The sequence below is a fragment of the Anabas testudineus genome, chromosome 21 (assembly GCF_900324465.2).
Source record: "Anabas testudineus chromosome 21, fAnaTes1.2, whole genome shotgun sequence".
Lineage (NCBI taxonomy): Eukaryota > Metazoa > Chordata > Actinopteri > Anabantiformes > Anabantidae > Anabas > Anabas testudineus.
The window spans coordinates 9,970,895-10,208,274 of NC_046629.1; the positions used below are offsets into that span (position 1 = coordinate 9,970,895).

Genomic DNA, 237,380 nt, shown 5'->3' on the forward strand with positions numbered 1-237,380 from the left:
AATCTGTTTATTCACCCAGTATGAATGGCTTTATTATATGGCAAATAACATAAAAGTTCCAGAAAAAAACACTATTGTGTGTGTATGGTATTATGACAATCTGTTTGGAGAGCTCCGTGAGCAACTGTAGTTTTGTTTAATATTGTTTAATATGTAATCTATTAATTAGGTTATTTTTTTATTTCATCAAATGTCAGCTTGGGTTGGGTGCACAGTAATGCACAATCTGCAGAATATGGTTGCTGAAAAAACTAAATTAAAAAGAATGGTGATGACAGCCTGTTGTTTTTTATTATAGATTTTATTTCTTTCTGGAAATAATGAATAATAGAAATGTAAAGTAAAATGCCTGAGCTGGTTTTATTTACAGTAGGTTATAGGGAGGACATAACCGCTCCTGGTATTTCTATATACACAGTGCTACAAGTAGATAAACATCGGTCTGAATTTGTTATCCATTAACTAGTCTTAGCATGTTAGATATCTATTCAATGAAAACGGTAACTTGAAGCCACAGGCTTCAAGTTACTATGTTTTGTAGACATCAAAGCATTTAACAAACAGAAATGTTGAGTAACAATAATAACAACGCCACAAAACAAATTAGGATAGCTTAGTTTTTCTTCCATGACCAAAGCATTTTGAGTGTAGATATGTTTTAGCCCCCTTTTCCACCACTTGTCTTTGCATGCATATTGCTGCATATTATTGCAGTCCCTTCTCTTGTAGTCTCTGATTTCAGAGTTGGCATACACTCTGTGATTGTAGGCACAGAAACAAAGATAAGACCCAGAATGCCAGCGGTGAACTGGTCGTCTAGTTCCTAAAGTTTAGCATCCTATTTTCACACCACAAAATCACACTGGCAATACCTTTTTGTCCATGTTCCTTTACAAGGAAATTATGACAGAGGGTCATACTTAACTGCATACATCTTCTACATCTTAAATATATACATTACACACAATGTATTTACAAATGAACAATGCATAGTAATAACAATGTGTTACACTCATTGGCCACATTACTAGGTACACTACCTTGAATTTTACTTTTATAAGATTGCAATTTCACAGTTTTTGTTGAAACCATGTAGCAGAACACCATCTGCTATATGTTAATTATGTTATAGGTCCTATTGGGTTATGGATTACTACTGAAGCGTGTATCTAATCTTGACCGCCTCATTTATGTAAATAGGTTTTACCTATAAAGTGACCAGTAAGGGTAAATATAACCTTTACACTGTAGTAAAAATGATCAGTCATTACAAATTATAAAATTGCGTATCAATAAAGAATAATTTCAGAAAATCACACACAGTAAATATCTCTGTATTAGTAACTTCTTCACATGCAAATGATGTTTGTGTATAAACCAAGATACATCAAAAATATTGAATGGCTCAGATCTATCATTATGTAATAAAGGATGTTTACAAATGTGTCATGTATTTTATGTTTGTTGGTATCTACAGTATACTGTATGTTTGTGCTTTATTTGTTGCTGATGTGTAACTGTTTCAGCACTCTCCCATATAATCACTGAACAAGAAGAAAAGAATTTAAACACCTGCCATAAAGGCTCACAAAATAGACACCCCTCCACAAATACCAATTTCATGACATTTCATGACAGGAAAACAGGATGAAACTTGTCTGTAAACAGTTTCTGTGTAGGCATGGTGCCACATTAATGAATCATCACCATTTGGTAGAAAGTGCTTGCACATTGGGGTTCAGTATCATGAGTGATTAGTATCCACTTTTTCTATTCTTGTTGATCCCCTATAGAAGAGACAAAAGATATGGAAAAAAAATTCCCCTAAGACAATGACAAATGAAAGAAAGAATGTCGAGAGTGAAACTGACAGTTACTTTATTTAAGTATTGTGCAACTCCGGTTCAACCAGTAAGACCCAATGAGAGTGTAAAAAAATTAAGTTTTAATGAAGCTTTGGCTTTGAACACATGACTTGTAAAACTTACTGAGAGAGTTTCCAACGGCACAGCAAAATCAGGGAAACTCCAATCACCAAAACAATGGGGATGACTTTGAAGTATATCTTGAAACATTTGGGTTTTTCATCCATCTTCCTTTTATCTGTGAATAACAAAGAAAAAATGTGAAAAAAAACTGTGACAAAAAGGATCCTTTTTTTTTATTCTAAACTACTTTCATTTTTAAAAAAGTATTACTATTATTGTCTTAACAGCTAGTATTATGACAATATTTAAAAATAAAGATATAGTTACCAATCTTTCCCCATGCAGTTGTTACTAACACGAGTTGATATGCCTTTGGCCTGGACTTCACAAGTAGGTTCTGATGTCCCACTGAGTTTGATTGTGCTCTTGAAACTGTAGAGGCCAGTAGAAATGTTCAGGGTGCTTGTGAAGGTTATTTTAGTTGTGGGTGATTTTGTAAGAACATGTCCATCCAAATACCACTGAACCTCAGTGTCTCTGTAGCGTCCTTCTACATCACACTGGAATTCCTTTACAATATCGTTCACATGGTGGGCAGGGGACCTACAAACATTGTACTGGGCTGGAGAGAGTTAAAGTTGTTAAGAATTTGGCTGTAAATTAATGACTGTAAGATCGAATACTGCAAGTGTGCATAACAAATAAATGAATAACTCACCAGAAACATTTAGATGAATGAAGGACATAGTGTATGTGTCTTCTTCGGAAAAGCTGCATCTGTATTTCCCCTGGTCTTCTGCTGTGACGTTGGTTAGGAGAAGGGAGCAATTATACTTGTCCTCAGTCAGAAATATCTTGGCCCTGTTCTTATATGAGTCATTGAAGCCTGAAGTGGTAAGGTACACCTTAGCCTGCCTTGGTGACTCCATTTGCCACCTAAACTCCATGTCCGGATTTCTGTTTTTGCAGGGACATGGCAGAAGGACGCTGTCTTCTATGGTGCTGTTGATAGTCACGTCACGATCACCTGGAATTGAAACGGTAACTAGAGATCAGTCCAGTTTTCAGAGCATCTTCAAAATATTTGTTATTAACAGATGTAATGCATACCCATTTAGGCTTGGTAAACTTAGCACTGACAAAACAAACCAACATCAGAGAACTAGGTGTGATGAAGGCTGATTGTTGCTTCGCTACACATCCCCTTTGTCTTGGCCAAAAAGCAGCACTTTAACACACAGCAAAAACTAGAGCCAACGGCCAACAAGTATGTATGTTCTAAATCTGTGTGAGAAGAAATAACTCTCCATACCAGCAGGTGGTGGTAGTTTGTATTCATCATTTAACTATGGAAAGCGAAGACTCAGGACTGCGAATAAAAAAACATTTTCAAAACACCTGCTATGTCGTGAGAATATTCTTGTACTGAATCATTCAGATGAGATGATAAAGAAAAATGAGGAAACGCTTCCATGTGCTCCTTCTTGATTTTTTTGTTTGCTGTCTTTGATCACTTGTTTTTTTCTTTTTGTGAACTGATTAAAGAGCCATTCAGAGTGGTCTCTCTCACTGCCGGTGACCATGGCAGATTCAACATGCTGAATTGTCTGAAATACCACAGATGGGCCAACAATACGGCCCAACACCATCACCAATGGACTGACATTGGCTGATTGGGTCAATCTGAAAAATGTCATAAAGGTTTTACAGTTGCTCCTGCTGGAGTCACGTTTCTACTAGAGTAAGTACAAAATCTTGCTTCCAGTTACTTAAGAGTGTCCAAGAATGGGATGTTGGAAAAATAAATAACACTTAAAAATGACCAGTAAATACACAAAACAAGTTGCTCTCATGCACGTTTTAAACTTTCTTTAAACTGCAATAAATTTGGTCTCAGTGGAGCAATGCCAAGACATCCTCTAACATGCTGATTGTGCTTTGGCAGAAACTTATTTTGACAGATTCAGTGACCCCAGTCTCTGCTTCTGACTTTACTTTTGATGCATGTGTTAGTTTTTTTTATTAACAGTATTATTTATTTACAAATGACTTTTACAGTAGCCTCTTCACTGTGTTTACATCAGAATTAACATCTTGTTTAAAGATATTTTAAACATTTAAATTATAAAACTAAAAACCTATGGTTTGTCGTCTAGTCTTTCTTTATACTAGTTGTGTACATAACTGTCAAAGTACCAAATATTAACAAATGTAAACCATATCATGTTAAATTCTCCTATTTCTACTACATACCGTGCAGAATGACCCAGTAACTCTCACCCTTTCTTTTATTCCCTCTTGTTCAAACACAATTGAAAAGCCACTCCTAGTTAGAAAGTGCAAACTCTTTGTTTTGTTTTCTCAAACAACCGTAAGAGGAAAGGTATTTATTACTGTGACCATGCAAAGAATGCACGTATGTAAACTAAGTCTAATTTTCAGTGGCATTAAAAAAAATAATATTTTGACATTGTTTTCCTGTTGGAATTTTAATTCCATAACAAGTAAAGGGGTTGAGTAAATTTAAATAGTAATACTGTTTGTGCTACTCTAATAACTTCACTTTCATTTAGCTTTTAAAGAAAACATTATGGTGAATTGAAAGATTTCCAGTGTTTCTGTGTCTGCAGGTAAATCAAAGTTACCACTGAATGTCCCTCAATTGACGCACTTGAAATCGGAAAGAGGATGATTAGGGGGGACGCAAAGTTTCTGAAGGGAAGTAAAAGTCTGAATAGACGTGTCCACGGGCAAAGCATGGAAACAATAATCAAGTCTGCAGCAAAATCTGAAACAATAGTATAATTTGTGTAAGATTTGTCATCAGTAGCTATGTAAGTATTTACAGTGAGATCTTACCTGAGACCATCAACACCATTAACACAGGCAGAAATGACTTCATGTCTGCGGGTGATCAGTATAGAGATCTGATGTAGTCCACCTCGAGAAATGAGCTGCTATATCGTTATAACAGCTTCTAAACGCATTATTTCACAAATCCGCTTGGTTTGGACTAAAATGTCAAGATCCGCCAAGTGACAGGAGAAGCTGGGTCAGTCTTCAGCGACTCTCATCAAGACAATGTGAAGCTGGTTAAAGTCCAGCGGCCAGGACAGCGTGTCTGGAGCTTCCGTAGTTGTGCTCTGAAAGCGCTTCACATAAACTGATTGTCTTATAGAGTCATTTCCGTCCGCGGGAGAACCACAGATAAATCCTCCCTCGATTGCACAACACAGGCTGCAATGATCAAATCGGGACTTTGAGTGCAGCAAGGACCTGTATGAGCCCTACACACGGATCATAAAACTAAGAAGACTCATTATTTTCATTATCCCATAATGAGTACCTTGAGACATATTACTGGGATTTACTAGGCTGGCCAAATGTTTAATACAGGGGTGCGCATAGAGAAGTGACCAGGGGTGGAATAGGCCCCACAAACTGTGGCTGATGCCCCCCCCCCTGTCAGAGTTAAAAGGTGGTAGGTTATCTGCTGACAATTGGGCTTTAAAAATGTGGTACCTTCAGACCCAGAAGAACTAACCCCATCTGAGTCTGTAATAAATCACCATTAAAAACAAAATTATCATTAATTCACTTGCAGACAGACAGGTCATGTCTGCGGTTTATTGTTGTTTTAATTTATTGTTTTATTTATTTATTATAATATTGTTACCGCATTTTAAAGCGGCCTATGCAACATTTTGGTCACCTCCATTCAGTTGTATTCTGCCTGCTCCTCCAGGCTCTGCCCAGCCCTTAAAGTATTTTGTTTATAAAATTACAGTGAATATATTTTTAAAGCACATTACTAGTAAAAAAAAAAAAAACACTACTAAAAAAATGAATGTGTATCATTGAATTTGAGTGTGAGTACTTTGAGCTAATTACCCAGATGTGCCCCCCCATTAAAGAATGTTAATTTAAATACCATACACAGTATAATTAGCTTGAAATGAAAGTGCACACACACACACACACACACACACACACACACACACACACACAGGGTGAGAGCTGCTCCCCGCCCCCATCCTATCCCAACACATCCCAGCCTCTCACCGTCACCATCCGGAGCTAAACAGGGAGGGATCAGCGGGATCGGAACAGCTCAGCTGCCACCGTGTCGACGCACGAAGCCGCCTGCGCTTTTATCAAAAATAAACACACACACACACACACACACATATATATATATATATATATATATATCTGCGATAACGGGAGAATCGTGATCGTAACGGAGGTGCAGGACACTGGGAGGACGGAATGGGACAGCACACGGCGTTTCTGCTGTTACTGGTGGCGACCTTGACGCTTTCATCCGAGGTGAGCACTAACGGAGAAAGCCCAGCCTGCTGGGAGGCTGTCAGTCGGTCGGCACCGTCAGCTCGGTTCCCCGGCTCCGTCCATCACCGGCGGCCTGTAACAGCACCGGGTACCGGAGCAGGAAAACTGCGCATTACACCCAGCAGCTGATGCTAACAGTGCGCTTTAATGCTGTGTGTGCTGTTTTAGATAACACTATTAGCTGCTGCTGGATGTACCCGAGGCCCACACGTCGTTTTTAGCGGAATAATAATTTCCCCAAATAGTTCACAAGTTATATTTGTAGGAATTTTATGGATGTTTTTAAGTTTATAATGTACACAGATTAACTAACTGCGTGGAATTAGCAAATAATAGCAGCTATGCTACCGTGGCCTGCCGTTAGATGTCAGTGATTGACAGCTCAGCCCTGCCATGTTGGACATGTTTTTGTTTGTTTGTTGTTGTTTTTGTTTGTTAAAGTAGACTGCTATCTTGTTATTATTAGCTGTAGAGCTGAGATAAGTCAGCTGACTGTTGCTGTGAGGTGGTACCACAGAGCTAGCCCTGATGCTAGCTCTCTTTTTCCAGAACATTACACGGATTGACATGCCAACTGCTGTGTGCTAACAAAATGTCATATGCTTGTTCAGCCACTTGGTCTTGTTAACCAGACGGAACAGACACTGTAATAATACAAATACAACGTGGGGAATTCAGGTTTGGTCTAAATTCCCGATGCCATCCGATGCAGACATTGTTTTTCAGTTGTTTGGTGTTGCTGCAGCGTCGATCTGGCCCTCTTGATCCAGCAGTGATGCAGCTGCAGGGTGGTGATATTGCTGAGAAGAATGGAAAAAAGGATGCAGCCTTTTTTTTTTTTTTTTTAGTTTGACATAAGCAAGATGGCGCCTGCAGCTTGCTGCTGTGCTGGACCAGCTCAGGACCAGCTGGAAATCGATCAGGGCCTGCATTGGTTAATATGCAACTCATATGATGTAAAGTGCTGTTATTGGCATGTCAGCTATTTAAGGAGAATATTATTATGTATGATGTGTGTTGCAGCCAAAAGTGTCTCAACACAACAACTTATGCAGGATATGCTGTTTGATGTCATGTATTTTCTTAATGCCATCATCTGTCTACTATAGCTGCATTGTTTAGGTGAAATTCATAGTGTTCAGTATTTTATTTGCTGTGTTTTTTATACTATTGCTGTACTGTAGCTGTACTGCTATATTTCTACCTTGCGTGGTAGATGCCATATGATCAAACTGCTATACAGTATCTTATAGTTTATATTCTGTTCTAATATTTATGAAGTAATCAGGAGTGTCAGTTCAGTTCAGTTCAGTTCACTGTCGTGTAAATAAGTCTGGGGAAATTTATTTCGTTGCCAAATTGAACTCGCTCTAATTCATCTATTGTATTGTGTTTCATTTCTGTTCCTGTTTTTTCTGCTACAGGCTGAGTCATGATAGTCACACAAGCCTTGCACTACCAGTACCTAGATTTGATAACCTTCGTACAGTGTTAAGATCTGCTGCAACACTCCTCTACAGTCACCCAGGAGTGTTTGAGACTTTTCTTTGATGTAAGACCAGGTCAGACTTGTTATCACAGTGTAATTGTAGACTAATAAGCACAGGAATTATATAGTGGTCCCACATGGCTTTATATAGCTATGCCTTGAATTACCTTCTCACATAATCTTTAGACCACATTATCTTTTATATTTTGTAGTATCCTATACACTATCTTTGTTCATCTGGGTGTTGGTGCATGTACTGCTTACGGTTGCAGTTTGTTTGTTTTAGTGTTTTGGTTTAAACAGAATGAGCAAGATGGATGTGCCAAGGAGCATAAAACAGCAGAACTGCACATTTTAATAAATAATGGATAACATTATGCAGTGAACAGATGATGTGAGGGGAAGAAAAGTCATTTTAGCAGGGAGAAACATATCCCACCTTGACTCACAGGAAGCTGATGTTATGCAGTCTTCAAAGACAAATGGCATCAAACCAGAATTAGTTAGTTTAAAGACTGGCAGCAGATGGCTCGGCGGCTAAGGTATTATCAGCAATCAGGATCAGCATTTTTATCTGTCAGATGTTTGCCAAGAAAAAGAGACTTCCTCCAATTGTTTACGAGAATCCTGTGGAAGGAAATACTGTACGAAGAGCTGATGAATCCATAACTAGTTTATTCGAACTATTTTATTAGTATTTGGTGTAATATGTTTTTCTACTCTAAACTATAATAGGTTATATGGTAATCAGTGCACTTTCTCTAAAGGAGAAATGAATAAAAGCTTATAAAACAGGCAAACAAAAGGGCAAATGTGATGACCTGGTACTGTAATGCTTAACCCTCTGGCTTATGGGCTCAGAGGAATGGAACTTGCCTTGCTTAAACCAGTAGCAATTTAATGTATTTTGTTATATAGAAACATACATGTATAGTGACATTGTACAGTAGTAAAAAAGCCATTATCCACTAATCCCAGTATTACAGTTGATTGTATGTCAACGGAAGCAGAATAAACTGAGGGGAATAAAGTACAAATCCTCTAAACCTACACTGTACATAAGATGCATCAGGATTCATGTACAGTATGGTTAAGGCATACTTTGTTCTTAAGCTCTTTTCTCCTTGTCTGTCCAGGTTCCTGTGGATGACTCTATGGGTTTGCTAACTGAGCCCCAGGTGGCCATGTTTTGTGGGAAGCTAAACATGCACATCAATGTGCAGAGTGGCAAATGGGAGTCTGACCCCTCTGGCACCAAGAGCTGCATTGGAACCAAGGAGGGAATCCTGCAGTACTGCCAAGAGGTATTTATACAGAGTGAGACAGCACTGTAGAGACAGAGAGACAGCAAACAAGAAGACACAGGCAGGAGAAGGCAAATAGTGATATGAGAAGAAGAACATAAAAATCTCTCACATTTCACCAGGTGTACCAAGAGTTGCAGATCACAAATGTTGTGGAGGCCAACCAGCCTGTCAGCATCCAGAACTGGTGCAAGAAAGGCCGCAAGCAGTGTCGCAGTCACACACACATTGTAGTGCCATACCGCTGCCTGGGTAAGCAGCTAAAATGATAAAGCCATATTTTAATGCACCAGTTACTTGCAGCATACCAAAACGTGTTTATGTTGCAGTTGGGGAATTTGTGAGTGATGCTCTGCTCGTTCCTGACAAGTGTAAGTTCCTACACCAGGAGCGTATGGACCAGTGTGAGAGCCACCTGCACTGGCACACTGTAGCCAAAGAGGTGAGAATAAGGCAGCATTTCATTCAACTATATGAACCTCATACTGCATGTTATGCCCCAAGTATTGTTATATTTGCCAGTAGTTTTATTTCTTCTTCTTCCTTTTCAATCTAGTGTTCTGTGGAATCTCACTGAATGATTCAGCAGTCCTTAATTTCTTTCTCCCCCAACTCATGTCTGTTGTCAACCCACTCTGCCCCTTTGTACTGATTTGTTTCTTTTATCCTTGTTCCTTCCTGGGTTGTTCATCACTGTGCAGTCACCCACAAACACAACTGTCTATCACGTCTCTATTATAATTAATAATCTGTGCATCAAAGTGATTCTACAGTTTCCATCATCAGGGTTTAGCACAATAAGCACTCAGAAGGACTAAATGGATTTATTGTAGTTTCTTTTTTTAATGTTGTTTATACATTCAGGTGCTGTAGTTATGATAATGTTCTTGTTATTATTAATCAGTCCTGTGGAGACCGCTCTATGAACCTTCATGACTATGGGATGCTGTTGCCATGTGGCATTGACCGTTTCCGAGGGGTGGAGTTTGTCTGCTGTCCGACGGAGGCAGAGCGAGAGTCCGACAGCACAGATCTAGAAGGGGAAGAGTCGGATGTTTGGTGGGGTGGAGCTGAAGCAGAATACTCTGATAACAGGTATTAACAAGTGCAAATGTTCAGCCACAGACATTTGGTTATACAAAGACTGAACCAGTCGCTTTCTTTACAGCATGTCACGTCCGGCAGACACTGAGCCTGCCACCACTGAGGATGATGAAGATGAGGATGAGCAGGCAGACACCTTCGAAGGAGATGAGAATGGAGATGGAGATGAAGATGATAGGGAGGAGGAGGAAGAAGACGATGATATGACTGATGAACGAGATAGCGACGAGCGCAATGTTAATGTTGCCATGACTACCACCACGACTACCACCACAGAGTCAGTCGAAGAAGTTGTACGAGGTAAGAAGTGAAGTGAATGCTGCCTTTTTTTTTTTAAATTTTCAATCAGTGGTTGCGTTTAATCTGTTTCCCTAAGTGTTGTTTGTTGATGACATTTTTTTTTCCATGAAATTGCTTTCATTTTTATTGTTATATATAATATGCGTTTGCCTGTGTGTACATATCTCAGCTGTGTGTTGGGCTCGTGCTGAGTCAGGCCCGTGTCATGACATGCTGGAGCGTTGGTTCTTCGTGCCTGAGAAGGGCCGCTGTGCTCCCTTCTTATTTGGGGGCTGTGGTGGCAACAGGAATAACTTTGAGTCGGAGGAGTACTGCCTAGCTGTCTGTAGCAGCTCGTGTAAGTCCCAGGACCGGAACCTTTAGAACCCTGAAGTGTCCACACCACGAGCCTGATTCCTGTCCTCAGGCTGCTGCAGATTGTCTATGTCTCATTCACTTTCTCTTCTTCTGCCTGTCCTGAGTGTCTGATGCCTCTTACACAGTCAGAGAACTGACAAGTGGATTTGGTTGGTCATCCTTTAGTCTTGTGTTCAGTATTACAGGATTATCATCTCAACAAGATTAAAGGCAAAACCTTTAACCATGAAAACCATGACATCTCCCAGAAATAACATATTTTTGTTTGTGTTTGTTTCTACATTATTCCCTATTTAAAAAAATAATCTATTCTGAAAATTGCTTATCTGCTTTCTTGCGAAGAGTTCGGTAAGAAGATACAGCTCTTGTATCTGTTTCAACTAAAATAAAACTGCCACCAGCAGGCCGGTTAGGTTATCACAAGGACTGAAGATAAACAGAGAGCCTGTTTTCATTATTCGTGCTAAGTTAAGGTAACCAGTTGCAGCAAGGGTGTTATCAGTCTTCTCATCTAACCTTAGGCAAAAAAATTGGCAAGCACTGCCAAAAAAAAAAAAAAACTATTCAAATTATTAATACTAATACTAAGACTATTTTTAGGCATTGATTGATGTACAGTTGTCTCTCTAGTATGTGTTTGCAGCACCCAGAATGGTGTACGTGGTATTGTCTTATATAAATAAAGTACCATACCCATTTGCATCATAATTACAAAATCCCCAAACCCCATGCATTGCAACAGTGGGCATCATTGAGGCTTAGTCAGTTCTTTTTTTTTTGGTCTTCCTCTTTTATTGCAAATTATTGATGAAAACATAAATATAGAACAACATCAGCTGTATCCTTTAAAAAGCATCAGGATCAACCATTTTACATAGATTGTCTCATAATAAAACATTGTAGTCAAAGAAAAAATAATAGAATCTGCTGCATATTAAGTGAGTGTCCCTGATTGAAAGTGGCCATGACACTCTATCCTTCACTCTCATTTAAAGCCATCTTTTAATGACTCTTCATTTTCTAACCAGTAACACTAACTGTTGTTTCTTACAGCATGTGGAAGAAGCCGTGTAAATACTGAACCTTCAATGTCAGCGTGCATCTGCATGCGTTTCAGTAATGTGTATTTGCATGCTATTAACTGTAGTGTGTAATTGGAAGGCAGTGTGTTTGTGTGTGTGTGTGTGTGTGTGTGGTGCTCTGACTGAGCAGGCAGGTCTGAAAACATTTCATCAACATGTCTTAACAAGCTACATATGTTGGTAGCCAGAGCGTGCGTGTATATATGTGTGTAAATGCAATTAGAGGTTGATTTTCTTCTTCTACTCAGTGAAGCGCAACACTTTTCAGCAGTACACGATCTGCCCGGATCCTGAATAGGCACTTTTCATCTTATCTCCTGATTCCCACGTTAAACAAAGAAACAGATGAATATACAAACACACTTATTCTGGGACACTTACAGTATCACACTCTTATTATCACCTGTGTGTCTTTTCTACCATTATTTATGTATATATTAGAACTCTCTGTGTGTACCCAATCTGTCATTTGTTATTAACACACTTGTTGAACTTGTTGTGTGTTCATTGTCTTTTAAATCTCTATGATGACTATTGTCTGAACTGACATCTTGTGAATTTGACTCTGTGGAATGCACTGTGTGTTTCAGACTCACTAGGATCAGTGTTTTTCTGTATTTGCTTGTCAAGCAACATTTTAACGTGTATTTATATATTTTAAGTGACTCTGCCCGCATATCCTCGGCTGCTCCGTACGTCATTTGTTTATCTTTTTTTCTTTTCCAGTGCCCACCATGGCACCCAGCCCCCCAGATGCTGTGGATCGGTACCTTGAATCTCCTGGGGATGACAGTGAACACACTGACTTCCAGAAGGCCAAGGAAAGCCTGGAGGCCAAACACCGTGAGAAGATGTCTCAGGTACATGCTTTTAACTTCTAAACATGTACATCTGGCATGTGTCCAAGCGTCTGATCTGATGGTTACAAATCATGAAATTGTAGGGATTAAGTAGCTTGTCCTTGACTTAACACTCTTTATGTTTAGGTAATGAGGGAATGGGAAGAGGCTGAGAGACAGGCCAAGAACCTTCCACGTGCTGACAAAAAAGCTGTCATTCAGGTATGATAGACGAGAATGCTATATTTGCGTATGTTTCATGTGACTGTTTGTAAAAACTGAAGGTGTTTGGATATATATTTGAGTTCCGTAATCTTGGTCAAAGTTGCCTTAAAATTAAAGCAAAACAGAAGCAATTTCACACAAACTGGAAAAAACTAATCAGGATTTGGTATGACCACTCCTTCCCTTTAAACCAACACCGGTTATCCTCAGTTAACTATGCCAAGTCTTTCAACATATTTGACTGATGGGAAGGTAACTTGATCACGTTGAGATCACAGGTCTGTTAGACCACATACCATTAGTCACAGGACTTGTTTCTACTTTTACTGAAGACGGTTTTTTATGACTTTAGCTGTACATTTGATTTGATTTGGTGTTATGAATCATATTGCAGAATGAAACCGGTGTAGTGCCTAAACTATTTGGATAGTACTGTATATATTTAAAGCACATATTTGTCCCACCTCTAACATGTAAAATGTACCTTATTTGCAGCACTTCCAGGAGAAGGTGGAGGCTCTGGAGCAGGAGGCAGCAGGGGAGAGGCAGCAGCTGGTGGAAACCCACATGGCCCGGGTAGAAGCTCTACTCAACAGCCGCCGACGCCTGGCTTTGGAAAATTATCTGAGTGCACTGCAGGCCAACCCCCCACGGGTACACACACACACACACACATACATACACATCCACAAACACAACTACACTTTTCAGTAAAGAGAATAAAGAGATGTTATATAAAGTCAAGGGCGTGTGCAGTGAAAATAATTTATTTAATTATACATTTTATAGAAAACAGGTAACAACTGTTTTCTTTGTTCATTTCTAGTCAAACTACTCTTTTTGCAAAAACTATAATTAAGTGTGTATTAAACTAGAACCTATCAGACATCTTTATATAATACACTAATAACACTGAACACTGCCATCACCAGTCTCGTCAGGTGTTGAGCCTGCTAAAGAAGTACGTCCGTGCAGAGCAGAAGGACAGGCAGCACACGCTGAAACATTACGAACATGTCCACACAGTGGATCCCAAGAAGGCTGCACAAATCCGACCTCAGGTACTCACACACCAGTCAAAACCTGCACTAAACCTTAAGTGTGAAGAGAATGATTGTACTGGTAACCTCTTTGTGAAACTGCAGTTTGATTATGCACAACTATAGAAAAATGAATTATGAACACTAGCAAGTAAGTACAAAAACTTTCTTTTGAACATTAGGTTTTGACCCATCTTCGTGTGATTGATGAGAGAATGAATCAGTCACTGGGTCTGCTCTACAAAGTACCCAGTGTGGCTAATGAAATCCAAAACCAAGTTGGTAAGTGCTGCTTTAATACTTCTTAATGTTCTTGATGTGTGGGACTCCTTTTAACAGATAAAAATGTTGAGGTACAGTGCCTTATTATTTTCCCTTTGATGCTTTTTAAATTATAATACATTTATTATTAAAAACTCATCAGACACACACTAATGACTATAAATAACCATTGATTTCCATGTTCAGATTTTAGCTACAGTTTCAAAACAGTGACATCTAAAATTTTGAAAAATAAGCTTTTATATCATAGCTGTAATTTCACATGTAATAGATGCAAAAGTGGTATTAATCATCTCATCTAACTATCATCAAGAACACAAATAAGCATATTTTCCAAAATGTCAAACACTTTGTTAGTTCATGTCATTCTGTTTTCAGAGCAACACAATTTCTGCTTATAAATGTGTTGTTTACATTGTTGTTTTAATCAAGCTCATTGCTCAATCAAATGTCTCAAATTTAGCTGCTCATTATTAAGAAAGCCAACATCATTAAACCACCTTAAATATACTGTGGTAGTATACAGACCTCCTGCAGTGCTGAGTGAGGCTGAAGAGGATTTTACAGGGAGTCCAGTGATAAATGACCTGCTGATAATGCAGCATCTCTACAGTTCGTCTTCACTAAACAGGACAATGTATGGACTTCACCTAGCATCACTTACACTCACTTACTGCTTTTTTTTCCCCAGCACTTATAGTGCAAAGAGTTCAGGCGGAGCTGTCTCAGCAAGTCTCTTCCCTGCAGAGCGATAGCCGGGTGAGTCAAGCTGCACCCACCCACATGCGTGGAGTCTGTCCTGCATAAACTGCACTCTCTGTCTCACATACATAAATAGAATCAACTCTGGTCTTCTGTATTATACAAGACAAAGTCAACACGGAAGAAGTCTAGATGCAGACAGGGGGATGGTGGATTGAATGCAGGAAGAACACAGTAAGAAGGGCAACATGGGGTTCAGTATCTTGCCCAAGGACACTTCGACGTGTGACAGGAGGAGCTGGTATTCAAACCACTAATCCTGTAATTGGTTGTCAACTACCTCCTGAACCACAGCAGCCCCAAACTAATAATTACATTTAGTAGAAATACATAGGCTTGGGTGCCTTGGACCTCACTCTCACTCAGCACATTGAAACTCCCGCCTCTAGTTTGCCATGGTTATGTCTGAAGGGTTAGGGTTAGGGGTAGTAGTAGTAACCACTGTATTTCTGAATGAACATGTTGCACTGAAACGTGTACTAACTACTAACTGCTCTGTGTTTGCAGGTGGATGGCAGAGTGAGTTACGGTAACGATGCTCTGATGCCTGATCAGGCCTACAGCTCGGCTCCTATGGATTCTGGCCTGGATGGATTCGGTTTCATCCACCCTGAGAGCTTCAACCAGCCCAACACAGAGAACCATGGTAGCCAACAAACGCATACAGATGCAGCTTAGATTAGAGGAAAAAGAGACTTGAGTCAGCATTTTGTCCTCTTTCTTATTTTCTTTATGAATTTGTTGCAGTTGAGCCTGTTGATGCTCGTCCAATTCCAGATAGAGGACTGCCTACACGACCTGGTGAGTAATGGTTCAATAACTTAATTTCTACACAAAGAGAACTTTAACATCTACCAGAATCTATCATAGATCCTAAAATGCTCTTGTAAACAAAGTTATACATTTAATATATCATACCAAAATATACAGTGTGTGTTACAAATATACTCTTCCTAAAACTTTTGTTTTTATGTATTTGAGATCAAACATTATTTTAATTGATGTTTGGTGATCAAAGTCTGAATAATACAGAAAATTGCTATTTCACTACTAAATATTCATGTATGTTATCAAATCATATCATATCATGCTTTGTTGCGTCTGCTTCTTTTCAGTATCAGCGCTGAAGCCAGAACAGATGCCAGAAGTGCGAATGGAGACTGAAGAGAGGCAGAATGCTGGTTATGAAGTTTACCATCAAAAACTGGTATGAGATCCATTTGATTCTAACACAACAGTTGATTATGTTGTTTTTGTTAGTCCTACAGTAGCAGGTGCTCTGTGCACATAAATAGTTTTTGATTTTGTCTGACAGGTGTTTTTCGCTGAGGACGTGGGATCCAATAAAGGTGCCATTATTGGACTAATGGTTGGAGGGGTTGTCATAGCAACAGTCATTGTCATTACTCTGGTGATGCTGAGGAAGAAACAATATACTTCCATCCATCATGGTGTAATCGAGGTAAAACATGGGCTGAAAAAAGAGGTGTGGCGTCAAATTATACATTGTCTACGTTTAAAATGGTTTTGTTTTACTGACCTCATTTATCTGTGTTGGTAGGTGGATGCAGCAGTGACACCAGAGGAGCGTCATCTGGCCAAGATGCAGCAGAATGGCTATGAAAATCCCACCTACAAATTCTTCGAACAGATGCAGAACTAAAGAACTTCTCATTAACATCGCTCCCCACCCACACACTCCCACTTGTAAGGCCTGTTCCATTCAGATTTTTTTGCATACACCTTCAACTACTCCCCCTTTTGAGGGGAAGGGAAGGCATGATGGCCGATTAGTTTTTGTTCGAAAGTTAGTAAAACTTATAAAAAAAATACCAGTGAGGGGATTGGGTCAAAGAAAACTGATATGGAACAAAGCCTTCTTAATCCCAGATCCCATGTTGTACAGAGCAACACTAGTGCTTACATTCATCTGCAATTGGTCAGACAATGGTATCCTGTTTCACCTGCTCATTTCAGCCAATCACAACAGAGTTGTCGTAGTGTTTATACTGAAAAACCTACAACTGTTGACTAAGTCACTACATGGTGATCACAGCTGAGACTACTTTGACCAGACATTTTCTTCAAACTGTCCTCTACAGCCCTGCTCCCCTGCTCTCAGATGACAGCTGTGCTGTGTTTCATGACATGACGGCTCTTAGAGCTGGTAGTGGGAAGAGGAGCTCTTGGAGCGCCTCTTTGCACGATTAAAGCCCAAGTGTTTCAGGTTTGTTTTTCAAAAAATGAATTAAAAAAAAATACAGAAAAATATACTTAATCAAAACATGTAAAAGTTGAAAAATACTGAATGTTTTGTTTTCTGATTTTTTTTTTTTTATGTGTAATATATTAAGACAGAGATTAGCTGTAAGTATATGTAGTGCATGGCAATAATGATGACAGATACAGTATATTGTGTGTTGAGGTCCTTGGAAGTGGTCCTCTTACTAGATATTTTAGCAGGATTGTACATTTCTAGTGTCTTCTTTGTGATCTTGTGATATGAAGAAGAAAAAGACTATTCAGAATCTGGTCTGCTATGTTGTCACACAGACTTGCTTTAACTGAATTTTGGCTCTTTATGCTCATCTCCATGCTTCACTGTTGTGTTAGCTGCATGGGCAAAATGCTCTATATGTAATATACAGTATGAAGTGTAATAGTATTTGAAAGGAAGACGATTGTGTTACTTGTTTGCGTTCTATGCACTCTGTCATTTTGGAAGTCTATTATTACCAAATATTATTGCTGTGAAGTCCCCGATGCCAATTCACGCTGTCGCTGCACATTGGGTTTTTCTTAGACGATATGAAGGACAAATGTTAGAAAGGAGGTTTTCCTAAAGTGTTTCATTCCAGATGTATCATTCCATTGTGTCTTGATTGTAAATATTTGGAAGATGGAGGTCTGGCTCTCAATAACCCGGTTTCATTATCAAGCTCCATCTCTGTTTTTTTTTTTAGCCTTGTTTTGTGTTTTTGAGTCTCTTCTGGCACTTCTCATGTTTATCCTCTCTCTAGCTTTGTCAGCAATATTGTACAGCGCAGTCAGTGTAAGTATTTGATAAACAGACAGGACTTGTTGGGCCTACAACGATCAGAGCCATTTTGTAGACGGTCCCATCTTCTCTCAACACACATTCCTTCACGAAATTTCACAATCTACATGTTCTATTTTTCTACATTTCATGTTTATACATGTACAGTGCTTCTGTTTGTCATGTTCCTTTACATATCCTGTGTCAGTCTCTGAATAGAAGAGCCATCCACACTGGGATGATGACACCTCACATCAGCATAGACACACATCTCCCTCCATTAATTAAGTTATTAATGCCACCTCCAGTAAACATGAATGTGACATGCATATTGTGCATTTATACCATAGAAATACAACACATATCACCTCTACACATTATATCCACATGTGTACAGAAACACTAACTGAAGCTCTTAATCAGGTGAATGTTAAAATTTGTATTGATGCTCACTCTGGGCGTCTTTGAAGTGATACAAAAGATGCTTTTTTTTTTTCCTCTCATTGATTTGGCCACCGTCCTCTATGTGTGATTAAATGATCCATTTGCTTAAGAGTAAAACAAAGCTTTCTACACTCACTATACCATGAATAAAGTTTTGAATGTAACTTTCTGGCTGTATGTTGTTTTCAGTTCGCAGCTATGTTTAATGCAACCTTATAAACCAGATCACAGACGTTAAGAAAAATGCTTCCACTTTATTCCCCCTAGTGGACAAAAGGGTCCTACAATTTTTAGGGAATAAACACTAAATAAAATACAAAACAGATCCTCTATAAATGGAAAATATGAAAATACACTTGCCCTTGTGGGTATCAAAAACATGAAGTACCGGTATATACAATGGAAACGATTCTAAACTACAGACAAAAAACACATTACACAATGCTCATAACTGGGTTTTTCAGTCACACATTCAAGCATTCGGTCACATGCACAAAAGCATTTCTCGGCCAAACAATCGCCCCCTTATCTTGAATACTGCTTATGCTCAGGATAAGGGGGCATTGTAGCCAATAGGAAAAAACAAACTTTTCACCTGCCTCAGTCTAATGTAAATCAAACTGTAAAGACAATAACAAAGTTGTAAATTCATACTGATCAGGGATCAGACTTGCATTTCTGTGTCTAATGAACACAGCTTTGTCAATGAAGAAAGTTGATTTGATTTCTGGTCAGCATTGGAGACTCAGCTGACTTGGCCTGTGGCAGCTGGAGAGAGCTGCTATATATATATATAAAAGATCTCCTTCAACTGTCCTTCTCTAGTGCTGTGGTTGCCAAGGTCACTGTAGTGATGGGCTGACCGAGGCCGTGCATCTGCATTCGAGCCAGTTTCTTCTGTTCACACTCTGTCACCAGGTTGTTGAGCTCAGCAGCACTGTAGCCAATCAGAGTCCTCAGGTCACACACAAACTTGTAGACAAAGCGCTTCCCTTGCACCTTGCTGATCATGTCGCCATCGTAGTAATACCTGAGAACGAGAACGTGAAAATCAGCACATGGTTAACAAAAATTAATCGGAGCATATTGTCAAGTGAACCAAACAGAACAACTTCTCATATTGCATCAGGGGTGATACATGGAGACATGCAAAATTGGGCATTCAACACTTTAGACCTCAAAGACACAGTATTTTGGAGAGTGGTACTGAATGTAGAGATAACTTTTGTTTATCTACAATCACATTATTATGACTCATACACATACACTGTTCATGTACTGTTCTTTGGTTGTGTAAAGCTGCTTTGTGACAATGTCAATTGTAAAAAGCGCTCTACAAATAAAATTGAATTGAATTGAATTGAATCTACAAGAAAACATTTCATTTCATTTTAAATAGTGTATGCTGTAACTAAAAGTATTCATCTGTCTCCAGTTTCACAGAAGTGCAATACTACGCTATCCATCCATCTGTTATCAGTTTCTTTTTTCCTGTTAAAGGTTGTGGGAATACTAAGCCAGTAGTTTCTTAAAACTACTAAAATAACAGAAACAAACCTGAGGGCTCTGCTGAGTTTCTCGTAGTTCATTGTCGGTTTGTTTTTGCGTTGGCCCCATTTCTGTGCAACCAGTTCAGGCTGGTTGAGTTTGAATTCTCCCTCTTCACCAACCCAGGAGATGCAGTCTCTTGCATCCTTATCTGTCAACAGCTCCAAAAGGAACTGCCACAACTGGATCTGACCATTGTTACCTGACAAAGAAGAAAAGCGGTGTAAAATGACATAAGTACATTGAATAAAATATTTTACTTTTAGTAAATAACAACTACAGTATATCACAACACAAATGTAAAATTAAACATTTTTGAGTAAGGCTGCAACAAGACATGTTCAAATTGTTTGTTCTGTATCAGTATCAGTCTAAACCCCCCAAAAAATTTAGTTTAGAGTCACATAAGAAAATCGGCAGAATCTCACATTTCACTTGTTCACTATACAATACAATAAACAAATCAAAATATTGTTGATCTCTACCCATTTTTACATCTGTACACCTCTGACCAATTGCTGTGCAAAGCAATATTACTGTAAGGTTGTTGCCTTTGACAAAATGAAATACTTGGACCATAAAACCCTGTCCACTTATGCTCTGCAGCTATCAGAATAATGCATCAGAAGAAGCATGTAGGCTGCTCACACACAAACAACACACAGCCTCCTTGTAAGTAGTATTTACTACCTGTGCGGTTGCCAGGTGAGCTGCGCTCTTCTCCTCCTGAAATACGTGGCGTTCTGGGGCCACGGCTCTGCTTCAATACTTTAATTGCAGTGGGCGTGCTGACTTGAGCTGGAATTATCTGCACAGCTGGAGACGTAGAAGGAAAAGTTAGAGCTTTCAATGGTCAGATGACCAGTTGGATATGACTCAAATCTCTAGTTTGTTCCCAGTTTATCCAATATGTTGTAAATAGACAACTACATGTCCCACTTGCAGTGATGGGTGAAATTATTATCAGCTCTTATGTAAACAGGAGCATTCATCACTCAGTTTGTGTCCAGGTGTCATAATGAATGAACCTCGTTCAGTTTCTCTCCACACTTTATCCAAGTTGCCCGCTATGCTTTTTGAAATCCAGGAGATGTCGCTCTTAGGCAATAAACCAACAGTGTCAACACAGTCCAACACAACCCCACACTCCACCAGCTTCATCTACACATCACTACCCACTTGCAAGAACAGATTTCTTAAAATCAGCTCTCTGCCTTGTGTCAATAAAAGTGTTCACTATGTCACAAAATATGTGACAAAATAATCTGAGCAAATTATGACAACCCAAATCTTGTTCACAACTGAGTGTCTATGAGGTTAAAAAGTGCTAAGTAAAACACTTGCAACTGGTGAATATAAAACTGGTCTATTTTTATTACTAATATGCCTGAGAAAACAAAAGCTTTCAACAGATCTTAACTTCTTGTTAAGTTAATGTTTTCTTGTTCTCACCAACATCAGTATTTATATCTTCAAGAGCACCTTAATGCTTTCTGCATTTTTTTTTAAGTAAGCACTATAATTATTTGTTTTTCTTCTCAGGGACCATTTACTACCTTTGTCTGATATTTTAGTTAAATACTTACGCTGATCAATAGTGACAGTGGCATCCCCTCCAGACTGGTCCTGACTGGCCAACACATCTGAAAAATGCATAAGGACAATGTTAAACTCTACATAAAGCACAAGTTTGACTCTTCCAGGAGGAGAAAGATGTTACTCTGGCCTTTACATTCCTTCTGTTGACCTCTAAATATACTCATAAAACAGGCACACACAGACTCAAGTCACCAGGTTACTAAGAGAAAACAGGTTTCTTTGGCAATCGGGGAACGAGTTTACATGCATTCAAGTTATAGTAAATCTTAGTATACATGCAGCAAAAGAGTATTCTGATTTCTCCTTTGCCCTGGGCTGATTTTGGAAGCATTGTTTACAGATTTAAACTGTGAAGAGACAAAAAAGATCACTTCTCGACCATGGTTTTTTTTTTTGGACCGCTGTGGGAGAGAGACACTTCTAGTAGTAGAGCAGTGAGGGTCTGCAGCCTTTGTTATGCACATGCGCTTCAATTAGAAACTTGACTGCAACCTGGTTACTTGAGTGCATGTATAAATGCACTGGCTGTTTAAACATTTAACATCTCTGTCCGACTTACATTTACGTAGGAGTTCCAGATGACTCCAGAGTATTTCTCCGTTGGGTACTTTCTGAAGAAACTCTTCCTGGCTGAAAGCACAGAGCTCTCGACCTGGGATGTGAATGCTTCCTATTTCCATCTCATCAATGTTAAACTCCTTCATCACCCACACAGCCCAGTGGATCACTTGGTCAGCTGTCCAGAGCATGGGGTCTGACAGAGATAAAAAAAAGATAGAATAGTCAGATAACAACCATGTTGGTTTGTCACTACAGTTACTACAGTTTCTGTCTTTCTGTCTTTTCAAACTGTTCCTCACCATATGGTATGCCGAGGCGGACCTGCTCTTTCCGGTAGCCTTCAAGCGCAGCCGCCCAGCGAGTGACCTGCTCCGATGTCTCATCAGAAAGGGCAGATCTCTCCACAGCAATGAGTTGTCCCTCCTCCACCAGTGTGCCATCCTCTCCTGCTGCATCTGGATCTATCACCACTTCTACTGTTTCTACTGGCTTCACAATTTCCAAAATGTTCAACTTCTCCTCACCTGGATAAGATTAAACACATAAATGATCAGGCTTTCAGACACAAAAATTAAACATATTACTCTATATGGATTGTGTCAGAATTTCTGTACCTGGTTTGGTGATAATCTGCAGGCTGAGCTGCACTGTGCCATCTGTCTTTACTCCCTGATCGAAGAGGCTGTGGTCAGGGTGAAGCTAAAAAGAACAACACAGCAGATATCAGAAATGAAGAAATAATACTTAACATAAACTGCCCATCCCCAAAAAAAAAACAACAAAAGTCACACACTTATTAGATAGTTGGACCGCCTTTAGCTTTGATTACAGCAGCATTTTGATATACCCTTCTGCAATGTCACAACATTTATTCCCGTCCAGTAGCATTCATTTTTTGCCGAGATCTTGTATTGATGATGAGAGAGTTAGATCACTGCACAAAGTCTTCTCCAGCACATCCCAAAGATTCTCAGTGGGGTTAAGGTCTCTGTGGTGGCCAATCCATGTGTGAACATGATGTGTCATGCTCGCTCAACTACTCTTTCACAATTTGAGCCTGATGAATTCTGGTATTGTCATCTTGGAATATGCCTGTGACATCAAGGAAGAAAAACGACATTGATGGAATAACCTGGCCAATCAGTATATTCAGGTAGTCAGCTGACCTCATTCTTTGGACACAGAACCTTGCTGAACCAAGAGCTGACCAACTGCAGCAACCCCAGATCATAGCACTGCCCCCACAGGCTTATACAGTAGGCATTAGGGATGATGGGTGCATCACTTCATTCGCCTCTCCTCTTACCATGATGCTCCCATCACTCTGGAACAGGGTAAATCTGGAGTCATCAGACTTCATGACCTTCTTCTACTGGACATCTCTTAACCTAATTTTAGTAGTTGTAGCAGGCCACTTAGATGTTTCCTTTGCTTGATGCATGCTAATAATTTGACCCTTCGGAAACAGAGTAACATCTACTTCACGACCACAAGATGTGTCTTCCGATATTGTTGTTTAAGACATGAGAAGCTACTCACTGCATCAGTTAGGGTTAAATAACTTGTTGGTGAAAAATAATCATCCATACAGCAATTATCCAATGGGAGTCTCTTACCTATTTGCTTTTTTTTATTTTTTATTTTATTTTGGATAGGCAGTGTAGTTTACAATTGGGACAACTATTAGACCCACATTACAAACCTGAGTCATTTGTTATTTTGCCAAATCAATAAAATGATCAAATACTGAAGACAAGTTAACTTGCTCTTTTTATGCAAGTTGTTACCTGAATGTCCTGCAAGCAGATATCATATGAATCCAGTGATATTTGGATGCGAGGTTCCAAAAGCTTCTTCAAATTGCCAATAGGCTCATTGATGTCGATGTCTTGCTGAATCAAATCAGATGCTGTGATCGTTTGCTCCTCCACCCTATGTTAAAAGAAAAAACAGTTAAGAACTGTAAACATGTAGGTGCAATGTTCAGAGAACTATGCAGTTACAATAATTGAAATTACCCTTCCTCCAGGGATGCCTGTTTCTCCTGTTCATCAATCTCGATCTCTATCATCTCTTCTGGTTCATTGTTAGACATTCTGTCTTATCCGCTGAGAGCCAGGCTGAAAGAAATAATGAAATTATTAATTGAAAAATGGACTTTACTGTGACAAAAATGTAAAACACACCAACAATTACACTGTTAATTTTATGTTTAAGTATTAAGCAACTAATATAACACAATCCAAAACCAGATTACTTGCAAATTTTCATATATAACAAGCTAAAATAAGCTATTTGTTATTTTTCATCATAATTGATTCAACCTATGTTGAATTAACCTCTTCTATGCTGTCTGCTTTTAATCTGACTCAGCAACATCATAAAATGATTTAACATTTTGCTTTTTCTATCTCCTGTTATACTGCAATCAAAAGTTGGAAACACTACAAGTTCATTAATTGACATTTTAAAGATAATTTAGAATATTATCTTTAGCATATAAAAGATGGTAGCGTTCAATATTTTTTTAATTAAATTATAGTATTAATAACAAGTTAAATAATTGATGTTTGATATCAGTTCAACTAAAAGCAATAACAATTAGGCCAAAGCCACTACATTACAGACACATCCAGTGAGATTTCTCACTGTAATGTTCCTAAATATAAGACCAAAAATCGTTCTTTTGCTTTAACTTAAATAAATTTTCCTAAATATTGAATAGTTTACACAATGTATATCCACAAATCCTCCATAAATTCACTCCTCTGATGCAAAAACATCACTTTTTCAGATTTGTATTGCACAAAATGTAAAAAATAAATCCTCTATATTATATGTAAACCCTTTTAATCTTGTTTGTCAAAAAAATAAATACATGTCAATAAACAGATTAATGATACTGAGGTAAACATTGAGTGTGTTTAAGGCCTTCGAGCCTGGACAGCTCGTTGGCAGAGGGGACACTTCACTGACTGCTCCGGCTGCTAACGTTAGCCAACTCGAGGGCGAGGCTTTGGCGTCTAAAGGCCAGGTGGTAGGCCATTAGTTACCAAAAACAATCACCAAACATAACCACACAACATATACACATGTTTGAAAACACATAAAAGTGCGGTTTATATTCAATGCTACACGTTTCGCCCCGCTGAAGATAGCCCACAGAGAAGCATGTTTGCTACGATTTAGCCAGCGAAAGCACCGCGGGGCGAGGCACAGCATTTCACAAGCGCCGGTCCCAGCAAGCTGAACAATAGTTAAAGTATCGTAAAAACGCGCTGCTCCTCATAACTCAAGTTCATCTTTATTAAATTACACTTTAACTCTGCACGTAGAAAACTTTTAAAACGGAAATAGAATAAACGGAAACAAAACAGCATAGGGCAAATGGAAAGGAGCCGGAAATCCTGGCTAAGGTTTACAACGCTGCAAGACTTCCGAGAGCAGCGGCGATAAATACGACACAAGATTTAGGGGGAAACTAACACTACAGACCGACTCCGGTAGCGACAATACACTGAGAAAAACGCTCGACTAAACGGAGAAGTAAGCCTTAAAAAGCAGAACTTATCGTCTCTGGATGTCTACGTACTGTGTTTGTTGGACGGTGATCAGGCAGCTCCCACTTCACTGCGTCTGCTCAGCTTCACTGTTAGCAACCCAGCTAACGCTAACTTAGGTTTATCCGAAACGACTAATCTTACTTCTGTTTTTCAGATACTGAATAAGAACCAAGAGCAACTGTCTAGAAAGGAAGGTGTATCAGTCTAGCCTCATGGGCTAATGTGTGTGTAGCTAGCTTGAAGGTAGGCGGCCTCTTCCAGTAAGCTAGCAGTCAACAACAGCTAGCAGCTAACTAGCTAGTAAGCTGCAAAATAGCGGGAAGATTTTAAGCACGACAATTAGACTCCTTAAAACTGCCACATGTTAGCACATTTTCTTCAGAGCCATTATGTCTACCTCCGAAATAGCCATACCTCTTAAATCCAGGCCTTGAAAGCTGTTAGATTATGATGAACTGTGGTAGATATGCAGCCAGAGTCAAGTCGTATCTTACAAGTTTTTGGTCAACTACACAGACTGAGGGCAGGGGCGGAGACTAACTGGTAAGACTGAAGTTACTCTGAAACTTAGACGAAAAATGCAAAGGTGTGCGTATATACAGCACTTTTTCACTTATTTTAAATCGTCATTAACATAGTCTACTCAGTACAAACCAATTCAACCGATTCACTTTGCTGTTTTATCAAAGTAGGCCTACAGTTTCCCATCAGCGTCAAATGCAATGGTGGAAAGTAACTGAGTACATTTACTCAAGTAGTAGTTTTTAGGTACTTGTACTTTACTTGAGTGTTTAGAATTTAAGATACTTTCCTCAACTACAATATTTACTTGGCTACATTTATCTGGCAGCTGTAGTTAGTAGTTACTAGATGTAAATTATTGCTAGAAATAACAAAAACTAATACATTATATATAGTCAGCCCCTGAAAATTGATAAATAGTTAAAATATGCCTATCCTTACCTGCTGCTACATCAGAAGTGTTTACACAGAAATGTACAAATAATTCAATTCAATCCACTGATATACTGTATGTCATTCTGCATAATAAGTATTTTTACTTTTGGTACTTCACGTGCTAAAACCTGAATAGTTGTGAAGCACATGTCAAACAAACCTGGACTAGACTTGTATGTTCATATTCTCAAGTACTGAGATTATGTACCGCCATCTCTGGCAAAATGTCACACTAGCCAAACGGTCTTAGTTATAGACTACATTTCACAAATTTTAGCATTAATTTAATGAAGTTGCTAACACCCTCTCTACCATATTTTTTTCACGAATGCAAGTGATTTTAAGCAATTACTTTAAAATTTTAATGTTTCCTACAAGCAGTTTAGCTTCATCAGCAGAATCTAAATGGGTTGGCCAGTAGTTAATCAACTGTCACATATTGGCAACAAGCAGGTAGTAAAAATAAGATGTGCATTGAACCTGGTCCCATCCCCAGGGCCTCTTGGGTGTCTGTGTGAAGTTAAGAGGGTGTTGCCAATGTCAGTTCTTAACCCAGCCCTGGTTTGTGGTCCAAAGAAGTTTGCGTCTAAATATGTTGTAAACACTACAATATGGTTATTCTTCAGTTGTTGTTGTTGTTATTGTTATTATTATTATTGTTGTTGTTATTATTATTGTTGTTGTTGTTGTTAATTGTTTGCTCTGTTCTTACTTGTAAAGAATAGGCTAAACCAAGTGATATTTATTATTTTTTTACAAGTTCTCAATCACATTTTCATTGCCAACGACCAGGTTCTTAATCTTAATAATCTATAGTATATTGTTTTCCATCTCTCAACTTCTCCAGTCTTTTATAGGTTTTCATTCCTAGTCATCTTTTAAAGTGTTATCACAGCATATATTTTACCTCGGATGATGTTTTGTAAAATATAGTGCTCTTTAAATAAATATTGACGAGATTTTGTGTAAAATGTCTTGTACAGTCAAATTTACTTAATAAATGATTCTTGACAAAAGCAGAAGTGGTCTTATTTGTATTTTTGGTTATTTATCCTTTATCTGTATTTTTTTTTTGTTTGTTTGTTTGTTTTAACAATTCAAATTTATTTCATAACTACGTGTAAACATAAAAATGCATATTTGGAAATGATTTACTGTACGGTTTAACCAACTTTTATGCAATAGTGATATAAATAGTAGTTTATTGTGATGGTTAACAAACAGGTATTTGTATTTAAATATAGTTTATATACTGGGAACAGAATAAAGGCAACTTTTGTTTCGAAAGACGCACTAAGACGGAAGTGAGCGAAAGATTTCCGGTTTGGATGCGGTGCCTCCAAAATAAAAGGGATACATGTCGGTGAAGATTCTCAGTCGTCCAGGTGAAGTTATCTGGAAGTTAAGTCTTCGCATCTGGACTTCTCATTTGTCAGATCCAAACGTTTCCCTACTTATCTAAGTAGCTTTTTCAGTCTGAAGATAATTGGTTAGAGACCACAAATTTAAACTGTTGGGTTTCACTCCACCCCTTGGCCTGAATACACTGGTCAGATGAAACAATGGAGGGGGAGGATGTGAAGATTGTAATAGTCACACCTCTGCCAACTCCTCTTATCTTAAGTGGGTCTGAATGTGTGTCCAACCTGGTGCAGGTATGAATTGGACCTAATTTTTCTGTGGATTGATGAAAGGGTAGCATGATGAATAGAAGACAGGTTGTGTCTAAGGCCTCCACCAGAGAGAGAGAGAGAGGATAAATGGCAAATACTAATCTGCCCGTGTGCAGTATGTAATTTATGTAGCATATACATGTAATATAGCCTCGTTTAGAAGATATAGGACGTCACAACAGAGAGCTGACACATTCACATTGCAACCAGTACAATATAATTCACTATGGACTCAAAAAAGCAGAGCTGGATCTATCTGTGTCAATAAATAGCATGCCATGTATGTGTGTTAAAAAGATAATAATTTATTGCAGGTGCAATTATTATATTACGTAACATTTCATATGTGGGTCCAATAAACCTTTGATACAATCTGTGGAGATCTTTTTCATTAGTACGTGCGGGGATTACGCTTTTATTCTGAAAAAGCTGTGACGGAAGTGTTATTGTTTCCGTTCGTTGAACACAGGCGAGCGAAGATGGCGGAGTACCTGGCCTCCATTTTTGGAACAGAGAAAGATAAGCAAGTATTAACGTTTATTTAGCAGTTTTTTTTACACACAAGTCCATTTCTTCAAAGCTTAATGTGAACAGCAGCAATATATATTCGTATATATGAGTATGGTGTTCAGAGTGCATGGCCGGCAACGTTAGACTGAATTTAGCCACTCGTGCTAGCATGAAACCGCGCAGCGACTGCTAACTCTTGAAACATGTAACGCTAGGTGCTAATGACGATAAAACCATGTATAAGCAGTTACTCTTTCTGAATTAAAGTAGACTTTTACAATTTCAACTTTGTTAAAAGAGACATGGCCTCTACTATCTAACGTTTCTTTGAGTAAGTGTTAGCTAAAGGTAGTTGCATCGTCGTGAAACCCATGCGGCTGTTTGTTACAATAGAAACTCATTAATTCACGATTCAGAAAACGTTTTTAATCCAAGAGCGAAATTGTTTTGCTATGTTACGGATACTTAAATTCAGACACAAAGAAAAGGAACCACAGCCAGAAAAGATCTCCACCAACACAAATATAAATTAAAAACATCAATTTAAAAAAAATCTCAATATCTACACAGAATATGTAAATATGGATAAAAGGCTACTGGCCAACGTATTTCAACATTCACCTCTTTACTTCCACAGGACATCCAAAATAAATGAATTCAACTCCTATCAGAAAGTTAAAATATGTATCACATTTGTCCTCACCCAATTCAAATATTTTATGTAGACCTACATGAAGTACAATTTAAAAATAGTGTGAACTAGGGCTTTCTGTCAATTTACGTTTTATTAATGAATTGTTTGTGGCTGCATTCATTTAATATCTTAGCTGGTACAACTCAGTGGTTGTGGTTGTAGTGATCCTCTAAGACCTACAAAGTAAAAATTTGACCCAGAAGAATTGGATTGATTTATTAAACTAATTAAAATTAAATAAAATTAATGTACTGAAGCTGAACTGAAATTAAACTAATCTTAAGAGGGTAATGTGCATTTAATAAACAAATATTTATCAAATGTTTCTGTCATAATACGAACATTTTCAGTTTTTTCTAAACCTTTAGATAAACTATAGATCCTGGGTATATAATGATACAGGCTTCCAAACACATCACACTTTAGCCTACAGTAGAAAATTTGATTTCATTCAGCATTCAAAGAACTCTATTAATCCCATGGTGCATTCAGTAGATTTGTGAAGGTATTTGGAGAATAATTTTTCTTATTATGTAGGTTTTGTAAGTCCCACGAAAACAAATTTCTTTGCTATCCACAGCTTCATGCCTTGAACTAATGATAAAGTCAAGGTAATTTTATGTTTACTTCGATTAACCTTATTTTCTCTTTTTCCTCAGGGTCAACTGCTCTTTTTATTTCAAAATTGGTGCATGCCGTCATGGAGACCGCTGCTCCAGATTGCACAACAAGCCAACCTTCAGCCAGGTATGTTTTGTTTTCTTTTAAAATAAAATCTAGCATTTTGCATGTAGTAAATAGCATTTAGTAATTGTTAGGACTTTACAAATAAGATTTACTTGACTTCACCTGAACTAGTTGCAGGTTTGTCATAAACACATCGTAGTTACATTTGTCTTATATTTTGGAAGCCTTTTTTAATCAAACATGCAATAGTGCAGCTCTACAGTTCAGACATTTTATCTCAATAATGATTACAAACTTGTATCTGTTGTGTGCATATTAGGTTCAACACCTAGCACTAATCATCCAAACAAATGTTCATTTTTGTGTTTCAGACAATTGCCCTCTTGAACATTTACCGAAACCCTCAAAACAGTGCTCAGTCGGCTGATGGTCTGACCTGTAAGTGTTTTAATCCAGATTGAAGAAAAACCTGTGACTCTCTCAGAAATGTCCTGCTATCTGATCATCAGCTTGTTCTGTAGTGGAACGGAACAGTATGGAACTGATCTGGTAGTTTATAATAATTCTGCTCAATACTGTTGAGCAACTTCATATTCTCATGTTGAGTTACATGGAAAATGTATTACAATCACACTGATGTTTATGGCTAGAGCTGCTGCCTTCTGTTTAGTTAGCATCTTGAGTAGTTTGCAAGGCAACTTTGTTGCTAAATGTTATTGTGAATATTGTTGTGTAACACAGAATTTCTTATGGTATATATTCATTATATCCATGTTCTACTATCATTCTCTCATAACCACCAGGTGCCATCAGCGACATGGAGATGCAGGAGCACTATGACGAGTTTTTTGAGGTAACTCATGAAATTCTAAAGATTATCTCATGTTGGTACAATGTGAGTCTGCTTTAAACCACCAGCTCTGTAACGTTTTTGGGAAAATATCCTAAGAATCTGTTCTCCAATTCAAAATGAGAAAATAATTTTCATTATCAGTTTAGACAGTCCAAGAAGCTACTGGTCGTAAGAAGGCTTCCTTCCAGTCTTTCTGCTAAGTTGTGCTAATTGGCTGTTGACAGAAAATTCATAGAGAATAATCAGAAGAGAATAAGCTAATGCTTCCCCAAATTATAAAAGCATTCCCTTAACGGACCATAACTCATCAAGACAATGAGCACTCATATATACATATCTTAACATCACACTCAATTTTTCTCTGCTTTTCTTCAGGAGGTCTTCACAGAGATGGAAGAAAAATATGGAGAAGTGGAGGAAATGAACGTATGTGACAACCTTGGGGACCACCTAGTAGGCAATGTGTATGTGAAGGTGAGTGTCAGGACTAACACACAAACCCAAGTTACCACTGCTATAATGCTATTGATCTAGAGCCAGTGATTGTTTTTTATTCATTGGTCTTATAGTTCCGTTATGAAGAGGACGCTGAGAAAGCCGTGATAGACCTGAATAATCGGTGGTTTAATGGTCAGCCCATCCATGCTGAGCTCTCTCCTGTCACAGACTTCAGAGAAGCCTGCTGTCGCCAGTATGAAATGGGGTGAGTGCAACGAGATGAGGTAGAACTTATATACTGTATGTTAGAGCTGTGCATTCTCAAGAATCTCACATTACAATATTTATCATGATATAGAGGTATATAGCTCTGTTGAGCTGATATGTCAAATATGTATTATACATAAATTGAGATTTTACTGAAACTATGTCACATGCAACAATAAGACTAAATTATTATTATTATAAATGATGTCACTTTGCAGTAACTTTGAATGAAATGCAGATAAAATCTCTGTGGCACAATTGGACACTGATTAAAGGTAGTATTAGAGAGATAACAAGTACTAGTCTAAATTATTAAAACGTTTTATTTACTACCCACACTGAAGATGGCATTAGTGAAAAGTTATGTACTCCTGTCCTGGTGTGTGAACCCACTTTTGTGTGTCAGTTGTCACTTCCTGCACTCACTGCTAAAATTTCACAACGTATCTTTGTTTTTCAGTTTTCTCTCCTTCACAGCAAACCCGAGATTGTCTGGAGTAGCTGCTGTGTGAAGTGTTTGTCATGCTGCTCTATTTTTATTCTGCTCCAGCTGAAGTTTCTCTCTCTCCACAGAGAGTGCACTCGTGGTGGCTTCTGTAACTTCATGCATCTGAAGCCCATCTCACGTGAACTGAGGAGGGAGCTCTATGGACGCCGTAGGAAGGGGTACAGACTTGCACATTATCTCTACATTGATTCACACGTACATTGCAGTTGTTTTATAGCCATTCATTGCCCCTCAATTCCACAGCCGTCACAGGTCTCGGTCTCGATCGAGAGAAAGGCGATCTCGCTCGAGGGACAGAGGTCGTGGAGGTGGCCGTGACCACGAGAGACGCCGCTCCAGAGACAGAGAGCGCTCGGGGCGATTCTGAACCACAAGCCCTGACTGCTCCTTCCTCCCCTTCATGTTCACCCCTATTCTTTTTTCTTTTTTAAAGTTTGTACCCTTCCAGATCTGTTTTAGGACTAATTGAAAGGTACCTGATTTTTGAAGCTGTAATAGCATTGAACTTGTTTTATCTTGATTTATGAAAATGGCTTTCACTTCATTAAATTGAACATTTTTACTTAACATGACTGATTTGTGAATCTTACTTGTTACTGAGCAGAAATGGCCACTTCAAATTCATTTAAGAACACTGATTATTAAACCTGAAACTGTTTGTTACTGTGCTATAAATCCACAGTTTCAAATGCAGATCAGTTAACTGGAAAATTAAAATATATACATTTTCATATGTAGCAGCTTTAGAGTAGGTTCAGACTTAAAATATGTCTGTAAAAGAGTTTCAGTTTCTACTGAAAGGATGCTTTTACATTAGAGCTTTATCATGTAATGTCTGATTCAATAATTCACATATTATTGAATCAGACAAAGAAACTAAAGAGAGACTAAAACAGAAATGAGGATTCTACTCTGGCTATTGTGATTAAATGCTAATTTAGGGAATAAGTCATGCAGACAATATAGAATTTAATCAATTTAACAACTAAAACTGGGAAGAAAAAAAACCTGAAAGACTTGAATAAACAGACCTTTAATTTTTTAAATAAAAGATGCTTTCAAGAATAACACCAAGAGTAGTTATCAGTTAACCTCTTACTAAGTCAAGTAAGCAGAAAACACATACACACTTCGGTATCTGCGGCTCAAAGGTAACTGGATGATTGATAACAAGCAGTTTCATGGCAAATTGTGGCCCGTTCACTTTTTTTTTCCATGACAAATCAAACAAAAAAGGTCTGAACACAGTTGTGATATTGAATTTTGTCGTGGTAGTTACTGATGCTCAGTATTAGGTCCAAGGAGTTCTATGTAAAGAAAAGAAGGTAGTCAGGATGTGGGGTTTCTGAAGCTTTTCATCTATTCCAGAAGAAGGTCGAAGTATCTGTTAGATCATTAAACTGAGACTCCCTCTGTCCATGTTGTTAACTTACCAAAGACAAGACTGAAGGCAGAGAGATCCCAAAACCAGCGGCAGCTGAAGGCAAAGCATCTCCAGGGAGGGATTCAGTGATGGGCTTTTAGACTTTAAGTGGTGATTTTCATCCAACGAGTACTGAAAACAAATCTTGTATTTGTATTTATGCTGCTTTTGTTACTTTGCAGGTTTGTATAAAAGTGAGGGATAATTCCCAACGGATTAATCACATACGTTTGTTAAACCCACTGAATAAAGATGAAAGTCGACACTGATGACACCTGGATGTCTTCTTTTTCAATCTGTTTTGACCTTTACAGATGGAAAACTTCATAAATTGTCACAGGTCAGATACTGGATCAAACTTTTTCCACACCTGTTATCACCCATGTGATAAAGCAGCTGATAAACCCCATCAGCTGGTTGTTCTACATTAATGCTAATTAACAAAGGCTCCATTAAGGTGGAGATGGTGACATTTAGGCCCTGTGTTGTTTCCAGAGCTCCACAGTTGTGAAGAGGTGTGTGGAGAGTGGCCCCGCCCCTCTCCTTAATAAGAGGGCTCGCATTAAAAGGTGCGTCTGTCTGTGCAAGTGAGATACTCGGTCACACGCAAATGCTGGGGTCTGTCTGACTGACAGGTGAGTGCACGGCTTTTTATTTAAGTTAACACAGCCTTAATGAGAACTAACACAATATGCGCCGAGGTTGCAGGGAGCTGACAACATCCTGCATTAAGCGCAATATTTTCATTTCATTGTTTTTTTTTTTTTTTATATATAAACGCGTGATCTTCTGTGACACCTGGAGATAAAAGATTAAAAAGCGACTAATTCATTATGTAGCACTAACTAGTGACCCTAACTGGCCCCTGATCTCCACGGGGGACCAGAACCCAGGTTTCACATGATGCATCATCATAAAAATAAAAAAAGAAGCAAACGTTCTCCCTCCAAACACGTCGAACCGGCTCCGGAATACTGGATGTTCAGTAATCTCTTGATTACATGTCAACTAACATGGCGTGTGCCAAAGTCTTTGACCGCGTCTCTCGTGCGCCAGGAGCGCGCACCGAGCGCGGTCTTGGTCGGAGAGATGGAGAGGCATAAAGGAATATGTCCTGTTTCATCCTCTTTACAAAACATGCACAGATGTGGGTGCGTTTGGTAAATCAGACAAAAACTGATGTTTTACGAGGTCAGTGGTAAATTAAACGCAGTTAATAAGGAAAACCTGTTTAATTAAAACCTTAAAAGAAGTCATCAATGTTATAGTATTATAATTAGATTTTATAATTATAATTATAATCATAGTAATTATAGTAATTGTGGACTGTAAAATGAAACCTGTTCTACAATCATGCACTGCTTCTCTACATCCACAGTGTATAATGGATGTATTGTTTAGCCAGATTCAGTTAGAACATGATTGTTGCTTCATAACTTCAGTCTGAAGGTTATACAGTTAATGTCTGTCCCATTCCCTTCAGGTGAGCCATGCCTTCTGGGTCTGAAAGTACAAGTTTGGAAGATGTTCCTTCTCTTTGTCCGCATGCAGCTAATCTGTTAAATACAGATATCACTCGGGGTCAGATGGTTTCCAGTGCGGGTGCTTTTACTGTTACCAGTGGTCCCAGGTTGTCTGCACACGAAGAACAGAACTGTCTCAACGTTCAGGATGAATCCCACCATGATCGTGGGAGTGAGCCGAAGAACAGAGAAGAGACTGCCGATCAGAGGAACTGGATACGCCCTGATTTGCCCAGCAGGTGTACCTGGAGGCTGGGGGCACCAGTTTCAGAGTCACCTCATAGTCACCCAGAGCGGTAAGAGTCACACTGTGTGTCGTTGTCATAATGTAGCATCAATGGATACGAGACAATGAGAGCGCCACACTGAGTGAGGTGCAAAGTAGTTCGAAATGAGACAGATCTAACAAACATGTTGAATGTGTTCCCTTCCTCAGAGCATTATCATCATCTAAGCGTATTTCTTTGTGTTTCTTTACACGTTAAACCGTAGAATAGGTTGAAAACAGCGTCACTGCTGTGGAGAAAGATGAATCATCAACATGTAACGGGTTTAGTGATGATGTGAGGATATTTCCATCAATCTGTGATCAGACGCATCATGTATTTACACATACATGTTGGGGAATTTATCTAGTCCTGGGTATTTTCACAGCATCAAGGCCTCCAGAATCCTCCCCAACATCCTGGGACAAATCGGACACACACCTCTAGTTCGTCTGAACAAAATCCCGAAGGAGTTTGGACTCAAGTGCGACATTTGTGAGTACAGTGACACACACGTCCTGAACATGTTTGCATATTAATACCAAGAAAAATGTGAACATGCTGGATAAGCTCACAATGTATGTTTGACACTGGTGAATCACTTACAAGACATTATTTTACAAACTCGAATTCAGGAAATCATATGACACGTCACGTTTATGTCCACGTGAACAGTTAACACACTTTTGACACTAATTTTAAATTCTGAATCTTTAATAACTTAACTTGAGGCTTGACTTGGAGTTAATGATTTGAGAGCTGTTAATGGTATTTAGTTTCCTCATTTCTGAAAGAGGAGACACTTCTGACTCTTAATACCAGCATTACTGTTCTTTATCCTGCCAAAGAGAAAGGTGAGAAGTTTACTGTGTTCAGTGGGTCAGAAAAAAGCGCTGGCTGGATGGAAGAGCATGGCTCAGCAAAAGAAGATTAGAGAGTCTAGTCTTGCCTGTCGTCTCATCGATGGGTACAAGGCTAAGAAAGACTTCTTTCAGGGAATAAGTCATGCAGACAAACATATTAAATCGATATGTGCAAGTGGAGGAGCCATCATTGCTTTTATCAAAGACTATTGATGCAGCTGTGTCCCTGCTGGCTTCCTGCTTACCTGTTACAAGGGAACATTAAGGTGTCGTGTTGCTCATGACCTTATGTTGCCCACTGTGTGGCTGCTGGCTTCCATGGATGAACAGGTAAAGAAACAAATGACGTGTTCTTTGCACAGCCACAAAGAAAAGTAAACTTCATTTAGGTTATAACTGCATGAAGTGTTTATTTGATTTGTGTACAGTAGCTCCAACATCTCACCTTGGCAGCCTAGCGAGGTTTTTGGGTTCATTGAGGACGAAACCTGTCAGAGGCCTCAGTTTAAGCCTCCCAAGAAAAGCCCCTAAGAAAAGTGAACTTCTGGTTTGTTCCCATGCTTTAATGAGACAAAGGGTCTTACACTCAATCCTAAAACTGTTTCCACGCGAGAGAGATTACTCTCTAGTTCACTCCAGATTTAACTGTAGCCAATCCAGATTTTATTTCCAAAATTAGTGTAATCATAAGCCGTAATCAGCTTTACATTGGCTCAGCGTCAGTGATTCGCTGAAATTGTGTGGGCTGTGTAAATAACATTTTCAGTCGTCATATTAGGAAAAGAACAGGTGTTATTTACATCCTGAATGTATCTGTCAAGAGTATAGTGTGTAGTGGTACCAGCATATTTTAAGGGCAGTACTTTATGAACAAACAAATCTGCAAGCAGGAGCATGAAGACCTACAGTCACTGGCCACTTTCTACATACAGCTGTACAATTAAATGCAAGCAATTAGAACAGCTCGTCCATGAAGCACATGGTAAGAGTAATACAACCATTCCTCTGTTCCTACTGTAACCATGATGTTTTATAAACCATAACAGCAATTTACAGAACAGTACCAGGAAGGAAGGGTTTCTGGTACATCACCTACATCCAAAGTGCTCGAAAAAGGAAAAATGGCTTATGCAGTTTGCCAGAAAGCAGTCGCCCATTGCAACTGCTGATTAATACGCTAGAAAGTCTGATTGAGGCTTGACTAGATTAGGTGGGATTTTCACACTCAAACTCAAACTCACTGACACACTGTGATCTGATGTGTGACTGTGTGTAGTGGCCAAGTGTGAGTTCTTCAACGCAGGAGGCAGCGTGAAAGACAGGATCGCCCTGCGGATGGTGGAAGACGCGGAAAGAGCGGGAATCCTCAAACCAGGAGACACGATCATTGAGCCCACCTCTGGAAACACAGGTAATCTGACTTCACATCAACACAGCAATTTGCTGAATAAACAAAGCCTTTGGCCGTATCCCATCAGAGTTGTATAAACCTGTCTTCAGGTATCGGCCTGGCCCTCACAGCTGCTGTAAAAGGCTACCGCTGCATCATCGCCATGCCTGAGAAGATGAGCATGGAAAAGGTGAGCAGCTCTTTTAACGTCCATTACTTCCTTATGGAGCATTTAGCAAACTGAAATCCCACCTACTTGTGTGTTGTAGGTGAATGTGTTGAGAGCTCTCGGGGCAGAAATAGTCCGCACGCCTACATGTGCAGCCTTTGATTCAGCAGAATCTCACATAGGCGCAGCGTGGCGTCTAAAGAACGAGATCCCCAACTCGCACATCCTCGACCAGTATCGTAATCCCAGCAACCCGCTGGCTCACTACGATACCACAGCTGAGGAGATACTGGAGCAGTGTGATGGTATTTATTTCTCACTCAAATGGATCCAACAGTGAATTTGTAGTTTTGACTTAGAGGAGGAAATGTTCTTCTTTCAGGTAAATTGGACATGTTGGTGGCTGGAGCTGGCACAGGTGGCACACTCACAGGTGTTGCTCGGAAGTTGAAGGAGAGGTGCCCCAATGTGAAGGCAAGGCGCCCTTACCCCACTATGACTAGGAGCCTTTTTGAGTGACCGTGGGTTCAGAGTTACACTGTGGAGAACACCTACAGATTAAGTTACTTAGAGCGTCCGTCCTCCATGAGAGAGGCTGTGCACACATAACTAATCCTGGTGGTGTCTTAATAATTTCTATGCTGCATTACTTTCAGTGTTGTTATTTTCTTGTTTGTTTTAGATAGTTGCTGTTGACCCCGAAGGCTCCATTCTGATTGGATCAGAAGAGAGCAGCAACAAAAAGGCTGGATTTGAAGTGGAGGGCATTGGATATGACTTCATCCCTACAGTGTTGGACAGATCTGTGAGTTTGTTCGTGCACATGTATATTTGTACATTTAATTATTGGTAATCGTGTTTTTTGTTTTAACGATGGACTTAAACTAATGCCTTGTTGCCATCTGCCTTACAAATCTGTGCAGGTTGTTGACATGTGGTATAAATCAACAGATCTGGAGACGTTCACTATGTCACGTAAGCTGATCCGAGAGGAGGGACTTCTGTGTGGTGCGTTCACTGATCAATAGATACTCTTCAGATTTTCCATGTGTCGTGATGTGGATATTTTTAAGTTCCTCCTGTGTAATGATTGGCCTGTGACGATGCAGGTGGCAGCTCTGGTGCAGTCATGGCAGCCGCAGTGAACATGGCTCAGCAGCTGGAGGAGGGGCAGCGCTGTGTGGTCATCCTCGCCGACTCTGTCCGAAACTACATGTAAATACCAAGCGGTTAAATTTACAAATAACAAAGCATGGGGAGGCGGAAATCCTGACCACAACACGGACTGAGTCAGGCCTCTAATGTCTCTGCCTCCAGGTCCAAGTTCTTGAATGACGAGTGGATGATTGAGAAGGGCTTGCTCAGCCTGGAGGCTCAGATGGATTTCAAACCCTGGTAAGGACGTGAACCACGTCTGATGTTGCATCTAGCGAGTGAAATACCTGTTTCTCTGACTTTCTTTCTGTCAGGTGGTGGAACCAGACTGTCCAGTCCAGTTTACACCTGTCTGCCCCCCTCACTGTCTTACCCTCAGTGTCCTGCCAGACAACCACTGAGATCCTGAAAGAGAAATCATTCGACCAGGCCCCAGTCGTGGATGAATCTGGGTACATCTCTTAAAGAAAGCATGTGATCAGGGATAATAAAAATAAAATCATGTCAATAGTGCAATAGCCTGTTTTTAAAACATCTCATCTTATGCTATTAAATTATAGTATTCTAGTTCAAATATTTATTTATGAGTTGATTAAATGTTCTGCTAAATATATATTGTACTTAACATATGTTGGTGTTAGCGAAACTTCCTATGTTTCCTATGTAAAGTACTGACTTGTACATGAGAACACATCCAACAGCCTAGGTTTGTGTTACGCTGCCAATGGTACATGACAACAGCCTGTGTCATTGCTGTGTTTCCACAGTGTGGTCCTGGGGGTGGTGACTCTGGGAACGGTTCTGTCCTCTGTGTCATCTGGGAAGGTCAAACCCTCGGATCCCATCAGCAAGATACTCTGTAAGAATTACAAACAGGTCAGTCAGTCAGGAGAAACTCATGTTAACACAAACACACGACTGTTTATTCCATGGTCTCACCTCGCTGCACTTGTCCCCTCAGGTGCACCTGACAGACCACTTGGGGAAGCTGTCCCGAATCCTTCAAACAGACAACTTTGCCCTGGTGGTTCATGATCACACCCAGTGTAACAAACCTTTATTTTTCTTAAACTATTGTATGTTTTCTTTGACGAAAGATAGTAAAGAGGTGACAGGAATATAATACTAATGAATATAAAATCAAAGCGTCTGCACATTCATCGTTTTGTGGTTCTTTTGCAGATATACATAATGTAAATGAAGACGTTTATTTTGTTTCAGCTAGCAAAGTATGTGACCTTTTAGTATGTCCCTAGTAAAACAGCAGCCTTGTTTGTCTCTCCAGATAATGCTGATGGGTCAGCATGCCACAGGCAGATGGTGTTTGGTGTCGTGACAGCGATCGACCTCCTCAGCTACATCACCAAGTGCAAGAGACAAAACGGCTCATTGTCTGAGTGCTCGCTGTTGGATGACCTGCGTCTGTGAACGTATCCTGGCTGAGAAGTGGTGGAGTACCTGTGGTTTGTTTTCACTGTTTGTTGGGGGATGCATCTTGTTTGCCAATCTGTGGAGGTGATTCATTGACTTGGCTTATATATATGTAGCCTATGGTTCCACATAATAAGACCTTTATCGGTGTTATGATATATAATGAAGTCAACCACATGTAGCGGGCATAGAGGTTAGAAAACACTGAGACAGACACACATGGTAAAATAAAAGACAAAATCATGAATCTGTCCAGTGCTGATATATGTAATTTTATTATAATCATTTTAGTTCATTAATCATTAAAAATGCTTTTTAAATTAAACATTTCTAATCTCTGTTAACTCTGTAATTAGTAGACTGTGCTCTCATCAGTGACCTCCCACTTGGTGCAGGTTTTAGCCTGTTTGTGTGTGATGATTGCAACAGATCCGTCCTCTTGACAAATAAGAAAACCTAAAGAACTGAAGACGACTGTGAGCTCTGGTTTAAAGGCCTCTAATAAATACAATTTCAGTGATAAAGGATGTTTAATAATACTTTGTTTTAATACTACAGTTTCCATGGTGAAGAATATACTGTCATGCTGCAATAATAAAAATATGAATACTAGGTAATAGCCCCAGAAAACAACGAGCATATAATGTCAAATATAATGATAATATAATGACAATTATGACGTGATCTTTTGTCTTGTGTTTTAATGGATTTGCTGGAAACTTGTGGCTTCACTTGTTTAGCTCATTGGATAAGCTTGGTGCGTCTCTGCAGCTCAGCCCAGAAGGTGGATGAATGCTTCACCTAGTGACTTAAAATCTTGTTACTACTTGTTGAAACATTAGGATAAAAAATCAGGGATTGCTTCATCTTACAGGAATTTGTTACACTCAAATGTACATGTTGACAGGCTCGCAATAAACATTAACAGTACAGCACAGTACAATAATGTGGCTAAAAGCCTCCTTCTGGTGGCTCAAAGTATTAAACCAGGAAAACGGACTTTTGTTTGTGCAGAGCTTGACATCAGTAAATGCAGAATTACATCAGTAACATGTTCACCGTCTTTCCCTCTGCTGAGAAACTCATTTTTTCTCTGTGTAGTGTCTCCTCAGACCAGAGGGAGGCAGCACTGACACACTGCAGGGGGTCTGTTTGACCAGACGTTGAGGGTAACAGACCTCACAAGAAAACAAGTAACATTAGACGATTAAATAACCAGTTTAGCTGATTTCATCCAATTTGTTTTCAACTGATGTAATGTTTGCGTGTGAACACCAAATGTTAGTTTTGAGTATTTTGTTTTTATTTAAAAAACTGTAGTTTTTTACCAGTAGAGCTGTAGTTAATAGGCTTCTGTTTACTTGCTTTATTTTCGACTTTGCTTGTAACAGATATTACATAAAATCACTGCACGTATGTATGTATCATGAAGTTGACAATTTATCCTCATCAATTAGAGTCTTTCTCTGGAATTAGTTTGTTAACAACATTCCTGATGTACAACCAACATACTTAAGAACAAACAACACATCATATTTCTTGAGTGCTTTTACACAGACAGAGACAAAACCACAAGGCAACACTGCCATATGTCCTGTGTCATCAACACAGCATCGTGATCCTTTCCAGATGTTGGTGGCCTCCTTAGTCCAGATCACTTGTCATTAGAAAACCAGGTTCTCTGCAGGTTTTTAGTGTCTTTAAGCTCTTTGTTTTGGTGTTCCAGCTGCATCTGTACCGTTTTGGTTCAATCTCATCTCTTTGATTTTGTCTGTAACGTCACTGTGTCTACTACAACGTCTATAACTGTGGCTGGAAAGCAAAAATGCCAGAAATCTCAAACACTGCAGACAAATTATTGCATTCAGCATGAACTACTGCTCAGATGTCACAAAGAAACATTTATAAATCAATACTGTGATATTTTTAGAAGAGGGAAACCGTACAAAGTAGTGCTTTTATATTATGGTATCAGCTCATGACCTTTCTCAGTTTCTCCTTTTTTTGGAAACTCCCACCTCCAGTTTTTCCATGTCAGCAGTTCTTTTATCTTTACTTATACATTTTTCAACCTTTTGAATTAGCATTTGTGATTATTATTGAAATGTCTCCTCATGGATTATCATAAAATCTGTTCACTTTTCTCACTTTCACCATCATCAGGTCAAAGTTTATAATGTGTCCCATATGTTTTTTTTATTGCCTCATACTGTCATTGTGGTTTCTGTTGATGTTAAGTAGTAAATCATGCTAACAGGAGAAACTACTAGCATTTGCACTGCTGCCTTGCTGAGCCACTTCCACGGATGTACAACCCCAAGTCCAACTCCAGCAATTGGTCTCCTCAGTTCCCAGACATTTAGAGACTGTTGTTATAAGAATAAGAGACATGACCCATTGTCAACCTTTCTCAGATGTGCTGCTGTTAATTATTCATTTTCTCAGTTTCCCATTTTCTATTTTTTTATTGTAGGCAAAATGTAGTTTAATGACATTTGCAAGATATTGAATTCTGTTTTTATGTAGACTTTAAACAGCAAGTTTTTGGGAAATTAAGTTAGAAGTGCTGGGAAAAATAACATACACACAGCCACGACAGTACAACTCACCCCTTGGTTTTAATGCTGGGGTGGACAGGTGTGGTGGAGAGGGTGTGGCTCAGCATGCAGGTCTGACAGGTGATCATTGCCAGCATTACAGTTTTCTCAAGCTGTAACTATTTACAGGCGGCGGGATGTGACTTTTGTTCCGCACAATGGAACAATGACTAAATTAGTTTCAACATCAGTTATTTTGTCACTTCATGGTAAAAGTCAAAGTTTAACTTTCCACTGCCTGTGAAATAGTGAGTGATGCTGAAATCCACAGAAAAGAAGCAATAGGCTGGCCTGTCAACGCCTGCTTGACAGTGACACACACACTTACAACACACACTGTGGTGTGAATGACATGTCCCTGTCTAAGTGGCACAAATGAAGCCCATCACTTTCTGAGCCAGTGCACAGCTACTGGCAGTGACGGAGGACCCTCGTCACTGGGCTGTTGACGACGGTTATGTCACCCAGTTAGACTCAGTCCTCTTGTCCCCCGGTGCCAGTGTCAGTAACAGGCCTGCTGGTACAGCCCATCGCACCATTATCTAACTTACTGGAGTGGAGTCACTGGGTCGTGGCACCTGCAGTCACGACCCCTCGCCTAGAAACACTTGCGTCACTGCACCAAATGGTCTAACCTCTGAGCTAGTGTCGTAGCAGTTCCTCTAGGGAGAAATCAATAGAGTTGAAAATAGCACAGTTCAGTGTTTAATGATGAAGAACACAGCCTGTCTGGTGAGCCACTCTGGTATTAATATTATGATCAAATATCATTATAATCAAAATTTATGTCAACACTGTTTTTTTTGCATTGCATTCCACATGAGCTCCTATCGGCATCTCAAGCTTTTCTTTGTATTCTTGTTATTTCGTTTTTATTGTGTTGTTGTGGCTCTGTTCTTTTAAGCAGACAGCAGCTGTAACAGGCAAAGCACTTTACTTCTGGGACTAAGCTTTTTAAACTTTGAAGCTGTATAGCTTGCCTACTGGACCATAAACCATGTTTTCTGTACTGTCCCCAGTTTGTTCTTGCTGCATAAAGAAATCTGAGGTAAAATCAAACAAGGGGTTCAAAGCTGAAGCGGGTAAACAGATTCTGAGAGATGAAAATCTTACAGAAAGGAAGAAATGTGTTCCAGATGGACCTGTGACGTTTTTCCTGTGCCTGCTGTAGAAGTACTGTTAATTTATTGGTTCCTTGAAGAACAGTTCTGGTGAAGAGCTGTGCCCAGAGGAATCATCAAAGGACATCAGAGGAACTGTGAAAATAAGCCTTTAAGGAAACATATAATAATTTAAATAACCTTTATTTTATGAAAAATCTCTGAGGAACTATTTAGTTTCCACCTTTTATCCTGAGTAATTATTCAACTCAGACCACAGCCAATTATCTTTCTTTTTGTATTATTGCCTTGCAGCTGGATGCTCCAACAGTAAACTGCACTACACATGCATGTACTGTATGTAAAACTTATATGTATTATTATATATTAAGTGTATTAAGGGATGTTTTCTGTATATTGACATGTATTAAATGTACTAATGTTAATGTTGTTACTAAAATCGATTCAGTGTTTAATGTTTAGGACCTTACAAAATATAACTGCATATATATATATATATATATATATATATATATATATATATATATATATATATATATATATATATATATATATATATATATATACACGCCTTGAGGGAATTTCTTCACATTTGACACACATATCCACTTAGACTCAAGGTTGAATTGATTAGATTTTGGTGGTCAATGGTCAAATTCACTGTCATTTTTCAACAGGAGTTTCGTCACTTTGTCTAAGTTACTTAAAAACCCAGACGTTTTCAGAAGAGCTGCTACAGAGAATCATGATGTCATTTTGTTCTTCTGCCTTTCTGACAAAAACAAGCATCTTCCTGGAATTTACTTTCTATTCTCTAAAACAAGAGAGCATCAAGCACAGCATAAAAAAACTTGACGAGTTTAACAAAGTCAAACAACAGTTACTTTAATATCATAAAAAAATAGATCTGTAACTTCAACACTACTCTCTGATGGACTTCTATGTTAAACTGTGATGTTTGTTTTTGAGTAGGTCTATTAAACTGGTCATTTGTAGTTATTGTCAGAGATGCAAATTTTCATGGGGTTTTTAACAAGGTTCTTTTTTGTTTACTCATGGAACAGAACTTGTGATGCATTACATATTTAAGTAATCCTGTTTAAAATTGGAACTGAAACTTTGCTGCTTTGACCTTTTCACCAGTCACATCCCACACTCTCACATCTCTGTTACGAAACTCCAACCAAAGGCACAAATCACATTAACATGCAGCTGTTTTTTAGTGCTGGACTGTTTTCTTTTAAATGCAGTGAGTAATTTGTCTCTGTAACTGCACCTGACTTGGCGTACCTCAGATCAACTCTGATTCCCGCTCAGATGACTTTCACCTTAAGAACATACCGTTTGCACTCAGTAAAGGAGTCCCTTCATGGGAGGAAATGCCTCCTTGGCTCACAGGAACACAACACAATGGAGGACATTGTGAAGAATCACAGGGTTCGTCTTAAAACACATGGAGGCAGGGGAGAGGAAGAAAACATGTCCTGGTTTTAACGTCCCCATTTTGCGTCATTTCTCCATCAAAACGTATAAATCACAAGCGTGTCATCTAATGAAATGATAGAGACCCCTGCCCCTGCCATGTCTCATCTCTTCTCTGAATCATGTCCTCCAGCTTTTTATTGTGCTCTTCCCTTGCACTTTCACAAGAAAATAGATGAAGGTAATTTTGTCGGTGGCAGACGCAAATAGCTGGAATGTGGACAGATTGACATAAAGACATGAAAAGACAGTTTGTGATTGAATTACTGACTTCTAGAGTAAAATTAATGGAGGGCAGAGCAACTATTTTCTCTCTTGCGTCACAGTCAGGCCCCTCAGGGGGAGCACAGCACTTTTAATCTGACCTTTGCACTTCATTGTGAGGGGCATACAGTTTACAGTTGTGTATGTTGCCAAAATCTGTTTCTTGTTTTCCATATTTTCGTAGTGTCCCTCTGGAGAGAGTGAACGCTGAATACTCACGTCCCAGTTTCTGCCCCCGATTGCTCATTGATGTGATATTCAAGTGCAAAGACTTGTTTTAGCTGCTGCTGGTTTAATGTTAAACCAGTATATCATGGATCTGTGTAGCTCATGTGTCAGTAATAACGTTCTACTTTTTGATGAGGCACCATTTAGTGTATGAAGCATTCATCAACTGTAATTAAGGCTCTGCTACAACTAGAGTTGGTTTCAAATCTGCTTTTACAAGTGTTAGCAAGTTGTTAATAAAGAGCATTGAGATTTTTAATTTGTTTTAAAGGTGGGGACACAACTAAATATTAACTAAGACTACTAAAGACTGAACAGTTCACACTTAAATACTGTTTCCACCACAAATCACTGATTTCCAGTCTTTGACACAACTGAGCACAGTGTGAAATAATGCTTTTTTGTTTTTTTGTTTTACAAACATATTACTCCTGTCGTAGGACGTATTTTCGAAAAAAACATTTGTATTTGAAAACAGGACTAAACAATGACCAAAAATTATTTATTTAGAAATCTGAGAATCACGTCATTGAAGCAAATAAAAAGATCGCACATGAAAAAAATGGACAAACACAGTTTTGTTTGTACTGCACTTACCAAGAATCTACTAACGCAAGCACTGATTCTCACCAGAAGTTGTTTTTCAGTGAAATAATTTCAACACCTGCTTAAACATTGGCAGTGAAAGGAGGTCAAGGTCAGCACGGGTTATTAAAGGTGCATTTGGATGAGATTAATGTTACGGGAGGACGTGTGATAGATAAAGTATTCCCTGTGCATCCCTGTTAATTAAGCCCGTTGTTCCAGGCAAGATTTAAATCACATTACCATTAACAATTATAGGAATAGCTATTTCTTATATGTTGTTTGTACATTTACTGTAAATCCGTCTTCCAGTACTGGAGTCTAATGTAGGCGTGTGAGGTGATTCTGTGAATTACTATGTGTGTGGATCAGATATTACTCAGTATAAAATCAGTTACAGCAGAGTGAACTGCTTTAATGTGCAGCTGATGTTTCTGTCATCAAAGAAAAAAACAACAACAAATAAGCTGTTTTTAAAGGATTACACTGAAACTATGTTTATAAGACTCCGTAATGTTGATCCGGTTCCAGTTTTGAGTACTCGGCTCGTGAACTACTTAACTGTGTTGAAATTGAAGTGTGGTACAAACTATTTTCAGTGTCAGCTCACAGACGTCATACAAGCTGACTTCATCAGTTAAACCCATCCCTGAGGAAGGTAGGGGGCGCTATTGCTGCAAAAACAAATATATGCATAAACTTACATTCCTTCTTGTTGCCAATTATGATTCTGAGTGAATAAGTCAAACAGATACTAAATATACGTCCATGGCTTTGCTAGAACCGCTTAATGTGTAGCTCCAGCTTTAACTTGCCCTGATTAGAATTAACAACATCTTTGTACGTCAGGGGGAGGAGAAGGCCGAGCTCACACAAACGTGTTTTGTGACCATTTATGTAGGTTAAACACACACCCAGCAGCTGCCTATTAGATAGCAATCTGAAAATGTGTAAATGATGGGTGGATACTTGCTGCTAAAACCTAACAGTGCGCACAACGCACAAAACCAGTCGTGCCTCTGAAAGGAGTTTGATGCTGATGTGCAGTGAAAGGCAGAGGTGGCGCATTAGATGGAGTACAGAGCTGCTGTGAGTCAGACTGTGCTGCCGTGTCAGCTCATCCAGACAGACTCTGCTCTCCAGGCTCTGTGTAGGTGTCTCTCCGGGGACAGTCGGGCTTTTCTGTTATGAAACCCGGAGTTCAGGCCAGTGGCTGCTGCAGCTTTGGGCCTGGTAACATCTCCTGCCTGGTAACACGACACAGCACTTCATCTGAGGGTCACAGCGCTTTATTATGAAATGTTTTTAAATCATGCATCCATTAAGAGATTATCTCGAGCCCTTAATATTTATTGAAGAGTTCATTATGTGACATACTCACAATAAGCATTTCACTCTGTTTTAACCTTCAGTCTGGATTTGGGGTCTTTCTGTTTAATGTTGCTTTACATTTGGTTTTGCAGTGATGAGAACAATGCACTTACATGAAGCCTTTTCCAGATCATGTGCAAAGTATAAAACAAAATATAATATCAAACCTTTTTCTTAAATCTTATTTGTCAATGCAGAGTTTACATTTGCGTCAGTCATGTCAGAGCTACATTCTGCAACCATTAAAACTATGGTACTATTTACTACTCCTTTAAATAATGGTAATGACTTAATAAAATATACAATTGTTTATCATAGACAAACACACAGTAATTTACATTAATAAGATGCAAATGTGATTTATTTAGTCAATGATTTATTTTCATCTGGAGCCTCTGGAGAGACTGTGGATTAGAAAGATACAGTACATGTTTTTCTGAAAGAGAATGACAAAAATAGTTTTTCACTTTAAAGTGGAAACACATGTCTACAAAGTAATATTAATAAATTAATTCTAATTGTTTTTCTCAGCCATTAACTCCTCTGAAGGAGTCAGAGGGCCAAGCTTTTGAGACAGTGCATTGAGCAACTAGTGACTGAGTTCTTCACCAGTAGAAACTTTATGGGTCATGGACATAGAGAAAAATAAAAGCTCATATTAACTCTCAGCTAGAGTTTGCCAGAAGGCAGGTCAAGTAGAAGATTCTGTGGTCCTTCAAGACCAAAATTGATCTTGAAGAAGCCAGGCAACAGTTGCTGTATGCACAGCATGTCTCTCCCATTTCAAACCATGGAAGCTGTAACTCCTTCACAGGAAACACAGCTGGATCTGTGGCCTCCCTCACTCGTCCCTAGTTTTTGAGCACGGCCTCCTGTAGACAGTTTTATGCATGTGCCATAGCTCTTCTATTTCCTATTTATGGACTTGACTGTACTCCAAGGGAAATTCAGTGACGTGAACATTTTTATTGTATCCCTTCCCCAACTCAGGGGCTTCCCAACCCCTGTCCTCAAGAACCCCTTCCCTGCATGTTGTCCAACTATTCGTGCCCGCTGCTAATTGTGAGTGAGTTGCTTCGAGCGTGATGTCCGTTTAACTAATTACATTTACTGGCTCCTGACAGCAGTGTTGTTAATGACTCCAGTGGCTCTTGATGGTTGTCCCACATGATGTACTCCAGTGTGTCTGCTAGTGGCCCTGCACAGGCTGTATGTGTTAACGCTCTCCGTTTTTACAGATAGTAATATGGGCTCTGACACACAAGCTTACAGTATATGAACCATTTAGTGTGTGAGTGAGATAAGTCTGCAGCATGTGTCTCTTCCCACACGCCTGCCATTACACATTTCTGTCAGGCTAGAGCAGCTAAAGGTGACATTCTCTGTGGTGTGTTTTAGCTTTAATGCAAATTTAAATATGCCTTCAGGACAAATGGCTCTACGAAGAGTGCAGAAATGCCAAAGAGTGTGCTTTAGTGAAAGTGCAGAAATGTGTGGTGTGTGTGTGTGTGTGTGTGTACGTGTTTGTGCCAGATGATGGAAGAGATACATATTGTTTTTATGACTCAGGAGCTTTTCCATTTTGGGAGCCCCCGTCCTCCCATCTGTTTTTTTCGTCTCTTACGTCAATGCTTCCACACTGTCACCAAGTGAAAGGGTTTTCCCGCTCAATGCCCCTTGAGAGCTGCTGCCAGCCCTGCTCCATTATTGCAGGTCCTGCATTTTTACAGGCCACTGCATTTCACTGCAAGCTAGAGAGAAGACATCAGCAGAAAAAGTAAATAAACTTCCTGAACAGATGCTTGTCTCCTTTGTTAAGACTCTGTCTTTTTCCAAACAGGTGTTTGTTCAAGGAAATAGTTAGATAATTAGTCAGTGAACGGGAGAAATGAACTTAAGATGATGACGTCAACAGGATGTGCTCTCACTTCCTTTGAAAAGAGCTTGGTCCTGTGATTTAACTTGAGGCCATGTGATCATGCAATAACAAAAGCGATGGCAAATTACTCACATAACTGAGCAGAAGTCTCACAAAGTGACAGACAAACAGCCTGAAGTGATGTAAGTATGTGACACGGTACAGTGGTGGAAAAAAACAGCATAATAAAAAAAAAAAAAGGTGATTAATTACCTCGACAAATTCAACAGAGTCTCATGACTTCTGTGCTGGAACAAAATATTTCTTCTTGTCTCAAACAATCATGTCTACTAATGCCAACCCTTGCCCCCATACTCAACCCATTTCCCTGCCCTCTGTCCGGTTGAGCAAACACACATGACCCACTTAGAAAAGCTCACACACACTCTCTCTGTGTTGCACACACACACACACACACACATACATGCACTCACGCACAGAAGCTCTCTGCAATCTTGTATAACCAGCAGCTCTGAGAAATGAAAGGCAGTCTTGTAAACATCTTGCAGACTGTTGGCTGCATTGTGGAGCTGGAGTAGTTGACGTCAGCGCAGCCCGATGACTTCATGTGTCCACTGAAGCCTGAGGAGACGACAAACAGACAGAAAGGTGACACAGATAAACAAACAAGCTGCGTCCAGGCTGAGCCTGTTGAGAGCTGGTCATCCAGAGGAGGGTTGTGAGGCAGCTGTTTTAAACTCGTGTGAGTGGGTGTTTATGTTTGAAAAAGCAAATGTCCGTTGTTGGGTTATTAATTTTGTCAGATTACCAAATGCGACATTGCATCAGAACTCCGCTGCCTTTCTTAATAAACGACCATGTGAGTGACGAGGATGACTCTAATCTTCACTGTGCCGTCGGCCACCTCGGCATGAATCCTGTTTTGCCTTCTATTATTTTGCTTCTCATTGTTATTCTCAGCCATTAACTTCCCGTCGTTTCATTTCCCATTTGCCCTGTGGTTTCCACGGTGTTCCTGCCACCTGCTTCACCTGACTTCCCCAAGCACCTGCAGTGCATTCCCTCATTATGTCCTCTAGTATGTAACCTACTGTATTCACAACACACCTTCTCACAGTATCAGTAACCAGATTGTCTTTGCATTGCACTCATTGCCCTCCTGCCAGTTTCCTTGTGTTCTCCTGATCCTGACTTAGCCTGCACCTGTTTTCTTGGCCGCGGAGCCCCTGCCTACTTTGTTGACTGCCTGCCTGTTATTGAACCTGCCCGACCTTAGTAAAGAGGCATTACCTCCTACTCATCTGTTGTTGAATTTTGCTTTTAAGCCCTCAGAGCCAGAATGCCATGTTCACATCCACAGAAGATCTACTCTTTTTGAAAACATCGCTCAAGCATCATTCACCTTTTGATCATCAGCCCCAAGAGTGAACGACTGTGGATGTGAAAGGCACGAGGTTCTTAAGCTAAATGCTAACATCCGCATACTCACACGCTGGTATTCAGCAGTGTTCAATGTTTAATCTTTAACTAAAACTGTGAAAATATTACATTTATATTATGCAACTTGAGCTAGTTTAAGTAGCATGAGAGTTGAAATCAATAATTCCTGTTCCACCCAGGCCTTTCGCTCCCTGCTCTGCTACACTCTCCTACATAAAATGAGAATACTGCAAAATGTTCTAGTTAAGAAGGAGAAGACATTTTTACAAGCAATTATTCCTGCTGGTAGCACTGTAATGAGTCTTTGTGGAGTGAGCAGGTGACAAGCACTGTTGAAACCCATGATACCCACCTGCAACATGTAGTCATGTACTAACAAACTATCTCTGCAGTCACAAGTCAACTCTCACAGGGGCTGGAGGCTCAGTGACGCACCAACCAAGTGACTTTGAGTCCTCCAAGTTTCCACAGACACACAACTTCTGGCACTCCTGTGTCATGATATGACCACATAGTGCAAGGAATCACTCTGACTCTCTCCTTGCTGCTGTATTACGCTCCATCCGTTCCCTCAACATACATAGAAATACAGAGAAAGATGACACAGTCGAGTTAATACACAAGGGTTTTACTGATCAGCAGGCATAATAAGAAAAAAGAAGCAAACCACATGATGTGTTTCAGCAGAAACACAAATACAGCCTCATCAGGGCTGCAGACTTTTAGTGTTGTTTCACACATGCTATATTTTCTGCTTTTTCCAGTTGCAGGTAAACTATATTCTGGTGGTAGCATCGTAACCATCAACATAGGGACTGATAACAAAGGCTCAGACAGATCTGTTGCTGTTGTTCTGGTTGTGGTTTGTATCATGTGATTTTTCATTAACAACATAAAAAATGCACAATATCACCTGATTTAGCTCACCCGAAATTATTTCAATGTCGCAGGAACTTGAAAGGTGAAAAGATTAAAGACAACGATTAATAAATAACTTCGGTTTCTGTGTGTTTGTGACTTGGTTGAGAGAAACGAAGTCATCGCACAGTTTCTTGTTGAACTCGGTATGAGACAGGGGCAGGAATGTAATGCCTATAATGGAATGCTCACACAGACGCCAAAGCCTGCTGTACAACATTAACACAGCCCGAAGTGCGTCATAGCTCTCACAGCTGACACTGTGTGTGTGTGTGTGTGTGTGTGTACGTGTCTCTGTGTTATGCTCTTCCCTTTAATCTCTCTCTACTGTAGTGCCACGCCAGTCTCGTGCTGATGAATGGGCCTTCAAATCAAAGTCCTCACTGGTGTCACCATAGTGACAAGAACAATGGCAGCGCTGCACATTAACGTAACGTGCAGGGTGAGTGCTACGTGAAAGATTACAGTCATGACTGGAGCATGAGAGAGGGAAGGCAATTAGCTGCAGGGCGTTTTGGTTCCTCAGGCCTCATTTGAGGCAAAAGAGCTTCTATTTAGTTTTAAACTTGATTGGATGATTATGATAATAACAACAGTAATTTCTCAAAATATAATTTATTTAAACGGTTGAAAAACAAGATTCAAGTATCATTATTTTGGACCTTTTCAGCTGTGGTTTAGTGGCAGCACATGAGGCTGCAGTTACGTTTGAATCACTGTTTCTATGAAATGTTCTCCGAACGTGTCAGAAAATGTTTTAGTTTTCTGGCAAAATATCCAATGCAGTACTTCCACTTCCTGTGACTAGGGATGAGAACCAGTACAAAGAAGGGTCTCTCCACCCACCCACTACAACAACAGGTCCCTGACCAGACCTGTCAGAAGTGCATGTTAAAGTTATCAACAATTGATGTAGAACAGGAAATACATTTTGAAGGGAACATGATTGTAATGGGTTTACTTCCCTAATTTCACTGTCTAGCTGCAAAGATTGCATATAAGACAATGTTGAGAGATAATGTATTGTTTTCTGACACAATAATCCGATTAACAGTATAATAACCACTTGTAATGCCCACAGATACTTCGACAGTACTTATTGTTAACAGAGATATTTTTCATTCTAGAACACCAGTTCTATTACATCACATCTCTGACACCAGAACCACATACTGAGCACATGTTGTTACTGTTTATCAGTGTGACATTTTATTTCAACACATGACGTTAAGTTTATCCCTAAAACTTCCATTCCTCTGTAATCATATGATTAACAACAGCAGACAAGCAGACAGTTCTTTTCTGGCCTTTGTTTTTTTACTTCCTCCTTTGGTTCCATTGGCTCAGTTTAATCCATGAAGCTCAGACTCACAGGTTGGTTTCAGAAGGTTTTGGTGTGTCAGCAGCATTCAACACAGTCTATGATAGACCCTTGTTTTTGTGAGGGAAACTTTCAAGAATCCGAGCCAGATATTTACTAGACTGAGCATTTGTGGTTTGTTAAAAAAACTGCTTTGTTGGGCTCAGTTGAAAGGTCATGGTTATGTAACATTAAATACATTGACTACTAATATTGTTCATCATAAATTTGTGGCTGAAACAATTGTATATTCTCATTTCATACAGTATCATTGTCCCTCTGGTGCTAAGCAGTTAACAAACAGGGGGATTTCAGAGGGTTTTCCCTGTTTTTTTTTTCTTTCTTAATTTTTGTGAGCACTATGAGACCAGTGACAATGAACCAAACCACTTATGGCCTGACTGTGAAACAATAAGCTAAAATTCAGTTTGAAGTGCAGTAAATGGAGAGAGTCACATGAGGCTGTACACTGAATTTCCAGATCATTTTATTCTAAATTAGTGGTCTCACCATGTCTTCTCCTCTTCGACTTCTAACACACGTCTACTACTAATTTTACAACTCAACCTTCTGGCGTATTTGTTAAACTAAGAAGATCTAGATGCTTTTTTATCTGCTGTTTTTCCCAGATGGAAACTGATGTAGCAGCAAACCCAAAGTCCTGTTGTGCACTTCCGAAAGTTGTTTATTTACTTTTCTCTGATCCTCCATCAGTTCCACAAATCCTCTGGTATTCACAGTCATCCCGCCAGAGGGCTCGATTATTGGCAGTGACGCATGTGTACACTTTCTCACTCACGTACACACAATTAGGAGGGTGCTAATCTTACAGCAAGGGGAGAGATCCAAAAGCCCCTCCAGTGGCTTTCTGGGAATATTTGTGAGAATGTTTTTGATCTGCTTTAATTCACATTGAGGCCAGTGAATATTTTTCTGTACAGTACAGGAAACAATGGTGCTTCATATACAGCACTTCTTGTGGTTTCTACAGAATCACTGACCTTATGAATTTCCCTTTTGGCTGTAGACAAAGTTCCTCTGTCATATGTGGCTAATCACTGGGGTGGGAAGTTCTTCATGTTTCTCTAATTAGACATTTCTCCCCAGCATCTGTTTTATTTAATCGTCTGTCGCTCCTCGTTTTGCCCACACAAATATATTATAGGAAACCTCTCTGCCTAATGCACTTTCAGTTTGAAAACTAAGTTACTTATTCAAACACTATCAATGTTTTATGCTGAGCCGTCTGTGTGAGGATCCTGGGATTCTTTGCGCTTCCTGTGTGTGTCTGTCTGTGTGGGGCTGATATACGATAGTTGCTCTTCACACTCTGGTCCCTTTTACTCGCTTTTTACTTGCAGCTTTAGTCTGGAACACAGTGGTGGAAGTACAAATATCTGTAGTACTGAAATTTAAGGACAAGATTGGCACTTTTGAAAATAGTGGTATTATTATTAGTAGTAGTACACTGTAAATAAATGTCTCTCAGTCACAGCTCTGAATTAGGCTCAATTCTACCTCTGAATGTGCCTTGAAATTACTATATATATGTGGAGTCCCACAGGGCTTCAGTCTTGTACCACTATTCTTTACTTTTAATGGTACATTTACCATCATACACAAGCTTAATGTTGATTTTTATTGTTATAAGAGAGACAGTGACAAAACCATACTATATTTGGCTATAGTTTCTTCTGACATTTATTGGTAAAATGTACGAGGAGAACTTCCTATCCCAGTAATACTGTAGGAATTTTTTAGTATAGGTAAATTATTGGTTCAACACACACTACACTGGTTACCACTACTTCCTAAGTTTGATATAAATAAAGAGAAATAAACAATTGAAGTAGTTCCTTGTTACTGAAGGTAATGTTTTCCATCCATCCATTATCATAAGTAGTTTTCCTGTTAGGGGTTTCAGAGTCTATCCTAGCTGTCACTGATTGACAGGCAGGGTACACACAAACATACAAACTCAGTTCAGTTCAGTTGTCTGTTTTTCATATAATGTCAACACTCAGAGCTGCAAAAAATACTCAGACAGAGAATTACATGTACACATGTCTTTATATTCATAAATCAGATGGTCATGCAGTATTGTTGGGTGCCAGTTAAAGAAAGTTTGTTTGGTAATACAAGGTCATGTCCACAGCACGCATCAGCAGATTGTGGTGGACACCAAATGTACAGCATTCTGTCACACCAAATCCTCACATGCACTTCTCTGAGGGTCACATTTAAATTTCAATCCATATTTCACATGTGTAAACACTTGTGACTGTGCATGTTCAGCCAGTAAAGCAGCCCCTCACTGTATCAGTACATGTAGTGACTTTTATAAGTGCTGAAAAGGCAGTTCTCTATTCAGTCCTACAGAAAATGTTCTCCATTTTCACTCTCCTCTCTTACTGGTGATAATGAGCAAGTAGGATGAGGACATGACAGCAGCAGAGTTTATTTGGCTCATGGAAGCTATTGCTTCTCATTTAGCTGTTGCGTCATTTTACTCCCACGTAGCTTTTCCTGCCAGATGTCAGACACCTGTCCGTTCTCAGTTTTATGAATAATCGGACAGCAGGAGGGTCATCAGAGTCCAGTGCATCATCGCTCTGCATCACAGCATTATCATAGGGTGCCACTGCATCATCAGTTAGTGGAACAGGATATGGCGTGAAGGATGGTTTTGTCTAACAAAATCATGGCTCATAGTGCCAGTAGCTGCTGCTCCTAAAGTGTCATGGTTTTAGTTAAATTATTGCTACTTTCAACAAGTATTCATACATAATTATATGATTATTTATGTACGAATGCATGCTGTTGTACTAGACATAGAGTATGTCAGTAATACTGACACGTAATGTAATCTTTGTGAACAGATTACTTATGGCAGCAGACAATTGTCATTAAAGGGATACTGAAGGCTTGTTTGTGTAGTATTAATGTTGTGCTAAAAACATGAGTGTGCAATAAAATATAACAATTACAATAAATGAGAAAATATGTGATCGCTTATTCAACTGCTAAGGGGTATGTTGACTACTGTGGGTAGGTGTTAAGTAAGACGTTGTACAGAGGTCAGAAGCTCTCTTATTATTGCAAACAATTAAACATGAATGAAAATACAGTATGTGTAAAATGCTGTAAAAAAGTTTTCTTGCCAGTAAATTAAAAATTCAAGCCACAGCCAGTTGAAGAAGTGAACTTTATTTAAATAAATAGCCACATAAATAAACAATCCTTCTTGAACAAACACTCTCTTTCCTCTGCTTTCTCTTTTTGTTCCTTTCCTTACACGCACACACACCTTGACACACACAGAGACATACACAGACACACAATCACACACCGACATGCACGTGCTCACACAGTCAAGTAACAAATGACAAAGAATAACAAAGAAAAAAACATGAAATACTTCTTATTATCCAAAGTTTATCAAAAAGGGTCATCTTTCAGATTTGCATCAAGAGTCTTAGTGTTTCTATTTTTTTTTTACCATCATGAGAAACAAAAACATTGGTAATAAGAAATGTGAATAAAGTGCTTGTCTCTGTTTGCACAGCAAGTTGCAAGGTCAAAGAAGATATCAAAAGGGGCTTCTGAAGGAATAGCTAGCAATGGAGCCATCCATTATTTCTTCAGTGTAGAGATCGGAGATGGAGAACTCTGATCTTGGGTTTGGACAAAGGCACAAGTGTTGGTAATGAGTGTAATCAACTAAAATTGTTGGGATATTAACACTGCATGTTTCCAATGTAGAACTGGGACTGGAGAAACACTGCACCTCTACACGATGTTTCACACATATGAGAGAATTAACTATCTTCCTGCAATATTCTTGCAGCTTCTAACAAATCAGCTATACAAATAAATCAGCTTGTTGCAGGTCATTTACTACCTATTTCTAGCCACTGAAGAACGTTCGACTTCCAGCACAACATGGTATTGCTATATTCTGATTTTTTTTCTTCTTTACTAGAAAAGTACAAAATGAATACCACCACGGTCCTAATAGTAACAGCTAGAGATGTTAACAACACGTGTAGCATTTGGTGGCAGCTGAAGTTTTTCTCAGAGCAAAAGCTAAGAAGATCATGTGAAAATACCAGGTAACCACCATGCTACATTTAGAGACAGCATTCAAAGTGAAAAGTCAGTAGTGTATCTGTGATAGATCACCCATCTCTTGTGCTATTCACTCTTTGGTAAAACCCAAAATTTTCTTTTCAGTTAAAGATCTGCGAACATGCTGTGTGAAGATACAGCATTTTGAAATGCCTTCAGTCTTTGCTCTCAACTTCTACAGTATCATGTTATTATGTTACAGAACTAGTACCTGTTCTAGTCAGCTAGCCAGCACAGCAAGGACAAACAGACAAATTCAAAGTAAAAACAAAAGCCTCAGGCAAATATGCATGTACATTTCGACCATCCTATGAAGAGCCTCAGCTTTCCTTTGTATTTCAATGTGAAATATTGCACTATTCCCATAGTCTTTGTTCTGTCCACATGAAAAATGTCCCTCCTCTGATCGCCTGGGACTGACAAGGTTTTACAGCTTTTTTTGATTCCAAATTCTTGCCTGAGGAGGTAGTAAAAGCTTCTAACTAGAAGGTGCTCAAAGGAAGGGAATACGAAACGATGCATCCACATACTGTATGTAAGGTGCTACCAAGCTGACTGATGTACCTGTTGTGCTTTGCTCAATCAGTGAGACACTCTCTTTGTTTCGGCTGGTGAGGATGTAGCAGTCTTTTTGCAGCTTGAGGTAAAAGCAGCACTTGCGTAGCTATAATAATCTTGCACAGAAAAAAAAAAAAATCACAGTTTCAGTACGAACTAAAATCAACTTCCTTAGTGAACGTTTGTGAGCTTAGGGCACTATACTGCATGTTCATTGCACTGCTACAGAGAAATGTCTCTTTAGAAAGGCGGGAAAAAGGGGAAAACAGAAATTATTTTGGTCTTCTGTCCAGTCAAGTGAAAAACAATGAGAACAGGAAATTACACAAAAGATGACTAAAAAAAGAATAGGGAAGATGGAGCCTTCCTGTTTTCAAACAGTGAAAAAAACAACAAACAACAACTTAGCATTAAAAACATTTGAGACTTATCTCTATCAGCTAACGTCAGCTCTCATTCAAGTGAGTCCATTAGGGAGCTGGATGAGACTCTTTCAGTCTTTTATTGCTTCTCTGGCTGTCTGATACCGATTTTACACCTCATCCAGAGTTTGGTTATTGCTTAGTCTTTAGCTTATATGATATCAAAAGCATACACACACTATACACATGTGTGTGGCACATGTGGACCCCATGTTGTAAAATAAAGTGTAAATTTGTTGTTTGCATCAGCTGTTTGTTCGTTCTCTTTACTTCTGCTTTCTTTTCTTCGGGGCTCAAAATCAAGTCATTTTTGCTCTAAGCATCTTCCACAGAGAGAACAATCGTTGGTCTTGATGGCTGATGCTTTACTTCACCATCACACAGCTGCTGAGCTGCTTCTGCCCAGACAAACCTAACTCCTGCATGTCAGGCTCTGTACTGGAGGACGTGCCTATGCTCCACACTGTTGGTTTAGACAGGATGGGGAAGGTGCCTTGTGTTGCAGACTGAGGCTGCTGCTGAAGGCTGGAGCTGGGGAGAGGGTGGGGTTGCTGACTGATGTGCAGATGAGCCTCGAGAAGGTAAGCAGCAGAGGCTACGGGAGACAGAGATGAGGCGTAGCAGGATGAGGAGGATGAGGAGGAACCGGATGAGGAAGTCTCGAGGGTTTGTTGCCAGGGGCTGTGTTGTAGACCCACTGAAGCTTGTTGAGGAGGAAGGGCAGAGGGAGTGGGAGTGTCAAAGATGGAGGAGGAAGCAAAAACTGTAGTAGGTGGAGGAGAGGATGACTGTTGCTGGGTCAGAAAGAGCAAGGGATTCTGGGTAGGTCCTGTCGGAGCAGCTTTGACCTGAGGCTGGGGCTGGTGCTGGATCTGCAGCATCCTGGAAAATAGAGAAAAGGATCAGACTCTGCAGAGGGTTTTCAAAGTCTGACGATTTCCGAGCTTCATATGTTGAGTTTAATAATAGTGTGTATTCATCTAAAAGCATGTCTCACCTCTGCTGGTGCAACACCTCCTCCAGCATGCTGCGGTGCTCAGAGAGGGCAGGGCCCAGTGACCCCCGGCTGCCGCGGTTACAGGAGGGTGGAGGAATAACCTGCCTCGTCAGACCCTTGATCTTATTTAATCCCAGTAGCCCTTTGGTGCGTGTGTTTTTCCTCAGCTGCTGGCGGAAAGCTTTGAGGCCTGCAGAAAGACATGGGAAAGTGTTACACAATAGTCCTTTGATCGTATAACGTGACACAGATGTGAGAAAGATGGAAATCAGGTTACAGAGTGAGTTCTTGATTCCTGTACCTTGTGTGAGGGAGGTGTCAGAGGCTCTACGGCCCTCCTGGAAGCTGGCGGGGGGTAGGCTGCCTTGTGCCTGGGGAAGGAGGTGTGAGGAGAGGGCTAGAGGAGCTCCAGTAGGCAGCAGAGCTCCACCTTCAGCCCCAGAGGCCAGAAGCGTTGACATCTCACCCATAGCGGCCTGCAACGCGGGGGCAGGACTGGATGAAGACTTCAGACAGCTGTCAGAGGAGGCACCATCAGAGGGACTGACAACTATACCTACAGAAACACGAAGGGAAAAAAATTAAGATTCTGTAGAGCTGACGGTGTTTACTGTATATACTGTTTATATATGTTTGTCATACTTACATGGGGGGTTACACTGGTGAAAACGGGCGGACACTTCAGCCAAAGTGTGTCTGCGGGAGGTGGTGGTAGGAGGGAGAAGGGGCCCGAGAGTCTGTGTCGCCTCCTCCTCTTCCAGGTCTCTGGGTCGCACCTCTTCACTGATGCTCGTCTCCAGCAGGCTGTTGGGTGAAATGGAGCGATTCCAGAGCAATCTGTTGAGGCTGGCCTCCACTGGAAACACCACACGCTGAAACAGAAGGAGGCAGACTGTTAGTCACTGATTGACAATCACATGGATTGCGGTTTCTAAGCTCTTAAGCAGCTGAATGCATGTCGTTTTTTGTGTTTACCTGGAACAATCCACCTTGATCACACTCCATCTCTGAGTAGACAGGAGTAGTGCTTTTGGCTGGAACTGGAAATGTTGTGGTTCTAAAGCTGTCGGTGGACTCCATAATTACCTAGAGAAATCAGAAAGCATACAATGTTATAGACTTCAAGATGCAGACTGGGTCCAGAATAGTTTGCATATACAGGGTTGGGGTACGCACATTTGGGCAGGTGGAGTCAGTGGTGCCTCTGGGTCTCTGGCTCCAGGTTCCACACTGGCGGCTCAGCTGTTGGGTGCGATGCTCTCTGACTCTTTCCAGCAGCAGGTAGTAGATAGCAGAGAAGTGATTGTAGCTGCTGCTCTGCAGAGACTATGGAAAAAGACAGAAGACAGTTAATATTTAGCCACTTAGTTTAATTTCACTGGTTCCAAATGAAGTTTTTGGACATATCAGTCACCTCAATAGTCCTTTGGCGATCGATTCCCAGTGTGTTCATGATGCCCAGCACAGGTTCACTGTAGTCTCCCAGGTTTGAGTTGTACTCTGTCAGGGAGTGGCAGAGGGTCTGGTGAGCGGCTGTTGGGTCTGCCAGCATCCAGCGGTGCTGCTTGATCTGGGCCACGGTGATCCTCTTGGCTGGGTCCACCACTAGCATCTTACGGATCAAGTTTTCACAGTCTGGAGAATGAGAACAAAGAGTGAGTCTTGGAAGTGTTTTGCATTTAAATGAAACTAGTAATCAGCCGTAATTTCTTTTTCAGCTGTCAGGATAATGAATACCTTGGGACATGAAGAATGGGATTCTGAATCGGCCTTCTGTAACTCTCTGCCTGAGTGCAGGAAGGCTGGGTCCATCAAATGGAAGAGAGCCGCAGACGAGAACATACAGCACAACACCAAGGCTCTGAGGGGAAAGTACCAAAAAGAAAGCGATGCGTTAGCAACAGTTTTATAACGTTAATGCTCTTTGAATCGACCTGTCTGTATTTTCCCTGCTTACCCAAATGTCCAACTGAGGACCCTCATACTCTTTCCCTTCAAACACTTCAGGGGCAGCATAAGGTGGGCTGCCACACCATGTAGACAGAGGCTCCCCTGCATTGTAGAAGTTTCCAAATCCAAAGTCTGCAAGACACAGATGGAGATGCACAGTGATTTTCTTGTTCGAACTAGTTTGTTTTCTCGACATTCTATCATAAGGAGCTTAAGGCAATGAAAGGCAGATACAGTATGATGCCTTCTTCCAGCCACAGCGCCTGAAGTAATTTGTCATCAGGATGTTTGAAGATATTCATCGACCAGATCATATCGTGCTAATGTTACACAAAAAGACCAGTTGTCTTTGCTCTGAGACTTTTCTTTTTGTTTATGCAAGAGACTGGTTGTGTGCTAGTGAGTCATTTTCTCTCGTTGATATTAGTTTTGGTAAAATGAGTGAATTATTCATACTTAATTAGCACAGACAGCACAAAGATGATTTAATTAAGATAGTTTAGGAATCACAAAGCAGTGAGTATTTCCTTCAGGCAAATATTGTACTAACAACAGGACAGTGTCACATTCAAAGCATTGGTTTTTAATGAACATCCGTCTATCTGACATCATACAGTATCTTTCTGCCACTAAATCAGTAATCATGGTATCCGTAAATGTTACGTGACCCACCAGCCAGTTTGATATTCATGTTGGCATCCAGCAACAGGTTCTCAGTTTTTAGGTCACGGTGAACGATGTGGTGTCGATGGCAGTAGTCCACTGCTGTAAGAATCTGCCAGAACTTTTTTCGTGCCTCATCTTCACTCATTCGGCCATTTGAGGTCAGGTAGTCTGTAGGGAGAGAGGATATTTTAGTGCAGGTCAATATATGAGACAGAAGCGCTGTGAGAATCAACATATTTAGCGGTTTAGGAGTGAAAGCTGAACTCACCAAACATCTCTCCATTCTTTGCATACTCTGTCACGATGTACAGCATGTCTTTGGTCTCCATGACCTAAAAAATGTGACAAAAAGAAAGAAATACTGTCACAAGGAGCCGATGGATAACGAAGAATACATTACAGTTGAGCAAAAGTTGTTCCAAGTTCTCCAGGGAAGCCTGCTCGTGGCAATTCTGAGTATGAGACATTTTCTAACCACAAAAATCCCCTTCTCATACTTCTCCATATACTTGTTCCACTTGCACAGAACACCAACACCCTGGTTTTCCATGATATGTGCTTTTGGATAAGCTAGCCCTCAGTGACAACATTTTTATCATTTTTAAAAATCCAACAAAACACATGAACACAAACCAATAGGGAAATGTATAACATTCACAGACACAGACAATTTCCCTGAGGCTGTCACTAGTTGGCAACACACACCAGTGTTGAATTTCAAGCTACCCCCCATCTTTCAATTTCTTAGAAACAGAGGAACAGATTCTCATGAGCTGTTCACATGTGTTCTGTCTAGTGTATCAAAAACACCAGAAGTGCAATCAGTCATAACCAAGCAAACTGCGCCGGCTGGAAAGACGCAATTCCCGGTTCTTTCCCGGAGCTCATAGAAAGCTTTCATTTCCCAGGAGAGCTCTCAGCGGCTGAGCTAAAAGGTTGCCCAACAAAGCAAGTTACACTAGATGACAAAGCCCTGTCAGGGTAATGCTGGAGACCAACTGTGAATTAAATGTCACAAAACAGTGAAGTGGCTTTACACCCACCAGCCCCTTTGGAAAACCAGGCAAAAAATGATTCAATTCACAGGTGCCTCCAAGCAGGGAGTAGTCCTAATCTGCACGATAAGACAGCTCTCTGGAGCTCAGTCACCTCGAGGTGCAGCTGACGTCACAACTCTGAAGAGCCGACACATCAAAACCCTTCCCCCTCCACAGAAGGTAGATTAAAAACCCTTTATATCTCTTTGCAGCCAAAGTATCTTTCAGGTGATGTTTACACTGACCTAAATATTAAAGCCCAAGAGCCCATGTATTTTAGAAATGGAAAATGTGGCTGGAAATATTTTAGATGCTGTGAGCGTCAATTGTTAAACTAGAATTTCAAATACACATGTTCAATTTAGAACATGTGTATTTGGCTTCACAGACAAGCAGAGCTGCAGAGTTTGTGCAAACTGCTCCACTGTGGTGGAAATGCATTGACTGACACGAGGTCAAAGAGAGAAAGGGAGAGTTTGATGATTGTTGACTATAGAGAAAAAACACATTTTGTTCTCAGAAGTGAAGCTGAGACTATGAAGAAGTAAAGCCTTAAGATCACAAGACGGTCTTATGCCACCATCATCCCTTTGTACAGGAAAAAGGGTAAAAAGGTTGATCACCAGTATCAAGTACTAAGCATCTGACTACTATTACCTCAGAACACTCGGGAGCACAGAGATAAAAGATGCATGATGTTTCTTTGAACTGCATATTCTACACACTTGTCTGAAGAATGCATGAAACATGATTACCTTTAACTCATTCAACATCTGTATATTCAGATCTATAGAGCTGGGCTAGGGTGAGTTTGCTTATCATAAATTTGTAATATATTTTAAACATTTGTTTTTACATTAACATTGCATTATTGCATTACTGAATCAATATTTCTTTCAACTTATTTGACCCCCTAATTATATCTTTATTACAGTCCAGCCACAGTATCACAGTATGCCCCTTGTCAGCTGCTTAAAACAGGACATGAAGTAATCCTCAAGAACTAGCAAAACAATACAGAGCGAAACAAAAGGCCAAAAAACTCCAGAGTAAAAGAGAAAGAAAGGGCATTGTATGTTTGTTTGCGTAGGTGTGTGTTTGTGTGCTGGTTGCCAGACGCGTGCCAAGGCGTCTGCAAGGCCGGCTAAGGAGGAAAAAGCGGATTCTTTCCACTAAGTCTTCAATTTGATTAGGAGTAAAGCAGTGCTTTGTGGGGTTGCCTTCACGTGATGCACAGACACATTGCACTTGGCTTTAACAGACGCTAATTGGGCTTAGCATTCAGACTCGTGGACACCTCTCCAGCCAGCCCTCTCCTGACGGTTCAGTTTCCCAGTTCTCTGCACTCGCTTGTACCATTATATAACTGAACACATCTTAGAAAAGCATTGTTCCAAGCACTGACTGGTCCCCGTGATTGTTCTTTAAATGCCTCTTCCTCTCGCTTTTGTAACATGCACACATGCAGATACACACAAACGCACAGAGAGAGGTCAAAAGGGATTGCACTAATGCTGCTGTGCTGTACTTATTATTCGATGTGCCCTGAGTGTCTGCAGCTCACAAGCTGCTACAAACCACTTAGATAACAAATGCCCCTTATTTCTGCCGCACGTAATAGCACTGCTGCATCCACATTTATACAATAACGAGGCACAATGCTCTGCAGCACGGCATTGTTTTTGAGAGAAATAGATATGCCCCCACTTTGAAAAGCTTTTCACTCCATTGCATCCTGCCCCCAGATTCATTTATGCTTTCAAACTGGTTCCCTGCACATGGAGCCGTCACAGAGCGGGCGACACAGCAAGTGTCTGGTGACAGTGACGATGTAACACAGGTTCAATAACACAGTCCTCCGTTGCACACACCCTTCTGCACTCACACAAACACATGCACGTCAGACAGCAACGCTGCAGGAAGATGAAAGATAATACACACCTGGTACAGTTTGATGATATGGGGGTGGTTTAGCAGCTTCATAATCTGCACTTCTCTGTATATTTTCTCCAGGTTGGGGGGGTTCAGCCTGGTTTTATCAATAATCTTTATGGCCACCTGAAAAAAAAAAATGCAAATAAAAAACAAAATAATTACAGGTTTTGCATCTTCAGATAACTGTAAATACAAATGCACAATTACTGTAGAAGAGCTGCTGACCTGTGTTTTGGTGACTTTGTGTTTCGCCAGCTTCACCACAGCAAAGTTTCCTTTCCCCAGGGTGCGGATGATCTCATAGAAGCCGACCTGCAGTGGCCTTCCCTGGGCAGGATTGGACTGAGCCCCCCGGCTGTTCTCTGTCATGATCACCATAGTGCACCAACAGTCTGGAGTTACAGCGCTGGGATATATAAAGGCTTGTACCTGCAGAGGCAGAGACAGAGTTATATGCTGTATAATTTATTGCCCTACTTTTTGCTGTAAAAAGCACAGATGTAGGTTAAGATTTTTAATGTATTCATATGGTAAATGCTGTTGAGGAAATGAACTTGTAGGTAAATAAAGTGTGTAGGATCTCTAAGCTACTTTTAGTATCGTGTAGTGTCTGTGGTGCAGCTGTGGAGAAACTCGTGTCCAACTAATGACTGTAGTAGGGAAAGTACAGGATCAGCCCGAAGTGAGTGAAGTGTTTCCAGACTAGTTTTCACAGTGATATCGAAAATAAATTCAAGTGTAATAGAAACACGAAAAGTTAAATAAAGGCTTAAAATTGTCTGAATAGATTTTCTTTATGTGTCGAAGCTGAGGACACTATACGGTCACAAAATGCAGGTACTTCTTTAAAAGGTTTAAATTGAAAGTAAAACCGATGACAAGAATAAAACAAAAACAAAAAAAAAAAAAAAACAACTAAAGCGTAAACTCTCTTTGGAGTGAGTTAGAAAATGACGAATTACTGTTTATATAAAATGTAAAATAAGAGTTAAAAGTCGAGTTTTACCTTAAAAAGTGGACATAAAGCTCCTTCTCTGGCAGTTCAGACAGGGACTGGAAACCATTCCACAGGCGGAGCGGGGACCAACACGACCCGGAGGAAGAAACCCTGAAAACCCGCGGAGCCACTTTCTCTTCACCTTCTCATTCACACTGGTGTCTCGGCCCGGGTCTGGGGCTGTGCGCTCCGCCGGAATGCAGCCCTCATACGGGGAACTCCTCCTCCTCCTCCACCTCCTCTCTCTCTCTCCCCCCCCCTCCGCCATAACAAATTGATATCCACCTTATTTACGTCACACCCGCGTCAGAGCTCCGAGCCGGGTGCAAGGCAAGGCCGGGCTCGAGCGCAAGGAACGGGTTGCCGGGCAACAGCGCGGCTCGGGCGCACGGTGACGCGAGTGCTGATGGAGGCGTTGCTTGGAGATGGGGACGATGACGTCAGTCGCGGAGATGTGCCACCACGTGATGTTTCCCTGTGCCGGGCCGTTGCCTCGCGGGCTGCGCGAAAAGAAAGAGAAAGCAACTGGTGGCGAAGTTTCTACTGAAATAGAGACAGTTTCTACTGTTCCCCGAGCCGAGAGCCTTCTATTCACCTGGATTCAGGGTTGAATAATATTAAGACTTTCAAAAAACGAACACAGACTTGACTGTGTATTAAATCACCTTCATTCTATTCTGTTCTATTCTGTTCTGTTCTATTCTATTCTGTTCTATTCTATTCTGTTCTATTCTATTCTATTCTATTCTATTCTATTCTGTTCTATTCTATTCTGTTCTATTCTATTCTGTTCTATTCTATTCTGTTCTATTCTATTCTGTTCTATTCTATTCTGTTCTATTCTATTCTATTCTGTTCTATTCTATTCTATTCTGTTCTGTTCTATTCTATTCTATTCTATTCTATTCTATTCTGTTCTATTCTGTTCTATTCTATTCTGTTCTATTCTATTCTGTTCTATTCTATTCTATTCTGTTCTATTCTATTCTATTCTGTTCTGTTCTGTTCTATTCTATTCTATTCTATTCTATTCTATTCTATTCTATTCTGTTCTATTCTATTCTATTCTATTCTGTTCTATTCTATTCAATTCCTGGGTCATGTCATTATTTAGCAGTCCCTCCCTTCACAGGTTGTATATTCTGCTTTGTGTGTCAGCCTGCACCACAGGGGACGCTGAGCAGGGAGAAGAGTGAAATTCCAATAAGTGTCAGTAAATTCTGGATGCAGATGTCGTGCAGTGGGTTAAGGACTAAAGAGGCTGTTTTAGACATCACGCAGTCTGACTTCACTGAAAATCTGTGGGCAGATTTTAAACGTGCGTGTGCAAGTACAGCTTAAAAATATCTGAGAACTTGAATTGAGCAGCGTGGAGTAGTGGGTGAACGTTACTAAATCAAGACTGTGACATCTTCCAGTTACTTTTTACCTTTTTTATTTTTTTGAGTATGTCTTGACTTCCTCCACTTCAATTAATATTTAATATATGATGTTACTCTATTATTTTAATTCTATTAGGTTTCTACCGTGCATACATCCTTTGTGTCCCCAACTATGTTGTTGAGGTAAAATAGGATAGGATATAATAAAGTTGATTAGAGGAGTGAACAAACACAGAGGCAGCGCAGCAGTTTCAGGCAGACAAGAAAAGACAAGACTGACAGGGAGAACAGGAACGATGTGAGTGTCAACAAAGTATGAGGAAAGAGCTGCACGAGGACCAGAATGACACGTGGACACATGACGTATTGCAAGAAAATTAATTATGTGGGTGCAAATTGAAGCTGTGTTTTTATAACAGTAAGGGAAGAAGATATGATACCATAATAATAATAATGAATGACTTCACACAGGCAGATGTCCGACCTGTCCTTGTCATTTCTGCCTCCAAACTAGTGACTACATACTGCTGATTTTCTGTAATGATGGGGGCACTATATGGCCTCCTCCTCTTCATCTCTCAGACTGAGCAGCGGCTTAAAGCTTATTGAAGATTTTTCTGTGGAGGTGCCATTTTGACAGGGTGAGGAGAAAAACACAGTGCAGGCCATTAGTATAATATCAGAGAGCACAGGTTATATTTACTGGTGTGGGAGTGCAAGTTGAAGGGGAGTGTTTGTGTGTGTTTCTGCTGTGAGCGATTCAAAACAAAGAAAGGAAATAAAAATAAGAAAAGGAAACTCAACCTAATTATCAAGCATTTATGGTGAGACATAATATCCATTTTATACAAAGATGACTAAACTGTGTTGTCTGTAACCAGAGAGGCTGAGACCTGATGGAAACCAAAGAAAAGACGACAGCTATCACATGTTTCAGAGGGTGGACATACTGTCACATTTCATAGCGTGCACAGAATAAAAGTCAGCGCAGGTGAGTGCAAATACCACACATCAGCCTCCGCAAGGAGACAGACTCTACCGTCCCGTGGCCTGAAATGTTAAAGGAATGCAAACTGCATGCAAAATATGTCAACTGAAAGGTCACGCAATATTTTGATGCACACTTACAACAAAACCACAGAGCCCACTCTGCTCCTCCTCTCACTGTTTTCATAACCAAATGTGGCTACCTGGTGCCATTTGAATATCTGCCTCTGCTGCATGTTACAGTCGCTGTACTTCCTGAGTGTAGGCAAAGCAGACACAGTTAAATAAACTGTATTTACTTGGGTCCAGTTGTCTCAGCATGAAGAGACACTTGACAGTGACAGCAACAGTGCAGTGTAAGATTTTCTCTGAGGGTGTGCTGGGGTTGTATTTATCAAGACTATGTGACAGTATCTGCTGTTGATATAATTGTACATTGGTTTGCTTTGGTCCTCATCTAGAATTTGCTCACATCATCCACCAAAGCTACAGCTCACTCCAGCCCGTTTAAAGTCTGTAGCTGTAAATGTTCTCACTGTAATGAAATAAGAAGTAGTGAATTCAACTTTTTTTTGTATCAAGAGAGCTTTTAAATGTCACATAAACCCACTCTAAGTAGAAAATAAAATGTTAAACCCTTATAAAAAGCTTCTTATCAAATCTCTTGTGAGCTATATCAGCAGTGTGTCTTTTATGTTGTGATTAATACTGGATCTCAGTTAGCACAGCTTTACTCACCCTTCTAGACACATTTTGGAGCCATTAGTCATGATGATTAGTCATTAATCATTATAGTTAATGCAATAGCTGAATCAACATATTAAAAAAAAAAAGTTTAGTTTCAGCTAAATGTTTGCAATTGCTGAAAAATGCACATCAGACAGGATGCGAAACCACTTTTTTCACATTCTCGAGGTTGCCAACCGGAATAAAACGTTCATTGCTTTTGTTTGCAGTCACTTTCCGTGCATCCTCAGTGGCTGCATGCATCATTTTCTTCTACACTTTGATCTTTTTGTTTCCATTTTTTGTATTATTTCCTCTATTTATATGCTATAAATATACTTTAGTAACATTTCTACAGACAACAAATGACAGAGACAATGTAAAGACTTGCACAGTATGTTCAGTAGGTTAAATCCATGTGTCAGTTCCTGCTCTGAGAACACATTTACATAATCATCATTAATCATCGCTCATGAGCCGCTCCTGAACATTGCTCGTGCACTTTGCTGTGAGAAGAAATGAGAAGTAACTCACTCTGGGTTTGTCAAAGAGTTTAGTGCATTTCCTTCTGTAATTCTGTCAAGTTTGATCAATAAGAGTTTTGATGTTGGGCAACAGGATGGTGGTAGTTCATGATGAGAAAACGCACCCAACGCAGAAAATGTGATGATTTTTTTTCTTCTGAGAACTGAACAACTACAGAAAATTGGAGGACAGATGAGAAATGCACTGACTTTCTTAAACGTGAGCCAAACCACATTCAATACAAATCAGTCTCACATGCACAACTTCTCATTCCTGGAAATAGCATTTGAACTTCCCTAGCTGTCGCTTTCGTTCTCTCTGGTTCACACACAGAAACACATGCTGAACGGTTTGTGATAGCAACTGTTCATCACGTTTCACGGCACGTCGAGTTGGTTACAACAGAGGCACAGAGCCAGTCCCTTTATCACACGTGGGTGCAAAGGTCAACCCAAAGGGGGTATTTCAGCCTCATTTTATCACATTTGTTTTGAAATTTTGAAGATTCATACTTTCCTGTGTGGACTGACAGAAGACAGGGGGTGTAGGTCAGGATGTAATGAGTCATGCTTTTCACCAGCAGACAGTTTTCTCTAGTAAACATGCTGAGGTATTTAGGCTGTATCTTTTCGAATGAATTTCTGTCTACATAATTGAAACACCAATGATGGCAGGAATGCAGTGTTCAAAGAGAATCACAGATGCAATTCCTTCGAAGTGGAGATCAGACATTCACATCTCTTCATCTGGTGTCATGTAATTATGTCTTTCTACTAGATTTAATTAAATTCAAATGCCCCCTGGCTGCTCTTTTTCAGACAGTACATATCAAGGTCTATCTGGACTTCAAGGTCAGGATCACAAGACTAAAAAAAACCTTTAAGGGGGAGATATGTGTCTACAAAACAAGATTAGACTTGACACAGAGGGAGAAAACAAATCCCATTCTTTTAGCTACAGGATATTTGCAGCTATGACCGAGAGCCGCTGTTAAACATCACACATGCTAAAACTGAAATGTTCACATTCACACTGATCTGTTCAGGTACAGAATCTCTACTTCTATATTTTTCTTGTATGACTTAACCTTTTATGCAAACTCTCCTCTCAAAGACATCTCACCGCCGACAGCAGTGACCTCTGTGTCACACTTTCCGACTCCAACTGTGATACTGAGTGTTCACACAAACATCTGCTGAACCTGACCTTGTCATACCAAAAAGCCTGCAACTCTTCCCAGGCTGAACACTCATCTTGTTGCAGGCTAATGTTTTTGTAATGCTTGAATACGTTTGATAAAATATACATGTGCAAGGTAAATACTATAACTGCTGTAGATGTTTTCTGCAAGCCACACGGTTAGCAGCTTCTCTTGTCCACATGTAGAATTATTTATGGACAAAACACTAAACCTGTGGTAACCTGCATCCTACAATGTTGCTGAAATTGTTCAAATTTGATGGAGAAAGAAACAGATGAGGAAAAGGAAAGAAAGAGACGAGGTTCCCTGCTGGGTCTAATTACTGACCTGCAGAACCTGATGCACAATCAGCACCCGGACATTGTAAATTATCTTGTTTTTGGACTGAGTGCATACAATACTTTTGAGTCTAAAAGTTATATTAACAGTTTCTCAGTGGCTGAGTGCAAAATTTGCTAATTGACAAGCCTGCAAACTGCATCACAAAGGTGATGTATTATCTTCACAACATGGCCCATCTAAAGAGAAATTCAACACAGTGCAACATCAACTTCCCCTATTTTATAACTCCTTAATTTACTTTAAGTTTTTTGTGAACATAACTGACAATGGTCAGGTAGGTGAGAGGACTTAGTGCCTGTTATTCTAGAACTATGTTAGTTATAGTTACTTGTCCAATTATCAATAAGCTTGATTGCTCCTGGTCCTTTTTCTTTCTCCATCTCATCATGAATAACACTATGATATACTGCACATGTACATATACTTATTGATTGGGTTCACTGCACTGACTGTTGCTACACTGATTGTTTTCTCCCCTCAGTTCACTTCTGTTCTCTCCAAAGGACTTTAGTAGCTGGCTCCTGCATCCATGTTGAGTCTCTGTTGGTAATGTAAACCTCCACATACATATTCTGCAGCTTACACTCTGCACACATACACTACACATCAGCCAACAATAGACTCTCAGACTTAAAGCAGTTAAAGCAGTTTAGTTCACGTCTGACGTTAAGTACTGATGCAGTACTTCCTGTTTTATAAATATGACATTTGACTATTTGTGCATATGAAAGAGAACTTTAACGGGAAAAGTACAGTTGCTCAATCTTTAAAAGCTTGTGATTAAAACATGACTCTAATCTAATGTCAGAGTTTAAAATGAGTTCATTCTTTCTGTATATGTGTGAAATATTCAACAGCTCGTGATGATTTTAAATGATGTGCTGTGTATGTACACAGTTTTGACCGACTGCCTTGGCCTGATGTTCTACTCACCGACAGTCCATTTATCCATTTGTTTTGCTCCTTGCTTTTGCAACATACAGTCTGTGAAAAGCGTCTTTGTTTGATCACTTGGTGTCATTGTGTCTTGTGGAGGACAGGAGTTCCATTCTTCTGAGGCAATTAACACTGGCCTGTCTACGCTTGTTGACTTTGGCAGGCGGGGGCTGTCCTCGTGAGTTTGTGCGTCAAGCTATCATCCAGGAGGTCCAGCACCAGCCCTCCACAAACAAACAATTTCAGTGATGAGACTTCTCACTCACACATGCGCACATATTTCTCACAGACTGTAGGGTTCGTGGTTTGAATTCTCGTGTAAATGATACTTATCAGTGACAATAAGTCACAGTTTGAGGTGTTCCAACGTGAATGTTTTCCATCTTGGTTTAATTAGAAAATCACAGTGTTGCTACGTAATAAATAAATTGTACTAAAATCATTTGGAGGCTTTTTTGCAGCAGTAGTTAGGTCCTACTGATCCCAGAGGTGCAAGAAAGGTGGAAAATACTGAAATAATGTGAATAATATAAACATTTACACTCACACATGAAAATAAACACAGCACAGACAACATCAATATAAACAATCACAAATTTATCTCAAGGGTTTCACAATCTCTACAGCCTGCAGCACCCTCCGTCCTTAGACCCTCAAATCAGATAAATTCAACCCCACCCACATACTCCCCTGTCCTCATCAACCCCAACCACTCACCCCCTCAAAATCATTCATAGATTACAGTAGTGCACAAAAGCTCTCTGTTAATCAGCTGCTATATCAAGTGTCCATATTTTCATCTTGATTCATTGATGATTTCTGATGACTTATAAAATAACATATTGCTGAGTGCCAGGTTCCTTTGTTTGCACGCAAGGTTTTAGAAATCTGAAACAGTGATGTAAAATTAAACTGTAAGAATATGCTGCGTGTGTTTGTCATGAATTTCCATCTGAGTCTACAATGGGAAAAGATAGAAGAACTGAGCATCATGCTGTTTTTTTAGCATGAATACTGACGACTCTCAAGCCCTTTGGAAGGATCATGAGCTGAAGGACTAGAACTGCACTGACACAATGTTGAAGAAGAACAGTAAAACTTCTCATAAATCCAACTTTGGAGCACTGAAGTACCATTCCCAAATGGTAACCCCCACTGATAGCACTGCAGTCACACAATTTAAATAAGAGTTATCCCTTTTCACAGATGCTGTTCAGTTTGAGGGCCTCAGAATCGCTCCTCTGCTTTTTGCAGATGATGTGTTTCTGTTTTCTTCATCACACTGTGACCTTCAGCATGTACTTGTACTGTACTGAAGCCGAGTGGGAAGCAGCTGGGATGAGTGTCACCACCTTCCACACTGAGGTCATGGTTCTCTTGTGGAGCAAGAACTGAACTCTCAATTTGCCAGTCAGTTTTCATCCCAACACTGACCACAAGCTTTGTGTAGTGACCAAAAGAATGAGATCACAAACACACACAGCCAAAATGAGTTTCCATGGGAGGGCGGCTGTGCTTGACATTACACATAGGGTAAAGAGTTTGGATATTTAGAGGTATTAAACATCCAGTTGACGTTTTTTGGGCATTTTTTTTTACATGCTTCATGGGTGCCTTCCATTGAAGGTACATCCACCTGGAAGGGGACCCTGTAGCAGACCCCAAATCAAGAGATCATTTTGCTCAGCTGGTCTAGGAATGGTTTGGGATTCATGCTGGTGAGAGGGATATCAGGACTCCCTTGCTGAATCTGCTTCCACTGCAACTTCACTTTAGATAAGTTGCAGAAAATTCATGGATGGATGGAAGATAGTCACGGCAGCTTTGCTTCAATTTTGCCTGCTGACAGCTGTTTTTGCTTAAAATAAGATACTGTAATTATAAATTTGCAGTATCACTAACTCAAGTGGACCGTGAATGGTTTTCTAACTCATTACCTCATAATTATATGTCTTTATAATGTTTGTAAGGTTAAAAGTTAACAGTTATTCAAGACACACGATAATGTAAAGTGAGCTTTCGTCTGTTTAATCTGTCATGATCACTATTCACAACAGTAACAAAAGCCTTTTCTGCTAAAAAATGCACAGTGTATTGTACTATCAGCAGAGCTGCTGATACAGTAATCCTGTGGTGTCAGTTATCTCAAGATGTAAATACCTGGCCACTGACTGTATCTGCACAGAGCCTTTATGAATGCTTGTGTGCGCAAAACCCCCTCTGGAGACGGAGCTATGTGCGTCATACCACAGATCAGCTTATTATCCTGGGCTGAGGGTGGCAGGAGTAGGGAATGTGGGGTACCCAGAAAGGTGATAGCAAGCTTGACAAGGGGAATGAAATGAAAAGGAGATGGCGCACAGTGATGGATAGACTCAGCTTAATAGAATGAGTAGGCTCACAACAGGAAGTAAAAGAGATCATAACAAAAAGAGATGAGTAAGTACAAAAACAGAGACGGCATAATAGGGACATTAGAAAGAGGTCAGCTCTGAGCGGAGCAGGATGATGCACCTCTGGTAGTGATTTAGTGATGTAATGCTCTTATTTGACCACTCCAAAAACACAGAGAGTGAATGAATTTTATTAAAAAAAAAAAGTCTGGGTCACTTTTGTCTCACACATACACACAAACACACACTTCAAGTACAGTACAGACACACATATACATGGTCACAAAAACACACACAGACCGAACCAACGGGGGATTTACTGAATTGAGCTGCTCACGACGAAGTGGATTTAATATATGGGACAGTTGAAATCAGCAGAAAGACAGGACCTGATTAAAATCATGTATAAAATAAATAAAGTCATCAAAGCTTCCCTTAAACTGCAGAGTGGTGAAGTGAATAAAGAGATGAACAACTACTACTTCTACTACAGTACAGCTGAGCTTGATGGTAATGTCAAACTTGGGAGGTATGTGGTTAAAATACCAGACAAAAGAAAATTTTTTGGAAGGAACCCAAGACTCATCCCAATAAAATGCCTGAACCAGCTGAACAGGCTGAAACCTAGTCTTAGCTCCCTCCTGAGTGAATGCTGAATAGCATTTCAAATTTCTCCTTTAGCTCAGTTATTTCAGTTATTAAATTGTCCAAATATTGTGCCAATCCATCCAATAGTTGTTGAGACAATTTGCTTGAAACCACAAATGTCAAGCTCATGGTGCAACTCAGTTGGCTAGAAATTCAATTTATATATTACTAATTTAATTTCCCAATTATGTTGTTATGCCTCTTTGATTGCTGGCTGGATTATGTTGAGTGACTGTTGCTTTTTTCTCCCAACATAGTCAGTAGGAGGTGGTTGGGGTTGATGGACTACATGACCCCAGAAACCAGGGTTCTCATCCATTAGGTAACAATAGCCAGGAAAGTTTATTTAAATATAACTTAACATGATGCATCTGAAGTGAGATTCCTGTATTAAACCAAAAATCATAAATATCCAGGACCAGACTGATATTAAATACCTTGACTTGAGATATGCTAAAAGCTACATAGCCACATTTTGGTACACATTGTAAACCATGGCATTCTCTCTATGGCATATTGAAATGTACGTACTGAGGAGATAACTCTCCTCAGAATTGGAAGTGACATTGAATGAGTCCAGATGGAAAGAAAGTTGCGAGTTTTATCCCTCCAGCTGTTGCTACATCTTGTGTGCCTTATCTTGTTGCTCAGTGTCCATATGGTCTCTCAGCTGGCCCCTAAGGCCGGATAACAGGTCTTAACTCACCAGAAGAGAGAGAGAGAGGCAGGGAGTGCGGAGATAACTATAAACACATATGGCTTCAGAACAACTTACAAGGTGATGCTTGTTGAAGTAAACCAACCATCCGGTACTGATAAGCTTTGGAATAGGATGTATCATCAATCAGTTGTTCTTGCTCATGTTGTTCCTGCATATCTGCGCTAATCTAAATTGATTTGCTGATCATCCATTTCCCCCAAACTTGTTGCAGCGTAACTCACTTTACTCATTTGCTTATTTTCTTTGCTTAATTTGTACCACTGCCTTTATCGTTTCCTTGTTAGTGCAGAGCAGACTGGCAACAGGTTGAGAGAAACGTAATGTGCTTTTGATTCGCTGCTGGTGAGTTTGAGAGAAGTCTGCCAGAGAAAAGGACAGCTAAGCGTGGATTAAGAGACATAAGCTGGTGGAAGGAGGGTGTCTGAGAGGCAGAAAGGACATCTGTGTGTTCGCCTGCTCTGGCCATGTGAGCACAGACCTTGCACACTAACAGGGAGAGGGAAGAGGATCCTCTTCTGTACCAAAGCCAAAAAAGGAAAGCTGGAGGTGGGGTCGTGAAGTCAGTCCTCATGGCTTTTTAGGATGAGCCAGTGTGGTCTGTTCCTGAAGTTAAGTAGGAACAGTTCATTTGTGTTCAGTTTACAGCTAAGATGTAAATAAAATAATATACATGCACAATAGCATCATATACACTGACAGCTTAATCATATACACATTTATAAAAAATTATATGTATAATATATATTTTGGTTTGATGAAACTTACACTTGCAGTTTAGGAAAAAGGAGTCAGTATCTCTGACTCAGCACAAAGCTTTCATCACCAGCTTCTTTCTTATCTTCTGCACACACACACACACACACACACACACACACACACACACACACACACACACACACACACACACACACACACACACACACATACACATACAGGCTCATTCAGTCCCTGATATAGTTTATTTCTGATACAGCATCTGTTAATGCAGACTAGCGTGTGTAGTCCAGCAGAGATAAAGAGTAGCATTTGGTCTTTGTTCGACTGTCATGATACAAGTATAAAAAAACAAAACATAATGATCTATTGCTTAGATAAAGTTGTGCTTGACTGAACCTGATAAGAAGCAGTGTATGCCGCGCTCTAGGAAAGTTTCCTTCATCCACTCTATGAGTCAAATGTTATTATCTTAGAGTGATACTCTGTGTATAATTAACTTTGGGTGAATGGTGACATTCCCTGAGCTTTATTAATGCTCTGAAAATATGAAAAGGGTAGTGGAGGAATTGTTTTTCCATGTGATTGACAGCACAAATGCTCCAGTGATCAGGTGGAATGCTGAATGCCACATATCTGTTCTACAGAAAATAGCTTGGCTTGTGCGATCACTGCGAGAGAATGCACACACACACACACACACACACACACACACAGAGTAAATGCACAATATATTGTTTGTTCCTCAGTGAATTTGATGTACCAGAACAATAAATCCAAAACAAATGCGCTCTAGTTTCCTGTGGAGCTGCAGGACTGTGGGATCAGTCAGTCCCAGATAAGGTTTTTTAAAATTCATTTTTCTTTGCAGTGCTCATGGGGATTCAGCTGATTTAGAGTACAAAACTTCACATGCTACACAGAACAACTAGGGAACAATGAACTAAAAATACAAATGCACATGTAGAGTTGCTTTCGTGTTTTTCTTATGTTGTGTAGGGAAACTAGAGTATATTTTTAAAATCACATTCTGGGGACTGCGTTGCAAAATTTAGTTTGAATTATGTCACAGGCAGTTTTTTCATTCGTCTTCTGAGAAAAATGCTACAGTTAATTTGCACATTCGCTGCTGTAGCTGTGTATTGTACTGTCAGACACACCTGCTGACAGGAAAAATCACAGCAGTCCACCATTGGAGCTGCAGACTGTTTTGCATTGTGTTTGATTTTGTTGCTATGGCCATTGTGAGATAAAAGCAGACAAGAGATAGTTTGACACAGGTCTTCTCTGTTCCTCATCCAACTCGACCTGCTCTCTTCATCCAGCACCAGACCACCCGCTGCTCACTTTAATGATTAACCTCAGATTAACTGCCACACAAAGACCACTCTTGTTTCCATCGCCTTTCACCCTCCCACACCCCTTCTTTCTTCCTCAGTTTATCTATTTCCACTACCTTCTCTGCTGTCGGTAAATGTCAGCCACTTAGGGAACGAAAACAAATATCCAAGAGAGTAAAGCAGCTAGAGGAGTCACCTGCCATGGCATCTTTAGCTGCAGAAATAGGAGAGCTGCTAGACTCTAAATCGGCATAGTTTTCTCTACATTTCTCTGTGTGAAAAACCATTAAGACAGATTTCTAATGATTTTACTTTGCTTTCTCTTTTAGGCACCACCTTCAGCTGCAGCCTGTCTGACGACAGCCTGATAATAAGCAGTGTATGCAGCTCTCTAGGAAAGTTTCTTTCATACTTACTTTTTATGATATCCTCCTACACTATAGGTCATATATTATTATCTTAGCGTGATACTGTCTGTGTATAATTAACTTCAGATGCATGATGACATTTTCGCTGCCTTAATGATATTCTGGAGTGGAATCAGTGAATCAGTGGAATGACTTTCCTGCAGGAATGGCAGAACAAATATCTTGGTGGGAGGTGAATGCCACCGCCAGGTTTGTTTTAAATTAGTATGATTTTCTTTCTCTATACTATGATTATTTGTCAGTTTTAGTTAGTTCACATCAGTTTGTTGATTTTGTTCTGCTATAATATTGTTAGTGTAATCTCTCCTCCATCACATCAATCCTCTTCTTTAAGAATAATTCCCACTGTCCCTGTTCCCCCCTCTCCTCCACCTTCCTCTTCCTCTGTGTCAGTGAGTAGTGATCAGACTGCTTGGTCAAAAGGAGGTATAGGCAATGATGTCAGCAGCCTGCGTCAAAGTCTCAGGGGCACGTTTACAATCCCCTTAACTGAACTGTGCCTGCCATCGAGATCATCGCGCACTAATCACTGCTAGTGGCGTGTCTTTGTGTATGCATTTGAATTTTCTTCCAGCAGCCTGGTCCTTCAATCTATAAAGAGGCGGAGACGTCAAGCTATTCTGCAAATGTGCAAGCACCTTGAGCTAAAAAGACACATATATGCACAGAACATGTGAGTAAACAGCAGGAAACGCACACACACAGTCCTTGTCAAAAACCACACTTGCACCTGCACATTTCTATCCAATACCCATTCTAAGAGCACCAATCCATCACAGTTCTCCTTGTGGGTCGTTGCTTTTCCTGAGAAAGAAAAAAAAAAAAAAACACCTCATTACAATTATCTGCAGAAGACTGCAGTTCTAGAGCTCCTTGTTAAGGAATGTGTTCACGGTCACAGATAATGTGGGATTGTTGTGCTGCTGGGCGTGTTGAAACTTCCAGTGAAATGAGTCAGCGGGATTGTGGTTTGCATTTATGCTCAACTGCATCATAAAGTGGCATAAACACTGACCTCACAACAAGGGCACAGGTCTGGTTTCAAAGCTGGTAGAGACAAAGGGCGGGGTGAAATACGTCAACAAGGCAGTTAAATCAGAGTTTGTTTTATGGTTAATTTTGTAATCAAAGTGCATTTGCATCATCAAGGATGTTTTCAAAGGCTTCATCTCTTACTACATAGTTTTGCCTTAGCATTCCATTGTTGTTTACATTTATTAGTATATTTACAGTATGCAACAGTGTGGATGAACCAAGGTTGACATTTGTTCTTGTTCTGTCCTTGTTATTATTAAGTTCACCTGGTGGTTTTAATATCGAAGTGGACAGAGGTCTGTGTGGGCACTGGTCACACCAGTCTGCAGCTACAGTTTAAAGACAAAATTATTAGCCCCCAAGGAACTATCAGACATTTTCCTAAAATTCTGCCCAATGTTTGCATCATTCATGAGCATTTATCAATGTTAAGGTCCCTTGTTGGTGCATTATGGAATATAAAATAATGTTCAGGTTTGCACTCTACTAAATGTAATGAAAATTGAGTAACTGAGTTTTTTTTTTTCCCTTCATAATATGTGCACCCAATCAAACTCTTACGAACAATACTCGTGGCACTTACACACTTGATTTAGATGGACTACTAAAACATTTTTGGAGAGAAGTAATTTATTCAAGTAAAGAAATTAGTCTGGGGCTCAGAAAGGTAATAGGATCTGGTCAAAAGTGCAAGATTTCAATAACATATGAAACATATATTTAAAGGGAGACTGTTGTGAGTCTTCCTTGTAGTGAGCTTTGAGGGCATCGTCCAAGAAAAAACTCCTTTGCATTGCACAAAGAAAGAAGATTATAACAGTATGTAACACTTATTACAGTGATGACGTCTTGGGTGCATCAGCCTTCTGTGGTTTTATTTCTAAACAAGTCTCAAGAAGAACAACGCTCTATGAATATTATGTTAATCTTGAAACCATGGATAATCTGAAAGAATTACATTTTTAACTATCAGTGTTACTGGTCATGAGGGGTAAACTGAACCTCACTGGTAAAGTCTGTCTTTAGTTGAGCTCCTAGGGTGGATTAGCCTGACATCATGCATGCTGTTTGTGCACATAAATCTTCAAGCTTATGTGCACTCAGCAACCTTAACTGGCATCATTAGAGAGAGGCGATAGTCTGTTGCTGTTTTCTATTCAGATTGTCAATTGCTCTCAACATCTGCCCAGGCTTGACTCGAACATCCATCACAAGGTTTAGCGACACTGCAGAACTGAGCTGTGGGGGAGAGGAAGGGAGTGTGAGGTAACCCATTAACTGGTTAGAGCTGTCAGAGGGGCTGTGACCGCACAAACAGAGCGGTTGTGCTGCATTTACGTCAGACAGCAGCTGTGGTTCATCCCTCCCCCTGCAGTACTATGAGAGTCAGCCAGACAGGCTGCAGGACAGGGAAAGAAAAATACTGCAAGGAGCTGTGTGTTTGCTTTTGCGGACACGCTGATATGCTCCACAATGCACGCACACAACACACAGGCACACAAATGAGATCAAAGTAGTTGCCCAAGGTATTTCCACAGAGGAGGAACGACTCATACACGTACATACATAAATCTTCCATAATCCATGACATGACATCTGCTATAATCCTCCGTGGCATTTAGTGTAAATGGCTGAGCGATTATAACAGGTGTCATGTCATGTTTAGGACGGGATTATGCTGCTTCAGCCTGCATGTGTCTAGCTGAAAGCGCAATGTGTGTGAGGGTGTGAAATCACTGGGTTGCACTCAAAAGTGGCATTTACTGTTTTAATTAGGGAGCATGTGGAGTGGAGTCTACTGTTTGGGATTTGAACTTCCCACTCTGAAATATGTGGAAACTTGACAAAAAAAAAAATGCCAAAAATAAATAAATGAAACAAAATGTACTGCAGCAGTATAGGGTTGAAGCATTAGGACACACAGATGATTTCCATGATTGAGAAAAAGTCCAGGATCAACTGTTCTTCACACGTCGCCATTGTTTGCTCTCACTGATGTCAGACTAGACAATCATGAAACAGGAGAGAACAGACAGTACTATAGTGCATTATGTTTATTGTCAGAGTTTTTGACATTTGTAGACGTGTGTGTGTGTCCTCAACCGGCTAAAAGCACAAGCTGTATATTAACTAGGTCAAACTCACTGGATGAAGTGAGCAGCACTGTGTGGTTACAGCATAAACAGTCACTTTGTAAATGTTCAGTGTCACGTGAGGTTTATAGGACACAGAACGTTAACATGGGATGAAGTGGGCTGTAAAATGACACGAGGACTCTCAAGCCTGGTGGTTTCTCTTGTAAAAAACAAATCTCATAAAAAAGACCAAAACCAACAATGCATCTGTTTCCCAGTCCTTTTTGACTCACACTGTCGGAGGCACTCTAAACCAGCTTATTTTTTCTCGAGAGTTTTTAATAAGTAAATTTCTAGAACAGAAAGGCACTAGTGAAGAAACATGTCAAGTTTAAGTCCAACACTGTGGTTCATTGTATGTACACAGACCACACTTGTTAGTAATGATCCAACCCTGTGTGTGTTCCTTGCAGCTGTACAGTGTCCTGCTGTTTAATATTTGCCCTAGTTGTTAATGAATGTGTTCACATTTACACACATCCACTGTTTTAACAAATGATGTCTGTTGTGATGCCTGTTTGCCGATGCTCTCTGTGTTCAGGCTGTTCATCACTCTCATCGTTTTAGTTTTTTTTAACCATTTTAACCATCACTTCACATTAAACGGTTTGTAATTTCATCAGACAGATGCAAAATGGCAAACCCATCTGACTAGAGTTTTTCCTTGCTGTACGTATAATTTTCAACAGATGTGTCCTCTACTATTGGCATTTTGCAACAGCAAGTAAATCTGCACGTGTGTTTTCTGCACGTGTGAGATCTGAATATGTTGTAAAAATCACCTTTTGTGTAGGTGTGTAGACATTAATGTGATTTATTTCTGGAAACTTAACATGCATCAGCATAACGTACTGAAATAGTGAAAGTGTCACTTATAAAAGATTTCATTATGTTTTTAGAAAAGATTAGTGCAAGTGTGTCTGTGAGTGAAGCACAAATGTCAGCCTCACAGTGGTGCTACACTCAGGGACTTGCCAGAATTACAAGGGTTCATCTTCTGTGACCATGAATGTCGTGCCAGTTTTAGAGTGCCTAACTTCTCATCTTTAATGCTAAAAGCCATTATTGTTACTATTATATTTATATACTACCTTCATGACCAGCTTTTATTTGTTGTATTATAATACACAAAATACTGTCTCTTTTTTGACTGACAACACAACTACACAGAAAATCATAAAAGCTTTTCTTTGTATTAAACCTTAGAAATGTTGGCATTTAATTGGCTCAAACAAATACTGTATACTGTATTCACACAAAGAAGGGGAGTAATAAGCATGTATGTTTAAGAATATCATAACGATGTTTCATGGCACTCCAGCTCACTGGAAAGATGAACATGTAATCAGACAGATAAAGGGAGTAAGGAAGAAAAATAGAAAAGCCATCAATTATAATCTCTGTGTAAGAGCTGGCGCTGTGCTGGCGTCAGAAGAAACTGATGTCACCTCCAAAGCTGCACCCACCCAGCCCCCTCCTTCACCAGTGTGTGAAGAAAGACTGCATCACTGCTGAGCCTGATGATCGCCTTTCTTCTCCCTGGAGGGCACCTCACTGGTGTGTGTGACTATGTGACTACGATGCCCTCCTCGAGGAGTATGTCTGTAGCCTTGCATTTTTATGATAGATGGAAACAGGTGCAGTTCCCTATGTGCTGTAATCTATTGAACATATGCACCAGTTCCAGGTGTTCTACGTTTTTGTGTAGATAAAGATTCATGTCATGCAAAGAAATTAACAATAGAGTGGAAACACAAAGAACACTTGCCAGGCACGAGTAGGACACAAAGAATACACTACAGCATCATGACAGATGGCATGACAGTGTGCGTATGTGCAGCAAAATAGCATACTTCCTCTCTGCAGTGACTCAATGAATCATACAAAACCACAAATGGCAGCGTGCACCCAAATAAAATGCAATGCAATACATCTCTGCATGGGGGCACGAAGAAGGGTACAAACTGTCAGAGAGAGCAATGCCAAGTCTCTATAATGACAGGTGTGTGTGTGTGTTTGAAGTGGCCTCTGAGTATGCAGCATGACTTACCGTGAGACAACAATGACGAGAAAAGAAAAGGAATTAAAGATCACTCATTCGGAGTGATGGAGCAAAATGTCACATATGTGCCTAAACATAAAAGAATGGATATTAGATTGAAGAGTCATCTTTAATTTGAGTAGGTCATGTTATGAAATTCCTCTTGAACACTAAGCAGGTCTCTCCTCAGCTACCAGAAGCACTTGTTTGAAATTATTACTATTAAAGGAGGTTCTAGTTATTAAACTCACTTCCTTTTTCCAACAGTACTAAGATTGTTTAATATGTGTTTTCAATAAAGCCCAAAAGATTGTATTGTTCTTGTGTTATTACATTGAGCACATTATGTTTGTAAAGATCAGACCACATTGTATAACCAGCAAATGCAGAAAATCAGGTAATTCCCAAGGGTTCACATACTTTTTTTGTCATTGTATATTAATTTTTAACCCCTAGGTTACAAGGCCAGACCATCATCTGCATTACATCAGTTCTGGCCTCACAGTTTTCCTTTTCCGGTGTTACCCCAGTCCAGCCATGACTCTCCTCTTTCCAACTTCCAAAGAAAGAATTTCCCATTTCACTTACCAGAGAAGAGCTGCTCTGGTTTTTCCATTAAGTAAACTTTTAATTGTGACATTATGCAGCAAAATGCAAAATTCACATTAATGCTGAAATTTCTATATGTGGTTTTACTACCAGTTTAGAAACTTCTAAAAACAATATTTTGTTAGAGCTGCTTACAAATTGAATGACACAAAAGACTCCTCTCATACTAGAGCACTACATTTTCCAACACACATCTGACTTTGACATTTGGTTTGGGTGGACACTCACGCAAGAGGAAGTAACCAACCAAACCCTTGCTAGTATTAATACCACAAATAGTGGTTGTTGACACGGGTTAAAATCTACGCTGACAGCATCGGTGTTAATAATGTGTGAACAAGACACTTTGAAAAATGCTTAAACCTAACCTCCAATTTGACCCATGACTACTTTGACATGTGAGCTCGATCAGCTTGTAGATTAACTGCTGACGTGTACAACGCTGCTTGTTCTGACTCTGGGAAAAGATTTACAACAGGAGGAAACGTTAGTCTCAGGGGAAGAATTGTTACCTTTGACCCAGATAAAGAAAGGCAGGAAGAGGGAAATAATTGGGAAATGCAAGTGTCTGTTTTTGCTCATATTGCTTTGCTCTACTGAATACAAGTGTTGACAGCTTCTGTGTAGTAAAGTGTTCTCTTACAGTGCATGTCAGAAATATACACACATCCTAAACACACCGAAACAATAACTACGTGACAAGAAGATCAATTAACCAATATAAATCTGTAATATATAATTTGATGCCATTTGCGCATCAATTATTTATTTTTATGGTCCATTCCTCAAATAATAAATATTTGAGGCTGATCACACAAATTGTGAAATGGGTTTGACAAAAAACAGGAAGCACACTTTATACTTTTACATTAATACTGAAAAATTTAATATATTGGAAAAGGCTTCAGATGTTATGTTTATAGGTGGAGCTATAATACAAGTTTGCAAATCCGAATACTAAATCCTAGTCTTCAGAAGACTGGCTGGAGTGAAATTTTCTAACATGCCAAATATACAAATATATTGCAATGGAAAATCTAAGACCTGGCCAAGTACAATATGTCCCCTATGTGTTGCTGTTTTGACTGCATTCCCACTGCACTGCATGAGCGAGCTCCACCAGCATCATTAGGTTTTCTGTTAACAAAAAGTAGTGGACCAGCAACAATGAAAACAGCTTGCACAGAAAAGGCAGACCTATTAGCAGACCAACAAACTTCTCTAAAGGTAGAGAGCACAATGGAGTTCATTGTATATCATATCATGACCATTAATGAGGTAATAGAGGGGGACAGCAACACAAAGGTCATGGGACAGCAGATTACAGAACTTCTGGACCTCCTAAGCATTAAGCAACACATCTGCTTTCTGTGGTTTCATCTGGTAAAATGTGTTTATCCAGGATCAAGACAGTACGTATTTTAAAAAAGAGAGAATGAAATGTACAGCATCAAATTAATATGACTGATAACTGATTCTACTACATCTCTGATACTGTACTATCTATTACAAATATAGAGTATTGTATATTGTATATTATATTATTATAGTATGTATTGTACTGTAATGGTATTGTACTGTTATGTCCCCATACGTCAGTAAAGGTTCTTTGTGTTCCTGTAGCTTTGGTGAAAAAAGCGTGTTAAAGAACGGGAAGCCCATGTTTATGTGCACAACAAATGTGATGTATATGCTGTACACGCTCAAAAACTGAATGTGTCACATTGGTTAATCAGGTTTCGTTTGAGCTGCAGCAGTGCTTCCCTCATCTCAGAAGGATGACCAGTATCGATGCAAAGGCAGCAATGAAGGGGGCTTGAAGACTGAGTTTTGGGTCAGTATGCCTGATGTGAGCAAATAGACAGTAGTCAGGTGAGATATTGACCCAGTCTGATAAGCTATCACCAGACATTCCTGTGTAGTTGTGTAGCCAAGGTCAGTGACAGAGATCAAGACACAGGAACTGGCAGCAGGCCCATAAATTCACATTGGAGTGACGCATGAAGAGACATGAAAATCACTTAACATTCAACAGAACAGAATGTGATTCACATTATAAAAAAAAAAAAAAAACACACTTTAATGAGTCACTTCTATTTACGGTAACAGCTTTTTTTTTTTTTTTAATATGATTAACTTACACAGCACCTTCCCTTTTTCTAAATACTACTTTGTGAATTTTGCCTGTCCTTTTGCACTCATAATTGTCCTGTGGTATTATAAACAATGAACACATTTGGTAGTTTGATTTAACAGGTATAACACTTAAAATTAAAACAGTTACTCTCTCTGCTCTGATACAGTGCTCTAAACTGAAACTTAATATAAGTTCTCCCAGACATTTTCAGAGTCTACGCTACCCTTTGGCTATCTGAACCAGCCCATGAATAACATTACATAACTGATAATGATGCATCTGTATTGTAACATTGCTCATATTACACTGCAGCCTCACAGGAGGCCGTTCAACAAGAGAATTTACCCCAGAGACATTTAGGTTTAAATGGTGGGTGTTGTACCCAGTGCAGAAAGCCTCTGTGCTGAACATAATAAAACATAATAAAACATAATTGGAGTTGTTGCCTCCCTTCAGTAAAGCATGCGTGACACATGCAAATTACTTTGGGCTTTGGCATACATCTAAAAGGTTGGATATATTTTATCAACGTTTAGCAGTATCCTTGGTACAGTATTCTTACTACAATTCAGAAAATTCAGAAATAAGATAAAAAAATCTAATTTCTGATCTGAATGAAATCTGATAGGAATCTCTTCCTTCTAAGCTTGCTAAGCTCACTAAGCTTACACAGCACTGTGATCCAAATTTGCATTTTCTTGCCAAATGCATAATGGAAAAAACAACACTCTGCTGTCGTAAATCAAGCTGACTCGTGATGCAAGGTAAAGACACAGAATACTACCATAAACAATTTCCATGAAGGTCCATAACAACAGCAACCGAAATTAGCTTCCATTAAAATGGAAGTTGTGACAACTCTCATGTGGATTTGCATGGAAAGTGATATCCAAAGTCCACATCACATCCATTAACTAAATAACAATAATACAATAATAAACAACAATAATAAAATCATATACAGTATAAACTTGAAAATCATAACATTTAAATGTTTGCCTCCAGTTAGTCACGGCAAAACAAACTCTGACTGTACCTGAATCGGACAAACTGAAAATCATAAAGAATACACCACTGTTCAAAAGTTTGTGGTCAGTGTTTGAAAGACTAATGTTGTATGTATCCGATGACTTCAGGAAACTGGGTAATGAAGTGCCTCCCTGAGCACGCTAAGTGGTTTGCTAATGAAGTGGAGCCTGACATCATCACACTAATATCAGGCTCATTAACATGCTCTTCATTCCACATTCAGCTATGGAGCAGTGCATGCTGGGATAAACTCCAGCTCACCATGCTCCCGGCCCTCCCTATTTATTATTCCACTACCATTCAGGTAGTATTGTAATATTTTTGTAACATATTTAACTCCAGTACATTTATTTTATTAACTAGCTTATGTTGTACATTTAAATGACTACATTTTTTTACACTGTGGTATTGATACTTTTACTTCCAAATACTTCTTCTACCACTTCTACTGCTGCTAATAATAATGATAATGATACTAGGTCATAATGGTGAATATGCACATTCACATTTATAATCAGTTGGTATTCAAAAGCTCCAGTGGGATATATATAGAGATATAGAGAGAGATATATATATATAAAACTATTTGTTATCAACTGAAGGTGAGTTACTGTAAATATCTCCCTCCAGTGTTCAGAAATAATATTTCAGCATAGCTAACTCGTGCAAAACTAATGTGTGTTTGTATGCAAAAGTGGAAACTGTGTGAAATCAGCAGTAATCCTAAAAACATTCATTAAACAACTATCAAAATTAAATTAGAAGTAAAGCAGATATCATCATCTGTGTCAGACATGTAGTGCTGTTCAGCTCGCCACCTGTATTTGTCTTTCTTTCTTTTATTTCTTATTGTATACTCCCATCTGGTGGTAAAGAAGAAACTATTTTTACCCTTTTAACAATAACATTTAGTATATACAGTCAAATATTCATATAAATATTCATAGAAAGCCTTGTACAGTTTCCTTAATCCTAGACTCTCAATCAGAGTTTCCACTTTGAGTGATCAATGTGAAATATATGTTAGAAGTCACATAGATGTCTTCAAAACAAGCTAGTAAAGAATGACGTCACCTTCAGGACCACTGGTCACTGATGATGTATTTTAACCAATTATTTTCAGTAAACCGCAATCTTTCAGGGCCTAGAGGAAGTTGTTTGCCCTTAATGCTTAGTAATCCAGTGTTTCAATCATGGAAAGTAACAGACTGTTTACTTTATACTCAAATGCTGCACTTTAATTTTGATAGGCTTTACTTGTGTATTTCTATTTTATGATAATTTATACTTTTACTCCATTACATTTCAGGGAAAATTGACTCTACCTGGACCAAGCGACAACAAAAATAATTATTCAATTATACATAACACCGATAGGATCATTCTGCATGATACTCATACCTATGTGTTTTGTTTATATTTAAGTACATTTTGTTTTCATACTTTTATTTCAGTAAAAAAAAAAAAAAAAAAAGAAAACCTAATGTGCCTTTACTTCTTTGTATTAGAGGTGAGAGGAACAATCATACAATCAATTTTGCTGATTTAAAGTCTTGTTGAGTATCAATACTAGCTAATAGGACCAATACAATATGGATCCATCACATGTACAATCGTCACACCAGCCACATGAAGACTCTTCTTAGCGTGGCTCTACTTGCATATGTTATGTTGTGTGCATGCATTCACTCATGACCTGGGTAGGTCATTAATAATTTAATAGAATTAAATAATGGATATTAATTAACAGTGGAGACAAGCAGGTGTGGGGCAATAAAGATTTGTATAAAGTCAGTATGATAAGGTACAAGCAGGACTGTTTGAATACGTTTGCTGCTGTGATGTCACTTGAAGACATGCTAATAAGTCTATGTGGGGTTATAACGTCATACAGTGAGAATGGTTGTCATGGTGAAGAAGGAAACATCTTGTTTTGAGCAGCTAAATGTTGACCATGTACAATTTTTGGCTACATAGGCTTAGGCTTAACATGTTTTCAGTAAGAAAATGCTTATTTGTAATGAGTTGAAATTACTTTTTTGGTGAAAAAACATTCATTTGTATTATTAACAGTGGACATTTTTTGTGAATTATCTCTGTTCTGATAAGTGCCCCTTTTTAAACATGATCCTCAGAAATTCTCCTGGTGAAATGAAAAGCTTGCAGTACCATTAAAGAAACTTATTGTGTGGCCTCATTCTAATCATCCACAATCTTAATACAACTCAATACAACAGCTCGAACCTGCACAAGGACAAATATAGATAAAGAATCTTTATGATACTTAAACACACTCTAACATACACTTTTTGAAAGATAAACAGAAAAAATATGTTGATTACTGTCCCAATAATATAACCTATACTAGTAAACAAGTCTGTATTTACAGATACTATGAGCAAAAACATAGAGTTAACTAAAGGTTTCTATTAAATAACTAATGAAAACAGAACATGTGGCATTTAATGTGACATTAAAAATGGACAGATTTTAAATTGACAGCAATAATAAATCCAGAAACATGCATACTGTAAGACTTTGAGTGAGCACATTTATCAGTAACCGGAGATGCTGCAGGGGTTTCACATGATGGACACTCAGCCAGTCAATCAGATGCTGATGAGGATTTGGTCTTGAAGGTAATCATGCCCCCGTGTGTTCAGTTTCTAAGCTAAAACTCGTTCCCGTACTCCGAAGCAGACGGTGGCGGCAGAGCGACACCCCAGAGGGACCAGTCCGGAGTCCGGAGTCCGGAGTCCGGTCCGGAGCTTGCGGCTCTCTCAGCGCTTCTCAAGTTTCACTCCGGAGCGGCGCTCTGCCCTTTGTGTTGTCAGGCAGAAAGACACACACAGGCGGGGTGGCGTGTGTGCTGACAGACAGGCAGCCGCTCAGCACCGACAACAGTTAATTCACATCTACTTCCCCACTCTGTTCAGCAGGAGTTAGCGCTTATTTGCTCGTTTTGCAAACATGTCGGTGGGAGTGGAGTCTGGATTCTCTAGCGAGGAGGTCTTGAACAGCCGCTTCCCTCTCCATCGGGCATGCAGGGATGGAGATGTCGGTGCCTTGTGCGCCCTGCTTCGGTGCACCTCAAACTCGGCTGACCTCACCGTGGAGGACACCTTCTACGGCTGGACGCCCATACACTGGGCCGCTCACTTCGGAAAGGTAGCTCACTAGCCGGACCAGGCTCCTGTTAATGGAGGTGCTGGTTCACCAGTGTCCACAATGAGCGGCTGCTCCCTCCGACATGATCCTCGTCTCGGCCATTTCCTGATGTTCGTCTTAACTGCTCGCTGATGAGACTAAAAAAAAAAAAAAAAAAAAAAAGCGGCCATCGTTAACTGGAGGCAGACAATGACTATTATTGTTGGATTTCTGTCCCTGTTTAGTTAACTAATTACTCTCCACGTTAAGATAATTACATTAATGTTTAATCTTACGTTGAGCGGGAAACATTAGCTAACGTCAGTTCACTCAGATGTTGACAGTTGCTACGTTACTTAGTTAGCTTCATTAGCTATTGTTACGTTAGGCTAACGTCTTGCTAAATATTTTACTTTTACATGATTCATAACCAGGTGATATATGCACACAAAGTGTTACGGTTAGTAATTAATTTTTGTGTGTATGCCATAAATGTTCTTGTCTCTTTTATTGAAAGCCTAGCTGTCCGAAACCAACTTTCAAGGCTGTGAGTGACTCGTTTCTAGCTAGCTGACCGTAAAGATATCATTTGTTTAACATTAACTAGCTAACGCTACATCTGAGAAAGGGCAGGCTTTCAGTTTCCAGAGAACTGGATGCATTCCCGAACCAAGTGCAATAAAAACTGAGGCTGTTTATACAATCTGTCTATTGTCTGTTCAGAAGACAACAGGCAGATTGTCCTCTGCCAGGTGTGGTACAGTAGCTGTCTGTAGTCTAATGTTTTAACAAACAATGAACAAATCAATGCACATATGCTATAATATGTCTGACTTTATGTCTATTGCCCGTGTCTCTTCACAGTTGGAGTGTGTGATGCGTCTGGTTGAGGTGGGCTGTGGTGTGAATGCCGTGACCTCCAGGTTTGCACAAACGCCTACTCACATTGCTGCATTTGGGGGCCACCCTCAGTGCTTGTTATGGCTACTCCAAGCTGGTGCAGATATTAATAGACAGGTACAACATCCAAATGCACACTCAACACAAACTTTTCAATTTTATGCTTTGACGGGTGGCAAACAAGTCAAGTAAGTTCACAGGGATTTTCCTAGTTGCCATTTCCTGGAGGAAAAACATTTAAACATATGCTGCAGGGCAAACCATACATTACAAAGGGATTGTACATTATGTGTGATTCAGCATTCAACAACCTGTCATTATAAGTTGCATGTAGGCACAGATACCATACCTGTGTAAAAAGAGCAGAGCATTGTGAAAGGTTGAGCTCAGTGACCCCATCAACGAGGATCATTCGAATGTGGGATCACAACCCTTGTAGTGTACTAGCGCTAGTTACTCTTAAACTTGTATTTAGACAATGTGTGTTAGTCTTATTTTCCTATTAGAGGATGTGCCCTGTTGAGTTTAATCCTTTTTTACCTATCATGTCTTTTCCTCTTCATGTAGTTTAATGCACAAAGTCATGCTCCAGGGCTATATTTTATGCTCCACTGCACTGCTGAGAGAAATCAGATTAGTAGGTCGCAATGACATAATGTGTTGTTGTCATAATGAAGCGTGCTACTAAGGATTGACTTTGATTTTGTTCTGTTGGATTAAACACCAGGAGAAGTTCTAGGATTTGTGTTAATGCAGTCTGGGTGAAAAGTTCAAGCTTTTTCCTGTCAAGTAACACCCCACTATTGTTCCTGTCAAGTAACACCCCACTATTGTTCCTGCAGGCTGTTTTATTATGTTTGAAGTGTAAAAAGTGGTGGCAAGGGAGGGTATATTTGGTAATGTTTTACCAGGTAAATTGTCTGAAACAGAGGTGTTTTGGCCGCTACTACTGTTCTTGTGCTGCTCTGTGCAGTCATTCTTTTCTGTGTGTGTGTAACTGCAGTCTTTTCTCATTACTCAGGACTATGTGGGTGAGACGCCCATCCACAAGGCTGCTCGTGCGGGCAGTCTGGAATGTATCAATGCTCTCTTGATTCAGGGAGCAAAAGCTGAGTAAGTCCTGTGATCAGACCTGTATGCTCATTTCTTTTCTTATGTAATATCCAACATCTCAGTTACACCTTTACAAGGGATCACCACCACACTCAAATAGGAGTGGTGATGAAGTTTAATTTACCAGATTTATATAGAGCTTCAAGAGTGTTGCTGATAGGAATGTCAGAGAATTTGCAGATTAACTTGACAGGTGTGAGTAAATTTGATCAAGACTTAAACAAGATTAAGCAAATATCAGAGACAAATTGGATGACTGGATGGGTTAGCTTTCCTACACAGCCTTAAGCAAGCTACTTTATGAAATGGTTTACTAAGCATAATTTCCTTTCACTTGGATGCTTTAATTATTGAAATCAGTGGTTGTGATATTGTCGAAAAAGTAGTATACAAGCTTCACATTTCTGCAGAAAGTCAAACTGAGTGCAGAATTAGGGTCTTACAGTTTCCTACTACAAAACAACACATTGTTCTGCAACCATGTATTTATTCTGGAGGTAGAAGTGTACATCAGAGACATTTAAAACAAATAACATCTTTCAACATCTTTTAAGTAGCACAGAAGATGCAGTTTAATAATAACAAGAATAGGTCATTTTAACTGGAACGTTTAGTTTTAGTTTACTTACTACATTTTCTAAAGTTAAAATATTTTTTGTTGTAGGACAGTATAAACACTATGTTGTAGTTATATATAATAAACTTTATTTTTCAGCCCTTTTTAAATCAAAGTTATTTGAATCAGGATTAAAACATTACAAGATCGCAGTAAGACAGAAAAAAATTAATATATTAATATAAAAATAAATAGAATAGTGCAGCCAGTAGTAATATAAAAACAATTATAATAAATAAAAAAGAATAACAAATAAAGACATAAAGAAGTAAGAAATAAAACAATGTACTTTTATTATATAAACAAACCTTTTAAAAGTAACTCCAGCTAAGATTAGTTTGATGGTGAGATTTCTAGTTAAATATTAAACGAACTGGTGGTGCTCCCTTGAAAATGTGACCCATTTGGTTAATCCTTAAAATTGTTGTTTATCATTGCAACAATTCACATTAAGTTGCCCTCTGCTTGTAATAATATAAGCTAAGAATTGCAGAATGATCAAAAAATACCTTTCATTTAATTGCAGTAGTGTTAGATTTTACCGTTATGATATGAGGAAGAGATAAATGTTAATAAAAGTAGATGATTAACTTGATCCATTGCTTTTATTCTTAACTGCTTTTAAAATTTGGTTCAAATATTATACATTCATGAGGACAACTTAATGTAAAAGTTGATAAACTGTTTTAGCCTATTAGCCCATATTGCATGATCTCTGTTAAACCTAGAGTGTGGTTTTCTTGGTTAACATTTGTTTTGTTTAGTGTCTTACATAGCCAGCTTGACTGGATGACAAAATGCACATTGCCCATTTGTCTGAAACTCATTTACTGTTAAGAAGAAAATATCATATTTCTGTTGCATACAATGAAACTGCATCATACCCTTTTGTTTTTTAAAAGGTGCCTGTTAAAATAATTGTCTTAGTAGAAAACAGTCAGGGAAAAAATAAGAGCAACATAAATTGCAAGATAACAAAGGTTGCATTATGGTTTTATTGAACCCAGCTCACCCTGATTCTTCTTGGTAGCATAAGTAGTGAAGTATAATTAGAAACATAATCTACCTCAATTATAATGTTAGCCACACCTTTACAGTTGGCAGGTTCTTTTGTGCTCTCTCTGGATTATTCTATTTATTGTTAACATTTTGATGGTGTCACTGAGGCATAAACAAAGGCACAACCCGCATTTCCTGTGTCCTAAATTTAGAGCCCTGCAGGGGAGGTGAAACACTTTCTCCTTCTTTTTGCCTGACAGGTAATGGTTAGTTAGCCTGAGTCATATTATATAGGGATGTAATTGTATGCGACCATAGTTTAATTAATCAGTTTGTATTTGTTTTAGCTGGAGTAAAAAGTATATATATAAGTCAGTGTTTTAATGCAGAAATTAAGACATAAAAGCATATTTTTATGTTTAGATGATGAATAAACTATTTTCTTCTTTTCAAATAAACCATAAATGTTTTAGTTGCAGTTTCATTTTGTGGAACAGGCGTATGTCATATTCATGAAGTACAAAAAACCCAAAGCAACTGTGTGTTTTACATATGCATGGTTGACTGCGTATAATTTTAGTATGATTCCATGGTGTCATCAGAGAAAATAGTCATTATGTGTCTAATAATAAATCTGAGCTCACCAAGTGAGCTGTTAAATAATGGCTGAAACCTGTAGTTATCTGGCACTTGTTGCAGTGAGAGGAAAAGCCATTTGTATTTGGCATAACTGAATATAATCAGATACCAGTAATGAATTGGACCTAACGTTTACCTATGGTTTCAATAAGGAATGTGAACAATGCTTACACACATTTTCTAAGGTTGTTGAAACACAAAAGTAAAATATTTTTCACTGTATCAGTGTATATATCAGTATAAATAACACCACCTAGTAATAGAGGAAGGGAAATAAACATGGATTGGATTTTACAAATGTAATGCTAGCCTTGCTCATTTGCGTTTAACTCTTATCTTAATTTTTCAATGCTTTTGCATCACATGTGAAACACCTGGTTGCTTTGGTGATTAAAGCAAATGAAATGCAATACTTTTGGACTTGTTTATTAAATGCTTATTTTCTTGTTTACATCATGTAATGTGCATTTGGTTATCTGCTGATGAGTAATATTTATGATGAAAATGATATGTGATTATTTTTTCCCCCTGCAGATTACAGATATTATATTTAGTTTAGTTTATTGTCAAATGTGTTTGTTTTTATTATTTTTATTACTCAGACATGTAGTGGGGCACAACTGGGAGGTAAAACAAGACACACAAGAGGGAATGAGGCTCATGACAGAATAAAAATGTTAGTGTCAAATATCTGTTTCCAGTAACAGTAAGTACAAGTATCTTTCAATTATTAATACACATATTAATAATAATGTGGCTGGACAGTGTAGTGGTAACATCGCTGCTCTCCATGCGAGAGACTGGGGTTTGAATTCCAGCTGTGGACTACCTCCAGTAGAGGTCCTTAGGCAAGACCTCCTCATGCTTTCCCTACCTGTCCTTGTACCTTTTACCTAACTTGTAAGTCACTTTGGATAAAAGCGTCTACCAAATGACATAGTGTAATTGTAACACATAGTAATACATAACATAGTAATCTGACTAAAGAGTCTAAAGAACTTTCCATAAACCTTGAAAAATCAGAAAGCCTTTTATTGCCCTTCAAATTAAAACAAACTAAAAGGGTTTTGTTTGGGTTATTAATATTTTATTGCTGTGAGATACAAGATGTGTGTCTCTTTCAGCTTCCTTATAACACAAAATATGTTGAAATATATTTTTGACATTCCCACATGCATTAACCTGAATATTTATATTTATTTTGTTTAAAAAATGTAATATTAATATTATTATATATATAATATTATTCACATAGCCATTCATAATCATAACTTGCTTAAAATAAATAATTTTTTAACCTAACCTATGGTACATAATCATAACATTTAATGTTTTTGTTGTCAGTAAACCAGTGCCATGGTATTTATAAATTACATTTTATAAATACATTTATAAAGTATAAGTATGACAAAATATAGACAAGATTTAAAACCTCATACAAGTTTATAGCCTTGATAAAGTTTTTGCTGAAATAAATTAATGTTAGCAGAAATGCCAGCCCCCCCTCCTCTTTCAAGGAAATGGAAACATCTACTTTAGCATATTTGCTTTTAATCTGTCCTTCATGATCTGTCCAGCTGACCATTACTGTGTGGTCAGTTCTTTCATCTTAAAGTTCGCAGCTGTCATGCATCTAAGAAGTTCCTCTATGCTCTCATCGAGAGTGAAGATCAGTGCACTGTAATTACTGAAGTTACAAAACAGCTGAGACTCAATGACAAACTGTTTCACCTGAGAAGTATGACTAGCAGCTCACTGCTCACCTTGTGGATGCCAATTTAAGCATTTCTGAGTAACAGGCCCTCTTCTTCTGATCATCTGTTCAGACGCTTCGCTGTTGCCTGATGTCATCAAACATGTATCCACATGTAGCTTCATGACGGGATATAATTAGTCTGTCATTAGTCAGTATTCATAGAAGGTATGCTTGGAACATATTTCTGTTCCCTTGTTGCCAGGATTTTTTCTGCTTTTCTTTGCACTGTCTTTGTCAACCTTTGCTTGTGGGAAAAGGAAAAATGAGAGGTGGAGTTTCAGCAGACAAGAAACCACACAAAATCGATTCATCTCTGATTCATTAGTCAGAAATCTCTGTCAACATTTGCCTCTGCCTTTGATTCAACACACTCCTTTGGCTGAACAGCTGCTGATAAAGGGTGGTTCTGGACACCACACTACAGCTTTTACTGTCTTTATTGTCTTTTATACATTTTCTTGTCAGAAACATATGACACCAACTTGGAATGTTCTTACTATACCAGTGGATGGTTGGAAACTACTTGTTGAAATCTTTTTATGGACTACATTTCCTTGTGTCCTATGCCGTGACCCTCTACATTCACACAAGTTTTTTCTGTGTGCCCTGTCTTTGGACAAAGTGGTTAATGTCATTGAAAGTCTCACCCTTAAATGATTCCATTAGATGGTAGTAGTAGCCGGATAACAGCATTATATCTGAATTGTCTTAGCAGCGCTGGCTACCTAAATAAAAAGACCTTACATACTCGAACATTTTACCACACAAAACCTAAAAAAAAAACCCATCAGATTTGGGATTAAAATATAAACTTGTAATTTATATAAAAAGGTCAACTAATAATAACAATAATAATAGTAACAGTGATTAAAATGTCTAAACAGTGTTCCTGTCTTCCACAGTGCCTACATCTGAATCTAGTTGGGTTAAAAAAAAAAAAAAAAAGATATTTAATCTTAAATTAAATCCTTTTTTTATTTTTCAGAACTTATCTCTAATGGGTAAATAAAAAAAATATATTATTATTATTATTATTAAAAAGTTTTTACTATTTGTCATGAGCCTCAAAATGTTAAGGTTGTCCATTAGTAAGCTAACAGTGGGTAGGACGTAGAGGCTGCCAGTGATGAGAGAAGTGCAGAGAAAGAGGCTTAGACCAGCTCAGTAAGATGGGTTAGATTTTCATAGATACATGTACTGAACTATTAACTGATGCTAACACTCATCCTGTTGCAATGGTTATTTACTGTCATTTCACTGTACTAAGTATTTTATTTTATAGAGAGAAATGTTTTATTTTTATTTTATGTCACAGTATTAACCCTTTACAATATCATAGTCTGTTTTGACATTTAATCTTTGTCACCTTTTCCTTTATGAAAGTGACAATAAGTTACAAAAAAAAGTTTTCTATACTGTTAACAGAAGCAGAACCGTACGTCTTAATGTTTTGCAGCCATTGAATTGGAAATGACTTGGTTTTTTCAAGTAATCCTAGAAAGGGGGAGAATAGACACTGCTGAGTCTGCCCCGTTCCCTGGGATAGCCGCACTGTTGTGGCATTGAGTGTTCTCACTATCGCTTCCTATCTACACACTGGCAAACTGTTGAGGTATTTCTTGCGGTGATTGGTTCTAATGCTAGGTTTTTATGAATCACAACTAAAGTTTTAGACCTGCATGCTTTGCTTATTATCCATGATTGTTCCTGTATCTAGTCTTTTATTTTATTATTTGCTTTTGATTTTGTGAACTAACCGTAGGAGCCCTTTATATGGACAGGTTTAATCACGTGAGTCCCATGTCAACATTGCAGCATGATAATAGGCTGCCTCTGGAAGGTTAGATGATAGTTAGAGAAGATACATTGTGTGCTTAGGACGGAAAAGCAAAGCATACCAGGCATTTACAAAGAATTAACGCTTCCTTTTCAAATTTCTATACAAAGTCTGGATTAATTTGTGTATGTGGTTATCCATTTTGTTGGATCAGTGCATACTGTGTAGATGGAAAGTCTCACCAAAGGAATATTAATGATAGAGAGTTTATTGCCTTTCAGTTATTCAGGGGATAATCAGTTCAGCTCAAAAGAAGGTCAAAGAATCAATTAATTGCAAGAGAAGGTTAAGGAACAAATTAATGGTGTAAGCTAAGCTAAATAATCAAAAAATGATGGCAAAGACACTTTATCATTTAAGTTTTGTAAAGTTTCATTAAGTTCACTGAGAATAATAAAAAATGTACAGCTCCTATCAATTATCTTAATTAATTATCTAATATTATTACCTATCAAAGACATCAGTTTTTCACAGATTTAGACTTAGTTTGAGTAAGACAAGTGCACATTCATCATTTGAAGTGGTTCACACACTCATGGGTGTTTTGGATCATTTTACTGATCCCCTATCTTGTCTTTTTGGGGATGCAAAACGCACATAAAACTCTACCATCTGCTGTTGTAACACTACAGCACTTTAAGATGAAGCTGACTGCAATAAGAATCTTATAGGAATGTCTAAACTGCTGATTCATGAATTTGGAGGTTGATTTAATTGTCACCTTCAGTATTACATTTTTAAATGGAGATTAACTGATCTGAGGACAGCACATATGTGGCTGCTGCACACCAACCTAGTAGACAACACATACAAGTACTTAAAAGATAAAAGACAATAAAAGTAGCTGACTAGATGTGAATGAAGGATTCAGTTAGTAAGTGAATTCTTGTTATTACTGTTTAAAGAAGGAGAAATTCAGTTTTTAATTACAGAGTTGTTGAAATAGCCAATTATTAAAAATGGCAGCTAATGACATTTAAATTATAGTGTTTATATTCCTTAAAGTGAGACCAAACCATCTACTTTATCACAAAATGATTTTCGACACAAACTCTTGAAATAATCCTTTGGAAGCGTTAATTTTCGAGGGGACGGGTAATATGAAACAAGTTACTGTGTGATTTTTACTTTTTTGTTTTTAAAATTTTCAGTTCTTTGAAAATGTTTTTTATGTGCACTATTTCTTGAAATGTATCTTTTTTGCACAACTGTTTAGATAAAAATGCAGAGAAAGAACAATTGATTAACAAGATGAATGACCAAACAGTAACAGTGTACCTAAAATCCTATCTCATTGTATGGAAGCCAATGTCACTTAGGTTTAGCAACTTCAATTAAAAATAGAGTAGAATAAAACAGTTTATAGCAATAAAATAGGTACTTTTATTTATCGAAAATGGGCATTGTATGTTATCAGGTGCATTTTTATGTATATGAAATTACCAACTGATGGAGACATTTTATCTTTTCTTGACATTTTAATAGTAAGTACCATGTGGACCATGAGTCCTAGTTTTTTGACAAAGACATTGCTGTTTCCTTAGAGAACTCATTTTGCAGCACGATGACATTTGGACACAGAACAAGTACAGCATTGTTTTGTAATTGGCCAGTGGAAATGAAGGGAAATCCCATAATTGGGAGAAAAGGCATCTGTTAGTTAGCTGGATATTTTCTTTGTCCAACAGTTGACTAGTGAATACATGTCTCTGCATGTAAATTTCACAATAGGAGAAAATTGACTGGTTTGTATGTGGCAACTACACTGTACTAAATAAGTGCAACAACATACAGATCTAATAGTTTATGTAGTATAATTAAATTGTGTTAAAACTAGTATCATTGTTTATTGTTCAGTGACACTGCTTCCTTACAGTAGTACCACATACAAGTGTGGAATTGAGAACTTCTAACACTATACTCTTTGCTCATTCATTATTGCTCTTAGTCCTTAATCCTGCTGCAACTGGATATGATTAACACAGCTGTACTTGGAGAACAGACACAACTTTAGTTATGGTTATAAAAGCTTCCTACAGGACAGAAGTACATTTTTCTCTCATCACCTTGCTCATCTTGAAATAAGCTGAAGACTAGAGCCGGTCTACTTCACCTTTCAATGAGAAGAATGTTTTGATGTTTGAAGGTTGCAGTTTGTTCTTGATTTATTCTCTCTCCTATCTCTGACTCTGAAGATACAACTCTGTTACGGCCCGGCCTCCTTTGGATCAAGAAGTTCTGAATCTTGTGCTAAGAATATAATCTTGCCAGGCTCTTGCATCACATTTTTCAGGAGCACACCTTGTTTTCCATTGTAGCTCTTTATATTGCACAATTCCTATCATACATCTGCATTCGTGCTCTCCATGCTTCCTTTATGCCGAGGCTCTATGGCAAATGTCAACGCCATTGTGTGGAATCTTCACGCAGCATTGCAGAAATCCTTGGACAGCCGGTGGAAATGCAAGGCAACTGTATCTGTATTTGACTCTTTGCAAAACCCTCCTTGATGTCACAGTTAAAGCCAAATCTCTCCAACATCGCCTACAAAAATGGACGACTCTTTGGATTCAGTAGATCAATTGATACAAATGAATTTCATCATTATCCAGTCCAGGGTATACCTTCAGGTGTCTTAATCATATCCTTTTGCAGCACAGTTGTTTCGAAACTCAAGATTTAAATTCTGTGGAAGGTAAAAATGATCCAAATGTGATCAGTCGTCATCCCTCATGAAGATGACGAATGGAGGGTGTGAGAGGGTAGAGTAGCACAGGCTATTTTTATACATCTGTGTGCCTGTCTGTGTGTATGTGTGTGTGTATACTTGCTTAATGAGTGTGTATGTCTGTGTGTGTGCGCCTGAGCGTGTCTATTTTTGTTTGTTCTATTATTTGTGTACATCAAATGTACAGTGAGTGTTTCTAACACTTCCTCTTCTCATTGTGCAGTATGAGGAATGCCAGTGGGTTGACTGCTGCTGACCTGGCCCATGCCCAGGGATTCCAGGAGTGTGCTGAGATTCTCTCCAATGCCCAGAACTTCCAACAAAACATGGCTCAGTCTCATAACGGGGCTTTTATGAATGGCGTGACCCAGAATGGGGGCCTCGCTCACCCCACCATCCAGGGACGCAGTTTCTTGAATGGTGTACCCAACAGAAAGAGGTCTTTCGATAGCATTGAGGCAAACCCAGTGAAGAAGGCTAGGCCTAATGGTAGGTCTCTAAGCTAATCTGTATGTACTTGGATTTCGGTTTCAATTGCAAGTTTCTTTGAAAGAAAAATGACAAGCTTTAAACTCTTTAAACTGATTTAACTATAATCTTTAAAGTTAAAACTTCTCAGCTCAAAATTTGAAATGTAGTGTAATGATTTATTTGAAGGGAATTTCTTTAATTTCTAAAGGGATTGAACCAAAGCCTGTCGTTATGGTCTCTCTCTTTCTGTTAGGTCTGGGCGTGCCACCAGGATTGCTGAATGGGAATGGACCACTGGGTGGTGCTGGAGAGTTCCAGATGGAGAGCATGAATATGGAGTTGGCAGCAACTGTAACCTCAGGTGGGCCAGGACCCTTTGCATTTGGGCTGAGTGGGTTTGCACCACCTCAGGGGCCAGGGCCCATGGATCAGTGTGAGAACCAGGGGAGACAGGACAGGTCGAACCCTGCAACTAAAGAGCTGGAGGTCATCACTGTGGCATCAATGCAGACCCCTTGTCGCTGCACCAACTCTTATGCCTATCTGTAGAGGGCTTGTGTGTGTAGTGACACGACATTCACATTTGTGCAGTTTGTCTTTTTGGTATCGCTTGATGTTTTTTGCATAATACATGCATAATGGAATACAGTTGTTTTGATCTGGTTGTAAGCTACATTCGAAAGTTGTATAGTAGCCTGTGTGCGTGTGCTGTCTTTTCTACTTTTCCATGTACCTGATTATACTTGGATGGATAAAGGTATTAAGAGCTCTTTATTATATACTTATATTTAATAATCCGTCCAGTTATACAAATAGTCGTTGTATAGTCTCGAGTTTTAGGTTTATAATAACAGGATGAGTTCTGTTTTGCACATTTATACATTAAAATCCTGGATAATACAAAACTGACATTCCCTTGACACGGTTGCATTACCAGTTCAAATACACACTCACTGGCCATTTTATTAGGTACACCTATACAATCTAAAGAAAAGCAAGACAGCAGCTCTGCCATAAATTCTACTTTTACAGGGTCATAACTTTTAAATTTTTGCTGAAACTGTCAGAAAGATGATAATTCTTCTATGTTTATTACTGAGGATGGTAGGGGATGTTCTAATGTTTTGGCCACCCAGTTTTCATAAATGTGGGGGTCAAAACATTTGAAACACCTCTTAACATAATGCATTGGAAACTGTATTGGATTTCATTAGAATTGTACAGGTGTACCTGATAAGGTGGCCAGTGAATGTAAATCAAGACCTAATATTGTAGGAAAAGACGGCATTCCTAAAGATGATGTTATTGGCTTTGGGCTGGAACCATGAATTTCAGTAGCGTTTCTCTGAGTGATAAACAGATTTGGCTCATTTACTTTCTGCTGCAGTTCCTAAAGCTGGTATGTATGCAGCAGGTTCAAACATTAAGTATTTTAGCCTTATTTCTTGAGGTGATTTGAAAATTTTTCAATTAATTAAGACATTTACCTAAAGTGGTAGTGTCTGAGAACTGTTTAATACACATTAAAGAAATCTTTTGATGTTGACTACCATGCTTTAGCAGACACTGTTTTATATTAAATAATTACCTTTATGCCAAAGCATATCCCAATATGAATGTAGCTCATAAAGTTTAAAAAATTCACTGTGCAGCTTTTTTTATAGTTTGTAGAGGTCATATACTAAGACATAGTGGTCCATGGGCTTAAATTTCATTGTTCTTTATATTCATTTTGGCTGTGTGCTTTATTGATTCTTAAGTATGGTGAGTATTAATTGTGGGTGTGTTTGCAAAGTTTTTTTTTAAGCAACTAGCTGGCTTTGCACATTTGTATGTCGCATAATACAAAGTCTGACTTTGAAATTGGAGTTTAGGCGTTATACAAGTAGTAGTTATGAATAAACAGTACTGCTCAAGATGTTTTGCATGGATCACCTGACTTTGCAAAAGGCCTTATGTCTTGAGCTGTAATGAATAGTTATACAGAAGTTAATGCACATTATTTTTAACTTTTATCAATACTGGGAAGGGAATTTCTTTTTGTATTTTGTAGTACACTTTCCGGTTTAAGGTGGTGTTCATATTGTTTTACATGCCAGAAGATTTGACTGTCTACCCTCACTTTGGAGCATTCAGTGCTTAGTAGTGAGCAGGTTTAGTTATGTACTTGATTGTGTAAAATCATTAAATGTTGATAAATTTTATAAATCTGATCGTGGTGGCCTTTGTTTTCTTGATGATTTTTTATGCATCTGTCAAGTCCTGTCCTTACAGTATTGTGTTACTGTATAGGAATGTTGATAAAGGTGAAATTAAGTTAGGTTTTATGCCAACAAGCCTGAAAAACAAAATTTTCTTGATTTAGTTCAGAACCTTAAATGCCACTGTGGAAAGAAAACTAGGTCACTGTAACATTAAACTATTGCAAAGCAACCACCAGTCAGGTTTGACCTATTTAAAATAAGGTCTCAGGTCACAACTTGTACTACATACTTAAACATGGACTCTGGAATGTGTTTTGCAACACTTGATTAACTTATTATGTAATATCTGAAATACAGAACATGCTTAATTCTAGTGTGTTGAAAAACAGTCGCAAAATGCTACCTATAACAAGCTCCCTTTCAATACTTGTGCAAAACTTTTACTTTCGGTGCTTCATATTTATTAAGGCAGAAACATGGCAATAAATGTCTTTGTATAAATTTGGCCTGTTTTTCTAATTTCCAGTGGCAGGAGAGAGACACAGTGAGGATTTTTCCTCAACTCGTCACAATCAGCCACAGCTTCCATTTGGATGTGACCCAGCAGCAGAAATCCTGCACATCTGCAGCGACTCACCTGAGATGAACGGCACTGCAGGTAGCCAGCTGGAGCACCAGAAGTCTGTGAAAGCAGAACAGTTGTACGACTATGCCCTGTTCACCACCATGCTGCTTTACCACGGATCCTAAAGTGCTCACGATCTGTCTGACAGGCTGTTCTTCCTGCCTAAACGTCATGTAAGACTAAACAAGCATTAGTTCGCCTTAAAGCCACAGAGTGGTCCGTTTATTCGCTGAAATTATTATTTGTTGTAGAGGGCAGGCCCAGTGTTATGGATGGATCTGAAATTTCTATCTGCCAAGGTTGATTAAGACGTGGATTTTTGTTTTTGTTTGTGTTAAAGTGCTTGCTTCGAGTATTAACCTTAAGATTTGATATGCTACAACTAGTAATGTTCTGATATACACTAAAGCAAGCATCTCTACTGAACCACTGCCAATATTTAAGTTGTTTTTTGTCTACTAGAAGCAGGATGATTTCTCTTGGTATTAAACAATGGAAGTGCCGCTCTGTTACTCAATCATTAAAACACGTTTTGCAAATGATGACGTTTGATTGTTGTCTATTTTGTCACAGTCTGACTGATTCATAAATAACTTGCTGAACATAATAATCCTGGCAGTGATACCTGATAGTTGAATAATGTCAAACATTTGTGTGCTTCGTGTCTCTGGGTTCACGTCTTTACTCGAGGCCTCAGTATCCACACATGCCAAACCTATTTGGAGCAGACGGGGCTCCACCAGCAGCGCCTCACGTGGAGCGCTTCGCCCTCGTCACCTGTTTCGTGGATCGACCTTCATCGATGCGGCGCTGCACAAACAACGACGTCACTGTGACCACGCCCAGTATGAGACGAGGCCCTCCGACAAGGGGGGAGAACAAATACATGTTGTTAATAAAATAACGTAGTAGATTAATGTATACTGTCGGATTATAACGGCATCTACTTTCTAAAATGTGTTGTGCTAACTGAGCCATAGACTCTGAATTATAATGCCATATCTGACTTTTCGTGTAACTAAACGTGTAACGTGTCTCCCCCTCCTTCCATGACATGGTATGGACCTGTGAACCTAGCTGCGCTAACCAGAGAGTCAGGATTATCGAGAGAGCGACGGGACGAGTCTGACGGTGGGGAAGGAGTTCAGCAACTATTTAATACAACATTACGTTTTTGATTTAAAAAAAATAAGCAAAGTGAGCGTACTTTTAAACGTGCCTAACAAAATAAGACATGTCAACCCCGGCCAGAAGAAGACTTATGAGAGATTTTAAACGGTGAGTCCATGACCAGAAATTAAGCCGATGCCGATAATGTAAGTTAGCTATGATTTGTCAAAAACGGCTAGCGTTAGCACAGCTAGCGTACATTAGCTTGACATAGGAAGCTAGTATTTATTTATAAATGTATTGATTCGCCAACCCCCGCTGTACACTGTGGTTTTGCGGCGTTTCGTCTGAAACATTTAGCTGGCAGCCAAGTGAAATATCGTTAATTAGTAAACGCTTGGCGACCGTTGGCTAGAAGGAAACAGTGGTAACCTACGTAGCTAATACGTTAGCAGGCTAGTCGAGGCTAACGTTTCTGTTAAGAGTTTAGAGTCGCCACTAGTTGGATAACTCTTTAGACTAGCTAACATTAGTGTTGGCCGGTTGGCCATTTTATCCCTGAATTAAACCTGATTATTATTAAACGAATCTAACGTTGGTGAATTTAATCAGTACTGCATTACTAGCCTTAATGTTCGTGTAACATTACATTGTCAACTAGTAAAACATTAGCTAATTAAAGTGTACATACTCTCTACGTAAGTTAAAGAGTCAAAAATTGGTATGTGTAAGTTAAGTAATTATACAGCTCCTCTAAAATGACGACCTAGGTATAGATATACCTTAATGTTGCACATGAGAAAAACAACATATAGCCATAGCGGAAGCCACAGTGTATAATGTTACTGGAGCTGCGTTTGAAACTAGCGAGCTTGTTAAATTTCTTCTCTAATCGAATAAATACTTAATATCTTCATTTAAACGAGTGTCGCTGGCAGCCACTGTACATTTACACATCTAACGAGTGCTGGCTTTGCCCTGTTAGTTCAGACAGGACTCTGACCTGCAGGATTTTGGACAGGTCTTTCCAGGTATTGGCAGTGGTGTGTGTGCATCTATAGACTTGACCTATAAATTAAAACAGTCTGGGATTGTATAAAATTATTGCAATTTGAGTTTATAACTAGTGTTTCTCAGTAAGCTATAAAAACCTTCCACAAGGTTCTATTATCCACTTTATTTCAGCAATAATCCTTTTTTGGCTAAGTTTATTTTAAATATAAATGATGCCTCTGGATAATATTGAAATACATCATTTGATAATTGTATTCACATTATTCAGCTGCCAGACTAAATAAATATAGTTTCCTGTCCCTGAACTATAGATTTAAGTTTCTGCTATAACACTTTTCTCTCTTTTTTTGTCATGAAGGCTACAAGAAGATCCACCAGCTGGTGTTAGCGGTGCCCCATCTGAAAACAACATTATGGTGTGGAATGCAGTCATATTTGGGTAAGTCTTTGATAAATAACCATAATGTACACGGCAAGATTTTTTTCTGTGTGAAGTATAATGTTAGTCTTGTGAGTTTGTATGTGAAGCGTGAATTAAATGACCGCATATATGACAATATTTTCTTTTTTCCTCTAACGTAACAGCCCTGAAGGAACTCCTTTTGAAGACGGTAAGACATAACATACATGCCCTACAGGCCGAACATAATACTTTTACAGCATCCAAACCTGTACTTTTGTTAAATATGTTTACACAGATACCAGTTGCTGAAGAACCCACACATTTTCTTTTATTAAGCATTTGTCTTTTTTGGGTTAGGGTTAGGGCTTTTTTGCTAGTCCACCCAAAGTATAATTTAAGATATTAAATAAAACTTACAATGAAACCAACATAAAATAATTTAAAACACAATGTTACAGTTTATGCTATATATGAAGGGGGGAAGGGAAGGTTTCATTCAGGTTAGGGCAAGTTACTACTTCAACACACCTTTTCTACCTTGAAATATTTCTTACCTTAATGAGGCAGTCAGGTTTATTTTCTCTATTGTCTTTGTCCCAGGTACATTTAAACTCATTGTAGAATTCACAGAAGAATATCCCAACAAACCCCCCACGGTACGATTTGTGTCAAAGATGTTTCATCCAAATGGTAAGAATATTGTTTATTCTTAGTGCATTTACTGGTACATTATAGTGTGATAGTTTGGGTGGTGTGTGAATTTTTTTTTTTTTTTTCTCATCCAGTGTATGCAGATGGCAGTATATGTTTGGACATCCTGCAGAATCGCTGGAGTCCCACCTATGATGTGTCTTCTATTCTTACATCTATTCAGGTAAGAAATGTCAATAAGCACACTGAATTATAAAAGTCACCACAGTTTGGTTTACTTAATCTATTTTTTGTGGAAAAAGCTTCCACAGTAATTGTACAAAACTAACCCGTTTATTTCTTCTAACAAATAACATTACATATTATATGTAAAGTGTTAAAGTGTAAATGTTACAGTTTTGAATACAGTGAATTTTTCAGGTATGTAGAATTCAGACAACTAATTTTGGGACCTATTCCTCAATATTACAGTTTGTAACAGTTATTTTTTGATGTTTTTATTAGAAATATGCACCAAAAAGTATTTAATGTAATGAATCAGTATTTATATTGCCTTTCCCCAGTCTCTGCTTGATGAACCAAACCCCAACAGTCCAGCCAACAGTCAGGCAGCTCAGCTGTACCAGGAGAATAAACGAGAGTATGAGAAGCGTGTGTCTGCCATCGTAGAACAAAGCTGGAGAGACAGTTGACCAGACAATCCTGATAGCTGCTCTATCTGTTGTTAAGCTGTGTGTGCTGCAAGTTTTAGTGGAGTACCTCTTAAGCCCCCCACCACCCTTTTTGATTTTAAGCTTTTATGCACTTTATATTCAACTTCCCTTCATAGATTTTTTTTCTTGCTTGCCAAGAAAAATTTATTTTTTCTATTATACCCCCCTTTTCCAATCCACCAGGGGAATGTGTTGAATCTTGCCTTGATGTTTTATCAGTATGGACTTGTGGGCCATTACCCAAAAATTGTTGTGTTCTAACTTGCTGTAATAACTTCCCCTGACTAATTATGTTAAACGTCTTTGAGGGTGTATCGATTAAGTCATGGGTCCTTCTCTATTGTGCCCCTGATCTGTTCTGATAAGTTTGTTTTCACAAGGCAGTTTGTCTGGTCTCCAAGATGATCATTCTAGTTTTTTTCAACTAGCAGCCTGAACATCATGGACTACAACTAAATCAGACGTCTTTGCACCGTCTTTTGCTGTGTTGTGAACTCTGTTACATGCATGACAGAACGTGTATTCACATCCCTGTTCAGTACTCATGTATATAAGAACCTTGCAACTGAATTTATGTACAGATTTTGCACTGGTTGTCCTTCATGTCATTTTTTTCAGCACTTGTAAATAAAAAAGGCAAATTCATCCTAATGTGAGAAGTTTTTTTTAATTGTAAATGCAAATTCAATATTTGACATAAACATGGGTTTCTTGCTTGCTTCAATACTTAAGCTGCTCTAAAAGGATAAGAAATAATGTTCCAATGCTCCAAGACCCATAGATCCATATCAAAAAGTGGAAGCACCCATGGAATAAGATGTTTGTTTTTTTCTATAAATAGAATTATATGCACAAAATAAAATGTGGTGTAACATGAGTTAAATTCTTATTGTAGCAACATGGGGACAGATGACCTTGTTAAAGTGATGAAACCCTCTTGGGTTTTCACTTTTTTTTTATCAGAAGTGGAGTACATGTCACAGACTTCCCCCTTTAATTGCTCCCTCTGTCAATACTAGTCACAGATTGTAATAAAACTAAAAAGCTAATAAGAGTTATAGTGGTCAAGTGGGTCTTTTTGCAATGACATTTGCTCCTAACACCACGTGAATTCTGTCCACAAATAGCTTTCATACTAAAAGACCTTTGTAATAATATAGAATATTTAACAAGTGGTACAGTAAAACTCAGCTAGTTAAAATGCATTATTTTAAATTTATAAGGCTATGAGCTTCTTAGCTATGGAAACTAGGATTAGTAACAGTACACTTTGTAATGTTGAGGACAAACTATCAAAAAATTTTTTAACTAGCCCCCTTAAGCCTATTCTGATATCGCAACGATCCAGCTTTTAATTTATGTGTTTGTAATATGTCATGTCAACATACACCAACACACATTTCTATTTAACCAACAGGTTCAGAACTGGTGCAATTCTCCTGCAATAACAATACAGCTGAGTACTCTAAAACTAAACTGAAACCTCATGTTAGCTTTTCCTAAACATAGGCCATAACATCGGATGAGGAATTTGTCATACACTGAAATTGCTTTGGGAATAGATCTTTGCAGCTAGTGCTGCAACAAATACCTGGTTTAATGTGCATTTTTAAAAACCACCTCAACCTCTTAATTAAAAATCCCCTGTGGTCATGACAAGTACATTAACCTTATGCTAAAAATCCCACGGTGCAATGGATTTCATTTTATAGACAAAGATAACACTCAGTGATGATGCCAAACGACACTTAAGAAGTTTCTAAAAGTTTCCAAAATACATACTGCTCACTACAGACTCAAGTTTTAACTCTATAGCGAGAACACTGCCCCACTTCTTTACGTTCTGGGTATTCTTCATCTTTTGGGATGTTAGACATTAAACATTTTGTTGAGAGAAGCTTTATTTGTTAATTGAGCATATATAATGGTTTAGGTGATGTTGCATGCATGATGAAAACAAAGGTGATGTTACTGCAAAACATCTGGTTACAATGTACTGTGTCTAGTCTTTACAAATGATCCCAAGTGAGATGGAGCAACCTTGTTTTTCTCAGCTATGCAGCAGTTACAAAAATAACTATGTACAAGAAGTTCATTACTCTTTTTAAACAACGTTAACAGTAAATAGAAACAGACAAGACATAAAATTAACTTTTTATGCAGTAGTGTCTATTGGACCAAGTAGTGCGAGCTACCTGTTGTATGCCCGCTCCTTCTTAGCCCTCTCTAAGGCTTTGTCCATGGTCTTCTCATTCTCACCTCTACACTTGGGGCAGTACCACTTTCCCTTGGGCTTATGATGGAGCCCAACACAGGAGAAATGGAACCATTCAATGGGACATTCATCATTATCACAGCCAATCATCTCACCGTAGGACACTTGCTCACACAGGCAGTATGTTGGCTCATCTGGATCAATGGGCAGGTCTGGAGGGGACACTTCTCTCTCAGATTTTCCTTTTGATCGTTTCTTCTTCTTAGAAGATGTTTTGGTACGTTTTTCCCGGGATACTCCCACGTCCTCTGTGTGCTCCAGGCCTCCATAACTTTCCCGATTCTCTCCGTTTTTCTGACGTCTTGAGCGTTTTCCTCCAGACTTGTCTCCACCACCTGTGCCAGGAGTAACCTCGTCACGCTTCTTGTCATGGTGACCAGGTTTGCCAGGAGTGACGGTGGCTGATGACGACATCATGGATGCTGCAGTAGCTGTCATGGATGTTGCTGTGGGAATCTGACTTTCTGGGACTTCTTGAGAGGAGAGAAGAAGTTCAGAATGCCAGTCTATTTGTCGGGTTCGGTTCTCAACCAGCTCCACCTGAGATAAAGACCAATCATTTGTTTGATTATACACAGAAAGTACATATATCATATACAGTGTATATGGATGACACAATGCTTGCAAAGTTTTCCCATCAATTTTCCTCATTTTCTTTTTTTTATAATTATTTTGCCTTTACATATAACTAAAATAAAAACGAACACTTCTTAGTAAATAAGCTACAGTTACAGACTGTAGATGTAGGTATAGAACTTGAATACTTAAATTAAACATACTGTAAAGATTCATTAGGGGTGTGTATTTGTTGACATACCAAATAAATGTCAAAAAAAAAATAGGTTAAACATGGTGTTATGTTTCTTGAAACCTCTTGTGTAAATAAAACTGACTTAATATTTTCTATAAATGTTGTTTTTTTCTGTAACCAATTTCACTAAAATTCAAATGTGTTTAATGGAAGAACTTAGAGTTAGATTTTCTGAGCTTGAATGTTACAGAAAAGCACGACTTTATCCTCCAACAGTTGCACACATTCAGACCTGGATGGTTGCCAATGTACAGCTTCGCTGTAACAGCTGCAGGGTGCTCTTTACGTACCATCTGACCAACAATCTGGATCTTTTCATCTCCAAGCTCTTGACTGCGGATCAGCGCCCTCTGAATCGATAACTGAAGCTTGCGCCTCTGAATTGAGTCAGATTCCCGGCGATACTTCTCATAAGCATCATCAAGCTCTTTCAAAATATCTGCCAAAGAAGAGGTTAGAAAATGAGTGTGGGAGTTGAAGTACTAAAAGGCTACATATTTTTAAAAAGCACACACAAATGTTCTCTTAACTGTACTTTCTTGCTGCACAGCTACAATGTTCAATTTGTTTTGAGTTGATACAGTTACTTGCTGATTCGTTGGTAGTTACAAGACTAATTGTTTCAGAAACTGCAGTTAATTTATGTGCAACTCTAGGTGCACTATCCATAAATACTAAATTGTATCTGGGATGAGCAACCACAAAACAAAGATTACATTGCTGGCCTTACCTGTTGAATTGGATTTTCTTTTAAAAGGAAACTTCCCAAAAATAACAGACTTGACTTACAAATTAATGTTTAGGAAAGTGTCATCTACGTTACCTTGATACTTGGCATCGATTTCCTTCATAAGAGACACACTCCTCTGTAGGTCAAAAGGAAGCGATTCCACCAGGTCCAAATACTCCTCAACATAATTCACAACAACATGACCTGGATCACCATTGGTCGGGTTCAACATTGTGGATCCCTCTTTGCCACGGCGCACTCCAACACCTGCACCTGAAAACAAGAAATTATTAACAGATCAATATTTCTGTAAAGGCACAATGGTCTTGCAGTATTGAGCAGTACTTCCATATGTATGCAAACAAACTGTTTCAATTGACCGATGCTATTAAGAAATTCACATTTCTGATTACTATGAATACAGTATCATGCATTTTAAAAAGGACTCGGTGTCTGATCAGGTGTAGGTTATGCTCTAAATGTGAAGGGAGGGAGTGATCTGCAGTCAGCCATCCTAGAAACTGCAACGTGTACTAGGAGTCTGCCAACAGGCAGTTCTCCTGTGTATTGATGTAGCTAGAGAATTGTATAATTAACTAAGAGTGACTATAAATCATTATAAACAAAGTGCTTTAAGTAATTAAGTGCAACTAGCCAAGGGGTAACTGTGCAAATTCCTTTCTGCGACAACAGAAACGACACTAAAGCTAATGTAAACAGTAACGTTAGCTAACTTGATGTGCCAATCAACTGTAACGTTAATGTTTTTACAGCATGTTAATAAAGCATACACCAGCAACGTGAAGTTATAACAAACAACATTACTCCTTAGCTTCGTTATTTCCACCTTGAAACTGAACCCCAACATGTAAATATAGTGAAACTATTAACGCTAACTAGATACAGCTAACGAAACCCTCCCGGCGAGTTTACGTCAAGTAACGTTAAGTTAACACGAACCAACTTTCCTTTGGCTGCGGAAAATAAACTGTTCATTTGTTACACATTAAAAAGATGAATTTAATTTGTGATACTAATTTTCCCTAATCCGACAACGTTAATGGTTTAAACACGTTGCGTCGTAATGTGACATGTTAACCAGAAACGTTTTTCACTCGTTTCGCCCGCAACGAAAACAATCACCGACATTTTAATCAATACATATTAACGTTACACATACAAGCGATCAACGTTTAAACTACTAAAAACACTATCGGCAAATGTTTTTTTTCCATTTTGAAAGGTCTCTTTTCTAGCATGTTTGCTTCAAAGTAGCCAAATTAGCTTGTGTTAGCATTAAACTGCTAGATACATCGTTATTTAAGAAACCACTCTGTTAATCGGTGCAAAGACAAAAGCTAGAGACCACACTGCAGTTCTTATCTAGATCACAACTAACTCACAGTATAACTTACCCGTTTGGTTATTAGTTTTTCCTCAGCTAGCGTTTGTCAGTGCCGCTCTTGTTGCTAGCGCTGGGTCGTGTGTAGAATGGACCGCTGCGGTTTAACGTTAGCTCCTGCTAACACAACGGCAGCTAGCTAATGCTAGCTCCTAGCTAAAGTGCCTGAACAGATATGAGCAGTGCGCATGTGCCGGAGCTGCACGGATATATATATATATATATATATATATGAATTAATTAATACCATTCTACAGTCACTGGCTGCTTACTAATAAACACTGATATTACCGTACACATTTAGAGCAGCAGTCTCTTACACACTTCATTTAACACGAACAAGCTCTTTCTCTGATGTTTCCCTGACATTGAGTGTGTAGTAAAACAAGACCTTGGCCATGTTTCCATGTTTCCAGTCAGTATTGCCACCCTGTGGTAACAACGCGTTGCCATGAAGTAGACTGCTGTTAAGAACCCATTCAGAAACCCACCACACAGAATTATTTATTATTGATTATTTATTTCAAAATTCAAACAGATTTATAGTTTACTTAGAACCCATTTATTGTACCTGTCCCTCTCCAGCTGGGATCAATTCAGCTCCTTCCACATGTTTGGTGAATACTTCTTGAAAGATGGAAGACTGTTTTCTTAACAGGTTCAGTGTATGTGCCTCAATTAACATGTGTGTATTTTTGCACACCTTTTCTGTGTTTTTTCTTTCAGGGGATAATCCACAGCTCTACCCTTCATTCAAACTCAGCTTTTGATCAATGCAAATGAGTATGTATGTACATATAATGTTTTAAACAGCAATTGTGTTTCCAGTTGGCCATCAGCTGTCAAATAGCTTTTTGAAGGCTGAGCCAATCTCCTGGATCATGTCCGACGTGGTGGTCGATCTGCCGTGTCGCTGGAATGCTTGACTGTTGCATTGTCTGGTAAGTGAACAGGCTCCAAATGCTGCAACCAGGGATGGGTTAATGCTGAAAGAGGACAAATGAATGGATTAGGAAACATACAACACCACATACATGAAAAATAGATTTATATCTGCAATATGCTACTTAAAAAAAGATTATACTGGTGTTTTAGCTCTGGGCTGATACCCAGCAGCATCACCCTATGACAACAGCAGTGAATTAGGGCAACAACAAAAGATTTTCACTATCAATTAATCTGCATATAATTTTATTGACTCGTTACTTTATATAGTTATAGTCACATGATATGTGACTTAACCAACGTCATAAATATCAACAAACACTATATTTCTTGGTCAAGATCAGATTATATTTCTAGGCCAATTAATGCAGAGAACCAGGACATAAACAGTGCCAATACTTTTTTATGCAACTGTCTACACAGTTTGCTATCTTATATTTAAAAAACAGTTGTAGCACTTTCACCCTTGCAACACTACAACAACATATCATACCATTAACACATGGTGCACAAACATTTCTTCACCTTTTGACTATTCCAGCTGCAGAGGCAGCATGGGCCCAGTGTGCCAGCACTCCCATAGATCCAGACAGGAGATCACCCTGTCCACCACATCTCCTCCCACTGCCCTCAATAGTGCAGGAGATCACTAGAAACAAGACATTACAACTAGATTGATCAGAAAACAAAGAGTTCAGAAGCGGTTTTGTGAATGCAGTATGGAATGAAAATGGTAAATGGAAATGCACAAGTGTAGTAAGTGGGATGGCTGGAGAGGCCCAGAGCATGCCTTTTAGAGTTGGGTTTAGACTGCATAGGTTTGATACTAACCCTTACTGCCATCTGTAATCAGATCCTGTTCTCCTTTTAACACCAGAGTGAGGTTACCCATGGCTACACTGAGTTGCATGACACTGCGTTGATGGTCACTGCTGTCCATGGGTTCATGGTGCTGAGACAGAAAACACACACACATGCATTAACATGCAGAATCAATTAGTGGCTGATAGGAATCTGACAAGAGACCCACCATTGCCTCATACAGTCGCGTGAACTCCATGAAGTTAGGTGTAAGGATACCCTTCTGGTACCCTTGAATAACAGATGGTTGCTGTGTAACTAGCCATAATCCGTCCTGTTGAAAACAAACAACCAACACAAACGCACAGTCAGTGATTGTGTATGGCTTTGCAAATAAAATCCCATCTGCTCAACAGCTGGAACTTGATTTGATCAAGACTTACTGCATCAATGACTACAGGGATATCTCTTGCTTTTGACTTCTCTATCACCTCCTAAAAGGGAGAAACAAAATAAACTTAAATTGGTCCACACAGGTAAAACTAAACAAGAGGATACTAAAGAAAACATGGTTCATCAATCTAGATGAAGCTGGGCTACATTTCCAGCTCCACGTTAGAACTGTTCTTTTAAGCCTAATGATTTATTCTAATGTCAAATATACACATGAACTGGATTTACCAGCAATAAATAAAAGCACTGAACATGCTTATGCTCAACATACGTTGTTTATGGTTTGGGAAAAGCAGCTAAATAAACAGATATTGTTTTGAGTGCTAGGGAGAGTGAATATATTCCACATGCCTTGGCTGTTTTCAGTAACGAGTCTTCTCTCCCTAGACCTGGTCCCACAACAAGGCTGTGGAGTCTCGGGAGCCATTTTTCTATCTCTTCCACAGCATTAGGACTATCCCTTGACACACAAACACACAAACACACAAACACGCACACACACACACGTTAGATGTGTTTGAATACAAAAATTATGACTACCATTCATACCATGGTTATGTGTATTCCTAGAAGTTATTAGCTTTTTATAGCTTACACATAAATAAAGTTTTGTTAGTTTAAAACTCTTGTGACCCAGGGTGACTGTGGCACCCGTGCACCCGCACGCAGCCGGCAGTAGTTGAAAGATACGCCAGTATTTTTGCCCAAACTTGTAACTATAATTTACCATTACCCTTAAAAATACACTGATGTTTTATTATATATATATATATATATATATAAACAAATTATATTACTGTCACTTTGTTTGAAGACATTGCCTGAAATTGAGATTGAAGATGGATCCACAGCTGAAAACATTTATGAACTTACTTAGCTATGTTGCCAGCACAAATGTAAAACTTCATAAAATCAAATTACATAATCACTCAAACTAATTTTGCATCATGGTGCCTCCTGAAAGCATTAGTATCAGCAGTGTGCTCATGGCTCCAACCATGGTAGCGCTCTGTCAGCTGAAGCGCAGTAAAGTCAGACAGATGACTCAACAATCACTGTTGTTGCCGTTGTTGTTGAGAACATTGAAAAAGAAATTCACCATAGAGACTTCCTTTCCAGTAACAGCTAGATGTGTTATCTTTGCTAAAGTGCACAGCAGGAACAACAGTGCTAACAAACATTCTGGCCAGCCATATGCAAATATCCCCTGATTATGAGTGAGTGTATAATGCTTTACAACTATTATAATGTTATGCAGTTATAAAATTTACATTTGCTTTGCACCTAAATATTCTAAATCAGTGTAAATAAACTCACACTTTTGTCCTATTAATGATCAGATTGTTGTCAGTGATGAAAACCCTGATAAAGAATGGTGTCCTGTTAAAACAATATTCATCTATTAACAGGTTCAGATAGATCTGTACTTACAGAACAGGATGAACTATGAGCTCAGGGCTGTATGATTTGATGACAGTTGCAGCATCTTTGGTGCAGAACACATGAGATAAGTCAGCTCCCTGGAGGTAAGAAAAAAAAAACACACGGTCAGTCCAGCAGAACTGGACTTGAACTAAAAAAAAACAATAACAACAATAATAATTGTTATTTACCACTTTCAATGCAGAAATAGCAGCAAAGTATGGAGCTCCAGTATAGCTTTAGGGGGTAAAGGTAAGAGGCATTAGGGCAAATTAAAACTCTTGTCTGGTGACTGCTATAAATATATATATATATATATATATATAAAGATTGGACATTATTTTACATACTCTTGGCATCCTCCAATGATCCCGATACGTCCATCTTGCCCCTTGTGCTTTTTAGGTGTCAGTGGAGGGACTATGGTCTTTATTAGTGAGAGCATATCATCGTCCATGCCTCTGTGTGATGTAGACCCAAAGCTATAGCGTTCAAACACTGAGGAAATAAACAAAGTGAGAGATTTACAGAGTGAAGTCATTATTTGACCCGGCAGTAACTACAGTTAAACAGAGACACTAAAGTTAAAAGATATTTTAAATAAATGAACAAACAGTGTAATGGAATGACCGCTCCGTCGCTGAGCTTTCACAATACAGCTAAAAGGCCAAACCCACGTTTGGTCTTCACACGACACCGGAAGCTATACCTAACGCCTGAGGATCTGGGTTCAACAGCTGACCCTGTTGGGTGAAACAGCCTTTTTGGGGCGAAGGTTGTCTAAGATGACTAGACTGTCCACGCGTGCACGCAGAAGGAGCTGTCTTAGAAGGAGTGGCTGCAGAGCTGGATCTGGCGGAGGAGATGCTGGAGAACATCTGACCGAGCATCTGAAGCATGTGCAGCTCCCTGGCATGTTCAGCTTCCCTGCGATGGTCTTCTGCCTGCAAGCGCTGCTCCTCCATACGGTAGAAGCTGTCCTCAGCCTGGGCGCTCTGCTCCAGGAACTGCTCCATTAGTTTCTCCATGGGGAAGTTGGAACGCCGCTTTCTTGGGCGTTTAGGTGTTCTGGCTGACAGAGTACTGGCTGACTGGCTGCTGTTTTGTGGTCTTACTGAAGTGCCTGAAGTGGAGAGGAGTGAGACATTATAGGATGGATACTGTACAACCGCAAAACTGATGAAAAAATACTGCATCTGTCTAAGACAGAGGAACTAACAGAGGCGGATAAGGAGGAAGTGCTTACTGTTGTTCCCCACTGTCACTTTAACTGGAATAGGGATGGGAACAGTTGGGTATTCCAACTTCACTTCAGTCTCTGCAGGATAGGGACACTCATCTGTGCTCTCTGGGTACGCATCTTGAGCATCTTCTCCATCCTCCTCCAGGCCATCCACGGCCTCCTCTCCTCCCGCTCCACTGTCTATCAGCTCCTGGGGGTCAAGGGCAGACCGGTTGCTCAAAATCCTCTCCATGGTGTCATAGAATTTACAGATCTTGTGATACTGTCCGTTGTTCCGCAGATTACCTTCCTTTGCTAACAAGTACTGTCTCTTGAGGCTTTTGATCCGCACCCTGCATTGCTCCGGCGTCCTCTCAAACCCCATGGCTCCCAGCCTCCGGGAAACGTCGCGGTACACGAAGCTGTTTCGGAAGTTTCCATCCAGCGCCGCCTGGATGTCCTGCTCCCCCCAGATGTTCAGCAAGGTCCTCGTCTCTACGTCCGACCACAAGAAGCCCCGCGTTGTGTTCGCTTGCATAGCGGATCGTACCCAGGCTGGCTGAGAGTCACCTCCAGCGCACGGAGCTGAATGGAGATGTTGACACTGCGGATTATGATGGACGTCTGGAGCTCGGCTGCATCAAAGCCGCGGGGCGCCGCTATCCCAAACAACGACGAGCGGTCGTTGAAATCGCCTGATGGGACTCAGAGGGATACCAGTTGAGGTTTTCAACTTGGGAACCATCACAATAACGCGCACAGATGAACTCTTTGTACGGCAGCTACAACCCCTCCGTCTATGTTTATCTCTTTACGTCGTTGGCTAAATGCGTCGCTCAGCGTTGGGATCAGCTGACTGGCGATCGGCTGCCGAGCTCTTTACACAACCTTCACCTTCACCGGGGAAAATCACAAAACTGACCTCTGATCAGTCCTTTGAGGGAAACTTCACCTTCTCCGCCTGCGCCTCCACCCATGGTAGGAGTCCGCGGGGTCCTAGAGACCCCGATCACAGCCAGGAGCTGCTCAACTCCTCCACAGGGAAACACCTGACACTGTTTTACCGCTTATCGCTATCTACCAGGACGCTGCAACGAAATAACATGTGACTAAACTTCCTCCACTTTACCTTTGTCGCCCAAACACAGCAAAGTGGCGACAATCGACAGCGCGACAGGGATAAAGCACAGGGCGGCCATCTGCAGCTGCTGGCGCATGTTGTCGTTCAGCGTTTGCTCCGCAGCCACCGACACATGATCCCACTCCTTCTTACCTAAACTGCAGCCGCGTTTCAGCGCTGACAACCGCACACAGGCGATCCGGATCATGACATGAGGAGGTGCCGTAAACCCCGCTGGAGGAGTAGCTTAGTGCCATAATACAGGAAGACAGGCGTGTGGTGCCTTCACAGGCTCCTCGGACAGTCCAGATCCCAGTCGGTTGAAATCTGCCAACAACAGGAAAAACAGCCGAGCTGCCAAAACGGAAGTCCCTTGAAGTTGTAACGGCGAATTGGTGCCTAATAATAATAATAATAATAATAATAATAATAATAATAATAATAATAATAATAATAATAATAATAGGCTTAATGTGGGATTTCATCAAGACATACAAATGCAAATGCAAATAATAAAATCAACAACTATCTTTGCCAGTTCTTCCTTTTGTTGTTGTCAGCTTTTAAATCACATGTTTCCTTAAACTAGTGAAAGTGCAGGAGTACAGGAGTACAACTTTATTGGGGCTGAAATCTACGGTGGTCCCTGAATGCCAAACAGTGAATATGGGGTTATTTTACCCTGAGTTGTGTCTGTCGGGCTCATTAAACGAGACTGCACCCCAGCTGTCATGTTTTTGTTTTAAAATCTATTTACCTAGCTTTGTAAACTACATCTCGCTCTGCTTTAACTGAAGTATATTTTTTATTGTGAAGCACTTTGGGTCTCTTGTGGCGTCCCCTCTCTAAATAAATAAATAAACGTACTGACTCACTGTTATTTGAAAGAAATTGTGTTAAGAATTTAAAATAAGGAAATCAGCTACACTGAAACTCAAGAAAACAACATATATACTGCAAAAACAGTAAACAAATACAGCATCCAGATAGCCCAGATAAAAACTGAAATATTTCCACCTTTTCTGCATTTTGTTGTATTTTGTCTATTTTCAGAATCTCGTTGTGCAACAGTAATAAAGTGATATGACACAATATGATTTATGCTTCTGGTCACATTTGAAAACAACGTTTTTTTTTAATTATTTTCTCAGTCTCATATGCACATAGCTCGTGTCTGATTTCTTTTCTATCAAATTGTATTATTTCTCGTTTTTACAGTCTGCCAGTGGAACAGATGTCACAGAGTGCTTCCCAGTAACAGACAGCCCATGCAAAAATAGACAACATGCAACAGAGCCTTTTAAAGAACACCAACACTTTCTAGAGGCTGTTGTGGGCCCGTCAGTAGAAGCTCCTGACAGACACAGCTTTGGGGTAGAGCTGCTCCACTGCGCTGTTTAGCTCCTTCCCTACTTCCTGTTTCACCTCAGCTACTTTCTGAAGTTTACATTCTTGCAGCAGATTGGAAGAAGCTCAAACGATGGAGAGTCAGGTCGCCCGAAGTTAACCTTCGTTCGTACGATGACGTCTGTCGGAGGACTCTGTTTCCAGTCTGAGACCGTTTCTACGCACTAGACAGTTTAAGCACGACCACGACCTCATCGAGCAGCATCATGCCCGAGGTGTCGAAGATGAAGAAGCCCGACGTCAAGGTGGTGCTCCTGGGGGACATGAACGTGGGGAAGACGTCGCTGCTCCACAGGTACACGGAGAGGAAGTTCAAAGACACCATCAGCACCGTCGGAGGGGCGTTTTTCCTCAAGCAGTGGGGAAATTACCATATCTCCATCTGGGACACGGCTGGTAATACTTTGTTTATTCTAACCTCTCATCGAGTCTCATTCCTCCTGTTACAGTATTAACTCACTGTTTACCTGATAACGCGTGATCCCACCCGAGACAATCACGTGTTGTTTTATGACAGCCCACCTCTTCTCAGTTTCTAACAGTAACACGTGTTAAAAGTCTGTTTGAAAAGTTGTCAGGTCGAAATAGGATAAAAAAAAAATAACCCGACAGACTAATCCAGTAGTCTGGGGGATAATCTCTACACATTCACACAGTTTTAAAATAACACTAGGATCCTTCAAGCTGCTAAATTGTATTAACCACGTGAAGTCAGGCCTCTTTCTAACAATATGTGATCAATCTATTGATCATAACCAATAACATCAATAACATATTTCCTATCAGGAACAGTTTGTTTACTTGGGAGCATTTTAAGTTGTGTTACTCACTATATAACTCTTAATGCTTGAGGCTCTGAATGTTGCTGTGCTGTGACAGTTTTTACTGTAGAAAGCACTCACAGACCTAATTATCATATTTATTCAGACTGGTTCGTTAATTAAGTTTAAGTGGTAGATTTTTAATTAGCAGTTAAACCATTTGTAACACACTACATGCTGCTCTGTGCTCAGTGTGTTATTTACAACTTTTCTACAACTTCTGTCACTAATAATAACCCAAAATGTTGTAACTTGTAGCCTCGAGGATTCTTTTTCTCTGCACAAAGCTGTTTGAATAATCAAATTATTTCAGTACATTTCAGTCTTGTGTAAATATCAATTACAGGAAACCTTCACGAAAGCACAGTTGGGTATACCACAGTGATAAGGAAAGTCCAACTGTGTCGTTAGTAAGCCATTTCCTGCTTGCTGTTCCCTAACTCCATGACCTCTGACAGGATGCTGCTGTTTTTTTTTATTCACTGTGGTGGAGAAATGTCAGATCAGCAGTGAGTCACGTCAAGTCAACTGTTACAAACCTATCAGCATAGGCTACTGTGGGAAAGTGGCACGTATAACGATTGTACTAAAATCTGTCATGTTTAAGTCAGCACACCGAACGAGGCAGCTCGTTACTTATTTTCCCACTGATAAAACCCTTATTTCAGTTTAGCGTTAAAGCCCCATGCAGGCTCATAAGCTGCCTACCCTGTTCCTCCTAATGGTCACATGATAGGGTATGACAGGAAGACGTGAGTCCTCATGCTTTAACCTGTCTTTTCCAAACTTACATGCAGTTGTACTTTCCAGAAGCACTGTGATGACGTAGTTAGAGTTTTTTTTGCTTTCTTTTCTTTCAATTCAACTAATAGAATATAAAAAGAAAAATCTTCAATATACATTGTCTTTATTACGTACACCTGTACAATCTAATGTAATCCAACACAGCAGCTCTGCTATGAATTCTACTTTTACAAGGTTTTAATTTTTCAGTTTTACTTACTGGCCAAAAGGTGATAATGCTACTATACTACTGCTGCTACTGTTTATTATTGAGGTCATAGTAGGTGGTTTAGGTAAACAGGGTGGAATTCCACCCTGTTTACCTAAATGACGGGGCAGAAACACATTAGGAACACCTTACTCTAATTAAATGGATTGTTTGTTTTATTCGTAAACCTTGTACATACACTTGTTTACCAGTTTGTTAAATTTAAACGTTATAACTGAGAATCGTTGCCAAGCTCTTGTGTGAGACTGAATTTTTAAGCAAGCTGGCAACAAAGAGATGCACCCCGGTGAAGTATTCAAACACAAAGTGCTCTCTCAGGGATCCTGCATATTTCAACAACAAAGGTCGTTTCTGTTTTCAAACTGCTGAACGTCTTGCGCAATATCTGCCTGTGCTCTGTGTCTTTCTGCAAAGCTTTTCATACCAGTCCAGCTGTATGGTTTCAAGCTGACCTGGTTTCCATCTGCACCAGAGACACTGACCTCCATCTCTCTCTTTAGGTCGGGAGCAGTTCCACGGGTTGGGCTCCATGTATTGTCGGGGTGCAGCCGCTGTCATCCTCACTTACGACGTCACCAATTGGCAGAGTCTAGTTGAACTTGAAGAGCGCTTCCTGTCGCTCACTGATACTTCTAACCATGACTGCATTTATGCTGTAGTGGGCAACAAGGCCGATCTCACAGACCCTAAAGCCCAGATGTCCCAGGACACCGATGCAGTGCTTGAGGACCAAACCGAACGTGAGGAGGACAGGACAGAACCACAAGTGTTGTCTGCTTGGCCGACACCCCCAGCCTCCCCTGCATCTCTCTCTGGTATGATCCTACACAAACAGGTTACACATGAAGATGCAATGGCTCTCTACGGGAGAATACTACGCTATAAGGGCTTGGAGGAAAAGGACAGTCTGCCTGCAGATAAAATGTGCTTTGAGACAAGTGCCAAGACAGGTTATAACGTGGACACTTTGTTTGAGACATTATTTGATCTGGTGCTGCCTTCTATCTTGAGAAAGAGAAATGAGAACAAGGCATCTCCTACAGTTGACCTGGAGGACTGCAGGGGGGGTAGCGGCAAACGGGCCAGATCTACCTGCTGCTAGAATCGGCCAAAGAGCAGCAGAAAGGCTGCAAACGGATCTCCCGAGTCTCGTTTTTTTTAACAAAAGAACACTCAGTAGGTGGCTCTGACCACCAAATACATACTGTGATGGTACTACTACATTTAGCCTGACTGAGACCTCAGATCAGTAAAGACCTCTTATGAACACACACACATTCCTGGTGCTGTGGAGCTGGTCTGAAAATCAAGTAGAGTTCAGAAGCGTATTTTGTGTAAGGAAGGGAAAGTTCTAGCTCTGTGCTTTTGAAACTTTCTACCTAAAAGACTGAATTTGCACTTGTATCCCAAAGATGTGTTTGTGGGTGAATAATACACATAAGAAGTCAATCACTGCTATTTGTTATTTGCTAAATGTTTTCTCTAATTAAACACCACTAATTGTTCGTTGGGTGGCACGTGATAAGGCTTTGGTAAATCACACTTCTTTTCATTTACTTTAATGTTTTGTTACTTGCGTTGATACTGATCTTCATATTTTAGTGGCACTTTTGGAAACTTTCAGTGATTGTAAATAGTAAAATACCCCTGTTGAATTTTTAAGTGCAAAGTCATAATAAAGAATTTTATTTTGTAGTTTGTCTGACTTGTCAGAATAGGCTCAACACAAAAATGACACAGTTTTACAAAAAACATTCAATCTTTACAATCCAATTCAGTTATTTTATGAAATTACCATAATTACATGTCGATTAAAACAAATCTTGTCAGAATATTCTGGTCTAATCAGATTGTATCTTTCTAGGTGATTCAGAACATTTGACCTACTTTCTAAATTGTGTAATATACTGTAATCTAACCCACGATCAGTGACCACAGCAAGGATTTGCTAGAGTCAGACCTTTGATCTAGGCTGTTTACATTCTGTGCTGCTGGTTGACTGGGGCAGTTCAATTATTATTAGATTTGTAAAAGGCATTAGGTGTTACATGAGTAGTTTTAGATAAAATATATTTAAACCTTTAGGGAAAGGGATCAAGTTCAGTCAGCTGGTGTTATTACAAAGAATCAGTGCATCGTGTGAACATATGTTTGCATAAAAAATAAAGAGTTAAAGACAATACCTGATGAACGTATAAGACGGTTTAACAGCTTGATAAGACTGTTGCACTTTTAAAATAGGTTTAGAGTAGTGGCATAAAAGCATGATAAGGATAATGACATTCTTCAATAAGCTGAGAAACAGTGTTAGTGTCTTTATGGTCGGCTGAAGATCCTAAAGATAAAGAAAAAAAACAAACATCTAGATAAAATGAAGCAGTGCATACACACAGGCATCTTTGGTTCAGCTGTAGTATATGGTCTCTGATCTGTTAACAATGTGTCAGTAGCTGAGGTAATAAGTTAAACAGAAAGCACCAATCCACATTTAATATAAAATACTGTGCCCCCAATGCTGTTTCATTTACAGTGGGGCATTTCAGTCAAAGCTCGAGGCATCAAACAGTCATTAGATTTCTGAGCTCTGTGGCTTTAGAGAGAAAGCTTCTCATTTACACTGATATAAGTCAGTATTTCAGGATCGAGAGACAATACTAGACCACTGTCAATAGGTCCTCTTTCTGTCAGCGTTGCCGCAGCATCTTTTATAAGTTCTTCATGCAGACCTGGCAGCGGCTGATGCGTGACAAAAGCTGACCTGCTTTGAGAGTCTCTGGCGATGGCTCAGTGTGGAATGACTGATCTACGGAGGTTAGCCAGAAACTGTACTTGTTAGCAAAGTAGTGGCATGTGCCTTTGGCCCCATTACACTCAATGAATGGCGTTGTACGGAAATCCTCCAGGCAGGAGCCAGGCGATGACAGGGACTGTCCTCCGCCTTCATCTCCTGCTGCTGTATGCTGTAGAGACAAAGGTGAGAGGGCAAAAAATGAGACAGGGCAAAATTTAATTATACTGCACAGACAAGAGTGCTATCTCTGTGAGTCAAGTCTTATCTAGTACTGTTTCATTGTTATGGTAGTTTTATCAAGGTTGTATAAACATCCTTCACATTACAAAGAATCTTTGATTTGATGACAAGGAATTTTTACATAGAAACGTTTGTCTGAAGAACGCACCATGAGGAAGGAGTAACCGATCCACAGGCTGCGCCATCCCGCAGGGCACTGTGGTATGGTGATGTCCTGGCTGTGGATTGCTATGGCAACTGATGGAGCTTCACACACTGAGCAGCGGCTGATGTACGGTTTGATAGCTTCCTCTTCTACATGCATCATAGGAAGAGGAGCAGTTGTTGACAACCAGTAGGACTTGTCATTTCTGCTGGCATAGTAACAAATGTCTCCAGGATTGCAGTACAGGAAGGGCATGGTGCTGAATTTTGGGAGGCAGGAGCCGGCCAAACCTGAAAAAGGACAAACAGGCAAATTATACTTGGCAAACAGAAAAGGCAAGTTAACTGATATATCACATTACATAGGTAAATGCAATTTTATGTACTGAAAAACAGTCCTTACAGTACAATAAATAAACACATTAAAAGCATGAGAAGAAGAACTTTTACCAAGAGTTTGAACTTGATACACATGATGTATAACACAATAGTGTTTTCTACTGTAAAACATTCACTTTGAGGTTCAAAACTGAAAGCATTTTATCTTCTGAAAATGAGTCCCAACTATGTGCCCAAAGGACAAAGAAGCTACTGTTTTGGATGAATCTTTTGGAAAGTCAAATGCATTTTTCTCATTTGTATAGTTTTATTGCATCAGCAGCACTGACATCTAGTGGAAAACACATAAAGCCTGAATCATTTTCTACTTTTAGAATGTTAATTCACGTTTAAACAGAACATACAAACGGGAATATATCTTTTAGCTGGAGTCTGCCTTTTATTTATAGTGCAATTGATTCATTTCCAAGATAAATCCAGTTAGCCTGATGCAAAGTCAGTGTTAAAAACTGGATGCACAGTTACATCAACACAGCCTCAGGGCCCAAGAGATAGTTTCATGAAAAACAAGTCTGCCTGTTTATCTCATCGATTATCATCCCGTTTCTTTCTAGTCACCATTTCTCACCCCGACATGTCACTGTAGCTCTACTTGAAATGTGAATATTATAAAGGACACTATCAGCAGTAAGATCTGATGAGCCTGACCTCTTTGGAATATTTTTCTTTCATTGAATCAGAAAGATTCACATCAGATCAATCAGTGTCTTCTGACAGGACTGTACTGTAACAAACTCACATCTGTGTCTACACAATACTCTGATTGGTATTATCACTGTAACAAAACCCTTTTGTACCTCACAGAATTTTGAAATGGTAGATACTGAATTACTCTGTGGAACAATTTTATTGTTCATGTTAATTTACCGAGATCCTGGTTGTGGGCCTTTTCCTGGCCCTCGAAGTACAGCAGACTGTAGCCGTCCCACAGTTTAGACATGCCCACAGGACACATGGGCTTCTGTTCTGATTGACTGTGTTTCACCAGCAAGTAACCCACACTGACACTGCGGCCAGGCATACCAGGTAAACCAGGGGTCCCAGGATTCCCACGGTGACCTGTTGAGGAATAAGGAGTTCAGAACACGTATACATGCACACTGTATATACTCGTTGATATTCTTTCTGACTCACAGATCTATAAATTTAAAGATCTGAGAGAACTCATCATAACTGCCTGTGAAAGGCGTTTATACAGTAATATCAAAAAACCTCTTAATCACTGGATTCCCGCTTAACTCTCCACCTACTTTAAATCCTTTAATCCAGGATTATTAAACCAATCCCGAATTGCCTTAAGGGGTCAGACGCACCTGCCATTCCTTGCAAACCAGGGTGGCCCCTATATCCACCCTCACCACGGAATCCAGGTGTACCTGGTGTACCACCAATCCCAGGCATGCCCTTTTGCCCACTGGGTCCTATGAAACCTATAGAGCAACCAGACATTGGTGAGTAAAGCGTTTCACATAGTGGTGTCCAGCCATAAATGTATTCTCACAATAACTAACCTGAATCCCCAGGAGGACCATGTGGTCCAGGTTCCCCTCTGACCCCTTGTGGTCCTATTATACCCTGTGGGCCTGGGGGGCCTGGTTCTCCTGGAAGGCTGATTGGAATAGGACGAGTTCCTTGGTTGCCTTGGAGACCACGAACTCCTGCAGCAGGAACGGATCATGTGATGACCAAAACAAAAAGGCACATACACGTAATACAGCAGTATCTACAGTATATTATGAGAGCGCATTTTACCTGTGGGTCCAGTGTTTCCTTTTAGACCAACAGGACCTCTGTCTCCCTTCTCACCGATCAGACCAGGAAATCCCATCATTCCTTGCTCTCCTTTTATTCCTGCAAGAAGAAAGCATTTTAAGACTGTGTCTAAATGGTAACAGGTGATGTTGATATTATAAAACAGTAACATACTTTGATTGACTGTATGTACAGTTACTATATACACTGCATATGTTGTCTTATTTGCAATTATTTGTGCTATTTTATTTTTTAATATTTCAGCATATGAATATTCATTTGTAAATCAAGTCGACAATTATCTGTTTATTTTAGAGTGTATTTATTATGTGAGGGTTTGTACTGAAGTACATAATACAGTGCATCCAGCAGGTTTTCACAGAACTTGACTTTTTCTACATATTGTTATGTTACAGCCTTATTCTACAATGGATTAAATTCATTATTTCCACAAAAATTCTACAAATAATACCCCTTAATGTCAAAGTGAAATTTTCCTTTTGAAATTTTTGAAAATGTATTAAAAATAACAAAAATGAAAAAATGACACATACAAGTATTCACAGCCTTTGATCAATACTTTGTTGAAGCACCTTTAACACCAATTACAATGAGAGTATGATGCTACAAGCTTGGCACAGCTAATTTTGGGCAGTTTCTTCCATTCTTCTTCTCAAGCTCCATCAGGTTGGATGGGGAGCATCGGGGCAGAGTCATTTTTCAGATCTTGCCAGAAATGTTCAATCAGGTTCCAGTCTGGGCTCTGGCTGGGGCACTCAAGGACATTCATGGAGTTGTCCCATAGCCACTGCTTTGTCATCTTGGCTGCATGCTTAGGGTTGTTGTGAAGATGAACCGTCGAAGATGAACGATCTTTGGTCCAGAGCACTCTGGAACAGGTTTCCATCAAGTATTTCTCTGTACATGCTGCATTCATCTTTCCCTAGATCCTGACTAATTTCTCAGTTCCTTCCACTGAAAAACCTTCCCACAGCATGATCCTGCCACCACCATGCTTCACTGTAGGAATGGTATTGGCCAGGTGCTGAGTGGTGCGTGGGTTCTTCCTGAAGTAACACTTGGCATTTAGACCAAAGAATTAACAATCATTACCCATTATCAATGGGTAGATCATTGGCCTTAGATACAGAAAGTTCTGGGTTCAAACCCCCATCACAGACACCAGGTGTGTCCCTGAGCAACACACTCCATGCTAGCTCCCTGGGCACTGTATGTAGCTGCCAACTGCTCCCCCCAGAGGGATGGGTTAAGTGCAGAGGACCAATTTCATTGTGACATATGACAATTAAAGGCTTCTTCTAAGAAGAGATGGTTCCAAACTTCTTCATTCCATCATTAGGCTCTTTAATGCTGTAGCACTTTTTCTGTACCCTTTTCCCAGATGTGTGCCTCAATACAATCCTGTCAACTGAATTTCCCACAGGTGAACTCCAAATATGTTGTAGAAACATCTCAAGGATGATCAGTACTGCAGTTACTGGCCCTACTGACCTGCCCAGTGCTTTTCCTGATTGTTGTTGTTGTTTTTGAAGCCTTCTGTTCTTTTCTCTCTCCTTTTGCCACTCAATCTAACTGGTCCAGGCAGATGGCCACCCACCCTGGGCCTGGTTCTGCTGGAGTTTTTCTTCCTCTAAAGGGAGTTTTTCCTACATGTGATTTTTATTCATTTTTTGTTTTCCAAAATTTCAAAAATATTTATTTCACTCTGATATTATGGGTAATTTTTGGTAGAATTTCTGAGGAAAATAATATATTTAATCCATTATGGAATAAGGTTGTAACAAAGTAAAAGTTAAGTGCTGTGAAGTCTTTCTGGATGCACTGTATGTCCCCTGTTAAATGAAGTGATACATACAAAAAAATGATAGTGTGATGTTGTTAGTGCCAAATAATTTAGTACAAGAAAGTGCATCTTAATATATTCTGTATAGATAATTAATTCTAATTATAAATGTCAAAGAAGATGTATGGCATCTACTGTATGACCTGACATTGGATGCCTTTGCATTAAGACCTGCTGCAGCGTTATAATTTTAGTCATTTTACCATTAGATTCTGGTAAAATCCTTAATATTTTAATCATACCTTTCTTTCCAGAAATACCATCAGGCCCCCTGGATCCAAATGGACCTTGGTCTCCTTTAAATCCTTTCCTACCAGCGGTTCCAGGAAAACCGCCTATTCCTGGTACCCCTTTTTCCCCCGGGGGAGAAGCCACACCTGGAATTCCTCTGAGTCCAGGGAAACCTGCAGAAAAAAAAACATTTTCTGTTCAGAAATATACTTAAAATAAATAGAAAGATCAAGTTATCCCAAATCAGGAAAATTCAAATGTCAAAAACAAAGCTGGTCTTAAATTAACAATATGAATCTACATAAAATCTTGTGTTCTCACCCGGATATCCTTTAGGTCCCCTAAAGCCAGGTTCCCCACTGGGTCCTGGTCTGTCGGGGGTCCCATCAGGTCCTGTGGGGCCACGGAATCCTGCTGGCCCAGGTTGACCATATTCACCTGAACAAATCAAACACAGGGTTCAAATCTCAGAGTAGTTGAACCACTTTAGAAAATGGACAAAATGTTGCTTTAGTTTAGTCGTTGAGGCGTCAGGTAGAGTAGACGTCTGGTCTACCTGGGGCCCTGTTAATACTAAAGAATAGTGATTAACCTTGGGGTCCCTGTAAGCCTTTCAAGCCCACTGTGCCTGGAAAACCTGGTTGGTTGTTGGGGTCACCACTGTCTCCCTTTTCTCCTTTGACTCCTGTTTCCCCAGTTGGCCCAAAGGTATCCACACCTGATGATAATAGCAGCAGAAGACACCTGAATGGATGTAGTGACTAATTCAGAAATACACTTTGTTTGACTGTACCCAATTCATGAAAAATGTTTCGTCATTCAAATTAGTTTTTCTCTGTAACACTAGTTAAAATGACTGAATAAATGAATAAGTAGCACTCAAGTTAGACATATTTAGGTATTATTTACAGTTCACACTCAAAACTGTATTTATTATCTCTAGTTAGAAGCGGATTATGAAAAAACATTTTCAGATTCTTGTAAGAACCTAAAGATCAAATATGAACTTGTATTTATTAGTTTAGTAGTAAACACAGATATTGTTTCAATTCATTTTTTAAAATCTGGTTGAATACCTGGTATTCCTGGGATACCCTTTTGTCCTTTTAGTCCATGTAAACCATAAAGACCCTTCAGGCCAGGGAAACCTGCACACATTTGCATAGATCAGATGGTGGAATACTGTAGACAAATATGCAGTTTAAATAGAAAGAAATAGAGGCCACTGGTCTACTCTTGTTACCTTTATTTCCCAAGAAGCCAGGTAAACCCGGGTGTCCTTTTGTTCCAGGAGTTCCAGGAAAGCCTTTTTGACCTTGGTTACCAGGAAATCCTGTTTGTCCATCTGAACCTAAAGACAGAAATGTGCACAACAACTGTAATATAAATCTGCTATAGTGTACATTTAAATAAAGATAACATTAAAATGGCTTAATAAGGAAACTATTGGTAGTGTCTTACCTGGATATCCAAATGTTCCTGGAATGCCTGACTCTCCTTTTTTCCCGGCAATACCATCAAAACCTGGTACACCCCTGTCTCCAGTCGCTCCAGTTACTCCTTTCTGTCCTGTAAGTGGAAGTCAAACATTTCATATCTGTCAGGTATGATCCATTAAATAATAGCTGGTGCTGATCAACAGAAGAGGGTAAAAGCTGTGTGAGAATGTACCTGGCTCTCCTTGGAAACCATCTTCTCCTCTCAATCCAGTAACCCCTGGCAGGTCTATGCGAAGGCCTTTATCACCTGTAATATTATTCTAAAATTTACTAAAAGCTAAAATGATGACATGATGACTTCAAAATTAGCCTTTACATCTTCACCTGCTGGGAGGTAAAATGTGAAGTTTTACCTTTGATTCCCTTCTTTCCTTTCTCTCCTGATGCCCCATAGGCACCAGCACTTCCTTTAGTTCCCTGAAAAGTAACAGATGAGCAATTAACAAACAGACATTAAGAGTCAGTCTTGTAGGCCATAGCTAGCATGGATTTTATTGACTGATAGTTCCAAGTTCCAAATTCAGCATCTTTATCTTTAATTGTTAAACACACATTGATTTTATTTTGATACCTCTATACTGTAATGCAGGCTTTTTTTTTTAACAATTCAAGCCTGCAATAACTGTTGTGGCTATTTGGGAACATTCAAAACAAGCTGTAAACAGAACCTTGTCATGCCATGCTCTTTTGACAAATCTATTAATCTATTAGATGCACAGTAACATGAACATTGTGAGAGCTGTGGAGAACTGAAGAGATGGGTGATAATTCTCTGTGGGTTCATCACTACAAATTTAACGTTGGTGCTTCTGAAGTGTCTCTTTAAGCCATAACAGTTATCATGGATGTCTACTGACCAACAGTATGGCTCTGCTCACCTTGTCCCCAGTCATTCCCTGAAAACCAGTAATTCCTCGGTTTCCAGTTAAGCCTGGCATTCCTTTAATCCCAGGCAGCCCCTGTGCACCTGGATCTCCTTGGTAACCTTTGTCACTGCTGGGTTTCCCAGGATGACCATGAGCTCCATCCTGGCCCGGGTCACCGAGTGAACCCTTAGAACCTGGTGAAAGTGTAAAATATGAGGAAGTGAGCCATGAGATGTCAGAGGAGATGAGAGGGTAGGAATTATATAATAACTGCAATAACTAACCTCTTTCCCCGGTGAAACCCTGACTTCCATCATGTCCTTTCTCACCCTTGACGCCCTTAATTTTCTTCCCGTGAGGCATATCAGGTTTTATCCCTTGTTGTCCCATCAGACCACGATCACCTAACGCACAATGGTGGGGGAGAGGAGGATAAAAACCTTATGTGGTATTCTCATCAGAATAATAAACCACTGAGATCTCAAACATTTAATAAAACACCAGCCTCACCTTTCTCTCCACTTCGACCCGACAATCCCTTTAGGCCAACTTGGCCTGGCACTCCAGATTCTCCTTTCAGACCACTGAAGCCCTTCACCCCTGGTGCACCCTCCATCCCCTGAAACCCTGACAAGCCAGAGGATCCTTTGTACCCTGGAAAAGAGAAGGAAATAAACAATTAAGACAAAAACAGCTTGAATTGTGGTTAGAGGACAGATTTAATATCAAATTAAAAATCCGAGGAACAAACCCTTCATTCCTGAAAGTCCTGAATGTCCATCGCTGCCTGACTGTCCTAGCTCCCCTGTTTGGCCATAATCTCCAATGACACCAGCATCACCATACTCCCCTGGGATCCCTTTTAATCCAATTGGACCAGGAGGACCTGGGTCTCCTTCTGTTCCCCTCTCTCCAGTGAAACCTGATGAGCAGGATGATGTCGCACAAGGAAAAGGGATGTCAGAAATTGCCAAGGACACTCATTGACGGTGTTTCTCATTGTGAATGTTTGCCTACCTGGCTGACCAATGACACCACGTGGCCCAGGTGGACCTGCACTCCCAGGGTCACCAGGGAAGCCATGCTTGCCCGCTGGCCCAACCCTCCCCTCCTCCCCCTGCAGGCCTGCAGGGCCTCTCTCCCCCTTGGTGCCAATCATACCGGGCATGCCAGCCATTCCTGGTAAAAACAATGAATAACAACAACACAAAGCTTAACTACGTTTGAATGTAAGTACAGTAGTCGACAAAGGGAGAACATGGCTCACCTGAAATGCCTTCCTGTCCTTCATCACCAGTCTGCCCTTTACTCCCTTGAACCCCAGGTGGCCCTTGGTCACCGGGGGGTCCAGGTGATGCTCCCAAGATTTCTCCGTGACTACCCTTGTCACCTTGTGCCCCGTGCCGACCAGAAACACCAGGAAAACCAGGGTGTCCTACTGAACCTTTGCTGCCAGGAATTCCCAAGTCTCCACGTGGGCCAGGAAAACCTTGAATTGAAAGACGACCATAAAGGTTAGTAAATGAAAACTGATCTGGTCTAAAGACAAAATTCAAATATATAATACATCCTAAATATTATATCTCAGCAGTGAGTGTTTTCTTGTCACTTCTTACCTGGTGGTCCAGGAAGGCCACCTGCACCCTGATCTCCAGTTTCTCCTTTGTCTCCTTGTATTCCAGGTAGACCGCGTATCCCCTTTTGGCCTTGAGGACCTGTTGGTTCGAATAATTACATTTTTATTGCATAAAAAACTGCTCAAAGCTGTTACCCTGCACGCAACATAAAACCATAAAACAGTTTTTTACCTGGGAAACCCGATAATCCACTTAGGCCAGGAAGGCCAGGCAGCCCAGGAGGTCCTGGAATAAGACTGCAATCACCTGGCAAGGAAACAACAGAAACACAGTCTTTAGGGAAACATCGTGGTTATATGTAAAATCAATGAGTATTTTGTTGTGATTTTGTCTGCTGCCCTGCGTGGACTGATTTTCAAAACATGACATTATCATTACATTAGCTTGTCTCTCAATACACTCAATCTCAAACTGTGAACAATTAAAAAAAATCAACATGCAAAAAAGTCAATTCAAAAGCAAAGCATAACACAGATGTTATAAAGGAGCAATAAGGTCAAAACCTTATTATACCAGCTACCTGTAACATCCACCTGTCCTCCATCTCCTGCTGGAATACAGCCACCTTTCAGTTGCAAATGAGAAAGGATGAAAGAGAGAAGCATTTGGAACAAGAGTTATTCAAAATCAGAAGCGTTATGTCAAACAAGCTCAGCTGCAGCTGGTTTGAGGGATGCAGCCCCTGCATCAAGGCGACAATAGGAGGCATAGAAAGAAATGTAAACAAAATGGCAAAATATAGTCATCATGCTTCCTCCTTTTTTAATCCAAAGACATTCTCATTTCTCCGCTTTGCATGAAACTGTTAAAGAGAGCATTTTAAGGGAAACATGAAATACTTAGTCTGGCGAAAACAAGTAAAATCACTGCAAAGAAATAAAGCTTTAAAGGAGAAATATGCAACATTATTCTGATACCGAATATAAGAATGGTGATATTATAATCCCTCTCACCTGGGCTTCCAGGTGGTCCTGGAACTCCATTGTAGCCTGCAAAACCATCATCACCAGGTAACCCCCGCTGGCCTTTAATTCCTGGTAAGACTTCACCTGGTTGCCCCCTCAGCCCAGGAGCACCAGGTGTACCAGGCAGACCGTAGAAACCTTTGTCTCCACGATCTCCCCTGGGACCTTCTCCCTGTCAACATGAACAAGAACAATCATAATACTGTAGGATTTAGAAGTTATTAGCAATGAGAATAAGCCATGTACAGTGTGCACATATTTTATTGTCATCATGACTATGACTCACTGGGAGACCTCGATTCCCAGGGAAACCAGGCAAACCTTCTTGGCCTGGAGCACCAGGTGCTCCTGGCTCACCATCTAGTCCAGCAATCCCTTGATCTCCAGCATACCCTGTGAAAATTAGAAACACAAAGGCACGCATCCATATTCACCTACAGCACACAAGCACATAGAACATGCACACACGAGAGAACTCTTGTTTTTTTCTGATCTGAAATAATACGAAATTACACTACACCTTTCTCTGTGGGTGTCACTGTGTCCCCTTTTTGGCCTTTAGGGCCTGGCACACCTTTGGGGCCTGGGGATCCCTAAAAATCAATACAGAAAAGTATGATGAACACAAAACACAGACGTTGACAGATGACAGTAATTCCTCTCTCTCTATATTTTTCTTACACTAAATCCAGATTCTCCTTGGGGGCCTGAGTCTCCTACATCACCCTCCTGACCAAACTCTCCTGTCATTCCAGGATCACCAGGATCGCCAGCAAGTCCAGGAGGTCCGGGTTCTGAGTCTGTACTGCACTGACAGGCTCCGTGATCACCTAAATGGTCACAGATCAGCCATGTAGTTCATTATTAATTATGTAAAAAAAATAACTTCCTTAATTCTCCTTCCTTCGCAAAATCAAAGGTGGAGTAAAGGCTGTGACTCTGTAGTATGTATCTTTAGTATGAGCAGAACAACTACACTACCTTTAAGTCCTTTAGAGCCTGCCGAGCCGGGCCTTCCTCTTCCACCTGGAGCCCCCTTCCAAAGCTCACCCACTAGAAACACACACAAGAGAGTTTAGAAACACGAATGTTGAAATAATCTTTTAACGTATGACCAAGAAAATAAACTCACGAATTATCTTAGGTCCTGGAGAGCCTGGGAACCCCGGGCGCCCGTTGACACCTGGGGGTCCTTCCTTGACTGCAGGGATTCCTGGTTCTCCTTTTTGGCCCTTCTCTCCCTGTTCCCCATTTATACCAAATGGCCCGAAGAAGTGAAATGCTGGTAAGCACAAAAATAAATTACAAAGAGCAAAGTGCAGTCAGTTTATCAAAAGGACTGTAGGGATAGATTCAACAATTATTGAGAATCAGAGTGAGTTTCCTTTGTTAAGATTTGCTGAGGCAGCTCAGGTTTGACCATTGTACAATGTTTCACAATCTAAAGAGTGAACATTTATTGTATGTTACAGTCACTTTGGAAAGTAACCTACAGCTATAAAACATTTACATTAGAACTAAATATGACTCTACATTTAAACACATGAAATAATACTTGTATTTTGATTTCACTCTGACATCCATTGCATATTTGTATCTTGCGATATTTGGATGTTTCCTCTGAGTTTTTTTTCCACTTTTTTCCATTATTATTATCCATTCTAATGATCTGAGGATAGAGGTCACCTAATTTCAAAAGCTGACCAATACACTGGTGCTTTACTTGTATCGTAAATTAAATATGAATGTTCACACGGTAGAAAGTTCAGTCAAAAATAATCAATCTAAACACGCAACAATCCAATGTCTTTGACGATGTCTTTGAGTAGCTTCAGGTTACAGACCTTGTTCCTGTGATTCAGATGCAGGACGTCCTGGGGGTCCAGGGAAGCCTTGATCACCTACTTGGCCCCTCTCTCCCTGGGGACCCTGCTCACCAGGGAGCCCAGGAAGACCATCTTATCAAGTCAAGAAAATAGCAAAAACAATTACTGGCACCTGTCCGACAGGTAACAATAAAAAACACCTTCTTTACATTTTCACCCATGAGAGACACTTCCTAAATTAGAGTCTCCTTTTCTTTGAGTAACAATTGGAAGATTTTTAACACACTTAGGTGTATGATTGGCTTTTTTTGGCACTGATTAACTTACCCCCTAAAGGGGATCCAGTTGGAATCAGCTCTCCTGGTTCACCTCTGACTCCCTGAAACATAAAGTTATATATATTATTATATTAGATTATATCTTATATAATCCAAAATGTTAATAAAACTGTTTTCTCAGAACGTCCTGTTTTCCACTCAGTCACTCAAATTTGTGTCGGATGGTTAGACACAAAACCTGCTTGAATTTGATTAGTCAGCTGGAATTTGACTCTAGGCCACTAGGTCTGTTTAGACAAGACAGAGGTAGTGTAGATACTAAAAAACACCAGAACAATAACCCACAAAATGTGTATTGCAATATGATGTGAAATATTCCTTTTTATGACCACATTATTTCATCAGTTAAAAATATCTACATGTTAGCATTATCTCTCTCTATATATACATACATATAATTCATTAATTCAGTTTTTGGAAACTTTGGTATTTTAACTAGACTTTTAAGTAAATTTCTGTGGGTTTGAATAGTACAGTAGCATATTCAGTTTTGCAGAATGACATACTGTAAAACTGTCACACTCATATTATAAAATATGTCAGTCTGACACATATCTTTGGAAAATTTTATATCTTCCCTATGTCAATAAATACAGAGATTTAAACAGTGCTAACGGGAACTACAGGAGTTTCTTAAGAGGTTCCAGGTTGTTCAACATACAGTAAATCACACTTTAAATTACATTACACACTCTCACCTTTACTCCATCTCTGCCTTTAGGTCCCCTTTCACCACGATCCCCCTGAAAGACAGTTGGCATCACAAAGTTATGAAATGACATCCTATTTTAATAATAATAAAAGTAATAATATTCATCTTTCACACAAACATACTCTTGGCCCGGGTCTTCCATTTTCACCAGTTGGACCCTAAAACAGCACCCCAAAAAGAGCATAACATAACATTTTTGCATGGATGAAAGAGTTGCAGTTTGTTGCTGACGTGTAGAAATGTTTCTGGGCTCACCCGTCCTCCAGGGTATCCTGTTATACCAGTTTCTCCTTTATTGTCTGCCTGAAATAAAACAACCAGAAGAAACGTTTAAGAGACATGGTGAGGTTCGAACATTAGTTTGTGCAGCTGTGGGTATGACTCTTCATCACATACGTTATCTCCTCGTTCTCCTTTCAGACCTGGCTCTCCACGAGGTCCCTAAAATAATAAAAGTGGAATACTTTATGGTATATGTATGCCTTTATCAATTCTAATAATTGACTAATTTTGATGTACAAACCTGAATCTTTTCTTTTGGTCCAGTGTGCGGGGCTTTTCCTGGCTCCCCAGGTGGTCCAGTGTCCCCCTGGGGATCAATTCAATTAAATTTAATTTAATTTGTGTAGTGCAAAATAACACAACATAAGTTATCTAGGGCACTTTACAGTGGAGCAAATACAAATATAACTGTATACAGAATAATATGGAAAACCCAAGAATCCCACTTGAGCAAGCACTAAGCAACAGTGGAGAGGAAAAACTCCCTTTAGAGGAAGAAAACTCCAGCAGAACCAGGCTCGGGGTGGGTGGCCATCTGCCTCGACCGGTTGGGGTGAGTGGAAAGAGGAGAGAGAAAAGAACAGCAGGCACCAAAATACAACTACAACAAGCTGGTGTAGGTACAAAGTATAACACAAGGCAACCTTAAATACTTAAGTTATAAAAAAATTCATTAATTAATTTTATTATATTGACAAACATTTTATTTGACACACAGTCACTTACTCTGTCTCCTTTGTCGCCTTTAATGACTCTGACCATCTCGCCCTGTTCAGAAAAACAAAGCTTCATAAATAAAGGTCCTATTTTCTATGGTTGATATTTTGGACACAGAATATATTATTATGTTATATTATATTACCTTTTTTCCTTTGGGACCTCGAGGCCCTGGGGGACCCTACCAGAAGACAAAAGAGGTTCCTAATAAGCAATTTCTGATATGGGAGATTTCACTTTGCAAACTGAACAAATGCACACACACACACACACACACACACACACACACACACACAGACACAGACACGCTTGAACAAATGTACCTTTGGTCCTGTGAAACCCATGTCACCATGCGGCCCTATTTGCCCTCGAGTCCCCTGCCAAAAAACATATGAATTACAGTAGATGAGCAAGATCGCCAGTGAGGAAAAGTAAGTTCAGATAAGGAATTTAATGTTTCTTACAAATATTCCTTCGAATCCTGGTGGGCCTGGATCCCCCTGAGGAGAGATGTTCCAAAATTTGAGAAGTTAATGACAGCTATATCACTTTGTTCCAGTCATACATGTAGTTTTACATTTATGATGTCTTTCAGCACAAAAGTGATGTTTGGTGTGGGTTCGTCTTTCTCACCCTAAAACGTTCCATGTACACACGGACGTCCAGCGAGTCTCCTTTCTGTCCCTTCCTGCCTGGTATTCCCTGAGAGATTAAAAGAAAAAGAGTAACGGTCACTTACAAGAAAAAAGTCTGTATTTTACTAATTACTGTGCAGGTTTGAGTAAGATTTACAGGAAAACCAGGTGAGCCTTTAAAGCCGAGTTGTCCTGGTAAACCAGAGTCTCCCTGAGTGCCATTACAGCCGTCTGCACCTGGTCTCCCCCTGTGCCCAGCTTGCCCTGGGTGGCCCTGCAGAGTGAACAATAAATTAAGACATCAGATATAGAATCTGTGATCTGTCGACACACGGTGAGCTTCTGCTGCTTTCACAGAGTCTGAGAGTCGGACTTACAGGAATGCCATTACTTCCAGAAAACCCAGGGACGCCAGTCATTCCCTGTGGAGCGTCAGGAATCACACATTAAACAAGAGGACGAACAAGATTGTGGTTTCTACCTTTAAGGAAAAAAAAAAAACCAAAAGGATATTTTACCACGCTTCCTTTGGGGCCTATAATACCACCATGGCCACGTTCACCTTTATGGCCCTTTGGTCCTTGGATTCCTGGATCGCCTGGTCTTCCTGGAGGGCCCTGTGGACCCTGAGGACCAAGATGTCCAGGGGGACCCTGATATTGAGGAGGTGGAAAAAAAAAACATAGATCCCACATTAGATTACAGTTATTTTTGAGAATCAATTACATTTTGATGTCGTTGTTATGAATCTGTCACAAACATTTTTAAGGAGTTGGGTAAAAAATTGTGATATCTGGATATTACAAAAAATAAAAATAAATAAATACAAACTTACCTGTTGGAAATAATGGAAATAGAAAAGAAGAGAAGAATAGAAAATAGATCAAATGATGTCAAGGGTTTACCACCAAAGCATCAGAACAATGCCCAGAGGCAAAGACACTAAACTATGTTTACGAAATCTTTCCTCTAGAGTTTTTCCTATTTCATTTTCTGTATGTATCACAAGGGGGAGACATTTGCTTCTCTTTTTAAATCAAATCCTCCTGTTCAGGTCTCATCACTCTCTGCAGCCATCCAGTGGTCAAACGGTACACTGACAATGTCCACCAGCATAACCTGAAGCACTTTAAAGTGCCGCTGGATGTTTTATCTCTTTTTAGAGGAACAGAAAGAGCAGAGAGAAGTTTTTGCACATCAAAAAATTAATATAATCATGTTTCATCTTAAATGCAACTGAAGACTCAAAACGTAGAAACACACCCAAAGTTTAAAGAGCTCTTCAAAGAGGATTTAAATCACCATTTCGATCTACAGACACCCAGTCTACAAGCTAAATATAACATTTGATTATGATGCTCGGGATGATGAAGGAGAGAAAACAACCTGGCAGATAGAAGGAAAACGTGAGTCTGGCACTGACAGAACTATGTTTCTGCTCTGAAAACCATATGTTTACACCTACGTGGTCCTACATTACTACATTGCAAAATTTCCTAATAGTCTGCATATCAACAAAGACAACAGCGGCATACATATGGGTGCAAAAGGGTAATGACTATGAAGGTTGTGTTTAGAGCAGGTTATGGTGTGTAAGGGCAGGGCCAGGTAGAATCTCTTTTTGGGTAACAGCAAGTTGTGACTCTCACACAACCAAGATGCTTGAGTGGAGCAGAAAACAGATGAGGATCGGTATGGATAGAAACAGAATAATACTCTGACGAGTGTTGAAAAGAACATGTGAGGGTGAAGACACCATGGGAAGTTGATGTGTTTGAACGGCCTCTGAGTTCATGCAGTCAGAAAGTGGTGACCTCTGTGGTTTGGGGACTTGACAGTGTTCCTATGAGAACTAAGAAAAAAACAAAACAAAAACAAAAAAATGCTGTTGTTTGGCCCCAGATAGAAATGATCTGGGCCTTGTTAAATAAAGTTAGAGCCAAGGGTCTCAAAAGAATTAATAAAACAACCCAGGGAACCTAAACAATGTCAAATAACAATTCAAACACGCTCATCGACAAATCAAACGCAGATACTGTGAGATTAAGCCTCAAACGAACTGGCTCCCGATGAGATGCGCGTGTAGTCGTACACGTATTCCCTGTGTATTAGTTCAACTTTTATCTATCTTCTTCAATCTCGGCCTCACAGCTGTTGCCTGCAGAACAGACAACAGTCCTGTCAAAACAACTCACGCGCCATAGAAATAACAACCTGAGTGCACAGTCTGTGCTATGATTTCTTACATTTACAATTGTAAAAACAGTTTGACTGGTCTGAACAGGCCCCTAGAGGTCCAGTCATGATAACATCCTGCCCACAGTGGTGATGGTATTGTGCTGACAATTCTGTGATAGAAGAAAGTCATTTATGAGAAATAACAGGGTCTAATCTTTCATCTTAGTACAAACTGTAAAAGAAGAAAAAACAACTCAAATGAAAGAACTGAGACTGAACAGGGTATACCCGACTGCATGGAGTCAAAGCATTTTTTGCCACTTCACCTCAAAGAGGTAAAGCTACCTCTAGTGTTACCTGCTGGTGACAAGTCAGGGGATCACCGGAGTCATTAGCTTTTATTATGTGGCTGACATTAATGTTTGTGCAAAATCACATCATCACATCTCAATCCTCCACTTATAGTTGAGTTATAGTTATTTCAGTCTGGAACAAAGTGGTGAATGAAAACAGTGTGGCTAGAAATGTGCAATAATTAAACTGTCAAAACTGTCTGAGTTAATGCATGTGTTTCCCTCAACAACAAACCGTATCAGAATAGAATATTACTCCTATCATTATTTATTACGACTGATGGGACCCCACTACTCTAGATCATTAAATGTAGTTTCTATGTTTTTCAATCATAAAAAACAACATAGTCAGATTTCAGAATGTACACATTCCTGTCAAGGTTATAAATGTAATCTGGCAGATTTGGATCTGGGTGGAAACATCTGTTTCCTTATGTTCTCTATTGTTAGGGTAGAAAAAAAAGTCCTGCAGACACATGACTGAAGAGGCTTTGCTCATTCACAGATATAAATCATCATCCCCATTAAAAGAAAATTAATCAAGCTGACTGCTTTTCTGAAGAAAAATGGTTCTGTCAAAGCAATAGTTTGAAATATGTCCCATGGAGGGAGAAGTAAAATATACACTGTCACAAGGAAGGAGTGAAGTGAGCTAACATGATTATTTCTGAAATATACCGAGTGTGTGCGCAAGTGTAACTCCATACAGTAAGAGAGCCTTGTCTACGTCACTTGCCACAGACACTATGTGCTCTGCTCAGTGTCTTTCTGCATGTCTTAAACACGAGACTGATAAATACCAGCCTCCATCCATAGCAGATAACAGAGGAGAAATTTCTAAGTGCATATTTGTGTGCGGAAAACAACAGGTAAAATGCTGGACGTACTGTAAAAATACAAAAATAAAGATATTAAAGACTTCTGTGCCAAAAGAAACATTTTGACCACTGCACAGTATCAGTCACATGTGCAGTAAAGTTTTATGTATATACTGTACGTTTAGCTATTTGGCCCCAAAGTTAGTTAGCACCACTAGGGGCCCGTCACGCCACACCAACACAGCCCCTGACAGCAGGGTGTCTAGACTTTAGCAAATACAATAAGTTATTGAGGGATCACATTTGTAGTTCACTAACCTGTCTAAACAAGAATTCACAAGTCAAATTGGTCGTTCCACATAGAAAAAAAACAACAATCCACACAACACCTTGAATGTACTCTGACGGAGGTGTGAGCTCTAGGCCTTCTTTGACTCTCTAAGAGATGAGTGGTTATAGCTAATTGGTGGCATGGACGGATGATTTATGTCACGACTATGAAGACATGCAACAGACTAGATTTTTGCTGATCAGGAGGCAGAGTGAAGCACTCAGGAGGACGCTGTTTGGAAACTTTTCCTTTGCTTTTGTGACTATTTCCTTTCAAGCTAAATAAATGCTTGAGTATCTCTAAATCTAACAAACTACATGTTCCATATAGCACACTGTAACTTGTTCAATTATAATTCATCATTATCCTTTGTCTCCATTTTCCCCTGAGCTAAATCTCTCTCCAGTCCTCCCCACGTTTTTATTACTGGTCCTCCACAGCTCTACTTCCTTCATACCTCCCTACTCCTTTACATATTCATTTCCTCCCCTTTACAAATACTGATGAGTTCTTACATCTTACGTTTTGCATCTTTTTAATACTTTGTCTGCCTGTATTTTTCCTTCCTGTCTCAAAGGTGTGACAAAGTGTAACCAACATATGAACCTATAAAACAGCCAGCAAAAAAGCATGTGTGGAGTAAAACAGAAGAATTAAGCACAAAAGCTTCAACTGTCACTTCACTAAACCACTAAACCAAAAAATCATACGTCTAAGTTGTGTTGCAGCAGCAGGTGGATGAACTTATAGCAAAGGTCAACGCTCTGACATTCGGGACCCTCTGTCTTTGAAGGCTGGTCATGACTTCACCAGATTACAAAGCCTGAGAGACCTTTTTTCTGTAACTGGAGCTGTCTGTTCTCTTTATTTTTCTTCCTGATGCGGTCGGTTACATCATACCTTCAGCCTCATGTCATGTGAGCTCCATAATGGGATGCGATGAGGTATCAATCAGCAGGCAAACCAGCTTAAGTTATGAGGGAGAAGGAAATGAGGTAGTCAGAGTGTAGATCACATGTGACTATTAATGTCTATAAATTCAACTTTTAAATTCAAGCGACTGAAAAATGGAAAAATAAATGAAGAAATGAAAGAGAGGAGACAGAAAAGTCATGAATAAAGTACGGAGACAATATAAAATTTGAAATAAACTGTGTATCATTGTAAAACAGAGACAACACAAGAAATCATTATTGTTAAGTAGAGACGCTGGTAATGGGGCAATAAAACAACAGCCCTGCTCACCGCTAAGTGAAGTCTGCTTTTCATCCAGTCACTTCTCACCTCATTTGAGCCAATAAACCCCACAACAAACACACAGACTAAAACTATTACATGCACAAACTAACTCAGGCCCAGGTGTGGGATGATGGGACGGAGCAGGCAAACATATTAACCGTTTTTAATGCGGAACAGAGAGAAATGACCGAGCTCAGGAACAGAAGACAGACAGCAGGTAAATTGCATTTTTTCACCGACAGCAGCATGTCCTACGCCGTTGTTTGCAGCTGCTGGGATGTGTGAGGAGGATTTTAGACAGTCTCATCTGGTTAAATCAGACACTTAAGAGTGCAAATGAACAGGGAACTGATGCTGACTGGGCCACAGCGGTTTAGAGGTTGCTGTTAAGCACTTAATGCTGCAGTGTTTCTCAGGAAGGTGACTTTTAAACAATTAAACGTCCAGGTGGGAGACTTGTAGTGATGGATACACAAGATCGAACGCTCACACTGTCAATTTGTGTCCATACAGAAGAGAAAATACAAATGCAGCAGGCATTTTTTCTCTCTATGCTGTCGCTGGGTGGGTGTTTTTTCATTTCTTATTCCTATCACAGATCTATTAAAAGTTCCCCTGTCTGACACCATAAATTTAATCTGGACCCAGACTGTCCCATGGGGTGGACTGTTTGGGAAGACACGCTAAGAACAGGATGGGAACACGCAGCCCAGTGCACAAACCTCTGACCTCAGAGAAGGAAAAAAATTCAATAAAATAAATCAATAAACAACCAGCCGGAACCTCTTATGTGTTATTCCACTAGTCTGTCAGGGAAAAACTACAGAGGGAATTTGTCATTTGTAACACAAGAAATGTAAATACTTTCTGATTAACAAATCATTTACGGCTAAAGAAGGTCAACAGAGATAGGAGCTATGATGGATCACTGGAAAATATGCCTCAGAGGGATGAAAATGGCAGCATCAGAAAAGAACAAGAATTTCCCTCCACATTGACATTTTGGATTAAACATGGATTAAACATTTTGTGCTTTCTTGTCATGTTGTTTCCCTCAGTAAACTAACATTTAGTCTATGACTGGCCTGTGCAATAAAATGCATTCTGCCCACAGAACACACACACACACACACACATCCACATAGGAGCTATTTTAAAAGCCTTAATTCTAATTTAAACTGTGCCCGTGCCTCTTTTTCATGGACTTCCAGCTCTATATTTACTTTGCTGCAAACAGAGCTAATACGTACAGGCTCACACGGCTTGCCCTTGTAGTGATTGTATATACTGTATCTTCTCAGGAATAACAATAGAATCCAAACAGAAAGTGATGTGTCGAGAGACGACGCTGTGCTGATGCTGTGCAGTGTGAACTTTATCTACTGATGTCATTAGCATGGGAAGGCTTTCACAGAAACATCTATAGACCGAACAGAACTCAAAATAATAGTTTGTGTCTCTGCGAGCTCGCTGCTATAGCAATGCTAATACCCTGATGGTTGAAAGGGATTTATGGGAGGTGATGCTGAGGAAGACGGATGAATTAAGGCTTATTGTAGATGTGCTTGAAAGAAACTAATTCATTGTTTGCAGTTTGAAGTTCATGAAAGCCTCATCTGAAAGCAAAGTTTCATCCAAATTTAGCAGAAGATGTAAACATGTGCCCAGGAAAGTGGAAGAACTTTGTTTAACGCATACAGACATCTTTATTCATTTAGCATCAGCAACAGCAGTTCAGGGGTTATGAACTGATTGGCCTCCTAGAGAGGACATAGAGTGAACTGAAAGAGAAACAGCGAGGGACGAACATAGGAAAAGGAATAAAGGAAATAGGCTAGAAAACAACAAATAAAGGAAGGAAAGGTGGTGTGAAAAGGGGAAGTAAGAGGGGGAATGATAAAGGATGATTTACTGAATCATTCTGGGATAAATGAGAAAGAAGAAGGAATGAAGAGAAGAAGGACCAGAGAGGATCAGGAGGGTGAATTGCAGCACGTAAATGTTGGTTCTTTCTCTCTGACTTCTACAATCAGATTCTGACCCTTTGCTGGATTCAGTCCCGCCGCTCTGTGACCCAGCTCACATGTTTTTCTTGGACAAAATATTCTTGGGCTCATTTCCGTAAGAGCCGCATCCCTTCTACATGATGCTCTGGGGGAAATGGGACTCAGGAGGGGTGGACAGAATCAGGGGGTTAGTTTAGAGGCTTGAGGGGCTGCGCTTGGGGGACAAAGAGGGTCCTAAACTGGATGCCCTACGGAGGACTCAGGCAGAACAAATAAACATCTGGAGATGATGTTTAGATATCTGATAGAGTGTGTTTAGATCTCCTGGCTGCAGTTGGGGGGGTCAGCTTTCCGCATTCTGGACGGGAAGAAAATGTTCTACTTGGTGGAGCAGAGCTCATATTAAATGATGCACTGAGAATTAAAGGAAAGACAACAAGGCTACATAGACTACACACAGAAAGGGGAAAAGAGTGGTGAAGTAAAAATGCTGTGATGTCATGAAGACAAACCACAGACACGTTTGGGAAAACATCACTTGAACCTTCCTGTTCTCAGCTTTGTACCAACAAATTCCTCTGACTCAGCCGCTGAAAATGTCTGTAAAGAGACAGAGATGATGTGGAAGAGTATGAACAGGGAACAGTTTAATTAATTTTGGGTCTTTCGCTTTCATTTCAAAGCAAGTGACACATCTCTTTGTTTAGCCATCTTGTTGTTTGGCTACTTTAAACCCAGGTTATATTAGAATTAATGTGTTTAGACTCTCAGCTAATTTCTGCATTCATGTAATTTTCATTGGACACGTGCACCTGTATGTGCCAGATATCTGACAGCACCCAGACCAGAGGGATGGCTGCTAATGACCAGTGAGTTGACTGAAGTGTGCTTAGGAGTCTACATATGTGTTGTGAATGTGTGTGGAGGAGCAAGACTCAAGGGGGAGATCCCAGGCTGAGAACAGAACAGCTTGGACCACCACATATCCCAGCGGCCTCTGCGGCCCAACACCTGTGCTATTGCCTCACGTTAGAGGAATGAGACGTCTCTGAGAAGTCGGAGGTCCCAGAACATGTGTGTCTAAACAGGATGCAGCTGCATTTTGTGTGTACATGTGTGTGTGTGAAGGTGAGAAGGAGCGAAAAAAAAAAGGCACACTGTCTCAAATGAGGTGTTGCCCTCACCTTAGAGACCAAATACTGCGTCTGTGCGTCTGTATCTGGTGTCTGCATGACTGTGTGTACTGAGGTCTGTCATGGCTGTGCTGCCTTTATAATCCCTCAGTTACATTTATCACTGTGATTACATTATGGCTTCCATGCTGTGAACTTCCCGGGGCGGTGTACGTCTGTGCTGTATATGAAAACTCACTAAGGAAAACTTTCCTCAACAAAGCTGTTCTCTGACGTTGGTCAAACCCCAGGCGACGCTGCATTATACATACATGGAATATAACCGTTTTAGAGGACACAGGAGCTGAGGGTAATCCCTGGCAGGAAATTAGATGTGCTCTTACTCTTACTCTATTAATATATGATTTTTCAGAAATTTGGAGGCTCACCAACAATTGCTACACAAATTACAGCTGAGGTTAATGGAAATATTAGATTGGCATTAACAATTTTTTACAAATTATTAAAGATTAAAACAATTCCCAGCAACAAGAACCCAGCTGTGCTATTAGCCCTGTCTGACATACACTTACATACAGCAAGTCAAGGAAACCCACCTAATAGCCACAGTCAGTTTCTGCACCCTCTGACCCATAAAGCTGGCTCGTTGCACAGTACACATTTGCCCGCCTAGAAATGTTTTTCATTTTCCCACGTTGAGATGCAACACCCACTGCCATTCCAGCTGCAAAGCACATTCTTGGATAGTTTGCATGGGAGCTGATCAGGGTAAAGGCCCATGCATGAATATTGTTTACAGACACGATTGTGTTTGCCCTATTGCCTTTTCAGGTAGGCATACATAGCATCTTGTTAACAACTGAGAGCAATCACTTTGTAAACCATGGAAAGACAGGGGAAAAGTCCCCTAATATTAGTCACATAAAAAAAAGAAGAAAAAATTGGGACAGGACATGTTGTATGCTGTCAAATGAGACCTATTCTCTGCTTCTGAGAAAAACAGTGCTGTAGATGATCTATTTCACAGAAAAGTGGAGTTCTTAGAAAATAAATAGGAGAGGAGATTTAGTAATTGTTTCCTCAGCCGTCCCCTGATGCAGGCCCCGGCCTGATTGGTAACACGTGCTGTTGCTGAGATGAGTCAATACTCATGTCCACATTTTTCCTGCCGTCTTGAGCATCCTCCCCTTTGTCACAACATTTCCTGACTTCTGTCTGCAAATCAAATGAATAACAGTGTTAACACCTTATTTACTCAACTCTCCTACTGCGACATGACACAAAACATGAAGCGTGCATGTGTTTTTCAATTAAACACAGAGCGAGACATAAAAACATGATGTGTCACTGCATGAAAACACTGAAGTAAAAAAAAAGTCAGGCCGATTATCTGATAAAATAAATGTGTTCATACTTGGAAGAATAGTGAGGAATCACTTCCAGAAATAGTAGAGGCTTGTTAAAGAAGATAAAAAGAACTGATTGCAATTTATCCCAGTGATCAGGGCTGAAGTAGGATTAAGTTCAGAGTCCGAATAGGCAACAATCTCACAGTCACAGCTTAAAATAAAGCGAACAAAAGCTTATTCTACTCATCTTGATCTTCATCCTCTGCTACACTCAAACCATGATAACACAATCGAGCCACAGATAGCAACTCAAGGTCAGTATCTACAGCCTATATATGCACAAAAAGTCAGTAGCACAGTCTAAATAATCTCTTTTTCATCTGTACAGTGAACAAGATGACAATGTCAAGGTTAGCAGGTGACATCCATCATCAAGTCAAAATGAAAATTTTGTTTCTTATTTGTGGATTCCAGCAACATTTGAGAAGTTGCTTCATCCTGTTCTTTTGTGCTGGTATCCAGCAGGATGTCAGCAGGCTCAGCCACCGCAAGCCTGTGCTACGCCTGTGCTACGCCTGTTCTCAGGAGGCTCGACTGGAGCGGGAACCTAGTGCCCAAGCTTTATGTACCAAGTGAACAACGCTCACAGGATCAAATGGGTGGCAAAGTCATGATACCACATCTACGCTTACCTCTGTCAATGCCTTCTCTCCTTCAGCCTTTCGCCTAGTCACAGTCAATAAGCAATGAAAGGACATGTAATACTACAACATCTTCAGTAGTGGTACATGCCCATGGTGTGTGTTCTACCGTGTTTCTGTATACAAATGTCTAATAGTACGTGTGTGTCTTTCAAAAGAGATGCACCATTGTGCACTACAACAATAGTCCCCTTGTGCCTAAACAGCACCCATCGTCTTAAAATGTGAGAGTGAGCCACTTTTATAGGCTCTTAAAGCTGGACCACAGCTGGGCAGAGGACGGGGGGTCAAACATGCCTTTGACAGTGAAGAAAAAAATAAATAAATAAAAGAGATGAAGAAAAGAATTTGCGTTTTATTACACAGGCCAAGATGTGACTGGAGAAATATGATCTGATTCATGAGTTATGGAGAGCTGTACTGTGTGTTGGCTTCTGAGGGAGCAAACTCACACACAGAAACCTTCACAGTTAAAGCTGCTTTAATTACATTTTTATAACAACATCAAATAAAAAGGTTAGGAATAAATTGTAGTAATGGCCAGGTCAATTTTTTAATAGTTTTAGATTCCATTTAATTACTTTTACTCAGGCCAATTATATAAAAAAACAAACAGGCAACAAACATAACCTAAATATTAAAGATAATGTCGCATGATCAGTGTGTCTTGAATTTTAATAAAGTCAATCAAATTACAACTTTATAAGGTGGATAATATTGCCAATGCTCTGTTTATAGGTTGCTAACAGTTGGAGACATTTGAACTAATGTTGTCAAGCATCACCTTAGACACTGACATCAATTATTCTCTAACGATATATGATATTTATTATTTTTTTTATTATTTTACTTTACTGCCCTTGTTAAAAACTATGTAAGATATTACTGTTATATATTATTATTTGCTCCTTGATTGGAGCGTTCGATCATTTCTCGGTCTTGAAGGAAAAGTGAAACACGAGGAATGTGTCAGGTGTGGAGTTGCTTCTAAACGTTACTTTAACATCTCACTGTTTTTAACAGCTTCACACTCTGACGGTGAGATCTTTACAGTCTATGACCTCCAGCCACCAGTAACATTTCTTGCCATTTTCTGTTGTTGTGCTGTATTAACCAAACAGCTGGTTACTGTCTGTTCATGTGTGTGTGTGTGGGTGTGTGTGTCCATAGGCATTTACTCCGCAGCCTAAATATTCACACTTCACAAATCCAGCTGGTTATCCCCACTAAAATCCTCTTTCCAGCAAACACAGGAAAAGAAAATCCTCCTGTTTTAGTGATAGCAACAGGTTTGTTCTTCCCTCCCTTTTCACTCACACACACATGCACCATTCTTCATCCTTACTCCACAGTTGGTAGCTGTTTGCTGACAGGCCCGGTCAAGGTCAGGGTCAGGGGAGAATGACTCCAGGAACGGATGAGACTCCTGAATGGAGGTTTGGAAGGAGACCTGATAGGGTCATTACATCACTTCACTAACTTGTCTCTCCTCCTCCACCATCAGACAATTAGCTTCCATCTGAGAAGAAGCATCATGTTCGATGATAGATTTGCAGACATATCATTATTCTCAGGTGAAAAAGTGCTCAGCAAGTAAAAAAACAAGCTTGTAAAAAATATTCAAAGGGTGTTTGACCTAGAGGATTCCTTTCTGCTGCTGTTTTCCTGTCCCTTAGCAAAGTATTGGATTCAGAATGTAGGTAGGGACTTGTTTTTATGGAACAAGGAAATATTTGCCATTTATAGCTGCAACCAAATACACAGGCCGCCTTGTTCCCACAAAAACAGAGGCCGTCTATATAAAAAAAAAAAAAAGATCAGTGGACCGTCATTGTGCTGGGCTTCCTGAGATGTGTCATTTCCTGTTCTACATCAGCTGTTGGGGCTTTTCCCATGGTGGAACAGACAGTAATAGCTGTCCTGCTGTGCCCCTTTGGCTCTATCTGTCTTTCTCTAGCTGTTTTCATGCCCACTATAATGTACAGGATAAGAAGAGGCAGTACGATCTTGCAGATCCACGATGCCGCTGTTCTTTAATCTGAAGTTTAAAATCAGGAACCACCCCCCCGTCAGAACTGAAGACAGAACGACGCCCAGAACAAAAGACGGCTTGATCGGCCAAAAAAAAGTTTTCTGGGTGCACACAGGGATCCTTATGTTCAGTTTCTCATGGTGTCCTCGTTGTTCATGCGTGGAGACCACAAACAGCTCCGTTTTTACAGCACCACCTCACTAACAGCTCCTGGGATTCATAAAGTTGCCAACTTGTGTTTGGCTGGGTGATTACCGCTGTGCTCGAGCTTCACATTCAGCTGTAAAGTCTTGTGTACTCCTTCAGCTACTGCATTTGCCTAATTTATTTTCTCATTACTCCATTTTAAGATGTTTGTTAAATCTCAGGACTTCAATTCACTAATGATGCAGAAGAAACAGTGAGGAATTTTGGATGTGTGTTAGTGGGATTTGATATATTTCTGTGTGCGTCCACTGCGCTTTCTGCCAGGGGAGTGGGTGGTACGGCTGAGGAGACAGCTTGCCAACGCTCTGCTCTCACACTAAAGCAGAACACCCATGAAATTATCATAAAATTAACATATTTCTGACTGTCTGACTGTCTCTCTCACGCTCTCTCTGCCTCATTTTAATGTCTGGATTTATAATCATCCACACTGTATGTCATGGTGGCTATTGAAGAAAACAAGGCATGGCACTAACACTGATTCATAAAATACCTCACGTGCGCCTTTAACATCTGAAACATAATCCATTCTCTTCTCCTCAGGCACTGATCTCATCTTATGTCGTTATCCTCAATTCTTGATGCTTGTTGTTGTCTTTATTGCCTGCTGTTCTTTTCTCTCTTCTCTTTCCACTCACCCCAACCGGTCGAGGCAGATGGCCGCCCACTATGAGCCTGTTTCTGCTGGAGGTTTCTTCCTCTAAAGGGAGTTTTTCCTCTCCACTGTTGCCTAATGCTTGCTCAAATGGGATTGTTGGGTTTTCTCTATAATTTTTTGTATAAATATTTTCTGTAAGGTCTTAAACCATACACTGTAAAGTGCCTTGAGATAACTTCTGTTGTAAATTGGCGCTATACAAATAAAATTGAATTGAATTGAATTGAATACAAAAACACTTTTAAACCTACATTAGCTGACATCTGATGTGTGAACATCTACGAGCTAAGTAACGAGCTGTAAAACAATGTTGGTATGGTGTTTTAAAGTAGTTATGGTAAATGTGTTAGCAAAAACCTCATTATTTACACATATGAGAGACACAAAGTCATTGTTCTGGTCACCCAGTGAATACACTCTATGTCTAATATGCTCAGCTGTTATTGGATGGAAAATGGCTGCTTCCACGTTTCGTCACCACAGGCAACACTGCTTATATACAAGTACTCATTTTACTAATCGAAAAATAATGATTTAAGTGTTTCTTCATTAGGGAAGACCCTAATATTTTTTTAAAGCTGCCAAGGCTCCGAGAGGCCCTAACTTCTGACTGAATGGTTCTGCTCCAGTAAAGTCAAGACGCTGACATGACAGCCACCATTTACCCATTAACAACCATCACTTTATTACTACAGCTGTTACAAGTCTCAGCCAATGCAGGCAGCTGCGAAGGATCAGTTCGACCCATTCATTGAGGCATTCTCTCCTCAGGGATACAATTTGGAAGGAAAAGAGGTAAACGCAAAGCAAAAGAGGCATGGGATGTCTATGAGGATCCATCTTGGTTTCCATTGTACTGACAAACAAGTACAGCTGTTGGGTCGTGCAAATGGAGGAAAAACCTCAACAAGCAACTAGTTTGTTCCAGTTTGTGCAAGATACTTAAGCCTTGGAAAATGAACAGCTCAAAAATGAATGCAATGCAAAGGACAACTTACGCTGCCTGGCTTCTCATGAAGCGCTTATCTTTCAGGAAACAAATGGTTAAGTAGCCGTATCAGTGTGTGTGTGAGAGAGAAATGTTTGTACAATTCATCTTTGGCAGGCTGGATGTTTACTTCTCCTTTTCACAGACAAAGCAGAAATGACACTGAAGTTTGACTGCCGAACGAAAAGCTCTTCACAATCTTGGCACTGTCGTTATCACATTGGCAGAGACCGATTGAAATCCTTTCCTTCACGTCCGGCCGATGCAGGGAGAGAGTGAGAGAGGGAAGGAAGAATAGAGAGAGAGAGAGATGATGGTGACATCAAACCTTCATCCTTCAAATGAGGAATGTGCAACTTCCTCTCTCCGTATCTCAGGTCAATGGTCAAACCTACTGTAAAGTGAGTCCCTCAGGACCCGGCCTTACTGGTAGGCAGTTTATACATTTATAGCTCCTATGAGCACTCACTTAAAAATAAGAAAATTAAACTGTCTAATTTCTCCTCTGGACAGTTTGAAGTGTACAAAACTCTAGTTTGTGTTGTTTTACTCATGGTGGTCTATTTACTTATTTTCTTCAGTACATATGTATTTGTTGGAAGTTTTGGGTCTATAAAATCTTCCTTACTCAACTAGCAGGTACAAAAAGCTCTGTTAACAAGATTAGTGTTTATATGTTTTGAGTGGTGATTTTGTAAGTGTTTATCTGAGTTACTCCACAAGCTTGTAAAAGCTAAGATTACACAGAAACTACTTCTCTGTGTCCCTGTGTTTGAAAAAAAAAAAAAAAAAAACATGATTGGAAGAACAAATGAAACGTTGCTTGTTTCCCCCAGTGACCGTGTGTTAAGATGTTGTAGAAACTGTTTGCTGTGTGATTCTTGAAGGTATCACAGTCACTGTCAGAGCTACCTGATGATCTGAACGGCACGTGCCTGAGGCATAAAGCAGTTTTAGTCATGCAGAACCCCTGGCACTCACTTTAAGTGTGTTATATCAGCTTGTTTAGTCTATGTCTGTGTCTCGGACTGAAAAACCCCCTGCATAAGGACCTATTCTATTTTCTCTGCTTCCACTCCTTTTCCTAATCAGTCTCCCACACTTGTGACACTCCCTCCACTCTCATCTTCTCTTTTACTGAGGTCAATGGTGTAAATTTTATCACTTATTTTGTTTGATGTGTAGTGTTGAGTATTTCACACTAATACGTTTTAGCAGCACTTTAATATTTCAGACTTCTTTATATTTCCTCCAGGTTCTGGTGATTGTAGAAGTACTGTTAAGTACTGCTTCACTGTGCAGCATCGCACAAGTTGAGGTATGTAAAACATGAAGCAGGTGGGAGGAAGGTATGTGCATTCATCAAGTAAGTCAATGAAATTACAGTTTGCAGTGGAATTTGGAAAGAATCAAATTTATCATGGCCTTATTTGGTAACCCAAGAGGCAGAGCTTGTTAACATAAAGGTTAAAGAAGAGAGAAAGAAAAGACGCAGAGATGTCTGCAGATAGAACTGTTTGGAACAGCCGTTCCAGTTTCAGACTCACCCTGGCACCCTTCTCTGGGAAACATTTACAGCCGCCGCTGCAGTCTCTTCCTCCACAGGGGCCACTGTTCTTCTTCACACCCTGTCAGATACAAACAGACAACATGAAGGTTAGAGTCGGGCTGTTAGGAGCCAGCTGATAGCTGTCAAATATTTAGAAAGCTAACGTTTTGCTGCCCACTTGACGTTTGGGCTCTTGTGCTGTTCTCAGCTTTCTTCTTTGTGCACAGGACAAAGTGGGGGGTAAACTGTTGTGTGGTGTAGGCGTAACCGGCTGTGTTTATGTACACAGTGGTTTGTGAAAACACTTGTTGTTTATGCCTGTGACTCTGTTGCATTAGTGTGGACGATAGTCGAAGTGCTGTCCGCACAGTTGTGTATATTTGTCTGGTGTGGCATGAATGAGTCATGAGGAACGTCATGGACGGCCAAAGTCCTATTCATCAGGGAGGCAGAGTCCGGCCATTGACAGGAACAATTTGTCTTTGGATGTCTGCATACCAGCATAGCTACTTATCATCACAGGCTAATGTGTGACATGACACAAGCACACATATAGCTCCAAGGGTCAGTGTGGACATGGCATGATCAAAGGAAGCTGTCACCCAAACAGGATATCCCAGACCACAGGTCAGAGGTGTCAGGGCCTTGAGATAGCTGAAGACATGAATTAAGACAAAACGGAGTCTTGGACAATTGTATTTTACACCATTCAAGTTGAATCTGCTCCTCTGTCGTGACCATATTTCATATTCATAAAAAAAAAAAAAAAAGAAGCAAAACTTTAGAGACAGTGTAACATAATATATAGAAACATATATTTTAATTGCTGTAATCAACATATCGCATGTTCTTTTAATAGATGTGTGGGACTGGAAACTGATTTTCTTACATAGTTGAACTGTTCCATTGAACTCTTCCCCCATGATGGTGAATGCTAATGAAACAAACTTTAGGGATTATGGTAAAAAAAATGTCTCTGTTGCCTTTCAATTAGCATAACAGGGGTGAAACTTTGACTACAGACATGCAGAGAGGCTCCAAACTGTGACGTCTCTGTCCTGTGCCAGCCTACACCATCCTCCTACACAGCCATACCATACCCAGCTTAGGCAGTGAATGCCTCTCCTCTCATTTGTAAAAAAAAAAAAAAAACAAGATCAAAATGACCACTTTATGCCCACAGAGGCAACAAACTAGATAAAGACTCAGAATAATTCTCCCTCTTCACTTTGACAGCAGATCCTAGCAGCTCCACTTACAAAGGCCACATTGAGACCCTCTTCTCACACAAAGACCTTCTTTTACCATAGAGACGCTGTCCTTTAATGATCCCCTGTCTCCATAACAAAAAGACCCTCTTCCCCTCCCTCATGGAATGCACAAGGCTGCATTTCTTTGTTAACTATTAGTGGATCTGAGGGGTTCCTTTCAAACTGCTGTTTGATATAGCTAAGACAAGCTGTGATGGATTTAATTTAGTCTGATCGTTACAGTGGCAGACTCAGTCTCTGCCCATATCTTAAATTTCAAAACGATTATGTTTATGTTATATTAGTATATAAAACATGCAAACCAAGCATGCTCTGCCTGGTGACTACCTATTCAAAGTTCTTACTTTCTGGAGTAGAGACAGAAAAGGAAGGTCACATTTTCCCAAAAAGGAAGTAGCACAGTCACGTAATGACCTTTCTCCACATTGAGGTGAACATCCAAAACACAGACAATAGAGTGTCACCTCCGCACAGGAACACAAAGGAAGGGCTTCCATAAAGGCAATTACACATTATGAAGCAATGCACCGTTGGTTCAACATTACAGTTTACAGGCTCAAAATAACCAGTGGCTGTTTTATCCAAAGACAATGGGATTGTCCTACAGTATCCTGTTTTCTCTGCCACCGTCACAATAAACGACACTTCGTCAAAACATTTTTCTGCCGCTTTGGTACCACTTGGAAAATAAATTAAATGATAAAATGTGCTATTATTTGCATCAAAGCTCTAAATAGGGCAACAACAACCCATCAAAAAAGGTCAAATGCTCATGAAATTGATGAGGTTCAAAGTGGTTCAGTTCATTAGATCCAGACCAAGACAAGTACTTTATTGCCAACAATGTCTGCCTGTTCCCTGGCATCTCTCGCCTCAGGATCTGATTAATCTCCGGCTATTAGCCCCAACAGTGGTGAACAAAGTCTTGCAAGTTATATTACTGTAAACTTGAAACAGACAGAAAACACTTGGAGAACTTTGTGACAGGTCTCAATTTTATTTTCATTAGTAAATAGCAAAACTCATTCAAATCGCATCGTACTTCACTGAATCTGTGTCACTACATCAAGGTTGGGGCACGATTCATATCAATTTTTATTTTTCTAGTGCTTTTCTGAATACTGAACACTGACAAAGTGTGAATTGTTTGAGTTCTTAAGAGTGCTCCCCTAAGTTTTACTGGCCACCGTGGACAGACTAACGTCTTTCTTAAAGAGAGATGTTGTTTTTGTTTCCTCCCTGCTCTTTATGGCTGCACTGGTGCTTTGCTCCGACTATGCATCAACCTCTTCAGCATAACGTACAGCACATGAAATACAAGCAGCTGAGACAACAGCACTTTTTCTCACACTGAGTTTTGAATCTTTTACAGTCCCTCCTGCTGATACACATACATTATCGTAATTAATGCCATTAATAACAGGAATCAAGGTACATGGCTTTGTGATTACATAGATTTAAAATTATACACATGGTTTAATGTGCAAATATTTGTCAACTTTTTGGACCTGTTGATCAACAACTTATACATATTTCCTCTAACTGTCAGAACATTTTGGAGCATATTATAATAGTTATATTCCAAAGCTAGGATAACTGGTAACCACCAGACTATTTGTGGCATAACTGTGGGTAATGACAATGTTTTTCACATCTTAAATCACTTGTAACTTAGACCAGTATTTTAGGCACATCCCACAATATAATTTCCCGTCTGACAGTATGATGCATTGTAAGTTCTGTTGCTATTCCTAAATGCATTTTAGCAGTATTTGATTGTATTATTACATTAAATATGAACGTTATATGTCTAATATACCGTGGAGCATTTTCCTTTGTGTTATGGGGTATGTACTGAATCATCTGATTAGTTTAGTTAATGAATTTACTGACATTAATGACATTGTTGATTAATTGTCTGTGAATTGACTAATCACTCCACTATTTCATATTGTACCACCACCATATAGTCTATTCTGACATGATGGTGTTTGGTTTGTGTGGCTGGTCTGTGGTCAACTTGATTCACTGTGGACTTGGTTTTTCTATGTACTGCATGCAATAGGTTTACCACAGACTTAACCACTTCCTAACATTTCCTGCCAGCGTAGAAATCCAAAATCAACATAACATCTCATCTACGAGAGCATGATGATAACAAGGCAAAAACACAGGACAAACGAAGACAAAACAAACTGAAGGAAGAAAAATATTGATGAGGAATTATATCAAATGAGTTCAGAAATGGACACATCATTGGCTGAAAGGTAAAATGCAACAAAAACACTGTAAAAGAGAGGAAAACAGTACAGAACATGTTGAAATCAGGGGTTAATGCAAATCAGTGCATAAACATTCAGGCAGTGGAATCTATAAAATGGATCATGAACCCCCCCCCCCCTCTAAAATGGAAACTGCACAAGACACACACACACAGAGAAGCAGAAAAATGCATCCATGGTGTCGCCACAGCTGTAAATTCTGCTTCGCCCCCTGTAAATTACTCAGTATAACATCCTATGGTTGCAAAAGATTAACAAACTAAAGACACAATTTCGGGGTGTGGCTGGCGTGATGTGATGTTATTATAGTGACAGAAAAGGCATGTTCCAAAGTAGGTCTGTCCATTTCCTGTTCCATAGGTGCTGTTATTTGTCTGCAGATATCATAACCAGGAGAAATGTTCTGTACTCTACTTGTTACAGAGATACTATTTCTCATTTGCTGTTGTTTAAACATCTCAGCAATCAGAGCTCAACCCCGACGCCACATAAAGATCAGGTAACAATCATTCTCCACTTCAGGTGATGACAAACTGCTTCTTTTAAATAATATCTCAGGTTTCACATAAACACACACACATACACACACACACACACACAGTGGAACATAAATAGTGTTTATGTGAGACCCCCACTGTGTTAGAGGTATCAAATGAATAGAGATCACAGACTGCTGCAGATCAGTAGCGTGTTTGATCTGAGATTGGTGGCGACACCGTTCGTTCCTGTCACTGACTCACACTACAGGGAGGACGACACAGATGAAAGTGAGGCAAATGAGACCGCTGTGATAACTGTAACGAAGACTTTGAAGGCTGCTAGAGAACAGAAACAGAAAGCTGAATTCAAGAAGGAAATCTGTGACCATGTGAGGTTGAGTTCTGAGATTTCTGTCAAGGGCTGGTGCTCGCCCTTAATGAAGCATCTGACCTGTGGCCTTTCCACTCTGACCTTGACCCGAGGAATGTCTAATCCCAGTACGACCAGTGCCCTTTTGCAATTGCTCTTCAGGTAATGCGTGGACCTTCAGAGGGCTGCTAGCATTACCACTGACGTTAAAAAGGCATGAGTAAACTAACATAAAGGCAACACTGACCTCTGGACTCAAGAGGGGTAGGGGAAGGAAAATCAACACCCCCATAATTCTGCCAGTAGAGTACGAGGTGTTTGGACAAAAAGAAAATGAACCATCCCAGGTCAGTGTGAGGTGTCCACAAAACTACAACTGAGTATTTCACCTTCTTTAAAGTAGGCGAACCATTCTTATGTAGGTATAAAGTTGATTCTCTTGTTTTACCAGTGTAATTCAGAACTGGTACAGTATGACCACACTGTGTCTTTGAGAAATAAGTCACCTTGCTTATACCCATATCCACACAAGGTTATTTTATTCCATTTAACAATTTTTAAACATATAAAATAAAATATGTATTTATATTTGTCATAACTGTATATGTTACATACACAATGTATGTGAAATATGGGGTTATATATCCAGGAAAGGGGATGTTGTAGATTTTGGGGTTTTCACAATTTTCATTCAGACTGTGTATGTCTTTGTGTACACATTTATATACTGTACAGTATATGTGTATATGTCACTGTTACAATCTGCAGCAGACGCCCTTCTTCACAGTAACACATATATATATATTTGATGGAAGCATGCTGCACCGTATCTATATGCCAGGGTCAGAGTGATTGTGTGCTGGATGTGTTTTACTCCCTTTGCCAGCTGAGAACCATCTCTGTGAAGGACTGACCGTAATGCATGCCAGAGTTGACATCTGCAAATTAACTAAAATCATTGCAAAACTAATGACATTCCCCGGAGGTCAGCACAGCTCTTCTTCGTTTTCTTTTTTTACATCATAGAGTATGTTTATGACTGTATCTGCCTATGTGCTACACAGTTTCTGTTCAGAGTAGGAGATATTTTGACACAACTAAGCTAAGTGTGACATAATTTTACTAAACTTGGCAATAAAGTTGAATGCTCATTATGTGGATGAAGCTTTCCTTCCAAGTCTTTCCTATACAACATCATACTTGAGTTTTGGTTCAACTTAAGGCCCAGTGCTGTAGTTTAAGGTGTTTTCACTGCAGCAAATTTTTGTAGACTTCCTGTGTACTAAGTGAAGTCAGGAAAAAACAAAGAGGAGTGTAATGGATTGGGGTTTTTCACTGTATAAAAGAGAAGAGGAGAAGAAACCTGTGACTGTGAGGGGAGATATATAAACATAAAGCAAACACCCAAACTGAAAAGAGTTTAAAAGCAGAGTTGGTGTTCAAATCATGCTGTGATTGTTCTCCTGTGGCTGTGTGACTCATATTGTATGTGGGCTGTAGGAAATGTTTCCTTCACAATATAAATTTAGAAGTCTGTTGTAGCAAAGTACCTCTGATGTTTAATTTACAGTATCTGGAAAACTGTGATGGATACAGTAGAATACGTGGAAATGCTTGATCTGCTCTGTTCTGCATCATTTCAACAATCAATTCACTTATTAGGTTATTTTATACACATTATACTGATCGTTTTTTTCTAAACACTAAATACCAGCGTAAAAAGTAGGGCAGGATGTCAAACGGTCAAGTTTATCAGTTCCGCCTTCCGGCAATAGTGCAACATAGAATTGAGTCAAATAATCACGTTTTAACTCTTAAACAAAGACACTCATATGTAGTGTACATACAGTAGCCAGAAAAATCTAAACATCAAACGTAGCCAAGTTTGAGTTGGCATCATTTTTATTACAGATTTGTGTCTTGATATAATTATAACCATCATAACTATGACACAACAGCCTCTAACAAAAGCATGCTATACAATTTAAAGTAGAGGAAGTAGCGCAGAGACTGGAGACTGGGTTACTCTGCAAAAAGCAGGACATGACTTAGAGCGTCAACATGAACAAGAGCAGAGGGACCTGAAAGAACCACGGCAAAGCAGAAACTCCCACAGTGTTCCTCTGGATAAGCTCCAGTGCAAACACAGCTCTAGTTTCTGCCCCGGGCCTGAAACATCTGGAACTTCCCTCTCCTTAACTGGCCTAAAGTCACACAGAGACTCAGCCTCATTTCCCAAAGGGCCATACTTATAATCAGGGCTTCCTGCTATAGAGTGATCTAAATTGAAGTGGAATTAGACCCATATCTGTTCTGGGCCTTGGTGCTAAAAGGCCAACCTGTCAAACCTTCTTATGACGATAATCCTGCTGTTCACCCCTAAGAGTCAGATGATCAGTAACATCCAGGTGGTAGGATGCATTCAGTCACATTCAGACACCTGAGAGCCCCGAGAACAGACAGGTTTTGTTATTTCCAGTGAAGAATAAGATTATGTCAGGTTAAATTTAGTTAGTCCTGTATTATTCATCCAACTAAACAATTCATATGCTAGAATTAGAGTGCGTCGAGGAACCGAGAAGGAGGAGATAGTAACGATCTGAAAACCAGTTGGTGTGAAGCCAGTTATTCTGGTCTTCGTGTTACAGGTACAAAAACATAAAGAGTGCAGCTTTAAGCTCAGTGCTAATGTTTGCATGCTAACATGCTCACAGGTATCATGTTCATGCACATTTAACGTCTACCTTTGTTTTTCTTTTTAGCATATTGGTATGTTGACATTTACTACAAGTGACATTAACCAATGTACCAAATAAAATTTAAATGCGATTTGATATGAAGGCAGGTGCCAAATTTCCATCTATTAAAACTGCAAGGATTATTTTTTAACTCCACACTTCAGTCCAGACCACAAAAGTGAAAATTTCACTAAAGCAATTAAAATTAATTCTGGAACATGGATATCTGTACCACATTTTATGGCGACCCATCTAATGTTTGTTAAGATATTAAAGGCTGGACCAAAGAGGTGGCAGATAGATGATACTGAAATTACCATCATCATCCCTCTTCTAAAAAAAAAAAACAGACAGGACATGAGAGAGACAGAGTGTGAGAAGGGGAAATTGGACATAGTTATGTTATGACAATGACTGCGTTTAACTTTGTTAACATCTTTCCCATGACAAGAAATAATTCAGGCTGGTCAAATTAGACCACAGCTGGGACTGAAGCGACGTATGTCTCCAGATCAGCAGCAAAATGAGCAGTGAGCTCAGTAAATGGACATGTCGCGCTTAATGAGATGTCATTATTTTTACATTATGGAGGGCTTAACACAAACTGTAGGATATGATTAGTTCCAGCTCAGTGCACCTCTAACTACCCATTAAATAAAACAAATAAATAAACAAACTAAGAAAAAATCCAACCAGCACACACACAGCTCAGATACATATTGTGAGAAGACGTACATGTTCTTATTATAAACACAGCTGAAACAATCCTTCCATCTGAGATCACTGAGAGGACTCATTTCTCTTGAAGAGAGACAGACAACCAGAGATGCACGTGTAGGAGAGACACATGAATCACAGAGGGCATAAATGGTGACAGAGACAAATGTGAAGGAGACAAGTTGAGAGTGGAAGAGTAGAAGAGAGGCAGGACAGACAGGACTCGCTGCCAAGTGTCCCTTGCAGAGATAGATGGAGAGCCAGTGGGGGGACAGAAGACAGAGACCAGGGGCATAGTGATGCTATAAAAGGAAGTGAGGGACGGAGCTGTACAGGGAGTCTGAAGCCTGGGAAGACTGGAGGCCACAGCTTTGGAATTTCTTCCGACAGCCTGATGTCACCCCTGTGTCCCTCCATTAATCACTGAGTAATGGAGAAAGGGCAAATAAAGGGTAAATATACTGTATATGTACATTATAGAGGGATTTTCCAGAAGCAATGTCCACAATGACTTTACTTCTGAGCTTAATTCCAAGAGAGAGTTGAAAAGGATGTTTTTGTGATTGTTTAGTGAATATGAAATAAAGCTGCACATATTATAATAATCATCTAGGGTTTACTTTAAGAAGTGTTTTAGCTCATATGTTTATTCAGAACATTCTACAGAGTTCACAAACACCACTGTGAATAGATATGTATTAGTACGCATCTTCAAGATTAAAATACTGTACATATTGTAGACAGCTTAGTATGGAAGCACATAATTGTGTACATTTAAGTATGTTCTTCCAGGATGGAAGTAATCATGTATTATTGGTTTCGTTAATTTAGTACAAGCTCATTACAAACTAAAAACTGTTTACTTCACAGTCTGTACAGCACATGAAGCCTTCCATCCTTAAAGGCTTTAAATAAGGAACCCCTGACACAGCTGACTGTCTACACAGTGAAGTACGCTGCTAACATATGTAAAATCTTTGTCTGTGTGTAGCAGACAGCTGTGTTGTGTTATTACTGTCATGCTCTTGGATCTCTGGAAGGACTGTAAAGATCCAGTAATGTGCTAGAAAGCAGTAATGTAAAGACAGTGGATCCGTGTTCAGTAATGAGATCAAGCTACAGAGACCAGACAGACCTCACAAACATTCAGATACATACGCTCCCCTCCAAAGGTATTGGAAAGGTTTTCAACCAAGTGACTGACAGGTGTGTTCAAACAAAAGCTGCCATCCTCTTAGTTACGTACCAGATCCAGCACCTGGAAATAAAAGCTGAACTGTTCTCTTTTGTCTCATATTCATCTTTTAATGTCAAACCTAAATGTTTTCAGTCTATAGCAAAAATAAAGTAACTGGCCTCACTTTTCCAATACTTTTGGAGGGGAGTGTATATGTTTTAGTGCATTTAAAGTTTATCCCATAGGATCTACATATAGTGTTTGAACAGTTGTGAATATAAATCTTGGTTAATAATCTCTGGAGCAGCCTAACTATGTGGGTTCTTGTAGAACCCCACATAGTTTGGCTGCTCCAGAGCCAAATCTCACACACATTTAACTCCACCCGTTTCCTCTTCCTGTTTAGAAAGCTCCTCTGGATAATGTATTTTCTCTTCACACAATCCAGCACTGAGGAAGTTTCCCATAAAACTGAACTTCACTAAGCCCACGATTAACGCAGGCCACACTCGGGCCTAGACGCACACAATGAAGGAGAGCAAAGTGATTGACTAATTTAGGATATCTGTCAGTAGAGCACATGATTTACTGACCTTTTAACCCTCTATCTCAAAACTCTGCTTACAGAAATGTTCACAAGTGTACGTGCAATCTGGTTTTAGGAAGCGTCCTACACGAATGGGGGCACACAGCCAAGCTCACCAGGCCTTTCCTCACTTTTACAATGCGGAACCACAGAGAGGCTAATCAAATAATAACCACCAAAGTTGTGTTTTACAAAAACACTATTCCTGAGGAAACAATCCTTATGAAAACAAAAGACACACATAATGTACACCCATTGCACATGTGAAACACGCACGTGCCCATCCATCTACTGTGCACAGACCTAACACAAACGCAGAGGCTTATCCCTCAGTTGAGGGAAACACCTCAGTGGAAACTGCAAACCGCCTCTGCTTCGTTCTCCCCCTCACTATACATCACTACACTACACAATCGCACACACACACCAGTGACACATGTGCTTCTCATCCAAGACCGTGACTTCCTGCAGCGCAGCACAATGGGCTCTTCCCCTGATTGTTACAGGCAGGCATTGACTATATCACAGCCACTATTTTGGCAGGAGATGTGCTGGACATTTTTCTGCCCTTATCACATGCAGACATCTTTCTTTCGCCGCGGACACATGCCTTCCTCCCCCATAAAACAATCACATGCAAAAGGTCAGTCACGTGTCTACTTTCCATTTGGTGACCCCATCACGCATTACTCCTTCACATTTAAAAAGTTCTTAAACTTTTTCTCTTATGGGAATTCAAAATAAACAGATTTAGTTTTACCATGTGGTATTTATTCTAAAGCCAAAAAGGCACATGTGGAAACAAAATTTATCACAATCATCCACTTAGCTGAGAAGAGTGTAATTGCTAAAGCAGACATTGCAGCTAGGTTTCCAGGTACTGTGGGTATCTGTAGCCAAAACATACTCCACAGACCAGAATCCCACAGCTCACACATCCGCTGCCAGCATCATCCCTTCACTCCACCGTGCTTAAACACAGGCTGAAATATATTCTCAAACACATAAGAATCAGAGATTCTCAAAGGGCACTATATGAAACATCCTGTTAACATTTCTGGCTCAAGAGCCTTCCTTCCTCCTCCAAAGGACACGGATAAACTGTATCTGTATTTGTGCACATACATCCATGCACAGAGCCGTGCTACTGCTCTCATGAGCCACGGGGCTCAATTTTACCACCAAAATATGTAGAATTCAGAGCAGGAATTTTAGAAAATAGGATCTGTCCCCTAGGCCATGTGCAATGTGGCAAAGCATGTGTGACCAACAAAGAGAGCTTTGAGGGTTTGGTGAGCGTCAAACCAACTAGATTCATGGTGTTAGCTGTGTGAAGGATGAGTAAAGAAGAAGAGAAAAGTTAAAATCCTAAACCTCATCACTGCTGGCAAACTGTTACAAGATGTGTGTCTTCGAGTTGAAACAGCTTTCAGATATTATTGATCACTTTTCATGTCAAAAATCCCAAAGATATACAGGGTCCGGTTTAAAAAATGTGAGGATTTTTAATATGTGGTACTACAGACCACTCTAAAAGAACGACCTCCTAGATTTCAACCGGTTGGTCACTCCACAGAAACTGCACTCCTGAAGGTCATGAGATAACTGTGGGGTGCAAGAGCTGCAGCTCAATCTTCTGTTTTAGTTCGACTTGATCTACTGGGCCACGTCTGGCCTGGCTTAAGTCCTACTTGCCTGAATGTACCTTCAAGGTGCAGTATCTTGGCAGGGACAGATTTCTAACTCTCACTGCCTCTCCACTGGTGTGCCACAGGACTCTGTTCTTGGTCCTCTACTCTTTTCCATCTATACCACATCTCTAGGTTCCATTATCCAGTCGCATGGTTTTTCCTGTCATTGCTATGCTAATGACTCACAGCTCTTCCTGTCCGTTCAACCAGATGACTCCACGGCCTCACTATGCGTATCTGCATGCCTCATCAACATCTTCATCTCAAACTCTCCAAGATAGAAGTTCTCGTTTTCCCAGCTGGGACTTGAATAACATCAGCATTCAGTCATTGTTCCAACTCTGTCTGCCAGGAACCTGGGGGAGGTCACTGATGATCAATTGAGCTTTACCGACCACATCTCCTCTTTCTCAAGGGCATGCAGGTTTTTAACATTCGGACTTTACAACACAACTCATTGAGAGGCTCTGGTCATATCTCGGCTTGCAAGCAGCACAACTCATTTTTAGTCAAAAAGGACATATTACACCACTTTTCAGATCTCTGCACGGGCTTACTGTAGCTGCCAGCATCAAGTTCAAAGCCCTGATAGATTGCCTTCAAAGTGGTCAACTCGACAGCACTGGCTTACCTGAACTCCCTCATCCTGGTCTACAATCCCTCTCACTCACTGCGCTCTGCAAGCGAACAACGTCTTGTGTTCGCCTCACCTCACCTCAAAAGATCCCAGGCAAAATCTTTCAGCTGTGATGTTCCACGATGGTGGAACGACCTACCCACCTCTGCATGCTCAGCTGCTTCACTCTCAACTTTCAAAAACGTAATTACTACTTTTGGTTTTTGGCTTGGTTTTACCCTCTGCATGTGTTGTTAAAAGAGCTGTCTATGGGAGAAAATCAAGACATGTTCAATTAAACAAAATCAATCAAATGCACTGCACAAACATCGGCTATAGCCAGTACAACAATTTGGAATTTCCTGAAAAAGAAAGAAACCACAGCTGATGACAGCAGGATTGTGAGAGCTGTGAAGAAACCCCCCAAAACAACAGTAAGTGACATCACCAGCAACCACCACAGAGCAGGGATGAAACTATTACAGAGCATTATTTAGAAGAAAACTTCATGTAAAGAAATACACAGACGCAAGCTCCTCAAAAAGCACAATCAGAAAGCAGAAACATACAGGGAGGAGCAACAAAAATTGTGCAATAAAGTTTTATGATCTGATGAGAGCAAGATTAACCTCTACCAACATGATAGAGAGGCCAACGTGTGGGAGCGGAAAGGAAGTGCTCAAGATCTAGACCAAACAAGCTAATCTGTAAAGCATGTCAGAGGTTTTATCATGGTTTGGGCTTGTATGGCTGAGTCTGGAGCAGACTCATTGATCTTTATTGATGCAATAATTCATAATAAGTAGCAGGTAGATGAATTCAGTTTTAAAACAATGTTATGTTGAGTAAGAGAGTTGAGAATGAATAAAAAGCTTCAGAAACCCCACATCCTGACTACTTTCTGTTCTTCACTTTCAATTTCTGTTCAAAGCTCAGCACAACTCTGAATGACATATCAGAGTAACTCCGTCTGGTCTAAAAACTGCTTCCAGTGTCGTTGGACAGTATGAACAGTACTTCTCCAGCCTTGGTCTTTACCACAGAGGCTGTTGCAACACTGTGCTGACACAGTGAGACCTGCGGCACATCATGAAGCGCCAGTTGTTTACAATGTGAAAAAAACACACACACAAACATCACATGCAAAATATCTTAGAAATTATATTTTCAATGTGCGAGGGAATTCCAGATGTTGAACATCACGTGGACTCAGATGGTGGGAAACAGTTTTACAGAACAAAGACGGGGGTCTGGTTCAAAGAACTCAGTCAGTCCCGAGGGTCAGATTGGGATTTGATATTAAATAGAAACACATTTTCTTAGACACAGTCGAGATTGAAGATTTCTGTGTGTGATGGGAACTTATAGTGATGAATGACTGACTTCACATTTAAATATTTAATATCCACTATTCAGCTGCCTTAATACTTTCAGACCATAATTAATGAAGGTGACTCATAAACTTTCAACAGCTTCTTTAATGCCCAGAGATTTAAATTGTTTCTCAAAACATCTGATGTTGGTTGTACGTCACACCCAGTAGCTATTTTATTTTTAGTTATTTCTATAAATCAGTGTGAGTTGATTCTCCATTGGCAGTTAACTCGCCTGCACAGAGCACATGGATGGTGTCAAACTAAAATTAGCCCTCAGTCTCTAAATATCACCACCAGAGGAGCTGAACTGTGTCACACGCTTCCAATTGAGCCCCGACCAAATTGGATAAGAGCAAGAGACAACGGGGCCTTCTTACACACAAGAGAGAATAACTTTTAATCTCAGTGCCTTGAGTATGATATTAAAACGTCTGACACAACCACTGAACATCTGACATCCAGCAAAAGCTGCAACAAGCAATAAAGCAAGATCCTCTCACATGTTGCAAGTTCACAAGCACGCGCACACGGATACAGCATCACACTTTGTGAAGTAGATGAGGAAAATAAGGGGGGTGAGAGGGTCTGAGAAAGAGAATAAAAGGTTATTTATAAAGGACCTTTTTTATTAGCTATTAGTTTGGCCCGGTCAGACCTACCTGTTGTATTCTCTCTCCCTCACCAACGTTTATGACAACTTGTAAAAGGTGAAATCTGTGTGAGGGTGTTTAAACAATTAAGCTTCTGAGAAGAAAAACAATAAATCCATTTATGGGAACAGAAAATATTTTCAAAGCAGAAACAGCTGAAAAACTGCAAGTGTGCCACTGACGGTGAACATGTATTTTGAACCACAAAACAGAGTCTTTCCTCATTTGAACATAAAAAAAAACCTGATTAGAAAAGGGAGATGGAATAAAAAGCTGAATTTTAACACAGATTGCAGGAATCAAATGAACATTTCCACTGTAACCATTCAGCCACACAGGAACTCCCCCTGAAATTGTCGTTCAACTTGTTTTAACATTGGCTTGTGAGTATTGGACTAATTCAGACTTGAACAAAATCTGAATTTATCTTTAAAGTCCAAATCATGGATATACTGTAAAATGTTTCATTGCATATTTCTGTTCTTTACTTCCCTATGAGGACACCATTTGTTTCCATCATTACTTTAATAGTCATTAATTACTGAACATTAAATTAGCTACAGACCTGTAACCTCCGTCTCAACTAATATCTATTCTTTATTATTTTATTCATTGTGCGATAGAGCAGATGTAGAACTTAAAAGTGTACACTGCATTATCTTGGTAATGTAACTTTGGGATGTGTTTGAGTGACAGACACACCCAAACATAAAGAATGTATGTATTGGCACCTGACTTTATGAGCTTCTCTGTAACATAAAAAGATAAACAGCTATAGAGCTGAAGAACACATCACCATGCCTGCAGAGGTCACGACCCCACCCCTCAGTAGTTCCCAGGTCGTGCGTCAAGCAAAGAGACATAAAGACACATGTTGCTTTGCTCGACGACTCAATTTGAAAAAAAAAAAAAAAAGTTGCAACATGAATTATTTCACAAGAAACTGGTTTGAGTTTTTCTGCTGTTTTCCAGCCTGCAGAACCCTCCTACTGGAGAAAACTCCCCAAACCAGACCCTCCCACAACGAGCAGCACCAGGAAAACACGAACCAGAGCGCGGACACAGCATGGCTTCACGTTTCACAGTTTACAAAAGAAGTTCATACACATAGAAATGAGAAAGACGAGTCAAAGAAAACTCACCCCGTGCACTCCTGACAGGAGGATGGCAGCCGAGAGGCAGAGGAGCAGCAGCCTGTGGGAATGACAGCGTCAATATCTGCGCCCTTGTGCTGCTGTGTCTGCTGTGAATTACGTTTAAACTCTGTTTACCTCAAATTCTTCAGGGCTTCGTTGTGTTGTCCCTGCATGGTCCCACTCAAGCAGACCTCAGACCTGAGTCCCACGCAGCTGTCCCACTTGTAGAGACGCTCCTACAGCATGATTGTCCGACCTGAAGCGCGTCAAACCCCTGAATCAATAAATCACAGCCAATGCGTCTGATAGGAGCATGAATGAACGTACAGCATCCCGCTTTGAATGTTTTGATGCACCAGCTGTTCTCAGCCAAGATTTACAGGTAGAAACTGATTAATAGACAGTTTGGCACTGATTTGCTCTCATTTTAATAAAATGCATTACTTACAGTCACTCCTGTTTTCCGCGCGGTGCTTGGATGAAGCAAATGAGTGTCACTGGCAAAGAGGTGCGCGGTTCCCGGACTGAGAGGTTTAGAACAGGTAGATCAACAGTGGCACCAAAAAACACCTCAGAAAGTCTCGCAAAAACGCCAAAGTGTGCCGAGCAGCCCCTTATCCTTACCGAGAGCAGTCAAAATGTTTCCAACTGCGAAGTTGAGCCCGTTAGCATGGGCGAGGGTGGTCGTTTTGGGAGGGGGTGTGGTGCAGCAGAAACAAGACCAACTTGCATTGATCAGAACTTCACATCGTCTCGGACAAAGATGCTGCTAAACGTGCTGCCCATGCTCCGGTGAACAGCAGCGAGTTACCTGAAGAAAGACGCAAAGAAGCGGACAACAGGGGGTTGACTGTGGGCACTCGGCACTGTTGCGCACACCGGTTCCAGCGCGCACCGCCACGATGCTGTTATCGTCCGGCACCCTGTTACTGCTGGCGGCTCTTTACTCTAATATAGACCCTTCAGGAGCTGAGGTAAGAGGATCAGTCTGTAACGGAGCGTTGTGCTGTGTTTTCAGGGAGTGGTGCATTAAATATCGTTCAAACTCTACTTGGTTATGTTAAGTAATACATTTAAACGTCAAGTGAAAACTTGGTTGGGATTCTGAGACTTGCTTCACACATGCAGTATGTAGTGTCTACATTTGCTCTCATGTATTATTCTGACCACACAGTATCTGTTTATTAGTGTCATCGAGACGCACGGACTTAGACTCTGTGGTGTTTTATGTGTAATTCTTTTTGTTTTCGTCGGGCTTTTTCATGCTGCTCACAACTTCACACTATAAGTTGGGTCCACTTCCAGTCCAGCCTCCGTCATTTGTGCTGGAGCAGAGAGAGAGAGAGAGAGAGGAGGAGGAGAGGAGAGGGTGGGGCAGAGAGGCTCTACAGTAGCACAAGTATGCGGGTGTGCTTGTGTTTAAAAAGTGAGGGATGGAGATGTAAACAGAGTTTTTATATTACTAGGTAACGTGGTTATAATTTGTCAATTTGTCACTCACAGACCGGGATGTACTGATCTAATCTACATCTCTACATTCCAGTTGACAACCTCAGGAAATCTTCTGATGCCAAAACATTTCCCCACATCTAATCTGCCTCACTCCCACTGCTGGTCACTGTGTATTCAAATATTATTTCTATATAAGTTAGTATGGAGAACAGCCAGATTTGATCACTAAAGTCCCAATAGAGATTGAAATAAGACAAGGTTGTCATTAGCAAATCTTTCTCAAGGAAAAGGTTTCAAAAATGGGAATTTCAGAACCTGACTAGACGAAACAGTTGGTAACATTTTGATGCTTTGCAGACCAAATTCAAAAGGAGATAATACACGAATTAGTATAATGGGAAACAGCAGTGGAGGAGGAGAACGCTTCTGCTTCAAGTCTCTTGGAGTAAAGAGACTTTCTGTTTCGGATTTGAACCCCTCCACCCCCCCCACTCACATGTATTTTCAGCTGTACTGGATTGTAGCTGCACATTGTTGTAAAGTGCCAACAATAAATACTCGAGTTGACAGAAATGATTCAGGATATTGATAAAGTTTTGCTGAAGACTTGTTATACGTGTTAAAAATACGTCTTGTGTTTTGCACATTCTTTTTTTCAATTAATAAAACCACCACTATTCACTAGTAACTGACTGCATTTCTACCTTCACACGAGCTTTGAGACAGGGAGCTGCGTAGGATGCATGGTGTCGACCCCCGGCATATCAAGTTTAACAAAACAGCAGAGAAAACATTTGTGCACTGGCTGGATTCATAAGCAAAATCACAAGACACGCACAGAACATTTGGACTGGATAAATTATAGGAGGAAGGTTGAGGAGGTGTATATCTGGCAGGACATTTTGTCACTGATCAGATGACACCAATGAAACTCTATTAATTCAGCATTCTGACTTTTTCTATTTTGACTTGCATGTTTTCCCATCGGCCCATGAGACGTCCAGAACAGGAAGTCTGTGATCCCGTTTGGGGCTTTCATCCATCCACACGTTCACAGATAAGAGAATGGAGCTTTTCTAATCATTTAGCTCCAGAAAAAATCACACAGATACTTTAAATTGAAATGCATTCAAAATGATTTCTGACTGTTCTCGCTACTGTGACCTGAACTTGTGATTTGCTGGAATTCACAATGAGCTTTGGTGTGTTTATCTCTTATTTTTTCCAAAGAAGTGGGATGTTGAGTATCAGAGTCTTCTTTTGGGCTTCTTCACAATCTAACATCAGGAGTGAAAATTTTGTCTAAACAACACTGTCAACCACTGATGTATGCAAGTTTATTTTTACCCTTTCTACTTAAAATGAAGCAACCAGCGCGTGTTTAGATCCACGGATACTTCTGATCCCAGTTTCTTCACTGTATCATCTGATCCGGCGTAAATTTCTTCATTGTTTATACAAAATCAACAGAGGAGAGTTTCTCTCCCCTGGCGGTCATTTAATCTGTTCAGAATGAGTCATTAGTAATTCCTAGAGGAGCACGAGGAGCATGAGGAGGAGGAGGAGGAAGAAGAAGGACAGATTAGCAGATCCCTGAACTGAAAGATTGTGTGTGGGATGTTGGATGGAGGGATTGGGAAAAGCAGTTGCTGGTGGGAAAGAAGAGCTTCTCGGTGCTGCCAGGTTCCCATTCCCGGCCTGCACATGACGTTCCAGGACAGCGCGACCCCCAGGGAGCATGAACACAGTATGGAGCAAGCAGCACTGAGAGCTGTTAATCTCTGTACAGCCCTGAGGAATGCATGCGTATTGTCCGCTGCAAACTGAGAATCATAATCGAGTCTCCTCTTGTTGCTCCTGCTTCCCAAAGTGCAGACAAGGCTGCTTGAAGTTTGGTCTAATGATGATGAAAACCTGATCCTGTAGACCACCCTCCTCCCGAACATCCCCTGCAGGGACCACAGCTGACCCTGTCACTGTCTGGCCACCAACCAAGCAATGCACCCTGGGGAAACACAACCCGGCTGACCCCTTTTCCCCAGCATTGTAAAAATGCCTACATTTGGAAGAGTTGTGTCTGTGTGTCGTTTTATTTTGACAGGCTCCTCTGGGTGGCAAAGATAATTCTACTCTGACCTTGATACTCAAGTAGCGTGGCAGGTATGCCCCACTTTCTGCCCACATGTGTGTGTGTGTGTTTCTCTGTATGTGTTCCCTGTCTGTGTCAAGTGAGGAGAGGATTATACAGAGGTTAATCATGCTAAAGCCGTCTCAATTCTGTGAGAAGTCATTTCATTCATTTGTCACAGCTGCATCTTACTTCTTACATATAAACCACTTTTTGTCCCATGTTCCCAAGATCAGCGAGCGTTACTAGTTACTTCCCAGAAGTGTATTGTTATGAGGAAAGTGCAATTTGTGAGTCATAAATGTCATTTGTGGTTTGAATGGAGATGGTGTAATGGATATATCTGCCTGTCAGGAGAGTGGGAGGTGGAGGATGATGGAGGGGAAGTCTGCTAGAGGAGGCAGAGAGGGAGGTGATGAGGTTTTGAGCCCCAGAAGTGGAGGAATGTGTGTTGAAACCAGAGATGACACCCCGTAGCAAATTTTTAGTCTCACTCTCTGACTCATAACGTCCACCTGCTGCTGCCAAATTGATGACTGATAAATGACAATGACGATAGTGATGATGGCGCAATTAGATTTATAACGTTTAGTTTTTCCGTATTAGGCTGCATGAAGTGAAGAGTGAGGTTTTGGCTGTCTTCTACTTCAGCTGTTCCCTCTTGGCAAAGCTTCTGTCTTAGTGTCCGGGTTTAGACACAACGGACAGGTGCAAGTATAAAGACTAGTTCTGATGGTGGTTATCCTGTGGGTCTGCGTTTGAGTTTCCTCTCCAGGTCGGGGCTTGGGTGTGTCTGTTGATGGATTTGTTTGTTTTTGAGTTCACAAATGGAAAATGCTGTGAAGTATCTGGTTAGAAACACGAGCAGAAGATGATGATGCCACTGAATTCCTGAACCCTTTTTGTGTTGCAGCCACTTTTAACAGAGGCTTAAGGTGTTGTTGGATTAAGCAAATCCATATAAGTTGAAGGAAAGGGCCAACAGAGGGATTTTTAGGGTCAGTACTGCCTTTTGGTGTAATACATACATGACAGCAAATAGTTCTGTTGGAGGGAACTGCAACTGGGAAATCCCAATGACTGCCAACGGAGATAGAGCTAGTTAAGAGTCAGAGCACAATTACTGGAAGTGCCTTTTATAACAGAACCTAATGATCTGGAGAAGGGTATTGTTTATATTGTCCACACATTTGTGTCTTATTTGTCTAAGAACAAAATCTTGGTTGAGCTAGATTCCATATGACATCTAGATTAGATGATGTCAGTGAGGAACATCATCTTTTGTGAATTCTCTCTAGTTATTGCATCTTTTTCTAATAGAACAAAAAGTCATTTGAGTTCACGTGATATACAGAACATTTGTTAGCAGGATGAGTTCTGCCCAAACATCATACAAGGTCCTGAGTGGGCAAACGGCCTCAGTGTCTGAACAGACATAGAGTCAGCGTCACAGTGGCCATGCAGTCTTTCTATTTTAGCCGTGAGTGCTCTTCTAGTTCCTGATATAAATACACATTAATGATGGATCTTCTTAGATAAAAGCCTTCTCCCTACAGGCATGCGCTCATACTCATCTACGTGACTTCTTGCTCATGCAGAAGAATAAAGGTTTAAAATAAAAAGGCACACCTCAGAATATTTGACAGCGTGTTCCTATAAAAAAATTGTCCAAATCACATAAAGATAAAATCAGAAGCAGCTAAACTGAATAGCTAATCTTTTACATCGCACTGAGGAACTGGGTGTTCCTAAAGTGATGTTACTTCGGCAGATCAGTCAGGTTGGTTGTGGTTTGGAAACATTGTGCAAGATCGCTGCAAACAAAAAAGTGGATTTGTCATGATATTGTGGTTATTGCACAGAAACACACACAAACAAATCACAACAAAAACAATTGTTCTTGGATGTTGCATTGCTAATTTCTTACATTCATCCACTACATCATTACTGTCTGCAGTACTTTTCTCTTTCCTCTCCAGCTATTCAGAACAGAACGTTAACAGTTTTTTAACAGTATTTGGACATTTTGCCTGTATTTGACATTTGCTCAGTGACCATGGGAAAAGAGCAGGGGTTCGACACCCAGCGAAGGTTCACCCGATCCCGGGATACAACGGCTGCACGGCATGCGCCACAACTATTTAGCACTCCACACACAGTTATTACAAGAAGTTAGAAAGTCATAGTCTCTGCAGATGTCTTTGCAATCCAGCCTTTTAACAAGTCTGAGCACCAGATCAATGGAAACGTGTATTAGATCTGTCAGCTGAACATGACAGTGATGTCTGGTTTTTAAATCTGTGTCTGCCCTACACCTCTCACTCGTGACCCCTCATATTCACACGTCCTACCTGAGCTGGAGCTACTCCGAATATTCATCAGACCAGGTCGAACTGGAATGTTATTGTACAAAATTTACAGAGGAGGGCTAATAGAAAAAGCAGACTTTAAGGCAGACCTGACTGTAATTCAGAGGACCTGAGAAGGGCTGTGTATCTATACCTCGGGCCTTGAAACTCTGTTCTTCCTGGGAGGACAGATGCTATATTCATTCCCTCCTGGCTGAGCTCTGTTGACTTGCTGGACAATGAGAATTGTTCATGAAGCTGTTATTCTATTGAAAAAAGTCTTAATCAGATCATTGTGAGTAGAAAAGAAGCTAAGATGGTCACATGACATGGTTCACATCAGGAGACAAGAAGAAATGTTAGTCTTTTTAATCCATTTTTGCTTAGGCTACAGTCTCTCCACGTGGTCAAAGAGCAGTGATGTACTTTACTGGTGGTGTAGGAGATAATGCCCAAGAACAATAGAGAGCCACTGAAGTGTGTGGTATGATAATGGATCTAAAGTGCCCCATTATCCGTCAATTTGTTGCAGACTTGAAAGTGAAGTGTAGCATAAAACTGTTCGCTCTGCGGCCCCTGGAATTTCCTCTGCTTATCACACCTATTCTTAATGCTGTATGTATCACATAAAACCGTGTTTGATGATGATGATAATTTTACAAGGGCATTTCCTCTCCAACCAACAATATCAACATATGGGCAGCACGCACAGATGGAAAAGCCTTTGTTAAAAAGGATGTGAAATAGAGTTACAGGCACACACACACTTCCTGTATATGTATACTCCCAGATGGATGTATTGTGTCACCTTTTATAACAGTGGTGCTTCTGTGTAGAAATTCCTAACTGACATCCTAGATCCTTCCATGTAATGTGTTTGTGTGGCTGGTTTTCTATTTCAAGTTTCAAGTTTTTAAATTATGACAAAAAACATGGTGAATTTTTTTTTTCTGTTTGTGAAAAAGCCAAGTAACACACCTGGAAAAACGAGGAATTTGTGTGAGAATATTCCAGGTTGGCACTGAGGTCAGAGAGGTCATTCCTTGTCTTCACGTGCTGACGTTATTCCCAGATACCAGAGCACTCTTGAGAGAGACGCGAGGTCGACCCAGCCTCTTCTTGTCTTTGTGAGCATAAAAGGCAAGGAAGAGGCAAGAAAGAATGGCTTCCTAAACCCCACATCCTGTGGCACAGTCCTGCTCATTCAAAGAGGAGCCACAGGCAGAGCTGAAGTACCCAAGACTCACATGGACTCAACTGGCTCTTTCTCAGGGAAAAACAAACGTCTTAACAAAGTGCTTGTCGCTTTCTCTTCTCTTCCATCTCTGTCATTTTTGACTTCTCTCTTGCTTTCCCTGACTTACTGCCAAAGTTGCTCGCAGAGAAAAAGTGCAAACTTTGATCTGGATAAGTGCACAGGCACCCAAAACTGATGCAGATGAAAACTAAGGAAAGAAGTGCAGATGTTGCATACCAACATAGTTACAGCTGGAAAGTCCCCTCTGAGACTAAAAGATTAGTACCAGTCTGCCTTAATTTGTTAACAAGGTAGCGTTTCATCCACAAGCATGTCCTTACACAACAAACACTCCAACACAGAGTGAGGCCTGAGTTACTAAGATGACCTTTAAGACTGAAAGCTCTGTTTGACTGTTTAAATCCTCTTTAATGGCCAGAGCAGAGGTGACAGGTCAACAGGATGAGCCTGCGAGGGTCATGTGACAGGTCAAGATGTGATACAGATGGACTAGATGATTAAGGATCTAAAACAGAAATATGGTGTTGATTGTGTTAGAAGCATTAATGGAGTCTGGAATTGGTCTAAATGCAGTAGAGTGAGAGGTGGCTTGTTGTGTTTGGTGTTTGGTTGACTTCTTGGGTCCTTTCCACCACTTGACGATGAGCCAATTTCAGGGTTTTTACAGTTCAAGCATGCTAAAGACTTTTGCCCGAGCAGCAGGGCCTGAGAATTTGTCTAAAGCAATTTTCCCATTTGCTGAGTTAATTTTGCATGCGAGAACTCCTCAGTGGACTGTTGACATCGCTGCCATTTTCTTGCTGAAGATGAATGTACAGAGTTCCTGCTTCATGTTTGCTGACAAGTTCAATAACTTCTGCAGTCCCAGAGGAAACGCTGTTTGCTGCTCTGTCCACAGTTGGCCATGTATGGTTTCACAGCAGAGTTACTGTAGGCCTAGGCTCATGTCAGCTCTTAGTGTTGAGATGCTGAAGTTATGTGTACACCTACATGATGTTGCTAAGTGAGTGATACACTTTCTTAACTCGGATAGTGCACCTCTTACAGCTGTTCTCGTCTCCTGAGCCCTAATTTGAAGGGTGGCAACATTAACCTGGCCACGCTGCATGAGCAAACGAAAGACGGATGTGTTTGTTAACTTTGTTCATTAACCCATGTGTGACTGTCTGTATATGTGTAAGTTCCCTCATGAATGTTTAGGCAAAGGAATTTTCTCACAGTTTTAGTCACAGAAACATGATGATGTGATCTCATAAAGCTTGCTAGGTTTTATTATTGTGCAGCTTTTCACATGTCTGGTATTGATTTCTGTGTTTGTGCTTACATCCAGTGTGTGTGTGTGTGTGTGTGTGTGTGTGTGTGTAACCAGCGCTCTGCACATGCATCTGTTTTTGGTTACGTGAGCCTTGAATTATATCTATGGTGCAGATAAATACCTGAAACCTGCAGCCAGAACGGGACATGTTTAACATCAAGTTGGTCACAGCAAATAAGTGCAAGAGTTTAAATAACCAGTAAACATAACAATGTTTTATTGTGGAATGTATATATAATGTGACCCTGGACATGATCCTGAGTTCCTGCTCAAAACTGATGTGAAACAATGTGTGTCTGTTATTTATTATGTAAATGAGATGCCCTTAGGGTTTTTTAGACATTTTAAGCAGTTAAGTGGACATTACAGTTTAGCATTTTAAGAAACAGCATATTTGCTTAAATGAATGTAATTATAAATTAGATGTTAGGTGTTTGGTTAACACCAACACTGAAACCAACTTATTTGGTCTGTTAGAGTTACATTTGATTTGAAGGTTGAATTTCTTCAAAGAATACTTTAATGGTAAATGTTAACAATCATAATAAATTGAATTAAACAATAAATTTGGATTAAAAACAAGTAATACAGTATGTTCAGAGAAGCAGTTAATATGAAAAATTGGTTTGTCTTGATATCTAACTCTGCATTAAAAAAAAATGCTGCTTCACATTATACCATTCCACTTTGTGCATGTGCAGCTCTCCCTCGCGCTCGTTTACAGAGCGATCTGCACCAGGAGAATTGTCTTCCAAGTATGGCAGTCAGACAGAGAGGCCACCTCCTCCACTGCTCTTTTCTCATCCCAGATTCTCAGCACCAGAGAAGGCCAGGAATGTCAGAGCAGAACAGTTCCAACCAGCACAGCCTGACAAAAAAGTTATCTTTTATTATTTCTGATTATCTTTTGTCCTGTTTGTGTGGCTGACGACTTTTGTGGGAACAGCGTTCAGTAGTTTCAGTAGTTTGGTAGCACCTGTATTCACAAATAAAAATTTTAAACCACAGAGTTGTAATAAGTCGGACACTAATTTTATGCTATTCTAATGACTAGTAAGTAGTGGCAGCAGCAGAACAACCACCATATGTGGTTTCTAGTTTGTTTCTGCTTCATTTATGACAAGGCATGGTATGGCATTACCCTTATCACAGTGTGCTCTGTAACTGTGCCATTCATTGTTGCCTAATGAGGCTTTACCAAGTGGGATCCCTCTGATGGTAAACTATCCAGATTGCAACCATCATGGATCCATGAGCCGTGAGCATGCCTTTATGGATCGAATTACACAGGTTAAACATCTGTTCCATTGATGGAAATTGACTGTGTAAGAGCAAGATCCTTTTTGATGGCTCCCAATGAGAGTGTTGTACTGTATAGATGGCTGGAAAGGCACACAGGAGTCCATAAAAAACACTCAGTTTATCAGAAGGTTCACGGATACGTTTAGTTTAGCTAGACTGCACAATATTTACTGGTGGGACACAAAGCCAGAAGATCATCGGATGTCATTAAGAGTAATTAAATCAGCCAACTTGTAATCAACCCAAACAGCCAGCCGCCCAAAACAGAGAAGAAAATCTAAACACAAAACTAAGTGACGCAACAATATGGCTAACTTGTGTGCTTCTTTCCATGTGGGGAAGCTTGTTGTTGGTCAAGAAGTCATGTGGCATTTTCAGTTTCCTGCAGTACACCGAGGCAAACAACGAGTCACAGGGATAGTGGCAGTCTAGACCTCTGTGAGTTTTAGTTTTAGTATAAACCCATAGAAGAGAAAAACAACAAAATACAGCTAGAGTGATCTAGATATTTCCCAGCAAGCATAGCTCCGTGGCTCACAATACAATGATGTGGTTGCGCTGGTGTTGCCATAAAACCCTGTAAAACCCTGTAAAGCCGTATTAGTCAGATTTCTTCCATTTATAGACAGAATCCACAACAATCCCAATAACGCAAAACGCCTGGCTATGTATGCAGAAACTAACCTCGTCTGAGCTTGTTGCTGTAAATGGTTGAAATATTAAACCGAAAGAGTAAATTTGTTGGCCCTTAAAAGCAAAACATTGTCCTCCAATTACAGTAGCTGAGGGAACTATTAAGGGCAACCACATTCACACTGCAGACAGTAATTTGAGATATTTTGATTAGTGTAAGTTGTCCTGTTGCTTCAGGCTGTGTGTTACAGTTCTTCCTTGTCCTAATTAGCATAGTTCATTCCCCTGTGTTGACACCACAATATCATTGCACTTACTGTGGTGGCACAGGTTCAGATTCTCTCCTCTCTATTGTAATGCGTGCATTAAAAGACGAAGATGCACCAACATTCAAACTCTAGCATAACAAGTAGAATTGTTGGAGAGTTATCTGCTTCCCCTCTCAGTGAAATCCATATCAGTGTGGAAGGAGGACTCCTGAGCTGCTGAGTAAATTAACTGAGGGAATCAGCTTCATAAATGTATACAGTCAAGTCCAGAGTATTTGAACAATCACAGCACTTTTTATACTGTTTAATACCACATCGGGTTTAAAATGAAGATATTTTTGGAGACTCAAAGTAATAGGACAGTTGATGACAAGCAGGTTCATGGCCAGTGTGGCCTTTTCACTTACCTCAAAACATGTATTTTAGGGGCAACACTTCTGACCCCAACTGTATATTAACATTGTTCCCGTTCAATAAATTGAACCTGAATAATAATTAATGTGCCTGGACAGTTTATCTTTGTGTGTGTATTGAATATTAATATTTAATGTGTAAATGAAGTCCTCGCTCACACACCTCCACGATACCCCAGGTATTTGCGAGATGCTTCAGCAGTAGTGGGAGGTTATGGCAGGAATGTGCTGGGAATGTGCAGTTGTTTTAGAGAAAAGTCTGTCAGTGACATTCACCAGATGTTTGTGTGATCGTTCGTTTCCCTTAACATGAAAGAACAGACAGGGGAAAATGCTTTCAGCTGTTGTAAATGTACAGTCAGTGCGAAGGACTGCAGTGATGGGAACGTGTCTGCCTCCATGTGGTAATAATCAGTACTGATGAAAAACTATTCTTGAAACCTGTGTTAAAAACGTCTGCAGCAGGGTACAATTTGTGCAAATACTGTGACTGATTTACACAGAACAGAGAGAGTTTAACATTTAACAAGTGCAGTTGCCATGTTTGGAGTCAGCTGCACAACACGAGGAGGGAATTTGCCCACTTTGGCAACGAGAACAGACTTGGTGAGTCATACAGCCGCAGAAAGCAGACAAACAGAATGACTTTACCCTGCAGGCTGCAAAGAAAGCTACCCTCTGTGTAGGTGTGAGAAAATACAGCTGCCTTGACAAAAGCTCAAAATGTGCAAATAACTCATTTTCCTTCTCCATCAATTGTGCAGTAAACCCTTTGTAGGAAGTATAGTTAAGATATCTCAAGTCTACAAAACATTGGGTAGAAAGAATGCAGTTTGATTCAGTGTGGTCAGAACACAGTGTCATATTCATTGGTTGTGGAAAGGTTTGTTTTTGTCCCTGCATGCCATTGCAATATAACTGAACTTAACACCAATATAAAAACAATTCTAAGCAATATCTTCTTCAATGTTGGAAACTGTAGTTGTAGTTGAGTTTACAGTCAAGGTCCTTTTGGTGGTTCTTCCTCAGATGCAGTTTTTCTAATTGGCAATTATGTAGATTTTAGGCCAGCATGAGTAAGAACTCCTTAAACTAGAAAAAGCAAATGTCATGTGTCATCTGTTGAAAAGGATTTAATGATATGATTGAAAACACCAGGACAAATACTACAGACTGTTGACCGTGTGGTTAGTTTGTTTTGTCTGTTGGAGTATTTGGTTTCCTTGATTTTATCTTCTAATATGACTACACTGTATTGAAATCTGGGAATTACATATTAGTCAGGGATTTAGAAGGCTGCTCTGTAAAAGGCAGTGCTTGTCTCAGTCATGATGGTTCTGCGATTACTGTGGTTCTTATGAGGATCCAATTATGCAACAACTCTATACGCTCACTCTGTGTTTACATTGAGAGGATTTGTGTAAATCTCGAGAGCAAACATCACTCCTCACTTCCTCTCTCCTAAACCCCATCTCTCCGGCGTATGTAATGATGTCAGACATATCAAGCATGTATTGTTTAAACGCTCTGAGCTCTTGGGTTGAGGCCTGAACTTCTAGCACCTTTGACACCATATACGAAGCGTTGAGCTGAATCAAGCTGCATAATGACGGCCTGTGAATGTGCCTCTGTGGTACGTCATACTTACACCCACCCCACCCTCCTCCACTGTCATACATGCAATTTTGATAAGGCACTGTTTGGCACAGAAACCACTAAATGGAAACACAAAAGCATATGCCATGTTGATTTTTCACAGTCTGGAGACATCCAGACCTGCCATCCAGACTTAGGAATGACATAAACACTTGTGCAGGGACACGTGAGACTGTCCGCTGCACTGTTTTACTGGATCCGATACAGGTTCTCCAGAGCTCAGTGACTAACCAGCCACTGTATATTCACAGTAGACGTCAACACTCATCACTGTAGAGCCTGTGGAAGCTCATAGTGTTTGGGCAGAGTAACATCATCTTCATCACCTTATTTTCTTACAACCTGGTGCTTTTTTTTCATTAGAGGATAAAGCATTTAAATTATCATTCATAATATTTCTGTTAGAAACGGTCCCATGGTTTGCAGGTGACAGTTGGATCTTTGTGCCATTGCTCCCATCTAGTGTTTGGGTTTATGTCCATGCATAACTGAAGGAAAACAAACAGGACAAATTAAAAGAAACTATCTTAAATATCTGCACCGTGTTTGGATTTCCAGGAGCAGACATCACATAGTGTCGGCCTGTCATCACACACTCAAGCACGCGTAGTGTCTTCAATTCACTCGTCATACCATACAGCACACGAGAATGTCTGCTCGGTGAAGTTGTGATTTAAAGAGGACGAGAGCTGCAGACAAAGACAAATAAATCTGAGATAGAGCGCACCAGGTCAATGAAGAAATATGCAATATTCAAACAAGAGCTGGCAACATACATCAGGAACTCTTTATTGCTGTGAGCCAACACATTTGCTATAATCACCCCATAATAATACTATATGTGTCAGTAGTCCTCTGTCTTATGAAATAATTGCTGAAGATTTCATGTGGCATGATAAGAAAAACTATTAAGAAGCCACAAGTGGAGAGGTGATATGGAGTGAGTGGGAGAGAACCGGAATAGAAGATGATGTAGTGCTGCAGGGCGCACGTGCAGTGGAACAAGTGCACTGGGATAAGGTGGGAGCAGGTCTCAGGCCCTCAGAGAGTGGTCTGTTTCCTGTGGTCTCCCTTAGTTTTAGAGCCACCGAATCAGTTCTGAAGACATGGTAATGTTTGAAAAGGATACTGATCAATCAATCAAGGGATACAAAGCTATACAAAATGTAAGCATTAAGAAGTTAGATGATGATCAGTCATAATGGAGCCGTTTCCTTGCTGTGTTTGCGAGAATGAGGGACAGATCTAGAGAAGTATTTGTGGCTAGTGTAGTTGTGCACTCTCTTTCCAAGCCTGCGGAGTCCCTCCAAAGCCCTGACAGCTTTTTGGCTAAGCGCCTTGCACGTGAATCTCGCAACAGCTGGATGATGGCGGAAAAAGAGCAGAGCAGCAAAGCAAGACAGAGCCAAAGCAGTGCAGGCCAGTTCCCAGGCTCCAGCCCCTGGAGACAGCAGAGGAAAGGAAGCAGGAGGGGGAAAGGGCTAGAGGGGGACTTGGAGGGCAAAACCAGCTGCAATGACGTTCTGCCCACAAGTACTATAGTTTAACACAGCTCATCAGTGACCTCTTGATGTGGCTCAAACCTTCCTAAACTTCAATGGGCCGAATAAAGCCTTTATTCACTGTCAACTCAGAAAAAGTTTAGGTTTTAGTCTTTAGTTTTGGTTATTTGGCCTACAATTTTTTTCAAACTGTCCACTTATTGCAACAGTCTCGCCTTTTATGGATCATTCTGACAGCAACAGTAGCCAAACACTCAACTCACTCGACGACACTGTTTTCGGTGGAGTCCGGCCAATTCGCTGAGGATTTAATGCTGTGTACTGAAAGTTGCTGAAAGGCCCCAGACAGCCCTCCCAAAATCTTGTGTGAGCTTTAGTTAATGATGTCACTTGCTGACATGGTATGACAGGAGTTCCCATGGTAACTGTGATGATTAAAAATGCAATATTTGTCTAAACCGACGGGTCAGGGAATAACAATTAGTCAAAAAGATAAAATAAAATAGCTTTCGTGAGGCCGCTTATTAATTACTGCCAAGTTTTTCACAACTTCCTAAATGTTTCACTGTCATTACTCTCACCTGTCTAATTTTAGATGTAACTGTTGGTATGTGAATGTTGTGTTCACAGCTTGTATTCTGCTTCCCCCAAGTGGTCAAACAAACCAGTTAATGCAGGTTTGAGAAGAGGGTGTGAACTCTTTAGTCGTCCCTTGACTTGTTTTTGTGTTTTCAAATTAAATTTCACTTTTCTTGATTTATAAGTGGGTCGTATGTGGTTTTCATGAAAACACTGACTGCTCGCTGTTTGACGATTTACAGCATCAGTGGAATAAGTATGATCTATGAGCCGACAGGAACAGGACACTGACATGCTTTATGAAAATGGTTTGTAGCAAGCCTTACACAACGGATGGGTGACTTCAAGTAACCCTGAGCAGGTGCTGGTTATAATAGCCAGCTGGCAAACACTCGCCAGTTTTGCTCTTCTCCCCGTGTTTATTTTCTCTCTAGGTTTTGTAATCCAAATGATGGATCATATGTTTCTCTTCATCCACAGGGTTGTGGTGCATCATGTGGAAAATGTGACTGCAGTGGCGTCAAGGGAGCTAAGGTGAGATCTTCATTTGCAGACACACCGTCAATACTTCAATCTTTTTCTTTTTTATACAAATATCAGACATTAACATGCAGATTTGTAGGATCACAGCACACCATAGCAGGTAGACATGCAGACATATAGGATAGTGCTCCCTATGTTCTGTCTAACGAGGCTAGCTCGGGCTCTGGTGCAAAAAGCAGTGGATGAGGCTCAGTCAGAGAGCAGAGATCAGGCTGAGAGATCAGTTTGAATTAGAGCATGTCCAAACACACTACTTGGTGCTATTCCCATAAGATGGAAGGAAGCTCTCAGGGTAAGATTATAGTGGTGGGGACGCTGGATTTAATGCTAAAACCAAATAACACATAACGAATACACATCAGACATCCTATCAATGTATAAAATACTGTAAAAGCCCAAAACCAATGATGAATTAATTCTAACAAGAATTCCATTTGTAGATAAGACCTGATATGTATGAATATTTATAATATATTAACTGTATTTTACTATAGTAGTGATATTATTAAACAAAATATTCTTCAAAGAACTGGATGCCAACATGGGGACAGAGAAGTATTCATTATTATTATGAACATAAAGGCTCAGGAAATTATTAAGTCAGTAGAAACAAGAAGAAACATATTTTGGACATAATGCAAATAAGGTTTGCATCCTTTCATCCTTTCTTTGCCATTTTACAAGTGAATTATGGTTTGAAGAACTTGTCACAGCCTGTAACAAGAGGTCCTTGTTTGATTTTCTCCGAAGCAAAAATCTGGGAAACCGTTGCTTTAAAGCAACTAGTTGATTTATTTCCCACTGCTACTCCTGCTTCTTTGGTGTATGTGTATGTGTGTTATTGGCTCAGTTATATTCGACTGCAGCATGTACCTCTTAGTGCATCAGTGCAGCCTTTTATGGCTCATTCTTACAGCAACAGTAGCCAAACATTCAACTCACCCGACTACAACAGATGTGAAGACTGTGTTCAGTGGAGTGCAGCCAATCTGTGTTCTGAAAGTTGCTGAAAGGCCCCAAACATCCCAAAATGTCCTGTGAGCTTTTCTTGTTTTGTCACATCATAGAGTTCCCATGGTAACTCTGTGATAATTAAAAATACAATAATTGTCCAGACTGATGGGAGTCCAGTATGTTGTGGTTAGGGATTGGAAATCCATCAAAAAGTAATAGTTTGAATGTGACTGCTTACTTATTTACAACCAGGTTTTCCACATCACTCTCCAATAATGGAGTACAGAGCCAGAGAGGTGCCATTAGGGGAGAAGACACTTAATCAAGGTCAATTTTCCCTCCATGGCACCCTTCTGGACTCCACATGGCTCTCACTCATGAAATACTGCTACCATCTAGTGGTGGATAAGGAAAACAGCGCATCTGAATCTTTTCAGGGTCAGTTTTAGGTTGCTGTCAATGAGAGATGGAGATTTATTATGACCAGTGTTCAAAACACTGAGCATACAACATACAACATTTAACATGATTATGAGCCTTAATTTTAAATGAAAATATGACAAATTTTAAATTTTAAATTAGGAATATATGTGTGTGTTTGATTTGATATTTTCATCTCATTTTGAATTGCTGATATATTCATAATGATTGATTGACATTTTCCTATCAAACATGCTTTTAGTGTTTATGAAATATATCTGTTTTAAAACCTTTTAACATTTGTGGATAAAGTTGTTCCTTCGTATCTCACTCAATATACATAATTTGGTCTAGTAATTATTTTTGTAATGGTCTTTGTGTTACAGGGTGAACGGGGATTTCCTGGTCTTCAAGGAAATATGGGATTCCCAGGGATGCAGGGACCTGAGGGGCCTGCAGGGCCAATGGGCCCCAAGGTCAGTAAACACAGTCGTGTTTTTCTCTAGATGTAAGCAAGCTCATTAACGTAATTCAAATACCTCCCTGAAGGTGCTCACAGTACCAAAATGTCCTCCTTTCATTGACATAAAAGTTTACTTTTACTTTTCTGTTTTATGATGATCGTGATGTTGTTTGTTGATTCTTAGGGAGATGTGGGTGAAACTGGGACTCCTGGACTGAAAGGAGTGAGGGTAAGTAACTAAGCATCAGAATAATGACAGGAGTGTGATATGAATGGTTTGATATAATACTTCTATCTCAGAGATTATTGTTTGTGCTGAAGCTGTTGTATTGTCATGAGATGGTAAAACTGAGGATGGTGGTGCTCTTGCAGGGTCCTCCTGGTCTGCCAGGTTTCCCAGGAAATCCAGGACTACCAGTAAGTTCATTTGATTTGCCTCTGGATCTTAATTTTCATTTGTGTCACTGGAGAGTTGGAAAGTTGGACTTTGAGACAATCTAGTTGCAAATATTCACAGATGACCTGCATTCCTACTTTTAGGGCATTAACGGAAATGATGGACCACCAGGTGCGCCAGGTATCCCAGGATGCAATGGGACCAAAGTAAGCTGCTATGGAAACTTCTAAAAGCAGATACAGTATGTTTCTGCACCCCGGCATTTTATTTTGTTTTATTACCCTTGTGACTGTGTTGCATGTGTGTTTCAGGGAGACAGAGGAATGGATGGCGCGCCTGGTTTTCCTGGTCTTCAAGGACCACCTGTAAGTAACCATGACTCACACCATGACCACCCCACTGACAAGCCATTTCAGTTATTGACTGAAAGTTATTACCCTGACGTCTGAAAATATAGTGAGAATCATCCAAAATTTGGAACAAAAAGTTGTTTACGAGCAGGTCTCCTCCACCCATAAAGGAGCAAATGAGTCAGGACATCACAGCCATCACAGCCATCCCCACGACATGTAATATGTCAACTGATCTGTGTCTGAAAACAAATATAAATGAAATATTGTTTTCCTGCCGGCATGTGTTAAATGTATGGATCTGTTTCCACTGTTCTCTTTTCTCAGGGCATCCCAGGAATTCCTGGAATGAAGGTGAGCTCAAATTTGTGAAGCTTTTATATCGTATATGTAGATAACTACCAAACAATCTGTATCTTTGCTTAATCAAACTATTACTATAACTATTTATTTTTGTATTTTGTCCTGCAGGGTGACCCTGGTGGTGTGATTGGCATTGTTCCCCTGAAAGGCGACAGAGGATTCCCTGGCCCACCTGGATTACCTGTAAGTTTGTTTGAGGGTTTGTGTGTTTGTTTTTGTGGGTTGACACAAAAAGACAAATAAATAATAGACAATAAATAATAAGTAGACAATGTGATTTTCATGTAAAGTCACGTGTGCACGTGTTTTGCTCTCGCAGGGAGGACATGGACCTCGTGGACCTATCGGACCCCCAGGACCTCCTGGGTTTCAGGGACCCAAAGTGAGTTACTCTTACTATGTGACTGTTGATCATCCTTCAGAGATCGTGGTGACACTTAACAAACAAACTCTGCTGGAAAGAGCAGTCTCTGTAGATTTAGATTAGTAATAAGAGTAGATACAGAATTTGTTTGAACACTTGATTTGGCTGATTGCATAACTGTTGTTTGGCAGGGTGATGCTGGACCCCCTGGCCCTCCTGGAGACAGGGTAAAACGGAGCATGTGTACAACAAATTTTGGATGCATTAAATAAAGTCCACCCCTTGTTGACTTGAGAATGCATTTAAGATGTTATAGAAACTTTTCTTGCTTCTCTATAGGGTGACCAGGTAGCCTATATGGAACAGAAAGGCGATAAGGTGAGAATTTTATTTTATTTTTATGCTGCATTTAACATGTAATGCTTTCACTTCATAGGTTGTTGGAATATTTTATGTCTCAGTGAAGATGTGGACAGAACAGGGCACTATCTTTCCTGATACTTAGTTGTTAAGTGCTCCTCTTGTTTCACATACAATATATTATTAGTCATATAGAAGTATTTATTAATACATCGTTGCTATCTCCCTGCAGGGTGAACCAGGATTTCGTGGTCCCCCTGGCCCACCTGGACCAGTATGGGAAGTGGAAGGAGGACCTATCACAGTGCATGTACCTGGACCACAGGTAGACTCCAAGCAAGCTGAACAGAAATGTTACTACTGTAACTCATTAAATTACAGTCACTAAATGTGTGTGTGTTATTATAATGTGTTATTTTATGTGTTTGTGCTTTTTAATCCTAAAGGGAGAAAGAGGACCTAGAGGAGAGAAAGGAGACAAAGTTAGTATTTTGCTTTCAAGTCTTGAAGTGCCCGATTGTTTGTTATGTCTCACTTCATTTTTTTTAAGATGTCTGATTTATTTTCTAGGGTTACTGCATTCCCTATGCCACAGGTGTCAAAGGAGAAATGGGCCCACCTGGACCACTTGTAAGTGGCACAAATATGTATAAAATACATGTGCATAACAATATGATACATGTAGATAGTGTGACAATATAAAGAGAACAAGCTTTTTTTATGTGTCATTACAAACTACTAGAAACCTCTTTATTCACTCTGAGCTTATACTCGTTCAGTTCGATGTGTCAGATGCTTATTTCTGTGATTGTAGGGCAAACCTGGCAAGGATGGAGAGGATGGACCAAAGGTAACATTAACTAACTGCAAAAACCACCTACTGTATTATTATACTGTCAAGTTCTGTTTTCTATGTATCATATTATACTGTATGTATATCTGAACTACTGCATGTATTCATACAGGGAGAAAAAGGCCTTTCTGGACTTCCTGGTTATCCCGGTTCCGAAGTAACTAAATAATTTTTATACCCTACACATACATTAGTTAATGTTCAAGGCTCTGATTATTGTGTTGGAAGTGTAGTGATTATTTGTCATATTGTTCCAGGGTCAAAAAGGAGAAAGAGGACCCCCGGGTCATGTAAGTTCATATACGTCTTTACTGCTATGACTTTCTTTCTCTGTGAGCAGAGAGCACTCGTTCCCATCTGCTACAAAAAAAGATGAATCTTTAAAGCTACCAGCAGATGTCGCCACATCATTGTTCACTTGAAGAGAGCAGGTTTAAAACTATAGGTTTACCTATGGATGTATCTTCTACTGAGAACACAAAAGCCATCTTCTTAATTAAATTAGGGAGATTTTAACAACTTAGTTATATATGATGAGTAATTATTCAATAAAACTTAAACATGTTTTTTTTAAAAATGGGCATGCATTTGTATGTTTGCAAATGATTAATATGAGTATATAATTTTAGGTTATTGGTCCTCCTGGTCCTCCTGGTTTCCCAGGGTTAAAAGGAGAAAAAGGTAAATTAAGGCCATTGTATGTCGCCACATGTGCATACTGTATATATACAATAGCTATAGGTGTATCTTACCTTTGTTTTTTTTTCTGTCCTATAGGTTTTCCTGGGCCTCAGGGAGAAGCAGGTCCACCAGGTAAAATAACAGTATTTCAGTGCAGCATACTGCTCTGTATGAGTTATTCAAGCTAATCTAAAGAACCCACGTTCTTCTTGTTCTTCAGGTCGATACGTTGAAGGGCCTCGTGGAGAGAAGGGTCTGAAAGGAGAGGTGGGAGAGAAGGGAGACAGGGGTATGGAAGGAGAGTCACTTGTTGGACCTCCAGGGCAACCTGGAAACCCTGGACCCCCTGGACCACCGGGTCCCACACGTATGTGTCCCATCTGAATACTACATGAATTTTAATCATTTCCAAAAGCTAAATAAGCTAATGTGTGTGTCTCTCTGTGTGCTGTGCATGTGCTTTGACATGACTACACAGCTGATTGTAACATCCAGAAAGGAGAACCTGGCCCATCTGGACCTCCTGGGTTACATGGGGAAATGGGACAGAAAGGTAACAATGACCACGATACCTATTGATTAATATAAGTAGTTGTGTTCTTAATCCTTAATATGTAGTGAACATGTTCTGTTTACTTGTATTTTCTGCTCTTACTATTAGGTAATAAAGGCGATACATGTACTCAGTGTGATGGTATCCCTCAACCTGGATTGCCTGGTGCCCCAGGGCCTAAAGGACAGCAAGGTGAGTGAATATGTGGCATTCATATGATATACACTGAAGTTACTTTTTTTGCTAGACACCGATGCAATTTGTAATTTTCCTTATTCTTACAGCTTCTGCCCTCAGCTATTGGCAGTGTTCAATTACAAATATGTATATTAAAATGTATTATGACCAGTAGTCAACAAGCTAAAGATGGACAATATCCTTTTTCTCTTGGCAGGTCCTCCTGGGCCAATAGGGAGCAAAGGACAAAAGGGCCAAACTGGCCTTCCTGGACCACCTGGAAGAGATGTGAGTCACATAATGTCTGACATTTGACTGTTTTCATAGTTTGGTTGAAAAATGGAGCAAGATGAAGATATCAAAATATGACATTGATATTTTCTTCAGTGCATGATACACTTTTTAACTCTGTGCAGGGTAGTCCAGGCAGTCCTGGATTAATAGGAGCTCCTGGTGCTGTTGGTGATCCAGGAGACATTAACATAGCTCCTGGTCTGAAAGGAGACAAAGGTCTTGCTGGTCTTCCTGGTTCACCAGGGAGACCAGGACTGGATGGACAGCCTGGGATAGATGGCCGCCCTGGTTTACCTGGTCCTAAAGGAGAACCTGTAAGTTTGTGTGTGAGACAATCTCTTCATCATGAGCTCCACCAGTGGTGCAAATGACCAAACTGCTTATCAGATGATAACAGATGACTTTGAACTGTGACTAACTTGTATAAAACGTTTGCGTTGACTTTTTAAAGTCATTTGCTGCAAGTAAAAGGTAATTTTTGTGTTGATATTCAGACAGTCAAATGAAGTTAACAACTAGCAGGTTTTACAGTGGAGCTCTCAGAAGCTCAAGAGCCAGATAATCTCCTCAGTTGCTCTAGATGAAAAACAGAGATGAAAGGAGATATTTCACTTTACTTCACTATCAGTTTTATTGGGAGATGAAATGTCAATGTACAACTAAGCAAAAAACATTTTTAATTTTTAGCATTCAATTATATATTTAAAAAAGTGACCCTCTTTTCTCTAATCTCACTTCCAGGCCAAAGAGGGCATTAAGGGTGAACGAGGACCAGATGGGGACCGTGGTCTTACTGGTCCGCAAGGAGAGAGAGGTCCCCCTGGTCTGCCAGGCATCAGTAGACCAGGAGAGCCTGGAGATAAAGGCAGTCAGGGGAGACCAGGACTTCCTGGAGCTCCTGGACAACCTGGTGGGCATGAGATTTACACAGATTTTGTATGAAGATGTACAGTAGTCACACAGGGATGGCACAGTGTAGTGGTTAGCACTGTCTCCTCACAGCAAGAAGGAGCCAGGATTTGAATCCGTCAGCCAGTCAGCTGTTTTTCTGTGTGAAGTTTGCATGTCTTCATGTCTGCATCAATTTTCTCTGTGGACACTGGCTTCCTCCCACAATCCAGAGACACGTAGTTAACAGTAACTGGTGACTCTAAATTGGCTGTAGGTATGAATGTTTTTTTGTCTCTACATGTGTCAGGCATGTGATACACTGGCAACCTGTCCAAGGTCCAGAGTTTTACCCAATGTCAGCAGGGATTTTATAAGATAGTGGATGACGGGATGAACTCATATGACGTAATCATGTGACCCATTACTGGCACATCATACACGCAGAAAACACACACTTGTCCTGCACACACACACACTCTACAGTAATAATATACTTTGCATCCACAAGGTCCTAAAGGTGAGCCAGGTATAAGTATGAGCAGTCCTGGACCTCGGGGTGAACCTGGACCACAAGGAGTAGCAGGAAGACCTGGACTTCAAGGTGAGCAACATCATAGCATGGTTAAATCAGGACCTTCCTCCAGTAAATTCTATTTGTAATTAGCCTTTCGGAGTTTAAATTACTTAATGTTGGGTGAATGAAAAAATATGATAATGTCATAACTCAGAAACAGAGATAGGTACTGTTGGAAATTGGTTTAACATAAAAACCTTTTGATGATCGCAGGGGACAGAGGTCTACAGGGAGACCCAGGGTTGCCAGGTTTCCCTGGAGAAAAAGGTGAACATGGACCTCCTGGAATTGGATTTCCAGGCCCAACTGGTGCTAAAGGTAAATGACTCCATGTTGACCCCAGCACTCCTTATCATGCATGCATCAAAGACATGCTTAAAATGTACCCAACTGAGTAGAGTGCATGGTTATAACAAAAGAAGACACAAGAAACAAGAATATTTGATCTATGTTTCCAGGAATAAGTGGAATTCCAGGAGCTCCAGGATTACCAGGAGAGCCAGGAGTCCCTGGACGTGAAGGTTTGAGTGGACAACCTGGTCCACAAGGACAAAAGGTGTGTATTTGTCTCCATTTATACATCATTCAATAATTATTTAATAAATAATTAGCTATTGTATGGACATTTCATTAAGATTTATTTTTTATTTATGTGGTTTAAAATTGAAGATTTTATTGTTAATGTCAAGATCACTACTGTCAGAGAAGATACACATATCAGTGATATACTTTACAGGGTGAACCAGGACGTGGTCTTCCAGGTACAAAAGGCTCACAGGGCATCCCAGGAAGTGCTGGCTTCAAAGGAGAGAAAGGTAGTATTGGACTACCTGGAGTTCCTGGACTAGAAGGCCAAACAGGATCACCAGGACCTCAGGGAATCAAAGGTATTGCACAACTGCTCTGGTGTGAAAGATTAGATTTAATCAGGGCCATAGAGTCCAGGAGCCCCTGTCCTGTAACAATCACAACATTGTTTTACTTTTGTTTTTTAAATTAGGTGATCTGGGACCTCCAGGACCTACTGGAAGAATAGGCTTACCAGGTCCTCCCGGAAAAGGCTTGCCTGGAGTTCCTGGACCACAAGGTCCTCCTGGAGAGCCTGGACCACACGGTGAGTATAGACTTAGACCCCAAACTTTTACCATGCCTACATTAAAAAATCAAAAATACTTAATGATGCCTGGGTTTGAAATAGGTGCTTCTGTTGCAGGCTAGTGGTATTTTGCTAACGTTGTATGCTTGTTCTTTAAAGTGTGATTCCTACCATTACAAGTCAAAATATCACATGTGAGACTGTGGTCTACACTCTTATTTTCTCTCACTGTTGTGAAAATCACAATATAATAGATATATACATAGAACATCAATAATCTAAATTTAAACTAATAATTGACTAACTTGGTTAATTGGATGTGTGCATGTTTAACAGGAGGTCATGGGCTGAAGGGAGATAAAGGCTTCCCTGGTCCTCCTGGTCTGGATATGCCAGGGCCTCAGGGAGAAAAAGGAGCTCCAGGGTTCCCAGGACTCCCAGGCACTAAAGGACTTCCAGGGCCACCAGGTCTTCCAGGCAGGGATGGACTACCTGGTGTCCAAGGTGAGATGACAAACCAAATTTAAACTGAAACTGTCTTCAGTGATGTGGATTTTTTTTTTGTTGTTGTTGTTGTTACATTTTTTTATATATTTCATTTTTATTTTTGTTGCACTTGCACAAATACATGAATATGAGTTGCTGATAAAATCAAAATAATGCACATTTCTGCATGATTAATGTGTTTAGTAGTAAAAGTAAGTCATCATTGTCGTCAACATCACAGGTTTCTATTGTTTCCAATAGTTTTTTTAATCTCTTTTTACATTTTTGGTAATTGAATTGTGTGTTTGCATTTGTTTGATAGGTTCTAAAGGTGAAATAGGGCACATGGGGACGCCGGGAGCACCAGGATTTCCTGGATCACCTGGTACACCTGGATCTCCTGGACTGAGAGGTAAGAATGGCAATATGTTGTAAACTTTGCATAGTCTTAGAGCGTATGCTTTTCTTTTACTGATTAATGATTTCTCTTTCCAACCGTTCCTCCCAGGTGATCCTGGAATTACTGGACCAAGAGGTGAGAGCGGAGAGCCTGGACCTAAAGGAGAAAGGGGAGAGCAAGGTCTTCCAGGACCTCCTGGGAACTTGACCGAAGTTGACATGGAGCACATGAAGGGAGAAAAAGGAGACATTGGAGCAACAGGTATAAAACAACATGGAGGTCTTAATAATAAGAGTAGATTCGTCATACAATGATCAACCTCGACATTAAACCCAAATGTTGGCTTTAATTTTGTGGTGGGTAGAGGTCAGTGTGTGAAAAATGTAATGTTTCCCTTGATCAGTAATGGATGTGTCAGAACATAGCATTCATTGCAGCTGGTGGGGCCAAGTACCTGCACAAAGGACAGAGTGCCCAAGCCTTCAGGTTGATTTAATGTTGTGGCTGATCGGGGTATACAGCTACACACAGGCCCACAGTAATATATATTGTTTCTTCTGTATATTGACCCTTAGTTTAGAAAACATTTCCTTTGGTCTTTTTTAATTCTATCTTCCTAATAGGTGACCGTGGTATGACTGGAGAGAAGGGCTACACTGGAATTACTGGAGACCCTGGAATGCCAGGCAAAGATGGAGAGCCTGGATTACCTGGACAACCAGGTGACCTACCTGACCATGTGAACAGGATCTGTTTTAAAATGCTGAGATATTTGAATCTGGTAGACTTTCTTTAAAGATTTCTTTAATCATCTTTGTGTATTTACTTGTTCAATTTACCTCTTAGGTTTGTTCATTTTCTGTACTTTGTTCATGACCCAATGAAAATGGGAAACTAAATATTAATTTTTCAATCTAACTTTTCTCAGGTGACAAAGGAGACCCTGGTTTTCCTGGAGAGCCTGGTGTTATGGGGCCACCGGGACATAAGGGCAGTGTAGGAGAGATGGGAATACCAGGTAAAACATGCAAATAACTCACAACCTGTCATGTGTGGATGCATTTACGTGTACTACACACATGAAATCCAGTCCTGTAAACACAGAACTATAAACAGTGGTAGGTAATGTTGAATTGATGTGAACTACAGTACCTGTTACACACGATTGTGTGTCTGTGTGTGTTTGTACAGGTCCAAATGGTCCAAAGGGTAGTAAAGGTGATTTTGGTACACCGGGACACCGTGGATTTAAAGGGGAAGATGGACAGAAAGGAGATGTGGGAACACCTGGGGAGCCAGGTATTGGGCTCCCAGGAGTTCCAGGGCAAAAGGTGCTGCTCTGAATTTTTTACTTCTCAACTTCTGTGTGTGAAAGTTTGGAAGTTGGCACGTGTGGAACTTTGGGGTTGAGGACAAATGTCCACCAATCTCTAATGTTGCAAAAATACATAGACATAGATGTAGACTAATACATATAAACTATCTAACAGTCTATCTAATCTTTTTTTTATATATTTTTGTGAGATATACTCAGAACCTTTTTCTTTTAAGCCTTGTTCATCTCTATAAGTCAAACTTACCATCTCCCACTTTCTTCTACTCTCACAGGGTCAGCAAGGCCAGGAGGGAGTCCCAGGATCACAAGGAGACAAGGGTCAGAAGGGTCATGAGGGTATGCCTGGAAAGCCAGGATTAGATGGGCTCAAAGGAGACAAAGGAAGCATTGGCCGTACAGGTGAGTCCACAATCTGATTACTAGTTATTCTACTCATGTGTGTTATTATTCCATGTAACTTCATAATATGATGTGTGTGTCTGCCTTACAGGCCAGCCAGGTAGACCAGGGGACAAGGGTGTTCCTGGACTTTCTGGGTCCCCAGGAGATCCTGGTCGTGAAGGACAACCTGGTAAGCAACTGGCCTGCAAAGATGAGCCGCAGCAGAATATGTATCATATAGCAAAACAACAACCCAAAGTTGTTTCAAGGCAAAATATTGGTGAACTTGTTCTCTTCTAGGTGAACATGGCTTACAGGGGCCTCCTGGTCTTCCTGGAGAGAAGGGAGAGGCTGGAGTGGATGGCATCCCTGGATCCTCAGGAGAAAGAGGAGACCCAGGTGAGTGTCAGAGGAGTTAGAGGAGACTACAACACAACGCAGTTACAGTGAAGGGTTGGTTGTCTTCACAGTGTCTCTCGGCAGACTAACATTTTTAGACATCCCACTTTCAATCATGTCAACAGAGAACTCAAATGTAATGTATTCATCGGTCCTTCTCCACAGGTTTACCTGGTCGAGGATTCCCTGGGTCACCTGGAGGGACTGGTGGCAAAGGTATGATCCATGTCAACATTGTTGCATGTACCCCTCAGTCACTAGAGTTTAGAGTTCATCATGTGGTCTTCTCTTTTGCTCTCCAGGTGACAAAGGCAGTCCTGGTTTTCCTGGCACTCCCGGTCATCCAGGTGTCCCTGGTATCAAAGGTGACAAGGGGCTTCCAGGCCCACAGGGGCAACAGGGTGAGCCAGGAGAGACAGGGCTCCCAGGTATTTCTCTAGAGGGCCCTAAGGGAGATAGGGGAGAAATCGGACAACCTGGAGAAGCAGGTATGGCTATCACAAGTGGAAAGTGATCACAAGTGGAAAGTATGAAGGTAAAATGCATTGCGATTGTATTAAAAACATCTCACTCCTTCTCCTCATCCTAATTAAACAGGATTCCCCGGAGCACCGGGACTTCCTGGTTTTCCAGGCAAAGAGGGCCAAAAGGGGGAGAAAGGACATCAGGGTCTAACTGGTCTCCAGGGAGAGACAGGACCTAAGGGAGACCCAGGATTTCCTGGACTTCCTGTATGTCATAAAGTTATTTTCAGTGATTGACAATGACACTAGCTCAGGTGTTGATTACTGATATGTGCACAGTGAGAGTTTCATTATTTAGTTTTTGTGTGCGGGTCTTGTTACAGGGACAACCTGGCCTTCCAGGTTTTGATGGACAGAAGGGTGAGATGGGACATCAGGGTGTCCCTGGCTTCCCAGGTGAGGACCTTATGTCTGTGTGCAATAAGCACACAGTAAATATAAGTGTATATGTTTACTGAATTTCCAACACATTAACTGTCGATCCCAACTCTAGGTACAAAGGGTGATGTTGGAGACATCGGATTCAAAGGAGAAGTTGGAGACAGGGGGTTCCCAGGAGAAAAGGGTAATGAAAGAGTGATGAGTCTGCTAGTTTTAGTATTGCTCGGTGTCCATTACTGTTAACATATTGTCTAAACTTTATTTATCAGGTTATCAAGGCCCTCCTGGACCCCCTGGGCCCCATACGATGATCAAAGGTGACATTGGACCAAAAGGAATTCAAGGTTTTCCAGGACCACAGGGGCCATCTGGTCTCCCTGGACAGAAAGGACAGCAAGGTGATGTTTTTATAAGAAATGTGCTTCTTCATATACAGTGGTGCATGAAAGTTTGCAAACACTTTTTTATACATAAATATAACTCAAGATTCCACAGGTCCTAAGACTAGTTAAAGGGAGCCCATTTAACCAAGTGAGAGAAATGATTCAAACGAAATGAATCAAAACATTGCTGCTCGTCTAGTTTGCTCAAGGTCATGTGCAAAGCTGCTGGAAGGATATTGTCTGGATTTGGATTGGATCTTTTTGATTTGTGTAAAATATATTTGGAAACAAGCAAATACTGAAATAGAACATGATCCCACCTGTGAAACATTGCAGTACGATGATTAATCCTGCTTTTTTGGGAGCTTGATGATTGATGGAGCATTGAGCATTTTGAGTTGTACAAGCAAATAGTACAGGAAAATATAAATGAAAATTTATCTATCCATAAAGTGAAGCTCAACAGAAAGTGGATTATGCAGCAAAACAACACCCCTAAACACCCTTATGACTATATCTTTTAGTTAAAGCAGAAAAAGTTTATGGTTTTGTAATGGCTGAGACAAAGTTAAGACTTTAATCCTGAAAAAATGCTGTGGAAAGGTCAAAAAAGAGCAGCTCATGCAACAAAGACAACCAACATCCTCCATGCTGATGTGCAGGGCTGATAAACGGGTAACAGGAAATGAAGGCACACATACTTATGCTGCACACAAATATTTAGTTATATTGCACAATAAATAAATAAATAAGAATTATTTTGTGCCTCATTTGGTTACTTGGGTTCTTTTAGGACTGAAAATCGAGTCATGTTGGCTCCACTGTAATCACAACGTTTTCTCCTGTTATGCATCAGCTTTTCTAATTGCTTCATCATTTTTGTTCTTTTCTCACAGGTATCACAGGTCTTCCAGGACTTAAGGGTGAAGAAGGTCTTCCTGGATATCATGGTCAGTCTGGAGCCAAAGGAGAGCCTGGTCTCCCAGGACCACAAGGTGAGACGCTCTATTTTAAAATTTCAATTGTTGTCTTAATTTTTATTTCAACATTTTGTCATTTAGTACAAAGAAACATCCTTTTATCTTTCCAAATGTCTTAGGAATACATTTTATAGTCCAACCTCAAGTTTCTTTCCTATTCATAAATTACTAAATACTCCTTATAGGTCCCAGAGGACTTCCCGGTCCCCCAGGACCTGATGGTGTTCCAGGTCAAGTGGGTCCACCCGGCCCCTCTTCTATGGATCACGGATTCCTTGTAACCCGCCACAGCCAAACTGTGGAAGTTCCACTTTGTCCACAGGGAACCTCCCTCATATATGATGGCTTCTCCTTGCTCTATGTACAAGGCAACGAACGGTCTCATGGGCAAGACTTAGGTGAGAAATATAACAAGAGATAAAATAATGAACTAAAGAATAAATAAGAAGAAAAATAAATGTTGTTGCTTTGTTGTTTTAGGTACGGCAGGCAGCTGTCTAAAGAAATTCAGCCCCATGCCATTCCTGTTCTGTAACATCAACAATGTGTGCAATTTTGCATCTCGTAATGATTATTCCTACTGGCTCACCTCCCCGGAGCCCATGCCCATGAGCATGGCACCTATCACTGGTGAAAGCATCAAGCCCTTCATCAGCAGGTATGTCAATGTGCTGTATGTATTCATATTGGTTTGTTTTGGGTGTGTGATACTTTTATGACACTCAAATACTGAACCCTTCCCATCCCGTGTATGTACAGGTGTGCTGTATGCGAGGCCCCAGCCATGGTGATTGCAGTTCACAGTCAGACCATCATGATCCCTTCATGTCCTCATGGCTGGGACTCTCTGTGGATTGGCTACTCCTTTGTCATGGTAAAACCCCTGCCCACCAAAATCTGGGACAGTATTTTAACTTCAGTTTATTAGTTCAGAGAACTGAAGTGACACTACTGCCAACCCTTTTAAAGTTTATGGATGAAAGACAACAACAGCTCTCTTACACACTGTTACCGTTGCAGCTTCATTTGATTACATCATGTGTGTTTTTTGTAGCACACCAGCTCCGGTGCTGAGGGTTCAGGCCAGGCTCTGGCCTCTCCTGGATCCTGCCTGGAGGAGTTCCGCAGCGCTCCATTCATCGAGTGTCATGGCCGAGGAACTTGCAACTATTACGCCAACTCATACAGCTTCTGGCTCGCTACCATTGAAGACAATGAGATGTTTACGTAAGACAATTAAATAATCACCACCCCAATATGTTGTTTTTGCTGGCCTCCATTGGTTTAACTTCCCATCCTGCTGCGTTGATATACGGATATGACATCACTGTTAGGTGTGGTTACAGGAGCGGCATGGCAAATGTTTAATTACATCAACCCACACACTGCAATGATCATGGGTGTCAATTTATTTTCTTACAGCCATCACATGTCCTCCACACATCACTTACAGTATGTTTTTGTCTCTTCGTCTTTCTAGGAAACCTGTCCCAACAACGCTAAAAGCAGGCAACCTCCGAACACACATAAGCCGCTGTCAGGTGTGCATGAAGAGGACATAAATTGCAACGAGCAGACTCTTCCTTCCTAACGCGCAAGCGATACCGCATGTCCTCAAGTCCTGTTGCCTGTTTTCAAAGGATGGTGCTATTTCCCTGCATTTGTGAGTGGAGAGGGACAGTGACAGAACAACCAGAGATCAAACTTTACAAAGCTTTACACAGAGACCAAGCGGCTTTTGCACCTTGCACAACTTAACATGATCACAACATGTCTCTAAAAGAATGGCACTCAGTTTACCACTGCACTGAGCTCATGCCCCTAAACTGGTAAACCTGTGTTCATTTTGAGGAGTATTTTGTGTAAGTCAGGTGCTATTGAATTTTAGTTATCTGCCTGATTTCATTTTGCTTTCCATTTGCGTTCCCTACGAGTGCCACTTCATGCAAACGTATAACTACATTCATATTATAGATTTTCACACATTATAACTTCTACTAATGTAAAAGATGGGACTTACCACTGGTTACAGAAGTTTGTCATTTGTTAAATCAATATGTTGCCACCACAGATATATACCAGTCACCCTTTTTGTAAATATAATGCTTTCCTTGCTAACATAGTTCAACATACTCTCCTCAGGTTATTAGTGGATTACTTTGTGTGTTATTAGGTGTATTTTTATTTATAAGACTTCCATTTTATGTTGGACATGAGTTTTTTTCTAAAATTTCTTTAATCCAAAAACAATGTTTCACCGTCTGACAACCAGTGCCTTACTAACATACAAAACAACACTGAAATAGCTTTAGCAGGTGTGTGTGCGTGTGCGTATGTATGTGTGTGAGCGTGCATATGAGTGCATTTGAGCTGCTTGACTGTGTTGTGATGTCTGCATATACTATTTTGTTGCACAACCCTATTGTTGAAAAAATACCAAAAACAACAAAAAAGACTTCCTTCACCTTTCCTGTTGCTTTATTTTGTCTACATCTTGTGTATAACAGCTGTGTGCCAAGGGACCTTCTCACATTAGGTGAACCAAATCTTTCTGATCTATGATCCCAAAGAAATGCACATGTATATACACCTACATGTACATGCACTTGCTATTCTGTTCATGTACTTGATAGTTCCTGCTTGTGAATTATTGATGAATGAATTATTTTGCTACCGCTGTTGATTTTATGCAAACTTTATGTGTGACTAATAGTGATTGGTCATCATGTTATGGCTGCACTTTCAAGTCAAACACATACTGGTGAGGAGGATTGTATTTCTAAGTGTCTCTGCAGGTTGAGACATTTTAAAAGCTCTCAACAAAAGTTAGCATTTTTTATGTCCCTTAATAAAACACTTTGATACAAAAGGCCTGTTGTACCCCAAGCAGAGGGCCTGTGTCCATTTCAGAGCAATTGAAATATGTCAAGTCTTCTACTGTTAAAGTAATAACAATTACTGTACTCTACACTGACTATAACCTGTTTCCCTTTGTGTGTTGTCCTTCGCTGTGATAAAATGCTCCATGGGTACATACAGTACTCAATTGCCATTATCAACCAAACTTGGGAATGATGTTAACTTATTAACGAACAGAACAGAACATACATTTTATATTTTCCAGATTTCATACTGTGTTATTCCTGCAATAAAGTGACTTTTAGAATATTCTCATTAATTAATGTATCATATGTGTTTGTTTTTTCTCTTGGTTTGTTTTCTGTGAATTGGCAGGTTTTTTAATGCTGATTGATTTCCTCAAGAGGGCAGCACCAGCACAGTTTTGCCAGTAACTTTGCTGACTGTTCATGACATGTCCAAGCTTTCCATTTGGCTGGTTCACAAACTCACAGTGCTTTTAGTTTCTACTGACATTGGCTCTTATTCCATCAACAAGAGCTGACCTCAAATCTATCTTGAACCCTAATTTAAGTGGAGCCTCTGCAGCAACACTACCTCAGCACTTCTGCTGGGACTGTGGCCAACAAACCTGTTCACCCCACAAAACACAAACAGATCGATATGCTCCACAGAGAACCAGATAACCCCTCCTTTCATCTCCATTCTCGTCTTTCATCTATTACCGGAATCCTATCCCTTGTTTCCTCTCTTGTCACCAGACGGAGAAACATAGGCCTTGGCCCCTGGCTATCTTCATAAACATGTGTAACAAGGCCCTGACCCAGACCGGCACAAGGTCACTCTGCTGATAGTTAAAGTGGACAGTGAACCCCACTAAAAGGCCAAGTGATCAAATAATCATGATCAAGATCGTTTGCTGGAACGTTGAGATGTCTGCACTTAGGGCAAAGGACACATTCACACACAAGTGGCAGAGGAGAATTCCTTTGCTTACATAAAGGGTAATGTGTAACACGCAGCAGACACATTTACTTTAAACTCAGTGTTTGTTTTGTCCCACATTTCTGTTTTTTTCAAGTGATGATTTAAAACATGAGCCCATTTTAATGCTGCACAGGGTAAGTTGTGTCAGTTCTTACAAACATGCCATGCAATAATTATTTGATATTTCACAAAGCATATTTTCAATTAACAGGATTAACCTATGTAGTCAACCAAATAAGTTTAAAAGTTGTGAGGACAAGTAAAGAAATGTAAGGTACTGTACATTAGGAACATATAAAAAAACAGAGAGAAATATATATTTAAATATTTTTCTTCTGAATAATAAAAGTAACTTAATATATGGAATTCTAGCTCCAGGCTGTAAACCTGTAAATATGCTTTTTTATTTTTACACAATTTAATTTAGAAATGAAGCACACACGTCAAGACTTCACACTGCCATATGGTTAAGGTCAGTGCTCGGCCTTGCTCGGAGGGGTTTGAAGTTCAACACTTTAACCTTTTCAAGTGTTTTAATCCTATTGGTTCTTTGCTATCGCTGCTGAGTAGGGACCTAACAGGAGATATAATTACCTTCAGAGAGATGGGGTTTATATTTTAGTGCAGCAATCTGTCCTCGATGTTGTTTAGATGGAGGAAGCAAACTGACAGACTTGCAGCAACTTGATCATATAATTGAATATAGAATTAGAAATTGTGATAAATGATACAACGCATATGAGGTTGCAATGACCAAACTGATTGAAGTATTGGACCTGATCCAAGCTACATGTGAAAAAAGTATGGTAATATATGCTAAGCTGATAATTGTAACTCGGCTAATTTACTGTAACTCAGTATATCATGTTAACAGTACAGTCTGGGAACATGTCAGGAGGTTAGTACGACCCTGAACCTCTACTGGGTGGATCAAGCACAGACACAGCCACCACACCCTCCTGACCTGAGCCCTGTCAAATCCAGATTAGCTTGCAACACAAAAATGTAATAGATGCCATGTGCTGCAAGTGCCCACAAGCACACTCACACAAAAGTGTAAGAGCGGGGCTTTGCTTACTGGTGCTACACATCAGTCAGTTTTAGCATCTGTGCTCTCCATCCACTGAAGCTGACAACATGCAGAAAGAAACCGATAAACCTGGATTCAAGATACAAATGTTATCGTCATTCATTTCTGCAATAATGGGTATTTAAAATCTGTGCAAAGGGGTATGTCTGATATTAATGTAAGTGCTCTGAGGTACATCAGTTGCAAACACTTAAGCTTGTTAGTGGGAATTTTCTACAGGCTGAGTAGGTCAGTCTCAACCAATCATATTCATATTTTTCAGCTCAGTGGTTCCACCATGGTGGAACGGGCTACCCACCTCTGCAAGCTCAGCTGCCTCATGCCCAACTTTGAAAAACCTTCTGAAAACAGAACTCTTCCACAACGTTCTCTGCACTTAAATATTCATTTAAAAACTAAACAAAAATAACATCAAATCTTGCACTTACACCTTGTGCGGAAAAAGATAGAGCACTTTACTTAAGATAATAAGATTCTCCTTGGCTTAGATATTTTGCTTGTAAGTTGCTACTGAGGAGTTTTGTTTGTTTTTAAAAAAAATTCTGTTTTCATCTTTACATCGATTGCACCCCAGCACAACATTTACAAAAGGCATTTTACATTTTCCATGTTTATTAACTTCTACTGTATTTCGTCTTTGTTAAAAACCTTGTGCATCCAGCAGGTTGTTTTCAGTGCAGCTATTGTAGGAACTGTATAAAGTCACCAAACCAATGAGAATAAAATGTAAACTGCTCTGTTATAAGATATTCAACTAAAATAAGAGAGGATAAGGGACTGAGAGTCTGTCCTGGTATTTGGTTGAGACTTAATGTGGTACTGTATGATGTAAATTTGACTGTACTTTGAAATATCTTGCTTCTCTGCTTTGATAGTTCAATAGTTTGCAAAGGGTAAATGGATAACTGTGGCACAAAGTAAGGCAGCTGGGGTACTGATCAACTCTACAGTAACATCCTTGACATCTTAGTTAATTTTTAGGGATGTGCAGTAAGACGTTTTTTTTTTATTTCTTTAACATTACAGTAGTGTAAGAGTATTCAGTTTTGTTGAATGTTTTTTGTCTGTCTCAAATAGCAACTATTTTAAAAAATAGTAAAGACATTCAGCTGCCTGTAGATATTACTTTAATTACGCACACTGATTATTAGTGTATCATATTGCTAACTATTGTGTCCAAACCAAACTTTACTTTACAACCTCATATCTCCATCTAATGGCAGCTCCATCATTACATGGACCATTAGCAGTAGCTTTAACAGAGTGTCTCCCTGTTAAAGGGAGCTGTTTTATAGAAAGACAAGCAGCTGTTGCTGTCTTTTCTTTGACAGGACATGGTGACACTTCCATAACTTCGGCTGTGTGGAACAAGCATCAGACCAGCAGTTGTGAGCATCAGTATATATGGAGACATTGCACCTAAATTATTTTTTCCACCACATATGACACCATAATTAACTCCTTCAAGTCTATATACACACACATATATAATTTATTATTACATTATATTACTATTACATGATATTGATGCTTGATAGTCCTGTGATAATGTGGTCTTATACGGTGATGGCAATAAAGTGCTGCTGTGCAGCTAATTCATCAGTCTGCCAGACTGCACATTGTAATGACTTTGAGTTAGGGCGAAACGTTTCTGTTGAGCTTTTTGGTTTAGGGTTTAAGGCGATTGTTAGTTGAATAAAAAATCTCTTGCATTTTCAGTTTCTTGCATTATAGTGAAACATTTGAGCTTTTTCTTGTTGTAAATGCACAGTAATATACTTGCTGTTCATGAATTTAACAAATATAATACAGATAATTCACCTTAAGAGGACAAAAATAAGCCATTGACAAAGTCTCATAAATTGTTAACTGCACACTATAGAAATGTATGTTCTGAGTGTGTAAAGCGCATTCATACCTTCAATAAAAAATGAAGTTCATGCAGAATCATTAGCATTTAAATCAAGTACATCAGTCATGTGTAACAAAATGGCTTTTTCTTTTAACAGATGAGCTCTGCTACCGTGCACCTCAGAATGAAGCCTAATGACCGTTTCTCAATACACTGGTCAGGTATCAGTATGTCACAGTAAGTGCCAAAGGTTTGCACATAGTACATGCAGGGTATTACACACATAAATAACATACCATTAGGAACATACTGCTCTCTTTCTTGGAGCATGAAAGATCCCAGTACACATCCTCCCCAAACTTCAAACAAACTCTTGGTTCAGAGCTGTGTGATGTCTGGATCAGTTTGAAGATGTTGATACCAGAATCTGCAGAGTTGTACAGCGGTGCATGCAAATCTGTCTTAGTGAAAGTAGATTACTTCCAAGCATAACAAATACATCTAGTTAAAACACTAACATTATCCTATTTTTGCAATCCGCACTAAGCTGTATTGTGTGTGTGTAAGTGAAAGTTTAAGGGAGTAGAAAGTATGACTGTGTCATATTTTGCTCCAGTTTCTCGTGCACAAATATGACATAATTCCATCTGTAGAAATTGGCTCTGATCAAAAATCTGATCACGATCTCAGCATGATCGGAAATCTGATGTGCTCGGATGAAGCCAAACATGGCGCTTCCTCCTCCTCCTCCACCTCCTCTTCCTTCCTCCTTTTCGTCCACTCAGAAATATGGAAATAGCATGGCAGTGTGTGAATGAGAGGAGAACAGAACGCCTCCACAGCCCAGCGGAGGAGTAGAAAGGATGAGTGGACGTCACAGTAACAGAGAGTGCGTGGGCAAGAGAGGAAGAGTAGGAGTGAATTTGTGGGAGGCATTCCAGTACAATTCTCACTCTGTCTTTTCTCTTCATCTCAATTAAATTGAGAATTGTATCCTTTTAAAGACCTCTTCCTACTTCTCTCAATAACATCCTCTAGATTTACACATGAATTAACATAGTAGGTGAATACTAAAGCCGGCAGACAGTTAGTTTAGCTCAGTATAAAGACTGGAAGAGCGAGGAACAGCTAGCCTGGATCTATCCAAAGGAACAAAATCAGGCCACCACCAGCATGTCCAGATCAATAATAAATACAGCATTTATTATTTGTTTATTCTGTACAGAAATAAAGTATATTCTCATGTCTCATTTACAAACTACTGTCACAGGTACAGCACAGTATCTCAGAACTTAGGCTGCATCGACAGTTATAGCATTTAGGAGAACTATTGCAGTAAAAGAACAGTATAGTCAGCATAGGATGGTCTGCCTGGAGCTTAGCATGTTCACATAGTTGGCATTTATTGATTACCCATGTGTAGTACTGTGAACAGAGAAGAAATAGGGAAGCGGTGGAGACATTAAGAAATAAGATTTTATTATAATTGTTCTTCTGGGTGCTCCAGATGTTTTACATACAATGTGGCTTGCTTTGAATTTTAATGTAAGAAGAAGGCATGTTTCTGTTCACCTCATAGAATAATATCTGCTCAACATATAGGTGTCAACGGTCTCTTGATTCTTTGCTGTGTGCACGTGAGCACACCTCCCTGCAGCTGGAACATGGTTATAACCTACAGGTGACCTCCAAGACTCCAATGCACAGGTGTCTGAATGTATGCGTCCTTCTTCTTTGGTTAGAAATGCAGTTTGCATTAAACATGGAGAAAAAAAAAAGGTTCACTATGTACAGTCCAGTCTTTACTGTCCTTACAGAGTATGAGAAGAGGGTTGTGGGTGTTGTGTGAACATTAGCTGCTAAAGGTGTGAAGACTCATATTTAAAATTACATTTTTTGTAGAATACAACGTTTTTTTCTTGTAATCAACCTGTTATTTTATTGAAGAATGGACATAATTAGTTGAAAACAATTTGTATTGCAGACTGAAATATCTCATCCATGACTGACCAGTACTTCATTCATGACGAACCAAATAAATGGCAACGCTTTCCTCAGCTTTTATTGTCTTGTAACATCAAAATGTAAATTACAAACTAATGATTATTAGACTATATGTTGAGAAGAAATGCACAATTGATTATGCGTGACACTGCCATCTGTCTTAATGGCACTTCATCATGTAAAGGGATGGGGGAGAGCTCTCGGCTCACTGCACAGTGTGCACTGGCTTTGTTGAAAGGACTACACCGTAACCTTACATCCTAATTTACTGATCTGACACATCTACAACATCCCGTCATAGTTAGTAAATAACTTTTTACCATGTTTCATGCTAAATTACCTCATTTAATATTACAAGCTGGATGCAGAAATCCCTCGCTGACTCGGGTGCTTCATTTACATGCTGAGTGAAGTCATCACTTACTTCGAGCACCATTAACAAATGTGCTCCCACTAAAGTAAAGCCAATTACAACAGGTGAAAGAGCCGTGCATGTTGGGGCTAACCAGCTACATCTTCAACACCTGAGTGGATGGTGAGATTGTCCATTAAAATAGATAGATAGAAAAATGTGCTACAAAAAACCATTAGTTCTTTGGTTTTACTACTGTACAATGCATCACCGGCTCCACTGGAGTTGTGAGTAGAGCTATGCACACGGCAAATAATCTATTTTGGCCTAAAGGAGTTGTGCCTCTGGTTATCAGATGGCATTGTCCACAATGTTGTTTGCACCTTTCAGCTGCTGAATTATTGAACAAAGCTATCATCACGCCAGCACACCAAGTATTTACAGTACTATTAGGGCTGCGGTGTTAATGGGCCCTTCCATTAGACTGTGAGAAGGCCAGACTAACACCTGCACCAACAAGGAAACACACACACACACACACACACACACACACACTCCCAGACAAAAAATGCACACAGCTGTTACACGGGGGGGATCCTCAAGGGAGTTCGTTGTTTTTCAACAGTGGTGTGAGCATGCCAGAAAATGTGCTTACGCCACGGCGACACATGCTGGCTCAACAGTATTATGGAGCGTGGCTGTCCTTCAGTGCCGCAGGAGACCGCAGATTAAACACACAATCATGTACAGGAGCCCCGTGGCGACATGCGTGAGGGATGTAACAGAGCTTTAAATGTTCCACGGCGCAAATCCGTGTGTTTATATTTGTGTGCCACCAGTGTCTCCCACCATCCCCGACAATCACGGTCACCTTTGGCCTTTCACTGTGCTCTGGAAACCTCCATGTTTACAGGCTCCACATATAGAGAGAACAAAATGGTTGCCACATGACGCAAAGACCAAGCAGACGAGGTCAGAGCGACCTTCGATTTTGTTTGTTTGAAAAGATAAATGTCAACATGAAATTCTATCAGCTGTTACTAGCTGGCTAATTAATGCCAATTTTGTGTTAGCGCCAGTTAGCTTGTTAATGTTTGCCAGACGACTTGTTTTAAATGGGAACACATAACAAATAGGATACACTCGAAGGCCATGTACAGTACATGATATAATGCTGAGTGTGGTATATTTTACTTTATTTACTTCATATTTATTTAGTTCTTAATATAGAAAAAAACACTTACTGACTTTTTCTGACGTAAACTGTAACAGATTATTTGCTAACCATTTGCTAGCTAAGCATTGCTAGTAAGCAAATGATTCATTCAATGCTGCGGTTTTACATCTTCACTTTTTGAGTTTAAAGATTATTTTGTCTTCTCTTGTTGGTTTTTCCCTCATCTCTTAACTGCAGTTTGTGACTTTCAAACAAGACATATTAAGACTTATATCATGCAGAGGAAAAGAGGCCTCTGAACTGTCAGGCATGTTGGACTCACCGGGCAATCCATCTGTGATCAGCGGCACTTACTGTGGACAAATGAAGAGGTCAATCTTATTATAACAACCACCTAATTCTTCTGTTTAAGAGGTGGAGGCGGGGAAGAGATGTCTGATCCTTTAATCTTAATTAGAAGATCATATTTTTCATGATGCGTGCTTTGTTGACACCGGTGGATGAGTGGCCTGATGATTACCTCTTTACCACCTTACCTCTCGGCCTTTTCCAGATTGAAACTTCATAAATGAACTGAATTGATGCTGACAGACGCACGCTGTGTCTAGTCTGTATTTATTAAAGGTTGACAGTGTGTAACTAAAGAAAAAGAATTGCTCGCTGATGAAGACAAGTGAAACTGTGGAAGGCTGCTGGTAGATCTATCTATTTCACTATCACCACACATGAAAGCCCAGATTATTAACCAGCCTCTTTCTTGCATATTTAAGCTCCTCCCACCTACTATTGCTGTCATGGTTCATCTCCTGAGGCCACAACCTGCAAGACCACTGTTTTTCAGATCCCCAAGCCCTCCAAATGCAATTGCATATGTAATGACTCTCCCTCTGTCTATCATTTTAATATATAATTTATTCAGTGCAACCATGCGTTGACCAAATACCTCTATACCATGCTTTCCAGGGTTCTTTCACATATAGCTATTTCTATTTTCACAGCTTTTGGTCGTGGCTGACTGATTATCCTCCGAATTTAATGTCATGTAAAGTAAGTTTAGGTCTATCACCTCCACACACTGTGCACTGTATGTGCAAATATACATTTCATCACCTTCATCATAATGTACATGTACCATGTTAAGGTATTCATTAAAATGTCCTCACCTTTACCATTTGCCGAAACCCCATTAAACAGAAAATGGCACAAGTGAAATGTTGGAATGTAAATGTATGTAAATGCCACAGCCTCTCAGTCCTGCAGGATGATGGACATTTTAAGGAGTCTGGTAGCTACAAGAAGAAAGCCTCAATGTCATGACCTCCAAGCTCCCTGCCCCCTCAAGTCGAACCCTCCTACTTGGTTTCATTATTCGCTGCTTTCCTCTCTTAATTTTCTTACAAAATCATTATATTTGAAATCTGGGATTGAACATAATTTATGCACAATTAGGCCCCGTCTCAACCAACTGTGGCCATTTAAATTAAACGAAGGATTCATTATTGAGCAAATGATCAAGATCTTAGTGTTTCGTCGTGGTGTGCTGTTACTCTCCACACTTCTGGTATGTGTAACGTGTTTACAAAGAAAAGAAACTACATAAAATCGTATTCTACCAATATTACACATGTTTTATTTAGACTTGCAATACTGTATATTGTGGCATATTAAAAGGATTGAGCCTAAAATTGGTGACATTCTATTTATTTATTTTTTTTACTTCAGCAAATCCGATGAAAAGATCCAAACCAGTGTAAGTTTTAAAAAACAGACAAAAATAAATCTATAACAGCTAGGCACACCACGTTAAATCAGGACAGAGAATATGGTATTGGTGAAAACTGATTATAGCGCACTTTTCCATTGTAACAAAAGAACATACCATTCACTGTGCTGATGTGGCTGATTGATGAGTTTTTATTATGCTGATGAACCACAGACCCAGACTGTGTTATCTGAACCCTCAGATGGATTGCCAAGAAATTTGGTACAGATATCAGTGGTGACCAGAGGAGGACTCCTACTATAAGCGCTATAAGCTACACTATGCATTTATAAGAGTTAGGGTCAAACTGTACTGTACTTTTTAGTATGAGGATTTAATGCTTATCTTCACAGTGTTTCACCATGGGTAAATTCATTTACATGAATCAAACAAATTATGATCAGATATTTAACTTGTGTATAGGTGTTTTGTTGAATATTGTTGATTTAGTATGAAGACAATGGTGCTTCAAAATAAATAACTGCAAAATGACAGGGGGCTAAGCAAAAACTAAACTCTTTGCAACTGCATACTGTAGTTGCAGTTTACCGGGATGTAATGTACTTCTTAAATTATACCTTTAAAATACCAGAAATGTACTGAGAGATCAGACTTAAAAGTGGCATAGTAAATGGATCACAAAATGGTTGGCACCAATGACACAGTGACTACTTGCTTTCACTAACCAAATTAACACAGTTCATTCAAATTAAAGTATGGGTACAATTGAATCATGTCTCTCAACTGATTGCACACCATGTATTTGTGCAGGTGTTTTTACTCTAGCAGTTAATTTCTGGCTTCATTTGATGGCTCAGTGTGAACAAGGTATGTTGCAAATCCATTGTCTGTAGACCGCTGGGCTGTTGTTTTTTTTTTTTTAGTGTGAAGTAAAATCAATACCACCTTGGGACTCTGGTGAATGAGTTCACAATTACTGGACATATACAATACAATTACACAACATAATGTGATGAGGATGTAATTAAAGTCATATATCAGATAAGCTAATAACCAACGCCATGATTAGAAAATAAATAAACACATGAGCTAATTTTAGATAAACATACAAGAATATTGTTCTTCATGATCACAGTAAATTGGGAGTTTATATATGTATTTGTTTGAGAAGTATTTATTAACGCATTTATGCGTGAAATACACACAAATGTGCTGCATGTCGGGGTGATTCTCTTTTCATTGAGGAAAGCCCTCTCAGACCTGAGGGAGTGACATCTTCTCATTTGTGGCAAACAGTCATCAACTTCTAATTTAAATACTTGATTGGCTAATTACACTACATGCATAATTGAACTTCATGGCTTCTATATCTCTTTATTCTGTCTTCATTAAAATGAGTACCACACACACACACAGACACATGGGGATGTAGTGCTCTGTAACACCATCATTTCACGTACTAATAGTAGCATTATTGTAAATGTCCTAAACATTAACCCCGCAACTATGCACACAGGCAGTAGCCAGCCACCTATGCACACAGGCTGTAGCCTGCCACCTATGCACACAGGCTGTAGCCTGCCAGATAGCTTGTTTAGAGACTTTATTTCCCCACTTGCAATACCCTTAGGTTTTTTCCATGAAGGGCTTATTATGAAGCCTTAGCTCATGTGTTGGTAGCAAATGTGTGTCACAGTGTGTATAAGTGCAGACCTGCAAAACCTATATGCACAAACATGCATGTTCAATTACAGGTGTGTATAATGGACTAATAGCAGAAATTAAAATCTGAAATGAATGAGAGGGTCTATGTACCCAAGAGTACTCTATGTACACAATGTGATAAATATTCTATTCTATGAGGGAATTTTACAGAAATATGGTACAAGACAATTGCAATTCAATGCAATTCATGTAGGTGCTGATACCACATCAGACCCATTATTATAAGTGGATCAGTTTATATTTAAGAACATAGAACTATGTAAAACTAGTAGTACATTTGTGAAGTCTGTTGTAGGCTACTTGTTATTTTATATATGTTACTTTATGTCTGGTAATTTATGTGTTTTTTTATATTTAATGTATATTAAATTATTGTTCTTTGTTTTGCCTCTCTCTGTGGTACATATTATTATTACTTAATTATTTATTTATATTTTTTGGAACAGATTTTACATTCAACAGCAGCATAAGGACCAGAAACACAGCTAAAACACCCCAAGATAGCTAAGAACTAAACAAGACTACTCTTACAGAGCTCTTCCATGAGCCCTGATTGTGAATCCTGTTGAACACCTAGAGAAAGAACTGGAGAAGGGTGCATGTTACCTGCTGGCCAGTACAGATGTCTCAGTGAAAGCTACAGTATTTCAGTACATCGATTGTTTGCAGTGACTGTCTATAGAGCTTGTGGAACAAGTGTAGGTTTTCATTTCTGTCCATCTCATATTGCTTACATATGTCTGTATTATTTAAAATATGTTGTTGAGCCAAAAATCAAAAGAGAAATCTGACTTTGATGTTTAGTCAGGATGAGAGCATTTTTGGGAAAGTGAGGATAGTCTTCAACCTTTCAAAAAGTTGTCTGATGGTTAAGATTTGGTTTTGGGGTTAAGTTTAGGATAAGCCAGGAAATGCATTACGGTATATCAATATGTTTCTTCACAGAGATACCTTAAACTGTTTGTGTGAGAGACAATGAACAAGAGAAAGACAGGATGTGTGTTTTAGAGACGAGAAAGAATATTAGATCAGCAGGTCAGCTGAGGTGAAGTCAGAGGAAAAATCAATGCATACTTAAATTACACACACACACACACACACACGCACACACACACGCACACACACACACACGCACACACAAACAAGCCAGAATGGGTAACTTCCTACACACTCCTACTTAGGTCAGTTCTGTTTTAAATACTGTTCATGCCACCTACATTCCTTTAATCTTCCTTCCACTGATCCATGAGTGTAAGAAAACAGCATCTTACCACTGATTATGTTGAAAAGGACAAAAATACAAATATCACTGACAAACACTAAGATAGCATGAATCACCCATCTCGGGTTCCTCAAAAAAACGTGTTGACTCTTGTGATCAGTTGCTCAAAGGAAAACTATTAAAAAGCTATTAAAAAGTTGACTGTAACATTATTGTATATTAAAAAAAAGACACACTTGACAGTCACACTCTTTTGTCTTTAGTTTCCCTGTGTTCTGACTGAACACTGGCTCATGTATCTCTGTCATTTCTATCAAACCATGTGAAGTAGGATAACACATTATTATGACAAATGACTGATGATGGCATTATAAAGACTGAACATTGTGTGCATCTGTTTAATCACAGCTTCAGACAGCTAAGATTTCCATTGGCAGAATGCTTTTCTATCATTGTGTCCAGGAGAGTAATTATGTTGGGGGGAGGTATGTTCATGAATACATATGTATGTCTCCAGCCTACATAAACATTAAAATTGGTTTCTCTTTAGCCACATGCTACAGTTTTAGCTTGTCTCATATTCCTTCTAATGAGCATATTAAATCAATGTGTATCTGTCTGTGACATGGGAAAACCCAAATCATTCATTAGTGTCTGTTCAACAAATTATTAAAAAAGTGGTGCTAACAGAGATAAGACAGGGAAGAGTGGAGTTTTCTCTGTCCTTTACAACATTACCAGACAGTGTATGGGGAACTCAATATAACATAACAACCACTATAATTGACATTTTAGTCTTTATTCTATCCAACTATGCACACCCTGTGTTCAATTTGTAGATTAATTGCATGTCCATGTCAATGAATAGGTTAAAAAGTCATCAAAACTGTAATCACTTGTGGCCTGAGCCAATACGGGCACATACAGTCATGTCCGATAACACAAAGATTTCCATCAGCACACACTCGTTCCTCCCTCCAGGTCAAATCACTGTGATCAATCAGTACAAAAAATTAACAAGAGGAGAAATTTCAATTTTGCCTGTGCTGTATTGATTAGAGAATCGAGTCAATTATAGGTGACAACATGAGGCTGAACACAGAAATCTATAGTTTATGTACTGAAAAGCACAGAAAACAGCTTTTCTTATCATTCACTGGTTACAACGATGAGTTAATTGCTGATCCACATGGTTTTCTTCACATTATTGCAAAACAAACAAACAAAAAAAGTACAGTCTACTATCCTATGAATCTTTTGGGATGTCAATAATAATAATAATAATAATGATAAACAGAGACATATATTAAAGATGAAAAAAAAACTATTTTTACATGTTGTACAGTTTTTTTCATTCATTTTCTGTAGCACATGTGAAAACCAGTGAGAGCTATGTAGTATCAACATGATAAAATGATGTTAGTTATGTTTTTAAGCTGTTAAAGAGGATCTGTTGTGTTCAGTATCCCAAACCAAAGTTACCCCCCAGTGGAACAAACATTAACCTCTCCACCTCAGTCTGTGACACAACTCCTCTGTGGACAATAAATAACAACAGGGTGGTATTCAGATTAAAAACATCAAAACAACACCGTCACAACACTTTGAGTCACACACCCCAGGCTTCAGTTATAATCTGTTTTGCCTTTGACTAATGAGATGAGGCAGCGTTTGGTGGTGATTCGGTGTGATGTTTAGATGGCCGCAGTATGTGTTTGTGCTGTTCAGTTGATACAACCTTATGTGGCAGTGAGTGGAGAATGACTGGGCCTAATCTTTACCCCCTCCTGCTCGTCCCTAATCTTATCCCATCAGATCGGCTTTTCTAATCTGCTTTTTGAAAGCTTATGAAACTAATCGTTGCACACAGTGACAGTGCAGTGGGTGAATGAGACATTATGTGCTTGTGACTCAGCAGATGGGGCGAGCGAGGCTGTTTATGTTTGAAGGCCCGTCTAGAGTGCCTAAATAAGATTACATCTTCACGACTAGAGGTTACTAAGACAGCCCTGTTTTATAACTTGCTCACATTTCAAATTCTAGCATTATTATCACGCGCACAAGAAGGAGAAATAAATCCAGCGAGTAAGATGGATCAGTCCGTTTTGAGAGGATGCACCCTTAAAGTAACACCCCTGTTCTGCACTAAATAAATAAACCTATAAACATCTAATAGGGTTATAGCAGCAGACAATGGGAGGGACTGTTTAAAGCCTAGTAAATCAGGTTTGGTTGGCCGTTTAATGAACTTGTAAATTAATGCAGCATGCTGTGTAAATTGGGGTGTGATAAATATTCACGTAGTTACCTAAGAAAAGGGCAAGGACACATCACAGACACCAGCAGATTGGGTTTACAGTTAATGACAAAATTGGCCACCTTTTTGGTATTTTATGGACAGCTGATTTGCATTTATTATGCTTCATGGGTTATGCAAAAAGAAGAAGTCACTCCCTCTCCCCCTGCTTTCACTTCACACTACCCCCACTCAGTGTTGTCAGTGTCAGAGTGTTGTATTATACAAGACGAGCCACTGAGGACTTCAAATACTTAAGCAACAGTAGATACTCTAAATGTTACTCACTGACATTACGTTGTGGAGTAGTTGTTCTAAAGGAGATACACGCCTGTGTCTGTCACACAGGAAACCTAGTATCAACAGACAGGGAACCCTCTTTATCCTGCAGGGAGACATCTGAGCCTTGGAGGTTTAGGCAGCCAGCTCTGCAACACCTATTTATATCAATGCTGAGGTAAACAGCTCAAATAATGAAAACAGTCACACAAAACACAAAATCAACTAATCACCATGGACCAAATGTTAATTATTGTCTGAGGAACAGATCATAGGAGAGGCGGATTTGATTCTTCTTTTTTTCCACAGAGGCAGTAGTCAAATCATTGCTCCTGGTGGCATAATTGACCTGCACAGGGCATGATAATTGATCTTGCCTCTGAGGACTGGGTGGTTTGGTGCTGAGCCAGCACTGTGGGATCTGAAGAAAAACAGGAATATAAGGTGGGGGGATGTGGTGTGTTTATGAATAAGGTGGGGAGTAGTTTCCATGTTATCATCATGGAGCATGTGCCTGTTAAAAATAATGTCACCACAGTGGCTGATTTCTGACAATTTGAATGAAGACTACCCCCCTTAATTACAGTTCAGATGTGATTTCAATGACGACGACTGTTTTCGGAGTCTACATTTGACCTGCATACGGAGCCTGAGTGTCGGGACACACTGTACTGTCTGTTTTTCTAGCAGTGAAACATTACCGGGGCTTTGCTGGGCAGGAAGACGTGAGCGAATCTCATTCCCCCAGGAAGTCAAAGACAGGCTATTGGCTGTCAGCAACATACTCTCGTCTTCACCACACCGCGGTACCCAGCTGCGTCCCGCATTTCATCATTACGCACACTAGCAGCCATTGACGCATCAAGATCAGGATTTTTTTTTTTGCGTCATCATGATCATGATTTTTTTTTTTTGTATAACCATATATGGGTCATTCCTGTTTCACTGATACACGGATGCCTGTTTTTCTTTAAGTTTTAACCTATTGTAACCCGTCATCTGCATTCAAAACGAGTCTGAACGTGAAGACAAATACACTAAAGCCGGCGGAAACAGAGCAGCTCAGTCTTCCTGCTGGGAGGTCAAGGCGCACGGGAATACAGCAGGAGGCGACCGTGTTGTGCAACAAAGCTCGCTGCTCTATCTCCTCTCCACACAGTCTTGTGTTAGTTGTTTATCATCCACGTTTGCTGCGTTTAAATGAGAAGACGGGCTGAAATATCCCGTTAAGATCGTGACTGTACTTGCTCAGGGTGACGCCGTCGGAATATTAAATTCCTGGGACAGAGCTGCAGCCTCGACTGTGTGCGCGCTTGCTGCTTGTTTACTAGTTGGAGAGGCTGGAGTGACTCCCTCTACAGTCATGCTAAAATATGATCAAGGTGTTGCATAAAACCATCAATGTGAGGAACAAGCTGGGAGAATAAAACAGAATATCAGCCAGTAGACTTTACTCCTTCCATTTGCGTGCGCAAAATTAGCCAATATATTAATAATAAAATGTTTTATAATCCACCTCGACCCCTTAAATTACGCAGAGTTAGTTTATATGGGTCAGGAACATTTTTTTTTTTTTTTTGGTATATATAAAATGTTCACAGTAGCCAAGTGTTGGATCATAGGACCAGAGCTGCTATAAATAAAGATACAGTGCTGGCTGACTACGCTCAAATGAGTCGGAAGAGGGCAGAGTGATAGTAGGAGGGCTTTTCCTTCTCTCTCTCTCTCTCTCTCTCTCTCTCTCCTTTGAACGGGGCCATCTCACTCCTGCATTCATCCCGTTTCCACCAATAAGCCCAATGAGCTGACTGCGCACCACCCACTATCGGTGTGTGTGTATTTTTTTTTTTTCCTCCTTCTTTTTTTAAACCAGAGCTGGATGTGTAGATCGTCACATGTTGTTTCCTCTCCTCAGTCCATGTCCAGGGGACATGTGTTATTTATTACTCAGCTGTGGGAGAAGACGAACGAGCGCACCACCGGCTCTGGAAACGGAGGATTAAAAGAAAGCGCGTCGTTTTCTTTTAGCAACTCGAGTGAAGGAAGCTTTTGTGTCTCGTAGCGGAGGACGCGAGAATGGCGAGTCCGCCAAACACGGGAGATCAACCGTTATCACCGAGCAACACGAGCCACAACGTCAAGAAATGCGGATATCTAAAGAAACAGAAGCACGGACACAAGCGCTTTTTTGTTTTGAAAGAGCCGAGCGAAGGGTTCCCTGCGCGCCTGGAGTACTACGAGAGCGAGAAGAAATGGAAAAACAAATCGGCCGCGAAGAGAGTTATTCCTCTGGACTGCTGCCTCAATATCAACAAGAGAGCGGACGCAAAGCACAGATATCTCATTGCTCTTTATACCAAGGACGAATATTTTGCCGTGGCGGCGGAAAACGAGCAGGAGCAGGAGAGCTGGTACCGGGCGGTGATGGATTTAATGGCTGAGGGGAAAGTCGATGACGGCTCGGCGTCCAACTCGGCGTCCTCGCTGGTTGGCTTCGACGAGGCGAGCTACGGTGTAATGACGCCGGTTACCGCCACCTACAAGGAGGTATGGCAGGTTAATCTGAAATCCAAAGGCCTGGGACAGAGCAGAAATTTGACCGGGGTGTACAGACTGTGTCTCTCCAGCCGGAACATCAGCTTCGTCAAGTTGAACTCGGAGGTTGCGTCTGTCGTCTTACAGCTGATGAACATCCGGAGGTGCGGCCACTCCGACAGCTTCTTCTTCATCGAGCTCGGCCGATCGGCAGCCACGGGACCTGGTGAGTTGTGGATGCAGGCTGATGACTCTGTAGTGGCACAAAGCATTCACGAAACTATCCTGGAGGCGATGAAAGCCATGAAGGAACTGTCGGAATTTCGTCCGCGCAGCAAAAGCCAGTCGTCTGGTACAAACCCCATCTCTGTGCCGACACGGAGGCATCTGAACAATCTACCCCCGAGTCAGACCGGGCTTACCCGGCGGTCGCGCACAGACAGCGTGGCCGCCACCTCCCCTGTGAGCAAATTCTCCTCCTGTCGAATACGCACGGCCAGTGAGGGCGACGGCACCATGACCCGCCCAATGTCAGTGACAGGGAGCCCCCTTAGCCCGGGGATCCACAGGACCCTCCTGAGCAGATCCCACACCATTACAACACGCCCTAGTCGGACATTTGAGTCTTCTTCCCTCCAGCACAGTAAGTCCATGTCTATGCCCCTGTCTCCCTCCCCACCCATGGCCACCCCTAGCCTAGTGAGTCTGTCATCCTGCCCAGACAGCACAGCTCCTCGCCCCTCAAGCTGCAGTGCCTCTTTCTCAGGCTCACCCATTGACGCTGGTTTTATATCTTGTGAGGAGTATGGCTCTAGCCCTGCAGATGCACGGGACCTGAGATTACCGCTCACCCTCCGTAGCAACACTCCTGAGTCTCTCAAAGCTGACACCCCACCCTCCAGGGACAGCAGTGAGCTTGATGGCTACATGGTGATGGAACGCCAGAATCAAAATGGTTACCGTCGGTTATCAGAGTTGGACAAGGCTTATCGAAAGCGTACCTACTCCCTCACCACCCCTCGCCAGCAGAGGGGTCCCCCGCAAGTATCTTCAGCCTCCCTGGATGAGTATACTCTTATGAGAGCCACATACACTAGTGGAAGCCAGTCTTTTCGCAGATGTCACACTGCCTCTCCTAAAGGGACCTATCCTGAGGATTACAGGGATGTTCAGATTGGCTCTAACAGTATTCAAGCGGACAGTGGCTATATGCCCATGATGCCAGGTGTAGCACCTCAGACACCAGGCTCCAAGAGTGACCATTACATGCCCATGAGCCCCATGTGTGTTTCTGCCCCAAAGCAAATCATCAACCCCCATTCACACTCTTCAGTGGGGCTTGCCCCAAGCACAGACTCCCCTGGGAGTGTTTCTCTGGAGGACAGTGGCTACATGCCCATGTGGTGTGGAACCAAGATGTCAGTGGAGAGCACTGATGGAAAGCTCACCAGTGGAGAGTACCTGAACATGTCTCCTGTTGACCCTCTGGTGTCTCTCACACCGCCAGACTACATCCTGAGTCCCTCAACAGGAGATCCCCACCCCCCACAATATCACAGACAGCCTTATTCTTACAGCTCTCTGCCACGCTCACTTAAAGGTGCATTGCAGCGCAGTGGGTCCACAGACACAGACCAGTATGTGATGATGAGTTTACAGAGACAGCGGATAGAAGAGGAGTCCAATTATTGTCCTGTTATTCCAGGGGAGACCGTGACGAGCAGCTCTCCAGGGACACCAGGCACCCTGTCTGGGGCTCCATCTCCTCTAAGAATGGCTCGGGTCGATGGAGGTCTGGTACACCGGAGTAGGGTGTGTCGGCCCACCCGCCTGGCTCTGGAATCCCTCAGAGCACTACCATGTATGAGTGAACACCCCCTTCCCTCAGAGCCACGCAGCCCCGGAGAATACATCAACATAGACTTTAGTAATGCTACACAAGACCCGCTGGAGTCCACAGCAAGCCCCGTGTCCACTGTGAGTTTAACATGTACAAAAAGGGAATCCCTGCCACTCTCAGACTATGCTAATGTTGACGTCAGCTCCCAAGGAAACCTGGGACATCAAGCCAGGGATTCCCCACATTCAGGAACCATAAATGATACGTCTAAGGGCCCGAGTCTTCCTCTGGTGAACTCTCAGAAGGGCATGTATGAAAGCAAGGAGGAAGAAGAGGAAAAAACCTTAGAGGGACATTCAGAGGAGAAGAGGGTGGTAGAGGAATATGTTCTCCCACAGCAGGGGAGCTCGGTGTGTCCGCCTGCTCCAGGAAAGGAAGACTACACTGAGATGACATTAAGTCCCGCTGCCCCTCTACCTGCTCTCTGCACCACTGATTCTGCTCCCCTCCCCACAAGCCCCACATCCTGTGTCAAGAGACTTAGCCTTCAGAGTAGCATTGAGCATGAGGTGCCTCATGTACCAGTGGATTCTTTTCTATTTGGGGGTCCTTCATTATCCGTCACCCTCATAGATCCACACAGGGGGGCCAAAGTGATCCGGGCTGATCCCCAGGGGCGCAGACGGCACAGTTCTGAGACCTTCTCCTCCACCACGACTGTCACACCCGTGTGCCCATCATTTGCCCATGACACCAAACGGCACAGTTCTGCCTCTGTGGAGAATGTATCTCGCACTGTTCGAAGCTCAGAGGGACCTGATAAGGACTATTCCAGCAACAGCCCAATGTGCCGGGAGACATCAGCTGGGTATCAAAACGGACTTAACTACATTGCCTTAAACTTAATGGAGGGAAACTTTGGAGGATGCAGGTTAGGGGGCTGTGATGAACTCCTGAGGTTCAAGACAGCCTGTGGATGCAAGGGTGGCATGAATGGTTTCAACACTAGCCCCTATGCAAGCCTGGGATTCAAGGAGACTGCTGCTGCTGCTGTGAAAGGTGAGTGTTTTCATGTGACACACGCATTCATTCAGTAGATTTTCATTCATGAAGGGAGTGGTGTTCAAGCTTGAGTACGCTAGAGATCCGCCTCAGGGCTATACTCTGCAGAGATAGGCTACTCGTTGCTAAGCAGCACTTCTGAACGCATTCTCATTCAAAAGCAGAGAATGATAATTATCTTTCAGAGATTATGCCGAAAACAAACAGCCTGATTTGTGTGTATGCAGCAGTGTGTGTTTCAAACTGACTGATGGCTGATGACACAGTATTTGTTTTTTTTCTTTCTATTTTCTGGTCTCTGCTTTTCAGAGTAGAGGCAACACCGCTGATCGTAATCTGTGCAATGCCCTAATAACAACCTACAATGTTATATAACCAAATGTAGCTTATGGCATCATCAGTTGTCATTTCTACATCAGCAGTGGTTTCATACCAATATGTGCTGTGTACTAGAATAGTTTTTGGTCAGTAAGGCAGGCTACAGGATCTAAGGGAGGTAAAGTTATGAATGTTACTGTTGGGTGTAGGCTGTGATGTTTAGATGGGATTAGTCACCTATTCGTCACACCCATGAACTACACATCTACAAATGTCAAAGCGGGGGGTATTTGTTAGATCTTTGAAAACCAGTATGATACTGCATATAGAGTGTTTTTGTCAGATTAGGAATTTGAGGAAAAGCAGTATGTGCAAAAATACTTTTGTTATGAAGTGACACAATCATGTGGCTTAGGTCATAGAAACTACAAACAAATGTTTCTGCAACACTAAGACCTGTCCTTAGTTAGGTAACAATTAGGGGACATTAACTTAGTAATCACGCTAATAATGTTTTAATTTTTTTGAAAACCAGGATAGAAATTAGGGAGTTTGCATTTCTAAAATCAGTATTTGTTAGATTCCAAGTCTTAGGCCTCATACCAGATATATCAATGAGGAGCTGTGGAATCCATGTAAATAGTCACCTTTGTGCACAAGAACAGTTTCCATCAAAATATTACCTTTCACCTCATTCATTTGCTGTTGCCCCAGTGGCTCTCCACGCATCTCTAAATGGCAGGGATTATTTACCGGCATAGATGACCTAGTAGGGGCATGTCACAAGTTGCTGTTGTGTCAAAAGAAAACATATTGTGTTGGGTTGTTCGTGAGTCAGGAGTCACTGTTCTGATGGTGAAATACAAGAGTTTAATTGCTGTTTGTGGTTTCACAACCAAGTTTTCTCTCTTTGTCTCTGTCTCTGCTGACTCTCATGCTGTGAGCGCAGCCAGTGTGGGGGCAAGTCATCGGGTTCCCCAGAAAAACAAGTGAGTCAGTTGTTTATCAATTGTCAGGTACTGGATTTCAGGACTGGAATGTGGGCAGTGTGCAAAGCTTGGTAGGAGAGGTGAATGCTCACTTGTTTTTCTAACCTGGTGGGATGAACTCAGAGGGGGGATGGGAGGATTCTTTTTTTTTTTTTTTTTTTTTTCCAGTGTGAGCAACTTCAAACAGCAACGAAACGGTTTTCCACAGAAAAGGGCACTCGCTAATGTTTTGTATACATGTGACTTAAACCAGACACACATGCACACATGTGTGTACCATCACACCTATTAAAAAACTCCCATCTTTTCCTGATACTTCCAGTTGTGTCCCAGTACCTTTTACGTTGCCTTGTATTGAATTTTGACCTTGAGCAGAGACATTTGTCCAAGGTTACAAGAGCAGGGCAGGAAAGGAGGAGGTGAAAGAACAATGGTGATGGATGACTTATTTTTTTATGTCCAATGAAATAGACAGTTGAGCTGTTGGGCTGAAAGGAGGGAGGGAGTGAGGGGGAGGAATGGAGGAGTAAGAAGGAAAGAAAGAACGAGAAGAAGCAAAAAGATAGAGATCAGTGTTGTTTCAGTGAGAGTTGGCCTTTGCTGCTGTATCTTGGTTATATAAACCTCTAACAAACACACATCCTTGTATAATAGGAAACTTTGATCAGTTATGTGACCAACGCAGCAGGTCATTGACACAGAGAAACCGACTGCATGGCTGTTTACTACAAGATGACAGGCTTTACCACATTTTCTTCTTATCGCTGACTGAACCATAGTGCGCATTCCCTGCAGTACATCAATTTGAAACAGGAAATCACCTGTCCTTATTTGGCGGGGGAAATTATTGCAGGGTGAGGGAGGGAGGGAGAGAGAGAAGCTGCTTGTCAGCTCAACAAACAAACAAATCTTCTGTATATGGATGGATTTTCATGTGGTGATGGTAGAGTCTGTTAGTTGATAGCCTGCACTGTTGTTGTTTTGGGTTTTGGCCCTGAAATTATGTACAGGAAGAATGGAGATGAGTGGGACGATGAGGGGGTTGTGCAGTTTTCAGCACACGCCTTCTGTCTCTGCCGGCAGTGGTTCTAGTTTCTTGACCTTTGAACTGGCACTGTGTGTGAGAGAGACTCAGAGAGCCAGAGATATTGCAATCGGGGCATTTCCAGAAATCCATACAACTCCTTACAACCTTTTTACTCTTTTTGCTTGCTGGTCCTTATCTTACCTCTCTTACATCTATATTGCTCCTATTTTCTCCATAAAAGCCTATTAATCATCCTCTCATCTTCTTTTTTCCCTTATCTGCACTCATTTATCTAATGTTTCACTCTTTGGCTAAAAAAGAATCAAGGATATAGATAGGGGAAAAGACTGACACACTCTCCATGCCTTATAATTGTGTGCCCAGACAGTCCCCCACCCAAACACACACATATACACTTCCATTCTTCCATGTGTGCATATATATTTATATATATTATATATATATATATACACGCAGCCATCAGCAGCTGGTGGGGGTGGGTCAGGGGTATTGCACCTGCCCCGCCGAGCAGTGCTCACTGGTTATCTGGCCCTTCAGAGGAGAGTGACAATACGCTAATGACTGGCCACCATCTGCCACAACAACAGGGAGAAGGTGGGGGTGTGGCCAGGCAGTTCCAAGAAGCCAAACACAAATCCAAAACCCCCCCCCCCCCCCCCACTCTCCTGTGCATCCTCCTTTGCAGTTTCTTCTCCTCTTCTCTCCAGGCACTGCTTTCTGTTTTGCAGAAATCACGTGATTCAGCCCCACTTACACACATACACACCTTCTCCACACCAGTTCATTCAAGCCTTGTGTTTTCATGTTGTTGTGTGACCTCAGTGGACCGCCTCTTATTGGCTTTTCACACCACAGAGGATAAAAGAGGATTGTCAACATCGCATTAAACCCTTAGTTTTTTGCATGGTGTCTGATCAGAGGCACTAACTCCTATTGCTACTTGGCTGCTTGGTTTGCATTGTTTATTTACAATGTCTAGACAATTATTTATTTAGTGGATCAAGAGAATATGGACACTGAATTGACAGCTGAATTCCAAATTAGCTTAAAATAGCATTATTATAGGTAAATGAAAAAATATATATCTGAGAATGGAGGGAGCTGCTAATCAGTAACATTCTTAATACAAAAGAACAAAAAATCAGCTTCCCTGTTTGATGGATTTTGACATTAGCTTATAACTGCATTGCATTTGTTGCGTTTTAGCCCAGAAAACTCCACAAATAACGCCTCTGCTTGACAATTTGATTACACACAGTATTTCGAGGAACGTACAGTCCCTGCCCTCACCTGTCCTGTCGCCCCTCCTCTACAGACACACATACGCAGCGCTCCCGGCTGTCTGATATATAACTCTTTGAGTAAAGTAGGACGGGATGTTCCCACACTAGAAAAAAACAAAAACAAAAAAACAAAAAAAACAAAACCAACCTACCGTATCCTCAATTTAGCTTGGAGGTAAGAAGGATTACATTCACTTCAGGATTAGACATTGTTGATTAGCTTGTTTTTCTTGAGGCTGAGGAAGTGATAGCGCTTTTACAGTAAGCGTGTGGCATGAGTTCACATACCATACAGTGCTTACACATGCACAGATACCAACACATAGGCAACAGGAAAGATCGGCCCAATGGCTGCTGGCTGGTTTCTCATGCTTGGACACAAGCTCATCATGAACCTGTTACAGTATTGTATTGTAATGATTAATCATTTAAATAATGTTTTAATAGTTAATTGATAAAATGACTATGAGATTAATCGATAATGAAAATAAATAAAACCCAGAAGCATCTTGCTTTTCCAGTTACCCGATTTCAGCGATAATAGACTTCAAAACATGAATGAGATAATAAATATCAGTGGGCAAAAGAGCTGAGTTAACCACAGTTGCTGTTGTTGTTGTTGTTTTGTTTGTTGGACTGAGGTGTGGGAGGTCAGAGGTGAAGAGTCAGTCCGTGTTTGTTTGGTGGAGCACTGCTGTAGATCAGGGAGGAGCCAGCAGGCCAGGAATGTAAACAGAGCATATCTGAGCCTGCTGATATCTTCCTATCTGTAAAAGGAAACCTGCTCCCAACATTAGTTTTTCTGTTTGCAGAAGCTCAGTTTATGTATATATAATAAAAAAAACATTTGGCGAGCCTCCTCCATTCCTGCTGACTTTCCCGACAAGCCCATTCATTCAGTTGTGCAACAACATGGAACTACACAAGCAAACAAGCCATCAACATACATGGGGACTTTCTTTTAATGCATGGCCCCTGTGTGTGTGTGTGTGTGTGTGTGTGTGTGCTAGAGAGAATGGAGCGTGGCTAAATTTAGCCTGTGAGAACTAAATAATCAATGAACAGAGCCCGGGGGGACAGACATGGGTTCTTGGGAGCGATAGAGGGATTTGTATATATGCTTGAAAAAGAGGAGGGGTAGGAGCCATTCGGTTCATTCCCCGCTGGACCTCTGTCCCCTTCTCTCAATAACACCTCCTCCCCAAATCTCCCTGCCCACCCACATTTTCTCCAATCAGCATGTGTTTGAATAGCGGTGTGTGTGTGTGTGTGTGTGTGGCACGTCCCTCTACACCACATTGTCCAGTTGCACTATTGTTCACATAATGATCATCATGTCTCCGTGTTTATGTTCATGGCTACACCTGGTTGCTAATCTGAGCTGTTAGTGATTCACCTCTCGTTCCCGGCAGATCACAGTCACCCAAGCGTCTGTCTCTACAGGCCGCTGACTAGCCCAGCCCCCTCCACAACCCCTCCTCTCTGCCCCCCTCTACACACACACACACACACTCAGATTGTTGTGGACCGTCGGTCCCATGACTTCACTGCATTCCCGTTTCTCTCTGTCAGGTTGATTCTGTTACTGTGGTTTTTTCCACCACTTCCCACTCCGGTGTTTTCCGTCTCGAACACCCATGGCATGAGAGAGGCTCAGCTCAGGTGGCCTCACGAGTGAAATCAGTGTGTTTTTGTTCATCAGTATGGCTTGAATTTAGCTTAAGATTTGACATTAGCATCTAATTTTCCTATACAATGGATGTAGGGCAAAGAGAGAGAACAGGCGTGTGTGTTTATGGTGGGAGTAACTGAGGAGGGGGAACACTGGGGAGTCTGAATGGAAGGTTTGTTTTAGAGAATGACGATCACATCCAGCTTTGTGAAAACAGCTCTTGTTCATGACTGGGGAAGAGGGAGAGGAGACAGCAAATGCGGGAAGAAATGCAGCCGCAGAGAAGGGCTGTGTGTGTGTGTTTGTGTGTGTGTCAGCCAAGACTTCCGTTCCCATTTGATAGCTCTGCATGTAAATGAAACCTCACAAACAACTACACAGGGGCAAAGCTCAGTGCTGCTTTCCACTGGGAGAAAAGCGACACTCTGAAGAGAGATTCTGGGTTTATTGCATGTGAAAATACACAGCTGTGGTGTATGTGGGAGTGAATCTTTGTTGATTTGTCTTCAGTAGGTATGCGATCAGGAATAACTGTGTGTTTGTTGGTGTGTGGGAGTGTTGTTGCCGTCTTTGGTGGCTAACCCTGTGTCAGCTGCACAGTGCTAAATGCCACTCTGTTTTTCCCCTGCCGTGAAAGCACCTGCCACTCCAGTCTCTACCAGCTGAGGACTACACACACACACACACACACACACACACACACACACACACACACTCTCTCTAAAGGCCCTTTGAAGAGCACTTATTCCTTACTTGGTAACAGAGTGGGGGTATACGTTTGACCTCCCCCCTGTGCTGTCTTGCTTTGTCCTACACAGTGAATCACATATTGTAGATACTGTATGCACACACACTTAAATTAAGATTGTGAATTGACTGGGAAAACTCATTCAGCTTCGTGTGTGTAAACAATCCCATTTTGTTCTCCCTCTTTCAGAATGAAGCCTGAATCCTGTGAACATAGGATCTCGCTGCAGCCAAGTGACGAGGTCACCACAGAAACAGTTGGAGCATGTGCTGCAGCGGATGTCCTTCGACCTTTTTGCCGCCTTCCTGGGTCACATGGACGCCCGTCACCTTGGAAACCCGAACACTTGACCCTTGCCTCTTGCCTCGAATCTTCCCTCTGCTTTCTTCGGCACCAAAACATTCAGGCGCCATCGCTGCTGTAGTACTAGAATAGTTAGAAAATAACAAGAACTTAAAAGGACTATTAACTCAAACTATAGATAGCTAACTATTTATCTATTTATCTCTGTACGTAGGCCTGCGAATTCTGCAGAATATTGTTATGTTAATTATTGTTGTTATTACAATTCATACACTTTCATGTTTGTTTTGGCTTAAGACAAGAGTTGCCAGAAACTCTCACCTTAAAACCTGTGAACCAAACCTGGAGAGCACGTGTGCACACACATACATGCAAAAAAAAGAAAAACCTTAGCTGCATACAAATTACATGTATTTATTTATTTATCATGTACGTATGCAGTAAATTAAAGTGTGTGTAATTTTTATACAGATTGTACTGCAAAAAGAGGTAACGTTAATGGACATATTTAAAAATCAAAGGTAACATTTGCTTAAAAAACCCTACCTCAGCAGAAACCAGGCTGGTACCAATTCACACAATATAAATATATATAAAATATTTATTTTCAGAGGTGAATGTTTTTTAAGAATCACCAATCCAAAGCCTTACTCTAGCCATCAGCCCCCCTTCTGATGGCCATTTTTAGTTTGGACCTACAAACACACAGTATATCAAAGATTTAAGTGATGATCTTAGAGACTGAATGTGCATCAGAGCTGAATGATAAACAGCCTCTCTGAGATTAACTTCTTTTCTCCCCACGTACATGTACAACAGAATTATGTATTAAAATCCAGAGTAATATATTTATTAATATGCCTGACACAGAGCATTCATACAGACGACCTAGAGGACCTTAGAGGAGTACGTGACATTGCATTGCATCATATATGCGTGCAGGTGTCACTTATCCAAACACTGCAGCATGAACCAGGTCCACCAGGACCTGACCTTCAGATATGTGGCCTGTCTGAGCCCAAGTCTCAGCACCTTTATACATCCACGCGTCATCTGTGATCTCCTGCACACCCACATAGCCTGCAGGAAGTTATGACCTGTTAGGACAAAGATGGGACCATGAATGTTTGAACTTATGTATACAGAGTAACTGGACGGCCCAGTATCTTACATTTTCCTCACCCGGAGCCTCTCTGCTAGGCTCTGTCACACCACACCAGGTAGCGCTGAGCAATGTGGAGAATGCAGGACGCAGCCTGGCTGTTCAATGAGCCGCTTGATAGCTTGAATCCACAGCCTCCACTGCATGGTCTTGCACTTACAAGCTTTCTAGATTGTAACACAAGACATGTTGAATGTAGTACATGCTGTGTTCCAAGGTTGGGAACACACGGCCCAATAAACACCTTAACAACTGCAACAACGACAGAGACACATGCAGAGGTACTGAACGGAAACGACAACACAGATACAAGCCGAATGACAGAAACAAACCAGGGGAAGTATCGTTATTTATCTGAATTCACTGATACTTAACCTTTGCCTATATACTGTAAATAGCGCAATGTTACAGAGAAATGCATCTAAGCAAATGCTGAGAAACTTTGAGAGATGTTAAGTTAAATAACTTATGTTGTTTGTATTGTACATAGTATGTGTTTGAGTGAACTTTCTGATACAACAAAAGCACTAATTAAGTTATATGCTAACCAGTAAGGTTTGGCTTTGATTTTTTTAAACTGTCACGGAATAGTCTTGTGAAATGGACGCCACTATGAGGACATTTTCTAATGCTGTAATTCTGAAAAAACAAAAAAAACAAACAAAAAAAGATTTTAAGATAATTCATTAATACTTGACATTGTTCATTCTTGTTACTAAGGTACAACACAAAAGGCATATATGCAATATTTACACTTTTGAAAATTAGTTTACAAAGATGCACCAAATGTATAAATACTGTTAATAATGTTTGTTAAACCTTAATTCAGACTTTTGCTGTTTCTACATTTTTTTCCTTCAAATTTGAAATGGAAACTTTTTTGTGTTTTGAGCAGTGTTTTGCATTTGGATAATGTTTTTATTCGGCATCTAAAAGGTTATAGTATGGGCCCCGGCTTATCTTGCTGTGTCTTTCATTGTAAATATTTCATCTTGCATATTGTGATGCTACTAAGAGATGATAATTTAAACTTAGTTCATTGCTTTAGATTGTATTGATTGTTTATTGACACATGCAATAAATAATGATGTTATTTAAGAAAACTGTTTCCCTGTTTCCATTCTCCTCCTTGCACTGGCTTTTCATCTCATCTGAATGGGCATTGTGGCTAGAGCAGCTGTTTCACTTCCATTTCTTGCATCTTTCATTAAGAAAGCCCTTATTAGGAATGAGAGAAGGAAACACGGGACAGATCTTGATTCTTTCATTTTGCTTGTCTCTCCTTGTTTTCTTCAAGTGCTTTAAAAGCCCTGCATTTTATTGTGAAAGAGGGCCCAAAGAATTGGGTGTAGGCCTGACCTAGCTTTGCCTCCAGCATCAGTATTGTTATTGTTTTTCTGCGCTTGCCTTTAAGTCCCCACCCCCAGCCGTAGTAATTAGACCAGCGTGTTGAAACAACCCATGGAACTGGGAGGGAATAAATAACAGTGATAGGATTATGGCATCCGTAGCCATATGATCTCAGATTATTCCTTCTCACAGCCTTGCTAATTAAAATGGTAATTAATGCTGGGAAATTGGTCTAATTGTATGCCATGGCTCATGTTTGGCTTATAGGTTTGTGTGCATGTGCTGGGTGGGGCCCATGACATGTTTGTACTTAAAGTATGTGAGCGGAAAAAAAAAAAAAAAAGGCGGAAAGTCCAAACAGGGTGTTTAAGAACAGCTGGATAGAGGGGGTGGGTTGCAATGTGCAGGTTGACTGGCTGAATGATAGCCTGAAGGCAGAGCTCTTCCATTAGGTAGATGTGTCCCTGCTGTATACAGTATGTAGACAGTAGAAAAAGGCTAATGAGAGAACAAAATCCTACAGAGCCAAGTGCACTCCAGAGCCCCTCATTGCTCTTTTCAGTGCACGTTCTTGCTTGACATTCTCCTAAAATGTAATTAAAGACTCCAATTTATCACTCCATAAAGAAGGAATAGACAGTAAGCTGTACACTATTTAGTCTCTATTCACCTTCGGCGTACACACTGTCAAAATATTTTGTGTTGAACATAAATAATACCTGTGCACCGACCATATAAGGGAAACTGATGCAAAATAAAACCATGCTCCCCCCATTGGGTGAAGGTGGGGGGTTGAGGGGGCTAACAGATAGGTCCATATGAGCAGTGTAAAGTAGCCATATGCCCCAGGGAGTCATCAGCCTTCTGGAGAGAGACTGGCAGTAGCTCCAGAGGAAATACTGGAAAGCCGTCTGATCTGTGCATATGCATCTGTGTGTGTGTGTGTGTGTGTGCTTTTAAAAAGTAAGTATGTTCTGTGGTCATTTGTAGACGTCTCCCACGGCAGTCAGTGTTCAGCTGCTTCATGTCACCAGCTTTGGCTAACATGCACCATATTTTCTTCGTCGTAGTGCACAAGGAAAAACAAATGCATGAGGGAGAAGGATTATCTTAAACCCAAATGCAAAATAAAGTATTTATTATCATTATCATGATTATAAATACTGTCAACATACACAATATATTTCTGTAAACATTTAGTTTTACCAGAAGATTGAAAACATTACTTGCATCTCTTTGAAATGAAATGTAAGGCTGCTACACAGAGGAAAAATAAAACAATCATGCATCTGTCATAGATACACTATGAGGTTGCTACAGTCTTAACAAAAAAACTATGTAACTATTTGTTACACCGGTTTAATTTACTCAAAGGGTGCCTTGTTGTTTATAACATCCTAAATTTTAGCAATAGGTCACCTTTGGCCACTAAAGCTCTAAATCATGCTGTTGGTGGCCCTAACCGTGCAATTTAAGACCATCCTGCAACGGACAGCTTGTCTGGGTCACTGCAACCTTCTGCCTCTTGTCCTTGTTAGTGGTGTCAGTGATGGAGGTGTGTAGGTGATGTATCTGATGATGATGAATGACGTTTCCTCCCGTTTGGATCAGGTTGTGGAGACTGAAACCTTTACACTTTTTCTGATAGGCCTTTCTCTGTCTCTTTGTCATCTGTTTCAGCTCACATATTTTTCTTTACTTCTCGTTTTGGTTAGGGTTAGGGTGCTGGAATTGTCTGAAATCCACACAGGTGACAAAACAAAAAGGTGCTTATGCAGAATTAAAGTCGTTCCTCCTGTGATCCCAAGTCTACTATTTCCCCTTCAAACTCATCAGTAAAGTCTGCTTTCAGATTTAGTGTGATGCTGCATGGACTCATCTATATTCATTCTATTCACATTCCCACATATTTCCAACAAGCAGGAATGCAAACACCTCTGTCTACAAAAATGTTTTCACCATATTTGTATACTGCAAGGGAAATACCTGATGTCAGGAGGACAGAGAGAGAGAGTGCATACGGCAAGACACACCCATTTTACTCTTGTGTTTATAACTGGTGATCTCTAATTAAAATAGCTATTCCTAATTTTATTAGTTTCCACCATAGTCAGTGGCTATGAACAACTTATCTTGTTGCCTCTCTCTCTCCTGTACACACGTGTGCTGTGTTGCATAATCTGCCAGTAAGAGTGCAGTAAACAAGGGTTAACTTCCTTTTTACAGTGAAATCTCAGAATGCACACAATATTCACATACAATTTTACATGTGCACGGAAACAAATCACCAAAACAAAAACAAAAACACAAACTGTGCAGAATTAACTCTGTCACTGTTATTATAAATAAAACCATGACGCAGAGCCTGGCTGTGTTCAAACGAATTCAGACAACAAAGTGTGCATTAAAAGAAAGAAGGTCTGTGTGAATACTGGGACAACAGAGGAAGGACAAAGAGCAGAATGAAAGTGTAGTGCTCATGGGGACGGGGATGTTCTACTTGGAAACGTTTTTCCAGGCCTTTTTGAAGAGCTCACTCCACTGTTTTCTTCCCAGACCCTGAAACTCTGATTCTTGAGAAATAAATCACTATGGAAGCCCTATTTGGGTCTGACCCAGCATGTCTTTTTCAGGAATGTGTGTGTGTGTGTGTGTGTGTGTGTGTGTGGGAGTGCCTCTTGCTGGTGTGTGTTGTGTGTGTTTGGTCAGCCAGTTCAGACATTCCCAGCTGTTTTCCAGGTAGTGTTCTCACGCTTCTTGTGCATCTCCTGTTTCTCACGGTGGCTGCTTTGACTGTAATCCCTACCAACACACTGCCCCGCCTTTTTACCTGGCCACCAGGTGAACAAAAACCTAGCAAACACACACCTTCCTGTCTCTGATGATAGAGGGGCAACCACAACAAAGAGGGGGCAGGAGGGGAAATAAGAACAGTCACAGAAATACAATGGGACAAGTTAGAAATGAAGAGGGAGAAATAGGCAAGTAAAAGAGATGGAAAAACAAAGACAGAGAGACGGGGACCTGGGGATGAGATGTGGGAATGTGCAGGAACCAACCAGGATGAGCTCATGTTTTCTTCTGGCCCTGCCCACCGAGTGACTCACGCTTAGCAGGTGCGTCTGCATGTGTGTTTACAGCTGCAGGTCAGCTCAGGGTGTGTCCTCATTTCACTGCTGGGGAACATGTTTCCTCAAGCACAAGTCGAGCCATTCATCACATCAGCGTTTCAACAGCTTCGCTTATTGTCAAGCTACCTAGCCTGATAGAAATTAACATGGACAAGAGAAAGAAAGTCATTAACTTTTTTTTCCCCTTTAAATTCAGTAAACAGCGGCATCACAGAGTGTATGATGTAAAGATTGCCATTTTGGAAACAGTGGAGTATGCAGTCCCTTGAAAGTAACCACATTCACCCAGAGAGCGCAGTATTTTAGGAGTGGGTCTGGCTACAAGTTTCCCCGCTTTTGCTTCAAAGTGATGTATGTGGTTAGTGGAGACAACACACAACCTGCAGACAGTATCCAGCTAAAAGCTCCTTAGAAGGAAGCACCATCTGCTTTTAGTCTGCCGACTGTCTTTGAGCCACAAGTGTGCATTTCCTTTGGTGATCGAGTGTTGATCATTGTAGAATTTATGATAATGACACATTAACACAGAGATCTGGGCTTCAGGAAATCTGTTGCAGTGCATGAAAACACTCTGCTCAGATATCAAATATCAGTGCAGCCGGCACCATTATCAGTCGAAATTGTCACAATTGAACAGGACAGGACTTTCGGGAAACTAACGTCACACTTGAAATGAAGTGGACACTAAGCAGTGGAAACATTTTGCTGCAGAAGTACTGAAGAGAATCACATTTGTTCCTATTGACAAACATTTATTTTACAGACCTTTAGACATAAATGTTAACATTCATATCTCCAGATATTTCTCTATATAATCTTGGCCAATCCTTTTCTTTCTCCAGCTAAGCTGTTCATATAAAGCATTTGTCATCTCAACTGATGACCACAAATGTTTCACTTCCTCTAATCTCTGTGTTGCCTCTATTTCCATTTTTCTTTATCTCTGACAATGTTATGAATTCTCATGTCTTATCTTGGCTGCTCTCTGAGTGACACTAGAGCGGAGCCCAGCAAGGACACGCAGTTTCTATGCGACACAGAGACAATGCCCTTGAATCGTCAGTCTCAGCACAACCCCACGCTCTTTCTGAATGTTTCTATATTGGAGAGTATTGGATGGATAAAGAGAGAGAGAGAGAGAGAGAGGCAGAAAGTGAATGAGAACTGAAGGACAGTGATGCCATTGTATACATTTACATATTCAGTTATATCACCTCTGGTCACAAACGACCTGTTAAGCCTGTGCATTAACCCTTACATGTGGTCACGTGTGTGTGTGTGAGTCCTCCAGAAACACACACCAGAAAGCAGAGCTTCTGGGGAGTGGGCGAAGAGCGAGGGGGGATGGGCGTCTCATTTGGGAATCACGGCATCATTATGTGAATGATGGAGACTAGTTGTGGTGAAGGTGAGCTTAATAAATAATGAAGGCAACACACTGTTGAGTGGCATTGGGCCTTCTTCTTTCAAGGCAAAATAACTAAACCGAAAGGAAAAGAGTTGCAAACAGATGCAAGGATTGATTTCCCCACTTGACTATTCATTTCATTGTCAACAATAATAAAATGGGACGTGGGATACCTATCCTTGTTTGGCTTCTCTTGTATCACTGTGTAATGAAAGCTGTTTTCCCTCATTCAGATCACACAGCAGGTTTACAGAGCACTCCAAAGACACTGACACTGTCTGGAAGCGGGCCATCAGTTTCCTTCAATCACCCTAATGTGGAAGGCCGACAGTCATCTATAGCGGAGTGATACCCCTCCCCCGAGCACTAATAAATAAACTCAGCCTCCATCGGAGTCCCCCAGGTGGTCTCAGCCAACACGTTGAATGGAGCATCTCTCAGTGATGCATCAAAAGACAGACTGTCCAGCCATTGCTCACCCCCCACCCAGCAACCCATTTGCACAGCTCTCCTCTCTTCCACTCCCATTCTCTCCAGCTCTTTTATCCACCTTTACCCGTTTAGCACCCCACTCATCCATCTTGGGTGTTCCTGCACTGTATGGAGCTTCAGACAGGCAGAGGGGCTCTAGACTTCATCCCTCACCCAGATCTCCCTGCTGGGACACAAACGTCCCTGAGTGGCCCTGGTGAAGGATGGGCCTGTTACACATACAACCATTTTCTTTTTCCTTGTACTAATTTCTG

The 237,380-nt window shown here is 40.3% G+C and overlaps 14 protein-coding genes and 1 long non-coding RNA gene across 25 annotated transcripts; 9 read left to right on the plus strand and 6 right to left on the minus strand.

Moving 5' to 3' along the window:
- Positions 1–846: 846 nt before the first annotated feature.
- On the minus strand, positions 847–5,089 carry si:dkey-192g7.3 (butyrophilin subfamily 3 member A2). 2 transcript variants are annotated; one of them, XR_003299817.1, is made up of 5 exons: positions 4,788–5,089; positions 2,647–2,955; positions 2,256–2,550; positions 1,989–2,103; positions 847–1,787 (listed from the first exon to the last, which is right to left on the minus strand). XR_003299817.1 is itself a non-coding variant. In XM_026376650.1 (4 exons), coding segments are annotated over exons 1-4 (648 nt in total). In that variant the 5' UTR covers positions 4,831–5,089; the 3' UTR covers positions 847–2,102. The 2 variants fall into 2 exon arrangements, 1 of the variants encoding a protein (XP_026232435.1); XM_026376650.1 differs by having other exon boundaries at positions 847–2,103.
- A 1,020-nt stretch (positions 5,090–6,109) lies between these two features.
- appb (amyloid beta (A4) precursor protein b) lies at positions 6,110–18,707 on the plus strand. Of its 2 annotated transcripts, XM_026376646.1 has the most exons (18): positions 6,110–6,257; positions 8,904–9,071; positions 9,194–9,323; positions 9,401–9,513; positions 9,976–10,166; positions 10,240–10,475; positions 10,645–10,812; positions 12,641–12,774; positions 12,901–12,975; positions 13,474–13,632; positions 13,911–14,039; positions 14,201–14,300; positions 14,992–15,059; positions 15,570–15,708; positions 15,810–15,863; positions 16,178–16,269; positions 16,378–16,524; positions 16,624–18,707. In XM_026376646.1, exons 1-18 carry the CDS (start codon positions 6,198–6,200, stop codon positions 16,723–16,725), a joined length of 2,265 nt encoding a protein of 754 aa, XP_026232431.1. In that variant the 5' UTR covers positions 6,110–6,197; the 3' UTR covers positions 16,726–18,707. The 2 variants fall into 2 exon arrangements, with proteins under 2 accessions (XP_026232431.1, XP_026232432.1); XM_026376647.1 differs by lacking the exon at positions 10,645–10,812 and having other exon boundaries at positions 6,198–6,257.
- Positions 18,585–27,730, minus strand: gabpa (GA binding protein transcription factor subunit alpha). Its single transcript, XM_026376649.1, has 10 exons — positions 26,229–27,730; positions 24,270–24,371; positions 24,039–24,183; positions 22,866–22,950; positions 22,551–22,775; positions 22,250–22,444; positions 21,678–21,734; positions 20,782–20,907; positions 20,101–20,293; positions 18,585–19,573 (listed from the first exon to the last, which is right to left on the minus strand). Exons 2-10 carry the CDS (start codon positions 24,344–24,346, stop codon positions 19,351–19,353), a joined length of 1,326 nt encoding a protein of 441 aa, XP_026232434.1. The 5' UTR covers positions 24,347–24,371; positions 26,229–27,730; the 3' UTR covers positions 18,585–19,350.
- Positions 27,731–28,886: 1,156 nt separating this feature from the next.
- Positions 28,887–32,968, plus strand: u2af1 (U2 small nuclear RNA auxiliary factor 1). Of its 2 annotated transcripts, none has more exons than XM_026377218.1 (8): positions 28,887–28,967; positions 30,308–30,395; positions 30,707–30,773; positions 31,139–31,188; positions 31,564–31,662; positions 31,758–31,891; positions 32,467–32,559; positions 32,645–32,968. In XM_026377218.1, exons 1-8 carry the CDS (start codon positions 28,924–28,926, stop codon positions 32,766–32,768), a joined length of 699 nt encoding a protein of 232 aa, XP_026233003.1. In that variant the 5' UTR covers positions 28,887–28,923; the 3' UTR covers positions 32,769–32,968. The 2 variants fall into 2 exon arrangements, with proteins under 2 accessions (XP_026233003.1, XP_026233004.1); XM_026377219.1 differs by having other exon boundaries at positions 28,905–28,971.
- Positions 32,969–34,385: 1,417 nt separating this feature from the next.
- On the plus strand, positions 34,386–41,305 carry cbsb (cystathionine beta-synthase b). The gene is made up of 15 exons (XM_026377320.1): positions 34,386–34,459; positions 35,308–35,643; positions 36,002–36,108; positions 37,753–37,887; positions 37,977–38,056; positions 38,136–38,340; positions 38,418–38,509; positions 38,718–38,840; positions 38,959–39,043; positions 39,145–39,250; positions 39,353–39,430; positions 39,505–39,642; positions 39,958–40,066; positions 40,152–40,236; positions 40,476–41,305. Exons 2-15 carry the CDS (start codon positions 35,315–35,317, stop codon positions 40,616–40,618), a joined length of 1,815 nt encoding a protein of 604 aa, XP_026233105.1. The 5' UTR covers positions 34,386–34,459; positions 35,308–35,314; the 3' UTR covers positions 40,619–41,305.
- A 15,976-nt stretch (positions 41,306–57,281) lies between these two features.
- sik1 (salt-inducible kinase 1) lies at positions 57,282–66,783 on the minus strand. 2 transcript variants are annotated; one of them, XM_026376362.2, is made up of 14 exons: positions 66,566–66,781; positions 65,785–65,988; positions 65,566–65,682; positions 62,856–62,919; positions 62,594–62,755; positions 61,929–62,053; positions 61,709–61,832; positions 61,386–61,606; positions 61,148–61,297; positions 60,947–61,057; positions 60,618–60,843; positions 60,273–60,527; positions 59,972–60,161; positions 57,282–59,856 (listed from the first exon to the last, which is right to left on the minus strand). In XM_026376362.2, exons 2-14 carry the CDS (start codon positions 65,935–65,937, stop codon positions 59,340–59,342), a joined length of 2,415 nt encoding a protein of 804 aa, XP_026232147.1. In that variant the 5' UTR covers positions 65,938–65,988; positions 66,566–66,781; the 3' UTR covers positions 57,282–59,339. The 2 variants fall into 2 exon arrangements, with proteins under 2 accessions (XP_026232147.1, XP_026232146.1); XM_026376361.1 differs by having other exon boundaries at positions 65,566–65,988; positions 66,566–66,783.
- A 19,051-nt stretch (positions 66,784–85,834) lies between these two features.
- LOC113173513 lies at positions 85,835–89,736 on the plus strand. Its single transcript, XR_003299825.1, has 3 exons — positions 85,835–86,131; positions 86,456–86,553; positions 89,195–89,736. It is a non-coding gene; the product is annotated as an uncharacterized LOC113173513 (long non-coding RNA).
- Positions 89,737–90,705: 969 nt separating this feature from the next.
- ankrd10b (ankyrin repeat domain 10b) lies at positions 90,706–105,462 on the plus strand. The gene is made up of 6 exons (XM_026375829.1): positions 90,706–91,053; positions 91,897–92,049; positions 92,954–93,045; positions 101,844–102,109; positions 102,345–102,452; positions 104,822–105,462. The coding sequence occupies exons 1-6, from the start codon at positions 90,856–90,858 to the stop codon at positions 105,043–105,045; spliced, it is 1,041 nt and encodes a 346-aa protein (XP_026231614.1). The 5' UTR covers positions 90,706–90,855; the 3' UTR covers positions 105,046–105,462.
- Positions 105,463–106,007: 545 nt separating this feature from the next.
- ube2al (ubiquitin conjugating enzyme E2 A, like) lies at positions 106,008–109,456 on the plus strand. The gene is made up of 6 exons (XM_026376902.1): positions 106,008–106,198; positions 107,403–107,483; positions 107,630–107,655; positions 108,048–108,137; positions 108,233–108,321; positions 108,662–109,456. The coding sequence occupies exons 1-6, from the start codon at positions 106,155–106,157 to the stop codon at positions 108,788–108,790; spliced, it is 459 nt and encodes a 152-aa protein (XP_026232687.1). The 5' UTR covers positions 106,008–106,154; the 3' UTR covers positions 108,791–109,456.
- Positions 109,457–109,544: 88 nt separating this feature from the next.
- Positions 109,545–114,180, minus strand: ing1 (inhibitor of growth family, member 1). Its single transcript, XM_026376901.1, has 4 exons — positions 114,043–114,180; positions 112,721–112,900; positions 112,188–112,336; positions 109,545–111,626 (listed from the first exon to the last, which is right to left on the minus strand). The coding sequence occupies exons 2-4, from the start codon at positions 112,857–112,859 to the stop codon at positions 111,003–111,005; spliced, it is 912 nt and encodes a 303-aa protein (XP_026232686.1). The 5' UTR covers positions 112,860–112,900; positions 114,043–114,180; the 3' UTR covers positions 109,545–111,002.
- A 532-nt stretch (positions 114,181–114,712) lies between these two features.
- naxd (NAD(P)HX dehydratase) lies at positions 114,713–120,337 on the minus strand. 3 transcript variants are annotated; one of them, XM_026377142.1, is made up of 11 exons: positions 118,897–120,137; positions 118,360–118,773; positions 118,001–118,148; positions 117,842–117,887; positions 117,660–117,748; positions 116,580–116,688; positions 116,219–116,269; positions 116,005–116,109; positions 115,806–115,926; positions 115,500–115,623; positions 114,713–115,015 (listed from the first exon to the last, which is right to left on the minus strand). In XM_026377142.1, exons 1-11 carry the CDS (start codon positions 119,408–119,410, stop codon positions 114,865–114,867), a joined length of 1,872 nt encoding a protein of 623 aa, XP_026232927.1. In that variant the 5' UTR covers positions 119,411–120,137; the 3' UTR covers positions 114,713–114,864. The 3 variants fall into 3 exon arrangements, with proteins under 3 accessions (XP_026232927.1, XP_026232930.1, XP_026232931.1); XM_026377145.1 differs by lacking the exon at positions 118,360–118,773 and having other exon boundaries at positions 120,002–120,337; XM_026377146.1 differs by lacking the exons at positions 118,360–118,773; positions 118,897–120,137 and adding an exon at positions 120,146–120,330.
- Positions 120,338–121,116: 779 nt separating this feature from the next.
- rab20 (RAB20, member RAS oncogene family) lies at positions 121,117–125,598 on the plus strand. Its single transcript, XM_026376404.1, has 2 exons — positions 121,117–121,795; positions 123,733–125,598. The coding sequence occupies exons 1-2, from the start codon at positions 121,606–121,608 to the stop codon at positions 124,332–124,334; spliced, it is 792 nt and encodes a 263-aa protein (XP_026232189.1). The 5' UTR covers positions 121,117–121,605; the 3' UTR covers positions 124,335–125,598.
- On the minus strand, positions 124,883–171,393 carry col4a2 (collagen, type IV, alpha 2). 4 transcript variants are annotated; one of them, XM_026376399.1, is made up of 48 exons: positions 171,210–171,393; positions 170,897–171,035; positions 170,768–170,819; positions 155,671–155,751; positions 140,649–140,783; positions 140,508–140,552; positions 140,288–140,404; positions 140,129–140,197; positions 139,960–139,995; positions 139,819–139,872; positions 139,641–139,676; positions 139,505–139,546; positions 139,020–139,085; positions 138,893–138,937; positions 138,752–138,799; positions 138,619–138,654; positions 138,483–138,527; positions 137,774–137,825; positions 137,465–137,578; positions 136,753–136,902; positions 136,602–136,673; positions 136,302–136,450; positions 136,141–136,213; positions 135,907–136,013; positions 135,609–135,792; positions 135,173–135,220; positions 134,827–134,901; positions 134,635–134,733; positions 134,286–134,507; positions 134,036–134,197; positions 133,770–133,940; positions 133,529–133,672; positions 133,303–133,422; positions 133,031–133,212; positions 132,506–132,569; positions 132,325–132,399; positions 132,115–132,222; positions 131,897–132,004; positions 131,730–131,801; positions 131,246–131,371; positions 130,975–131,091; positions 130,665–130,826; positions 128,559–128,657; positions 128,318–128,464; positions 128,120–128,236; positions 127,674–127,865; positions 126,412–126,698; positions 124,883–126,192 (listed from the first exon to the last, which is right to left on the minus strand). In XM_026376399.1, the coding sequence occupies exons 2-48, from the start codon at positions 170,932–170,934 to the stop codon at positions 125,938–125,940; spliced, it is 4,998 nt and encodes a 1,665-aa protein (XP_026232184.1). In that variant the 5' UTR covers positions 170,935–171,035; positions 171,210–171,393; the 3' UTR covers positions 124,883–125,937. The 4 variants fall into 4 exon arrangements, with proteins under 4 accessions (XP_026232184.1, XP_026232183.1, XP_026232185.1 ...); XM_026376398.1 differs by having other exon boundaries at positions 125,938–126,192; positions 170,897–171,017; XM_026376400.1 differs by having other exon boundaries at positions 125,938–126,192; positions 135,176–135,220.
- A 211-nt stretch (positions 171,394–171,604) lies between these two features.
- Positions 171,605–203,397, plus strand: col4a1 (collagen, type IV, alpha 1). The gene is made up of 52 exons (XM_026376403.1): positions 171,605–171,735; positions 186,097–186,150; positions 187,920–188,009; positions 188,181–188,225; positions 188,369–188,413; positions 188,537–188,599; positions 188,705–188,758; positions 189,071–189,097; positions 189,215–189,289; positions 189,426–189,488; positions 189,662–189,697; positions 189,810–189,848; positions 190,063–190,155; positions 190,277–190,312; positions 190,401–190,460; positions 190,645–190,680; positions 190,796–190,840; positions 190,941–190,973; positions 191,313–191,364; positions 191,461–191,496; positions 191,585–191,731; positions 191,843–191,917; positions 192,026–192,109; positions 192,312–192,382; positions 192,511–192,702; positions 193,130–193,298; positions 193,788–193,880; positions 194,067–194,171; positions 194,312–194,409; positions 194,590–194,740; positions 194,854–194,967; positions 195,286–195,453; positions 195,758–195,847; positions 195,944–196,096; positions 196,459–196,557; positions 196,764–196,853; positions 197,027–197,166; positions 197,444–197,570; positions 197,662–197,742; positions 197,853–197,951; positions 198,117–198,167; positions 198,254–198,439; positions 198,549–198,682; positions 198,799–198,871; positions 198,969–199,040; positions 199,126–199,254; positions 200,136–200,234; positions 200,405–200,617; positions 200,700–200,877; positions 200,979–201,093; positions 201,274–201,446; positions 201,700–203,397. The coding sequence occupies exons 1-52, from the start codon at positions 171,664–171,666 to the stop codon at positions 201,779–201,781; spliced, it is 4,905 nt and encodes a 1,634-aa protein (XP_026232188.1). The 5' UTR covers positions 171,605–171,663; the 3' UTR covers positions 201,782–203,397.
- A 16,128-nt stretch (positions 203,398–219,525) lies between these two features.
- On the plus strand, positions 219,526–229,964 carry irs2b (insulin receptor substrate 2b). 2 transcript variants are annotated; one of them, XM_026375983.1, is made up of 3 exons: positions 219,526–223,219; positions 224,490–224,529; positions 229,470–229,964. In XM_026375983.1, the coding sequence occupies exons 1-3, from the start codon at positions 219,862–219,864 to the stop codon at positions 229,702–229,704; spliced, it is 3,633 nt and encodes a 1,210-aa protein (XP_026231768.1). In that variant the 5' UTR covers positions 219,526–219,861; the 3' UTR covers positions 229,705–229,964. The 2 variants fall into 2 exon arrangements, with proteins under 2 accessions (XP_026231768.1, XP_026231769.1); XM_026375984.1 differs by lacking the exon at positions 224,490–224,529 and having other exon boundaries at positions 219,527–223,219; positions 229,470–229,605.
- Positions 229,965–237,380: the final 7,416 nt, after the last annotated feature.

What these genes read in the sequence shown, in the direction of transcription:
- sik1 (XM_026376361.1), bottom strand. Translation starts at nt 65,937, where the DNA reads ATGGTGATCATGACAGAGAACAGCCGGGGGGCTCAGTCCAATCCTGCC. An exon ending in CCCATTCTTCATGTCCCAAG is followed by an intron (nt 61,607 to 61,708) that starts GTATTCATTATC and finishes CTCATTCTCCAG; the next exon opens with ACTGTGAAAACTTGATCCGT. An exon ending in TCACCAGTGTAACCCCCCAT is followed by an intron (nt 60,528 to 60,617) that starts GTAAGTATGACA and finishes GTGTTTCTGTAG; the next exon opens with GTATAGTTGTCAGTCCCTCT.
- ube2al (XM_026376902.1), top strand. Translation starts at nt 106,155, where the DNA reads ATGTCAACCCCGGCCAGAAGAAGACTTATGAGAGATTTTAAACG. An exon ending in CTTATGAGAGATTTTAAACG is followed by an intron (nt 106,199 to 107,402) that starts GTGAGTCCATGA and finishes TTTGTCATGAAG; the next exon opens with GCTACAAGAAGATCCACCAG. An exon ending in AAAGATGTTTCATCCAAATG is followed by an intron (nt 108,138 to 108,232) that starts GTAAGAATATTG and finishes TTTCTCATCCAG; the next exon opens with TGTATGCAGATGGCAGTATA.
- cbsb (XM_026377320.1), top strand. Translation starts at nt 35,315, where the DNA reads ATGCCTTCTGGGTCTGAAAGTACAAGTTTGGAAGATGTTCCTTCTCTT. An exon ending in TGGACTCAAGTGCGACATTT is followed by an intron (nt 36,109 to 37,752) that starts GTGAGTACAGTG and finishes GACTGTGTGTAG; the next exon opens with TGGCCAAGTGTGAGTTCTTC. An exon ending in AGAGGTGCCCCAATGTGAAG is followed by an intron (nt 38,510 to 38,717) that starts GCAAGGCGCCCT and finishes TGTTTGTTTTAG; the next exon opens with ATAGTTGCTGTTGACCCCGA.
- rab20 (XM_026376404.1), top strand. Translation starts at nt 121,606, where the DNA reads ATGCCCGAGGTGTCGAAGATGAAGAAGCCCGACGTCAAGGTGGTGCTC. An exon ending in CTCCATCTGGGACACGGCTG is followed by an intron (nt 121,796 to 123,732) that starts GTAATACTTTGT and finishes CTCTCTCTTTAG; the next exon opens with GTCGGGAGCAGTTCCACGGG.
- ing1 (XM_026376901.1), bottom strand. Translation starts at nt 112,859, where the DNA reads ATGTTGAACCCGACCAATGGTGATCCAGGTCATGTTGTTGTGAATTAT. An exon ending in AATCGATGCCAAGTATCAAG is followed by an intron (nt 112,337 to 112,720) that starts GTAACGTAGATG and finishes CTTCTTTGGCAG; the next exon opens with ATATTTTGAAAGAGCTTGAT. An exon ending in TCCAGATTGTTGGTCAGATG is followed by an intron (nt 111,627 to 112,187) that starts GTACGTAAAGAG and finishes TCTTTATCTCAG; the next exon opens with GTGGAGCTGGTTGAGAACCG.
- ankrd10b (XM_026375829.1), top strand. Translation starts at nt 90,856, where the DNA reads ATGTCGGTGGGAGTGGAGTCTGGATTCTCTAGCGAGGAGGTCTTGAAC. An exon ending in GGGCCGCTCACTTCGGAAAG is followed by an intron (nt 91,054 to 91,896) that starts GTAGCTCACTAG and finishes GTCTCTTCACAG; the next exon opens with TTGGAGTGTGTGATGCGTCT. An exon ending in GAAGAAGGCTAGGCCTAATG is followed by an intron (nt 102,110 to 102,344) that starts GTAGGTCTCTAA and finishes TCTTTCTGTTAG; the next exon opens with GTCTGGGCGTGCCACCAGGA.
- u2af1 (XM_026377218.1), top strand. Translation starts at nt 28,924, where the DNA reads ATGGCGGAGTACCTGGCCTCCATTTTTGGAACAGAGAAAGATAA. An exon ending in ACAAGCCAACCTTCAGCCAG is followed by an intron (nt 30,396 to 30,706) that starts GTATGTTTTGTT and finishes TTTGTGTTTCAG; the next exon opens with ACAATTGCCCTCTTGAACAT. An exon ending in GTCGGCTGATGGTCTGACCT is followed by an intron (nt 30,774 to 31,138) that starts GTAAGTGTTTTA and finishes CATAACCACCAG; the next exon opens with GTGCCATCAGCGACATGGAG.
- col4a1 (XM_026376403.1), top strand. Translation starts at nt 171,664, where the DNA reads ATGCTGTTATCGTCCGGCACCCTGTTACTGCTGGCGGCTCTTTACTCT. An exon ending in TAGACCCTTCAGGAGCTGAG is followed by an intron (nt 171,736 to 186,096) that starts GTAAGAGGATCA and finishes CTTCATCCACAG; the next exon opens with GGTTGTGGTGCATCATGTGG. An exon ending in AGGAAGACCTGGACTTCAAG is followed by an intron (nt 193,881 to 194,066) that starts GTGAGCAACATC and finishes TGATGATCGCAG; the next exon opens with GGGACAGAGGTCTACAGGGA.
- irs2b (XM_026375983.1), top strand. Translation starts at nt 219,862, where the DNA reads ATGGCGAGTCCGCCAAACACGGGAGATCAACCGTTATCACCGAGCAAC. An exon ending in TGCTGCTGCTGCTGTGAAAG is followed by an intron (nt 223,220 to 224,489) that starts GTGAGTGTTTTC and finishes CTGTGAGCGCAG; the next exon opens with CCAGTGTGGGGGCAAGTCAT. An exon ending in CGGGTTCCCCAGAAAAACAA is followed by an intron (nt 224,530 to 229,469) that starts GTGAGTCAGTTG and finishes TCCCTCTTTCAG; the next exon opens with AATGAAGCCTGAATCCTGTG.
- gabpa (XM_026376649.1), bottom strand. Translation starts at nt 24,346, where the DNA reads ATGTCTAACAATGAACCAGAAGAGATGATAGAGATCGAGATTGATGAA. An exon ending in CCGCCTCGGCATACCATATG is followed by an intron (nt 22,445 to 22,550) that starts GTGAGGAACAGT and finishes TATCTCTGTCAG; the next exon opens with ACCCCATGCTCTGGACAGCT. An exon ending in CACTGTCACTATTGATCAGC is followed by an intron (nt 20,908 to 21,677) that starts GTAAGTATTTAA and finishes CTACGTCTCCAG; the next exon opens with CTGTGCAGATAATTCCAGCT.
- col4a2 (XM_026376399.1), bottom strand. Translation starts at nt 170,934, where the DNA reads ATGCAGGGACAACACAACGAAGCCCTGAAGAATTTGAG. An exon ending in TGGGTTTCACAGGACCAAAG is followed by an intron (nt 139,677 to 139,818) that starts GTACATTTGTTC and finishes GTCTTCTGGTAG; the next exon opens with GGTCCCCCAGGGCCTCGAGG. An exon ending in TGGCTTCTTGGGAAATAAAG is followed by an intron (nt 131,802 to 131,896) that starts GTAACAAGAGTA and finishes AAATGTGTGCAG; the next exon opens with GTTTCCCTGGCCTGAAGGGT.
- appb (XM_026376646.1), top strand. Translation starts at nt 6,198, where the DNA reads ATGGGACAGCACACGGCGTTTCTGCTGTTACTGGTGGCGACCTTGACG. An exon ending in GCAGAATACTCTGATAACAG is followed by an intron (nt 10,167 to 10,239) that starts GTATTAACAAGT and finishes CTTTCTTTACAG; the next exon opens with CATGTCACGTCCGGCAGACA. An exon ending in TGCAGGCCAACCCCCCACGG is followed by an intron (nt 13,633 to 13,910) that starts GTACACACACAC and finishes TGCCATCACCAG; the next exon opens with TCTCGTCAGGTGTTGAGCCT.
- si:dkey-192g7.3 (XM_026376650.1), bottom strand. Translation starts at nt 4,830, where the DNA reads ATGAAGTCATTTCTGCCTGTGTTAATGGTGTTGATGGTCTCAG. An exon ending in AATGGTGTTGATGGTCTCAG is followed by an intron (nt 2,956 to 4,787) that starts GTAAGATCTCAC and finishes TTTCAATTCCAG; the next exon opens with GTGATCGTGACGTGACTATC. An exon ending in CATTCATCTAAATGTTTCTG is followed by an intron (nt 2,551 to 2,646) that starts GTGAGTTATTCA and finishes AACTCTCTCCAG; the next exon opens with CCCAGTACAATGTTTGTAGG.
- naxd (XM_026377142.1), bottom strand. Translation starts at nt 119,410, where the DNA reads ATGCAAGCGAACACAACGCGGGGCTTCTTGTGGTCGGACGTAGAGACG. An exon ending in CCCAGATCCTCAGGCGTTAG is followed by an intron (nt 118,149 to 118,359) that starts GTATAGCTTCCG and finishes TTATTTCCTCAG; the next exon opens with TGTTTGAACGCTATAGCTTT. An exon ending in GCAGCTGGAATAGTCAAAAG is followed by an intron (nt 115,016 to 115,499) that starts GTGAAGAAATGT and finishes GTCCTCTTTCAG; the next exon opens with CATTAACCCATCCCTGGTTG.